Raw genomic sequence first — 277,945 nt, 5'->3', positions numbered from 1 at the left:
ATTTCTTTTCGTATATCAGAATTTCATAAAAAGTATCCAAAAACAAGATAATTTCATTTCACTTTGACTTCCCCCACCATTCTTATCTGTGTCGGTTCCGGTTAGACACGGTCAGTTACGCTGCGTGAGGTCTATACTTATCCGGGTTGAAGTTTACTTCAGTAGACGCGGGTTTGAATCCTCCCGATCTAGAATATATCAAAATTTCATAAAAATATCAAAAAGAAAATAGGATAATTTCTTTTCGTATATCAGAATTTTATAAAAAGTATCCAAAAACAAGATAATTTCTTTTTAATTAACTTCCCCCACCATTCTTATCTGTGTCGGTTCCGGTTAGACACGGTCAGTTACGCTGCGTGAGGTCTATACTTATTCGGGCTGAAGTTTACTTCAGTAGACGCGGGTTTGAATCCTCCCGATCTAGAATATATCAAAATTTCATAAAAATATCAAAAAGAAAATAGGATAATTTCTTTTCGTATATCAGAATTTTATAAAAAGTATCCAAAAACAAGATAATTTCTTTTTAATTAACTTCCCCCACCATTCTTATCTGTGTCGGTTCCGGTTAGACACGGTCAGTTACGCTGCGTGAGGTCTATACTTATCCGGGCTGAAGTTTACTTCAGTAGACGCGGGTTTGAATCCTCCCGATCTAGAATATATCAAAATTTCATAAAAATATCAAAAAGAAAATAGGATAATTTCTTTTCGTATATCAGAATTTTATAAAAAGTATCCAAAAACAAGATAATTTCATTTCACTTTGACTTCCCCCACCATTCTTATCTGTGTCGGTTCCGGTTAGACACGGTCAGTTACGCTGCGTGAGGTCTATACTTATCCGGGCTGAAGTTTACTTCAGTAGACGCGGGTTTGAATCCTCCCGATCTAGAATATATCAGAATTTCATAAAAATATCCAAAAAACGGATAATTTCTTTTCGTACATCAGAATTTTATAAAAAGTATCCAAAAACAAGATAATTTCATTTCACTTTGACTTCCCCCACCATTCTTATCTGTGTCGGTTCCGGTTAGACACGGTCAGTTACGCTGCGTGAGGTCTATACTTATCCGGGCTGAAGTTTACTTCAGTAGACGCGGGTTTGAATCCTCCCGATCTAGAATATATCAGAATTTCATAAAAATATCCAAAAAACGGATAATTTCTTTTCGTATATCAGAATTTTATAAAAAGTATCCAAAAACAAGATAATTTCATTTCACTTTGACTTCCCCCACCATTCTTATCTGTGTCGGTTCCGGTTAGACACGGTCAGTTACGCTGCGTGAGGTCTATACTTATCCGGGCTGAAGTTTACTTCAGTAGACGCGGGTTTGAATCCTCCCGATCTAGAATATATCAGAATTTCATAAAAATATCCAAAAAACGGATAATTTCTTTTCGTATATCAGAATTTCATAAAAAGTATCCAAAAACAAGATAATTTCATTTCACTTTGACTTCCCCCACCATTCTTATCTGTGTCGGTTCCGGTTAGACACGGTCAGTTACGCTGCGTGAGGTCTATACTTATTCGGGCTGAAGTTTACTTCAGTAGACGCGGGTTTGAATCCTCCCGATCTAGAATATATCAGAATTTCATAAAAATATCCAAAAAACGGATAATTTCTTTTCGTATATCAGAATTTCATAAAAAGTATCCAAAAACAAGATAATTTCATTTCACTTTGACTTCCCCCACCATTCTTATCTGTGTCGGTTCCGGTTAGACACGGTCAGTTACGCTGCGTGAGGTCTATACTTATCCGGGTTGAAGTTTACTTCAGTAGACGCGGGTTTGAATCCTCCCGATCTAGAATATATCAAAATTTCATAAAAATATCCAAAAGAAAATAGGATAATTTCTTTTCGTATATCAGAATTTATAAAAAGTATCCAAAAACAAGATAATTTCTTTTTAATTAACTTCCCCCACCATTCTTATCTGTGTCGGTTCCGGTTAGACACGGTCAGTTACGCTGCGTGAGGTCTATACTTATTCGGGCTGAAGTTTACTTCAGTAGACGCGGGTTTGAATCCTCCCGATCTAGAATATATCAAAATTTCATAAAAATATCAAAAAGAAAATAGGATAATTTCTTTTCGTATATCAGAATTTTATAAAAAGTATCCAAAAACAAGATAATTTCTTTTTAATTAACTTCCCCCACCATTCTTATCTGTGTCGGTTCCGGTTAGACACGGTCAGTTACGCTGCGTGAGGTCTATACTTATCCGGGCTGAAGTTTACTTCAGTAGACGCGGGTTTGAATCCTCCCGATCTAGAATATATCAAAATTTCATAAAAATATCAAAAAGAAAATAGGATAATTTCTTTTCGTATATCAGAATTTTATAAAAAGTATCCAAAAACAAGATAATTTCTTTTTAATTAACTTCCCCCACCATTCTTATCTGTGTCGGTTCCGGTTAGACACGGTCAGTTACGCTGCGTGAGGTCTATACTTATCCGGGCTGAAGTTTACTTCAGTAGACGCGGGTTTGAATCCTCCCGATCTAGAATATATCAGAATTTCATAAAAATATCCAAAAAACGGATAATTTCTTTTCGTATATCAGAATTTCATAAAAAGTATCCAAAAACATGATAATTTCATTTCACTTTGACTTCCCCCACCATTCTTATCTGTGTCGGTTCCGGTTAGACACGGTCAGTTACGCTGCGTGAGGTCTATACTTATCCGGGCTGAAGTTTACTTCAGTAGACGCGGGTTTGAATCCTCCCGATCTAGAATATATCAGAATTTCATAAAAATATCCAAAAAACGGATAATTTCTTTTCGTATATCAGAATTTCATAAAAAGTATCCAAAAACAAGATAATTTCATTTCACTTTGACTTCCCCCACCATTCTTATCTGTGTCGGTTCCGGTTAGACACGGTCAGTTACGCTGCGTGAGGTCTATACTTATCCGGGCTGAAGTTTACTTCAGTAGACGCGGGTTTGAATCCTCCCGATCTAGAATATATCAGAATTTCATAAAAATATCCAAAAAACGGATAATTTCTTTTCGTATATCAGAATTTCATAAAAAGTATCCAAAAACAAGATAATTTCATTTCACTTTGACTTCCCCCACCATTCTTATCTGTGTCGGTTCCGGTTAGACACGGTCAGTTACGCTGCGTGAGGTCTATACTTATCCGGGCTGAAGTTTACTTCAGTAGACGCGGGTTTGAATCCTCCCGATCGAGAATATATCAAAATTTCATAAAAATATCCAAAAAACGGATAATTTCTTTTCGTATATCAGAATTTTATAAAAAGTATCCAAAAACAAGATAATTTCATTTCACTTTGACTTCCCCCACCATTCTTATCTGTGTCGGTTCCGGTTAGACACGGTCAGTTACGCTGCGTGAGGTCTATACTTATCCGGGCTGAAGTTTACTTCAGTAGACGCGGGTTTGAATCCTCCCGATCTAGAATATATCAGAATTTCATAAAAATATCCAAAAAACGGATAATTTCTTTTCGTATATCAGAATTTCATAAAAAGTATCCAAAAACAAGATAATTTCTTTTTAATTAACTTCCCCCACCATTCTTATCTGTGTCGGTTCCGGTTAGACACGGTCAGTTACGCTGCGTGAGGTCTATACTTATCCGGGCTGAAGTTTACTTCAGTAGACGCGGGTTTGAATCCTCCCGATCTAGAATATATCAGAATTTCATAAAAATATCCAAAAAACGGATAATTTCTTTTCGTATATCAGAATTTCATAAAAAGTATCCAAAAACAAGATAATTTCATTTCACTTTGACTTCCCCCACCATTCTTATCTGTGTCGGTTCCGGTTAGACACGGTCAGTTACGCTGCGTGAGGTCTATACTTATCCGGGCTGAAGTTTACTTCAGTAGACGCGGGTTTGAATCCTCCCGATCGAGAATATATCAAAATTTCATAAAAATATCCAAAAAACGGATAATTTCTTTTCGTATATCAGAATTTTATAAAAAGTATCCAAAAACAAGATAATTTCATTTCACTTTGACTTCCCCCACCATTCTTATCTGTGTCGGTTCCGGTTAGACACGGTCAGTTACGCTGCGTGAGGTCTATACTTATCCGGGCTGAAGTTTACTTCAGTAGACGCGGGTTTGAATCCTCCCGATCTAGAATATATCAGAATTTCATAAAAATATCCAAAAAACGGATAATTTCTTTTCGTATATCAGAATTTCATAAAAAGTATCCAAAAACAAGATAATTTCTTTTTAATTAACTTCCCCCACCATTCTTATCTGTGTCGGTTCCGGTTAGACACGGTCAGTTACGCTGCGTGAGGTCTATACTTATCCGGGCTGAAGTTTACTTCAGTAGACGCGGGTTTGAATCCTCCCGATCTAGAATATATCAAAATTTCATAAAAATATCCAAAAAACGGATAATTTCTTTTCGTATATCAGAATTTTATAAAAAGTATCCAAAAACAAGATAATTTCATTTCACTTTGACTTCCCCCACCATTCTTATCTGTGTCGGTTCCGGTTAGACACGGTCAGTTACGCTGCGTGAGGTCTATACTTATCCGGGCTGAAGTTTACTTCAGTAGACGCGGGTTTGAATCCTCCCGATCTAGAATATATCAGAATTTCATAAAAATATCCAAAAAACGGATAATTTCTTTTCGTATATCAGAATTTCATAAAAAGTATCCAAAAACAAGATAATTTCTTTTTAATTAACTTCCCCCACCATTCTTACCTGTGTCGGTTCCGGTTAGACACGGTCAGTTACGCTGCGTGAGGTCTATACTTATCCGGGCTGAAGTTTACTTCAGTAGACGCGGGTTTGAATCCTCCCGATCTAGAATATATCAAAATTTCATAAAAATATCCAAAAAACGGATAATTTCTTTTCGTATATCAGAATTTTATAAAAAGTATCCAAAAACAAGATAATTTCATTTCACTTTGACTTCCCCCACCATTCTTATCTGTGTCGGTTCCGGTTAGACACGGTCAGTTACGCTGCGTGAGGTCTATACTTATCCGGGCTGAAGTTTACTTCAGTAGACGCGGGTTTGAATCCTCCCGATCTAGAATATATCAGAATTTCATAAAAATATCCAAAAAACGGATAATTTCTTTTCGTATATCAGAATTTCATAAAAAGTATCCAAAAACAAGATAATTTCTTTTTAATTAACTTCCCCCACCATTCTTATCTGTGTCGGTTCCGGTTAGACACGGTCAGTTACGCTGCGTGAGGTCTATACTTATCCGGGCTGAAGTTTACTTCAGTAGACGCGGGTTTGAATCCTCCCGATCTAGAATATATCAAAATTTCATAAAAATATCCAAAAAACGGATAATTTCTTTTCGTATATCAGAATTTTATAAAAAGTATCCAAAAACAAGATAATTTCATTTCACTTTGACTTCCCCCACCATTCTTATCTGTGTCGGTTCCGGTTAGACACGGTCAGTTACGCTGCGTGAGGTCTATACTTATCCGGGCTGAAGTTTACTTCAGTAGACGCGGGTTTGAATCCTCCCGATCTAGAATATATCAAAATTTCATAAAAATATCCAAAAAACGGATAATTTCTTTTCGTATATCAGAATTTTATAAAAAGTATCCAAAAACAAGATAATTTCTTTTTAATTAACTTCCCCCACCATTCTTATCTGTGTCGGTTCCGGTTAGACACGGTCAGTTACGCTGCGTGAGGTCTATACTTATCCGGGCTGAAGTTTACTTCAGTAGACGCGGGTTTGAATCCTCCCGATCTAGAATATATCAAAATTTCATAAAAATATCCAAAAAACGGATAATTTCTTTTCGTATATCAGAATTTTATAAAAAGTATCCAAAAACAAGATAATTTCATTTCACTTTGACTTCCCCCACCATTCTTATCTGTGTCGGTTCCGGTTAGACACGGTCAGTTACGCTGCGTGAGGTCTATACTTATCCGGGCTGAAGTTTACTTCAGTAGACGCGGGTTTGAATCCTCCCGATCTAGAATATATCAGAATTTCATAAAAATATCCAAAAAACGGATAATTTCTTTTCGTATATCAGAATTTCATAAAAAGTATCCAAAAACAAGATAATTTCTTTTTAATTAACTTCCCCCACCATTCTTATCTGTGTCGGTTCCGGTTAGACACGGTCAGTTACGCTGCGTGAGGTCTATACTTATCCGGGCTGAAGTTTACTTCAGTAGACGCGGGTTTGAATCCTCCCGATCTAGAATATATCAAAATTTCATAAAAATATCCAAAAAACGGATAATTTCTTTTCGTATATCAGAATTTTATAAAAAGTATCCAAAAACAAGATAATTTCATTTCACTTTGACTTCCCCCACCATTCTTATCTGTGTCGGTTCCGGTTAGACACGGTCAGTTACGCTGCGTGAGGTCTATACTTATCCGGGCTGAAGTTTACTTCAGTAGACGCGGGTTTGAATCCTCCCGATCTAGAATATATCAAAATTTCATAAAAATATCCAAAAAACGGATAATTTCTTTTCGTATATCAGAATTTTATAAAAAGTATCCAAAAACAAGATAATTTCTTTTTAATTAACTTCCCCCACCATTCTTATCTGTGTCGGTTCCGGTTAGACACGGTCAGTTACGCTGCGTGAGGTCTATACTTATCCGGGCTGAAGTTTACTTCAGTAGACGCGGGTTTGAATCCTCCCGATCTAGAATATATCAAAATTTCATAAAAATATCCAAAAAACGGATAATTTCTTTTCGTATATCAGAATTTTATAAAAAGTATCCAAAAACAAGATAATTTCATTTCACTTTGACTTCCCCCACCATTCTTATCTGTGTCGGTTCCGGTTAGACACGGTCAGTTACGCTGCGTGAGGTCTATACTTATCCGGGCTGAAGTTTACTTCAGTAGACGCGGGTTTGAATCCTCCCGATCTAGAATATATCAAAATTTCATAAAAATATCCAAAAAACGGATAATTTCTTTTCGTATATCAGAATTTTATAAAAAGTATCCAAAAACAAGATAATTTCTTTTAATTAACTTCCCCCACCATTCTTATCTGTGTCGGTTCCGGTTAGACACGGTCAGTTACGCTGCGTGAGGTCTATACTTATCCGGGCTGAAGTTTACTTCAGTAGACGCGGGTTTGAATCCTCCCGATCTAGAATATATCAAAATTTCATAAAAATATCCAAAAGAAAGGATAATTTCATTTCGTATATCAAAATTTCATAAAAAGTATCCAAAAACATGATAATTTCATTTCACTTTGACTTCCCCCACCATTCTTATCTGTGTCGGTTCCGGTTAGACACGGTCAGTTACGCTGCGTGAGGTCTATACTTATTCGGGCTGAAGTTTACTTCAGTAGAAGCGGGTTTGAATCCTCCCGATCTAGAATATATCAGAATTTCATAAAAATATCCAAAAAACGGATAATTTCTTTTCGTATATCAGAATTTCATAAAAAGTATCCAAAAACATGATAATTTCATTTCACTTTGACTTCCCCCACCATTCTTATCTGTGTCGGTTCCGGTTAGACACGGTCAGTTACGCTGCGTGAGGTCTATACTTATCCGGGCTGAAGTTTACTTCAGTAGACGCGGGTTTGAATCCTCCCGATCTAGAATATATCAAAATTTCATAAAAATATCCAAAAGAAAGGATAATTTCATTTCGTATATCAAAATTTCATAAAAAGTATCCAAAAACATGATAATTTCATTTTACTTTGACTTCCCCCACCATTCTTATCTGTGTCGGTTCCGGTTAGACACGGTCAGTTACGCTGCGTGAGGTCTATACTTATCCGGGCTGAAGTTTACTTCAGTAGACGCGGGTTTGAATCCTCCCGATCTAGAATATATCAAAATTTCATAAAAATATCCAAAAAACGGATAATTTATTTTCGTATATCAGAATTTTATAAAAAGTATCCAAAAACAAGATAATTTCATTTCACTTTGACTTCCCCCACCATTCTTATCTGTGTCGGTTCCGGTTAGACACGGTCAGTTACGCTGCGTGAGGTCTATACTTATCCGGGCTGAAGTTTACTTCAGTAGACGCGGGTTTGAATGCTCCCGATCTAGAATATATCAAAATTTCATAAAAATATCCAAAAGAAAGGATAATTTCATTTCGTATATCAGAATTTTATAAAAAGTATCCAAAAACAAGATAATTTCTTTTTAATTAACTTCCCCCACCATTCTTATCTGTGTCGGTTCCGGTTAGACACGGTCAGTTACGCTGCGTGAGGTTATACTTATCCGGGCTGAAGTTTACTTCAGTAGACGCGGGTTTGAATCCTCCCGATCTAGAATATATCAAAATTTCATAAAAATATCCAAAAAACGGATAATTTCTTTTCGTATATCAGAATTTTATAAAAAGTATCCAAAAACAAGATAATTTCTTTTTAATTAACTTCCCCCACCATTCTTATCTGTGTCGGTTCCGGTTAGACACGGTCAGTTACGCTGCGTGAGGTCTATACTTATCCGGGCTGAAGTTTACTTCAGTAGACGCGGGTTTGAATCCTCCCGATCTAGAATATATCAAAATTTCATAAAAATATCCAAAAAACGGATAATTTCTTTTCGTATATCAGAATTTTATAAAAAGTATCCAAAAACACGATAATTTCTTTTTAATTAACTTCCCCCACCATTCTTATCTGTGTCGGTTCCGGTTAGACACGGTCAGTTACGCTGCGTGAGGTTATACTTATCCGGGCTGAAGTTTACTTCAGTAGACGCGGGTTTGAATCCTCCCGATCTAGAATATATCAAAATTTCATAAAAATATCCAAAAAACGGATAATTTCTTTTCGTATATCAGAATTTTATAAAAAGTATCCAAAAACAAGATAATTTCTTTTTAATTAACTTCCCCCACCATTCTTACCTGTGTCGGTTCCGGTTAGACACGGTCAGTTACGCTGCGTGAGGTCTATACTTATCCGGGCTGAAGTTTACTTCAGTAGACGCGGGTTTGAATCCTCCCGATCTAGAATATATCAAAATTTCATAAAAATATCCAAAAAACGGATAATTTCTTTTCGTATATCAGAATTTTATAAAAAGTATCCAAAAACAAGATAATTTCTTTTTAATTAACTTCCCCCACCATTCTTACCTGTGTCGGTTCCGGTTAGACACGGTCAGTTACGCTGCGTGAGGTCTATACTTATCCGGGCTGAAGTTTACTTCAGTAGACGCGGGTTTGAATCCTCCCGATCTAGAATATATCAAAATTTCATAAAAATATCCAAAAAACGGATAATTTCTTTTCGTATATCAGAATTTTATAAAAAGTATCCAAAAACAAGATAATTTCTTTTTAATTAACTTCCCCCACCATTCTTATCTGTGTCGGTTCCGGTTAGACACGGTCAGTTACGCTGCGTGAGGTCTATACTTATCCGGGCTGAAGTTTACTTCAGTAGACGCGGGTTTGAATCCTCCCGATCTAGAATATATCAAAATTTCATAAAAATATCCAAAAGAAAGGATAATTTCATTTCAGTCGTCGTGGTGGCAGGTCGTATGTTGGTTGCGTTGATATAAAACGTAATAATGGTAATTAATCATTGAAACAATAATAATCCCAAAAACTTTTTTTTGCAATTTTGTTTCCAAATAGGTAGACGTACGGTATACAGGTGTACGGGTAACGCGGCTTACGGTAAAGAGGCGTACGGTAAAGAGGTAGTTAGATAAAAACAGGTGCACAGGTGAGGTACTTACTTGGGAATTATGAACAAGGGTATTCTGAATTACAGGACTTTTTTCAGGTAAACTTTGCAGGACTTTTTCAGACATGTACACAGGTGTACCTGATGACGTCACCCGTAGGTTGGGAGAATTCTTCTTGAAACAAGGGAAGGAAAGTTCTTCCTCCATTCTACTAACATACCTCTCAATCTCCTCCTTCGTCATCTGAGTATCCTTTTCTGGATCGTAGTAAAACGTGTCCAAGTTATTCATATCAATGTTGTCACCAGAAGGTAGTGTAATTTTATCCGGGGCATGTCTGATATGACTCATGAATGTGGCTTCGAGCAGGCAGAATTTTGGGTAGAAGTTGCGGAATAGAATGTTCTGGAATAGAAGAATTAGGTGGTTTTGTTCAAGGACTAGTTTTTCGAATTTGGTTTTCTAGGCCACCAGATAAAAAACCTAGCCACTTTGGACAAACCCAGAGGTTTTTCCAGTACCATATTTTCCAGTTCCAGTTTCAAGGACAGTTCCGGGACTAGATTTCTCCATATTGGTTTTCTAGGCCATCATGTCGGAAGCTAGCCCATCGACTTAAAGACAGTAGTTTCTATCACTTTTCAGACTTAAAAGCTTTTATTTTCAGGTTTTGGGCCTCCTACCTTCTGCTCCATCGGCAATATCACAAAAACCTCAAAGCACCCTGAAATCCAATCGGCTACCAACCCCACATCCTTCATCCCTTGCTCCACTGACTCCAAATAATTCAAGACTCTTGGAGCCCCCTCGTCTTTATGAACCACTAGTCGGGCATTGACCATCTTCTGGTAGTTTTCCTTCATCTTGTTCAGTATTGGAACTTGATCACTGAAATTTGGTGGGAGAGCTTCTAGGAGTAAGGAGGTGGTCCCCGGTTGATCCAAGTTGATTTTTTTGGGAGTTGACATGGGTTTTCGAATATTTTTTGGTCGGTTGGAGACGTTCATTCCCATGGAGAGGCACTTTGAATAGCGACAAGCACGACACATGCTATGGTTGTCTGAAAGTGTGGTTTTTAAGGGGGGTTAGGAACTGGGCACTCACTAGCAGTAATATCACAATCATTGTTCCCTCGACATCGATACTTCATATTCATGGTTACACTTTTGCGGAAGAATGTAGCACAACCTCTGAAAAAAAAAAGAAGACGTGGTGGGATTCTTAATGTGTTGTTAAGTTTTTGATTGCATGGGCGGAAATACAGTGTTTTTTAGTTAGCTGGAAAAATCAGAAAGGTTAAAGGTAATGTACCACCGTTCATTTTAGAATGAAAATGTATCTGAAGGAATCAGAATGGTCACGTTTTATGTCTTCCAGTAGTAATATTTAGGTTTGTTTGTTGACCAAAATAGTTATTTTAAAAGTTTCAGACATGATCACTTCAAATCAAAAAACTAGCTTACCTACACGCTTCCGCTCCAAAATGAGCCCCACTACTTTTTTCAAGACATATTGAACAGGTAGATACCATTTTTCTTTTGGAATAATCAATAATTTGAGAAAGTTGGATGATGAAATAGAGAAATAGAGAATTCAGAAAAAAAAGAGGCACACCTGACTGATAAAGAGTGTTTGCAGTGTAGGTTCTAGTGACGGGGAACAGATAGGGAGAGAGCGAGAGAGAAAAAAGAAAAAAAGTTTTTATTATTTCGAAATATTTCAAACAAAAAAATCCATATAGAATATTTATATGTATATCAATATTGCATAACTATCCGAGATAAGTAGTCACATATTTCCATTTTATAATGTATTCTTCCTTGCAGCTGCCAATATACTAGTCGCTGCTCTCAGTCGTGCCACATTCTTGACAACTCGAATCCACGATTTTTTGGCTCGTGTTCGTTTTGAAGACTCGGCGTATTCATTGAGCACTTGTTCACGGTTAACGAACTGGAAATAGAATTGGGAGGAAGATAAGAGTAGAGAGGAGAGGTGGCCTAGTATTTTCAGGTGGATTTCTAGTTCATCCCCCTATAACTAGAACTTACACTCTGTTGAAATCTCCAGTAGTACTGTATGAATAGTCGATTGATCAGCTTATTTCCGTTGGCTTTCAGCAATTGTTTCTGTTTTGAGGTCATTTGTTTATAGGGTAGTGCTGCTTCAACCAGGGAGATTACTCGGTGGAATATTGGGACGGTTTTCCAGCAACTGAAGTGGCGGGTGACACGGTACACCTGGAAAAAGGACTGTTAGGTCATCAGTGCGCTAGAGCGTACTTGCTCTCTAACCAGTTAGAAATCTCAGAGACCCTGGGGCCTAACTTTCCGAGGCCTAGAAAACTCTGGACCACTCTTTCAGCCAACGACGTCTACCACTGGCCTAACTTCTCCTCGGCCATTCCCCCACCACTCACCCTTATAATATCCACCCTTTGTATCTTTCCACTCCGATCCTTCCCGACTTTATACGCGCCACGTAACACCCCTCGACACATCAGAGGTGTCACACGATAGAAATCGTCCTTCCAGTTGTCAGTTGCATAGTAATGAGTGGTGGACATTGTCTGCTTCCAATGAATGTGATCGGCGTCTTCCTCGATCATTTGCATAGAGACCAGATTGGAATCACAGACGAAGCAAGCGGTGTCAGCGACTTCCGTGGGGGCGACGGTTGCAATGAACTTTTTGGGACACTGAACGGCGTGAAGGATTGTGTGAGGGCCGTCGAGGGGATGCTCATCGTCGTTGCTGTAGACGGGCACTTCTTGACCGCCTGGAAATGAATAAGGAATGATTAGGGGTGATGACTGAAAATCTGAGTTGAAATTGTCAAATATGTACATATTTGCTCGGCACAGTTGCGCTCCACCGAACTGTCCTTTAAAAAAAGCGCGATTGTAAGAAGCGTGACGAGTTTACTATAGCTGAGAGATCCTTGGAAATACAAAGTCGTGTAACTCGGCTCATTTTTATGCTACAACAAATTTAAAAGCTGATTCAGAATCCTCAAGAAAACATCTTTTTAGTGATATCATGTCATGCGGGGGGATTACAGTATTACCGTGCATAGAATTGAAAATTCGATAACCGACTGTCATTGTCAATTTTTACAGAGGTACCTTTGGTTACTGTATCTACGCCAGTCTACGGAATTTCATCAGAATTTATCAACAAAAAAAACTTGAAAGTCATGGTTTCGAAATTTCTCAGTTTTTAAACGTCCGGTTTAAGAACGCCGCTTTTCAAAAAATAACCTCTAATGACAGAGTTCAGGTTGTGGGATACTGCATTCAAAGTTTCTGCGAGCACCCAACACGGTTTTTATCCATTTTCTCACTGTTTACCATTTGTTGGATTTCGGTACTCTCCACCTTACAAAAACAGACAGTCTCAGAATGCTCACCTTTTCCGGGATGCGTTGTCACCTCCATTTTCAGTTTCCTCAACAAGTTCTGCGGATCCTTATTGTTCTGATTCTCCTCCGTATCCGACAACTCTTCCTCCGACTCCGACTCATTCCCATTCTCATCGATAATCACCGCAAACAGGTCGTCCTCCACAAATCTGTATCTCATTGAGTATGTAGATCAAAACTTTTCTTGGACAAAAGAGGAGGAGCACACTTCAACACAGCAAGAAATCAGTTTCAATTTGAAAACAATTTATTTTTGTCAGCCATAGGAGAGCAGAGAGAGGAAAAGAAAACATTTTCGATGGGAAGAACATTTTGATTATTGATTGGATTTTTGTGTCTGATTGGACAAGTTTTTGATAAGCGAAAGAAGGACGGATTGGAGAAAACAATGCATAGTAGAAAGACGAGGAGTGAAATGATTTTTTTGGTTGAGAGGGGGAGGGGGGAGGATTTGAGATAAGGAAAGGAGGAGTGGTGGCCTAGAATTTTCTAGACCATAGCCTGGATCCCCATAATTAGAATTCTAGGCTATCTAAGCCATCTAAGTCGGACCATATGGGGAGTTACGTTTGTCAGGGTAGTCTAGGCTCCGCCCCTTTTTTGCAAGTTTGTCGCACAGTTTAAAAAAATTGTGTTTTTGGAGTTTTTCAGAAAAAAAACACGACGCTTCGAAAATTTTGAGAAAAACACGTTTTGGTAGGATGAAAGCAGAAAGGGTCGGAGCTCCAAAAAGTTAGGCTCCGCCTATTTTTGTAAATTTGCCGCACGATTTTTTATTGTGTTTTTTTGGAGCTTAGAAAATTTTAAAATTTTAGAAAATTCGTTTTTACGGGTCGGGAGCAAAACGGGCGGAAGTTTCAAACGGTTAAGCCCCGCCCACTTTTAGGCTCCGCCCACTTTGTAAATTTGTCGCAGGGTTATTTCCTGGTATCGAAAATAAGATTTTTGGAAAAACTGGAAAACCAGTTTTTCACAAAAAACCAAAAGTTACTGAAAATCTCATATTTTGAAACTTCCATATAATTTTACGAAAAGAGGCGTGGCTTAAATGTGGGCGGAGTCTATCAATATTGTAGAAGGCGAGGTGATGTTTCTAGGCCGCCAGTAAGGAAAGTTAGGCCATGTTGGGAAATTCATAAAATCCCAAAATGACGACCTAAGTTTCCATAGCAGTGGCCTAACTTCTCATACGCATGCCCTAGAAAATTCCTAGCACCCCTCTCACCCATCCCCCTAGAAACCCTTATCCCCCTTCCCCTCCAAACCAACCAACACGAAATATGTAAGCATACAAGAAAACCACACATTTCAAAACGAGAAGAGGAAGGAAATAGAGAGAAAAAAGAAGAAGCGACAGGAAATTCTCTGATGAAATTCTGAAAATTTTGGTTTTTTTTGGAAGGACTGAAAACTTGGAACCCGTAATTCTGAAAACGAGAATATAGATAGAGACACCTTTGGAGATGGACAGGAGAAGTGAAGGAGAAAAAGAAGTACATAAAAAAGGAAAAGGAACAAGATTAGACACATTTTGGAACGATAAGGACACTGAAAGGGATGGGTTTTTTGTTGAGGTGAAAATAAGGGAAAAATAGAAAATATGGGGACAGGTTACGGTAAGTTACGGTAGGTTTTTGGTGGCCTAAGTTTCTCCTTGTTTCTTTTTTTCAAAATCAATTTTCCGGTCATTTTCCAGCTTTTTTCAATGAAAAAAAAAGCATTTTCACAGATTTTTCCAAAAAAAATCAAAACAAACTGAATTTTCAAAAGTGGGCGGAGCCTAAACATGAGCCACGCCTATTTTTGCAGTTTTGCCGCACGGAATAAAGTTTTCAGTTTTTTTCTGGATTTTGAGAAACTTTTGAAAATAGAAAATAACAAATTTTTCAATTTTTTAAAAGATTTTTTAGTTTTCTAAATTGAAATTTTTCTAAAAACCACATGGAAACCGTCTCTATCTGAATTCGCAAAAGTGGGAGGAGCCTAACCAAAATAATTTTTTTTTAATTAATTCATGATTTTTAAAAACCCACCAAAACTACAGTAACCCTTTCCCAACTTCTCAATGTTTCCCCTCATTTTACCCTCTATTCAAAACCAGTCCCTCTCTTGAAAAAAGACGAAAAAGAGTACACATAAGAAAACTACATCTTCTGGAACCTTTTCCTCGCCGCCGGATCAGTGACAAATCGCAGAAGTCGTTGTCGTCTCGGATCGAATTCCTTCTGTACTCTCGCCTTCTCGACGGCCTTCGCATTCCTCCACAGGTACTGTACGAACAGTCGTTTTTTGAATGTTGTGCCGCCAGAAGTGTTCGACGGCTCGTCGACGACCTTATCAATCATTGTGACTATTCGATGGAATGATGTGCATGTTTTCCAGAAAGAGTAGAAACGGATCACTTTGTACACGTTGTTTAGAGGCACTTTGTTCGCGTCGTGGTGGGAGGAGCGACTCGGTGTTGTGTGCGCTGTTTGATGGGTGCCGCCGGAGATCGAAGATCTGGAAAATGGTATTAGAAATTCATGGAGGGGTCAAGATGAGTGGTCGAAGGATAACGATGATGTACTTCTATCGGAATATCAAAGATCAGTTTTGACGAAAAATGACGTGACTGTGAAATCGCACTCTATCGAAATTGTTCTAGAAAACTCAAGAGTGCGATTGAGTGCACTTAACATTTTGTGTAAATTCGCTCCAAAATTACAAGAAATACATTTAACTGCGCGTTAGGGCGCACTTTCAGCAGCAGTGTAAGTTTTGAAACCTAACTGAACGGAAACTGAAAAAATCGACAACCGATTAATTATAGGGTGCCGGTTTTTTTCAAGGAAAAACTAGAAAAGTTAAAGTTTAAAAAAACTAGACTTACCGACAGCGAAAAACTAAGTTTTAAGGAAAAATCTAGTTTTTTAGATTGAAATTTTCAATTTTCACAATTTTCAGCATAACTTTGAAAACCTCCGTAAAAAATTGAGCCCGGCTTGAAATCCGATCAACTTTACAAAATTACAGATAATTAGCGGGTACCGATCAATTAGAGTAAACAAAAAGATGAGTCTGCAAGCTGAAAACGTGAGGATTCTGAATCTGTTTTCAAATTCCATCTAGGGTTGAAATGAACAGAGATACAAGGCTTTTAGTTCTGACGATTATTTTAGGTAAACTGAAAGTTTCGTAACTCCTTCTTCAACACAGCTATCAAAATTTTGAAAATAGATTCAGAATGCTTGTGACGTCAGCTTTATAGACACATAATTTTTTGATGAGAAAAGTGTCAAATAACATGTCAAAAAAGAGGAAATTCAACTTTTGTCAGTTTGTTTTGTTCCCACTACTACCATTCTCAGTAGAGCGTGTTTACTATAATTTTGACAGTTTTGATTCCCTAATTAATAGTCAACTACAATATACATGCTGCAAACCCGCTCCACCGAAAAAGTGGCACGTGCTGCAGATATCAGTAGAGCGCACTTCCTCTAACCCCATTTGCCACAAAAATCCCCGAAAAAACTCACCTCGGCGTGTTCGACATACTGTGGTGCTGCGGGTGTATTTGAGCATGTGTGGATGCGGATAACGATTGGGTGTGGGACATTGATGCAGACATTGATGTTGATGGTTGGTGGGGCATCTGGAAGGCGAACATATTTGGAGAAGGAAAACGGATTTTGAGGAAAAACTTGTAGTTTTGAGAATCTAGCTACCACATGATCCCAAACAATAAAAACGCGCCGGAGGTGCGCCAGCGTTAGCCTATAAGCTTAGCGTTTGACAACTGTCAAGCTAGACGAGATTTCGAAAGGTAAACGCGCCGGAGGCACGCCAGACAGCGGAGTTCCCAATACGAGGCGTAAACCTTCATAGCTCTCTTCAGTTCAAGATGTTTTGTTTCAAAATTCAAAAAGTTACCATATTTACCTGTGTCGCCAACTTCGCCGTTATCACCTTCCCTTTGGCAGTGATACAATTCACCCGATGGAACTGTTTCAAATCATCCGAATAAAAGTATTTCGTCGGCCGAGAAGTATGCCTCCACCACTGATCATCACCAAGTATGTCACCCATCCGGACCCGCTCCCCGTCCACGACAAAACAATAGTTGTCTTCTACCATGATAGGCGGGATGGCGTTGGTGAGCATACTGGACGGTGCGGCCATCAGATTCGCCAGGGCTGCTTCGGTTTGGACGGTGTCGTGGTGCACCGAGTGGACTGGCATACTCTGGTGGAAGATTACTGGCTCGTCTTTGGAGAGCAACGCTTCCGGGGTTAGACCTGTAAAGAATTGTTATGGTGAAGCAAGGGAAAGCTGGCGTCGTGAGGATTCTGAATTTGGTTTCAAAATTTTTATAGGACAAAAATGGGCGGAGTTACAGAGTTACAGACGTTTAAGCTAGGGTGGGTCATGCGTCAAAATTCAAAATTCAAAAGTTTCAAATTTTTTATTTTTTCGCTGAAAAAGTTTTACTATGATTCAGGAACAGAAGAAATTTTGAATTTTCATAAAAAATGTTCTCATTTTTACAAAAATTGAAAACAATAGGCTTTTTTTTGAAACCCGGCCTTGACAACTATGTCGTGCATCATTTTTCCATAAAAATTGCTAATCTACATTTAAAATTAAAAATTTTTGTTTTTCATAAAAACAATTTATATGACTAGAAAGCTGACGTCGTGAGGATTCTGAATCTTTTTTTAAAACTTTGATAGGACAAAAATGGGCGGAGTTATAGACGTCTAAGCTGAGGTGGGTTGTCCACCCCTGATTGAGGGGCTATCATTGAAGTGGTGTAACTCAGAAAAGTCAGCATTTTGAAACTGGTTTCAGAAGTTTTTTAAGACGAAAATGGGCGGAGTTACAGCACTTTAAGATGGGTGAGCAACTCACCTTGCTTAAGCGCCTGTAACTCCGCCCATTTTGATCACACCAAAATTTTGAAACCTGATTTAGAATCTTGATTCCTTTAGCTTTAGAACCATATACATCAAATTTAGAAATTCTAAAAACCCACCAGAATCCACCAGCTCAAAGGCGCCCAAATCGATATCGTTTTGCGGTGGCGGTCGTTTCTCCTCTTCCACAAACACGGCCATCGGCTCCTCCTCGGATTCCGATGTTTGGGGATCGAAGGAAACGGGGCTGGAAGAATTTCATGATTGGAGAAAACTAGTAAGAGATCGCGCGGGGATTCAAAATTTTGAGTCAGAATTCGAGGTAGGCAAGTGCGCTCTATTGTTACATATTGAAAACTCTCCAATAGAGCGCATTTGCAGAATTTGTCAGGCGTGGTTGTAAGCGCGCTCTATTGCACAATGAATTAAAGCGCGGTTGAATTGTTAGCTGAAAATGCAGTCTAACTCACTTTTTTACTAGAAGCAAGGTTGAAAGTGCGCTCTATTGCAGAAAAATAAATTCTAGTCCAGTAGAGCGCATTTACATGAAATGTGATGCAAACGCGCTCTACCGCAAATACAAAAAAATATCCGATAGAGCGCGTTTGCATTATCTGCTCAGCATTCTTACAACTGCGCACCATCGCACAACTTGATTCAATTTGAAAGTCTAGTTCAATAGAGCGCGATTACATACTCATCCCTTGTTGATGCAAACGCGCTCTACCGTACTACTCGGGAAAATCAAGAGTCCAGTAGAGCGCGTTTGCACACACGCTACATTTAAAAATTTTCAAAAAAAAAGTTTTAATAATTTTTTTCGCTCAAATTTTTTGCAATTTTCATAATTTTACAAAATTAAAAAGTGCATAACTCTGGTGACATGACATGCTTTCTAAAAATTCAAAAAAACTGTTATAACATTCCTTATGCATTCCAAAAAAACCCAAAATTTTTCTATTGTTACCTGGGAATCTTGCTCTCATGAACCTCCTCGGGTATAATCTCGGGCGGTTCGTAATTTTTGTTGCTCACGGAGCACTGAGAGAACAAGGAGGGTCTCGGCTGGTAGTAGACCCTCGGTGCCGAGTGAAGTTGTCGTTTTGGCGGTGATGTGGAGACGGAGACTTCCAGATTCTCGTAGTCGGATAACAAAAGATGGGGGATGCATTCTCTGAACAGATTAGTGGGGGGGGGGATGCAAAATGAATAAAAATAAAAAGATCTATATGACTGGATAGCTGACGTCACGAGAATTATAAATCTGTTTTTAAAATTTTGATAGCGCCAAAATGGGCGGAGTTACAGGAGCTTAAGCAAGGTGAGTTGCTCACCCCAGCTTAAACGTCTGTAACTCCGCCCATTTTCATCCCAGAAAAATTTTGAAAACCGATTCAGAATCCTGACGTTTTCAGCTTTCTAGTCATATAAATTACATCATACCAGTGCAAAAAATTCAAAAAAAAATTAATAAAGGATGCAAAAATGTTGCAAAGGGGTAAGTTTGGTAATTGTGGGGGGTAACAGAAAGGATGCATTTCAAAAAATAAAGAGATGCAAAACTATTTTTGGTCTGTCTGTGTGTCCGAATGTCCGGATGTCCAATTTATGAAAATTTATGAGAACTGAGTTCGAACATCTATATATCTGTCTGTCTGTCAGTCCGGATCTCCAAAATAATTATCTGTCTGTGTGTTTGTTGGTCCGGATGTCCGGAAGTCCAATTCTCAAAATTCGGCGAAAAAAGAAAGTTTTCGAGAGATTTTTCGGGAATTCAAGATTTCTAGTGAGTAGGTTTTTTGTTTATATGTCTGTCTGTCTGTCTGTCTGTCTGTCTGTCTGTCGGTATATCCGGATGTCCATGTCAACGAAAATGTAACAAAACTCAATGTCCAGATGTCCATATGTCTTTTTTTTTTAATTTCCTGAAAAACCAGTTTTCTAGTTTTCTGTTCCAATTCTTTGTCCGTCTGAGCATTTGTATGTGTGTCTGGATGTCCCCCTGAATGTACATGCGTCTGTCTGTCTGTCAGGATGTCCAGATGTCCTGTTTGATTCCGTAAATGTCATTTTTTTCAGTTTTTTCAGTTTTGTTTCCAAATTTTCAGTCAAAAATTCTCACCTCTCATCCAAGACCTCCACTTCCTCTTCCTCCTCCTCAAACTGTTCGTCTTCCTCTATCTCCGTCTCCTCCTCCTCATCGATATCGTCTTCCGGAGGGTATTGGAATGCACGTGACGCCTCTTCAAGCATCTGGATGTATGAATCCCAATCTTGCATACATGCAAGACCGATTGGCTGAAAAAATAAAGGATTTTTTAGCGTTTAAGCGCAATTGCGTCATGTCAAAAAAAATTTCAAGAAATGTTTTCAATGGAGCGCGATTGCATTTACTTTCTAAATTATGAAATTTGTAAATTGAAGCGCGTTTCCATCATTCTAAACTTCGGAAATTAAGAATTAGAAAATTTTTCATTAGAGCGCACTTGAAAAAAAAAGTTAAGCTTGATAATATTGCATTAAGGCGGATTTGCATCATTCGAAAAACGAAAGATTCAGAATTTTGAATTTTCTCATTAGAGCGCACTTGCATTATTTGGAATTTAAAAATGTCAATTCAATGGCATTATCACAGGGGCGCATATGCATTATCCAAAATTTCGGAAATTGAGAATTTGAAATTTTCTCATTAGAGCGCATTTGCATCATTCAAAAGTTTGAAAACAGAAATTCTCAAACTTTTCTCATTGAAGCGCTGTTGCATCCTTCAAAATTTCAAAATTTTTGGTTTTCATCGAAACCCAGTAGAGCGCCTTTACTCCGTATTTTTTACAAACGTAAGCATTCTCACTGAAGCGTGTTTTCGCCATTCTAAACTTCAAAAACATCAATTTTAGATTCGTATCACTGGGGCGCGTTTACGTCACTCAAAGTTTCAAATTTTCTGAGTTGTAATCTTGACATTATAGCGCGTTTGCACCATTCTTTAGAACTTTGAAAATTTCTCATTAGAGCGCATTTACTCAATTTCTTTCAATTACTGAATTTTTTCAGTAGAGCGCTTTTGCATCTGAAGATAATTCAATTTAAAATCTTTACATTATAGCAGCTTTTTTCATGTAAAATAAAAAATGTAAAGTACCACATTAGAGCGCGTTTGCATTAGAATTGAAAGAATTCTCAATAGAGCGCAGAAGCATCAAACAGATTTCATTGGCAACCGAGCGCGTTTGCATAGCAGGACAAATGTTTTCAGACAAAGCACATAGAGCACATAGAAGGTATAGAAGCAGAACATGAAGCAAAAGGATAGCGAAATTAATATCATACCATGTTTCAGCCAAAAGCACAACTTACCGATCTCGGACTAATCAACACAACACTTTCGGGGTTCGACTCGGAGCATGACAAGTCGGGAAGCGTTGTTTCAGATGTCTGGGTGGGGGATTCCAGGGATCGTTTTGTGGAGTTTCGTACCAATTTGAAGAGTTTCGGTAGGTCATCTTTAATAAGAAGCTCGGGGCGAAACCGTCGGGGACTGACATTCAACCAGTCGAAGGAGTGCAGAGGGTTCTGTTGTCTTGCCACACGTTCCTTATGTTTTCTTTTTAATAATGGCTCTGGTGACGTTGCAATCTTATTCTCATCTATCACTGACAACCGTTTAGGGGATAACAGAAGCTTTGGGACGTAAGGGGGCGGAGCCTCCGCGTGGACCACGACAGGCTGAGGTCTTACGGTACATGACTGATCTTCCAAGCCGTCATGACGATTAGCGGATAGTTGGGACTGTCGAAATGAGCCGAATACTAGATTGTTACATGCATCCATATCATTGTCAAAAGCGTCACAGATAGCGGCAAGATTGGAGAGCATGAAGGGTTCTGGTAAACGAAAGGAAAGCGGAGCCGATGAGAATATCGGATCGGAAGCGTATGCATGCTTTGGAAATCGGGATGGTATTGTCCGAGCGGAGGTTGGACGACGATGGGAAGAGTGACTTACGGAATTGGATGGTGGTGGAGAGGGAAGGTCTATCGGGGGACACGAGTTACTTCGTCGTGCCGATTTGGCGTCTTTTGCTGGAAATTTTTATTTAAAGTTAGTTTAACTAAGTAGATGACGTCGTGAGGATTCTGAATCTGTTTTCAAAATCGTTCTAGACCAAAAATGGGCGGAGTTATAACACTTTCAAAAAAATCATCAGATGCTCAAGACTGTTCAGCCACTGTTCAATTTTGACAATTTGACCATAAAATTCATATTTCTGAAAAGCTGACGTTGTAAGGATTCTGAATCTGATTTCAAAAGTGTTCTAGACCGAAAATGAGTGGATAGTACACCCCTGTCTGTTTTAAGATGTGTAACTCCGCCCACTTTAGTGCTATCGAAATTCTGAAAACAGATTCAGAATCTTCACGACGTGAGCTTCTTAGAAATATAAATTTTATTGTCAAATTGTCAAAATTGAACAGTCTTGAGCAACGTATCATTAACCGAGTTACAGTATTTTCTAAAGTGTTCTAACTCCGCCCATTTTTTTTTGCTATCAAAATTTTATAAACAGATTCAGAATCCTCAGTTTGTTAGTTATGTTGGTTGTGTTTCAAAAAATTGAATTCTGATTTTTCACGGCCGTGTAAAAACTCAGTCACCATGAAATTTAGAATGTTCTGGGGTCCGCGGTTTGTTCGGTCATTATTTTCACTATTTCAGATAATTTTCTGCATTTTTTCTGTTTTCAAAACGTTGAACGTTTCAAAATTCAAATTCCTAACCAAAATGGAGCATTTTTCATAGATTATAGTATAATTTTCTCAAACACTGACTCAGAAACGTATTACCACTTGAAAAATCAGCTAAATAACTATAAAATATGTGAAAAGTTCAAAAAAATGGTGGCCGAACTTTTTCTCGGCCAACACAATTTTAGTCCAGCGACCGTTATACCTACGGCTCATGAATTAACTAGAACTCGATCCGTTCTAATTTTAGGGGAAATTTGAAAACGGATTTGGAATCCTCAAGTCTTAAGCTTTCTGGTCATATAAGTTTTTTATGAAAAACCAGAAGTTTTTGATTTGAAATTTAGGTTCGCAATTTTCATGGGAAGATGGTTCATGACACTTTCAAGGCCCGGCTTTAAAAAAAGTACCAATTTTTTATCAAAAAAGTGAAAACTTTGTTGATTTTTCCGAATTTCTTTTAATACTGAACCATAGGGAAACAATTTGCCTTTTTTGCAAAAAAATTCGAAAAAATTAAAAATTTTGAGTGTTGGCGCCGGACCTTGACAACTGTGTTTTATAATCATTTTAGATCATTTAGCTGATTCGAAACTTTTCTATTTCGGTTTTTTAGACAATTGTTTTTATTTTTTGCTTTGTTTCTCATCCGAAATCAAAAAAAAACTCACCCAAACAATCGTAATCAAATGATATGGATGAAGCTACAGAAGGTGAGTATAAGTGACGGTGTAAAAATGATATCACTGACGGTGTCGGTGAATGATAATTATCCCAGTAGGCCTGAAAGTAGTGTTATTTATTACAATCACATGTAGAAAATGCGCTCTAGTGTAAGCCTCTTGTCCACGAGGACTACAAGTCTCTGTTAGCAATGGAGCGCATTTGCAGAGATACTTACTTGTCTGATATGTACGGAAGGCTCGGTTGATAATGAGCAATGTTCGGATAGGGACGGACCGGACTCGTCCCAACTAGCACCTCGATGTCGTTGGAATCGCAGATAACTTCTGGAAAACGGAAATTTTATTTTTTGTTGCAATTGTGCTCCACCGTACCCGTTGAAACAGTGCAGCAAAAAAAAGAAAGACTCACGTTGATCTAGCTGAAGAGTTACTCCAAACACTCGGTTGAAAACTTCGAACCGAATGAATTGTGGGTGAGAAGAGGTCCTCTTCGTCGTATGTGTCATAGAATCGGAGTTGGAATGCGGATAGGGAGTCGTCGATTCTGCAGAGTAGGTAAGTTCAGAAGTTTGTGGTGGTTTAATTTGTTTAGTTGATAAAAATTACGAATTATCAACTGCCGAAAATTACTTTTCTCATTAATAGAACATTTTTTCACACTTGCAAACCGGGCCGGCACGTAACTCGCTTGAAACTCAATATTATGAGCTGAAAAATATACCAACATGTAGATCTCGGCGAGTTCCATCTCTGTGATTTACTACCGGCCGGATGGCTTTTTGCTAATGTGCTGCGTGCAGGAAAAAAGTGCCAAAAACGGAAAAATGAACATAAAACCAATTCTAGCGCGGCCCGAGGCGCCATTTCTTGTAGAGTCGACAAAAAATGTCTAATTTCAGAATCAGATAATAATAAGTTTTGAACAAAGTGTGTTCCTTCGATTCCATTCTAAAAATTGTCTTTGTTGGATTCCACACCGCTTCACAAAACTTTTTGATGAGTTGTTGGAAAAATGAGTTGTATTAAAACTTTTTTTGGAGGATATCAATTTTTGGAAAGATTCAAAAATTTCCGAACTGAATTTTATAAATTTAAATGTAAATTTTCGTTAATTATATATTCTTTTCGTTCTCCATACTGCATCGTGGACAAAAAAATCATGAAAAAAATTTTGAAGAAAGAAATTGTGGAAATAAAAATGAAAGTATGCAGACACCCAGTATCGCTTGAACTATTTCAGCAGCTCCAAGACGTTTCGAAACCAAGACTTTTGGCAACTATGACATTTTGATACTAACAGATCTCGTTTTTCAATATACAAATTCACGTTCTGTGACAAAACGTGTGTTTTCAAAATGTGCCGGAGCCGTTTCAACAATACTCTTTAAAAAAAGTATCTTCTTAATTTTTCTCGTTTTTTTTTCCAAACAAAATACTCACCTCATCATACTATTATCAAACGCTTTCGACTCAATGGACGGTGGATCCTCCTCTATCCTCTGTTGTAGCTGTTGTTCTTGTTCCCTTTCGAATTTTTCCACAGCGTGTACATATTTCCTGAGTATCTCTTCTCCCTGTCCCATCGCTAACCTCCTCTCCAACATTCGCTTCTTCTTAAGATACTGGAGTAGGTCGGTTCCTTGGAACTGAAAAAGAAAAGTAATCGATAATTACCTTTCAATTAATTTATAATTACCTTTCTTCCAAAGTAATGGATCTTCTGAATATATTGAATACCAGCTAAATCGATACACATTGTGGTGACTGATAGGCCGACGCCGAGGTAGATGAGCATAATAGCGATGTAGCTGAAAATTTGGTGGCCTAGAAAACTCTAGGTCATAAAAAAACACTCACTCATGATTCTCCGGCACAATATCTCCGAAACCTATTGTTGTTAGTGAGATGAATGCTGAAATGTATGAAAAATTCGAATTTCCCGCCTAATTTTTTGCTTACAGTAATAAAAAGCATCCATATACGACCAATCTTCGAGCACTGAGAATAGGATTCCACCGAATGCGATGTAGAGCTGGAAAATAATAGTTTTAATCTATGCGTCGCGGTCGGCTTTTTTAAAACGTCAATATCTCAGCGTGAAATGACCCTAGAGCCCTGAAATTTTCAAAATCGGAAACTGAATCGTGCTCAAACTTGCTGACAAAGTTTCAGAACTCTACGACATCTGGGAGCCAAGTTACAGAAGCTTAAAGTTTTGATCTACGCGGCGTTGCGGTTGCGTCGCGGTTCAACGTTAAATGGATAGAATAGTAAGGATTCATAAATCAACTTTTTAACAGTTTATTTAAAAAAGAATTCCCCCTTTTTTCAGCTTCTTTTTCCCTATTTGTCCATATTTTTCTTTTTTTCCTGCCAAAAAAAACCGACTCACCAAGATAATTGTGAAAACCATCAAAACGGGCACTTCCGACTTGTCAATCTCGTCCATTTCCATGTCAAGAATTGACGATTCCTGATTCTTACTCGCACTCTCCAAATCGTCGTTTATACTATCCTCGAGACCACGAAATCGCTTCCACGCCGAGTCGAGACGGGCGCTCCCTTTTCGCATCTGTTTGTACAGCCAGATGGTGCATTCGGACAGGAATTTTCCGAGATCTGGAAATATGGGGAGGTTGAGGGAGGGGTGAAGTAGAAAGTGTGAAAATTTCAGGAAAGTAGGATGAGAGGGCGCAGAGATAGAGGCGCTCGAAGTTTCGACCGCGCGTCGCGGTCGCGTCGCGGGCTAAACTTCAAACGCTTGTAACTCAGTGACAAAGGGGACTAGAAAGCTGAAATTTTGAGAGCTAATTCAACATTCTAGCCTCTTTAAATTGTACAAGTTTCGAATTGCTTGGGTAGCAAGAAGCAAAGTTATAAGCGCTCTAAGTTTCGACCGCGTACGGCCTGAACTTTGAACGCTCATAACTCGAGACCGGGTAGCGCTTGTGCTTTCAAATTTTAACAGCACATTTACATATTTAGTGTTTTTATAATCCCAAAGTTTCAACCAGCTGAGACACTCGACAGTTCTGTTACAAACGTTTAAAGTTTCGACCACGAGTCACGGTTAGGTGGCGGGTCAAACTTCAAACGCTCATAACTCGAGATCGGGTGGCTTTTCTGATTTGAAATTTTGGCAGCAAATTTCTATATTTATTGTTTTTACAATCCCTAAGTTACAATCAACTGAGACACTCGACCGTTTGTGTTACAAGGGTTTAAAGTTTCGACCTCGCGGCGTGGCCTGAACTTTGAACATTCATAACTCGAGACCGAGTAGCGTGAAAGACCTGAAATTTGGATGGCTAGTAGGATAAGCCTATCTTAATATACCGTACAAATTTCAGCAGTTTTAGATATCTGGGTACTAAGTTATAAGTATATTTTAAACTTTTTCGTTTTTATAAAGATACTCACCTCCAATAGTGATAATAGCAATTGGAGCACCAAAAAGTGCAAACAAGACACACGCCAATCTTCCAAGAGGTGTCACCGGAACAATATTACCGTAACCTATCGTCGCCATGGTCGTCGCGGCGAAGAATAGAGCACTACTCGTCGTCCACATCTTCTCGGATCCTTTCTCGCCTCGGTTCTTGCCGTGTCTGGAAAAATGGTTTTATTTGTGATCTACACTAAAAAGTTACCTGTGCCTCCTCTTTCTCTCGTTGTCACCGCCCATCTCGTCTTCTTCACTACTCGCCCGGTTTTCGTAGCCGATGTTTCGAACGTCAGAGTACCTGGAAATGAATTATGCAATGCGATGCGGTTGCGTCGCGGCTAGGCGGGAAAATGTTGAAAAAAACTGAGATTGCTTATTTTGATCTACTGACAAAATTTCAGGTGTTTTGAGCTTCATGGGACCGAGATACAGTAGCTCAAAGTTTTGACCTACGCGGCGCGGTCGCGTCGCGGTCAGACTTCAATTTTCAAATCCCTATATCTCAGCCCAGATTTGTACTAGATTTCTGATTTTTTCAGAATATTTTTTTAATGTTTTTCTGCACATTTCATAGGTTAATTTTATTTTTATTTTTATAAATTTCAAAAAAAAAACTTACCTAACATATTGTTCCTTAAACGCCTTGTACAATTTTTCACTATACAGCATCAACTCCTTCTCGATGTCTTGCTTCCATTCTTCTTCATCTGCAAAAAACGCGCTCCATAGCCAAACAACAAAATATTTGACCTACTCACCATTATGATTGATCTTATAGATGAGATTACTCCTCATTTCAGCGATCGTCTTTCTGCCCGTCTCTTTCAGCCGATCTTCGTTGGGCGACTCGAGTGTGTAGAAGATCCACGCGCCGATGGTAGCGTAGATGCACACGCAGACGACGAGCACAATGTGCGGTAGAGCGAGCTTCGCATACTTTCGGATGTTTTGTAGCGTTGTGGTGTTCTCGTCGTCGGGCCGGGCGCTCTCGAGCAAGCCCTGGAATAAGGAAAATGAGCATTATAAATATTTTGTATCTCGGCGACAAAAAGTTCTACCTAGCTGATTTTTGGTCATATGATTAAAAATGTCATGTTTAACATTCAGCCAAAATTTCAGCACTGTCTGACCCCAGGCAGCCAAGATACACACTTTTGAAGTTTCGACCGCTGCGATGAGTTTGCGTCGCGGTCAAGTCTCTAACTTTGAAAGTGTGTATCTCAGCCAAATCTAATTCTATAAAAACGATTTCTGGCAATACAATTAAACATGTTATTTTTAGTATTGCGCCATAATTTCAGACCTGTGCGACCTCAGGCAATCGAGTTACGCAAGTTTGAAATTCAGAAAGTCGGACCTTCTACTTTGAAGGCATGTATCTCGGCGGCAAATAGTGCTACCTAGCTGATTTTTGGTCAAATAATTTAAAATGTCATTTTCAACATTTAGTCAAAATTTCAGCATTCCAAGACATTCAAATACTCACCTCTATCTCCTTGAAATCCTCCATTCAAGTCATTTGAGAAAAGTGTGGTTGAAAAGAACTATATTTGGATTAATCGAAGAATTTTGTTGGGTGGAGAGAGGGGTGGCTGAAACTACCGGGGAGGAGCAGGGTCTGGAATACATTTTATGATTAAAAATCGGAAATAGAGAAAAAAACTGAAAAAGAACTGTTTAGAACAAGGTCGTGCGGCAAAAATCCAAAAAAAAAAGGGCGTGGCTATAAATTGGGCGGGGCTTGAACAGTCGGGGTCGAAATAAAAAAAAAACAAAGTTCCTCGAGATCGTCAAACATGGAAATATGGAGTTTTCGAAATCAAGAATGAATGTGCGGCAAAATTGCAAAAGAAAAGGGGCGTGGCCTAAAAATGGACATGGCTTGTAGATAGGCAGAAGTTTCAAATATACAATCTTCCAGTTTTTATAACAATTTTGCTTTTTTTTTCGTTGAAAATTTTAAGGCATGGATATGCAATCAGTTGTAAGACACAATTTCAAGAAAGGGGCGTGGCCTAAAAGTGGGCGGCGCTTAAAATAGTTAAAAATTATCACCTTCCCAAGATTTATGGACATTTTATTAAAAAAAAGGTTTGAAAATTTGAAATCAGGATAAAAAAACAAGCGTCGAAATTTCAAAAAAGGGGCGCGGTCTAAAAGTGGGCGGGGCTATAGTTAAGGTAATCAAGAAAAAATTCTGCCATAACCAAGGTTGTTACTTTGAGTTTTTAGCGTTTTGACCTACAATAAAAATTCTGAATTCAGAATTTTTAATTATCTCTTTTTTAATTAATAAAAAAGTACAAATTTTAGTATTCCCGATATCAAAAGTACAGAATTTTTGAAATTTAGGGGCTCAGCTGTCTCGCTTTTGAGCAAAATTCTAGAATAGAAGACGTCTACAGACGCATCGAAAAAAAAAAGAGAAGACACATTCGATTTCTTAATTAAAAAAGCAGAAAGAAGAGCGAAGGAACATGAAAAAGATATCGAAGGCGAGGAGGCACACCCGCCAAATTCAAAATTCTGACATCGTCAGAAGAAGAAGGAGAAGAAGAAGAAGACGTGGAGAAGGGGGGGGGCTCTTCTGCTCTTCGTCAGAAATTCATTGGGACTCTCCTCTCGCCCCAAAAAAAGGGGGGACTCGGAGAGCAAGAGAGTGTGTGAGAGGGGTCGAAGCACCCGGCAAATAAAATGAGTTGGTTAGTGGAGGAATTGGAAAATATAGGCAGGAGGAGAAGAGAGAGAAGAAAGAAGAAGAAGAATGAAAAAAGGGAGGAAGACACCGTCGTCACCATAGATAGGGAGGGATAGGGTCATTTGGGTTGGGGTGGTTGGGTGGATGAATGAGTGTGATCAAACATCAGAAAAACGGTTTTGGTGTTGGTTGATATAGGGATAGGGTAGAGAAGGGGATTTCGGAAAGTCTGAAAGTTCCGAAGAATCCGAACGAGTCTGTGGAAAAAGGTAGTGTTTAAATAAATGAGCATTAAAAAGATGCTTGCAAACCGGACCGCCGCCTAACTCCTTTCAAATTCACTGTTATGAGGTGAAAATATAGCAAAATGTAGATCTCGGTGAGTTCTACCTACTACGGACCAGAGAAGTGAGCCATTCTAGCCCGGCCTGTGGCACATTAACGAATAGCCACGCGGCCCGTAGTATGTCACGGACATAGAGCTCGCCGAGATCTACATTTTAGTATATTTTTTAGCTCATAATGTAGCGTTTCAAGCGAGTTACGCCCTAGACCCGTTTGCAAGCATAGAAAAATAGTGCTCAGAAAAAAATGCGAGGTGATTTGGATATTTCTGACTTCAGGAAAAGATTTTGCTGTTTGAAAACTAGAATATTTTGAACGTCCAAAAACAGAGAATGACCTTTACAATAACTGTCTTACGACTTAAAGAAATGTGGGTCTTCAAAAAAATAGAGAATGAAGGGTGGATAAGAGAACTCCATACAAAAATAAAAATGTACAATACAGAAGAAACGGACGGGAAAATCAGGACTGAAGTCATATTCAGTATTCCTTTTTTTTAATTGATGGATGAGTTTTCCACGCGGCGGTGTAGTCCGCTCGGACCACATTTTTTGTTCAATTCCTTGTTTCCTCACTTTTTCCAACATTTACATAGAAAAAATAGGAAAAAACTACGAACATTCGTTAGGGAAAAAGGTAATTGAGAAAAAATCTTTTCCGAGAGAACTACACGGCCACGCGGAAAACCTACAGAGTTAAATTGTTGTAAAAAAGCACAGGCTTTGGTCATTTTGAGTATATTGGTCAGTAGTGATGGGTTTGGGGTTTCATAAACGAAATTAGACGGTAATTCAAAATTAAAATACTTGGTTAGATGTTGTCATCTAATTAAATAGAGTATAAAATTGTTGTTCAATGATCTGAGCCAAAAAGATTAGAGAGCATTGGATTGGAAGGACTAGGCCACGTCATCATTCTTATTTGCATACTTGGTACATCTGGAAGGCTGAAAACAAGAGGAACGCTGAAACTCAGTTCGTTTTCATAATTATCCAAAACTGAAAACAGATTCAGAATCCTCACGACTTCAGCTTTCCAGTCACAGTCATATCTCATATCTTTAAATCAAATAGAAAAGGCTACAAACTACAAACACCTGGATCATATTGTTGCAAGAAAAACCTAATCTATGTTACAAACGTTTTTCTGAATGAATAGACTCTCTCTTTGGATGAAAAAAAGAAAAAAACCCGCGGTGCACTTGTTTAGAAAGACAAGCTTTCCGGGTGGCTGGACTCTTCCTCACTGACGGAAGAAAAAAGAAAAAGAAGAAAAAAAGAAGAAGTATGTACATGTACATGTGTGTGTGTGTGGCGAAGATAAATGAAGAGCAATCTGGAGAGATTCCTTTTTCTCTATCCACTTTTGTTGGTTGGTTTAAGAGAAAAGTGGTGGTGGGATAAGGGCAATTGACTCTTTTTTTTATTCACGGGGGTTGGAGATGGGAGGCGTTTTTTTTGGGGAAGGGAGTGACTTTTAAGGAGTAGAAGGGGTCTTGCAAAAATGGATTTTTTAAGGAGAAATTGCAGATCATGGATTTTTAGAAAGTTTTGAGGAAGGCTGAGCCAAAATAACTGACGTCCGGACAAACAGACTTACGAAAACCTTTTTTTTCCAATTTTTTGGATTAAAATTGGTTTCTTTGCAATGAAATGTTTTTTAGTGGGCAAAAACGAAATTAAACAGACTAAAATTGTGAAAAACGCGTAAAGCTTGGTCATTTTTACTAAATTGGTCAGTATTGAGTGATTTGGGGTTTCAAAAACAAAATTAGACGGTGATTTGAAATTGAAATACTTGGTTGGATGATGCTATCTAATTAAATCAATTTCTTTTAACTGGTCAAGGTTCAGATCCTGAACCAAAAAATGGTGAGTTCAATTTTCTAGGTCACATCGATTATTTGGTACACATCAGAGTTGTACGGAATGCCATTTTTCAGTTTCCGGAATCCGGAATCCGGAACCGGAATGACAAAAAGACCCGGAATTTTGGAATCCGGAATCCGGATCCCGGACAACTCTGGTACACATGGAACGATGAAAACAAGAGGAATCTGAATTTTTTGTAAAATTCAAGTTATAGCAAAAATTTTAAGCTTCGAAAACGCTGTAACCCAGTTAGTTTTTACGATTTTCCGAAATTGACTACAAATTTAGAATCCTCACGATTTCAGCTTTCTAGTCATACTTTTAAGCCATATATCCTAAAGGCTACAAATTACATACACCTGGATTATTGTTGCAAAAAAACCTAATCTATGTTACAAACTTTTGGACATCCGGAGTGACAGGCACACAGACAGATGGGATCAACTAAATTCAAAACAGGTAAATGTTTAATTAGTCGAACGTAAATTCTCTTTTTTTTTAAAATAAAAAACCCATTTTCTTTTTAAAATTTCTAAAGAAAAAGCAATAAACTTTCTAGAAAAGAATAAAAATCGATTCTTGCAAAAAACTAGACTATAGTACATACATGTCGTTTTAACAAAAAAGTTTACAATTTTGGTGGCCTAGAAAAACAACTAGTCCCCCACAGTCTTCATTTAATTATGACTATTTTTCCAACATTCTTATAACCAGATTTGCAGAAAAATGAAAAATGACAAAAATGTCGTTTTTATTCTCCAGACAAGGAAAAAAAAATTTCAGACAAAAAAATTCTGACATTTCATGACATATCCTGTCAGTTTGTCTATTCTAGCTGTCAAAAAAAATGACGTTGCTCATAAGATTGCGATCCAACGTCATCAATATCTTCAAGAGAGATACATAAAAGTTGTGATCTACCATAGAGGTCAAAAAGTAATAAGAGAATCTTGAGAGTGGGAGAAATAGAGAGTTATCCAGTCAAGCAGTATAACAGACTAACATTTGAACCACACCCCAGAAGGCTAGGGGTACCCAGAGAGAGAGTGGAGACGCAGAGAAGGCAGAGGGTGCCGCCAGTTTTATTGCCAATGCATGGAGGAGAGGGGTCCCTAGTAGTAGTGTAGGGAAGGCTACTGGTGCCCAGTTGGGGGGAGCAGTAGGAGCACACACAGCCCCAAAGCCCCCCCCCCCCTCTTTTACATTAGAAAACGTTTCCTCCCCCTGGTCCCCTAGTAGTTGTTAGTATGTTGGTGCTGCTGGGTCTCCAGACTGGTAGAGAGAGAGAGTGAGAGACAGCAGACACTTCTCCTATGCGCAATTACAGCAGACTTCTTTCTTCCATCCCCCCTTTTCAATCAGACCCTCTAGGACCCCCCCCCCCCTTTTTCTCATCATCATCATTGTCTCTACTTGTTGGACACATCTGGACACCACTTGGACCTTAAATTGCTCTTTTTGGTAGGGGGAGGGGCTTCTGGTTAGTGGAAACGCGCTCCATTGAGACAGGTTTTTCAATAGAGCGGGTTTGCAGCATACTTGCCACAGCTAAGAGAAAAAGCGCTCCATTGAAAATTCACGGTGGTGTGGGTTTTCATCAGAAAATACGCTCTTTTGAAAATTGTTCAGTTTTTGCAACAGAGCGCGTTTTCTAGTGACTATTAGCAAGGTACGCTTCTTACAACCGCGCTCTACCGAAACCGAAGAAAATTGTGGGCGAAATTGAGAGACTCAGAGAAAAAAAGACATTTTTCAAGGGAATTTCGGTGGAGCGCAGTTGTAAGAACTGTGCCGGGCTAATAGCAATAGAGCGAGAAAATGCGCTTCACGGATATTTCATGGTGGTGTGGGTTTTCATCAGGAAATACGCTCTTTTGATAGTTTTTACGTTTTTGCAATAGAGCGCTTTTTCTATTCTTGTTTCCAACAACAAAATTATCAACGGAGCGCGTTTTCCTCCTGAACCTCAAAAATTTCAATTGCGGCTCTATTTCTACTCCTTTTTATGAGTTTTAACAGTAGAGCGTATTTGCACTCAGATTGAATTTTTGTCTGTTTAGTAAACGCGCTCTATTGACATCCATATTTTTTCAATCATATTATCAACAGAGCGCATTTACTATCATTCTGAGGGGAACAAAAAAACTGAACATCTGGACATCTGGACAAACAGATACACAGATATAGATGCAACAAAATCACAGCAAACGCGCTCTACTTGTGATTTCTACATTGTCAATGGAGCGCATTTGCATCAGAATTTGTGCAAAAAACACTTTTTTAAAGAATTTTTCGTTATCAGTAGAGCACATTTGCAATAACAGACTCTTAAATTTTGAATTCTGGCAAACGCGGTCTATTGACAACACACACTGCAAAAAAAGTTATTTTTCTAGATTTTTTTTTCCAGAAAAATAAGTTTTCAAAAAAAGTGACGGCATATCGAAGACACGTGTCATGACGATCATCTTGCCAGAAGTGAGAAGCCCTCCAGAATGTCTCTAGAGACCAGAACTTTTCCACGTCGTCATCCTTTTTTTTGTTCCATTTTTTGTTTCCGCTGAGAAGGGGAAGACAAAAAAAAGTTCGTATCATACACAATACATAAAAACGAAACATGATATGGCGGGCGAAAAAATTGGAATTTTATTGGAGTTGCTCAACAAAAAAGAGCAGTACATAATATACAAAGGTCAAATATAGTGGAGGAGGAGGGGAGTTCCCTCGTGTATTATTTATTACATTTTTATTTATGGGCCACTGCGTTTTGTGTGTGTGTTTTGACCTTTGTGGGCCGGATTGAAACCGTCCGGTTTTGAAACTAGATTGTGTGACTAGAAAGATGACGTCGTGAGGATTCTGAATATATTCTTAGATTTGAAATCGAAACGGATTAAACCGAGTTACAAGAGTTTTATGTTCAAATGTGTATTGAGGGAGGACTCGAGTCATATTTTTCAATTGTAGATTCCCATACTTCAGAAAATTCTTTAAAAGACGCGTATGCCTTAAAATCGCTCAAAACTCCACAATCCTCGTTCTCCTGACACAAAATAGGCTTTGGTGGAAGAGTTCTTCCGCGCGGTCATGTAGTCCTCTTGGACAAGATTTTTGCTCAATTCCTAATCCAGTTAGTGTGCGCTCCTACGCCAAATCAATTAATCATCCAACTGTCCTTTGCAGTTTTTGCAGTCTGGTGGGATACGGTAGTTCAGGAGTCATGAATTGGTCAAGTTTAGGGTTGTAAAACTGCTAACTTTGAAATTTATTCATTCTGAAGGTTTGAAAGTATATCATTCTCATTTTCGTTGACTAAAAAATTCCAAGAAAATAATTTTATGAGCGAACAGTAAAAAAACAGAGTCTCAAGTAAATAAATTAGGGGACAGACGGAGACGAGGGTCATTAAAAATTGAAGCAGGGAGCCGATGGAAGAGGTTGCCAAACTATGATCAACCTGAGCATTGGAAATTGGAAATTACAAAAAAGAAGTGAAGGAATGGAGTGAATATTAAGTGTGTAAGTTCATGAGCATAAGTGATGAGACATGTGGATGAAAATGATGTGATTGGAGGCAGCTGAGGTTTCATTGATTCAACTTTTCTGGCTCCTGTAAAAAGTATATGTTAATTACTAGCCCAGGACAGTTGTTAAAACTGCGCTCCACCAAAACCTCTTCGGGCTCTTTCGAATTTGCACGCAATATATTTTTAGGTATACAGACCTTAAAACATGTGCAGACGCCTGTCAGTATCATAGTTGTCCGGAATCTGGATTCCAAAATTCCGGAATTCCGGGTATTTTTTTGACGCTCCTGTTCCGGTTCCGGATTCCGGATTCCGATTTTTTGAGTTTCCTTTTTCCGGAATCGAAAAGTTGAAATTTTAAAAAAAAATTTGAGCTTAAAAACCGACTGTAGTACTTCTCTTTCGGTTTTGATCCTCAAAAGTAGTTTTAAACTTTATTTATCATTGAAAAAACTCGAAAAAATGACTTGGCATTCATCGAATCATTCCGAATTCCGGGTTTTTTCGTCATTCCGGTTCCGGATTCCGTATTTTGAAAATTTGATTCCGCTTCCGGATTCCAGATTCCGGAAAATGTAAAATCTCATTCCGATTCCGGGTTCCGAATTCCGGAAATCGAAAAATGTCATTCCGGACAACTAAGGTCAAGTGTGTTCAGATGTCTCGGTATGTATTGAAAACAATTCAGATCAGACATTTGGAAACTGGACGTTACGAAACTATCATTGCTATTTTCCATTCAAAGTTTCGAAATGTCAAGATTTTTTACGGTTTTTAGCTAGAGTTGTCTACTTTTGACGGGAATAATTTCTCATCTCTGTCAGTTGGTCTGTGTCTCCAGAAGTCCTATGTTCATTTTTTGACGCGAGACTCACCTGTTCTGACACCCCGTTCCCGGCGGCACGTAACGATTCGTGAGCTTTTAGCAATCGATCCTTTAATTGTTCGACTCTTTTATTGATTCCATCCATCACATGTTGCGCAGCGGCACACTCTTCACTAGCTTCCGCTAAGTGCTTCTCGAACATTCCAATGTACTGAAACAATTGAATTTAAGAGGCGTTGTCTGTAAGATGAGGATTCCTGTTGGCACAGTTGCAAAAAGTTGTTTCAAACCGAACTCTTTTTACAGCATATGTACCCCTATGGTAGTGATTTACAAAAAATATGTCGATTTTTTCAAAAATCACATAAGGGTCCCCCCTTATGAAAAAAATTTTTTCACGAAAAATTCGAAAAAAAAATTTGTTCCGAAAACAATCAGAATATTGATAACACACATGAAATAAATCAATTTCGAGATTTTACACCTCAGAAATTGGTTTGAACAGATTTCGTATTTTTCTTCATCAAAATTTTTTCCCAGTTTTTGAGGTTTTCATCAATAATTTGTACAGAAGTCATAAAATTTCAACTTATGCACTAAATTCCCGCAGTATTTAACATACGATCCAATTAAAATCATCAAAAAGTAGGTGGACCATTTTGAGATATATTCATTTATTTCGAAAATCACATAAGGGTCCCCCCCATGGAAAAAAATTTTATCGAAAAAATAGTTCGACATTATTTCGATGCAAAAATGTTCAAAACTTTTTTACAATTAGCTTTGTAATATCATTCTTATATATAAAACGCGTGTGGGCTCTGTCTGTGGATTTGTCGGTGTGTTTTTCAGGATGTCCGCAAGATTTTTGAGAAATAAAGGGGAGAGCGCGCCATGGGCAAAAGTCGAACCCTCGCCTTTTCAGCGACAGGCGTGAGCGTTAACCACTCGGCCACGTGAACACTTTCGTGAGAGGGTGTTTAGGAAAATAAGAACATGCCAGCCGGATGAAGCGCCGAAGGCGCGGCAGCCAGGCTGGTTTGATATAAATTTTGAACATTTTTGCATCGAAATAATGTCGAACTATTTTTTCGATAAAATTTTTTTTCCATGGGGGGGACCCTTATGTGATTTTCGAAATAAATGAATATATCTCAAAATGGTCCACCTACTTTTTGATGATTTTAATTGGATCGTATGTTAAATACTGCGGGAATTTAGTGCATAAGTTGAAATTTTATGGCTTCTGTACAAATAACTGATGAAAACCTCAAAAAATGGGAAAAAATTTTGATGAAGAAAAATACGAAATCTGTTCAAACCAATTTCTGAGGTGTAAAATCTCGAAATTGATTTATTTCATGTGTGTTATCAATATTCTGATTGTTTTCGGAACAAATTTTTTTTTCGAATTTTTGGTGAAAAAAATTTTTTCATAAGGGGGGACCCTTATGTGATTTTTGAAAAAATCGAAATATCTCAAAATGGTCCACCTACTTTTTTACAATTTTAATTGGATTTAATAGAACACTTTGCGGGAAATATGAATACGATTTGAAATTTTATGGCTTCTAGATGGGTTTTTTGAGAAAAGTTGAAAAAACATGAAAATGAAATTTAACTGAACGGTTTCTGGGGTGTCTGGAGGGCTGGAAATTTGTGTAGTGGTAGTCAAAAACACTTCTAACATGTACCGAAAGTTCCGCAAAGTTATCTAAAAAATTTAAATTTTTATGAATTTTTGGGTGAAAAGTCAATTATTGGTCATATTTTCCTAGGATGACGTCATTGATGACTGATGACATATTTTTTGTAAATCACTACCATAGGGGTACATATGCTGTAAAAAGAGTTCGGTTTGAAACAACTTTTTGCAACTGTGCCAAGGCGCAACACAAACATTCTCACTCTTACAGATAGTGCCTCTTAAATGGATTTGAGGGGAAAAAGGTTTTATCATCCTTTTACACATTTGTCTGTCAGTCTAGACTCTAAAGATCCGGATGTCCGTTTAGATACACAGAAAAACATCCGTAACTATCTATCCGTCTTTTTATCCGGATGTCAGGACCAGAGTTGTACGGAATGCGATTTTTTCAACCGATTTCAATGAATTTCAATCGATCTTAAGGGATTCCAGCCGACTTTAGAAAATTTTCAGATGTTCAATTGCAACCAACTTTCAGTCGATTTCAAGATCTACATTTTGGTAAATTTTCAGCTTATAATATTGAGTTTGATGCAAGTTACACGCCTTTCCAAGTCGGGACATTTGGACACACTCACCTTCTTTTTTGTGTCTTCCGATCTTGAACTCTTCAGCATATTACATATTTTCGTTTTGATAGATTCCACACTTTCAGTCTTTTCTTTGAGCGTTTTTCGCCCTTCTTTGCTTTTCTTCTCCAACTCGACCAATTTTTCGAACAGTTCGTCGGCAGTCTGGAATGAGAGCATTGATTTGAAGATTTTACCCGATATGTGAGGATTTGAGAGTATGGGTCTCAAAGTGTTTAGAAAAATATGTAAATTTATAAAATTAAACTTGAAAACTTCAAAATTACTCAAAATTTCAAAGTGGTCAATTTCAAAGTGGTCACAGTTTTAGTTCGTCCGTTTCGAGATTATTCTCAACGATTTTTTAAAAGTTTTTTCTTGAAACGCATTGTTTTATCAAAAGGAATTTTGAAATTCAAAAAAAAAATTTTTCGGCATATTTATTTCATTTTTTTTTTGTACGACATTTTAAATTTGGGGTGGCAATCTCTGCGTTTTTAGGTTCAGTCAGAACTTTTTTGTCGCGATTTTCAGTTTCTACCTTTGTAGCGGAATCCACATCAGGTACGTCCTCTGCTTGAGCAGCAACAACATCATCTTCATCCGACATTTTCCTGAAAATAGAAAACATAGCTTGAAAAATAATTTTAGTGTGAAAAAAAAAACGAAAGGCGTCCTAACTTTCAGAATTTCATTTCAGATTCGGAATCTGAACCTAAAATTCTGGAGTTTTCCGAAAGAAGACACCACCAGTTTGATTGTATACAATCATTTATTGCCAGCACACAATCGGGGTCACCAGTGTACAAAGTAGTATAGAATGAAGGTTAGAGAAGGGGGAAAATGTGTTCGTTCGTCGGCCACCGCGTTGATTGTTTACACTCCCTCCCGCGCGGGAGGACATTTTAATCTTCTTTCTACTACATGAGAGATAGAACCTGAAGGAAACTGCCCTGTAGCAGTACGTCCGTGCCGATCTGAAAATACATTAACTGCTATATCTCTCTGGGGTTTGCTCAAAATCGAATTTTGATTACAATTTCAGATTTCTCTCGTCTTGACGCTTCGAATGAGTATAATCACGACTAGGTTTGAAGCAAGTTGGGTCTCACCACGAAAACTACAGTAACCCAGGTAGTTTTCGTGGTGAGACCCTAAGTGCTGCAAATCTGGCCATGATTATACTCATTCGAAGCGGCTTGACGAGAAGAATTCAAAAATGTTGAAGAAAATTGATTTGGAGCAAAACTCACAGAGTTATATCAGCTCATTCCAAGCGTTTTGAAGAGAGGAGTCCTAATAAACAGACTTGCAAGATTCCGGGCCGGCCCGCCGGCCCGGCACGGTTTTGGCCCGACCCGGCCCGGTCGACCCGGATTTGAATTTTTGAACTTTTTCCACTACAATTTTTTGTCCAAAAATTTATTTTCTGAAAATTTTTCATATTTTTCCTCAAGTATGTTTTTCAAAAACCTTCGAAAACTACAAAAAATTGTTTTTAAGAAATATTTTTCAAAAAAAATCTGGAAATTTTCGAAAAAAAAATTTGAATTTTTTTCAGTACTGAACTTCCGGGCCGACCGGGCCGGGCCCTGGAAATTTTCATTCCGGCCCGGCCCGGCCCGGCCCGTTGCAAGTCTGCTAATAAATAGGTTTCATTGGTTTTGACGCGAAAATATGGGAAATATGACAGTTTATTTCTGTTTTTCAGTACCAGTTCAAACTTTTGTGTTTTTTTTGTGATCCTAGATTTTCCAGGAAGTATTTCTTGTCTTCTACCCATCTGATTTTCGAAAAAATACCGTAACCTCAAAGCCGAAAGTTTCAAAAATTGATTTCTCTTGTATTTAAATTAAATTTCTGTTGATAAAATTTGAATTTATCGTTTTTCCTTGTTTTTTTCATTGAAAATAATCCATTTTTCATGTTTTTCGTTAGAAATTAGGGTTGGGAAATTCCCGGCCGGGCCGGGCCGAATGAAAAAATTTTCCTCGGACCGACTCCTGTAGAAATTAGAAGTTTTTTGGAAAAAAGTCTTTAAATTGCGCGATTTCTGTAAAGTTTAAAAAAACTATTTCTTTGATTTACTTTATTTTCAGATGAGAAATAACAATAAAAGTTTTAACTTTAAAAAAGTGAAACCGACAAGAAAAATGAATGAGCAACGAGAGCTCGGCGAAAATAGATTGAAATAAAATCATACCTACGGAAAGATGTAATTAATTGATTAATAAGATTTGATAGGAGTTGTGACATCTAGAGAAAAAGTAAAGTCATGTCGATATGAGAATGATTAAAAAAGACAGAAAGAAAGAATAAATGTAGCGAAGAAATGAGTAAAGATCAAAAAAGTGAAATGAATTTAAAGCAATTTGAGCTGTCGATCCTCAGTTTCATACTCCAACTCCGATCTCTTGCAGAATCCAGTGATGGCACTGTCAAGGAATGTGCGGATAAAGGAAAAATCGGATGACTTCTGGGTGTAACAGGCACAAAGACTCATCCAATTCACAAGGGAACCCCAAGCACTTGTAAATTTGGAATTTGATGAAACTTTGGCAGGAGGTCAAGGACCCCTCCAATAGAGCTCCCACAAAATATTGGAACACGCTCGACACTCTGCTCTGAGTTATGAGCTCTCAAAGTTTGGCTCAGATTTAACACAGTAAACCTCATTTCCTCACTTCTCAACAGTTCCCAGAATTTCACTTCCCTTCTTTGCCACGTTTTCGGCTGGCCCACAGGTAGTTGGCGTGTGGTCCGCATGCGGATTCAGTCCCATTTTCTGTCCGTATAGAGTCCGCGGCGGAAATGTGGTCCGCTGCGGACTCTATATGGACGCAGTGTGGACTTTGGGAAAAGAGGAGGAAGTGGGCAGCAGGCGTCCGCGCGCGGACCGTATATGGACACGCTGGCCGCGGCCGCCGCATGCAGCAGCTCTTCCGAAGCTCTCGGACTTCTCTCGGATAATGATAATTTTTTTATCATTTACGGAGCTTTTTCGTTTCTTTCCTTATTTTTCGAAAGTTTCGCTTTTTAAAATGTTTCTTCTATTGAAATTTCTCTTAATTAATTTTTTCCGTAAAAATTCTCGCATTTTAATGTAAATGATCGAAAAATTAGTATGTTTTCAGTTAGTCCGATGATCCCAAAAAGATAAACAGCGGCGATAGCTGAAATGGAATCAATTCATCGATTTCCTCAAAGGTTTGTAATAGTATTCAGCTTTCTCTATTCAAAATAAATTTTTCAGTGAGAAACTTAACTAAAATTGGTCGGAACTCCTTCTCAAGCACGCATCGTCCGGAGGGAGGAACCCATGTTCGAAAGTAAGTTAACTGAAAAATGGTATTTTATTCATCAATTAGTTGATTTTTTCCAGAAACACAAAGCGAAAAACTGAAATCAACGACTGATATAAGCTTCTACCTCAGTGGATTTCGATGGATTTCAAGGACACGACTGCCCGACAAACTTGTGATTTCTATGTATAATTTGCTATGTTTTCTTCCTATTTTCATTATTTTTAATGTTCCTTTTTATCTTTCTTTAAATAAAATAGTAATTTTATCACTAATCTTCCTTGTTAAATGACGATCTCAGCCGGGAAACAAAAGTAGGGAGGGGGCTGGCGGTGGGAGGGAGAGGAGCGACTTTTTCGGCGCGCGGACTCGAAACGGACCGTATATGACGCACACATTTCGTCCTTAGCTAATTCTTTTGGAGTCCGCGCGCGGGCGCATATATGGTCCGTATTTCGTCGCTGGCCAACTACCTGTGCCGAGTGGCCGAGAGGATGTGCGTTGAGTTGGTGATCTGGAGGGGAAGGGATCGACCCCATGCAAGGCATTTTGGTTTTTTTATTTTTTGGTTTTCCTGGGTGGACAGTTTCATAATTATTTGAACGCTCTTTGGTGATTTTTTATATTGTACTGTACTTATTTTACCATGAAATTTCATTATTTGAAGTTTTGGAAAAATAATTTTTTTGACCGAAATTTTCAAAGCTGATTTGTGGTGATTTTTCTCGATCTAAGTTTGCAAGTTTATGCAGAACTCTTGCTTATTGCTATTTTTTAGTATCAAATAGCCTCTTAACCCCATGAACAACACCAGCGACGGCCACGAATCAAGGAAGCTGCTTGGAGAGGAGCTGCATCTTCGAAAAGGAGGCGAAGCTCGTGAGGACGAAAATAATTTATTATTGACTTTACTGTGTATAATTTGAATCATCCTTCCCCTTCTTATGTTACCCATTGTATTTTCTTATTTTATTCATTTTTTCCATAAAATATTTTTCTCAAACCCAGCGAATTCAAATAATTTTCGCGATAGGTGAACAACTACCGCTCGCGATCACTCAAATATCATACGTTTTTTGTCGCGATTTGCGAGCAATATGTGAATAATTCGTCAATGTTCGCGATTTACCAATTACACACCAATAATAGATATCATCGCTTGTACGTATCGGGACAAGTCCGCGAACAATATTTGACAAATTACACGCTTTCCGCGATTCACCTGTGACCAACTCAACGCACATCCCCTCGGCCACTCGGCCAGCCGAAAACGTGGCAAAGAAGGGAAGTGACATTCTGGGAACTGTTGAGAAGTGAGGAAATGAGGTTTACTGTGTTAAATCTGAGCCAAACTTTGAGAGCTCATAACTCAGAGCAGAGTGTCGAGCGTGTTCCAATATTTTGTGGGAGCTCTATTGGAGGGGTCCTTGACCTCCTGCCATAGTTTCATCAAATTCCAAATTTACAAGTGCTTGGGGTTCCCTTGTCAGCTTAATCCAATCATGTTCCTCCTCCAGAGCAGGAAGTTTGAACGTTGTCTGAAATTTCATTGTATACTCGAGCATTTTCTCTAAAAACTTACGATGTGGGTAGTCGAGAAGAACGATTTGCGACGCGAGCTGTGAGGAATCTTTGTCAGAAGTTTCAGGCAAAGGATTGCAGTATGGCAATGGTCTTCTAATAGATGGAAAGGGGGCAAAGCTGGGCGATGAAAGAAATTAAAGAAGCTCGATCTTCTTCTTTCTGGCTCCTTGATCTCGCTCGAATCTCCGAAATCACATAACTTAACTCCAACTCTCTGAAATAAATACTATATTTTTTTAAACTGTTCTATTAGCAGCCCACCCCTTTTTACAACTGCGCCCAACCGCAAACGAGAGAGAATTGGCGACAGATGCTGAGTTTTTTCTTGCGCCGAACCAAATTTTTAAAGTTTGTGATCTAATCAATCATCTGCTGATAAAATCAATTCTTGCTTGATAAAACCAATTATCTCCTAAAAACCAATTATTACCTGTTAAAATCAATTTTCTTTTGATAAAGTCAATTATTTTCGGTATGTTTAAATGTTACAAGAATTCATTCATAATTATGTAGAATAGAGGCATGATATTCATCTGGTCCTAGCCAGGAATTTAGATTAATTATGAAATATTGGGAATGCGCGAAACCAACACTTTGGAATCAAATAAATGATGGCGAACTTTGGAAATAAAAGGAAGTGTGAAAGTTTTGGTGAACCTATAGATGAATCGAAAGACAACATTTGGGGAAAGAAGACAAAGAAATCGAATAGGGCATAAATAATTGCGTAAATTTGAATGAAACAGGATTGAAATAAAATGAATCTAGAGAAGAATTGGGTATATACCAAAACAAGTGACTGGGATTTAATTCAATTTGAGCTGTCCATCGGTCGTATCATACTCCAAGTCCGACATTTTGTTGAATCCTTCGATCGAGTTGTCCAGGAACAAGCCAATAAAAGAAAAATCGACCGACTTCTGGGCGTAACACGCACAAAGCCTCATCCAAATCAGTTTAATCCATTCATGTTCATCCACCAGATCAGGAAGTTTTAATTGCGTCTGAAATTTCATTGTATACTCGAAAATTTTCTGTAAAAACTTACAATGTGTGAAGCCCAGAACAACGATTGGCGTCGAGAGATGTATGGAAGCTCTTTAAGAAGTTTCAAGCACATGACGCTAGTGTGGAGATGATCTTCCGATTCGTAGTAAGGCTGCAGAGCTGCAGGAAGAAAGAAGTTCAAAAAACTGGATCTCCTTCTTCCTGGCTCTCTGATATCGCTTGCATCGCCAAAATCACAAAGCTTGACACGAACACTCTGAAATAATTACTTTTTTTTTTAAATTGTTCTATTAGCAGCCCACCCCTTTTTACAACTGCGCCCAACCGCAAACGAGAGAGAATTGGCGACAGATGCTGAGTTTTTTCTTGCGCCGAACCAAATTTTCAGAGTTTTTGATCTATTTTCACAATTTTTCGTGATAATTAACAAAATAAGATTAAAAAATAGAGAGAATAGATCAAAAGCAGTGGGATTTTGTATCGTCGTAAGGAAAAGCTCTGCGCCTCTCGCCGAGACTATCTCGTTTGCAGTGGGACGTTGTTGTGATAAAAATGATGGGCTTAAAAACACTTACTTGGTTTCTCAGCTCAATCAGGACGTTCTCTGCTTTCATATCACGATGAAAAAAGTTTTTGGTGTGAAGGAAACCGACAGCACCGTGCAATCTGTGAGCCAAACGAATCACATTTTTATTGGAGGTGAGGCCGAATCGATTTCTCTCACAAACCGTCTTCAAATCCTCTCCCCCATATTCTGTCACTAAAAAAAGAAAAATATTATCAAACCTTAAAAATTATATAATTACCAATGTATGTGAATTTTGGAGACTCCCCAGCATACACAAGGCGGGGGAAGTGTTTGTGTCCATTGACTACATGAAGAATTTCTTGCTCTTTCGCATATTTGTGATGATGTTTCTTTAGTCCCACTTTGGCCACCTCGGAGTAATTTCCACTCAATTCTGGGACGGTGGTTGCCAGGAATGTCGTTGAAAATGATCCTTTGGCTAGTTGATCTCCTACATGCAGTTGAATGCCTTTTTTCTTGTCCTTGCTGATATCTTCAGCATTCCTAGAAAATTGAAATTAATAGAAATGCATTTTTGTTATTTGTGAAGGAAAATGCTTAACTATTTTTTGAAAACTCTCACTTTTTGCACCATAACTCATTAAAATGACCTAATTTTTTTTGACGCAAAACAGTATTTGGGGTGTTCTGTCTATCTCACGCTCCTCCAGTTAACTTTACTCCAGTTAGCTTGGGTTACTTCAAAAACCCGCCCAAAAACTATTTAAAACTCACATTTTTAAGTTGGAAGTGCTATGACTGTTGAAGATCTGAAAAATAAAGTTATTTGCAAGAAAAAGAGTAGAAAGGAGAGAAAAAGAACGGAAAGAAAAGAACATTTGAAAGAAGATGAACAAAACCAAGCAGCACAGGGAAAACGTGCAAACACATGGATTTGAACAGTATCAACCGGGAAAAAACTAACTTATTTCGGTGAAAATGTTTATAAAAAGAAAATCTAAAAACCACTCCAATTGATCAAAGAGTTATGATTATAGTCTAATTGAAAAAAATTATCAAAATCAGGGTTGGGAAATTCCGGGCCGGGCCGGGCTGACAAAAAATTCTTCCGGCCCAGCCCGGCCCGGTCGGCCCGGATTCAAAAAATGTGTACCATTTTTTCACAAATTTCTGCAAAATTTTCATTTTAAAAAAGTCAAAATTCTCAAAATTTCTCGTACGCTAAGGCTTTCACCGATGTTCTAAAACACAGTCGAAAAATCCACTTTTTTTGCAAAAAAATCAAAAAAAATTCAAGATTTTTTCAAAAAATTTCAAATTTCTACAGGAGCCGGGCCGGCCGGGCAGGCGAACGGCCCGGCCCGGAATTTCCCAACCCTGATCAAAATGATCCAAACAGAAAATTTAATTGGCACATCTTCATTTTGAGAAGAATAGAATTTTTCTGAAATTTCTAAATTCGTATTTCTAGTAAAGCAATTTTTTTCTCTCACTACAAAATGATCTCAAGTTGTGATGAAATTACAGGTCGTGACAAATGTGGTTTGTTCAAAAACTACATAAGGTACCAGACATTTCGACACCATTGAAAATCGAGTAAAATTTGTCTCAAAAAGGAGGTGGTTTTTAGGTTTAAAAGGTCCGGGGTTCGACACCGGGTGCTTGGAAAAGTGTTTTATTTTTATTTTTCGCTTTTTGGTACCAATCTGACAACCAGGGTTCGACCCCCACGGGTATCAATGTTTTTTCTTTTCCTATTTTTAACATTTTGGTACTAATCTGACGTCCGGGGTTCGACTCTTGATGCAGGCAAAGCTTTTTTGATTTTGATTTCTGACATTTTTCTTCATCTAAGCTAGATAGAAGTATAATTGCGAGGAAGATGGGAATAGCTCCTGTAGAAATTTGAAATTTTTTGAAAAAATCTTTTTTGAAAAAATATATATGCGATTTTGACGAATTTGAAGTCAGAAATTGGGATTTCGAATTAAATGCTGAATTTGGAGGCACTGGGGTGCCTTTGACGCGTTTTTGGAAGATTTGTGAACGAGAAATCTAATTTTTCTGGAAAAAACTGTCTGGCGTGCCTTTGACGCGTTTATAGAAGGCTAACGTAGTTTTTGATCAAAAACTTGCATTTTTGAGTAGCTTTTGAAGTGAAAATACGGAATTTGAACAATTTTGAGCTGAAAATTTCAGTTGACTGAAAAATGCATCAAAATTGAAGACTGGGTGCCTTTGACGCGTTTTTTAAAAGGTATTTTTGAGCGAAAATCCAAATTTTTGGTCTGAAAACTCGAATTTATAGCAAATTTTAAGCTAAAAATGAGTTTTTGACCGATTTTAAAGTGTTTTGACACAAAAATCGTGAGTTTGTTTCAAAAAAGCAGTTGAAAATATTCACTTTCGAACGAAAAAATACATTTTCAATCACTTTTTCCATTTTTATCGAAAAAAGCACTGATTTTTATGAATTTTCCACCTTTTTTCCCCTATTTTTCACTAACAAACCTTGAAATCTCTCTCCCTTCCCATCACTATAATGAATTATCAATTTATCGGTGACCGCCGCCAACATCTCCCCATTTTGAACAGTAAAATTCGATAGAGAAGTGAGTTTTTTTTTTCCCAGGATTTCCCAACCCTGTTAGAAATTGGGTGGTACTCGCTTTTGGAACTCGGGGAAATAGAACTGTTACAAAATAGAACTGTGACAAAATGGAACTGTCTAATATAGAACTGCTACAATTTGGAACTCGGTAAAATGGAACTCGATGAAATGGAACTGGGTAAAATGGAACTGCTACAAAATGGAACTCTTGTTCGAATGGGGCGCGTTTGCATTCATGACTTTTTAGAAGAATTAGAACCAATTTTTGTGGGGAAAAGTCGACTTTTAAGGTTTAAAAACACTTACATCATGAAGAGATTGTCTTTTTCTATTTAATAGTCAACAAAAAACTGAATAAAACTATATTAGATAAGCGCAATAAGCATTTTCAAAACCAGTGGTAGAGTTCCATTTTGTAGCAGTTCCATTTTGTAGCAGTTCCATTTTGTTCAGTTCCATTTTACCGAGTTCCAAATTGTAGCAGTTCTATATTAGACAGTTCCATTTTGTAACGGTTCCATTTTGTAACAGTTCTATTTCACCGAGTTCCAAAAGCGAGTACCACCAGAAATTGTTTAAATACCGTAGTCTTTAAAGGCGCAAGGCTTCAATTTTTCAATGAGTCTCGCCACGAAACTTCAAATGACGGTGTATTAATTTAATTTATTTGAATTTTGCTCATTTTTTATCCGATTTTTGTGATTTTTCGCAGATTTTTCCGGCGTAAATTTGTTTTACTAACAAATAAATAATGTAAATATACCCCTCTCGATGAGAATTGGCGGCCATGGCCTCCGATTTCATCACAATTCGGCCATTACTCATTTCTCTGTTTATAAACAATTTTTCATTGGTTTCTCTCAGTTTTCAGAATATTTTATATATTTTCTATTGAAATAAAGTGTTTTTTTCGTAATTTTCATAATTTAATTCATATAATTATCGATTTTTCAGTAAAAATGATTCCGAACACGGCGAAAAACAAAAATGGCATCATCACTCGGGCGACTTTCGACTTGAAAAAGGATTTGAAGTCTGATTTTTCAAATTTCGATCAAAAAATCAATAAAAATCAAGATTTAGATTCGTAAAACTCACTTCGCTATCGAATTTGACGGTTCAAAATGGGGAGATGTTGGCGGCGGTCACCGAGAAATTGATAATTCATTATAGTGATGGAAAGGGAGAGAGATTTCAAGGTTTGTCAGTAAAAAATAGAGAAAAAAGGTGGAAAATTCATAAAAATCAGTGCATTTTTCGATAAAACATTGAAAAATTGCTTTTTCGGTCAAAAATTAATTTTTTTTGAAACAAAACTTGCGCTTTTCAGGTCAAAACGCGTTAAAATCGGTCAAAAACTTATTTCTAGCTTAAAATTTGCTAAAAATTCGAGTTTTCAGACCAAAAACCTTATTTTTCGCTCAAAAACACCTAAAAACGCGCCAAAGGTACCCCAGTCTTCAATTTTGATGCATTTTTTAGTCAACTGAAATTTTCAGCTCAGAATTGGTCAAATTTCGTATTTTCAATTCAAAAGCTACTCAAAAATGCAAGTTTTCGATCAAAAATGGGGTTGTAATGTAAATTTTAGGTCAAAAACTACGTTTATCTTCTAAAAACGCGTCAAAGGCACCCTAGCTCCTCCAAATTCACCAACCGCACCCCAGACGCTCCAAATTTCTCTAATTTCCAGAGATGACACTTCCGTTACCACATTTCATTCAAAAACCAAATTTTTTACCTTAAAGCCACTTCAAAATCCCATTTTTATCAAAAAAACTACCCAAAAATGCATTTTCCATAAAAAAGACTCCAAAAACGCGTCAAAGGCGCCCCAGAGCCTCGAAATTTAACATTTCATTCAAAACCGCAATTTCTGAGTTTAAAATCACTTCAAAATCGAATTTCTATGACAAAAACTACCAAAAAGTGCATTTTCCCACCAAAAAAGAATCCAGAAACGCGTCAAACGCACCCCAGCTGCTTCAAATTTCGCTAATTTTCAGAGATGACACTTCCCCTGCAATCGCCCGACCACGTGGCATACATTCATCTGTCTCGTAACGGATTTCACGCGATAATCTCGTCGAAACTCGGTCATAATTTCTATATTCATCTGAAAACGAACTCAGTTCATTATCTGAAAAAGATTCGTTGCGTCGTGACGGCAGTCGGCTGGAATCCTGACTACTCGAAAGACACTGATTCGACGGGTGCCGTTCTATTAGGGACCGCCCAGGGATCGATTATCGAATTGACGGTTTCTAGTTGTGGAATGATGACGTCACAGAAGGAATTGACTCCCCAAGTTGCACAGATTGCAGAACAACGAATTAGTGGTGGAGGGGCGTCTCCGGCGGCGGCGATTACAGATATTCAGTTGTTTCAGGTAAGGGAAGTTGCTCAAAAATGCTCAAAAACTGTTCAAACTCGGCGAAAATCTGTCGAAAGTGCTCGAAAACGCTCTAAAAGAGCTCAAAGTTGTTTAAAATCCCTCAAATTTGTTGAAAATTGGTCAAAAATGGCTCAGAAATGCTTGAAAATTATCAAAAATCGCTCGAAAATTGCTCGAAAACGCTCGAATATTGCTCAAAATTGGTCAAACTTGCTCAAAAATGCTCAAAAATACTCGAAAATCTCTCAAAATCGATCGAAATAGCTTGAAAATTGCTCAAAACTCGCTTATAATTGGTTAAAAGTGCTCGAAAATGCTCGTAAATTGATCAAACTTGGTCAGAAATGCTCGAAAATTGCTTGAAATCGGTTAAAAGTGCTCGAAAATACTCCAATTTTGCTCGCGAAAATCGCTCAACATCGATCAAAAATGGTCGGAAATTGGTCAAAATTGGTGGAAAATCGCTCAAAATTGCCCAAAAATGCTCAAAAATGATTGAAAATTGCTCAAATATTCTTCAAAATTCCTCAAAATTGGCGAAAAGTGGTTGAAAAATGCTCAAAATTTACTTAAAATCGCTCAAAAATTGCCCAAAATCCGTCAGAATTTTCAGAAAATTCAAGTTTTTAAACCAAAAATCCCGATTTTAGCTCAAAACAGCTTTAAAACGCGTCAAAGGCACGCCATACTTAAGTTCAGATTTGATAACTCGAATTTTATATCAGAACCAGCCTCTTTTCCCCGCCTTCGGCGGGTTCAATCGGCTGGCCTCTTCTCATTTACGTGGCAACCCTTTTTCAAACGTGCACGCATGGCCGAGTGGTCTAAAGCGGCGGTCTTGTTCAAAGCACGCTAATTCGGTTTTGCCCGTTGGCTTAGTGTCTCTTCTCTTTCCAAAATTGTTGCGGACAGCGCCTCAGACAACGCCCAATTGTCTTTTATATATAAGAATGATTACTCGACAATTCCAGAAAAATCCAATTTTTCGTTCAAAACGTTCCAAAAACGCGTCAAAGGCACGCCAGTTTTCCAAATTTAACATTTCATTCAAAAAACCCAATTTCTGACTTCAAAATCGCATTTTTAACACAAAAATTGTCTAAAATCGGTCAAAAAATGCCTGAAAATGCTCGAAAATTGTATTTTCGTAATTTTTAGCCTATTTTGAGTGATTTTATGTCATTTTCAAGAGATTTTCAGCGATTTTTAAGTATTTTTGACGGATTTCCAGCTTTTTTCAATGATTTCAAGTCATCTATGAGCAAAAAATTCCGATTTTGCAGCTAGAAAGCCTAGAAATTGCTGAAAAGTCGAAAATTTGACATTTTTCCAGTTATTTTGAGCCATTTTGTCCGATTTCAAGATGTTTTGAGTGATTTTAGGTAATTTTCAAGCGATTTTTGAGTATTTTTGACGGATTTCCAGCTTTTTCAATGATTTAAAGCAAAAATTCCGATTTTGCAGCTGTCCGACGACGATCCAAAAGCCAAGAAATGGATGGTAATAATCGCTCAAATGGCTCGTCTCATCGTCCTAATCATGGAGAACGAACCGCCTCCAGCACCGAAACTCGGCGGTTTCACAAGCTCCGCCTCCTTACAGGCGGGACTTATGAATTTGGGGGCGGAGCAAGCGCCGACGACTACATTCCACGGATTCTTTAACTCGATGAGCACTCAACAACACACGATTTCATCGTCGAAATTCTCGGAGAAATTCAAAAATCACGGATTTCTGACAATGTATCCGACGATTGCGGAACCGAAACGATACGCGTGGCTGTCTCCGGATGGGATATCGATTGGAAAAGTGAATATTCTTGCGGAGGAGATTAAGGATGTTCTTGTGGAGGAATTCAATATTGAGTGGGTTTAGAGGGGAGACATCTGGAATCCAGATGATCTGGATATAGACAGACACACAAAAATCCAATTTTTAGTTCAAATTTTTATATTTTCACCTGCTTTTCAATACAAAACACGACTTTCAAGTTGAAGCGCTCGAAAACTCATTTCTAGTTTAGAATTTGCTGAAAATTCGAGTTTTTAGACTAAAAATCAGAGGTGGGCGGCGATTGAAATTAGTGACGCCGCGCTCTGCTGGACAACGAGTCGGCCGACGTGAAAGCGAGAAAAACGCACTCCTCGTTTCACGCACTCTCTCGCCGCGCGGCGGAAGCGTGGTGCGGAAAATGCTAATTTCGCTCGTTCTGAATAAAAATTCGATCTGAAAAGTGATAAAACTATTAGAAGAGAACATTCTCTTTCGATTTATGTAAAATTTATAACTATTTTAATGAGAAAAATTATCAAAAAAGACGAGAAATGAAAAATGTTGGAAAAATTGGAGAAAATTCCCGATTTTGGAAAATTTTTTCACTAAAAAGTTTTTGGTTTTTTGATATGTTATCAGTCTTAGTGATGTCTAATGGAATACCAATCCATGGCTAATTCCGTTCGATGGGGGTCATTCTGTGGAGAAAACCCGATTTTGAGCTGATTTTATGGGAGGAGTCATTAGGACGGTTTGATTTCGGAGGTGTTCCACTAAAACTTACATTTATTGTTGATATACTGTTCTCATAGAGATCATCTAAGGAGAGAAAAAAGAATTTTCAAAAAATATTAGGTATGGGCCGTTTTATGGAATACCGAAGTCACAAAAATGGAAAATTTTTCTTTCGGAAAATAGAATCGAAATCTTTTCGAAAATGAATTACCAGTCTTATTTCGTCCATTTCATTAGTTTAGAACTAATTCCTAGCTTTCCTGCATCATATAGAAAACATCACTTTTTTGGAAATTTTTTTTCTATTTTTTCATCTTTGGGATTTTTTTACTTTAGTGTCTAGGTTATGATCAATAATGTGAAGAAATTTGATGCATTGTTAGAGCAGTTCTCACGCAACTTTGCAAACAATTCTGGCCATGTTTCAGCTACAGACACCTCCGAATTGGCGCAAAAGTCAAATTTTCAAATTTTTTTAATTTTTCGCGAAAATGTCAAATTTTCGACTATCATTCAGAAATAGAAAAAATTCTGAAATGTTGTCAAAAATGGTCACATTGTCGATGAAAAATTGAAAAAAATTGGAAAAAAAGGGTCATTTTTTGAAGCCGGGCCTTGAAAATTTTCTACCGGCCCGGCCCGGCCCGGGCCTTGACAACTATGCAAAAACACAAGGAAATAGCTAAAAGTTTAGAACTAATTTTCATCAATGTGTTTGTGTTTACTGAATACTGTCTTCTGAATGATGAGCCATGGTAACGGAAGAACACTCTCCTGATTCACATTCCTTTTGCGTTAAAAAGTTAAACAATTCTTAGAGTTTTTAATTTGAAAAAGAACCAATTGGGATGTGGAATTTAGAATTCCGAATTTTGTACAGAAGCGTTCTAAACTTCGATAGGTTTTCGGAATTAAAAAACAAAACAAAAATTTCCAAAAAAGTGATGTTTTCTATATGATGCAGGAAAGCTAGAAATAAGTTCTCAACTGAGAAAATGTACAAAATAGGACTGCCGATTCATTTTTAAAAGATTTTGATCCTATCTTTCGAAAGAAAAGACCCCAAAAGAATAGATTAGACGATGAGTCAACCCTCAAGGTGAGGTGACTTCGGTATTCCATAAAACGGCCCATACCTAATATTTTTTGAAAATTCTTTTTTCTCTCCTTAGATGATCTCTATGAGAACAGTATATCAACAATAAATGTAAGTTTTAGTGGAACACCTCCGAAATCAAACCGTCCTAATGACTCCTCCCATAAAATCAGCTCAAAATCGGGTTTTCTCCACAGAATGACCCCCATCGAACGGAATTAGCCATGGATTGGTATTCCATTAGACATCACTAAGACTGATAACATATCAAAAAACCAAAAACTTTTTAGTGAAAAAATTTTCCAAAATCGGGAATTTTCTCCAATTTTTCCAACATTTTTCATTTCTCGTCTTTTTTGATAATTTTTCTCATTAAAATAGTTATAAATTTTACATAAATCGAAAGAGAATGTTCTCTTCTAATAGTTTTATCACTTTTCAGATCGAATTTTTATTCAGAACGAGCGAAATTAGCATTTTCCGCGCCCTCCTCTTTCAAAATATTGAGTGAGGGAGGCGAGGGGGCGAGAGAGTGCGCCGACCGCGAGACGCAGAAAATAAGTCGGTGGGGGCGAAATAAGTCGGCGCCGCCGACTTTTCATTGACGGCCGCCGTCACTGCCGCCCACCACTGCTAAAAATTCCGATTTTTCGCTCAAAAATATCTAAAACGCGTCAAAGGCACGCCAGACTTTTTTTGAAGGCATTTCCAGTCAACCGAAATTTTCTGCTCAAAATTCTAGAACGCAGATTTTCATGTTTTTCTGCCTGAAATACTCACTTGAGGACATCTGGATAAACAGATAGACACAGAAAAAGGAACTCGTCGATTTTGAATGGTTTTTGATTTTAAAATCCACAAAATCAAACATTTTTCGTTTAAATTTCTAGAAAATTTTGCTCCGAAACAAAAGATTTTCCTAATTTCACAAAATAGAAGCAGGCGAAAATTCAGATTTGAGGATGTTCTTTAATTAGAGGGAAGATAGTAGGACGGATGGACATCTGGACAGACAGACTAACATGAAAATGTGGATTTTAATTGATTTTTAGTTCTGAATGACTTAAAACAGTCAAATTTCAACCGTTAAATGCAAAAACTCTGGAAATCTGAAAAACTGAACATCCAGGAATCCTAGAATTGAAAAATACAGACATTCGGACAAACAGACATTGGGAAATACGGAAAGTCGGACATCCGTACATCTAGCAGTTTGCAAATCTGGATATTCGGACATCTGGAAGTACAGATATCCGAAAGTCTGAATAGCTGAAATTCTAGACATTCGGACATCTGTTTATCTGGAAATCTGGACATTCAAAAACTACAGATATTAAAATATGAGACATCCTGACAAATGAACAATAGGAAAGCTAGGTATCCGGAAATCTGGAAATCTGAAAATCTGGATATCCTGATATATGTCAGTTCTGAAACTTGGACGACATGGCATCTAGAAGCTGAACATCCAAGCGTCAGGAAATATAAAATTTCTGATTTCCGGATATCCGGATTCCTCACATCTAATCATTCAGACATCTTTACGTCCGGAAGTCTGGTTATCTCGAAATCTGGACGTCTTAAAATCTGTAAATACAGACATCCGGACATCTGGACAAACATAATTTTCCGTGACGGAAGTTCGGACATACGGACATGGGGATATATGAAAATCTAGAAACCTAGATATCCGGATGTCTGCAATACCGTAATTTTTAAAAACGGGATCACCCGGTGACCCAGAAAATCAAAAGCTAGTTAAATAGGACATCCGGATACCTGGAAATCTAGAAATCTATAAATGGCGACATTCGGACAAACATACAGACTCAAATTCCAGTCAATTCAACTCTTCCATTTTTTCAGACACCGCCTAATCGAAGGACGTCTGGAACCGCCCACTGGCATCGCCCTCACCGAATATCACATTCTTCTCGCCTACTCGTCTCGAGTCCTCGCCCTCTCTCTTCTCCCACCTCATGACGTCGTTTTCGAAGATCCATGGCATGCAGAATTAGGCTCCGCCCTCGGATTCGTCGTCGACACCGTCACCGAATTTGTGTGGTTGTTCACGCCTACTGTAGCGATGAAATACGGGACGAACGACGAGGCGAGATACATTTGGAAGACGTATTTGGATAGAGGAGATTTCGGACGGGCACTGCAGATTGCCCGGACGAGAGTCGATATTGAACCGGATGCGTTGGAAATGGTACTCAGGAAACAGGCGGATTTTTACATTCAGGAGAAGAAGTGAGTTGGGAGGACATCTGGATTGGGGGATGGACAAACAGACAGCTATTGGGCAATTTGAGAATCTTCTAGAAATCTGGAAACTCAAAAATTAAAAACTCCGAAAATCCTAGAATCTGGAAACCTAGATCACCAAAAGTTAGGAATTCTGGAAATCTGAAAACGAAATGAGTCGGGAAATCTGGATTTCGGAATAAACAGACAGACAGACAGGAGGAATCTGGAAATTAAGAAAGTTTGAAAACAGGAAATTCCAGAAATCCCAAAGTGCAGGGATCTGGAAACTCAGAAATCCGACTATCGAAGAATCCGAGAATTCCAGAGATTCGGAAATCCGGAATTTCAGAAGTCTAGAAGTCTGAAAGTCCTAAAACAGACACTGTTATACGGGCGGGCATTTGGAAAAGCAGACATCAGAACAAAAAATCCCGAAATCTATAACAAAGTTGTGCGAAAAAGGTTTTCCTAGAACGGATGTCGGAAGTAAAATTTTGAAAACGGAAGTCAGAAGTGGAAAAGATCCGAGTTGCATGGAATTCCGACTTCCGGGTTTTTTTCATTCCGACTTCCGAATTCAGGATAAGGAATTTCACTTCCGACTTCCGTCATTCCATAACGGTGGAATTTCCGAAAAGTATATTTCGCAGAAATACTTGGAAAAATGGCCTAAAAGGAAATTGGCTTTTCTTCATCCAAAACCTGATTTTCCACTGATTTTCGCCAATTTTATGATCTTTTCTCTTTGAGTTTTTGAATATGTGCGAAAAAATCTAATTCCGACTTCCAACTTACGACTTCTGACTTCCGGATAAAAAATTTTCACTTCCATGGAACTCTGCCGGAAGTAGATTTGGCAAAAATTTGAAAACTCCTGAGAAAAGGTCATAAAATTCGAAAAAATTAGTGGAAAATTAGTTTTTGGCTAAAGAAAAGCCAATTTTCACTCCTTTCAGACCATTTTTCCTTGAATTTCTGCGAAATTTACTCTTCCTAAGTTCCACTGTTATGGAATGACGAAAGTCGGAAGTGAAATTCCGCGCAACTCTGCCGGACCCCCTAGATATCTCGAAATTTTGAAAGTTAGAAACCTGAGCATTCGAGAAATATGGAAATCAAATTACCCCGATTCTCTATGGCATAAACCATGATTAGGCTCTCTAATAGAAAAAAAAGTACCAAAAATATTTTTTATAAATCAGATCACATCACGAGTTCACTTCTTTTTCTTTCTCTTCTCTTTCTTCTCATTGGGTTTCCGAGTCATTTTCTTGTTCACTGTCTTCTTGAATAACTTCGCCGACTCTCCCGAACCCTGAAATGCTCAAAAACAGAATTTGATGTTAAATACATTAAAAATCAGTTTTTTTGTCTCAACCACTATTTTGAATCATTAAAAGTCGACACTTTAACACATTTTCTCTACTTTTCTCACGCTTATCATGAAATTGGAGAATGTATTTTTTGAGCCAACTCACACAAGCACATATGACATCTTTGGAATAGTGCCACGATATGTGGACTGTAGAAGACGAAGAAGGATACAAAATAAAGCACGGTGCCAGCAATGGCTCAGCCGATTGCTGCGGCAACGGAATTCTGTAAACCAAGAGCAGTGGCAATGCCGAGGCAGCCACCAGACAGCGAGGCGATGCTTCCTCCGAGACGCACCGTTGAAATCTGGAATGAAAACTATCAGTTTGGTATTTAGCAGTGGAGGAAAATGAGAGAAAAAAAAACACTTCGGTCGTCGAGGAACGATGGTGCTTTTTTCTCCTCAGAAGAATCGGATATATTAAGCACTGACCTGGGCACGCTGGCGGATATTCAAAAGGGAAAATCGTTTCCTTTTGTTTCGGCGTTTCGCCTGTTTCTTGACGGTCTCTCGATTTGTCGGTGGAGCGTGATAGTACGTACCGATGTACCTGTTATGGATTTTTTCCGCGCACTCTTGTTTCATCATCTGGGACTCGTTCACTAGCAGTTGCTCAATTGCAGTGATCAATTCTGAAAAATACATTTGAGCGCTCAGATTGTTGAATCCAATTTAACTGACCGTCAACGTTTTGTGTGTTCTGAAGAACTTGGAGTTCTTGATCGCCAGACATCTTGGGAATAAATTATTTGAATTTTCTATTCTCTTCTGAGGATGCCACGTATAGGCGAAAAAGTAGAGCAAGATTTTCTCAGTTCACGTGTAGATTCTGATATTTTTTGTCAATCTGATAGTGAGTACCATGAAAGGTCACGTTTGGATTGTTGGCGTTTTAGAATTTATAGCTGCTTTTTAAGAATAAATTTTGACCATTTGGATCAGAGTTGCGCGGAATTCCAACTTCCGACTTCCGGGCATTTTTCCCATTCCGACTTTCGAGTTCCGGCTAATAAAATTCACTTCCGACTTCCGGATAAGGAAATTCACTTCGGACCTCCGGGTAAGGAAATTCCCTTCCGACTTCCGGATAAGGAATTTTACTTCCGACTTCCGAGTTCCGGATAAAGAATTTTACTTCCGAGTTCCGGATTAGGAAGTTTACTTCCGACTTCCGGGCGTTTTTTCCATTTCGAATTCCGGGTTCCGGATAAGGAATTTCACTTCCGACTTCCGGATAAGGAATTTTCTATTCTGAATTCCGGGCATTTTTTCCATTCCGAATTCCGAGTTCCGGATAAGGAATTTTACTTCCGACTTCCGGATAAGGAATTTTACTTCCGACTTCCGTTTTTGGATTTTTACTTTCGACTTCCGACTTCCGGCTTTTTATGAATAAATTTTGACCATCTGGATGCTCTTTTTTTCCATAGTTGCAAAATTTTGGGCCGGCCCGGGCCGCTAGAGAATTTTCATGGCCCGGATTTTTTAAACAAATTTTTTGAATATTTTTGATGCATAACTAGCTTTTGACTGAATTCTGAAGTATAGTCAAAAATTCGACGTTTTTCGGAAAAAAATTCTAATTTTCGTTCAAAATTTAGTTCAAATTTTGTAGCCGAGCCGGTAAAAATGATGTTTTTCAAATTTAATTTTTTTTTCGGTTCATTTTGTTGAAATTCCGCCAACTATTCAACGAACTTCTACTATCCCACATACTATACTTTTCTTTTTTTTTCACACTTTTCGATGATAAGAACGAGTTTTGAATAAAGAGGAACAATTTATTTGAAAAAAAAGCATACAAGTATACAGAATCTGCGAAAGATTTGATTCTTATCGTATGTTTGGATCTCAGTTTTTTGAGTGTTTTTTTGAATTCTTCACAATTTTCGATGGAATTGATTTCACAAAAGTTTTACAGTTCCTGAAAAACTCGTGGCACTTAATTGACCAATTAGGTGCCTCGTTTGGCTCAGCCTCCGACTCTTCCTCATCTGATCCCAGCATCTTGATTTTCACCCTATTATTATGACGCCATCGGACCCACAATTCCAAGTGGCTCTGAAAAATTTCACTGGTTATTGGGTCCGCACAGTTCTCACAACTGCGCTCCACCGAAATCCCCTTGAAAAATGTCTCTTTTTCTCTGAGTCTCTCAATTTCGCACACAATTTTCTTTGGTTTCGGTAGAGCGCAGTTGTAAGAAGCGTGTCGTGCTATTACCATAGCCTGATAATCGCTGGTCGTGAATTTCGGATGTTCTTCCAGAATGTTTTCCACGTCAATTTTGATAGATTCGAAATATTTCAAACGTTGATCTCTGTCCTGGAAAATATAAAAGATGAATGAAAATTGAGTCTCCAGGAAGTTGACAAGCTCGCTCTATTGAGAAAAGCTTACCAAATCACTCCACGACTTTTTAACCTCATTGATGTGTCCCATCATTCGATCGAAATAAAATTTGTCAAAAACCTCTTCCATTTCTTTTTCCTGAATCTCCACGTACTCTGCCATATCTTCTCGAGTCTGAAAATGCATTTTTCAAAATCTGTTAGCGAGATTCAGTACTTACCGCAATCCTGTCAGTTTTCTCTTCGGTTATCTCCCATTTCGACCATTTCGACATCTTCACTGGAATCGAAAAACGCGGACGAATCGATATTGTTCTACTGTGCGCACGAGAAAGAGGAGATCGATGAGTGTACACCTATAAAATGGCATACAACACCCTGGGAATGCGCAAACAAGAAAAAAACGATAATTCGCAGTAGGGCAGGTTTGCATTGCCTACAGTTGTTCTCAATTTTCATACTGAAATTCTGAGAATCAGAGAATCTAGGCCCTCAGAAATTTAAATATTTGAAACGCCAGAAATCGTAGAAATCTGAAAATCAAAAAAATTCGGAATTTGAAAATCCAGGAGATTTGAAAACCGTAAATATGAGTATTTGAAAATCCGGAAATTCAGGAACGCAGAATTCTAAAAACGGGAAAACAGTACGATTCTGAGAATCTGGAAATCAGGTATTTGAAAATCTGAGGATTTAGAAACCTTCTAATTTAGAAATCTGACAGTTTGAGAACTCAAAACTCTGAAAACTGGGAAATCCGATGAAATAGAATTTGGGACATCTGGATATCCGGACATCTGAAAATCTGGATACACAGACAGACATCTACAGTAACCTTTAACAGTATTTTATTCCGTTTCCATCAATTGTCTTTTTAAAAATACTCCGAAAACCTGATTTTTCTTTTCAAAACTCAAAATTTCAGTTTCAATAATTCCAGACTCCGAAATTCAAATGTCTGAAAGTTTGAAACAGCCTAGAAATCTGAAAATAGGAACTTTCAATTATCTGATATTCCGGGAATTAGAAAACCAGATAAGCCAGAAATATAGAATTCTGAAATTCCAGGAACCGGGACATCTGGACATTCGGATATTTGGAAATCAAAGAATCTCAAAACTTGGAAATTTTGTAATCTGAAAACCCAGGAATCCAATAATTCACAAATATTTCTAAATATGGACATCAGGACATTCGGAAGCCTGATCAAACGTACAGACAGACATCTAGATATAGCTAATCGTGCTGGAAATCTGGACAAACAGACATCCGGACACACAGACCAAATCTAGAAATTACAATCTTTTCCACGAAATTCTCAAAATCTATAAGCTCGGCACTTTTCTTACAACTGCGCTCTACCGAAATCCCTTCGAAAAATGTCTCTTTTTCTCTGAGTCTCTCAATTTCCTAAACTATTTTCTTGGTTTTCGGTAGAGCGCGCATGTTTTTCAACTCAAAAAACTCCCTGAAAATCCTGAATTTTTGTTTTTCAGTTTCACCGCCGCCGCCGAAATCCTCGCCCAATCCAGTGAACCTTTCGAGAGTGTCGTCCTCAAATTCCTCACAAATTCAGCGGAACGTAAAATGGGTCTGAAGACGTTACTCGACAAAAAGTTGGAGCGTTTGACACGTCACGAGGATAAAATTCGGCGTGACGCTCTAGTGATGTGGCTTCTGAATGTCCAATTAGAAGAGTTGGCAGAAATGCGTCGATTGAAAAATCAATCGATAGATCCGGCGTTCGCCGAGAAGCTCCGTGATACGACGGATCACGTTCAACGATATTTTATGCGGAAAAACGTGATCGAATCGATTCAAACGAATCGAGAAGCGGTCTATCGGATGTGTATAGCTCACGCCGATTTCGAAATGCAACTGTTCTTCGCGAACGCCGTCAAAGATCTACGGACAGTCATCGATATACTGATGCTCCGCGAGCAGTATATCGAAGTGCTGGAAGTGTTGAAATCTCAACGGGCATTGGAGCTATTCTATGAGATGTGCCCACTGCTCATTGAGCATATTCCGAAACAAGTTATCGTGTATTTGATTCAAAATTTGGATCAGATTAGCCCACTGAAATTGATGCCATGTCTGAGTCTCTGTGTTAAGAATATGGAGATGGCAATACCGGCGATGAAGTATTTGGAGACGTTGTTCAGGGTTCCAGATCAACGGAATCGTGGGCTTCACAATATTTATATTCATTTGATGGCGAAATTTCGGAAGGAGAAACTTTTGGGGTATTTGGAGAGTCACGGAACGATTCGCGCGGATATTCCGTATGAATTGGACTTTGCCATGAGGACTTGTGAACAGTTTAAGGTAGAGAATGAGCTGGAGTTCGGTGGAGCGCACTTGCATCATTTAGTAATCGCGCTCTCTTTAGACAACGACTATTACCTTACAGAGAGACACAGACAATCTGCGTCTCTCGCATCGAAAAGTTGTCAATGGAGCGCGATTGAAATTTCAATCATTGAATAGAGAAGTTCGGTGGAGCGCACTTGCATTAGTAATCGCGCTCTCTTTTGACAACGGCTGTTACCTAATAGAGAGACACAGACAATCGATGTCTGAGTCTCCCGCATATCTTATGGAATAGTTGTCAATAGAGCGCGTTTATTTTTAGCCTAAAAATGACTAGAAAATTCATAATTTTTGGTTGTTTTTCATCCTGAGATCCCAATTTTCACCAAAAAGTTTGGATTTTTCTACAAAAAATAGCATTTTTCTCGTATTTTTAATCGAAAAATCATCCAAATTCATCAATTTCAGCAAAAAGAATATTCTGAATCGTTAGTATGAAAATGTGCTCTGATGGACTCATAGGTATTAGATGTGCACTTTTATTAGAACTGCGCCCCATCGCAGTTTTTCCTCGGATTTTCACCGCTTTTGACCCATTTTCGCTGTTTTTCATAATTATTTACAAAAAACTGTTGAAAATAGGTCAAAAACTGTGTAAAACCTCTGCCTCTCGCCGATACTCTCTCGTTTGCGATGGGGCGCAGTTGCAATAAAAATGTTCGGCACAGTTTTACAACTGCGCTTTACCGAAACGCCCTTGGAAATGTCTCTTTTTCTCTGAGTCTCTCAATTTCGCACACTGTTTTCTTCGGTTTCGGTAGAGCGCGGTTGTAAGAAGCGTGTCATGCTAATAATAGATCACGGGCAAAACAACCGCTCTTTGTCAGTATTTTGCTCAAAAACAGTATTAGCACTACACGCGTCTTACAACCGCGCTCTACCGAAACCTAAGAAAATTGTGTGCGAAATTGAGAGGATCAGAGAAAAAGAGACATTTTTCAATTGGATTTCGGTGGAGCGCAGTTGCAAGAACTGTGCCGAGCTAATAGCTAGGCAAACCAGTATTTTTGCTCTAAATCTAAGATCTAATAATGCAAGTGTGCTCCATCGAACAGTACACAAAATTTTTTAAACCCAAAAAACCCGAAATTTTGTGTTCAGCTCGACGAATGCATAGTATTCCTGTACTGCGTAGCTGGAATGTTCGGTGACGCCGTGGACAAAGCTCTCCGTTACGACGTGAATCTTGCCAAGAGATGTGCTCTAATAATGGAAGAAGCCGAAGCGAACTTCGCGTGGCTCGAAGGGATTCAAGATCCATCTGAAACTGATTTCATCCGTCAAAAAATAGACGAGAAATCGAAAAAAGCGATTTGGCTGAAAATCGGTGCCCACTATGTGACAAACGAGAATAATGTGGAGAAATGTATTAAGATCATTGAAGAATCGAATCATTTGATCACAATCCAAGATTTGCTTCCAATTATTCCCAAATTTACGAGAGTTGGCGAGTTGAAATCGGTGATTGTCGAGTTTTTGAGACGGAATAAGGAACGGTTGGAGACGTTGGAACGATCGATGAAAGAGGCCACTGATATTGCTGTGGAGATTAGGGAGAAACAGGAAAAGTTGAAGGTGATTAGGTTTTTGACGAGATGGAAGTTTGCTCTAATGAGAAAAACTGGTTTTTTAACGAAAAATCGGTTAAAACTGAAATTTTTGGTCTGAAAATGCTCAAAATCCATTATTTTTACTGGAAATTGCTCAAAATTTGCCGAAAAATCAAGAATCTTGGATATCTGTGAAGTGCGCTCTAATGAGAAATATGTTTTTCTAAATATATTATGAAAAACGGTAAAATTGGATCAAAACAGCTTTTCCGTCAATAAAAATTGCTCAAAAATCAAATTTTTCAATGAATTTTGAATGTGCGCTCCATTGAGAAATGCGATTTTTATTCAAAATTAGGACAAAATCTCCCCAATTTTCAGCTAAAAGTCAAGAAAAACGGGTTTTTGATCGATTTGATCCCATTTTTGACGAAATTGTCAATAGAGCGCTTTTGCATAGTTTATCAATAGAGCGCGTTTTCATAGTTTATCGATTGAGCGCATTTGCATAGTTTGTCAGTAGAGCGCGTTTTCATAGTTTGTCAATAGAGCGCATTTGCATAGTTTATCGATAGAGCGCATTTTCATAGTTTCTCAATAGAGCGCATTTTCATAGTGTTTTTCAATAGAGCGCATTTTCATAGTTTGTCATTAGAGCGCATCTGCATACTCTATCGATAGAGCGCATTTTCATAGTTTGTCAATAGAGCGCATTTTCATAGTTTATCGATAGAGCGCATTTGCATAGTTTGTCAATGGAGCGATTTTTCATAGTTTGTCATTAGAGCGCATTTACATAGTTTGTCAATGGAGCGCATTTTCATAGTTTGTCATTAGAGCGCATTTTCATAGTTTGTCATTAGAGCGCATCTGCATACTCTATCGATAGAGCGCATTTACATAGTTTGTCAATGGAGCGCATTTTCATAGTTTGTCATTAGAGCGCATTTTCATAGTTTTTCAATAGAGCGCATTTTCATAGTTTGTCAGTAGAGCGCATTTTCATAGTTTCTCAATAGAGCGCATTTTCATGGTTTGTCAGTACAGTGCGTTTTCATAGTTTATCGATTGAGCGCATTTGCATAGTTTGTCAGTAGAGCGCATTTTCATAGTTTATCGATGGAGCGCGTTTTCATAGTTTGTCAATAGAGCGTATTTTCATAGTTTGACAATAGAGCGCATTTTCGTAGTCTTTCAGTACAGTGCGTTTTCATAGTTTATCGATTGAGCGCATTTGCATAGTTTATCATTAGAGCGCGTTTTCAAAGTTTGTCATTACAGCGAGCGCATCTTCGTAGTTTGTCGATAGAGCGCGTTTTCATAGTTTGTCAATAGAGCGCATTTGCATAATTTGTCAATAGAGCGCATTTACATAATTTCTCAATAGAGCGCATTTGCATAGTTTCTCAATAGAGCGCGTTTTCATAGTTTGTCAATAGAGCGCATTTGCATAATTTGTCAATAGAGCGCATTTACATAGTTTCTCAATAGAGCGCATTTGCATAGTTTATCAATAGAGCGCATTCGCATATTTTGTCAATAGAGCGCATTTGCATAGTTTCTCAATAGAGCGCATTTTCATAGTTTGTCGATAGAGCGCACTTGCATAGTTTATCAATAGAGCGCATTTCCATTTTCCGTCCCAAATTAACTTTTTTTCTTGAAATTTTGAATTTTCGCAGAACCGTACGACCGTCGTAAAGCCATCTGACGTGTGTGCCCACTGTGCCCGCCCCCTCTCTGGAAGAGCCTTCAACGTCCACTCGTGTCGTCACATTTTCCATCGAGAATGTCTCGAAATCGCCATGATTCCCTTCTTGACTTCAGAAGACGTCACCAGAATGCGTCTTCTGATTTCAGATGAGGAACGAGTTCTTTGCCAAATGAAGGCGGAGCAAATGGCTGGAAATCAGAAGGGATTCGCCGAGAAACAGGAGAAATATCTTCGAATTGCCGCGGCGATTGGCAATATTGTCGGTTCGGAGTGCCCGTTGTGCGGCGATATTGCTATTTCGTAAGTTTTCAGATGGGAAACCGTGCGGCAAAGTTTCATAAGTGGGCGGAGTCGAAATTTTCTATGTGGCTCCGCCCACTTTATGTCGCATGGTTGCAGCAGGCGTGCGACTAAGTTTCAAAAGTGGGCGGAGCCTATCGTTTTTGAGCTCCGCCCATTTTCTCATTTCCCAGAAAAAACTGCGCGGCAAAATTGCAAAAATGGGCGGAGCTTCTAGGATTGAAGCTCCGCCCATTTTCTTATATCCTAGAAAAAAAAAACTGCGGTAAAATTGCAAAAGTGGGCGGAGCCTAAAGTTTCAAAGCTCCGCCCATTTTCTCATTTCCAGAAAAAAACGGAGCCAAAGTTGCAAAAGCGGGCGGAGTCAAGTAATTTGAAGCTCCGCCCACTTTAATAGTTTTGGACCAAACCTCAGAGTGAAAGTGGGCGGAGCTTAAGCTGTGGGGCAAATCTGGAAATGTGGGCGTGGTCTAATTTCCTTTTTTTTCAGCCAAATCGACCAACAATTCCTGAGCGATGAGGAGTTCGCCGCTGACCTCAACTCGTGGCTTCTCTAATTATTTTATTGTAAAATTTGTATTTTTCTTTTCAAACCACGCCCATTTTGTGGGCGTGGCCTATTTATCTATTGCACCCTCCCATCCGTTTATAACCAAGATTATCGCCGGGTTACTCATTTTTATAGATTTTTTTAAAATTTCTGTGATTCACACGTCGTTGCCTATATAGAATTTACATGTATTTTGATAAAATAACATATCTTAAATTCGTTTTTGGTCGAATTTAATGCGGATTTTTTACCCGAAAATTATATTTTTATTGTTCTAAATTTGAATTCCCACCGTTTTGACTTTTGCGAGAGAAGTACACGGCGAAGTCTAGTAGAGCGTGATTGCAACAAACTTCAAAGATTCGATTTTTCGCGCTCAAAAAACCGAAAATTTCCAGAAAATGAGCACACAAAATCACTGGAAGCACACATGGCCGTGTGCCCAGATTTTCAGCGAATTTTTGTGTGCGAATCGCGAAAAAATCGAAGGAAAAATTGTGCTGGAAATCGGCGCGGGGCGCCACCGGTGTCTGCGGATTGACGGCGGCGAAATTGGGTGCGAAACGCGTTTTGATGACCGATCATCCCAAGTTGGACGTTGTAAATAATTCGGAAATTTCTAGAAAAATCGAAAAAAAAAACGATTTTAGGCCCTGCAAACTCTACAAAGAAACATCGAGGCGAACGGTGTTGCCGATAGATGCCACGTGGCGGTAAGGCTCCGCCCATTTTTAGATTTTATGGTTTTTAATGATTTGGCAAAGTGAAAATGACATTTTCCAACAGATTTTTGAAAAAAAATAATTGAAAATGCCGAAAAATGGGCGGAGCCTACTTAAATTTGGGCAGTTTTGACATAAAAGTCGGAAGCTCCGCCCTTTTTTTTCGCAAAATATGACAAAAAACGCTAAAATCGACAGAAACCAGTAAAAAAATGGAAAAAATCTTTTAATTTTTGAAAAACTACTAATAGGCTCCGCCCACGTTTCCAATTTTCACAAAAAAACAAAAAATAGGCTCCGTCCACTTTTTTTTCGAAAAAACTTTGTTTAAATTCTACTTTTAGAATCTTGAATCAATTTCCGCCAACTTTTCGTTTTTTGTTCAAAAATGCGAAAAGTGGGCGGAGCCTACTTCTATTTTCGAGTGATTCCTTGCAGACTCCGCCCCTTTTGCAGTTTCGCCGCACAGTACTCTCTCTATCTCTCGAAAAGTTCTGTGAATTCCAAAAATGAAGAAAATTTGGTTTTTTCCCCAAAAATCCGATTCCGCCTGTTTTTCTCAAAATTAGTTTCACAAAAATCCAACTGAAAAGTTCCGAAAAATGGGCGGAGCCTATTTTCAATCTCACCGCGCACTTAATACACAGTTCTTACAACTGCGCTCCACCGAAATGCCCTTGAAAAATGTTTCTTTTTCTCTGAGTCTCTCAAATTCGCACACAAATTTCTTCGGTTTCGGTAGAGCGCGGTTGTAAGAATTCGAAAAAAACCGCAATTTTTAACTTTTCCAGCTGAAAACCGCCCCATTTCTCCAATTTTCTCCAAAAACATTCAAAAAAGTTCAATGAAAAAGTGGGCGGAGCCTATTTGCGATCCCGCCGCACACTCCAATTTTCCTCATTTTTTCGGAAAATTTGATATTTTGACCTGTTCCAGCACCGCCTTCAATATTTCTCTAAAAACCGAAAAATGGGCGGAGCCTATTTGCAATCTCGCCGCACACTTTTTCCCCCTTAAACAGTCAATTAGGCTCCGCCCACTTTGCTCGAAACTCGACCAGAAAAAGTGTGGAAAACGCTAAAATCGACAGAAATCAACGAAAAATTGGAAAAAACCTTTAAATTTTTGAAAATTGCAAATAGGCTCGGCCCACTTTTTCGAAGAAATAGACAAAAAAGTTTTGAGTTTTTCATTCTTCCAGAAATGCGAAAAGTGGGCGGAGCCTATTTCCATTTTCGAGTTATTCTTTCCAGACTCCGCCCCTTTTGCAGTTCCGCCGCACAGAACTCTCTCCCTCTCGCTGTTTTACATCTAAAAATTCCGAAAAGTGGGCGGAGCCTATTTGCAATCCCGCCGCACACTTTCTCCCCCTTAAACAGTGTCATTTCCTGTAGGGTCTCGACTGGGAAAGCCGTGAATCCGTATCGTCCGTCATCTCCTCCTCCTCACTGTCTAATCTCTCAGTGATCATCGCCTCCGACGTGTTCTTCGATCCGTCGACATTCCGTCCGCTCGTCGACACTTTCGCCCAATTGTTGATAAAGTTCGAGCACGCCGTGATCTACTTCGCATACCAACAGAGAGAGTGAGTACGACCAGAGAGACACAGAGAGACAGAGAGAGAGAGAGAGAGAGTGTGGCAAAAGGGGAGACGCAGACAGTGCCTCCGACAAAATAATAAATATTTCTCTCTAGTTTGACACCACGAATTGACTATTCAATGTGATCTTTTGTCTCTTCTTTTTTTGTCACTTTTCACTTTTAAATTTAAAATTTTATCGATTTTTCAACAAAACAAAAGTTTTTTTCCACTTTTTCAGCGACAGCTGGACATTGGCTCCGTATCTCTCGAAATATCCATTTCTACGTGTCGAATTGACGAGACGAATCGAGACCGACAACGAGACGATCGACATTTTCACTATGACAAAGTATGGTTGCTCGCAGAATGTGGGCGGAGCTTCAACCAAAATTTTTGAAGAGGCTCCGCCCACTTTCAGAAGAAATTGTCTGCAAAAATGGTCGAAAATAGGGTTTTCTTTAGAAGTTAGTAAAACACGATCCGGCCTGATTGTGGGCGGAGCTTTTTTTACAACAAGTTTTTCTAAAAGTGGGCGGAGCTTTTTCGAAAATTTTAAAGTTCAACTTTACATTTCAAAGCTCCGCCCATTTTTGTACTTTTCATATTTTCCGTTCGAAATACAGAAAAGTGGGCGAACTTAATTTTCTGAAGTGGGCGGAGCCTCTTCGAGAATGTCAAATTTTGAGCTCCGCCCACTTCCTGGTCACGCCCGATTTTTGCAATTTTCTGTCAGTTTTTCGGTTCGAAAGACAGAAAAGTGGGCGTGGCTTGAAAAGGGGCGGAGCCTAATTTATCTGAGAGTGGGCGGAGCCTATTCGAAAATATAAAAGTTTCACTTGAAATTTCGAAGCTCCGCCCACATTTAGGCCACGCCCATTTTTGCGGTTTTCATCTCGAAAACTTGGATTTTCTACAGTTTCGAAATACAGAAAAGGGGCGGAGCTTAATATTTAGCCATAAAAGTGGGCGGAGCTTATCTCAACATTCCCGTGTTTTTCTAGACTCCGCCCGCATTTAGACCACGCCCCTTTCAACCATTTTTCCCCTCGAAACTATGAAATTTCAGTCGATTTCGCAGTTTTAAGCCAATTTTTATTCAAAAAGTAGGCGGAGCTTATCCCAGCATTTCCGCGTTATTGAGACTCCGCCCACATTTAGGCCACACCCCTTTCTACAATTTTCTGCGCGAAAGCATGGAAATTTCGCAGTTTTCCGAATTTTCAAAAAGTGGGCGGAGCTTAATTCGTGAAATTTCCAGAGAATCCCTTGGTCTGTATGCTGGAATTGAGGGCGGAGCGACCGGCTCGAAATTAGTGATAATCGACGCGGCGACGAATCGTCAATACACGTCATCAACGCGCGGAACGAACTTCTTTCTAACGGATTACACTGTCGTCTGCCAACGAATCGCCACGTGGATTCAAGATGTCTTCGTGGCCGAGGGACTAGAAATCCGTGATTTGCGAGCACTCGGCCTCGGCCTATCCGGTGCGGAAGACGAGGAATTCAATCGGAAATTCGTCGAGGAATTCCGCCGGAATCACGGAAAATCGATAACCGCCAACTTCTATTTGACGTCGGATTCGGTGATGACGTTATTGGCAAACTTCCCCGCGGAGGAGAACGGAATTGTGCTGATTGCGGGAACTGGGTCGTCGTGTCGAATGAAACGGAGGGATGGGGTGGTGAAGGGTGCCGGCGGGTGGGGACATCAAGTCGGTGATGGTGGAAGTGCGTTTTGGATTGCCAGGGAGGCTATTCAGGTGCGAAAATCAATTTTACCGGTATTTTTAGTCACAAAAATGACAAAAAATCCATTTTTTAGCCTTAAAATCGGGTTTTTTCGAGATTTTTCATGCGAAAAAACCTCAGAAATCGTAATTTTACAGCAAGTTTTCAAGTTTTCATGCAAATGTGCTCTATAGACAATTTTTCTCAATAGAGCGCACTTGTTGCTATTTTTACCCCAAAAGTCCTCAAAAAACACTTTTTTACCAAAAAATTCACTTTTCCGCAATTTTCACCTAAAAATTGGGGTTTTTCGAGATTTTCAATGCGAAAATTGCTGAAAATCGCATTTTAAACCTCAGAAATCCTAATTTTACACCTAAAAAATAAGGTTTCTTGCAATTTTTAACATTAAAATCATCAAAATCCGAGCTTCCGATGCGAATGCGCTCTATAGGCAATTTTTGTCAATAGAGCGCACTTGTTATTTATTAAACAATCGGAAAACAAATTTTCACCAGAAAAATTGCTATTTTTGCTATTTTTCACCCCAAAAAACAACGAAAAACTAACTTTTTGACTTCAAAATCAAGTTTTAAACAAAATCGGCGAAAATACGAGGAAAGTGCGCTCTACAGACAATTTCCGAGAATTGTCATTAGAGCGCATTTGTATTACGCAATTTTTGCTATTTTTTACTCCAAAAATTCTCAAAAACTCTTTTTTACTTTACAAATTCACTTTTACGCAATTTCTAGCGAAAAAAGCAAAATCTGAGGAAAGTGCGCTCTATTGACAAATTTCGACACTTTTCAATGGAGCGCGTTTACCTACTAATAATCAAATTTCGATAGAGCGCAATTGCACAGTACAGTGGAACCAGAAATATGGAAATCGCGCTCTAGTGATGAAGATGAATTGCGGTAGAGCGCGTTTGCATTTTTCGGTCAGAAAATCTTTAATTTTTCGATTTTTAGCACAAAAAACGCTGGAAAAAAAGAATTTTCCGAAGAAAATTCAAAATTTTGCTTTTTCTCTAGAATTTAAGTCAAAAATCACGATTTTTTACATCAAAGTTTCAAAAAAATCAGTCATTTTCTTCTAAAAAAGCGAAAAACATTCAAAATTTGCCAAAAATCTCATTTCTCACCGAAAAACTCGCATTTTCAGATGCTATTCGACGCTGAGGACGGTTTCATCACCGACTTCAACACTGACGTCATCAAAGAGTTGCTCTTCAAACACTATTCGATCACCGACAAAACGCGAATTCTCGATTTTCTCTACTCGAATTTCGAAAAACACAAAATCGCGGATTTCACCGTCTCGCTGGCGACACGTCTCGATGACGTGGCGATTTCAGAAGTTTTTAGACGGGCGGGCGATATTTTAGGACGACATGTGAGAACGGTGGCCAAACATTTGTCGGAGGTAAGAATAATTAGCGGTAGAGCGCGTTTTTCCAAAAAAAATCCCAAAAAATTCATTTCCAGGAAGACCGAAAAGTGTTGCACATCGTCCAAATCGGCGGTGTCTTCCAATCCTGGCAAGCTCTTCAAAATGGCTTCGTAAACGCTCTCTCTGGCTCGGGAACCCACAAAATCATAATGTATGAGCCGTGCGATTCGCCGGCGGTCGGCGCCGCTGTGCTCGCTGCGAAAGAGCAAAATGGGATCTATTTGGAGCAGAAAGTGAAGAAGAATGTGCTGAGAGAGATTGATTTGTGATAATCTTGCTATTTTTCTATTTTTATTAAAAATTTTATGTAAATATTCATCAAATAAACCATTTTTAACTCCTTTAGTCCAAAAATTGCGTCATAAATGGCAATTTTTGAAAGTGCGCGGTGAGTTGCATTCGAAGCCACGCCCACTTTTCCGCGCCGCAAAGAAAAATTCAAAGTAACTTTCAGACAAATTTCAGCTGAAATTTTAGCGGATTTCCGACGGAAAAATGAAGAGGTTGGTGAAATAAAATTAAAAATAATAGATTTTTCATGTTTGTAGATCAAAAAAAATTTCAAAAAATGAATATTTTTGACCTCTGCGCGGGAAAACTTGAATTTCAGATTTCCTCTTGAAAACAAAAGGAAAATTCGTGTATTTTTTCGATTTTTCACGGTTTTTGCAGAAAATTCATGAATTTATAAAGTTTTTGGTGGATTTTTTGTAATTTTTGGCGAAAAATCGGAAAAAACTCCAATATTTTTCAATTTTCACGAGTTTTTGCATCATTTTTCGTACCGCCTATCGGAATTTCAGGTTTTTTGGGCTTTTCCCTTGAAAAAAACCAATCATTTTCTCGATTTTCCATGATTTTCAAACATTTTCAGCCAATATGCTTCCATTTCATAAATTTTCTTGGTTTCTGAACCATTTTTCGTATAAAACCGCCGAAATTCGATGATTTTTACGATTTTTTTTTAATTTCTAGCTGGTTTTTCGCATCGCTAGCTTCAATTTCGAGCATTTGCCGTTTGAAAGCTCAAAATGTGGTCAAAAACTAAAAAATTCGGTGAATTTCTTAATTTTTTTAATAGAAAAACCACGAGAATCGCTTTGCAACTGAATTTCCATCAGGTTTTGGAAAGCGATTCTCTTGGTTTTCTAAATTGAAAAAATTCACCGATTTTTTCTATTTTTGACTCCATTTTGAGCTTTTAAACGGCAAATACTCAAAATTGAAGCTAACGATGCAAAAAACCAGCTAGAAATTGAGAAAAATTGTAAAAAAACCTTGAATTTCAGCGTTTTTATGCGAAAAATGGTTCAGAAACCGAGAAAATTTATAAAATTGATTTTAACGTTCGCTTTTCCGAAAAATTGCAAAAATCTCCCATTTTCTTTGCAGGTATCAACCAAATCAACCAGTACTAACCGATAATGACGCAAAAAAGAAAGTCAATTGGAGCGGCGGCGGCGCGTGCCGGTGCAAGAAAGTCGTTAGCGAGTCGTGGAGCTCCATCGACACCAATTGCCGAGGTGCCATCAGCACCGAGAGAGGATAAATACCCACCGGAGGATTACGAGCCACGCGTTTTCTATTGTGGTGTCGAGGGAGGTCTGTCGTGTACTCGAATCGCTGTCATCGAAAAGAATCCGACGGAGAAATTCAACAAGGGAAAACGATATTACAACACGATTCAAGGCATCGATTGTTTCTATTCCAGTCCGGAGGCGATGACCGCCACAATTGTCGACGGTATCACACAGCTGATGGCGGAGATTACCGGTGAACCGAACACGTGGCAGCAATGGGCGAGAATCGAGAAGATCGTTGTGGTGTTCCCGGAGCCGGTGAGGGATGCGAAGATGGATGGGTTGGAGAGAATGTTCCGAGAGAAGTATGCGTTGAAGACCGCACCGAATAGAATCGCCGACGAGTTTCATGTGATGACTGAGGTTGAGATGGTTGTACGCACGCATTTTCGCCATTCAGAACGTAAGGATGACTCGGAAATTCGGCTCGCCATTTAGTTCGTTTCAAAATGAATATTACGAACCAAAAATATACCAAATTGTAGATCTCAACGAGTTCTATATCTCTGGTGTAGTACGGGACGGCGTAAGGTTCGTTATTGTATTGCGCTAGAGTGCCAAAAAAGACATATTAGCAGCCCACCCCGTTTACAACTGCGCCTTACCGCAAACGAGAGAGTATCGACGAGAGATGCAGAGTTTTTTCTTTTTTCTCGCGCCAACACAAATTCTCACAGGTTACAAAAAAAGAGTTTGAAAAAATGCCTCTGCGTCTCTCTTCGATACTCTCTCGTTTGCTGTGGGGCGCAGTTGTAAAAGGAGTGAGCTGCTAATATGTCTCTGATTGGACGATTTTTGTCTTTTCTGGCATTCTAGCCCTGCTCGCGATACAATAACGTACCTTACGCCGAGCCGTATCGTATTGGAGACGTAGAACTCGTTGTGATCTACATCATTCTTATATATAAAAGACAATTGGGCGTTGTCTGAGGCACTGTCCGCAGCGGTTTTGGAAAGAGAAGAGAAACTGAGCCAGCGGGCAAAACCGAACTGGCGCGCTATGGACACGACCGCCGCTTTGGACCACTCAGCCATGCGGGCACATTCGAAAATCTATGACCACGTGAATGAAGAGAGACCAGCCGGCTCAACCGCCGAAGGCGGGGGAGACAGGCTGGTTTTGGTATATTTTTCGATTCGGAATATTAATTTTGAAGCGAGTTACGGATCGGATAGATAAGTATATCGCGAATCGAGTCATAACTCATTGTCAGTTGAAAAAAGATGCGTAATGAAAGACTGCCTGATTGGAGGTTTCAATTACAATTGTCAATGGAGGAAACGCGCTCTAATGATAACAATTGTGTGGTTCTCCGGGAAAAGTTTGATAGAAAGCACTCGTGCTTGCCGCGACACTCATTTCCTATGGAGCGCACTTGCAGAATCTCCGAGTGCTTTCTATCTAACTTTTCCGAAAGAACAACATACTTTTTATCAATAGAGCGCATTTCCTCCATTGACAAAATGTGGTTTAAACTTCCAAGTCTTGCGATTTGATTCCCACTGTTTCATAAGCATCATTTTCAACGGATTTTTTAGCACAGCACGCTTCTTAGAACCGCGCTCTACCGATATCGAAGAAAATTGAGAGACTCAGAGAAAAAGAGATTTCCCAAGAGAATTTCGGTAGAGCGCAGTTGCAAAAACTGTGCCGAGCTGATATGGCTCGATTTCCAGCATTTCACTACAATATACATTCGTTTCCAGATGGAATAGCCGTTCAATGCGGTGTCGACACTGCATGCTTCTACAACGGCACTCATGGCAAGATGAAACAACACGACGTAACTCCGAGTGTCTCCGGCGACGGTGGTGCCTATTGGATCGCCCGTACAGTTCATACGTTGATTGTCGAGAGTTTCCAGAAGCATTCGATGCGAGTCTTCCAACCGTCTCGGTATTATGCGACGAAAGACAAACAGAAAGGCCACCCGATCATTCCGGATTTTACCAAGATTGTGGATATTATCGCCAACAAGTTCCAAATTCCACCGAAGACCGTCTGTGAGAGTACTGAAATGTTCTACAGTCACTGGTTCAAACATCGTTATGCACAACTTTGTGAGGTGTTTGCAAATGGTTAGTTTCGGCTTATTTAAGTAGAAAAAAGAGGTTATTTCCATTATTTTCAGTTGCCGTCGAGAATGATACCCTCTCCAAAGTCTTCGATTGGGCCGGTGAAACCGTCGGCAATCTGGTCGCTGCCACCATTAAGGAATGGCATATGAGAGCGTTGAAACAAATGGCCCCCGAAAAGGTCACTCCGTTGCCCATCGTGCTCTACGGTCGAACGTTTGACTCGTTCCATCTGATGGAGGGTGGATTCTTGGATTCTCTCGCGAAATCTGGAATTCCTCAAGTGACATTGTATCGGAAACGTGAGAATTCCGCTGCAGCGGCGGCTGTCTTGGCTGCTCGACTCGCCTTCAGAACCGACGCGGAGAAGGCAGTTTACGAGATTGACGATCCGGAGTTTATCGAAGAGGTCACGTTCCAAAAGATGCCACATGTCTACTATCCGGAATGGGAATCGAGTCGAGAGAAGTCTCCGGAGCAGCCGAAGAATTCTGAGACTCCGGAGAGCCCAGCGACTCCAGAGACCCCTGATTGTGCATAATTCATCATCTGATTCTATTCTCTCCCCAACGTTTATTTTATTCTATTTTGTCCCCTCTCGCATCTCTCACTGCCATTCTTGTACTATAAATTATCTAGAGAAACTGAAATCCCCCTTTTCTTCTTTTCAGAATCTTCTATCAAGCTTCACATCGGCACACTTGTCGTACAATATCCGCAAAAAAGATTTTCTCGTAAATGACAACTTGGAAAGTCCTCAAAGTGTACTATTCTTTGCAAAATCGTCAAATCATTATGGTGGCATTGGACTTTCCGAAAGTTATCCGATATGCAGATAGAGAGAATAGGAGAAAGAAAGAAAGAATATATCCTTGGCGGAGAAATCTCCGTATCTCCAACCTCTTCTTCTCCTTTCTGACCTTTCTTCATTCAACATTTATTCTAAAACTAAAAAATGTCAACCTCTCTTTCTCCATTTCTGACCTACAAACTATTGCGGGTAGCCGTTAAACTAGAAGAGCCTCAGAGTCTGTTAAAACTGATAAATGAGTCATTGATTGAGGATAAAGAAGAAGTAGAGGCAAGTGTAGATCAAATCAAGGAATTGCTGAAAATGGAGAAGAATAAACTGGAAAACAAAGTAGAGGAAATGAAAGTGGATATAAAGAATATGGTAAAATTGAGTTTACTTCTTTACTGCGATATTCTGGGATTCACTTTTCACCATTCTCTTACTATTAGGCTTAGGTTTCTTAGAAATTCGGAAAAAAATTGTCAATTGTTTTCTGAATTTCTAAGAAACCTAAGCCTAAGAGAATGGTGAAAAGTGAAGTTGTTGGCGGAGCTTAAACGCAAGCACCGCTCGTAAAACCGGACCGGCGCGTAATTCGCGTCTAACTCAATATTATGAGCTAAAAAATAAACCAAAATGTAGATCTCGACGAGTTCTATGTCTGTGAACTACTACCACTATTTGTTATTGTTCCGCGGGCCGGGAAAAAGTGCCAAAAACGCGAAAATGGCCAAAAAAACCATTCTAGCCCGGCCTGCGGCACATTAACGAATAGCCATCCGGCTCGTAGTAGGTCAGGGACATAGAACTCGTTGAGATCTGCATTTTCGTATATTTTTTATTTGAGAGAGTATCTGCCTAATTGACCAGTAGAGCGTACTTCCCTAACGGAACCAAACGAATTCAGACTATCACGTATTTGATTTCATTCATTATGGCTGTTGGCATCGTATCATATTTGATCTACATGGATTACACGGCTCAGCTGATTCCAACTGGAGCTAGGTTGCTATTCAGTGCTGGCGTATCTTTTATAGCGAGTGGTATTTATATTTTCAAATATTCTGAGTATGTTCATCAGTACATTATTTTTATTTTCATAATCGCGCAAGTTACAGATGGTTTACGAAACCATTCGATGAAAAAGACGACTACAGTAACCAACATGTTGACTCTGTGAAGATATCAGAAATGAACCAGCGGCAGTTGGTTGAGTTTTTCGTTGAACAAATTGACCCGCTACAAAGACAAATTCACGTTTGCAAGAATTGGAATCAAGTTTTGGTGAGATATTCTGTAATTCTGTTTTTTTGTTTGAAGATTGGGGAAAAAGTATCGTACAGTACCGGACAAAAGGTATCAACTTTGACTGTTTTCAGTGGAAAATGACCAACTTTGAGAGTGTGTCATAGTAATTCTGAATGCCACACCATGAAAATTTCTAATGGATCATATAGATTAAACGTAGAGCTCCATTTTTGTAGTTGACAACTTTTTTGTACGGACAATTCCTAGAAAGTTATAGTCATTTTAAGACGACTGCTCAAAAATCGCACTAATTTGCACTGAAATTGGTCGATTTGAGGGAGAAATTACTTCGACGATATGTAAATCTCTAGGGAGTGTCCATACAAAAAAGTTGTCAACTGCAAAAATAAAGCTCTATTTTCGGTCTGTTTGATCCCGTAAAAAATTATTTTGTGGGACAATAAGCATCACCATGACACACTCTCAATCACAATTGAAGATAATGTTTTCTTTTCAGTCATTCTTCGGTTCTGTTCAGTGGAATTCCTACTACTTTTTCCGTCTCTGCCATTCAATCCGACAATTTTTCCTTTTTGAAAAAAACAATATAACTCCAGAAGCTGTAATGATTGAGTGTACAAATGTTGTACTATTCGAATTTTTTTCCTTTATAGGCTTTTTTCTATCGTTCATTCGCAGCTGGACCTTTCTAAAATTGAACTATTGTATTAAAAAGTGATTTTATTATATTTTGTTCCCTCTCGCATCTCTCACTGCTATTCTTGTACTATAAATTATCTAGAGAAATTGATGTTTTCCTTTTCTTCTTTTCAGAATCTTCTCTTTCAAGCTCCTTCTACTGGACAAAATGGTTACAAAAACTTAAAAGATTACTTTTTTTTAAACATTTATCAAATTCAAACAATCTTCTCAACGTGATTCAATTCTTCTTCAGGCAAACAAAACGTCTTTTTCAAGAATTTCGAGTTCTCCTGGTACATCCCATGAATTGCAGAGATGAAGAAAAGTCCGAAGAAAATTAAATTAATTGTCTCGATAAAAATGATAACTGGTTGAACGTTATTCTGGAATGGAAATAGTTGTAGAGAGGAGTGGACGACTCGAAAAAGGAAATACGTTGCGAATAGGATGATGAAGAGGAGCATCTGGAATAAGATAGGTTATGATTTGTTCTTTAGATCCCAGTTTTGATAAATCGTAAATCAAATCTAGATCTTTTTTGTAGATAGTCTCCCTGGAGGGATGTGGTGACGCAATGGTGTCTACCAGAGTTGTCCGGAATCCGGATTCCGGTTTCCGAAATTCCGGAATTCCGGGGTTTTTTGACATTCCGGTTCCGGATTCCGTATTCCGGTTTTTTGAGTTTAATTTTTCCGGAATCCAGAAGTTGATATTAAATTTTTTGAGTTTAAAAAGCTACTATAGCACTTATTTTTTGGTTTTCATTGAAACAGAGTTGCATGGAATTCCGACTTCCGACTTCCGGGCTTTGTTTCCATTCCTACTTCCGATTTCCGGATAACAAAAATCACTTCCGACTTCCGACTTCCGGATAAGGAATTTTACTTCCGACTTCCGTCATTCCATAACTGTGGAATTTTCGAAAAGTGCATTTCGCAAAAATGCATGGAAAAATGGTCTAAAAGGACAGAAAATAGGCTGTTCTTCAGCCAAAAACTAATTTTTCCACTGATTTTCGCGAATTTTATGATTTTTCTCTTGGAGTTTTTGAAAGTTTGAGAAAAAATCTAATTCCGACTTCCGACTTCCGACTTCCAACTTCCGACTTCCGGGCGTTTTTTCACTTCCGACTTCCGAGTTCCGACTTCTGGATAAGGAAAATCGCTTCCGACTTCAGACTTCCGACTTCCGGATAAGAAAATTTCACTTCCATGCAACTCTGGTTTTCATCCTCAAAAGTAGTTTGAAACTTTATTTATCATTGAAAACACTCGAAAACGTGACTTGGCCTTGCAAATTTATCGAATCAATCCGATTTCCGGATTCCGAAATTCCGGGTTATTTCGTCATTCCGGTTCCGGAAATCGAAAAATGTCATTCCGTACAACTCTGGTGTCTACCCCTAGAGAGAGTTCGTACAAAAAAATGGTCAACTACAAGCATGTAGATCAAAACTCTTCCTAGAATCTGGGGAAAGTTTCAAAATTGGAAAAAGAAAACACCTGAATTCTCTCTCGATTCTTCCAAACTTTCGCTTTTTGTTTCAATGGATTGATTGTGTCGATAAAAGAATCGATAAGATCCACATGTCGATTTCTCAGTTCAAACATCATCAGTGACTCAAAGACTTCTACTTTTTCGAAATTTCTCTGGTATTCGAAATCGTCATCATCATCATCGTTTTCTCCTATACTCATGCTTTTGAATTTTTTCAATGAAAGTTCTTCAAAATTACACCTGCAAACATGTAATGCAAACGCGCTCTAGTAGGAAAGTTCCACTCACATCATTTGACAGCACAGCCCTACAAAACTCAATAAGAAAATCCCGCCAGCGCTAAGCCACAATCTTGATGCAAGCGATATTGATTGGCCAGTGTAGATCAAGTATACGATGATCGCTGACAATAAAATAAAGAAGAAGAATAACGCACCGAACTGAAATTCAAAAAAATGAATGGGTTACGGTAAATTTGCTCCACTGTAGCACTACTCACCTCCGACGACGCCTTCTTCTCGGCCTTCTCTATTTTGGTCTTCAAGGAAGTTCTCTTCAGATTCATCCATTTTTCCATTTTCATCAATTCCTTAATTTGATCTACACTTGCTTCTTCCTTTTCATTGTCTTGTATATTGATTAGTGAATTTTTCAAAAGTTTTAATAGATGATGGGGATCGTTCAAGTTGAACATAGTTGTAAGTAGATCATAGGATAGAAGGTTTTGTGATGGCATTTCGAAATCTGAGAGAAAATTATTATTTAAAAAATCAATAAAAGAGGAAGGGTACATTTACATACGGAGATTTATATATACAGGAATATGACATTTGGAGAGAGAACGCACGGATTCTCCGCCAAGGATGTTTCTTTCTTTATTTTTCCTTTTCTCTATCTCTGCGTATCGGAAAACTTTCGGATGGCCCAGTGCCACCATAATGATATGCCGATGATGCGAAAAACATGTATATGAAGATGAGAAGTAGGGGAGGGGCACATATATACAGGAATACACTATTTCTGTCTATTTTTAATTGGAAATTACTATTGACTTTTCTTCATCTCTTCTATTCTTGGAATGTACCAGCAAAACTCGATATACTTGAAAAAGAGGTTTTGTGTGCCTGAATAATTAAAGCAAGTTGAGAAGAGTGTTTGAGAGATATTATTTTTTTAAGTTAAAAAAAACATTTTTGTAAGCATTTCACTAAGAGTTTCGAAAAGTGCAAAAACATATTGCCACGACATAAATGAATTCACTGTGTTAGTGAGAGAGTAAAGAACAAATTTAGGTCTACATGATTCTAGTTGAATACCTTTTTCTACAAGCGCTCCCTATAGAGATTCAGTACCGCTCAAAAGTATATTAAATTTAGGCTTTTTTTCAGTTGAAAAGGTCGAACTTTGAAAGTGTGTCATGGTAATACTAATTGTCCGATCAAGTAGATTTTTAATGGATCATACAGATCAAAAGTAGAGCTCCATTTTTGTAGGTGACAACTTTTTTGTACAAGCACTCCCTGGAGAGTTATGGTCACTTTAAGTGGACAGCTGAAAAATCTCACTATTTTGCACTGAAATCGGTCGTTTTGAGGGAGAAATTACTTTGTCGATATGTTAAAACTATATAAAATTTTCTACAATTATGTGTGACTTTCATTTTTTGGAGCACACCGGGAAAATAATCCAAAAAGTTAATGAACTATGTTTTTCGAAAAAGTCGCTTTTTTGCAGCATTTCTTCAGAAAGTGCCCGTACAAAAAATATGATAAACCATCGTATGAAAATAGATGATATATAACATCACTACTCCGACTAATTATATACATTCATACGACTGGTGAGAGGGGATCGAGGCCACCGGAAATGATAGAGAAGATAAGAAGGAGGTGACGTACATTTGCACACGGAGATATAGAATCTTGTTCTATGAAACAAAAATTCATTATAAAAAAATTTCCTATTTTTGGTTCATTTCCATTTCTTCAAAACCCTCCCTAAAATGTCCCTATTCCTAAAATCCGACCTACTTATGGTTACCCTTAACAACCCTCAGAATCTATTAAATCATGTCAAGGATTCTCTAACAATCAACACACCAAATACAGAAGAGGCAAGAGTAGATCAAATCAAGGAATTGGTGAAATTAGAGACTTGGATTAAAGATGAGAAGATTATTTTGGAGACTGAAATTAAGAAAATCGAGTCAGATTTTCCTAACAAGGTGAGTAGCACAGTTTTGCATTCCAGTACAAAAAGGTATCAACTTTTGCCTTTTTTAGTTGAAAATGTCCAACTTTGAGAGTGAGTCACGGTAAAACTAACTGTCCCTCATAATAACTTTTTATGTTATCAAACTGACCAAGAGTAGAACTCCATTTTTGTAGTTGACAACTTTTTTGTACGGACAATTCCTAGAAAGTTATAGTCATTTTAAGACGACATCTCAAAAATCGCACTATTTTGCAATGAAATTGGTCGATTTGAGGGAGAAATTACTTTGTCGATATGTAACTCTCTAGGGAGTGTCTGTTCAGAAAAGTTGTCAACTACAAAATCCTGTAAAAAGTTATTTTGTGGGAAAATTGGTTTTACACTGACACACTCTCAAAGTTGGGCATTTTCAACTGAAAAAGGCAAAAGTTGATACATTTTTGTCCGGTACTGTTTATAAACCTTTTGTACACAGGTAATCATCTCTATTTTATCATTTTTAATGATAATTGGAGTTCTTGGATATTTGATCTACACTGAGTACATAGGACAGCTGATATCAACTGGAGTGAGATTCCTAATCAGTGGTGGAGCAATTGTGGTACTCCTTATTGTAGCAGCGTGCTTTATTTCGTGAGTTTTCAAACTGTCGGTAGAGCATATTCACTTTTTTTTCAGTCATGATCCTAAAATGAGGGAAAAAAACCAAAAAGCAAAAGAAGGAGGGAAAAGAGAAGAGAAATTACTCATTGACTACAGTAACCTTGAAAAAGAGGAAGTGATGGAGCCTATGATGATGTCGGAATTGAATCAACGGCAGATAGATATTATTGATTTTTACACGGAAGAAATTGAACCGTTGCGACAAAAAAATCGAGTCTGGAAGAATCGACAGTATGTTTTGGTGAGCGTTTTTAAATGTTTAAAACCCTATCAGGTCTTTTCCAAACTTTACAAATTTTTGATATGTTATAAAACAAGTCGTGATCTACTTTTTGATAGTTGACACCTTTTTTCTACGAGTACGCCCTGCTGAGTTATACTGTGTCAAAGTCTACAAATTTAGATGCATTTTTTTCGCGCCGCTATAAATAACTCACTGGTGTGAACTTTTGCAAAATAAAGATTAACTACAAAAATGTAGTTTGAACTTTTTACTATACAGTACCGCTCAAAAATATATTAAGTTTTGCTTTTTTTTTGCTGACATTGCCCAACTTTGAGAGTGTGTCATAGTAAAACTAACTGTCCCACAAAATAACTTTTTATGGGATCAATTAGATCAAGAGTAGAACTCTATTTTTGTAGTTGACACCTTTTTTGTACGGACCCTCACTAGATGAGTTATGGTCATTTTAAGTGGACAGCTCAAAAATGTACTATTTTGCACTGAAATGGGTCGATTTGAGAGGAAAAATTACTTTTTCGATATGTAACCTCCTAGGGAGTGCCCGTACAAAATCGTTGTCAACTTTAAAAATAAAGGACTACTCTTCATAGTTGTACGGAATGCCATTTTCCGAAAAACCGGAATCCGGAATCCGGAACCGGAATGACGAAAAAACCCGGAATTCCGGAATTTCGGAATCCGGAATCCGGAATGATTCGAAAAATTGGCAAGGCTAAGTCATTTTTTGAGTGTTTTTAATGATATATAAAATTTAAGACTACTTTTGAGGTTGAAAACCGAAAAAGAAGTAATGCAGTTGTCTTTAAAACTCAAAAAAAAATTTAAAATTTGAACTTCAGAATTCCGGAAAAAAAATTCAAAAAACCGGAATCCGGAATCCGGAATCGGAATGCAAATTTTCATTTTCCGGAATCCGGAATCCGGAATCGGAATGCAAATTTTCATTTTCCGGAATCCGGAATCCGGAATCGGAATGCAAATTTTCATTTTCCGGAATCCGGAACCGGAACCGGAATGTCAAAAAAACCCGGAATTCCGGAATCCGGAATTTCCGGAATCCGGATTCCGGACAACTATGCTACTCTTGGTCTGTTTGATCCCATAAAAATCTACTTGATCGGAAAATTAGTATTACCATGACACGATCTCAAAGTTAGACCTTTTCAACTGAAAAAATCAAAACTTAATATACTTTTGAGCGGTACTGTATGTTTAGCTTTGAAGTATACGTGGCAAGTGTCCTTCTTTCAATAAATAAATTTAATTCAAATTCTGAAAAGTCATCACAAATGTTTACATGTTCACATTTTCTATGAAAAATTGAAAAAATGTCAAAAAAAAAGTTTGGAAATAATTAGTTCTTTTTTGAAGCCGGGCGGGGCTTAATACTAAACATCAACTAAAATTTTTGTTGGAAAAACACAATAGCTGGCGCACCTGTGACGTTTTTGAGAGATATATTAAAAACTGGAAAATTAGTAACTTGTCACATCACTGTATAATATGTTGTTCGAACTTTACAATTTTCTAATTTTCGATTTTTTACTTGCTCGGTTATTGAAGAAAAATTCCGAAAAAAGTCCTATTTTCGACTAAAAAATTTCCGATAATCGTGTTGACACGTCACTCTATTGCTTATACAAAATTGGGTAAACTACAAAAATTTAGATCATGAAAAACGCATATTTTCACACCATCACACAGTTTCTGATTCTAATTTTCTTTTAAAACAATTTTTCAGTTATTCTTCTTCTACACTGAATGGGCCATTTATAGCCTAATTCGATACTGCGATTCCGTCCGATTCTTATCTGGTTTCTCCAAAGTCGACCGAACCAAAATTGACCCAGACGATGTTATGATTGAGTTTACTAACTTTTTATTCTTTGAATCTATTCTAGTTTTTGCTGGTTGTCTATTGTATCTGGAATACTTAAAACCGCTGAAGGAAAGACTTTGTATGCCTGAAGAATTGAAAACTGTTGAGATGCTTGTTTGAATAAAATATAAAATAACTCTGTGAACATCCGGGTAATCGAAGGTGGCCTAGAATCCGACGATTCGGAAACTTATGCCACCAGATAATCAAGTTCTCGAAGGACAGATGTACCTACATTATGTTTGGTTTAGATCGGCAGCCTAGGATACAATAGCTTGGGAAGTTAATGCAGCAAAATTAGGCCACCATTTTGAAAACGTTAGGCCGCCAAGCTACAGTATCCCTACTGAAGTGTACTGTACGCGATTTCCACCTGCATCCACCACATAACCAAACGTGTAATGAGACGTGTGAAGGAGATGTCTGTTATATAGGTAGGTGGACATCCGGATTCTCCAGACACACAGACAGATCGATTTTCAGTTATCAACAAATATTTCAATGAAACGATTAGTGCGGGCTGTATGCACCTTAGGGAAGATGACAAGTTTGACAATGAGGCGGTTTGTCAGAGGTGAGTACGGGGTGGCCTAGGATCCGATGACTTGGGAAAAGTTAGGCCCCGGTGCGCGTGTACCATCTTCGACTACTGTAACAGTCCAAACGTCACCCTTCGTGCCGTCCAGTAAGAGCGCTCTGTTGAGAATTCGTTCAGTGGTACAACCAGTGATTTCATCAAATGACCCGACAATTTGAGAAATTAGGTGATCAACTTTATGCTACTATGGCCTAACTTTGGGGGTCTATGATCCAACCATTCGGAAAGCTAGGCCATGAGAATTAGGCCACCAGGTGTCCCTCCGTATATATGTAAACAGAAAACACATGTGTGTTTGTGGTTTCCTGTAAATCTCGTCGTCCCCTTCCATCTCAATTGTTTGCTTTTTGGAAATGAAGAATAAGCATAGGCATCTTTCTCGCCTCCTCCTCCCCCCCTAGTGTCCTCTCTATAGTCCATTATGTAATTTATATACCCTCTCCGGTCCCCCTCCCCCCTGCATTATTACAAAGCCACAATGGCTTTAAGGAAGAAGCGGGGATAGACTAATTATCATTATGTAACTGCGAAGAAAAAATGGAAATGAAGAAAAAAAAGAAAAAATTCCTGTTTCCCCCCTTCTCATTTCTTATTTCATTCCGTTAAATTATGCCCCCTCTCGAGAAAAGTGGGCGGAGTCTCTTTAGTATAGTGTTTGCACTAGATTATGCACATTGTTCGCACGTTTTGTGCATTCTGAGACTTATTGTACTATTGGAATTGGTTTTTGGGAATTCTAGGCCATCTGGGATTTCTAGGCCACCAAAATGCTTTGTGGTTTTCAACGCCATTTTGTAATAATTTTCCGCGCCCTGTTTCTTGTTATATTTTTGGTATTCCCATTGCAGGGACTAGTTTTCATTAGCTTTGGGTTTCTAGGCCATTGAGTTGGTTTTTCACAATATTTTACGAAGGACTAGTCTTAAAACTGAATTTTCTAGGCCACCAGCAATTTCTATGTATTCGGACATTTGGACATCCGGACACACCGACAGATATCCAGGATGCTAGACCATCTGAAATTTCGAATCGAGATTTTTCTAGACCCCCAAATCACATTCTTTCATCCTAACGTACGGAGAAGAACTCTTTGTGGCCTAGAAATACAAAAGAAAAATTCTCGGTCAACACTTTGGATTTTTGAGCTTCAAAAAATGAAACAGTTAGACTTTCTTCTAAACCTGACATGGGAATGACCCGGGGTGTCCCCCTTGAAATCTTTCCATATTTTGTACACAAGTAGTGTCTGACGTAACTAAGAAAAATCCAAAATTATAGCTGCGCTCTCGGAGGTTTCGTAGAGTAAAACAACTTTTTTGAAATTTTTAAAAAATTTCGATGTCTCCACTTTGAGAACTCGTAACTTTTCGAATTTTTGAGCTACCGTAAAGGTTTTAGGCTCATTCGATAGGTAATAACCCCGACTTTAAAAACTCCTCTTTGAGCACTTACCGAAAAACTTAACCTGCTGAGCTGCAGTTGAAAGTGTGAAAAAGTTGTCAGTGTGAGGTTTCGAAAAATGCCAAATTTCGACAATCGGGGAACTGGGGACTACTACCTGCGTACTCCTCAGTTCGATTTATGTCTGTATACGTGTTCAAATATAGGTTGAGCCTTTGAGTTACAGAAGTTATTTCAGTTTTTTAGAAAAATTTCAACTTTTCCATGTATACGTTCTATTTTTATCAAATAATAAGCACAATGGCAAAGTAACGAAAAAGAGGCACAAAATTTTGCATCAACTAGTCATGAATGATGTTTTTGGTGCTGTAACTTCAATATAAACAGGACTCAATTTTTGACCACAGAACGTATAGGGATACATGGAAAAGTTGAAATTTTTCTAAAAAACTGAAATAACTTCCGTAACTCAAAGGCTCGACCTATATTTGAGCACATAAACAAACATAACTCAGAGTAAGGAGTACGCAGGTAGTAGTCCCCAGTTCCCGGCTCCGCGACAATTCGCAACTGCGACATTCCGCAACTGCGACATTTCGCAACTCACGTAGGTTACGCAACTGCGACACTTCGCAACTGTCCATTTCGCAACTGCGACATTCCGCAACTACGACGTTTCGCAACTGCGACATTTCGCAACTACGACGTTTCGCAACCATAGAACTAGCTATAGTTTGACCTAGTTTTGTCAGGAAAAGGGACAGACAACTTTTTCTTCTATTTAGTTGTTTCCAAATATGTTCCCAAACATTTTGGTACACTCAACATTTTTAGCTGACCCAAATATGCAAATTCCCAGTAGTTGCGAAACGTCGTGGTTGCGAAATGTCGTAGTTGCGGAATGTCGCAGTTGCGATACGGCTAGTTGCGAAATGTCGCAGTTGCGAAGTGTCGCAGTTGCGAAACATACGTGAGTTGCGAAATGTCGCAGTTGCGGAATGTCGTAGTTGCGAATTGTCGCGGAGCCCAGTTCCCCGATTGTCGAAATTTGGCATTTTTCGAAACCTCACACTGACAACTTTTTCACACTTTCCACTGCAGCTCATCAGGTTAAGTTTTTCGGTAAGTGCTCAAAGAGGAGTTTTTAAAGTCGGGGTTATTACCTATCGAATGAGCCTAAAACCTTTACGGTAGCTCAAAAATTCGAAAAGTTACGAGTTCTCAAAGTGGAGACATCGAAATTTTTAAAAATTTTCAAAAAAGTTGTTTTACTCTACGAAACCTCCGAGAGCGCAGCTATAATTTTGGATTTTTCTTAGTTACGTCAGACACTACTTGTGTACAAAATATGGAAAGATTTCAGGGGGGACACCCCGGGTCATTCCCATGTGAATCATAGTCGAACATTTCAATTCTTCCCCGAAAATTCAAAAAATTCGAGAAAGTTTGAATTTAGAATTTTGGCGCCAATTACCCCTATGGGGGAAGAACTTTCCGGGGCCTAGAAACACAACGTTTTATAATTCTCGGCCAGCATTGGTCACTTTTGACTTTTGAGCATTTTATGGGCTGAAAATTCCCCCTTTAAAACCCATACGTCTTGATAAACCTGATAAGCCTGATCTCTTGATCTTCTCCGTTCCCAATTGCCACGTGTCATGTCTCTCTTCCCGTGATTTCCGATCTCTGATCCCTGATTCCATTTCCGTGATGACGTGGCCACCCAGTGAGTCAACACAACCAAACCTAGCTTCCGATCTCATCGGGCCTGTCAAAAACTGACCACCACCATCACCCCCCGAGAGCTTTTCTTTAGACAAATCAATTATGACACACCTGCTACCTCTATTGTTATATATTCAAAAAGGGGGGACTGCGCCATCCCCTCCTCCTAATTACTCTCGACCATTTTTGACCTTGTTTCTCTTTTCCTCACCACACGGTTTGTGTACTCTTCTCCGTGTCCACCAGTCATGTATGTCTTCTCAATTTCCCTTAATTCCTAATTCCTGATTTCTCCTTTTTCCCGAAAGAAAACAGCAAAACAATATGGACCTATCTATTGTTTGTCTCCACCACACTGACATGACACACATACATATCATAGACGTTTTCGGTTTTTCGGTTTTTAAGCCGATGTCTTTTTCCTCTACGATTCATGTACTCTATGTTTCCCCTCTACAAGGGGGTTTCGAAACATTGGAAACAAACGGATAAAATTGGGATTACCTCTGTCCCAACCCACACCACCCATCCTCTGTCAACACATCGCTTTTTTTGTTTTTTTGTAGTGGAGAGACTTTTTTCAGTTTTGACACATATTTCTAGCGATTTTTGTAAAAATCTAATATGATCATACTTGTCAAGGCCCTTAGCCTTGTCTGCAAAGTTAAGGCCCGGATAATTAGCGTCAAAACTCAAAATTCACATTTTTCGAATTTGTTGAAACTTTGTTGCGAAGATGTTTCGACTATGATTCAGAATTAGAAGAAATTCTGAAAAATAATCAATAGTATTTATATTTTCTATAAAAAATAGAAAAAATGTAAAAAAAAAACGTTTGGTTCTTTTTTTGAAGCTGTGCCTTCGGACCTTCCCGGTCTTTGACAAGTATGAATATGACTGAAAAGCTGAAATTTTTGGAATTCTAAAGCTGGTTTCTTTTTTTGTCTAGCACCTATTTGAAGGGAGCTGCATGACTATGAGTTTAAGACTTTAAAGACCTTGTGTATCTCTATTTATTTTCATCTCAGCAAAAATTTGAAAACAGATTCAGAATCCCTGTAACGTTAGCTTTTTAATGATATAAGATGTTCTGTTGATTTTTATTGGATCTACCAAAAAAAGGCATAAAAATACATCGAACCTAAAACCCCCAATGTTCAGATTTGGCCCCTGAAACCGCTATTTTTTTTTTTGATTTTTTGACCCCGGGAAAATTTTTATCCAGAAAACTTTAAACTGTGACGTTTTGGAACCCCGATGTTTTAAAACCGTAAAATAGTCCACTTGCTTGTAACATTGGCACCATTTTAAGTTAAAGTCTATTGGATTGAGTTTCAGACTTCAAAGCTGTGAAGCTCTCTTCATTTTCATCTCACAGTCAGAGTCAGCAAAAATTTGAAAATAGATTCAGAATTCTCATTATGTGAGCTTATTAGTGATATAAATTTCATTGTTAGTCTCTCGTAGAATCAGCTCGAAAACGGCTCTGTTATGGTTACAAAAGATATCGCGCCGATGCTCAGATTCGGTCCCTGAAAAAAACGCCTTAAGGACATCCTTAATCTAGATAATTGGAAACAGTGACGTTTTAAAACCAGCCATTTTAGAACCGTGCTCTTATTTTTCTTTAATCTTACTCTATTTAACTTCGATTTTAAAAGAAAACAGTTTGAAAACGTCTCAGTTCTAAAACCACCGGTTGCAGAATGTTCCAGAATCATTTTACTCAAATATGGATGTTTTTCAATGATTGAAACTCCCTCCCCCATGACCAAACTTTTTTCAATGGAATTCTATTTATTTGTTTTATTGAAAAATCGAAATTTAGAAAAAAACATTTTGAATTAGTTTAGCAAACAGAAATTTCTGTTGTTGTCCGATTTTTCTGGAAAAAGAAAAAAAAAGTGATTCATTTTTTGATTCATGAGAATGTAACATGACTGGAGGCTAAAACAATGACAGCGACATTCTATTTAAGACCTTTTCCGTTTTTTTTCCTCCATGCCCCAGAAAAATTCCCTAAATGTTCCTTTTCCATAAAAGATTCAAAATTTTAAAATGTAATCCGATCCCCCTCTGTTATGCTCATCTGAACATAAAACATTATTCGAATGTTCAATGCATAGGTATTACGAAATTTGTGGTTTCCATGTTTAGCTTACTTGATGTTAGGGGACATGTACTTGAATAAAATATTATTTTTTGAATTCAGAAAGTTTTCGCTCTCTAAATACAGTTATCTCCTACTATAGGCAGAGGACCTGTTAGACGCCTAAGCCTACTGTATTGAATCTGCTAAAAATGTCGTAATTTTCAAAATAATGAAATACTGTGAAGCTAATGTGATAAGGATTGTGAATCTGTATATGTACAAGGAACCCTGTGGCCCCAAGTATGCGCCTCTAAAGATTGACTCGCGCTTCCAGGTACCAATATTTAAAGGTGCATATCTCAAAAGCATAAATAGCTATCAAAAAGTTGTCAACTGCAAAAATGAAGTTATACCCTTATTCTGTATGGTTTATACATAATTTACTTCGTGGGACAATCATTGATACCGTAACACCCTCTCAAAGTTGGTCATTTTCAACTGCATAGTACTGTATTTCCGCCAATTTCAGCCCCCTTACCAAAATTTTCAAACATATTTAAAATTCACATTTCTTTAGCATTCTAGCCATCTAAAATTTGATGCTGATTCTCTTGGCCTCCATTTCCTACCCTGAGCCTCCTCTCCCCAAAAAAAACCCTTGTTGGTACATAGTAGTCGTACTAGTAATAGTACGGTTCACTTCTCAGGAAAATATTCATAAGCAGTGTGTAGTAGAGATGGTCTTTTCCTCTCTTTTCCTTTTCAATTCAAAACAGTTTATTTGCTTTTCTCGCTCTCTCGATCCCACCCTGCTTACTTATTTCTTTTCAAAAACGCAACGTTCCATGACGGATGGGGAAAAAAGAAGGAGGAGGTGGAGAAAAGAAGAAAAAACCAGAAGTCGTTGGGTTGTGGAACTATTATCTTCTTACTAGTTCTCTATAGTTCAGACCTTTCAAGGGCGTTGCCAGAGCTTCAGGGTCACAGTAGCCACATTCACATTTTTTGGGAAATAGGTATACATATTTTGAATTTGTATCACAACTTCAGAAAGTTTGTTGTTTCCTTGAAATGTTGATATGTTGTAGATCAAATTTAAATAAACCCAAATTTAAATATTTTTGAAATTGACGACTTTTTTGTGCGAGCCATTCCTAAAGAACCTTGACTTATTCTCTAGAGATGATCAACTTTGAAATGAAACCACGGCTTCATATATGATGCAAATTTGAAATTCTTATTTGATATTGTAGAATAAACCTTGTTCTCCATTTTTGTAGTTGACAACATTTTTGTACGGTGCCATCCTGGGGAGATACGACCATACGACGCCGTGAAGTTACCGACCCCTTTCTCCATATTTCGCGAAAAGGCGGTGCTTCAAGGTACCGTATCTCTCCAGGGTAAAACTTAACAAAAAAGTGGTCAACTACAAAAATGTAGCCCTATATTAGTTTGATCTACACATCAATTTTCAAATTGATGTGACAATTTCTGATCTCGTGACACCATGTCAAAGTTAGTCGATTTTTTCAAAATTTTTCCAAGTTTGTTTTAAAAATTTTTGAAGTTTGGTGTGAAGTTTCCTTAGTTTTTGGAAAAATCTGGACAAACAGACACAAGCCTAGACGCAAAAGTTTGCCACAGTAATCCTACAGTAACCCAAACGCACCAATTTTTTGGATACTGTAGAAATCTTGACGCACCGACACACAGATAGATTTTCAAAAAAACTCTTTTTGTATTTTTTGTGGCTATCGTAACCCTAACTACAGTATCCCTGCAAAGGACATCCGGATGTCCGTACATACCGAAAGACAGGAGGACTGTCAGTAGCGGTGGCCTAGGTTTCGACACTTTGGAAAAAGTTAGGCCACCGGATAATCTCCCTGTTTTTGAATGTTGCCTTCTCATCTTTAAATCGAGATTTCTTTCTTTTTTCAAAAGAGTGACTCATCGCCCAATAATTTCTAGGTGATCATCAACTAGATAGACTTTTCATGAACTCGACAAACACACATAGTCTATACATACGTCACAAAATTTACTTTACTCGTCAAATAGTGTTAGTACTACTATAAAACTTGAAGAAATTTTAAGAGAAATCAGTTTAGACAATTTATAATTTTTTGATGGCCTAACTTTTTCTAGGCCATCTCTTTCCTTTTTTCCGCTAACATCAAATCAAAACCATTTCCAGATAAAACAATGACCCACTGGCTTACAGTACTCCTGGCGACTACCGTAACCCTCACTACAGTATCCCTACTGAAGTGTACTGTATGCGATTTCCACTTGCAGCCACCACACAATCAGACGTGTAATGAGACGTGCGAAGGAGATGTCTGTTATATAGGTAGGTGGACATCCGGATTCTCCAGACACACAGACAGATAAATTTTCAGTTATCAACAAATATTTCAATGGAACGATTAGTGCGGGATGTATGCACCTTAGGGAAGATGACAAATTTGAAAATGAGGCGGTTTGTCAGAGGTGAGTACGGGGTGGCCTAGGATTTGGAAAAGTTAGGCCACCAAAAATTGTTTTTGCAGAGGCGCCCACGACAACCGGTGCGCGTGTACCATCTTCGACTACTGTAACAGTCCGAACGTCACCCTTCGAAACTACACGTTCACCCAATCGCCGGTACTCGAAAACTACCAATGGCTACCACAGATACAGCCGCCAATGCCGTCCAGTAAGTGCGCTCTGTTGAGAATTTGCGTTGGAGCGCGTTTGAAACATTGAAATATTTAAATATTTCAGTACAACCAGTGATTCCACCAAAGGATATTCCAATGGGCGGGGATTTGAATGGTAGGTGTGTGGAATGTTAGGCCACCAAAGTTAGGCCATTTTAGAAACAGCCACCGAACTTGAAAACGGGGTAGAACACGACTTGACGCATGAGCTCGACAACTCTTCCAACACTACCACACAAATTTTGTGAGTCCCCTCCCCCTCTGTCTGTGTATCCGTCTATCCGGATGTCCTTTCCAGACGAAACGAGGAAGAGAACGAGAACATGTTGACAGTCACCACAACGATAGGATTAAATGTTCGAGATCAGCAGCCACAGACGCAACGCAACGATGACGTGGCGGATGAGGCAACGACTATGAGAAGGTACAGTACCCCCCCCCCCCCCAAAAAAAAACGGGATTATCTGGTGGCCTAACTTTTTCCAAACTGTCGGATCCTAGGCCACCGCTCCACACATAAATGAGTCCTCCTGGATGTCTGTCGGTATGTCTGGATAGGGATACTGTAGTTATGGTTACGATAGCCTCAAGAGGTACAAAAAAAGTTTTTGAAAATCCATCAGTGTGTCGGTATGTCCAAATTTCCACAGTTTTCAAAAAAAAGTTTTACTGTAGGATTAACATGGCGAACCTTGAGAAAACTCTTTTCTAGGCGTATGTCTGTTTGTCCGGATGTCAGTCCGAATGTCCAGATGTCTGAATTTCTGAAAACCAAACAGTAGCTTTCGGTTCAGATTATCGTATTTCCTTCTGTACTTATTTACGGATATCTGTGTGTCCTGATGTCCGGATGCTTCAATTGAAAAAATTTTGTGGCCTAGGTTTCCCGAACTGCAAAAGCTAGGCCACGACTCATTTTTAGATCCTAGACCCTAGACCCTAGACCCTAGACCCTAGACCCTAGACCCTAGACCCTAGACCCTAGACCCTAGACCCTAGACCCTAGATCCTAGACCCTAGACCCTAGACCCTAGACCCTAGACCCTAGACCCTAGACCCTAGACCCTAGACCCTAGACCCTAGACCCTAGACCCTAGACCCTAGACCCTAGACCCTAGACCCTAGACCCTAGACCCTAGACCCTAGACCCTAGACCCTAGACCCTAGACCCTAGACCCTAGACCCTAGACCCTAGACCCTTTTAAAAATAAAACTCCGGTATTTCCAGTTTCACCCCTGGCCAAGGAAGTGTAGAAGTGACGAAAGTAACCCAGGAATCCAAATCCCCCACCGACCGGAATCTTACTGTAACCGATGGAAGCGGACCAAACCCATCCGCGCCACTGACTACGGTGATGGCAGTGATGGTACCTGTTATGGTATATTATATTCTGTGCTAAACTATCCAAATATTATTTTATTTTTGTCAAAACATTCCATGTACATAGACCCCTGTTTTAGAGCCATTTCCGTCCGAACCCATCCAATCCCATCCGATGTACAGTGCTAGTCAGAAAAAAAGCCAGCATGTTCTGAAAATTTGTATATAGACAAAACAAAACTAGGGCTACATTTTTGTAGTTGACTACTTTTTTGTACGGGTCTTCCCCTAAAAGATACAGCGCCGTGAAGTTGAGTTACCAACCCCCTTTCTCCTGGTCGCTCCGCTTCAAGGTACCGTATCTCTCCAGGGTGCACTCCTACAAAAAAGTAGTCAACTACAAAAATGTAGCTCTAGTCTTGCTTAGTCAATTAACAAATTTTTGAGACAATCTGAAAATTTTGGAACTTCTTTTTCTGATGAGCATTGTTCCCCCTCAAAAATTTCCGGTGCATTCTTCTTCTTACTTATTTTTTTTCTTACTTGTTTTTTTTCTTACATAAAGTTCTTTCTTGATAATAAGCGGGCTTTCAGAAAGAAGAGGAAGATGATTTATTATATTATATATTCTTGAATGTTCAGAGATCAAATCAGATGGGGAGAGAGAGGGATGAGAGGGGGAAAAGAAAAATAAGAGAAAAAAAATCTGAAACAACAACACTCCGATATCCCGATGGTTAAAGAGTAGCAGTACTACAAAAAAGCAAATGAAGCGAAAAGTAGAAAGCGAGCTATCGGAGCGTCGTACTGGGAGCAATGGTGGTAGATCAAATTATTTGGTTCACTTCTTCTCCGCCTTCTCCTCGTCCTTCTTCTCCGATACCGATTCTGGAATTTGTTGACGGGCGGCGGCGAGTTTTGAGAGCAGTGGAGCCGCTGGGTGACGGGCGGTGTCAGCCTGGAAAAGGGACTAGTTTTGATGAGGTGGGAATTCTAGGCCACTGCCTTTTCTAAGGCAATGCCGACTTGAACTCGAAATTCTTGAATTTTTAGTGAAACTAAACTTTGAAGACTTACAACACCGTCTCAGGTTATTCTATTGTTATAGATCTTTGGTATGTTGTAGAACCACCCTAGATCTTTATTTTTGTAGTTGACAACTTTTTTGTACGGACACTCCCTAAGGAGATATGACATCGGGAAGTACGCAGCCTCACAGCAGCCTTGTCAGGCGTACATTCATTGAGACTTCCCTGTCGGGTGTCGTATCTCGCAGGGAAGGGACCGGACAAAAGAGGGGTCAACTATAAAAATGAAGAACTAGGTTTGTATCAAAATATATCAAAAAATTAGCAAAATATAATAAGATCGGTGCGCTGTTATGGTTTCTCTAAAACTTAGGTCGATTTTTTTCCAATTTTTCAAAATTTAGTTTTTGCTGAAGTGACATTGGGTTCCATGTGCTCAAATTTTTTCCAACTTTTAATATATTGTAGAACAAGAGCAGATTTGTATTTTTCAAGTTGACAACTTGTTTGCACGGACTCACCCTGAAGAGATACAGCACAGACAAGACCTCCTATCATTATGTTGTGGACGCGCCGCCTCACGGCAAGACTACTTCACGGCACCGTATCTCTCTAGGGAAAGTTCTTATAAAAAAGTTGTCAACTACAAAAATGAAGATCTAATCTTGTTTTATAACATATCAAAAATTTGATATAATCTGTTATAGTGGGGTCTCGTAACACAACTTCAAAGTTGGTCATTTTTTTTGAAAATTCTGGTTTTCTTTTCAAAAGTTTTTAATGAAAATTTCTCTTTTAAAATGTTATTTGTGTTTTATAACATACCACAAAACTAGTAAAATCAAGCTAAAATTCAATTAACGACATTAACTCAAACTTCACCTCGTTCTCCCCTTAAAATCCCGCTCCCCCCATTTTTTTTTCGAAATCTTAATCTCCATTACTTGTCATTCTAATCTAACTAGATTTTCAAAAAAAGAAAAAAAAATTATGAATATATCTATAATTAGAAGTCAGTCATAGGACATAGACTTGTTTTTCTATATCTCCCTCTAACGAGTCTTGACATTTTTTTTCCTTTTGACGCTTGAAAAATCAAAGAACATGAAGAGAGAGATGTTAGATTATGAGTTTTTTTTTAATTGAAACAAAACGTTATTAAATATATCAACAAGAAAAGTCCTGATAAAAATTTTGAAAATTGAGTGGAAAATCGTTAAAAAAAAAGAAAAATTGAAAAAAAAAACATTTCCAAAAAATGACCAACTTTAAGATTGTGTCACGGGGCCCCACTATAACATATTGTATCAAATTTTTGATATGTTATAAAACAAGACTAGATCTACATTTTTGTAGTTGTCAACTTTTTTATAAAAACTTTCCCTAAAGAGATACGGGGCCCTGAAGTTGTCTTGCCGAGAGGCGGCGCGTCCACAGCATAATGATAGGAGGACTTGTCTGCTCTGTATCTCTTCAGGGCGGGCCCGTACAAAAAAGTTGCCAACTACAAAAATAAAGTTCAAGACTTTTTCTGTAATATATCAAAAATATGGAATTGTACCTATCCTTCTGATGCAATGACGCCCTTTCCAACTTTGCTATTTTTCAAGTAAATTCACTGATAACGAGTCAAATTTTTTTAAAATCACTAGTTTTCAGTTCAACGTGGGATTTTTTAAATTAGTTTCATCTTTTTGAATAACAATAAAAATATTCACTTGCGAGAAGCGTCGCATATTGGAAGGCAACAAGTGGAGCGGGTTGGTCTCGATGGTCAGCGAGTGACGGTGTCTGGAAAATGGGTAAAATTATTTTTTAGCGCTCTACTGATAACAATTTTAGAACATTCCTGAACGCTTTGAAACGACAGCTTTCTAAAAATGTGCAAGTGCGCTCTACTGACAATATTCTTCCTTACTAATAAGTGAACGTGATCTACACAATTATTAATAGAGCGCATTTTCTCAAGGAACATTTGACCTACCCAATATTGAATCCAGCTGGTGGAGCCGAGTCTTGTTGGGAAGCCATGTCTTAGAGGGTTGTTCTGAAAATCGATAGAAATAATTGGAGAAAAATATAAAAAGAGACAAAATTGTACGGTTCGAGGTATGTGATGGCCTAGAAATCAAAGTGGTGGCCTAGGTTTCCAACTTGTCGGATTTTCGGCCATCCCTGTCGGTGACCTAGAAACACAAAACTAGTCACCAAAAAAGCTCAAAAGAAGAAACTCCAAGACCATGGAGAGCATAATACGAATACATAGAAAAGATAAATTCCCACGGTTTAAAACACCAAAAAGTAGGGGGGAAGTGGGTCGACTTATTTTTAGAATGATGATGTGAGGTGGTTGATCCCCTGATTTTTAGGATTTTTAGGTCACTAAAGTTAGGCCACCATATTGGAGAGCTAGGCCATCAAAGTTAGGCCATCGAATTGCAAACCTAGGCCACCAAAGTTAGGCCATCGTATTTGAAAAAGCTTGGCATAACTTTTTTCACATCATATTCTATTTTCATCTCACCCCAGTTTTGACCTACTTTTTTCCCTTCTAATCTGATCTACTTCTAAGCCTCCGGGTCTTGATCTACATAAATCAACCCAACGAATTTTTGGAGGATTTTGGGATCTAGGATTTAGGATTTAGGGATAGCCGGAGTGATGACAAATTTGCATTTTTGAAAAAAAAAACCACAATTTTTTGTAAAAATCGGCCAACTTTGAAATGATGTCACGAAGACAGAAATTGTCACATCAATTTGAAAATTGGTGTGTAGATCAAATAAATATAGGGCTCCATTTTTGTAGTTAATCACTTTTTTGTAAAAGTTCACACTGAAGGGATACGGTACCTTGAAGCGGCGCGATCAGGAGAAGGCGGTTGCTAACTTCACGGTGCCGTATCTCTCCAGGGTGGTTTTGTACAAAAATGTTGTCAACTACAAAAATAGATATCAAGGTTTGATCTACAATATCCAATAAAAAATTTTAAATTTGCATTGTATATAAAACCGTGGCGTCATGTTAAAGCTGGGCAAATTTTCAAAATTTCAAAATTTTGAATATTGAGTTTTTAATCTTTAAAAAATTTCTCTTGAGCGCCAGGCCACCAAAGTTATGCCATCAATTTTGGTTAGTTTTCTAGGCTATGGAAAAACCAAATTCAAAAAAGAAAAAAAGAAGACCCAAAAGTTTCGTGTATTGGTGCCTCCTCCACTCCCCTCATTTCCTTTTTTCTCACATTTGGCAGTGGCGGAAGGAAGGATTAATCGAGAAAAAGGGGCAAAAAGATGAGCGGATAAAGGAAAAACTTTCGGTAGAAGTTTGGTAGAAGTAGAAAAAAAGAACAAGAAGGAAGTCCTTAGTCGATCATATTTAAATTGAGAAAAAAAAAATGTTCAAAAATTTTGAATTTTTTTTTCCAACTTTGACATGGAGCTACGACTTCATAAATTAGGTAAGTTTTAACATTTTTATTGAATATTGTAGATCAAACCTTGATCTCTATGTTTGTAGTTGACAACATTTTTGTACGGTGCCATCCTGGGGAGATACGACCATACGACGCCGTGAAGCATCCCCTTTCTCCCTATTTCGCGAAAAGGCGCGGCTTAAAGGTACCGTATCTCTCTAGGGTAAAATTTAACAAAAAAGTAATCAACTACAAAAATGTAGTCCTATTTTTGTTTAGTCTACACACCAATTTTCAAACTGATGTGATAATTTCTGAGCTCGTGACATCATGCCAAATTTAATCGATTTTTTCAAATTTTTCCAAAATCGTTCTTTTCAAATTTCTCCAAACATCACTCCGGCTCTCCCTAAATCCTTAAATCCCACAACAATTTATTGGGCTGACGTATGTAGATCAAAACAGACCCGGAGTAGATCAGATTAGAAGAGAGGAAAGTAGGTCAAAACTGGGCAGAGATGGAAATAGAATATGATGTGAAAAAAGTGATGTCAATCCTTCTTCCAGTATGATGGCCTAGCTTTGGTGGCCTAACTTTCCGCACCCTGGAACTCAAAAAAACGCGGAAATTTCTCGAAAACAATGCTTCCTACTGAAATTGGCGGCTATATAGAAAATCGTAAAGGCAATAAGTGCCCGCTGCTCAGAAAAACATGAGCAACGAATACACGGGCGGCCCCGTTAAATGTCACTGAAAATAATTATTTTTGAGCAAAACGGGGGGTTCGAAATGTGTCATGTTTTTTGAAAGAGAAAGTATGAAAAATTCACGACGTGTTTTGAACGAAATAAGGGGGAACAAATGGAATAGGGGGAAGTTAGGCCACTAACGTAGGTGATAGGCGGTGGCCTAGAATTTGACAAATTGGAAAGTTAGGCCGCCAAAGTTAGGCCACAAAAGTTAGGCTATCTATTTGGGAAGTTAGGCCACCAAAGGTTAGCCCACCAAGCAGGAAAATTAAATCAGACCGCCAGCAGTATTAGTAAGAGCTGGCCTAGAACCCGACAAGTTAGAAAGTTAGGCTACCAAGTTTAGGCCACCAAACCTAGGGCGTCTCTTTTGGAAAGCTAGGCCACTAAAACTAGTCCCCCAATTTAGGAAGTTAGGCCACCCCTGTCGTGGCCTAGAATCCGAAAACTCGGAAAACTAGGCCACCTCTATTTTCAGTCCGTCTTACTACAACTTGCTGAGTGACAGGTGAAAACAGAAAGAAATTTTTCTAAATTAAAAAAATTTCAGCACGAGAGAAAAACATGAGAAATGGAGCAAACATCTTCCCCCCCCAGCCAATGCTATAACATTTTTCAGAAAAAAAGAGAAATTTCTCGAAAAGAAGAAGTGAAAAAAATGAATGTAAAGTTGACATGCGATGGTGTATATCTATCTGCTCATATGGCAAAGAATCACAATGAATGGAAAAAAAGAAAAGAGAAAACTCATTTCACAAAATGAGCCTCTCTGAAAAAAAAGAAGAAAACTGAGAGAGAGTGTGTCGAGAAAGGGCTTCTCGATTTGGCTCCGCCCCTTTTGGCGGGAGGAAAAGGGGGGCTGGAATATAGACATCAACATCAAAGATATGCATGAGGGCTATAGTGTGGCCTAACTTCCCAAAATGATGGCTTAAGTTTGGTGGCCTAACTTCCCAAATAGTGGCCTAATTTCTCGTGGCCGAACTTCTCAGACTGATGGCCTAGGTTTCAAAGCCAAACTTCCCAAAATGACGGCCTAACTTTGTTGACCTAGAAATCCAGATGGTGGCCTAACTTTGGTGGCCGGACTTCTCAGACACAATTATACTTCTCTTTCACAATTATTGGATCCTAGGCCACCTTACATTGCCTTTAACTGTGGGCTAACTTCCACGACCTAACTTTCCAGAATGATTGCATACCATCGGTGGCCTAACTTTCCAGAATGATCGGATCCTAGGCCACGTCATGTCGCTAGTGGCTTGACTACCGGTAATAAGACTTCTTAGGGTTTTGGTTACCTAGGTTTTCAAAATTTGGGATCCTATTCCATGTTCCCCAACATGGTGGCCTAGATTCCCCAAATCTGGTCAAAAACAATTTTTCGACCAAAAAATAAGAAATTTGATTATTTTGTGTAACCCACACACCTAGCTACAGCTGTTTGAGAGTTGGTTGACTGCTCTCAACCCGGGGGCGGGGCGGGGGCTATAATTAAAAACTAGTCGAGCAGAGAGTAACCGAAAAATTCTGAAAATAGAATTGATAAGCAGAAAAAAGTCAAGAGATCATAGTCCGATTTGATAAAGAATTTAGGGAAAAGGTGTCAGCCACTTGTTTGATAAAATTTGCGATATTTTAAAACATTTTCGATGACAATGGCAAAACGTGGAAAACCTTGAAAATCAACCTACAATAGCTTAGTCAGAATTGGTCAAGATGGCCTAAAAATTGGTGAAAGTATCAAAGAAATATAGGGCTACATTTTTGTAGTTGACCACTTTTTTGTAAAAGTTCACCCTGGAGAGATACGGTACCTTGAAGCAGCGCTTCAAGGAGAAGGGGGTTGCTAACTTCACGGCGCCGTATCTTTCCAGGTTAGCACCGTGCAAAAAAGGTGTCAACTAGAAAAATGGAGAACAAGGTTTGATCTATAATATCCAATAAAAAATTTAATTTTACACAACATATATTAAGACGGGGATCCATATCAAAGTTGGAAAAAAGTCAAAAATTTTCAAAAAACAAGTTTTTTTTTTAACTTTAACCGTATCTCTCTAGGAAGTGCTTGTGCAAAAAAGTTGTGAACTAGAAAAAAGTTGGCCTAGGTTTGTTTTATAAGACGGTATAAAAATGCTCAAAATATGTATGAAAATGTATGAAAATGAAACAAGGATACACTGTCTAAAATCGGAGAATTTTTTAAACTGGAAAAAAAATAAAAATAAATCTGAAAGCCTTCAAGGTACAGTGAATGTTTTTCACAGTATTGAGTTTTTCACATGTGTTTTAAAACAAGTCAAGTCCTCCATCTTTGCAGTTTAGGATTTTTCGGTACGGACCTTACCTAAATAGAAAAAAAAATATAGGCCCACATTTTTGTAGTTGACAACTGTTTTGTAAGGTTCTTCCCCCTAAAGACGGCTTGTACAAAAAAGCTATCAACTACAAAAATGGAGATCTAGGTTTGTTTTATAAAATAGTATAAACCTTTTTACAGTATGTACTAAAATGAAGTAAGGATACACTGGCAAAATAAAATACTGTTAAAAATTTGAAAAAAGTATAAAAATTGTCCTAAAAACCTTCAAGATACAGTGACGATGGTGGATGTTTTTTTTTCGCAATATTGAGTTTTTCACATGTTTTAAAACAAGTCTAGACCTCCATCTTTGCAGTTTAGGTTTTTTCGGTACGGACCTTACCTATATAGATACGGTAGCGGAAAGTACGTGTCATCGAGTTACTTCACTTTAACCGACTAAACTTTGTCAGAAAAAAAGGTATATTTGATGTATTTGGTGTATACTACAAAAATATTCTCCCCAATAAATCATTTCCGATCCTTGAAGACCTCCAAGTAAACGCAAGTGACCAAGCGTTTTTTTTTGACTCACCTTATGATATAGGGCTTCCAAAATTATATTTCTGTTTTTTTTCAGATTCTCTGAAAATATCTGATCGGTCTTATGATATAGTTAAAGTGCATTCCACTGTCGGATTATAGTGGTCAATACAAAAAATTTTCAGACTTTTCGTCTCAAAGATACAATTTTCCGCTTTTTCAAAGAAATAATAAGTGCAAGGGATTAGACTAAAAGCTAGTTCTTGAAAAGAACCTTTTTCATGCCGAAAGTCGAACAAAAACACCAGAAGAGAGAGCAATCCCATTAGAGAGATGATGGGTAACGGAAGTTTTGCTCTCTCTCTTTTTCAGACTTTTTTGGATTAGTAGCTAGTTTTGAAGAAGTTAGTCGTTTTGAGAGAGAGAAAAAACATGAAAAGGTCAAGGATGAGATCTTTTGGGATTCAGGGTTGAAAAAATATAATTTTGTCAAATTTTAAGAGATCAGACATAAAAATAGCTTGGTCTCTTGAGTTGGGATCAGAGTTGAGCGGAATTCCGCCTTCCGCCTTCCGCTTTCCGCCACTTTTTTCTTTCCGCCTTCCGCTTTCCGCTTTCCGCCAAATAATTTCCTACTTCCGCTTTCCGCCTTCCGCTGTTTGAAGATTTTTTCCTCAGCTTGAAAAATTTGATCACCTATTCCAATTTACTGATATTTTTGAGGTTTTTTGCAGCAAAGCTATCAGTGTTTACCGAAAAAAACAAAATTTAACTCAAATTTAACCATTTTAGTGTTTTTTACTACAAAATAAGGCCAAAATCGTATTTTTGAAAGCGAAATTGTATTCCGCCTTCCGCCTTTTGGCATTTTTTTCCATTCCGCTTTCCGCCTTCCGCCTTCCGTCAAAAAATTTTCACTTCCGCCTTCCGCTCTCCGTTTTCCGCCGATATTTTTTCAATTTCGCCTTCCGCCTTCCGCTGAATCTTGAAGTTGACAAGTTTTCAAAAAACAAATGTTTTAAAATTTTTTAAAGTTTGTGATTTCAAGCAGTCCTTGCTTCATTTTAGTACAAATTGTAAAATTTTTTGGCTATCTAAAAACAAACCTAGACCTACATTTTTCTAGTTTACAACTTTTTTGTACAGGAGCTCCTTAGAGAGATACGGTACGTACCGTAAAGCGATTCCTACTTTGAGACTTTCAAGGAGCGGTGACTTGATGATATATTTGAAAGGGTTTCATGGTATCAGGAGAGTAGGTACAAACATAAAATTTTTGATATGTTACCAAACTAGTCATCAACTTTATTTTTGTAGTTGACCATTTTTTTGTACGTTCTCTCACGAAAGAGATACGTTACCTACCCTTCTTGTGACCGATGGAGAGCGCCCAAAAAAGTTGTCTGCTACAAAAATGTAGGCCACGTTTTGATCTACAATATATCGCAATATGGGCAAAATAGAACAACAGGTGAAAGTGTTTTAACACTATTTCAAAATCCGTCAATTTTCCATAAGGGGGAAAAAATTAGCTGGACATGTCAGTGGCCTAGAAATCTATCCTTCTGAAAAAAAATCCTAGACCACTTCACAACACCACGATAGTTACCTCTTTCAGTCAAGTAGCCTAGACACCCCCTCAAAGCCCACCACTAGCAAAAGACCAAATACTTGATGGATGCCCATTCAACAATTCCCGAACATTATCCCAAGACAAGACACATCAAATAAAAACAAAAAAAGGGGAAACTGGGGAAGCATCAAAGATTCTCCGACACACGAGATTCCCCCCTTCTTTGGCTTCTCCTCATCGATATCCGCAGATGAAGCGCCCGGCGGAGGCTCATACTTTTTTTGCTCCTCCATGGCTATGCTCATGCCTTTTAATCCAATCGAGGCACGCTATTCTTGGCTCATGGCTCTTTGAGCTACTCATATATAAAAACACATTCCTCCTCCCTCCCGGCGGCTCCTCCATCATTTCTCACTCATCACAATTTACTGGAGGGGGGAGACTGGAAGAGCACATGATGTATATTTTAATCCACTCGTATATTGGCTATGGGACTAATCTGTTAGTTTCTTCGTATTCCGAAACGAAAACTAGCTATTCAACGAGGAGAAGAATGGAGAGGATTAGGTGCCATATTTTTTATAGAAGACTATTGGAATGCGCTCTACTGGATCGAAACTGAAAATGAGCAACTTAATTGTTAGTTAGACTTATGGATAAAGTCTAGAGCTCCATTTTTGCTGTTGACAACTTTTTTGTACGGACGCTCCGTGGAGAGATACGGTACATCGCTGAGCGGTACCAAAAATTTTTTTGGTGAAAATCGACCAAAGAGTGCTACTCTGTCAGAAATTGCCACAAAAATTTGAAAATTGGTCTGTAAACCAAACAAATATAGGGCTCCAGTTTTGTAGTTAACAACTTTTTTGTAAAAGTTTGCCCTGGAGAGATACATACGGTACCTTGAAGCGGCGCAACCAGGAGAAAGGGGGTTGGTAAATTTCCGGCGCCGTATCTCTCCAGGGTGGCATCGTACAAAAAAGTTGTCAACTTTAAAACTGTACCCCTATATTTGTTTAATCTTCTCTCAAAATTTTAGAACCAACAGACATTTCTTGACAGAGAAGCACTTATTCAAATGTGGCCGATTTTTACCAAATTTTTTTTTTCAAAAATTTAAGCAATGTTGCGGGTACCGTATCTTTCTAAGGAGCGCCCGTACTAAAAAGTTGTCAACTACAAAAATGAAGCTCTAGAGTTGATCTACAAATTGCATTAATAATTAAGATCCTGGGACATTAGTTTGCAACGTGACACCTGCTCAAAATGTCTCATTTTTCCCTGAAAACCGGTTGTAACTTACAACTTGTAAGTTTAAGTGCCGCAATCTTCCTGGGCAGGTAGCTGATGGAAATGATGAAAATGCGCGTTACTGGACGGCAAAAGAAGACAATTTTGAAGGATTTTCTAGAAAAAAAAACACTAAAAATTCGAAAACCTGATTGTGAGACCACAGCGCGGTCAGTAAAACATTGAATGTCAGGTTGATGATATCAGATAGCGGAGCAAATACCCGCCATGAATTGGTCAGAACAAAAATATCTGAAGAGCAATGTACCTCATTAAAAAGCTGAATTCTTGAGAATTCGAAATCCGTTTTCAAATTCAAATTTACTTCGAAATGAGTCGAGTTACACAATGTTTTAGAATGGAAGTTTCAGATTCACGAACGGCGAGCACCAAACTAGACATATCTCGGCTCATTTTACTAGGACGAAAATGGGCGGAGTTACATGACATTGAATTCGTAAGATGCGTCACATCTCGGAGCCTCAAAACGGAAAGAAAAAAGAAATTGACTGCGTAGCGACTCAGCCTTTTTTGACCCCTGACAAAAAATTTGATTACGCGCCTAATCAAATCATATTAATCTCGTCTAGTGAGTAAGTAATCTTATCAAACATATGTTCCGCAGATTAATACATTTTCTATTAGAGAGAGAGAGAGTATGACGACATGAGAGAGACGCAGAGAAGTCAGACTGTCTGCCTTCTCTGCGTCTCTTCCATCTCTCATTGTTCGGGCGTGCCGTTGACGCGATTTAAAACTATCAAGGCTGGCGTGCCGTTGACGCGATTTCAAACTATCAAGGCTAGCGTGCCGTTGACGCGATTTAAAACTATCAAGGCTGGCGTGCCGTTGACGCGATTTCAAACTATCAAGGCTAGCGTGCCGTTGACGCGATTTCAAACTATCAAGTCTGGCGTGCCGTTGACGCGATTTCAAACAATCAAGTCTGGCGTGCCATTGACGCGATTTCAAACTATCAAGGCTGGCGTGCCGTTGACGCGATTTCAAACAATCAAGTCTGGCGCACCTTCGTCGCGTTTTTCTGGACTTCTAGATACGATCAATGATGCCTAAGAAGAATATGAAATGTCTGGGGATTAATTTTTTTTGTTAGAAAATTTGGACAAAAAATATCCAAACTGGGATTAGTGACTAGAAAAACTACAATTGGACAAGAATAGATTGTAGATCAAAAGCAGAAATAATGAGTTGGGGGACTAGGTTTCGCAAACTTTGGGTTTCTAGGCCATCTGAGTTTTCTAGGCCACCAGGCTTCTGGAAATCTAAGCTGCAATTTTTTCAGTTTTCTAGGCCATCTGGGGATTTCTAGGCCACCGGATTTCTAGGCCACCACCTATTTGGAATTTTAGGCCACCAATATTCTTCTAGCCGATTTTTTTCGAAAAAAAAACTAAAAAAGAAGCGAAATTTCGAAAATTCATGGATTTTCTTGAAAAACATTTCGCGAGAAAAACAACATCCGGTTTTTCTATTTTTTCTTTTTTTTTCAGAAAAAAATTCTGGTCAAAACAAAATTTAAAATGAGTGAGAGAGATGGGAAAAAGGGCGGGATGAGGTCGGGATGAGCTTTTTGGTGGCCTAGAAAACCAAATAATTGCTGGCCTAGAAAACCGAAAACTGGTGGCATAGAAATCCAAACACTGAAAAAATCCCGTTTTTTCCAGTTTTTAGTTCTGAAAAGTAAAAATTCTTGAAATAAAAGTAAGAAATAAGAAAAAAGACACGAGACTACTCCCATATCATCATAAATCATATTTTACGCTCCGTCAGCTCGAGCTCTCTCCCTGAAAGCGAGCTCTCGGCCTAATTGAGTTAAGGTTGGAGGGAGAGAGGGGGGAATGCAATAGCATCACTATATGACAAGAAAAAGAAAAAACAATACTACTAAAACTACTAAAAATTCTGAAAAAAGAGAGGAAAAAACAACGAATTTTATATTATTACTATATAAAATGGAGACAAACAACAAGAACAACGTGAGAGAGAGAGAGAGATAGCTCACAAGCTAGAAACAAGAAAATGAGATTTTTGAGGGAGCAATCGCGCTCTATTGTTAACTTTTTGGAGTGTAAATAGAGCGCGTTTGCTGTGGAATTTCTTAGATAGTAACTATGAATCTTCCAGATATGTTTCAAGAAATTCGGGTGAGAGATAAGAAGCGAAACAGAGATCATAGTCAAATCGAGGAGGAATGAAACAAAAATTATATCCGGAGATCAGTCGAGCATCTTGAATCGATCGCTGAGCATCAAGTTGGCACGTGGAGTTCCACGATTACGGAGACCGCCACGTCTTGGTGAGTCGACTGGAGAAGCTGGAACAATTTGATAAGAAAATTGGAGCTGGCGTGCCGCGGCACCGTTTTTGAATGGGAAATCCTACTTTTCGGTCAAAAATATTCAAATTTCACCAGAATTCCGCTGAGAAAAAGCGATTTTTGACAAAACTGGTGGGAAAACTCAAGATGGTGCTGTTTTCAGCGATTTTTGTTGAAAATCTAATAAAATTGAAAAGTTTTTCGATGAAAATCGCAGCGTACCGTGCTAATACGTTCTATTTTACAGTTTAGGGCAAAAACTGTCAAATTTTACCAGAATTCCGTTCAGAAAAAGCGCTTTTTTACAAAACGGGTGTCAAGATAGTGCTATTTTCAGCGATTTTTGTTGAAAATGTAGTAAAATTAACAGTTTTTCGGCCAAAATCGCGAAATTCAGTCAGAAATCGATCGAAAACTGGTAAAAATTTTAAAAAAAATCAGTTTCCAGACAAAAATTGTCCGATTTCAGATTTTTCGAGACAAAAACTGACAAAAAGTTGTTGAAAACCGCCAAAATTTGCCAACAAAGTAACAAAATATAGAAAAAATTGGGAGTTTTCTGCTGAATTCATCGTATTTCTAAACTTTTTGATAAAAAATTGCAAAATTCCGTCAAAAACTGACAAGACAATTGTTTAATTTCAGAGTTTTTAAAACATAGTTTAGGTCAAAAATAGTCGAATTTCACCAGAATTCCGCTGAGAAAGAGAGATTTTTGACAAAACTGGTGGAAAAAACTCATGATGGTGCTGTTTTCAGCGATTTTTGTTGAAAATTTAGTAAAACAAACAATTTTTCAAACAAAATCGCAAAATTCCGTCAGGAATTGCTCGAAAACTGGTGAAAATCGAAAAAAAAAAGAAAGTTTTGGGTTTAAAAATCTGGAATTGTACAAATTTTTAACCGAAAACTGTTGTTTTTTTTTTAGAATTTTACCAGTTTTCGAGAAAATTCTGTCTGAATTCTGTGCTTTTGCAAATTTTTTAGCCAGAAGCTCACTGTTTGATTTATTTTTTAGCTAAAACATCATTTCTAACAAAATTCGCTGAAAATAGCACCATCTTGAGTTTTCTTCTTGAGTGGTTTCAGAAAACCACCAGAATTGGGCAAGAAAGTAACAAAATCTCGAACCGAATTTGCAGTTTTCTGCTGAATTTTAATTCTAAACTTTTTTGACTGAAAATTGCAAAATTTGGTGAAAAATTGACAAAAATGTTGTTTAATTTCAGTATTTTGGGAAACCCAGCCTCTAATCTACCAAAACTACGTTTGAAAATCGAAAAAAAAAGAATAATTCCCCATACGATTGAGTCCTCTCATCGTCTGCGACGGCGTGGCAATCTTTCTCTTGGCTCCAGCGACCAACGGCGAGAACGTGGCGCCGAGACGATGTTTCGAGTAGATCGATCCGTTCTCGTTGAACTGGAAATGTCTTCTTGGCGACGCCTCACCGATTAGTTTCGGTGAGATCGAGTCACTAGACAAGCCAGAGACAATGCGCACCTGGTCGATGGTGCTGCCGGTGTTCTGAAATTTTTAAATAAATAATTTGGCGAAAAGTGGCTCCGAGAAAGTCCGCAACGAGACGTTTCGCAGCCAGGCGTTCCAAAAAAGATTTTAAAAACAGCTAATAGCTCGGTACAGTTATTACAACCACGCTCTACCGAAAGCGAAGAAAGTAGTGTGCGAAATAGGGAGACTCGGAGAAAAAGCGACATTTTTCAACCGAATTTCAGTGGAGCGCAGTTGTAAGAACTGTACCGAGCAGTGTGCTCCACCGGTGAAGAAACCGGCGAAAACCCGGTTTTTTTTCACCGGTGAAAACCGTTATAATCACCGGTGAAGTTTTCCTCGGTTTTATAAAAATAAAAACCGGAGTCAAGTTTGGCGAAAACCGGTGTTCACCGAAATTCCCCGGTGTTCAATATTGAAAAACCGGTTTTCCCCGGTTTTCATTTTTCACCGGTGCCCGGTTTTCCCCGGAGAATCCCCGGTGTTCACCGGTTTTCACCGGTTTTTTTCTGATGATGCAAACACTTCAACGTGAACGAACATGACAGCAACCGGCCATTTTGCAATCGGACATTTTGAAACAGGACATTTCGAAACCGGACGTTTTGCAACCGGACATTTCGAAACCGGACGTTTCGCAACCGGACATTTCGAAACCGGACGTTTCGCAACCGGCATTTTTTTGTTTCGAAGTGTCATTCGGTTGCGAAACGTCCAGTTGCGAAACGTCCGGTTTCAAAATGTCCGGTTGCGAAACGTCCGGTTGCGAAATGTCCTGTTGCGAAACGTCCGGTTTCGAAATGTCTGGTTTCGAAATGTCTGGTTACGAAATGTCCAGTTTTGAAATGTCTGGTTGTGTGTTACCAATTTCAAAAAAACTCCGGCGAAAACCGGGGAAACACCGGTTTTTTCTCCGGTGTTTCCCCGGGGAAAACCCGGTGATCACCGGTTTTCTCCGGGTTTTCCCCGGTGAAACACCGGTGAATTTCGGTGAAAACCGGTGAATATTTTCACCGGTTTTTTCCTGAAAAACCGGTTTTCACTAGTTTTAAAATCCCGGTGGAGCACACTGGTACCGAGCAAATAAATTTTCAACAAAAATCGCTGAAAATAGCACAATCTTGAGTTTTTCCACCGGTTTCGTCTAATTTGCCTGTTTTTTTACCAAAAGTGTGTAAAAAATGGAAAGTAGACCAACTTTCAGATCCTTTTCACCGGAAAACTGTTTTTTTTTCCGATTTTTTCCAGTTTTCGAGCAATTTCTGAATGAATTTTGCGATTTTGGTCATTTTTTTCTGCCAAAAGTTTGCTTTTTGACCTGTTTTCAACTAAAACATAATTTCTACCAAAAATCGCTGAAAATGCAATTTCTGACTAAATTTGGCGATTTTGATCAAAAAACTGTTCATTTTACTATCAGCACGCCACGCTCTACCGAAACGGAAGAAAATTCTGTGCGAAATTGAGAGACTCAGAGAAAAAGCGACATTTTTTCATTTTTCAAGGGCATTTCGGTGGAGCGCATTTGTAAAAACTATGCCGAGCTAATATGGCAAAAAGTGGGCGGAGTCTGTTTACCAGAGCACGAAGAGCACGAACACGTGGCGAACGATCGATATCTTGAGAAGTGGATCTTCTGGTGGGCGGACGGCCCGCCTTGTTGGCTATAATCGGATCGAACTCCTCAGCTTCCTTCTTTCTTCTCGCCAACTCATCCTCACCGTCCAAACGGAGACGTTTCTCTGGTGACAACACCAACGACGCCTTCATCATTGTGTCGAGTTGTTCCATCTGAAAATTTGGAGAAAAATAAATGAGATTTAGGGTGATTTAATTACATTTTCCTCTGCTCTTCTCTTCGACGCATTTCTGATAGTTGCCGGGGGAAACTTGAGTTGAATTCGTTCGTCGAGACTTCCGAACTGTAAAAATTCAGAGTTAGGTGATTTTTTTTTCGATATTTTCTGATTATCCGATGATTTTGAGCAAAAATTCATCCAAAAATCAATTTTTCCACTGAAAGACACTTCTTGAGCATTTTTTTCATTACCTTGTCCATTTCAAAGCTATATTATGCTCATTATTTGAAATTTACAAAGAAACAACTCAAAAAATTGCCAAAGCTCTCAGTTTTATAATTTTTTATCGGAAAAAGTCAAATTTTCGCAACTTTCCAATCGAAAATGTGTGTTTCCACTACATTTTGACAATTCTTTTATATATTTTCGATCAGTAAAAAAAATTCTTGAAAATCGATGAAATAAACAAACTATTGACGATTTGAGCAAACAACCTGAAAATAATTGGTTTTAGTCATTTTTTCGCTAAAAATTCTCAATTTTCGACATTTTTTAACAAAAAATCCCATTTTCCACGCCATTTTTCGATCAAAACACTTCTTTTTCAGCTGATTTCACAAAATTTCTACCAATTTTCACGTACCTCACTCGAAGCCGACGTAGAGTACCCAGACGACTCGTAGTCTTGTTGAAATTGAGCCATACGCTTTGCGCCAAGTAAGGTTTTCTAAACTTTTAATTTTTTCATAGAGAAAAAGCAAAAAAATCGGTGAAAAACTAGAAAAAAGTCGAGAAATTCGAAAAATTTATTTAAAAAATTGAATTTGAGTTAAGGTGTACTGTAGACTGTAAAGTCGTGGCGAGACCCACCTGATATTTAACACAATGCGCCTTTAAATTATCTTTAAAATTTAAAATTTTCCAAGTAAAACTCACTCAATTTCCCTCAAAATCTATCGAAATTCTTCAATTTTTTTGCTCAATTAGTTAAAAATACCACTTTGATTTGATAAAATCCAATAAAAACCCATAAAAACGTTGAAAAAATCACCAAAACCCGTCCCAAAACCATGGATTCCCCAAACTCCTCAATTCTCACTCCAGAACCGCCGCCAGAGCCAAAAGTAAAGTTTCTAAAGCGAAATTTTGTGATTTTTATTGTTTTTTCAGGGAAAAATCCTCAATTTATGGTCTCGATGCATCGCAAAGCCCACTTCTCTTCTCGGCTCATCAATTTTTCGTTTTTTGAGCCAAATTGATGTGAAAAATCGGATAGCAAGCTTGACAGTGAAAAGAGTTGATCTTGTTTCGAAGTATGTGATTAAGATCTATAAATTTCTTTTTAAATCCTAAAATTCCTAAAAAATCGATATTCAGATGCGTCAAACGCCTTCCAGACGTGTCGCTGAGCTGCCACGTCAGCGCAAGTTTCTCGCTGAACTCGGCCAAAAATAAGGAAGAAGATTTGGGTATTTTTGGCCCAAAAAACAAGAAAAATCAGGAGAAATTGCAGAAAAACAAGAGCGTTGCCGAAAAATCGCGAAGATAGAGCACGAAATTCGAAATTTGGAGCGACATTTGGCGAGAGGAACGAGAGTTTGAGGACGTGGCGAATTAATTGATTTTTCCGCTAATTATTTGTATTTTTCACCTGAAATTGCCCTATTATCATTTGATTCTCTCGAATATTCTGATTTTTCGCTGAACAATTGCGAAAATTTGCCAAAAGTAGCCAGATCTTTTCGGAAAATTGTTAAAAGTTGACTGCAAATGTTCAATTTTAGCAGAAAAACACAGTTTTTCACTGTAACTTTCGGTTTTTTTTGTAGGAAAATCTCTAATTTCGATTGTTTTTCTCAATACTTTTCTGAATGTTGGGTGATTGTTCCCATTTTTTTCTCAAAAACCCTGCATTTTATGAAAAAAAAAACAGGAAATCCGAAAAAGCAGTAGAGAAAGGCTTATATTTTCTCACTTTCACTCAAAAATTCAGTTTTTCACCGATTTTTCGCTAATTTTTTCGGTTTCGCCGAGTTTGTCTCCAAAAATAACTGAAAGCCGAAATTTTTTGCCCAGAAACTCAAAAAAACGGGGAAAAACATCGAAATTTCTGGATTTCTCAACAAAAACTCGTAATTTTTTAACAAAATTTCCGTTTTTTTTTCTCTGAACCCCTCCGAAATCACCCTTTTCTTGAAATTTTCATCGTAAAAACCTGAATTCTGCAGTTTTTCTTTGTGAAACCCCGAAAAATATATCAAAAAATCACTTTTTTTGCATTTTCCCCCACAAAATCTCACCCAATTTTCTCACCATTTACCCACTGAATCCCCTATTTTCATGTCAAACTCCGCCCACTTTTCGCTGAAAGTGGGCGGAGCTTCCGCCACTTGTATCTTTCTTATGATAACTCCCCATCACCAATTATATGCAATACATTTTATCTATAATTATGTAAAATTTGATACAAAATTTAAAAAAAGAAAAAAAGGGGGTAACAAAAATAAATAAGGGGATATTTGGGAAGTGAAATTCAAATTTGAGCAAAATTTTAAAAAAGTTTCAGAGCAAATTTTCAATTTTCTTCTCCTCACTTGCTACCTGCTCCCGTACGTCGTTCAGCGTTTCTTGATGAGCTGAAAATATTCAAAATAGGCTCCGCCCCCTTCCACAAAACTTACGAATTCTGTCGACTATCCGAGCCAATCCGTCCAAAGAGTTTCGCCGACGTAGATCGACCGCTGAAACGAGAAAAAAATCGATAATTAGGCAAAAAAATTTAATTCGAAAAAAAAAATTTTTTTAACAAAATTTTTCAAAAAAAAAACTAACTTATTTTTAATTAGAAGCTCACCATTTCCGAGCTTGTGGTGATGGTCGCGTTCGTCGTCGGTATCCGACAGATCCTCGTCGTCGTACATATTCCCACCGTCCGTATTGTAGTTGGCGTTGGCGAAGTGAGAGGACGTCTGGAAATATGGGAAAGTTGAGGTGGGGGGGACTAGAAAATTCTAGGCCATCGGGGTGAAAATTTCGGTTTTTCGGCGAAAAACTGAAAAAAAATCGAGAAAAAGTTTTTCTTGGTGGCCTAACTTCGTTTGGCCTAGAGAATTCCTAGGTCAATCTCAAAAAATGAGCGGTGGCCTAGGAAAACATCGGCCACCATCAAGTTTTCGGAAAAACTCAAAAACTACATTTAAACCTTAGATGCGTGGCCTAACTTTTACACGTGGCCTAGGAATCAAAAAAGCGGAATTAGAGTGATGGCCGTGGCCTAGGAAGTTCAAGTGAAAAACTTCGGCCATCACCTCCAAAAACCGTGGGTTAACTTTTGCACATGGGCTAAATCCTCAAAAACTCAAATTTCTTGAAGTCCTGGATGGCCTAGAAAAATCCTAGGCGAGCATTAATGATGATCGTGGCCTAACTTTTGCACACATGGCCTAGAATCCCAAATTCGTAAAAATTCGATTTCTAGACTTCCTAGAAATATCCCCGGCCACGGAGGGGAAATTTAGGCAGCTACTTTCGGTGTTCACATCGATTTCGAATCGTGGCCTAGAAAAAAAGGAAATGTGCTTGATGGCCTAGGAAAACATCGGCCACCACCAAGTTTTCAGATGCGTGGCCTAACTTTTACACGTGGCCTAGAAATCCAAAAAGCGGAATTAGAGTGATGGCCGAGAAACTTACCATTCTTGATGGCCTAGGAAAACATCGGCCACCACCAAGTTTTCAGATGCGTGGCCTAACTTTTACACGTGGCCTAGAAATCCAAAAAGCGGAATTAGAGTGATGGCCGAGAAACTTGCCATTACGCTGGGACCGTGACCTTGGAAGTTCAAGTGAAAAACTTCGGTCATTACCTTCAAATATTACGGTAGGACCGTGGCCTAACTTTTGCGCACATAGCCTAGAACCTCAAAAACTCCATTTTCGAGATTTGGAGTCCTGGATGGCTTAGAAAAATCCTAGGCCAGCATTAATGATGATCGTGGCCTAACTTTTGCACACATGGCCTAGAATCCCAAAATCGATTTCTAGACTTGATAACAATGGCCTCGAAATATCCTAGGCCATCATCGCGTAGTTGAGAAGCGTGGCCTAACTTTTGCACACATGGCCTAGAATCCCAAAAATATCCTAGGCTATCATCGCGAAGTTGAGAAGCGTGGCCTAACTTTCACATAGAAAACCTCGGCCACCTCTTCCCCACCGTTACTCACAATATAATCGTGTGGCGGTCCCGCACTCATCGGCTGATTCAACTGCATCTGATGATTATTGTCCATAATTTTCGTCGTCTTCCCAACTTGTGTCAACATTCTCTCCAAAGTATTAATATAGTCGATCGCCGACCTCAGAATCTCCACTTTCGGAAGTCGTTGATTCGGATTCGGACACGTCCGTTGCTTCACCACCTCGAACGCCTCGTTCACCTTCCGAAGACGTCGTCGCTCACGCATCGTCGCCGCCTTCCGACGGTCCACTGAAAGAACGACTACAAATTTGACAGTTTGCTAGACAGTAGACAAGACAAGAGATTTCTCACATTTTGTGCGTCGTGGTCCACCACCCGCTGCGGAGACACCGACTCCACCGGCTCCACTTGCTCCTACAGTACTCGCCGGCGACTCCGCCCCCTCTTGGGTCGCGAGCTCGGCAGTGTTCGAGTTCTCTCTTGATGAATCCTTTTCCTGTTTTACGATGACTGGTTTGATATCTGCGGTTACTGTAGGGATGGCGGACGTGAAGTCTTGAGTGCGTGCCACGTTGAATCCAGCGAAATCTGGATAGAAGGAGGAGGAGCCGGGTTGACCGTAGGTGGGGAGGTAGTAAGCGGCTGGCTGGTTTCTGGAAAAACTGAAGAAGATTTTTGACGGGGGCTCACTGACTGGCGTGGTGTTGGCGCGTTAAAATGACCAACTTTAAGATTGTGTCACGGGGCCCCACTATAACAGATTGTACCAAAATTTTGATATGTTATAAAACAAGACTAGATCTCCATTTTTGTAGTTGACAACTTTTTTGTACGGACCGTCCGAAAAGAGATAGGGGACCGTGAAGTAGTCCTCCCGTGAGGAAGTGCGTCTCCAGCTCTGATATAGGAAGTCTTGCCTGCGCTGTATCTCTTCAGGGTGGGTCCGTACAAAAAAGTTGTCAATTACAAAAATGGAGATCTAGTCTTTTTCTATATATTAGTATTGAAAAATATTAAATTTAACTGATTCCTGACACAATGGGAGACTCGCAAAAGTTGGTCAAAAACTCAAAAAACGATTTTAAAAGAAAATTTTACCTCACTTTGACATCATGCCACTCTTTCAATTTTACTTTCATTTTTTCAATTTTTTGATATGTTATAAAACAAGACTAGATCTCCATTTTTGCAATTGACAACTTTTTTGTACGGACCCTCCCTGGACCAGGGCGGCTCAAGGTAGTGGGGTACCTCGGCGCTTTTATTTGGAGCACCAACTCACTGAGCAACCTGTAGTGGTCTAGGGAGAGCTTGTGCAAAAAAGTTGTCAACTACAAAAATGGAGATCTAGTCTGTCTCTATATTTTTGTATTAAAATGTTAAAATTTGAATGATTCCTGACACCATGGTAGACTCCCTAAAGTTGGCCATTTGGTAAATTTTAAAAAAACTTTTTTCTCGGATTTATACGGTTGGCCAGTCTACTTGGATTTTCTGGAAATCCGGACATCAGGACATACATCCCGACAAACAGAAGACAGACATTCAATATATCGCTCGGAGTAAGAAGTTGTCTGTCTGTGTGTCTGACAGTCCGGATGTCCTGAGATGAGGTGACCGTCCAGCAGGTATTTTTCAGGATCATAACATTCCGGACATCCGGACATCCCGACGCACAGTCAGGCAAAAAGTTGAGAAAGATCTGGTCATCATACTTGTTAAGGCCCGGTCCCGGATAACTCGCACCAAAATTCGAAATTTTTTTTTTTCGAATCTTTTTTTTGAAAGTTTTTAAAGGTTTGGGGAAAAAGTCAAATCTTAGATTTTAAGAAATTTCGAAAATCTTTAAAAATTTTCACATTTTCGATGAAAAATTGTAAAAAAGAAAAAAAACTGTTTGTCTGTCTGTGTGTCTTTTTCACTGTTTGTCTGTCTGTGTATCTTTATGTCCGGATGTCCGGAACGTCCGTGTTTCGGTCTGTCTAGATGTCCATTCCGATGGTTTCCAAACTATGAACGCCTGCATGTCGGTCTGTCCGGATGTCCATAACTTCAAAACCTAAGCTACCTCCTCCTTTTACCTAAAAAACTACCGCACAATAACAGAAATCTGAAACCGTACCCACAGACTTCCTCTTTTTACCGCCCGTCCCCCTTGCCTAATCCCCCCCCCCCCTCTATCACTTTTCAAAGAGAAGAGTCTCTTCGCGAGATAATATATATCATCCTCCCTTTACCTATCCTCGAGATCCAGAGACGCCAACTGCCATCTTTTTGTAAAAGAATCCCATTCCCCGCTCTGTCTCTCTGCCCTCTCCTCTTTCCCAGTGCTCTCTCACGCCCCTTGCTCAAAGCCGAATCGCCGTAGAACAATCCATCAAATCGCCGTTAAGAGAGGGAGAGACGAGTGAGGAGCTCACACCGGGTTACGGTAGCTCGAGGAGACAAGGTACAGAACCTAACCTTAAATTGGTGTCAATTAGCCACTACTAAGGGAACACCTGCGGAGCATCAAAGTTATTTGTGTAAATGTAAAAGACAATTGTTTCAGATGCGAGTCGAAAGATGCATCATCACAGTTGGTGATCCGTGAGCAGGAGCTGCTGGAGAGAAGTCAGTTGCGGGGCGCGTTTGGCGCGCAATTGCTGCAACTATATCAGGTGCTCTCACACACAGCCCCCGTCTTCATTCAGACATTCGCCTTCTGGTGGTGGAGGTCGACCCCCCGAATCCCTCATGATATTAGTTTTAGTCGTGGTGGAGCGGAGGATAATTTATTTTCCTTAAATTATTTTGAATTCGAGATATAATCTGATAGCTATATTGAAGTTGCTGTGATACTAAATTTTGAAAAAATAAATTTTTACGGGAAATTCCCAAGCTTATAACTCTTTAACCTTTGATTCCATCTTGCCCAATTTTAGAGACGTTATAAAACCACCCTAGACCTACATTTTTGTAGTTGACAACTTTTTTGTACAAGTCGTCCCTAGACCACTACAGGTTGCTCAGTGCCGAGGTACCCCACTACCTTGAGCCGCCCTGGTTCAGGGAGGGTCCGTAGAAAAAAGTTGTCAACTACAAAAATAGAGTTCTAGGTTTGTTTCATAACATATCAAAAAATTGGAAAAATTAAAATAAAATTGAAAGACTGGCATGATGTCAAAGTTAGGTAAATTTTCAAAAAATGTTTTTTTTTGGAAATTTTGAATTTTCTTCCAGTTAGCCTTAGCGAAAATTATTTTAGAGTGAATATCTGTTTAACAGGTTTCAAATTTTGAATAATGCTTAAAAAGGACCTCAAAAAATGGTTATATTCATGATTTAAAGCCAATTTTAGCCATTTGAATAATTTTCCAAAAAAATTGAGTTTTAGGACTTAAGACATTCCAAAAATTGTGTAATTTTGAAAAAACCGGACCAGCACCCGAAAAACCTGATTTTTCATAAAAATCAGCTTGAACAAGCCAAAAACAATCTTTCCATGTCAATTTCGAGCCAAGTTATCGCTAGTTTGACTTTTTTCGCTATTTTCTAACGTTGACTTCATTATAACCCTTAAAATACGGTAAAATTGCTCCCAAAACATTTTGACCTCAAAATATAAAAATCACGCTTTAAAATGTGCCCAAAACCACTTTTCGCTACCAATTTTGAGCCAAGTTACAGCTCTTTGAAGTTTTGATCTACCATTTTTTCCTCATAGTCACCTTAATCCCAGTAAACTTGGCCCCTTAGGATCCTTTTTTCCACTAGTAGTCAATCTGTCTCACCGTACCCCCAAATTGACAAATTGCTTATAGAGTGGCCAGCAGAGAGCCACACCAGATGATTCCCTTTGTTCGCCCCCCTTCAAAAGGACACAGGCGGCTCATTCATTTTTTTGGCGGGGTGTCCTGATTTATGACTACAAGGATGACTTCCCCCTTCTGGGAAAGTTTTAATTTATGATTTAGGTCATGGTGGGAGGGGAATGGGGTGGGGAGTAGTGTTTACATGTTAGCAACAATAGGGACTTTAATCCCTTTTCTCGTTTAGTTTTAAGGAAAAGGAGGGGAAGTGGTAAACATATTTTAAGGCATGGTTAAGGGTGGTCTAAATATGCTCTAAGTAGGTCTAATGTTAGTTTAGGCTATGCTAGGCTATGCTAGGCTATGCTAGGCTATGCTAGGCTATGCTAGGCTATGGTAGGCTATGTTACAGTATTCCCCCTTATCGCCTCGAGACCCATGACCAACCTATAGATATCATATTGAGAGTTCGCATAGTCCAATCCCGTCGGCACTGGCGTCGCGAACGTCGTCAGAGTGGTGATGTCGTTGGCGGTGACACGTGGACTCGGCGTGTAGTAGATGTTGGTGTCGTAGTTGTCCGTCGGAGCGGTCGACGTTTCAGTGTTCATTTTTGTTGTTTGTGGCTAGAATTTATGAAGGGGATGAGTCATAGGGGAAAATAGAAAAAAAGATCAGCTGATTTGAAAGCGGAAAAATTGAGAATCGATTTTTTCGTTGTAACTTTTTAAAAAATAGTCCTAGAATGCTCATTCCAGGCTCATTTTAAAGCTGAAATTCGGAATTTTTGAAAAAACAAAAATATACAAACGTTTTCATCACGTTAGCTGCTCTTGGAAAGTCCGAAAAGCTGAAATTTTCGAATAAAATTTTTTTACTTTTTTTTTTTGAACAGTCACATCTTTGCTCAAAATATTCATAGCGGCGTCGTTTATAGCTTAAACTGAAGCTGGAATTTCAGATTTTAGGAAAAACAAAAAATAAATATGAAAATTTGATTTGCCTAATTGGGGTACTCAGAAATTCAAAAATAATTGGGAAATCCTTTTTCAAAACTTCATAACTTTGCTCAAAAAAGTCCTAAAACCTAGTTTTTTGATTAATTTCAAAGCTGAAATCTTCAGTTTTCAAAATACTTGAGTAAAAGTACAAAAATTTGAAATTATAATGACAAACGAGTGAGCAAGCTGTAACTGTCTTCAAAATTATCCTAAAACATTGATTTTTAGCTTATTTTAAACCTCAGATTCTGTTTTTTCGAAAAATGTAAGTCACATTTTGTTACAGACAGCTCACCCATGACCCACCAAATTCTACTCATACACTATTTATATCCATTCGAATCCTCTTAACCTCCCCAATCTAGATCCCCACCTCTACAGTACCCCTCGTCCCCCATTTCCTTAAAAAATCCAAAAAGAGAAAGTAATAGAAAGGCTGAAAAAGTGTCAGTTGTGTAGGTAAGCAGCCGCGTGTCGCCAACGGGACCATTTCCAAAGCACAACTGACACCCCCGAACCGAGCCAACTGACTCCATCTTCTGGGTCCCTCCTCCTCCTCCTGTGTGTGCACTGTGTGTCCCCCAGGATAGGCCACGCCCACTTGGATAGCTCTCTTGCTCTCTACTGTAGGGAAGGGGGGGGGGGGGGGGGGGGGGGGGGGGAAACGAAGATGAACGATTTGTTGAGAGCTTTCAGGAGAGAATGAGAGGAGTAATTGCTTCTCAAGATTTTTATCAAATTTCGCTTTGGAAGAAAAAGAAAAGAAAATAGGCAGTTGGTGGGGAATGACAAAAAAAATAAACAAAAAATTTAGAACTTTTTCAAAACCTTAACATACAGAAGTCATAAGTACGCTCTATTGACAACATGGGGGTGTGATTTTGATGAAAACTGTGATTTGGCTCAGAAAATACAGATTTTCGGTGTATTTTATCTGAAAATAAGAGAAAAGAAATTTGTCTCTGTTTTTTCATGTTTGACAGGGTACCGGCTACGTCAAAAGGTCCAATTTAGCAATTTTTGAAAAATAAATCTACATTTTTATTGTCAAAATACGAGAACTGTTTGCGGGCTTTAAATTTTTATTCAATTTTTAGGCTCCGCCCCTAAAACAGGAGTGGTGACACATCAAGACGATAGTTGTACTGAATACATTTTTTAAATGTTTTAAATTTACAAGGCCAAGTCATTTTTTCGATGGTTTTTTTTGATGATAATCAAGTTTAAAACGACTTTTAAGGATAAAACCCCGAAAGGATGTACTATAGAAAAAAGTACTTTTTAAACTCAAAAAATTGAAAAATTTTAAGTTCCGGATTCCGGAAATCGGGAATTTTATCTTTTTCGGTTTCTTTTTTTTGTTTTGATTTGTTTTGCGAAATTTTCTCATTAGTTTTAACAAAAAAATTATACTATTATTAAACTCAAGTTGTAAGGATTCTGAATTTCTTTTCAAAATTTGATTAACGTCAAAATGAACGGAGATACAGAGATTTCAAGTTGGGGTTTCGGAACGTATACCAAATCTAGATCACCACTTTTGTGAATGATAACTTTTTGACCCTCACAGAAGAGTTAGAGCGCGTTGAAGTTTTTTGACTCATAAAAACTCTGTGATTGTTAAAAAATTGACTATTTTTCAGAATATTGTTTTTTTTTGAAATTCGGAAAATTTTCATACAACAAAAACAAAAGAAATCGAAAATAACATAACACAATTCGAAATTTCTGGAAAGTGTCATTTTCCATGACTCATTTCTTCTCTGCTTGCTCTTTCAAAACGCGCCAAAGGTACGCCAGTGTGTCTGCCATCTGTCAATAAGATATCTTTTTGAGTTGAAATTCCCTCTTATGAGTACAAACGCGTCAAAGACACCCCAGACATTTATTGACAAAATCTTCTCTTGCTTCTTTATCCAAATGCTCCAAAGGTACCCCAGCATTGTTTGACATTTGTCAATCAGACCCAATATCAGTGTTGTTGGGAATTCCGACTTCCGACTTCCGGGTTTTTTTCACTTCCAACTTCCGACTACCGACTTCCGGATAAGAAATTTCACTTCCGACTTCCGGATAAGAAAATTTTCACTTCCCAACATCTCTGCCCAATATCCTTGAGGGAAATGTTGATGTCCTATTAAAATGCGCCAAAGACACCCCAGACTTTTAGACTTTTCACAATCTACAAAATGTGTCATTTCCCCAGTAACCAATTCTCAATCCTAATAGTTTAAACGGTGTCGTATCCAATTGAACAAGACGTAATAGACTCCGCTTTCTCTCTTTTACATAATTCGGTCAACTTCAAAAGAACTTCTGTTGCTCGGCGAGTTAAGAAACCCCGGGCGGGTCCGCAAGCGGACGGACGGGGAAGCCGGTTGCGCAACTCTCGGCACGTCTCCTTGTTCTTTCCGCCCCTCAGGTATTTGTAACAGTGTGTTTTGATAGAGAGTGGAGGTGTAATATGGATGAGACTATGTATGTATACGGATATTAGGATTAGGAGAAGAATAGTGTTTGTGTATACTTAATTAGGTTTTGATTGGATTAGGTAAGATGGTTACACGTGTTATGGCAACAGGTCGCAGTGGGATGGGATATGGAGGTGTCTGATAAGGTATATCCATTCTACAGTACCGCTCAAAAGTATATGAAGTTTTGTCTTTTTCAGTTGAAAATGCCCAACTTTGAGAGTGGGTCATGGTAATACTTATTGTCCCATCAAGTAGATTTTTAATGGATCATACAAATCAAAGGTAGATCTTTATTTTTGTAGTTGAAAACTTTTTTGTACAGACACTCCCTAGAGAGTTATGGTCATTTTAAGGGGACATCTCAAAAATCGTACTATTTTGCACTGAAATTGGTCGATTTGAGGGAGAAATTATTTTGTCGATACGTAACTTGCTAGGGAGTGCCCGTACAAAAAAGTTGTCAACTACAAAAATGGAGCTCTACTTTTGATCTATACGATCCATTAAAAATCTATTTAATGGTTCAACCAGTATTACCATGACACACTCTCAAAGTTGGGCATTTTCAACTGAAAAATCCAAAACTTAATATTTATTTTTCTAAAAATCATCAAAATTTGAGAACTCGTCACAAATTCCCAGGCAACACTATTTGCATGATTTTGCCATATGTTATAGAACATTAACAAATGATAAATACGCTGGGGTGCCTTTGGCGCATTTGGATACAGAAGCAAAAGAATGTCTTGGTTTAGTGTATTTTTAATGATAAAAATCTGGGGTGTCTTTGTCGCGTTTGTACTTGATAAGAAAAAAAATTCCACGTCAAAAAGATATCTTATTGACAGATGACAGACACACTGGCGTACCTTTGGCGCGCATTGAAAAAGAAAGAAGAGAAGAAAATTAGTCATGGAAAATGACACTTTCCAGAAAGTTACGGGCCGTCCCCGTTGGGGCAGCTAGGACACAAGAATTCTGTGTTGTCAACACCTTCAAGGCGCTATATCTCTCCATGGAGGGTTTGGGCAAAAAAGTTGTCAACTACAAAAATAAAGATCTAGATTTGTTTCATAGCATAACAAAAATTCAAAAAAATCGAAGAAGAATTGGCGACGTGAGACTGTTTCAAAAGTGGTGATTTGGAGAGACACACGTTCTGATACGCCAACTTGAAATCTCTGTATCTCCGTTCATTTTGACGCTAATCAAATTTTGAAAACAGATTCAGACTCCTCATGACGTCCGCTTTGTAATCATATAAAAAATGTTTTTTGAAATCTGAAATTTGGGTAGAGCACGGAGCTCTATAAACATCGCTTCCAATATTCCAAAAGTTTTTGAGTTGCTTAAGTCTCCTGCCCGTCCTTGTACAGGTATCAAATAATACATTTTTGCTTAAACATGAGAAAGTAAAATTTCAATCCAACATGCCGTTCTATTAGAATAAATACGGTATGAAAAATATAGAAAAATTTTTCAATAATAACCTTAGTACCCAGATTTTTCCAGATCATCCAATTCTCCGCGCTCTCAACAGTAACGGCACTTGCAATAATTCATTACTGTACCTCTCCAACTGTCTCCCAGCACCAAAAATTCCCCATTAATATCCGTCTGCTCACCAGTTGCCCCTACTGTACCCGCCATAAACCATCCGTACCGTCAAAAAGTCATGCACTGTCATAAATATGTTCCCCCCCTCCCCCTTTTCATCCCCTCTCCTTCAGGTTTACACCATCACCCATTTGTCACCGCGTCGCCAGACACCCCTCTCCGGAATTTCTATGCTCCGCCATAAATCACTGCTCTGCAGAAAAGACTTCCTAATATTTCTGTGCACAGAGTTTTCAGGACGTGTGTAAGATCATAAAAATGAGCCTAAGGGAATAAAACAATGAAACAAATCCAAGGGATTAAGAAAATGAGGGAAATCTTCATTGAAGAAAGACAAGAAGAGGAAAAGTATGTACAGACATGATAGAGTTCCTATTTGGGCTAAAATGAGTACGACACTCCGATATTCCGTGATCTACAAACTTATGGTTTAACAAAGTTCTGATTATGATCCATATCTCGTCGGGTGATCTTGCAGGAGTATTCGACTGGGGATACGGTAAGGCCGAGGACTCGCTGAAAAAATGAAATAATTTGGGGATACCGGTATATTGAAGGTACACACAAAACATTTGGTTTTTAGCAGAAAACTGACAAATTTTTAAGATTTTCCCAGAATTTCTGAAAAATTGATCTATAGGAATTCGAGTTTTTCAGATAAGGAAACAATCTTCGAAAAAAAGTTTTCGACTTGAAGCCAACACATTCCCCTCCACTGTTCTCAATTTTCAGTATGTTACAGAACAAACCTAAACCATTATTTTTGTAGTTGACAACTTTTTTGTACGGACACTCCATGCAGAGGTACACCTCTCTCAACGGACCTAAGCTTGGAAGATACCTCATCCCGGTGTAGACATCATTATCAGTGCTGTATCTATCTTCGGAAGGTTTATACAAAAAAGTTGTCAATTGCAAAAATGGAGATCTAGGTTTGTTTTATAATTCACTAACAATTTGACAAAATGAAAATTAAATGTAACACTATTACAAGCGTACAAAGTTGACCACTATTACAAGATTCCCTGTTTTTTGAAGAGTTTTCAAAAAATTTGTCGTCCTACGTGATGTCACACTAGCCCAATGTTCGGGTATGTTAAAAAAACAAATATAGATATTTATCTTTGTAGTTGACAACTTTTCTGTACAAACCCTCTATGAGTTATAGCGCCTTGAAGTTGTTAAGAACACAGAATTCTGGTGTCCGAGCTGCCCCAACGGGGAGGGCTCGTACAAAAAAGTTGACAACTACAAAAATAGAGACCTAGACTTGTTTTATAACATACCAAAAATTTGAAAAAGCAGGACAACATGTGATACAGTTATGTTATCTCAAACTTGAATACTTTTCAATGATTTTGAAAATTCGCATTTCTTCAAAAAGGATGTCATGATGCAAAAATAACGTAACAATTTTTGTTTAATTAATGTTCACGTTTTACACCGAACCTGAATCTTCATTTTTGTAGTTGACCACTTTTCTGTACAATCTCCCCCTAAAGAGCTACGGTACCTTGAAGGCTCTAGCAGTGACGCTCTACTGCTAACAGCCAAAGAGATACCGTATCTCTTCAGGGACCGCCCATACAAAAAAGTTGTCAACTGCAAAAATGGAGATCTATATTTGATTCGTAACATATGGCAAAACCATGCAAGTTGAATTGTCTGAGAAATTGTGACGAGCTCTCAAACTTTGGTAATTTTTAGAAAAATAAAAATTGCGGTTCTGGACACCAACCTCAGTAGTCACCTCGTCCGCCACTTCAAAGCTGAAATTCTGCATCAAATTCGCAAAAATCAAGTACAACTCCGCCCTGGCCAACGATTCCCCAAGACACTGCCTCCTTCCGATACTAAACGGAAGGAACTCGTCAATCTTCTTCACATTCATCCCGTCATCCAGGAATCTCGACGGGTTGAACACTTCTGGATTCTCGAATATTTCAGGGTCATTCATGAGAATCGATATTTGTGGAATAATGAGGTCTCCCTTATGAAATTGATATCCATCAATATCGATGTCTTCTGCGACTGTTCTCAATAAGTTGATCGGCAGAATGTTGGCAATCCGTTGGATTTCATTTATTGTCGCCTGGACGTAGGGAAGACGGGTACGGTGTTGAATCTCTATCATTGGCTGGGAGATACTGTCCAACTCCTCTTGTACTCTCTTCTGGACGTGTTGGTCTTTAGCCATTAGGAGGAATGCCCATTTCAATGTGGTTACTGTAGTTTCCATACCAGCGAAGAAGAGGTCGAGGAGCAACATTTTCAGTTGTTGGTCGCTGGAAATATTGGGGTTTAGGGAGAGAAGTGGACATCCGGAAATCAGACACACAGACAGACGAAAATGAGCATTTTTTAAACCAAGACATTTAAAAACCCAGTTTCAAAACGTCTCGGTTTCAAAATGTCCTCGTTTAGAAAATTGCAACTGCGCTCTACCGATGTCCTCTTGAAAAGATACATGTAAAATTTTCAAGAAACCGGAAAATTTTCGTTTCTGTGGTTTCTCTGCGTCTCTCAATTCCTCACACTATTTTCGTCAGTTTCGGTAGAGCGCAGTTGCAGAGACACCAGTATCTTAATAGAAAGTACGCTATATTTCTAACAGCAATGGTGTAGTCCTCGTGGACAATCAGAATTTTTATTTTGAAAAATTTTGGTTTGTTGTCAGAAACGTCATTATTATCAATTTTTTCTAGATCCCAACTGATATGAAAACAGTGAAATCCATAGAAGCGGTGCAAAATAATTTCACTAGAAGAGTAATGTTTAGAGTGGCACGTAAAAGAATTCTTAATACGGACCCAGAGTACCGGAGTGCTGCTGAACGCCTTATTGACTACAACCTTCAAACTCTAAAAGATCGGCGGGAACACTTTGACGTTAAGTTTTTCCAAAAACTTCTACTGGGTAAAATTGCAATCGACCACAACAATTACTTTAGTTACTCTCCCACAAAAACCAGGCGTGGCCACTCCTACCGATGGAAGAAATCAAAAACCAAAATAGGCAGATTATTTTTTACAAACAGAGTGCTGAATAAAATAGTAAATCAAAAGCTCTAGAAGAAACACGGATTCTGACATTTCTGAACTTGACTTCTGACTTCCCCTCCTCTTTTTATTGTATTTTTTATTTTTTTTTAATATTCTATTTTCAATTGATTAACCTTCACGTATCGAGCATGCGTAAATAAATAATAATAATAATTTTACACCAAAACTGATGTACTTTTGTCAAAAATTTCAATTTACCCTCAAAACATTGTCCACGAGGACTACATTACAAAAATGGACCATTTTTCGAATTCAACGATTTGATTGTCCACGAGGACTACACGTGTTCGCGGAATTTAAATTTTCATTTTAGGCTCCGCCCCCAAGGTCAAAAAGGTCCCGGTACTTGAAAAGTGTTTACCGGCCAGCCATTTTTGTCCCATTTTGGGGGCGGGGTCTCAAATTTAAATGAAAATTTCGTCGAGTTGAAGAATCATTCTATTACGAGTAAGGATAAGGTGAGATTTTTAGGTTTGGAACATAAAAATTCGAAATTTTCAGGTTTCCGTTTAAAAAATCGCTGATTTTTAAAAATTCTGCAATTTGTCGTAAGATCTGGTGTATTTTGAGAATTCAGTGTTAGCGCAGAAACAACATTACAGTAATCTCACTAAGGAAGGCCCTCGACTTGGTTTGGAGTTATGAGACGTGACCTATATCATTGGAAAGCTGAGAAAACGCTGATTCCAAATATATATTCAGTTTTTGCCCTCGAGGCCTAGTATTTGAGAAAAACGAGGTCAAAGTTTGGACCCCTGGCAAGTCATTACCTTCCTGACGTGTTAAAAATACCGGCAGCGGGGTATAGGTGGTAGTGAGGTGGTGTGCCATGGTGAAGGGTGTGGGTTCACGTCAGGAAGGTAATGACTTGCCAGGGGTCCAAACTTTGACCTCGTTTCTCTAGAATACTAGGCCTCGAGGGCAAAAATTGAATATATATTTAGAATCAGCGTTTTCTCAGCTTTCCAATGATATAGGTCACGACCCAGACCAAAGTCGAGGGTATTACCTAGTCAATTAAAAACTCACTCAAAGAACCCAACATTCTCTCCATTCCTCTTCCTCTTCTCCACCTCAATCATATACGCGTAGGTCAAATCCTCGGGCTCCTGCTCGATCATCTCATCCCTCCATCCATCCCGATGCTTCTGGATTTGTCCCTCCAAAAACTCGAGGAGCTCCTTCTTAATACCCATAAGTCGATTCCATTCCCCATTGATCATGGGAACTTTTGTAGTGATCGGGAAGGCTATATAGGCTCCCATAATCGGTTGCATTACTGTATGGGACTGGTCGTCGAGCAGGTTGTGAAGACGATGCATGTACGAGTTGTCTTGATTGAAACGCAGACCGAAGAGCATGTTGTTGATGATATTTCCCACACAGACAGCTATTGAGGGACACAGTTGCAGTTCTTTGCAGTTTGGACCGCAAGACTTTTCCATATGGCTCATGAGGGTGGTGACCTGGAAACAGGCTGTTCAGTCTGATGAAAATCATTTAAATTACAACTAAACCATCATTACAATAATCATTAGCTCCGCCCCCTTTGAGATAAGGACCTTTAAAGAAGTTCAAGAAACGTTGTCAGTGTATTTTGGTCAGTGGAACCTTTCCCAGCTGGCCGCGAACTTAGAATTTGTTCAATTTATGTTATTTTAAATTGCTGATGTACATCAAATCAAGCGCTACATTTCTGTAGTTGAAAACTTTTGGAAAGCTCCGCCCATTTTTGAGGTAAGCGTCTTTGAAGATGGTCTACCGTAGCCCTACAGGTTGCTTTTATAGTTAGAGCTCACAAGCTTAATCTACACACGCTCTGTCTTGAAAATATGACTTATTAAGTTTCTAGGTGGTGACCTGGAAACGAAAGACTGTAAAATTTGTTTTCTGAAAATTTCTACGGAACATTATCAGCTTCCCACGGAACCCGAGGCGCTGCGGTCGCGTCGTAGGCGCCTTTGAAAATTTGAAAATTAGCGCAATTGCAACGTCTACCGGAGACCAACTGGTGAAACATGAACGAAAAAAGAAAAACATTCTTTTTCGTTTCAGAACAGCACTATCAAAGTGAAACATTTATTCGCGGTGTTTGCGGACTTCCAATTTTTTTGAATTTCAGGCTCCGCCCACAGAACAGAAAAAAGGTCGCTACACACTTGTCAAGTACAGGGCATGTAAAAAATTTTGTATAAAAATTTCAGGTCTGCAAACACCAAGTACCACTTCTTTTCGCACCAAGGTCAAAGTTCAGCTTTAAAAATTTCTGATTATACAAAAAAGTTTCGCTCCCGGGTGGGCTCGAACCACCAACCTTTCGGTTAACAGCCGAACGCGCTGCCTATTGCGCCACGGAAGCACACGATAGGAACCGGAGCGCAGGGCATACATGAATCCTTTCCTCTAGGAGATTCCTGTTTCCCCATACCTCCAACGTTATCATCTGCTCCATCAGTGGTCTTCCAACCCCAAAATCCCTCAACGTATGTAATGCGAATCTCCGTTGCTCCCTCCACTTGTCGCCGTCGATTTGAACAATTCCATTGGAGCCTTCTAGAAAAAGAAAAGAATAATAGATGTGTGTTGAAAATCGGTCATGCGTTATAATAGCAACGCTTCTAAAAACGGAACTGGGGGCCTCCTCCTCCCAACCACTCTCAATTATATTCACTCCTTTTTTCGCGCCTTTTCTATTCGTTTTTTGTGGATTTTCGGACATAATTAAGCTACTAGCTAAGAGGTGTACAATGAACATACCCATAATCGAATCGGTCACAAAATTACGCCACCGATTGGAGAACGCGTCGGCGTGTTGTATGAAGTACTTCTTGATGGTCGGGAGATCGGATACCTGGAAAATGGGTTTGATGGTTGAGAGCTTCAAGTTTTCTTTCAATTTTTAGGATCCGTCTCCAAAACGTGTATTTACCATTTTTCATGAAAAAATCCTATTTTTTAATTAATTGCTTTACTATAATTTGTCTCATACACAAATCGCTGCGAACATCCCCGACCGCCGAGTGCAAGCCTTGGTGGCCTAACTTTTACACGGCCCTCACGCTCATCGGTCACCAACTACAATACCAAATGTTATACGTCTGAAAAGGTGACGTCGTGAAGATTCTGAATCTGTTTTTAAACTTTGAATAGCATCAAAATGAACCGAAATGCACAACGTTTTTTCAGGTACTTACTTTTTTCAATTTTGAAAAAAAACTGTACTACTTCAAACTATTGTATCTTGGTTCATTTTGATGCTAAACAAATTTTGAAAACAGATTCAGAATTGTCGTGACTTCAGCTTTGTAATCGTGTAAAAATTTTATGCAATCTAAGAATTGGGTGGAGCACAGAGCCTTAAAGGCATCGCTTCCAAAATTCACAAAAATGTTTGAGTTGTTTAAGTCTCCTTCCCGTCCTTGTTCAGGTATCTAATAATAGATGAAACTTGTTAATCCGGACATCCGGACAGACAGATTTACCAGAAAACAGAAATAGCGGTCCTCAATAAGGGATTTGTGGAGGACCGCAAAATTCGAAATCAATAAATGTGCGAAAATTTTTTAAAACCTTTTTTCGGTAAAAATGCAGTAGGACATTTCGAAACTAGGCTCTTGAACGCCGTGACGTTTCGAAACTATGACAATTCGAAATCATATTTTTTTTCAGCTTTAAGTGGGACATTAGTTTCGAAAAGTCATAGGTTCAAAATGTCCAGTTTCGAAACGTCATTTTTTCCCCTATCTTACGTTACACTACAATTCTCTAAAATTAGCTGCTTGATTCTTATTAGTCACCCATCACCTGCTGTGATGTTTTTTCTTCTTCTCACCTGCTTCAAGCGCCCCCTTTTCTGTTTTCTTGAATCTTCTCTGCATCCCCCCCCCCCGTTATCTTATTTTTCAAATCTCGACAAATGACTCACCATAACCAACGGAATCGGTCCGATCCACACAGTGAATATCCCTCCATATCGTTTCTTCCACGACTGGAATAAGTCGTCCACGTTTTTTACTGTAATGGATAATATTTATGAATGAGAGGGGACTAGGATTTTTCTAGGCCACTTACCATTTACAAAACTTGACATGTTTCCAGCAACAAGCCATGGCATTGGCCCATTCGGGAGGCGTCGCCGCTTATAGTCCAGCTCGTAGAGCACGTAGAAAGTCGTGCAGATGAATAGGTATATGTAGGTGGTCTGAAATTTTACAATATGGCCTAGAAACCCAAAGTTAGGCCACTCACCATATAACTATCCACATCGAAAGTACGCATAATCCGAAAATACAGAAACGAGGTGGCGATTGAGAGGAGAATGGCATTTTTTAACGACGGCATTTATGCATACGGTGTGTTGTTGTACTGACTGCAAAAATATGTAGGTACAATTTATGGGAGAAAAGGATCAAGGAGGGGGGCGGAGAGAAGTGAGGAAAGAGGATTAAATGAGTAAAAGTAGTAGAGGGAAGGCGACCGGTTAGGGGGTGTGGACATGGAACAAATTGATACATGTGGATGCATATGTAATCGGTTTGGGGGGAAGTTCTGGAAGATTGGGAAAAGTTTCAACGGAATCATTGGTTAGGGGCGTTCAAGAACATCATTTCTGTAGTTTACGGTCCGGTTTTGGTCCGGTTTGGACATTTTTTTGCAAAAAGTTTTGTTTTTTCGAAGAATATCGTATTTTTCAGTTTTTTTCTGAACATTGCAAACCTAGAAAGCAGCCTAAAAAGGTACACAGGTGTACCACCAGAGACGCGCGAAACAGAAATCGGAAATTCCGAATTTTCCGATTTCCGAGACACAAAAAATAGCGAGTTTCCGGAATTTCCGAAAAGAATTTTCCCGAGTTCTGAAAATTTTGAAATTTTTAGTGTTTTGCAGCTTTAAAACTCTTTAGGGTGGGCTTGCACAACTATGCAATGATGAAGTTTTTTTTCTTGATCTACAGATTCGAATACGCCACAGTGTGTCAGGTCTCATGTTACTAAATAGGACTTGAATTGTATTTTTACTATTTTTTTCGCACAGACACTCCTTTGTCACAACTATATTGGCAACCAAAATCTACTGTTATTCAGTAAAAAAAGCTTTCAGTGTAAAAATATAGATCTAGGTTTTATCTAAAAAATCTTTTAAAACTCAAGGTTTTAGTATTACATACACAAAACAATGTGACATAATACTCAATAGTCCATTTTCTATATTTCAACTGAATGTGAGGGTAGGTCGTCACGGATCGCAAGATTTTTGATCCTCTGCATAGTTGTCAAGGCCCGGGCCGGCCCGGCAAGGCCCGAAGGCCCGGGCCGGGCCGGGCCGGGCCGGGCCGGTGGAAAATTTTCAAGGCCCGGCCCGGCCCGAAGGCCCGGCTTCAAAAAATGACCTTTTTTTTCCAATTTTTTTTTCGAAATTTTTTCAATTTTTCATCGGAAATGTGACCATTTTTAACTATTTTTCAGAATTTCTTCTAATTCTGACTGATAGTCGAAAATTTGACTTTTTCGCGAAAAAAATCAAAAAAATTCAAAAAATTTAAAAAAAATTTGAAAATTTGACTTTCGCGCCAATTTGCCCGGGCCTTCGGGCCGGGCCTTAAGCCCTGATTTCGCCGACAAGGCCCGGCCCGGCCCGGCCCGGGCCGGGCCTTGACAACTATGATCCTCTGCATAATTTAGGTCAGGAATCTTCCTTTTATGACTATCAGGATTTTGGAAGGAAAACCTAACTCTATGAACAAAGTATGTGAATAAACGTAACTTAACAATACCACCACCTTAAACTTCAATAATATACCCTAGACCTCACAGCTTAGAGCTGGAAGGGCCGTGAAAATGCTCGTCATGACCCGGCCTATTGCAAGTATGAAATATATAGAAAACGATAATAAAAGTACAACAAAAAACCCTCCAACGCAATATAAAAGGGTCCATCTGACATCTGACTGAGGTTCAGAAGCCACGCACCAAAATGGTGTACGATCGGATAGAGGAGAGTGGGGGGCGAGACTATCCCATCTACCTCCGAGATGAGGGAGGACAGAATTGTGTCATCGGAGAGAGAAATAGTGGAAAGAGGGGAGGAGAACTGGAGAAGGAAGATAAGCCAATGTGGAACGAAAAGAAAGGAGAGAGAGAGGAAGAATTGAGGGAGAATTGGAAAGTGACAAAAAGTTCGAATGGGTCACGGTGTGTTGTAGAAGAATTAGAAGGAGAGAGGGGGGGGGGGTCTCGGGAAAAGGAACTGTAGATTTTGATGAAGGAGATAATGAGAGGGGGAGGTTCTAGCTAGAAAGATACAAGAAAGGGGTTCCAGTGGGAGGGAAATTAGTCGAGAAGCTAAACATGGGTTGGCTAGCTAAACATGGGTTGGCCTAGGATGTTAGCTTGCGATAAATATGTAGGACATCCGGACCAACAAACGGACAGATAGGCTAAGTGGTTCCAGCAGGGTCTAAAGCTAAATCGGTACTAAAAATCTGATATAATTATGAAAATGGGAAACATATTCCTGTCGTACCCGTTTTTGAAAAAAGTACTTTTAAGTACATTTAAAAATGTTTAGTTTTCCAACTAGAGCCTTGTCATGGCTAGGTTGGAGTGCTTGCTTAGGACTTCGTGGACATCCGGACAAGGTTTGTATACAGGCAGACAGACAGACAGACAGACAGACAGACAGACAGACAAACAAACAAACATAAACCGATGTCTCCGTTAAGGGTGAGCTATTGAAACGACACAGTACTTGCAACTGCGCTCTACTGAAATTAAAGCGAATTGTAATTTGAGGGGATTTTAGAGACGCAGAGAGGAAAAAAAAATTTCCAAAAGAATTCCGGTGGAGCGCAGTTGCGAAAAATGTGCTGCAATGATAACGGATTTCGAATTAGAACCAGGACATAAAACTGTACTCAAGAGGAGTCTGCACTTGACGGTACCGTACCTCTGTAGGGAGAGCTTGTACAAAACAGTTGTCAACTACAAAAATGAAGATCTAGATTTGTTTTATAACATATCCAAATTGAGAGCTAGTGTGACATCACGTGGGGTGACTAATTTTGGAGAACACTTAAAAAAGAGAATATTGTTCTGAGAAATGTTGAACTTTGTACGCCTGTAATAGTGGTACCTTCAATTTCCATTGTCAAATTTTGGAAAATTGCAAAACAAACCTAGGTCTCCAATTTTGTAGTTGACAACTTTTTTGTCGACAGACCCTACGAAGAGGGATACGGTATTGAAAATAATGTCTACACCGGAAGAGGTATCTTCCTACAAACAGATACAAGCTCATGAACAAACCTTACATTTTGACGCAATTATGAATTTAATTTCTAGAATTCAAACTTTTATATTAAAATATTTCTATAATATGTCCTCGTCATTGTTTTCTCCAGATCTCTAGAAAGTTCTCGAACACACTCTCCTCCTCTTCTGCAAATTACGCAATGAACAATACGCTACAATGACTGCCTCCCCTCTTCTCGCTTCTTCCTCTCTAAAAAACCACGGGATGAAACCAGATGTCATGTTTCTTTATATATATGCATATATTTGCATGTTACGTTGTTGTCCATGTGTTGTCCACCAGTGATGTCTGAAGTGGATTGGCTTGTTTTTTGGGGTTTCCTCAATAATTCTAAAGGTTTGGAAGCCGAATGGTTGAAACATGGGATCATTAATGTCTCAGGATAAGAAAATTGCAGCTTTGGAATGATAGCCTAGAAAAGTCAGGGCTTAAAGGTATATGCTTTTTTTTCAAAGCGAGGCTTCAAAATTTTTTTTTGTTGACATTTTTTCAATTTTTCCTTAAAAATGTGAACATTTTTAATGATTAATTAGAATTTCTTCTAATCCTGAATCATAGTCAAACATTTGACTTTTTCGCGAAAAAAAGTTTTGAATATTGAAAAAATTGAATTTTGGCGCCAAAATCTGGGCCGGACCTTGACAACTACGGAATTTATTATAATAGACCCGCATGGTAATTAAAATGTCAAAAATAATGAATTCTCAAAAGTCTAGTTTTAAAAGGTCCTAATGCATTTAGCCCGAAAAAAGTTTTGAAAAGTTTTTTGCACGTTTTTGGATTTCAAATTTTGCGGTACCTCCACAAATCCCTTATTGAGAACCGCTGTTTTTGTTTTCAGGTAAATCGGTTTGTACAAATGTGCGGATGTCCAGAATACGGTATTTTTGTTATCTGGATTAACCATTTTCCTGCTTCCTCAAGTCTCTGAACAGCTACGGGAACGAAGCATAGTCAAAAACGTATAAAATATATAAAATATAAATTCTGTGACGCTGGCTTTAGAGTTTTGTGTTTTAAAATCCACATTTTAAACCGAAACGTTACACGCCTGGAAATCTTACGTTACGAGGATTTCGAATTTGCTTTCGAATTTTTGTCTAGTGTCCAAATGAACCAAGATACAACAATTTGAAGTAGAACTGTTTTTTTTTCAAAATTGAAAAAAGTAAGTACGTTTAAAAAAGTTGTGCATTTCGGTACGTTTTGATTTTTGCTCAAAATTTAAAAACAGATTCAGAATCTTTATGACGTCACCTTTTCAGACGTTTATCATTCAGTATGGCAGTTGCTGGCCGATGAGCATGAGGGCCGTGTAAAAGTTAGGTCACCATGGCTTGCATTATACAGTACTGGCCATAAAAAATGCGACACTTGCAATTTTTATTTGAAAATGGTCAACTTTGTGACGGTGACACGGCCTTCCTGATAGTCTCACAATATTGATTGTTAATGGAGTGTATAGATTACAAATAGAGCTTCATTTTTGTACTTTATAACTTTTTTGTACGGACACATCCTAAGAAGTTATCAATCGTCAAAGAAATATCTCGCATTTCTAGCCCTTTTTCAGTGCTAAAATGAGAGATTTTTGAGCTGTTTACATAGACTGCATGTAACTTCTCAGGACGTGCCCGTACAAAAATTTGTCAACTACAAAAATGAAACTCTATCAGGAAGGCCGTGCCACAGGCACAAACTAGACCATTTTCAACTAAAAACAGCAAGTGTCGCATTCTTTATGGCCAGTACTGTAAATGCTGTGCGATTGTTTAGCATTCGTTATGTCAATGTTCGCAGCGATTTGTGTTTTTTAAACTCTAATAGACAAATTATAGAAAAAATTAATTTAAAAATAAGGATTTTTCATGAAAAAATGAGTAATATCTGTGGTCTTGAACGGTTTTAAGTTGACGTATCCCAACTGTCAGTGAGAAAGCATCTCCACGAAAAAATCAAGAAAAATATGTCCAAGTGTGTTCTAAACCCAATCCCATATTCCTTATAACGGTTTCTGTTCCAACATTCCTTCTAAATCCAATCAAAGATTATGCTAATTCTAAATCAAGTGATGCATGAGACAGATTCCCCTCACCAAACCACCAAACCATCTGTAACTGATCAGTCACACATCAAATCCCCCTTTGTCATCGGATTTATTTTATTCTTCTTCTGGTGGAATGAAGGGGATAACAATAAAAAATGTTCGAGAGAGACGGGAAATTGAAAATCTGTTTTTTTTCTCATTCCCTCATTACACATCTACTGCTTAAGCCAGTCAGACATCTGGCTTCCCCTCAAAAAGTGGGCGTGGTCTAGAGAACCCAACCAACGAAATATTCTGGAAAAAAGCAGGCGAGAATAAGAAAAATATATATATGCATGTATGTTTTTGACGGAACGCGTCACGCTCTTTTCTCCGCCCGTCTTATAAGGTTTTGTCAGACGTCGGAGGAGAAGACAAATGTCTATTTTTCTTATTTTTTCCCCTTCTATTTGTCTGCTTTTTTTCTTTTGGCTGGTTTGTTTTGTTTTCTGGATATCGGATTTTATTGTTTTCATTTTTTATGTATATGTGCAGCTGGAAATCTGAAAATATTTGATTTTATGTAAGGAGAGATCGGAGGACATCCGGACAAACAGAGAGTCAATTAGACATTTGTATAGGAATCATGATTTTAGGCCATTTTAAGCCTAGAATTATCTAATAAAGTATTGAAGATTGTCGTCTAGACATCCGGACAGACATCCGGACATACGGATAGACAGACCGACAAAAAGGTGGCATATCAATTGTTGGACCATGACGGTAATTTTTTGGTTTTTGCAATTTTTGAAAATTTCTCAATTTTTAAAAATTTTGGGCACCCGGACTGACATACCGGTACAAGTAGCTTCCATCTTCCTGATTTCCAATAATATCAATAGTGCAGACTCACATTGTAATAATCGGACAGACTTCAACTTCTCGGACATCCAGACCTTACAGACACACAGACAGATTTTTGGACATCCGGACATTACAGTCAGACTAACAGTATTTGCTCTAACACATTTTACAAGGTTTCAGCAAAGTTTCTGCGGAAACTCGCAAAAACTGGAGACTCATGAAAATAGGCCCCCCTCCTTGAATTTCCGTCAATTTCTGAAGTACGGGATAATTAAAGAGTACCGGTCTATTTTACAAAGCTCCCCCCATCATGTTGCCGGTCTATTAGAGGGTGCCGGACATTTACAGGTGCATGTTGGTTAGAGTAAGTACAGTAACAGTTCCCCTAAACGAACAGACATGGTCCCACCAAGTACGTTTTTTTCAAAAAATGCCATTTTTTGATTTCACAAGTACTGTCAATTTTCACGTTTTGACTTGAACCTTTCTGGGTTGAAGTTTTCGAAAAACGGCCCAATTGACTTTTTGTAGCCTACATCTTCATCTTTTCATAACACTTTGAATTTTATGAAATCCTTCAAAGTGAACAAAGTTACAATGTCTCAAAGCGACTTAACCAAAAATTGTGCAAAAAAAAAAATGTCTGCAACTCCCAAAAAATACAGTTTAGCTCTATTCTCGGTCAGTGCTATGTTACGAAAAAAAATCGAGATCGTAGAACTGTAACTCATATTTAGAAATGTTTCAAACTTTTTTTTCTAAATTTTTGGCTGAAATTTTCTATTTTCAGCTGGTGATTTCAAAACATTTCTGTCTTAACTCATACATACAAACCTTGTTACCTCACACCCCTTGCTACCTCCACAATCTCTTCACTTACCACCAAAACTAATTTACGAAATGTCACCTGCCCACTTCCTCTCCCCCCTTTTCCCATTTTCTTCTCCTTTTTCCGTCCTAAAAAGACCTTGATAACAATCGACGAAACGGGGGAAAACGCGCTCCACAGAGAACACACCGCAGTGTGTTTGTACATGTAAATACATTTTATATAGTACATACATTTCCGTTTCCCTGTTCTTTTTATGTGTACTTTCGCCATTTTTTGTCTAGAATTGTTGTTGTCTTGTTAATTTGCACTGTGTTATTGTGAAATAGTCTGAAAATATTTTTATTGGACTTAGCTCTTCTTATTTTTAGTTATCAAATAATGCTTTCATTGTTTCATTGTTTAATAATCTGAAAATCGCAATGAATTAGATTCGAAGTGACTTATAATTAGGAAGTTTTTCATCTTCATATATAATTTTTTGAATTTTAGTAACTTTTTTTCTTCTGCGGTTTTTCTCATTTCTCCAGTTTTGCTGTACAAAAAAAGCGGTACAATCGAAATTTTGTTTTTTTTTCACATCGGTTTATAATTCTTATGTTAGACGTGACGTCAGAACTCAAAATAAAGAAAAAACCTAATGTTAGATATATAAACATATGAACATGATAGTTTTAGAAATAAGTTGATTCTTGACAAAATTCGGTTCGACATCCGGACAGACAGACACACATACAGATTGGAAGACAAGATCACGTGGATGCCTTTGCTAGTGGTCTAGTGGGAATTAAAAGTGCATTTAATTATGAGAGAATTAGGACCAGACTTGCAACGGGCCGGGTCTCAGTAAAAAATTTGAAAATCCGATTTTTTTCGATTTTTAGTCGAATTTTTGATTATATTTTTGAATATAGATAAAAACTCAAGCGTACATAGGATTTTTGATTATTTTTGTTTAAAATTTCAAAAAAAAAATTTGAAAAATTTTGTGAAAAAAATTGTGCACATTTTTGACTACGGGGCTATAGTTTGCAAGTCTGATGAGGACAGTAGAAAAAAAATCTGGACATACAAACGGACACCGGACATCCGGACTGAGAGTCACACAGACAGACATAACAATATTTCCAAAGTCTAGGTCGATTATTGTTATTAGAAACAACTTTTAGATAAACTTTTAATTTTAATTTGTTGACTCCGCCTCCGAAACAAACTGTTGTTTTGGAGGCGGAGTTTCAAAATTCAATCGAATTTCTCAATCCCTCCAGATTCTCCGATTTCCGAGAAACAATGAAGAAAATTCTTCCCCCTTCTTATTTTTAATTATTTTTTCTCTTCCCTTAAAACCCCCGGAACAAAAAAGATGGGAAACCATGGAAAATGGAAAAAAGGCAATTTCAGCAGAGGAAGAAAAAAAAACACATTCATTGTTGATTAGTTTTTGTGTGTGGTGTCTTTTCTTGTTTATTGCAAAAAAAGGGGTATAGGAAATTGAGAAAGTTTTCTGGAGCGACTTTTCAACTTTTCCCTCATTTCTCTCGAGAGTAAAACTCGAGACGCAGAGACGCTTAGTGCCAATTCGATATAGACAGCCGATTGGCACACGAGCCGCCACCCTTGCTCTTTTCTCTCTGTCTGTCTGCGTCTCTCTCCTTCACACACTATTTCTCTCTCGTCCTCTTGGTCACACATACACATACACACAACTCTTGTTGCTCACCCCGTCTCCTCTCCACTGCTATTATACGAGACTCTCTTTTTTTCTCTTCTTTTTCATGTACGTATTGGAAGTTTTTTATTTATTTTCTCATGGGAATTTTTTATTTTCGGCCGCCGTTTTGTTTCTATGGTGAAGTGACTTAATGTGAGAAATTACACACATTAAGTGAACTATTATTAAACGGAATCGAGAGGGAAGTGTATTATAATTAAAAGGACGGGAAAATGGAATGTGCATAAGAAACTAAACTAATTTTTGAATTAGTTGAGTTTCGGTAAAATGTATGTTTTTATTTCTCACTAGTGCAATCACGCTCCACTGCTAAATTGTTGCTTCTATATACATATTTACACTGATAAAATGTGAATTTTTTTGACTGGTACAATTACGCTCTAATGAAAGTATAATGTAAAAACTATTTTTTTTGTAAAAAAAGTATTTCGGAAAAACGACCTCGTTAAAATGATATTTTTCTCACTGAAAAATTTTGCTGCAAACATGCTCAAATGATAATAATAATATCATTCTGAACTACAGCTGAAATTTGTTCAGAAAATGTGAATTTTTTGTGTAAAACATGCTTATTTTCTTAATTTTGAGAAAAGATTTCACAAAATACAAGCCTTTTATTGAAAATACTCTGGAAAAATTCATGAAAATTGAAAATTTTAGATTTCCGTCCATCTGTGTGTCTGTTTGTCTATCTAAATGTCCCGATGTCCTCTTACAATAAATAAATACAATAAATACAAAATGTCTGTCTTTTTGTCTGTTTATCCAGATGTCCGTTTTTTTTCCATTTTTACCGATTTTCCTTTTAAAATCATTTAGAAATATGTATTTTATCTAATTTTATCCAAATCCCTGTTTTCTCATCGAAAAAATCCTATATTTAGAAATTCCAATTTTCCTAATGGACCTCACCCCGATCCCCTCTTCTTGGAATCCTCATGCTCCCAGATTTTCCAGATTTTGCATATTTTTCCTGCTCCTTTTCCCCTACTCCCAAACATGTTTTTATCTATTTTACAAGAGAGTATTACGGTGTGTGATAATCATGTGCACACATACATGATTATCATAATCACCACCCGATCATCCCCTCTTTTCCTCGAGTTTGTATTTTCTACTCATCACGTTTTTTCGTCTTCTTTACATGAAATGATGATGATGATCTAATACATAATTCAGAGGTTTTTCCATCTCTCGACGACTACACCAGCCAACATCTACATACACACAACACCCGACATCATCATTTGCATTTGTGACCAGTCGTTCCGACTGCGTCCCCAATGCAACAACCTTCAAACGAAACCACCAATTTTACGCCTAGTATTCAGGTGAGTGTTTTTTTTTGAAAAATTATTGGAAAATAAAAATGATTGGGGAAAAAGAGCAATTAAAAAGTGAGAAAATGCAATCTTGGATTAAACAGGAGGAAAAAGTAATTATATTTTTTCATACGTCGAACCATAACTCGCTTAAAACGCAACATTAAGAGCTGAAGAATATACCAAAATGTAGATCTCGGCGAGATCTATATCCATGACTTACTACAGGGCGGATGGCTATTCGATATTGTACCGCGGGGCGAAGAAAAAGACCAAAAACAAAAAAAATTTCAAAAAACTTTTACAGATCGGCATTAACAAATAGACGTCCGGCACGTAGTAGGTCGCAGATATAGATCTCACCCAGATCTACATTTTGGTACATTTTTCAGTTCATAATATTGCGTTTTTTTCGAAAATTGGTCCTCAAAGCTCAGTTTCTAAACGTTCGGTTCTAAAACGTCCCGAAATCCAACTGTCAATGCCTAATAATTAAAATACAGTATCTGATAATCCGACTCCATGAACAGCAATTTACGATAATAAATTTACGGGGGTGTTAAGGGCGCATGGAATATGTTCGTATAGGGCTCGTAGTTGAAATGGTTGAAAAACCGAATTTTACTACGGTTTTTATGCTTAACGAAATCCATGCGTCATTAACACCCCCGGGCAACAGACCGTGAATTTATAATACGGGCCGGGTGGCTAATTTAGTATGAGTATGTCGCGGTCCTGGAAAATGTGCCAATAAACGCGAAAATTACCAAAAAATCCGACTCTTTTTAGGTCACAATCATGGAACTCGCTGAGATCTACTTTTTGGTATATTTTTCAGCTCATAAAAATCAGTTTTAAGCAAGTTACGCGCCTGCCTGATTTGCAAGTATAGTTTTTCCAGAAACAGAAAAAAGTTTAACGAAAAGAATATCAATATCAGAACTAGTCTTTTTTTGGTAGTGACATAAGCTATGGTCCAAAAACAGACGGTTTGGTCTGAAATCGAGAATAGTGTATACTAGTATCAAGAATTCACATAAAGGTTAGGTACGTAACATAAAAGAGGATTGGATTTCGAGAATTTTCAGCGCCTTGACAAATATGCTTTTCAGACCTACCAATTTTTCAGTGAAATCTAAAAATTTGCTTGTTTTATGGCTTCACAAGCAATGAAGCCAACTTTCGTGATAATCTCAATTTTAATCTCTTGAAGAAAACATTCAATACCGAAAATATTGATCTACACAAACTGAATAATTTATAACCAAATCGGTCGCACCAAAAAACAAGTCTTCCAATCAAATTACTATTCTACCCTTCTAAGTATACCAAATCAAATTATTCAATTTCCAGCTCCACTCAACCTCCGAACCCCTCCAAATCCGCCAAGATGCTTCGTTCCCACAAGCCATCGAGTATTTCCCACCATTCAAAAATGAATGGAATACCAATCCGGTAAGTTTCTTTTTTCTTTTTTTAAGCCTTCACCAAAAAACTGAAATTCGTGTTAATCCGGGATACGTAAATAACAACAGATAAAAAAATAAATGTCTTAAGGAAATCCTCAACATAATCCTCGCCGCGAATGCTGATCCGTCATCCAGCTGTATCAAAACACAATCGTCACCGAGGCCGTGTTCAGGGTATGTTAAAAGGCTTATAATTAACTAATTACCTAGCTAATTAACGTTTATTCCAGCGCCCAGTTCATCTTCCCCCGTCTGGACGGTTCTTGGTTCAAAAATGACGGGTACATCTGGCGGAAAAGGAATAACGGAAGGAATATTCGAGAGGATCATCTGAAATTAAAAGTCAGAGGACACACACAGACGATAGAGGCAAAATATGTGCATTCAGCAATTGTTCCGACGTTTCATAGGAGGGTCTACTTTTTGCCGGATGTGAGTTTTAGTTTAGCAATGGTCTAAATTGTTGAAAACCTAACTTTGTATTTTCAGAGCAGCCACGTGTTAGTCCACTACCTGAATGAAAAATCTGACCAAGCAGAGCAAGCCGAGGAAATTGCCAAGATGATGATCAACAATAATATCTTCATCTCGTTGCAACAGCTCCATGAGCAACTTTCTCCGATTTGTAAGTCTCTCACAATTAGCACACTGATTCCGAATATGTTTCCCGTTTTTGTAAAAGGAGTCTGGGAAAAAAAGTTATTCACAATTCTGTATTGTAGCATCTTAAAATGGAATCATTCAATTTTCTTTAAAAATATTTTAACTGCAAATTTTTTTTAAATACAATTATTTGCGCTACTGTAGCTTAAGCTTTAGGATTTTAAACAGTGCTACAGGTACAATACCCTTAGCACTAGGTTACTGTGGGACTGCTACAGGTACAGTAACCCGAGATCTAGATTACTTTGAGGCAGGTGCCGTGGCCTTAGTCTTGGATTACTGTAATTTTGCCTACGGTAGTCTAAGCCTGAGGTTACTGTAGCACTGAAACGGTACTTTAGCCTAAGCCTAAGGTTACTGTACCCTTGCCTACGGTACCCTAAGCCTAAGGTTACCGTATCTTTGCATACGGTAGCCTAAGCCTTAGATTACTGTATCTTTCCTTGCGGAAGGTCTAAGCTTACTGTAACACTGCAACAGGCTCAGTAGCTTAAGTCTAAGGTTACTGTACCCTTGCCTACGGTACCCTAGTCTAATCCTAAGGTTACTGTAGCATTGTATCAGGTACAGTAGCCTAAGCCTAAGGTTTCGGTATCCCTGACTACTGTTCCCAATACCTCAGTCACCCGCACCAAAGTCGTAAATTTTAAGACACGTAAAAATGTTCCAATGAATTTAGAAAATTCAAAAAAACTTGAACAACTTTTCTCACAGATGATTTTCGCAAAAATTAATTACAGATTCAGAATCAGCTCAAAATATACAATCAGATATCTATTATATATAACACCTTCCAAATGTTCCATTTCCAGTTTACCAATCCGCCGACCAACTAGTCATCGAAGTCAACGAGCACTTGAGGAAGAAAGGAGTCAACTTACCAACCTCCCCACTACCCCAGGAGCCGCCAACCACACCGACACCCACTGCTCGGGAGCTCGAGCGACGGAACTCTTGTAGCTCGGCGTTCCGCAAAGGGTTGTCGTCAGTGGCGTTGAGAAGGCAGCCGTCTGCAAACAGCGAGATTGATGCGAATCATATTGGTACCATGCTGAAACGATTTGGGTGTAATGGGTCATCTAACGACAAGATCTCTATTGTGGCACCAGCAATTCATAATTTCCAATCAATACGTTCCCACCATAACCATCAAGCAATGGAGAGTAGATCACCATCCGGGGACGGCGATTCTCGAGGTGTCATGCCTTTTGATGAAGACGCCTCCTACCAACAACTCTCCATAAGATCCTCTACAAACGGCTCGACACCTGCGTCCGCGTTCGCCGAGAAAATGAAAATCCGAAGTGGATCTCAGGAGTCACCGATGGGCGGTTTCCTAATCCCTATCATAGAAATGTCACCGAGTAGCTCTTCCCTAAAAGGAGGCCAAAAACTGCTAGTGATTGGTGGGTACTACCGGAAGGGACACGACTACAAGATATCATTCGGAAGAGGACGGATGATGGCGGCGAGTCTGATTCATGCCGGAGTTCTGTCGTGTGTGATACCACCCGCGTTGCAGCCGGAGGTGGTACAAGTTAGGGTTTTTTGTAATGGACAGGTTAGTTTTTTGGAGTGATTTGATAAAATCTTTTGGGATGGGGCTTAAATGTACTGAAATATAGATCACGAGAAGACAATAACCTTATGCTTGCGCTACCGGAGGCAAAGATTTAATAATCTTACGCTGAGGTTACTGTACCTGTTGCAGTGCACGGGCCTACCGTAAGCAACGATACAGTAACCTTAGGCCTAGGCCCGACAAAATTACAGTAACCTTAGACTTGAGCTACTGAACCTGTTGCAGTGTTATAGTAAGCTTAGGCCTTCCGCAAGGATAGATACAGTAACTTTAGGCTTAGGCTACCGTAGACAAAACTACAGTAATCTTATGCTTAGGGCATGCGCTGCTTCCGTGCTACAGTATACTCACGCTCAGTGATTACTGTAGCCTTAAAAAATGAGCTTCACTTCAGTCTACTGTAACCACGGGGTACTGTAGCAACTAATGGGTATTGAGTAGTTTCTGCTTCTTACTGGACTATATTAGGTGTACTGTAGTGTTATTAGACAATTCTTAATCAGACTATACCTATTTCCAGCCCGTCTCCACAGCTGCTGAGTTCACATATGAGCAACCACCAGAGCATCTTCAAAAGGAGAATGATGAGAAGCTTATGCAAATTTTCGAAAAGATTCGAATCATGGCATGCGCCTTTAATGCGTACTCTTCCGTTGAGGTTAGTAACTTACATTCAAATTTCATAGTCTAACCAGAAATTGTTTCCAGAACATTCAATCGTCTTCGTGTATGGAGAGTCTGCTAACCAACCTCGTTCAACAAATCGATAGTGAAATCACCTCACAATCGCATACTTTCAAAATGGAGCTTCTCAACGGCTCCAGTCAATTCCCGTCGAAAACCGTACTTCATCTAGTCGCCTCCTTTGATTACGACAGATTATTCGAGGCACTGATTGATCTACGACGGAAAGTTCCCGCTTGTCGGGAGCTAGATATTCTTGCAAGGGATAGCGATGGGAGTACACCTTTGCACACTGCTTGTAGGCACTTGGCGTCAAGGACTGCTCGGTTGATTATGTCGATCGATGGGAGCACGATTAATGTGATGGATGACAGGGGAAGGACACCTGCAGAAGTGGGACCTGATGATTCAATCGATATGTTGTCGGATAAGAACAATGAGGAGGAACGTGTAAATGCCACGGAGCTATGGGTGATGACGAATGGAAAAGCATTCACCAGTGAGAATCTTCTGAACGATGGAAAAATCTCCAGAATCCCGATCGCCGAGAAGACAGATGACTTGATGAGAGAAGCCACGTCAAGCTACTCAATCATGTCTGAAATGTACGAGGGCGCTCCGTCGATGCTCCAAGCAGGCAACTCGCGGGAATGTGACGAGGATTGTACGTCGTGTTGTGACGCCAATGAAACAGGACAGTTACACGTGGAAATTGCGATGGATACAGATGTGCATGTACCGGACTCCCCGAAGATGGCACGACTATTTCAGGCAGTTACAAGTCCTGGTATTGCGGTGACACCCAATGCGAGGGCGTTGATGGCTGACTTGGCGAGACATATTATCGAAGCGCTTCCGGATAGAATAAAACGGAACTCGGAGGCTTCAACGTTTCCAGATGAGGAAGAGCAACAGAATCAGATGTTGAATAATAATGGGATGGGTGTGGACTCGATATTCTACCAACCACAGCCGAGTTGTTCGATGTCAGTGGACTCTCCGAATTTAATGGATGATTATATTGAAATGATGGCTGCGGAGACGGCGAAGAGGAATGGAATGTGAGGAATTTTGTTTTGAAGAAAAATGAGTTTGGACTAAAACTGACATCTCTCTTTTGTAGTTGACAGTTTTTTTGTACGGGTGGTCCCTGTGGACTTAAAGGCAACTCGCGTGCTCTTTTAAATTGACTTTAACTCTCAAGGGACCAAAATTATGGCAGTTTTAATTTTTCTAGCTGATGCCAAAAGTACTATTTTGTAGCATACGCCAGCTTCCAGAGTACTTTTGTGACTAAAGACTACTGTAGCATATATAGACTTAAACCTCCGAAGTAACCTGAATAAACTGTTGTTGACCAAGGTAGTACTGTAACTGATGGTTACTGATTACTGTAACCTTAAAAAATGAGCTTCACTTTAGCCTACTGTAACCACCGGGTACTGTAATAACTATTGTGTAGTTATTGTTTCTGACTGGATTATATTGGGTGTACTGTAGCCATGAAAAATTACTAAATGTACGTTACGATATTTACTCTAATAGACCGTTTACCGTAAATACTGTATTATAACGGCATGCCGTTATATTTTTCAACTGCCTCCGAGAGAAATTTTGTGGTTTCAGAAACTCATTAAAATTGAACGAAAAAACCTTTTTGGACTTTCTATTTGCTGACTAGCGTCCCCCGCCTCCCGGCGGGCTCCGCAGTACTCGGCTGCGCCTCGTGCGCGGTGCTTAGCAAGTTTTAAATTCAAAAGTTAGATTGCTCGACTTGAATGAAATGAAAAGAACGTCCAGCTTTTGAGTTCAAAACAATTACACCGACTGGCCATGTTTTTCTCGTGTTCGATCAGAAAATTCGAAACTTTTACAATATTTCGTTTCATGATCTTTTAGAAAGTTTATACAAAAAAAAACAAAGACAAAAATAAATCAGTCGGATTCAAACCACCACCCTGTCGATTCTCACCCCCGCCCTCTTCCACTGCGCCACCGACGCACAGAGAGACGCGGTCATGGAGTGAATAGAAAAGAGGGGAGCTCCTCGCAACTGTACAATGACACATACAATGACAAAATGGTCAGTGTATTCGAAAAAAATGTCAGTGGAGATTCAGGTTTCTCCACAGAATCGCCCGATATAAATATTTTTTGATCGGACTTTTTGGTTCCATTAGATCTCCAAAAGTTTAGATCGGTGTCAAAAATTCAGAGCGATTCAGTGGATCCAGTGCCCAGGACAGCGAATAGAAAAAATCCCAACCGGACCGAAAAACCACGAAAATCACAAAATCCGGTTTTCTGAAAGATTTTTTAACTAAAAGTGTCTTGAATTTTACATGGTTCGATAGAGATTTTTTTTCTACACATTTCTTTTTTTTCGGATCCTGAAATTTCTCAAAACTGAGCGAGTTACAGCCGGTCAAAGTTTTGGGCGGAAAAAGGGGGATCGATCGATAATTGCTCATTTTTCGACTGTTTTTTGAGTATAACTCGAATGCATCATTTCCAATTTGAAATTTGTTCTCTTAGTCATCTCCCCCATGGCAAGTTACATAACTGTACCAAATTTCAAAGCTTTCGGTTCAATACAACGCGAGATATCGAGAGGAAAGTAAAAAATTCAAGAAAAAAAGTTGTTCCCATATTTTTATGGCCATAAATCATATTTTTCCAGATTTTAAAATAATTTTTACATGTCTCTATAGCCAGATGTTCAAAGATCTTAAGTCCAGAAAACCATCCAGAAATGTTCAAAGCTGGCGCCGTACGAAGCAGGAAAAGGCAAAAATCGTGAATTTCTTAAGCCATTTTTTTAAGCGAAAAAAGTTGCTCTTACTTTTTTGCTCATAACTTTGGTCTGAATGCTTCAAACCCACCCCCTCTGAGTCGCCACATACGTTTTAAGTTTTGAAACAAAAACAAAAAAGAAGTTTTCGAAAATGTTTATAACGAAAAAAGTTATTCAAAAAGCAAAAGCGCTTCAAAATTATCGACATTTTTTTTTGGACAAGCTCCGCCCACTCCAAATCGGCACGCTCATACTTACGCGATTTAAGAAGAGGGGCCGACTAGCGTCCCCCGCCTGCCGGCGGGCTCCGCTAGTTGGCGCGGTGCAGAGCAAGCTTTGAATTATTGTTCTACGACCATTTTGAAGCAAGTTATGAGCGTTTTTCTATTTTAAGAGACGCAAGCAAGTAGGAATTCAGTAGCTTCCGAATGGTAGTAAGATGAAGGTTCTACGATAATTTTAAGCCGAGTTATAAGGTTTTGAAGTTTGGAGGTTGGGGTGCCGCGAGGCGCGAAGCTTCTGAAGTTTATCAGTGGGCTATCACCCTGTGGGGACACATCTGAGTGCCACTATGGCGCTACTGTGAATCTACCACCCTGTGGGGACACATGTGACGGTATGGTGGGAAGGTGAGATGATGGGTCAGAATCCACCCTTCTAAGGCGTCAAGGGACATCAGGTGACGGATATCTGAATCCTGGGCCAGAATCCACCCTTCTAAGGCGTCAAGGGACATCAGGTGACGGATATCTGAATCCTGGGTCAGAATCCACCTTTCTAAGGAATCAAGCGACATCAGGTGACGGATATCTGAATCCTGGGTCAGAATCCACACTTCTAAGGTGTCAAAGGACATCAGGTGACGGATATCTGAATCCTGGGTCAGAATCCACACTTCTAAGGAATCAAGCGACATCAGGTGACGGATATCTGAATCCCGGGTCAGAATCCACCCTTCTAAGGTGTCAAAGGACATCAGGTGATGGATATCTGAATCCTGGGTCAGAATCCACACTTCTAAGGAATCAAGCGACATCAGGTGACGGATATCTGAATCCTGGGTCAGAATCCACCCTTTCCTTTGTCGCTCAAACTGTTTACAAGTAAAAGTAGGTCAAAAGTTCATCACCGGTCATGACCCCCACCTTTTCCCCTTCCCAGGAGACCCAAAATTCAAATATTCTTCCCATCTGCCCGATGAGAATCCGATAAGAGTGCCAAAGGGCAGTGGGTCAGGTCGCCCCCCCACAGAAAAAAACGTAAAAAAGGCCTATCTGCACTCTGAAGCGAGTTATGGCGTTTTGAAAGTTTGAGTCACTGTAACTCGGCTGAAAATCAATATTTTCTGAAAATCTTTTTTTTATCCATTAGATAATTTCAATGACAATAACGTATCCAAAACTCAAAACAATCCCATCAAAAATGCCGAAGAAAAAAGCGGCAGAAGCGCCCCAGCTCGAAAATCAGGTGTAAAAGCTGTTTTCTCCACAGCTCAGCTCCCACTGGGCCGTTTTGGCTGAAACTTATATATTCCATTAGATAATTCCGAGATGACCAACATATCAAAAAAGCAAAACTTTTTTAGTGAAAATTTTTTTCAGTGCGGGCCAAAAACACCTAAAAAACAGGAAAAAAACGCCTCCTGAAAATTTTTTTCACTAAAAGTATTACAAATTTTATATCAGTTTGTTCAGATTTTTATGCTACGTCATATATTTTTGTCAGAACCAAAAAATTCCCAAAACTACGCGCGCTACAGGCGCCGAAAGAAATCCGGGGAATTTCGGGTTACTGTAGTTTTTTTTCGGTTTTCCCGCAGACCACCGGCCGTGGCGGGCGGGGGGTGTCTCAAAACACAGTTCTGACGTAAAAAAGTGATTACCCGTTCACTTTTACGTATATATACCAAGTTTAAAAAAAATCTGTCAGATAGAACTCGAAATCTAAGGAAGAAAATAAAAAAAATAGTAAAATTTCAAAAATTTCAATTTTTTCACTTTCCACTCTGTAAAATTTTTTTGAAAAGAGCTATCGGGATAATTTTTATTTCTCCATTTAGCCCTTAACTTCTTCTACGTAGACATATAAAAATCGTGATTTATCATTCAAAACTAAGCCCACAACAAAAATCGAAAGTAAAAAAAACACTAAAAAACACAAACTTTTCAAGCCAAAAAAAAAGACTTTCACTTATCACTTCACCACTCAGGTATCAGTAAAGATATCACTACCAAACTTTCCAGGAATGGCGGGACAGTGAATTAGGAATAGACAAAAAAAGAATTAGGCAAAACGCTTGAAAACGGCCAGAGTTATTAACGGTCAACAAAGCGTGACATTTTGGCTAGTGTGCGCGAAAAAAATTTGGACAATGCGCCTTTAAAGAAATCCCCCCCTGCATACCTAGTGGGGTTAGAGGAAGAGGTGGGCAGACTAGCGTCCCCCGCCTGCCGGCGGGCTCCGCTAGGTGACCCCGTGCCGAGCAAGCTTTGAATTTTAGTTCTACGACCATTTTGAAGCAAGTTATGAGCGTTTTTCTATTTCATGTGACCCAAGCAAGCAGTCGGCGAAGAGCTTTCAAATGGTAGTAAGATGAAGGTTCTACGATAATTTTGAGCCGAGTTATAAGGTTTTGAAGTTTGGAGTCTGGCGCGCCGCGAGGCGCGAAGCTTCTGAAGTTTATCAGTGGGCTATCACCCTGTGAGGACACATCTGAGTGTCACCACGGCAAAACTGTAAATCTACCACCCTGTGGGGACACATGTGACGGTATGGTGGGAAGGTGAGATCCTGGGTCAGAATCCACCCTTTCCTTTGTCGCTCAAACAGTTTGCAAGAAAAAGTACGTCAAAAGTTAATCACTGGTCATGACCCCCACCTCTTTCCCCTTCCCAAAACAACCAAAATTCAAATATTCTTCTCAAAACCCAGATGAGAATCCGATAAGGGTGCCAAAGGGCAGTGGGTCAGGTCACACTCCCACAGAAAAAATCGTAAATAAGGCCTATTTGCACTTTGAAGCGAGTTATGACGATTGGAAAGTTTGAGCCACTGTAACTCGGCTCAAAATCAATATCTTTTGAAAATATTTTTTTTATCCATTAGATAATTTCAATAGCAATAACATATCCAAAATTCAAAACAATCCCATTAAAAGTACCCAAGAAAAAAGCGGCAGAAGCGCGCCAGCCTGAAAACACAGTGCAAAAGCTGTTTTCTCCACAGCTCAGCTCCCACCGGGCGGATTTGGCTGAAACTTGCATATTCCATTAGATAATTCCTAGTTGACCAACATATCAAAAAAGCAAAACTTTTTTAGTGAAAATTTTTTTCAGTGCGGGCCAAAAACACCTAAAAAACCGGAAAAAAACGCCTCCTGAAAAATTTTTTCACTAAAAGTATTACAAATTTTATATCAGTTTGTTCAGATTTTTTTTCTACGTAATATATTTTTGTCAGAACCAAAAAATTCCAAAAACTAAGCGCGCTACAGGCGCCGGAAGAAATCCGGGGAATTTCGGGTTACTGTAGTTTTTTTCGGTTTCCCCGCAGACCACCGGCCGTAGCGGGCGGGGGGTGTCCCAAAACACGATTTTGACGTAAAAAAGTGATTACCCGTTTACTTTTACGTGTATATACCAAGTTTCAAAAAGATTTGTCGAACAGAACTCGAGATCTATAGAAGAAAGTGAAAAAAATCGGAAATTTTCAAAAATTTCCATTTTTTTAATTTCCGCTCTGTAAAATTTTTTTGTAAAGAGGTATCGGGATAATTCTTTTTTCTCCACTTAGCCACGTTTTTCCCCTACGTAGTCATATAAAAATCATGATTTATCATTCAAAACTAAGCCCACAACAAAAATCGAAAGTCAAAAAAACACTAAAAAACACAAACTTTTCAAGCCAAAAAAAATGACTTTCACTTATCACTTCACCACTCAGCTGTCAGTAAAGATAATATTACGAAACTTTCCAGGAATGGCGGGACAGTGAATTAGGAATAGACAAAAAAAGAATTAGGCAAAACGCTTGAAAACGGCCAGAGTTATTAACGGTCAACAAAGCGTGACATTTTGGCTAGTGTGCGCGAAAAAAATTTGGACAATGCGCCTTTAAAGAAATCCCCCCCTGCATACCTAGTGGGGTTAGAGGAAGAGGTGGGCAGATCTAGAAGTGATAATATTACGAAACTTTCCAGGAATGGCGGGACAGTGAATTAGGAATAGACAAAAAAAGAATTAGGCAAAACGCTTGAAAACGGCCAGAGTTATTAACGGTCAACAAAGCGTGACATTTTGGCTAGTGTGCGCGAAAAAAATTTGGACAATGCGCCTTTAAAGAAATCCCCCCCTGCATACCTAGTGGGGTTAGAGGAAGAGGTGGGCAGATCTAGAAGTGACCAAACACGTTGCTTCTAATCAGAACCGAGAAAAAATCCCCTGATAAACATTTTAAGTGATTCTGAGTAGAGATGGGGTGCCGTTATAATACAGGTGCCGTTCTATTACAGGTGCCGTTATAATACAGTATTTACGGTAATTCCTTTTTTTTAAATTTTCTACTATAAAAATTCACTAAATTCTGTTCGTTCCGCGTAAGAAACACAATGTTATGAGCAGAAAAATTAGCAAAATGTAGATCTCGACGAGTACTGATGTGCCGCAGACCGAGAAAAAGTGCCAAAAAACGAGAAAATTGCTAAAAAAATCTTTCTAGATCTGTCCGCGGTACATTAACAATTAGCCATCCGCCTGTAGGAGGTCATTTACATATAACTCGCCGAGATCTACATTTTGGTATATTTTTCACCCCAAAACATTGAGTTTTGAGACGTCCCAAGTCTCAATAAACCCCTCTTAACCGAATTCTTGCAGATTCACCGAGCCCCGCTCAACGGAAACCATCGAAACAACGAGCACGACAACTCGATCCGCACAGTTGTTCGCCACAAATGTTAGTTAGTTTTCTTCTTTTCGTTTTCTCTTTTTTATGTCAATTGTTCAAGTAGTTTATCCCCAAACCAACACCCACACACTCCTATTTTCAGTTCTTCGACGATCGTTCGTTTGCCTCATCATCGACAAGAGCAAACACGTTTGAAAGTGATACGTTGGACTTTGACAAGTATGTACCTGGGATTTTTGATGATTAAATTGATGATTAAACATACAAAATGTTGGGTGAAAATCAGGAGATCAAAAGTACTTTTGTGCTCTAATGCTTTCATAGTAGGTTTTTTTGCGATTGTACAGTATCCTTAGTGGGAGTACAGTATTGTTGTGTTACCGTTGTATTTTTAAAATGATACAGTATGCCTGCAAGTGCCACAGTAATCCTTAATTAATACAGTATGCTTTAAATGGGCTTAAGGAGTCATAGTACCTGATACAGTAATCTTCCCGTTAACATAGTTGAGGACAATTTTTTGACAACAATGGTATTCTACAGTATGCTTGTTACGGGTACTGTAAGCCTGGTACGACGGAGATACAGTAATCTTTAAGTTTTTACTGTACTAGCAGGTATAGATAAACCAGAAGCTGGCTATTTTACGGCTACAGTAACCGATGTGACAGTACCTTCGATCTGTTACAGTAATCTTGTTGCTGCCACAGTACTATTTAGTGACTGTACTTCGAAAACTGGTTCAGCAACTTTTCAAGACTACAGTAAGATTGGTACACTGTGACAGTACCTATCAGTAACAATACTACCGGTTAGTTACTACAGTAGCCCTGGTTACAGTAAGCTTAAATAACGATAGTAATTCGGAAGCTAAGACTACAATAAGCTGAGCAAACGCTTATTAGCTTCATTACTTTTGGTCACCTTCAGTTACTGTAGCATTCGTATTTATGCTACAGTACTCTAGAAGCCAATTTAGAATGTTATTGATGACTACAGTATTCCTGATCTATCAGTTGCAGTATTTTTGGTTAAAAAAGTTGATTTAGGTTACTGTAACAATCCGAGCAGCTAACAGTTTTGCTACAGTAGCTATTCCACGCGGGTACAGTAACCCGGAGAAACTACAGTAATCCTAGATGAAATCTAAAACTTGTTCATTTTCCAGAGACCTCGGCGAGTTCTTCACCCATCACGTCGACCGCTTCGTGGACCCCATCCAGCAACGTCTTGCAAACCTCAAGTACAACGGTTAGTCCTCGTCTTTCACATGAAACCCACGGGAAAAATCGGTTCAACTCAACTCACAAACGAAAAAAGAAAGATATTTTGTGTGTGTGGTCTCTCTCTCGGAGAGAGCACAGGAGGAGCACCTGTATGACGTCACAAGACTCTTTTTGAGTACTTTTCCTCTCTGAGTTTTTTTTTCTTTCTGTTGCTCCTCTCGTTCACTTGCAGCTGACGTCCTTGGGTTCCAATAAGATAGGGTTGCACCCCACCCCACTCTACCTAGCTTTTTTCTTTTTGTTCTCAGTTTTTTGCTCTTACTTGAGAAACATTCTTGAAACTAGAGAATTTTTTCAAAGTTTTGATACATTGGCTAATTTTTATCGTAGAAGCATTTTTTGAGAACAGATTCAGAATCTTTACGACGTCAGGTTTAGAACTATGCACAGTACCGTTTTAGAACTTGTAAAAACCATAGTTATCAGATTTTGCACCAATAGCTAGACAAGAACCATTGGTTTGAATTTGTGACAATTTCTAATTGGGCAGTTCCGAGTTGGACGGTTTTAAAACGAAATCACAAAACTTAGTCTAGGTCTGTTTTGCGACAGTTTTGAAAGGAGCGGTTCTAAAATGGTCAATGCTTTCGTTCAAAAGAAAAACCCAATTTTCGCGCCCAACGACACCCCAGCCTCCCTGACTCCCCTCTAGTCCCCAACATCTTGCAGAAACGAAAAGATCCTCAGTTTGTGCAAACAATTATCTATTTTCTGCTCTCAATCCCCCCTTCCCAATCCCTCCCCTTTCAATACTTGAGCAGATCGTTGACCCCGAAGAAGAGCTTCGGGGTTTGACGTCAATCGCGTCGCGGACGGAGAGGGGGGGATGGCGACGAACACTTGAATCGCTCAAAAGATCGTCTAGCCGATCAGTCGCCACATTTCATTTTTCCTCAGAGTTGGGAGCAGCTACAGTAGCCTAAGCCTAAGGTTAATGTAGCACTGCAACATGTACAGTAGCCTAAGCCTAAGGTTACTGTATCTTTACCTACGGTAGCCTAAGCTTAAAGTTACCGTATCATTGCCTACAGTAGCCTAAGCTTAAGGTTACTGTAATTTTGTCTACGGTAGCCTAAGCCTAAGATTATAGTAGCACTTCAATAGGTACCGTCTTCCTGGCTACTCTACCCTGGCACCCGCGCCAAACTCGCCCCAGCCTATCCATCCCCTCACCTCTCATACATATCTCATAACCTGGCCAACCCGTCTCGGATTACTGGAATTTCTTTTTCTTTTCACTTCCGGATTCTTTGTTTTGTGTGCCTCCCGTTATTTTTTGATGGAATCCAGGTGTGAAACTTCTGCCGAGATAAAATGTGCGGCATTTGTTGTTGTTGTTGTTTTTGTTATTTTGGTTTCCGGTGTGATCTTATGATCTACCTGGCAGAGGTTCTCTAGTTTGTAGATCAAAACCATTTCCGATGTTCTAACCCTGATGTTTGTGCACTTATCAATTCCACATCAACCCAACTCTCGAAAATAATTTTTTATTCCGCCCAAGTCAAAAAATTGATAACACCACGAATCGACAAGTCATGTGTTTTCCAGCAATTTATAGCATTTTTCACAGTTTTTATGAACGTGTGTCTTCTGCAGTTTTTTTTGCGACTTATTTGTTTTGTCGGGGTGACGAGATCCCTCACGGGTACTGTGTCAAGTACATATTTACAATGATGGTAAACTAACTTAGACCACCCACGCCTTTAGATCGGATACCGCGGGATAAGGTTGAGGAGAGGAAATTTCACTTAGGAACCGGGACATTTTTTAACAGTCGAAACTAAAAAACGGTTTTAAAAAGGCACACATTTTTAAAGCATGAGAGCGTGAAGCCCAATGTAGTAAGCCGAAGCCTGAAGTACGATAAGCTTAAAATAAAAAGTACGATCCCTAAGTTTGAAGTCGCAAGACTCAAGTTATCTTATCTTTCCTTAAGGTAGTCTAAGCTTAAGGTTACTGTCTCTTTAACTACGGTAGCCTAAGCCTTAGGTTTTCTGTAGCACTGTATCCGGTGCAGTACCCGTAGGTTTTGGTCATCGTATTCCTGGCTTCTGTCCCATACTTTATGAGCATAAGCCTAAAGACTTAAGACTAAGTTTTTGACAGTAAGCCTAAGCCTAAGGTAGCAAACTTAAAAGCTTTAGATAATGGTCTTAATACTGAGACAGTAAGCCTAAACCTAAGGTACTAAGCTTAAACTTAAAATAGTGAAGCCTCAAAAATGTAGCTCAAATGGATGTAGTGAGCCTAAGCCTAAAGTAATCAGACTAACTTTTCGACAGTAAGCCTAAGCCTAAGATAGTCATCTGGAGTTAGCCTAAAGTGGTAAGGCTTACCTAAGCCTAACCCAAAATCCCCATATATTTTACTTCCATCTCTATACCTTCCCTCTCGCCCAGAAATCCACACCACCCCGCCTCCTCCACCACTCTTATAATCTATTTCCGATTCAACTCTCTTTCCTGTGCCACTACCAAGATCACCAGATCATTACAATTAATCAATTTTGATCTACACACTCACACCACACCTCTTATCCATTCGCAAACCCCCTTTTCCTTCGGGGTCATCTGTCGGAGTCTCGAGGGGTCGAACTTGTCTCCAATGACGTCAATCGGGAAAGAGGAGGAGTAGGAGACAATTGTTGTTCGTGGGGTGTGCAGAGAAATGTCTCAGTTTCGTTCTTAGGAATTCTGAACTCCCACATATCAACGCCGGAGAGAGTTTCCGGCTACTTGACATACTTTTTGCACGAGGAACTTTTCGAGTTCCTGGTAGTACCCCCTTTCAGTGGAGAGCGCTCATATGTATATGTATAGCTTAAAATTTTGTGTAATTGAAAACTTTTCAGTACAGGTCCACCTTATAGCTAAGATCCATCGATTTTCGGAATTTCAAGCTATCAGGCTAACCGTAACACATAGTCAAAGTTTGTGCATGTTTTAGTAATACGTCTTCTGAAAATTTAGTTTCTGGTGAAGCCATGTAACCTGGTGATCCCTTACAAGGGACACCGAACATAGTCATAAATATTTCTGTTTCCAAGAAACACAAATCCCCTCCTTGACAACATTTTCCCACTTTTTTCATTCCTTTACTACACTTTTTTGGCCTCTGGTGGCGTTTTTAAACCGAGACAAATGACAACCATACGTTTAGTAGCCAAGACACTCCGGTTTCAAAACGTCTCGGTTTTGAACCGTCTTGTTAGAAAAAGTCCTAATTACCAAACGTCCCAGATCTCTTTGTTCCGTTTCTTGAAAAAAAAGAGAAAAATTATAAGCCTATTTCCCGGAATTCTTATCAATGTATGACCAGGTCAATAACAATATGGCATAATCTACTCAATTTCCGTTTTGATCTAGAAATTCCGAGAATTTTCCTCTTTGGCTCCGCCCCCTTTTCGACCTCCGCTCATTATTTCTTCTTATCTCTTAACCTCTACCGTACGTACCTTACCAAACAATTTTTAGCCCCTCATTGCGTGGGACCGTGCTCTGAACGTGAGCTCTCCTTGGACACCACACACACAAAATTTGTTAAAAATTTTAAAAATTTTCTGAAAATCCTAAAAAATGGTGTACTCACAATTGAACCCGAAACGGTCCGCTCTCGACGCCGACGACCATCTGTTGTATAGAGGATTTTGTGGTAAGTAGGGTTCTTGGATGGCCTAGAAATCCGAAATATTGAAATTCTAGGCCAGCTAGGCCTGGAAAAACTTGTATCGGATCCTCGGCCCCCTCTATACCAAAAAATTTGCAGACGATGAGCAACGCGACGTCTACGAGGCGGCAATGGTCATCCAACGTGCATATCGTGTGTACCGTGCGCGGAGCATCACTCGCCGACAGGAGGATTTGGAGAGACGTGCCGCGCTGAAAATTCAAGGATGCTATCGACGATACAAGCAGTTTTGCTACTTTAAGCAGCTGCACAACGCGGCGATCGTCGTGCAAAAGCATTTTCGAATGAGAAAGGTAAGACAAAAATTGATGTGTCTAGAAAGCTGAAGACGTGAGAATTCTGAATCTGTGCTTAGATTTTGGATACCATCAAGATAGACCGGATGGTCGGGTTGAAAGCTCTGTTCATGACAGAAAAATTATATAACATTTTTCTATTGGAACATAAGCTAGTTAGACTAGCAAATGTTTGGAAACTTAGGAATTAGGACTTCCAAGGGTTTCCACAGACATCTAGAAATTTTGACATCTGAACATCTGGACAACCGGATAAACAGACATACAGACATACAGACATTTATCCACCAGGACTGATTAACCAAGGGTTCTCAAAGATATTCAGACATTTCGGTCATCGGGACATCCGGACAATCGGAAAACAAATAGGGTCCTCAAAAAGTGGTTCTCCATTCTTGACAATTTTTGAAAATCTTGAAAAGTACCTTCCTGATACTGAAAATCTAGCTCCTGGTTACACTGACACCTGGACATCCGGGCAAACAGATATCTGAACATTTGAATATCCAGACACCCCGAAACGGAGACTTGTGAAAAATAGGCCTTCCGATCCGAACTCTCCTAGCTTCGGAATACACGGACATCTGGATACTCGGATATTCAGACATCCGTGACTTGCAGAGTGGTAAGGACCCGCTCACGGTTCACATACATCTGGACATGAACCTAAGACACCCTAGCTCCGGGATACTCCTACACCCCATCCCTAACCTACCTCCATTCTTTCCAGCGCGACGACAAAGAAGAAGGCGCCGCCGTCGAAGCCGTCATCGCGAGTGTCCCAGAGCACCCAACGCTCGACGGACAAACCATCTGTATCCAAGTGCCAAAAACCAACTCAACCCTTCTCCGTGAACGAGCCGCCACCACAATCCAAGTCGCCTATCGCTATAGACACCGGAAGAGACAAGCCGCCGCCAGGAAGATTCAGAACTTTATGCGACAGAATCGTAATAAGTGAGTTTGGGAGAGTGAAGTCTCTTAGGCCACCTGCATAGCCTTTTATAAAAATATTTCAAAGTATTTAGTATAATCCTTGAAGACGGTTCTCATTCTCAACTCCTTGTAAGTTTAATCAATATCGTTATGTTCAATAGTCGTACTGTGGCTCGTCGTTATCTATATCTCATTTTTATTTATTTTCCATCACAAAAGCATCAAAAGCTTGTCTAATTTCATTTTTTGTTGAATAACCGTAATCCGATTAATTTCAGGTTGCGGAAAATGCATGCGCAAAACGAAGACGGTACGTCGCCTGCCCGAAAACTGGCAGAAGTCAACAGCAACAATCCGACCAACGCAACAAACGAGATTCTGATGGTGAACGGAAAAGAGGTGAGGGATTATTGAAAGTTGGGTAAGAGGGCGGGAGGTGTTGGGCCTGAACAGGGCCTTGAAGGCCTCTATGGCAGGCTTGGTCGGAGAAAAATTTTCGGAGAATCGGAGAATCGAAATTTTCTCCGAAAAAAAAAGTCGGAGAATCGGATATCCGACTTTTTCTCCGAAAAAAAAAGTCGGAGAATCGGATATCCGAAATTTTCTCCGACTTTTTTTCTCGGAGAATCGGAGAATTTCGGATAATTTCGGAGAATCCAAAAATGTTCCCAAAAATGGTTCTAAAACGGGTTTTCTGTTGCGTGTTTTTCAGAATTCACCTTTCTAAAACATGTTTTATCATCATTAAAAGCGTTTACCAGTAGAAATATCACCAAAACAGGGTTTTGAGTGTCGTCGTCTCCGGTATTCTCCGAAATTCTCCGACTTTTTTTTTCGGAGAATCGGAGAATTTCGGATAATTTCTCCGAAATGAAAAGTCGGAGAATTATCCGACGGATAATTTCTCCGAAATGAAAAGTCGGAGAATTATCCGACGGATAATTTCTCCGAAATGAAAAGTCGGAGAATTATCCGTCGGAGAAATTATCCGAAAAAAGTCGGAGAATCGGAGAATCGGATTATCCGATTCTCCGACTCCGACCAAGCCTGCTCTACGGTAAGCCAAAATATGAAACGATGACTTTGTAACCTTCTGAATTGAAAATTGTCCTTTCTTTTTTACAAAATAAGCGCAAAATAGACAAAATATGGCAGTGTTAAACAAGCCATTGATTTTTTGATATAAGAAGGCTCATATTCGAGCATTTCTTAAAATTATCACGATTTGATAAAATGTTCGATAATTCTGTGTCATCAGACACATATTTCCAGGCTTTAAGACTCGAAAACTAAAAATAATGCAATATTTTTTTTACAATGAGACGTTTTAAAACAGTGACAGTTTGCAACTCCGCCCATTATCTCACTATTAAAAACTTTTCAAAGTATAAAACTTTTTTCACTAAAATTTCAAGCCCCGCCCTCACAACAAAACAGAAATGACCAGTGCAGACTTTTGGACAGTGCAGGGACCTGTGAAAACTGTTTGAGGGCTTGAAACATGCGCCGACTTCTGTTCAGGGGGCGGAGTCGAAAATTTGTATGAAAATTTTAAATAAGTACTACCAGAGATGCGCGGTACTAAAATGTTGGGAATTTTCGGAATTTGGAAACTTTTTAAATTTAGAAAACTCGGTATTTCAATTTTTAGTCAAAACCAGTAAATATGTATGCTGCAAAAAACCGAAAAATTTTGTAAATTTTAACACATCCTGGATTTGCAGGAATTTCTTTCGATTCCGCACAAATTATTTTTTTAACATCACGGAAACATTTGAAATTTCAGAAGTTTCGGAACCAAAACATTTTCCGAAAAAATTCTCGGAATTCGGAAATTTCGGATTTTCCGATTTCCGTTCCGCACGTCCCTTGTTGCAGTTTTAAAACGTTCCGGACTTTAAACATTACTCAAAAAATAATTTTTAAAATCACAGGGACCCTACCAAACCCTCCATCTCTATACAAAATAAATCAACTTCCAGATGCTCACCTCGATGCCCCACCCACCGAATTCATTCCTCCAGGCGGCCCATCAACCTCACCAATCCCTCCAACACAACCAACCACTCCAACCCAATTTCATCGACCAACAACACCACGTCATCATCAATGGGACCAACTGAAACCGCCTGTCGTCGCCTACGGTTGTGGAACACTTGCATAATATTTTTGGTGTTCCCCATCAACTTTTGTATTCCGACACCACACCCCCACCTACATTTACGAGTTGTTTTGTATAGTTTTATGAGTTTTTTTGAATTTTGAATTTCTATAATGTATGTATGTACCAACTGACAACTATTGCCTTTACCAATCAATCAATCCCAGTGCTGACTAAAAATAAAGAATCATTCATCAATAGATATATCTATTCCAACGGAATTGGCTAACAATAGCAGAATTCAGGATTTTTCAAATGGATGGAAAAGATAAAGAGAAAAGAAATGACGACGACTAAATTGATAAGGAAAATCATGCGGAACGAGATTTTTATGAATGGACATTCCTGGAGATGGAGAGATAAAGGACAGCGCTTTCTTCTTTTTTATTTCATATCATATGGATGATATTCATTCGTTTTATCAAATCCCATTTATTAAATTTTTGGTAGCACTCTGGAATTGTCCGTCCCTTCAGAAAATTAACTGAGGTTTCATCTAGTCTCGGTTTTTTTTTCAATTTTTTCAACAGGGGCGTAGAGTTTAATGATAGAAGATGACAAAAATTTTGCTAATAGTAAGTTTTTCTTTAAAAAACCGAAAAACTAAAATAAAACCTGTGAATTTTATAAAATTTCAAGCAACACAGCTAAGTTTTCCCTTAAAGGAGGACTGAATACGGGGAAACGAGGAATTGAGCCGAAATGTCCGAGAGGACTCCACGGCTGCTCAAATACTCTTCCACCAAAGCTCAAAATAAATTCCAGTTTTCTGAACTTTAACTTTCCTAACTCTGCAAAAAAATTATGTGGCTAATGTTTTTTTTTAAAACTGTTTATTTTTCGAAGTCTTATTGTATCCGCGTAATTAGGAAGATATATTTTTCAAAATTATGTTTTTAAAATGTCTTAATCTTGTTTAAAAATTGAGTTATTTTGAAACTGGGTAATTTCAAAACCAATAATGAACTTAACTTTTTTATAAAAAGGTGTCACTCATTCAATTGAAAAGCCCCGATTTCTAAACTTCGTGTTAAAAAAAATTTGTTTAAAAAAAATGTTCTTGATATGATATTTCACGGTTAATTATCAAAGTTTATGATTATTTACAGTGTCTCCTTCCGCAATAGTTTTTCGGCCATAACTTTTTTCAAACAGGTCGGATTGACCTGAAACTTTGGGACATTTTTTTTTGTAGAGTTTTCGTTGTATTTAATTAACAGTCAGTATGAATAATCACGTTTCATAAGTTTTATGTGAAATTTTCGAAAATCATGAAAATTTGAGAAATCGCATACATTTGTTTCCATTGTAAAAGCCAAAAATTAGACTAAAACCAGAAAAATTATTAATGGTTCTTCATGACTTTTGCTTCTTCTACTTGGACCTTTTTACAAAATCTAACTTTAAAAAAAGTTTAATTTTAGGCACTTTCCGCTCCTTTTCTATCTATATAACTTTGTACATATCCATGGTATTATAAACGTTCAAAGTTTGATATTCTGGGATTAGCCCCTCTGACCCACTAAATAAAAAACAAAAAGAGACAACCGCTCGTTTTGTCACTTCCAAAATAAGGTCACTCTTCTCTCCCGCTAGATTTATATCTCTTTCTCTCCCGCAATGAAAATGTCCATCCTCAATCGCCATTTACTCATTCACAGCTTCTTTTTTGTAATTTCCAATGATTCCATAATTCCAGACAATGATCCGAAGACTCGGCGAGAAGACCACTCTATACCGTGCTGAGAGTCCATCCCAGAACTCGTTGGTCTCTCACCATCACTCGGAAGTCTCATTGCCATCCGTGGATTATTCGCAGGTAGGTGGCCTAGAGAAACCTAGGCCACAATTTTCTATTCCAGGAGGAAGACCGTCACTCATGCAACACTTTAATTGCCGATGAATGGTCACAAAGTAATGACGTCATCCAGCCACTCCAGAAACCCACGGACACCCCGACACCACATGAACGAATTATTACACGGAGAGAAATTGCAAACACGGAATCGGATTTGTGTAAAAAGGTTTGTCTAATAGCGCGGAAATTATTCCAAGATAATTAAACATTTTACAGCTTTCATTGATAGTGGATTTGGTGTTGGACTTTGCGAACGATGCGAATCGTCTCTATGAGGGTGCGGATGAATTGTTGAAAGAGTTGAGGACAAAGATTCGGGTTTACATTTATTTTTTGGATGTCGAGATGGCCGATGTGGAGAAATTATTGAGATTCAATGTGGATAGATCGACGATTTGTGATGAGAGGATTGATTGGTTGTTGCATTTCACAAAGTGTCATGTGAGTGGATAATAGTAGAACCGCCTGAATCAGAACTGGTACAAATCAAAACTGTCAAATGTAGATTTAATGGTCTTCATGAAATAACCTTTTAGTCGGTTCTGATATGTAGCAGTTCTGATACGGGCCAGACCTGTGTACCTTCGAGTTTTTATCGATATTTATAAATATAGTCAAAGTTTCTGCTCCGGGACATTCCGCAACGAGACATTTCGCAGCTAGTCATTTCGCAGCGAGATATTTCGCAAAAAACCAAAAAAAAAATTTTTTTTGAAAAGTTTAAATTTGTTTTTTTTTCATAGAAGTTGCAATTTTTGTCATTTTCTGAGCTTTTAAAGATTGGTTTTACGGCTAGTTCTATTAAAAAAAGCAAATTTAAACTTTTTCAAAAAAAATTTTTTTTTGGTTTTTGGACAAAATTTTTTGTAATCCCCTTTATGAAAACCATAAAAAAGATTATAGTTGACTTCTCAAACAATTAATTATCTGAAAAAGTCAAATTGTCACTGAAAAACCGGGCAAATTGAGACTGTTGAATGCAAAGCTGCGAAACGTCTCGTTGCGAATTGTCCCGGAGCCAAAGTTTCGACATTTTCGAAAAAAACATTTTAATTCTAAATTTCATATATTTGTACTGAAAGCCGTGCTGATTGGGATAAAATAATAAATTGGCCCGGCCCGCTGCAAGTCTGATACGGGTGTTCTATTTTGATCGGTTTTGATTCAGGAGCAGTTCTTATTCGTACCAGACTAATCCGGGCGGTTCTATTTTACGCTATATCGTTTTTAAACTTATGATGACACTTAAAATCCCTAAAAAATCCAGAAACGTAACTTTTCAGTCTAAAAAGCAGAAAGCTCCGGTCAATTACACATACTTACTTTTGAAATTTATCGCAGTCTATCAACACTGAAAAAGGCTTAGAATTCCAAAAGAAACAGACAGTTCGGCCAGCACCGAGTCCCTTACTCCCTCCCATTTTCAGAAAGAAATGCGTCGCGTGCTCAACGAGCTCTCCGAAGAAGTATGCGAAGACCTGGAGTCTTGTCTCGAGATGCGTGCAAAGGGAGTGATTGGAAAGAAGCCAAGTACCGTAACCCTCTCGACACTTGCTGGAATGAGAGATGGAATGGTGAAAGCAGCGAGACTTGTCGGGTGTATGCCACGTCAAAGGGCTTGAATAATACTTTGAGTTGGATTAACTTTTTTTCTGAAATTGGAAAAAAATTGTTAAATTTATATGAAAAAAATGTGCAAAATAAATAAATCTCCGTAATAAAGTGATAGTAGAGAACATGGCCTAGTTGTTGCACAATTGGTTTTCTAGGCCATCACCACTACTTGGATATCTAAGGTTATCATTAACTTGTGACTCATTTCCCAGTTTTCAGTCAAGTCTCATTTGCAGTGATTTTGCATTTCTTCCATATTCTTGAATTATTCGATCCCTCTGATTCTTTTTAAAGCATTTCAAAAAGCAAGCACAGGAGAAGAGATTAGTAATTTGAGAAAAGTGAAATATAAACGGAAGAGAAAAGAGTCAAAATGAGAGAAACGGCTTAATTAGAAGGGGATTATCCCCATAGTTACCGAGAAGCCAAAATGGAGGAAGTATCTGGATTAAGGGCGGTGTGTAAGTTTATTTGATGAAAATGAGAAAATGAAAACAAGGAAGAATGTTCCGGAAGAGTTGGAGACCACAATATTCCTGATAGGCCAAAAAAATGTGTAAATTAGAACACCACACTTTGCAACGTTTCATTTCACAACTATGTATAAACCATGCTTTATTCTCAATAATCAAAAATTCTGGGATTCAGAAAATGTTAATGAAATTACGCATCGAAGTTGTTAGAATACGGAAAAATGGAAGTTTATGAGAAACGAATTTCGAAATAGTCAGTTGCAGATCTCCAAATAGTATAAAACTATCTGATACGGTCCGCACAGACCTTGTACATCGGTGTCATTCTAGGAATCTTGTGGATCCGCTCATTCCAAACCAAGAAGAAACAGTAATGATCTCCACACCCAATAGTCGCCAGTGTATCGTCTTCACGGAGTAGTTCGAAGCCTTGAGAACAATCGATATCAAAGCCACTATGGTGATTGTAGTCTTTTGTTCGACTGTGTTGATCCCATGGGTAGACAGATAACCCTTCGAAGAGATTCTCTTGACCGTGGAAGTTATAAATTGCGATGGACTCCAGGTGACTTGGTTCATCGTCAAGGGAAAGCCAATGCTTGATTAATTTGTTGAGCTCTTTTCCAGACACCTCTCCATTGTACATGGTGAGATGCTTGAATTTCATATTCGCCATGTGTTCAAAGTTCCACTTGAAATCACTTTTCAGCGCCACGTTGTCATATTCCAAAGGGAATGACTCGTATCCCTCTGGTGGCCATGCATCAAAGCACATAAGCTGGATACTCTTGAAATTCTCATTGACAAAATCCAACTCCTCTGGTTTTACTGTAGCTTTCTCAATGTAGAACCGAGTGGCTTTGAAGGCGTCTGGTAGATCAATGAGGGAGCGAATGTCTCGGTTGACATCGTTGAAGCGGATACTGTACAAACGGGGGATATTGAGAAGGTTCATCAGGTAACGAGTGAGTCCGGTGAGACCATTCCAGAAGTTGAAGTAGAGGAAGTTGCACGTGAGAGGGGCGTGAGTTTTGCTGGAATAAAGGACATATTGATTTAATGAAAATTAAAGTCAAAAAGTGTCATAGGTTTTGGCAATAAATACGATAATTGCATCTTGTGGTCAAATAGGAATCTGTATGGTTAACATATGGGGCTAAGCCTCTCCAGTACTATCAAGAACTGCCGCTGTTTTCTAGGTGTGTATTGCTCAGAACATTTTTCACTTAAGAATAGGTACTTTTTGTTATAATATTTTACAACTTCAGAGTTGAGCAGAATGCGGGTTTTGGGTCAGTGACTTCTTTGAGCTCTCAGTACTCTCTGGAAGTTTCAGCAAAACTTATTCCTGTGACCTTAACTCACGCTGGGTCTAACTCTGGACCGATTTTCATAGAAGTTAACCGTAATCGAGGGGTTTAGGTGCCTAATCCTACTAGATGGAGAAAAAAACTTACATTATCATCCCGATCTCCTTCCGATCCTCCGTCTTGACCAACTTGAACATAAACTTTCTTCCCATGAACCTTATTATCACCACAGTGTCTCCATCCGCTTCAAATTTGACTTCGATATCGGTTGCAGTCAATTTAGCCTCCTTCACCAACGCTCCAATTTTTTCAGAGGTATGAGCCAGTTTGATTCTAAAAACTTGGTTGTTTGAAGGCATTAAGTAGACGTCTTACATCTCAAAAAGGTCATCTTCTCGAATAATGGCGTTCCATTTTTCTTGTTTAGAAATCGATTTGATACATCGGAGAGACGGCATTTCTAGTTGCTCCGAGAGAATTAGAAATGGCATGTGAAGAGTCGGAAGAAGTGAAATTAGAAGAAGTGGCGATTGTTTCCATAGTTACCGAATGGATGCCCAAGGGGACTTATAACGTGAGTATACAACACGAGTGGGTGTTTTTAGAATGGTTGATGGTATTGGGGATTTGTTGATAAAAAAAACAGAGAAAGGATTCAGAAATGATACAGTACTGTCTATAAAGAATGCGACGCTTGCAGTTTTTAGTTGTAAATGGTAAACTTTGTGAGTATGACACGGCCTCCCTTCCTGATGGTCTCACAATATCGATTGTTTTTTGGAGCGTATAGATCACAAGTTGAGATTCATTTTTGTAGTTGACAATTTTTAGTACGAGCACATCCTAAGAAGTTACAGACAGTCTGTATATACATCTCAAAAATGCCTTTTTTAACACTGAAAAAAAGGCAACAATTGAGAGAAATTTTTTTGACGATTGATAACTTCTTAGGATGTGTTCGTACAGAAAAGTTGTCAACTACAAAAATGAAGCTCTATTCATGATCTATACACTCCATACACAATCAATATTGTGAAACTATCTGGGAGGCCGTCTCACACTTATAAAGTTGACCATTTTCAACTAAAAACTGCAACTGTCGCATTGTTTATGGCCAGTACTGTATATCTGTACCAACCATACTTGTCAAATCACGGGCCGGGCCCGCTGAAAATTTCAGGGCCCGGGCCGGCCCGCAGGGCCCGCAGCACAAAATTATTTTTGAAAAATAGAATTAAAAGTCTTGGAAATTAAATATTTTCTTCGGTTTATACTAAATCGAGGTCGGGGGATTCGATAAGACTACTTTCAGAAGCCTCCAGCAAGTTCTTGATCCTGATTCTGATCATCGGCTGATTATCACAGAGACTTTGAGAGGCTCAAAGTTTATAGTGACAAAATAACTTATTCTGACAATTTCCGTTTTCACTTGTTGTCTTTTTATAATTTCTAATCAATAATATGTTTGCCATGAAGTAGTAAACGAAAAAACAATGGGAAAACGACGAAAAATTTTTTTTTCAATATTTTGACGGGCCGAACGGGCCGGGCCGGGCCAGCCCGGGCCGGGCCGGGCCGGAAGATTTTTTTAGCGGGCCCGGCCCGGCCCGGCCCGGCCCGGCCCGTGACAAGTATGGTACCAACAAGTTACCGAGTTTTGAAGATTTCGCTAGAGCGCAATTGTGATAATTGTTCAGCGTTCATATGTAAGTTTCTGATGTAAATTGAGCATGTTGATCAAGCTAGCATACCTAAAGGAGCCTGAACTGTTAGGATGAGTCACTGAGTTTCAACGGGATACTGTAGCTTTCGTGGTAGGACTCGACCCACCTGCAAGTCTGCTGGTTTCCCAAAGTCTTCTCAAAAAATTACATCGCTTTAATTATAACTTTATTAATGACAGGCAGATAAATTATTGAATAGATACAATATATAACTTATAGTAAGTCTCTGTAAGACTCGAGCATGGTTTCAATGGTTGTGGGTCTATGAAGTACAGTACCCCATACAATAAAAATTGGTAGTACTGTAGGTACTCAAGCTATGGTTAGTGTAGTTTTTCTCAAGATTTCAGAATTGATCTTTGAATACCCACAGTATAGGTTACTGTACCATACGAGTCTTACAGGGACTAGAAAAAAATCCCCATTTCAGTCGGATTACAGATTGTCATGTGTTTCGACAGCTGAGAAGTGTCTGGGAATCTTCTCTTCCAGACCAGAAATATACAGTAGAGACTCCCATACCCGATGGTCGCCAGTGTTCCATCATCCCTCAGTAGATCAAATCCTTTCGCACAATTGATAGCAATCCGATCGCAATAATTGAAGTTTTTCGATCTGCTATTGGGATCCCAGGGGTAGACAGGGAGATCTTCGAAGAGGTCCTCTACACCCTTGAAGTCATGGATATAGATGGATTCCATGGGAGTTTGCTTGTCACTTGCAAGCCAGTGCTTGATAAACTTGTTGAGCTCCGACCCGGATAGATTGGACCACCACAGATCTAAATCCTTGAATGCCATATCCGCCAAGTGAACCCAAGACAGAGGTAGGTCAATGTTCACACAAACATTTTGATGTCTAAACGGAAACTTTTTGTAGTCCTCCGGTGGTACGGTATGGAAGCACAACACGTCGAACCGGTCGAATTTGAAGTTGAGAAAGTCGAGCTCCTCTTTTGTGACTGTTGGCTTCCCAATATTCATTCGAGTGGCTTTGAAGGCGTCAGGAAGATTGGAGAGGTCACAAATGTCGCGATTGGGGTCGTCGAATCGGATGCCGTACAAGCGGGGGATATTGAGGCGGTCCATGAGAAAACGGGTGAGACCGGATAGCGCGGTCCAGAAGTTGTTGTCGGAATAGAGGAAGTTGCAGATGAGCGGGTCCATGGTTGACCTAGAATAAGTAAATATATGATTTTAGCAGGTTATAATGTTAGTGTAGGTTTTTGAGGTTTTCAGGCCTTAGAAGCAAGTTGAAGGTTGAAAGATAGAGGCGCATGAGCTTCTATTACAGTTTTTACAGTATGGTATAACGGAAAAGGTCACTGGAGTCAGTAAACCCAATATTCTCTCATGACCTCATGATCAGGCTAACGTTTTGACTTGCAAGCTAGACAAGTCATTTTGTGCCTAAAGTGAAAGACTCAACTACAATGGATAATTTTTTTGGGAGATTTTGGTTTATGACAAAAACTTGAAGCAATTGCTCCAGAAATGGATCAGGCTCCTACTAAAAGGTTTTATATACTCTTTTCGAAAATGAAGATAAATAACCATCATTACTGTATTTCTTCTAAATGTCATCAGAGCATCATCATTTCACGAAGCAGTGACGCTCCTAATCCGGACCGCCTGGCGTGCTACGTCTTCAATATGACATCTTCTTCAAAAAGCGGCGTGTCTCGGCCCCTCTCGAAAAAAAACGTAAGGAAACGGTTGTGCAAAAAAGTGTGCGGCAAATCGCCAAAGTGTGACGAGCAACTTAAGACCATTCTTCAAAAACCATCAAATTTTGGTTTGGTGTCTTTGATATTTAACTATTGTCTAGACGGCACTGATTAGTGTCCGGTTTTGAAACGGGCGTTCTAATTTGTTTGGGAGCACATCCCCTAAACTTCTTAAGGACAGCATTTTCCGGCTCTATTATAGTCAATACGTTTATTGAATCTTAAACTCACATAATCGTTCCCTCTTGACTCTTCAACTCCGCCTTGGTCATCTTGAACACAAACTTCTTCTCCTCCAACTTGATCGCCACTTCAGTTCCCCGGTTCTCTCCAAATTTCACTTCAATATCCGATGCAGTCAATCCAGAACTTCTCACAACCGATTCAGCATTCATAGGAACTGGATTGTGGTCGTATCTCATTCGGAACATATGTGGATGGTTGAGAAGCTTCTTGAGATAATGAATGAGTCCAGTGAGACCATTGTAATAGTCAAAGTAGAGGAAGTCACAGACGGACGGGTCGCGAGTGGCTCTGGAATTTCATATAAATGACCTACGGGTAGGGACCGCAATGAACGTGGGCGGAGTTTTTCATTTTCTTCTCTTGGGACGTCATGGGGAGATTATCAGAATGTTTGACGGTCTGCCCTGAGAGCCCAGTACGCTAAAACAGAATGAAAATTTTTTACCCCTATGTAATCGAGTACGTAGAATTCAATGAACAGACTTTCGTTTCACCCAAATGTTTAATTTTCTCAGAAAACTCAAAAAACGTTTCGCTTTTTTCAGAAAAATGTCACGTTGAGATCGTTGTAGGTCAGACTCGCATGGTTTTTATACTGTTTCTAGTAGTTCTGGACATACTCTAATAGGTTTTGAAAGAAAATTCAATTTTCGTGTTGTAGAATTTTTTTGGGAGCCAGCTGAACTTCGAGGCATCACTTCAAAAAATTTACAGTGATTACCTATATATTTTCTGACATATTGTTTTCGGAAATCTCTTCAGGTACCTGGGGCCAAAATTTGGAAAGCCGTTGATTCTTAAAATGTGGTTTTTTCGGTGTCCGAAGACAACAGATTCAAAAAGAAAAGTAGTTTTTCCGTCAATTCAGGTTAATGCAAGTCAGACTCGCATCGTTTCTTGACGGAATCAGAATCTACGCAGAATTTCGATGTAGACCCACTTAGAAATTAAAAAATCCGTATTGTAGAACTTTAGATATTTGATGTTTTATCTCGAAATATGCTGAAAATCCTTCATAAAATTCTCTTGAATTTAAAAAAAATCACGTCAATAATATATTCTCCTATTTTCAGCGTCACATTTGTGCTCATTTAGTTCAATGGGTAACACGCTGGGTTTTTAATCAAAGGGTTTCTGGTTCGGACTTTCCCAATTTTTGCAAAAATTTGACTGACTGAACGTGAAAATGGAAAATATTTTTGCGTGGTCAAAAAAACAAAAGAATTCTCCAAGAGAATTCAGTAGAAACCATGGCTGACTAAAAGGTCCTGTAACTTCGGAGAGTGTGAATATTTTCGGGAAAAATTTTGGGAATGTACTTCGATATACCTGAAGAACAGGCCAGGATGGAAATATTAATGGAAAATTGAGTTTGAAAAAAATGTTGCGGTCTCTACCTACGGGGGTTAGTACACTGCGGGACATAAATATGGAGCCACTTTAATTTTTCATTTTTTTAGAAAAATTTTGTCGTTTTCAAAAATTCTTTGAATGCGAATAATGTACTTTCTTGGTCTCAAAAGCGATACATTTGTTGAAATTTTGAAAGATTTTGGGTTTTTGAAAGTTTTGAAAAAAGTGTGAAAAAAGGCTTATTTCTATGGGACATAAGTATGGAGCCACCCCTGAAAAAAGGAAAAACCGCAGAAGACGTTGTCTAAAAACCTTGAAATCGTACTCTCCGTCCAAAATTTAGTTGTTTAGAGATATTTCTCCAACAATTTCAGTGAAAAACTTTTGAGAAAAACTAGAATTTCGGGAAAATTTCGAGACTTTTCATTTTTTGTATATATTTTGTGAACAAGTCATTTCTAGCAAATTATTTTTGTTAAAATCTAATTAGAAACTCTTGATTGTTTGTTTAGAATTGCTTTTGTAGAGACATTGAACGTTTTGTTGAATCTACGTGACTTCAAACTCAAAGAATAAGTCATATTTCGAAATTGAGGCTACACTTTCGCTTATATTCTCCGAACTTCACCTTTTCAACTAAATTTTTTTTGCAGATCAAAACAAATTTGGGTTTTTTGTTTCAGTTATCAACATCCAGAATTAACTGACTGACCTCTAGACTGCCGAAAATAGCGCCAACGTCAATTTTCATTCATTTGTAAGGTGCTGTAATCTATAAGTTGGTGGAAACTGTCGCAACGGCTTGGAAAATTTCTAGAATGAGAAGCAATACGCACACAAATAAGAATTCGTTTCAACTTGCGACCATAATTCCACAATAGATACGTTTTAAATTGGTTCATGAATTTCACTCATCACAATGCTCAAAAATTCGGTTTTAGGGCTTTTTCGGCAGTCTAGAGGTCAGTCAGTTAATTCTGGATGTTGATAACTGAAACAAAAAACCCAAATTTGTTTTGATCTGCAAAAAAATTTAGTTGAAAAGGTGAAGTTCGGAGAATATAAGCGAAAGTGTAGCCTCAATTTCGAAATATGACTTATTCTTTGAGTTTGAAGTCACGTAGATTCAACAAAACGTTCAATGTCTCTACAAAAGCAATTCTAAACAAACAATCAAGAGTTTCTAATTAGATTTTAACAAAAATAATTTGCTAGAAATGACTTGTTCACAAAATATATACAAAAAATGAAAAGTCTCGAAATTTTCCCGAAATTCTAGTTTTTCTCAAAAGTTTTTCACTGAAATTGTTGGAGAAATATCTCTAAACAACTAAATTTTGGACGGAGAGTACGATTTCAAGGTTTTTAGACAACGTCTTCTGCGGTTTTTCCTTTTTTCAGGGGTGGCTCCATACTTATGTCCCATAGAAATAAGCCTTTTTTCACACTTTTTTCAAAACTTTCAAAAACCCAAAATCTTTCAAAATTTCAACAAATGTATCGCTTTTGAGACCAAGAAAGTACATTATTCGCATTCAAAGAATTTTTGAAAACGACAAAATTTTTCTAAAAAAATGAAAAATTAAAGTGGCTCCATATTTATGTCCCGCAGTGTATTATAGACTCACAAAAGTAGTCCAGTTTTCTTTCTATCCTCCGTCTTGACCAACTGGAAAGCGAACATTCTACCGTATAGTGTTACATCCACCTCAGTTCTTCCATTGCAAGATATGACTTTGATATCAGATGCAGTTAACCCAAAGCCCATAACAAATGCTTTAGCTTCCTTGGAAGTGGTTTCCAACTTGATTCTGAAAGAAAATTTGGTTGATTAAGGAGTCAAGGGAGGACTATAAACTTACATCTTAAAAAGATCACCTCCTTGAATGATTGCATTCCATTCATCTTCATTAGACTTGTCACAGCAGAGTAGAGACGACATTTCTACTCACTCCAAGGATAGTAGAAATGAGGAAAAGAGGTGAAATTAAAAAGGATGATTGTTTCCATAGCTACACCGAGTGAAAAGGGATGCCCGAGGGGGACTAAACACGTGTGATATATGAGTAATTTCGGGAAGAGTAAGATTAATACATCAAACATTATCGGGAGAGATTTTACCGAGATTTGCCAGAAGAGCTCTGTGGTAATGAGATTTCTGACTAAGGAATGTTCCAGACGTAACTTGGCCTTCCAAATTATTTCATATCCTATAAGGCACTTCTGTGCTTTTTCAACCTTTATTCACACATATTACACAGAAAAAATTAGAAAAATTGAGTCTAAGATTGATTTTCAGGCTCTTGAAAAATGCGATTTCTGCACTAGAAATGACTTAAAATGCATATATCTCAGTTCAGTGAAGCGTTCTGCAAAATTGGATCACATATTCAGAATAAGCGTGTTCAGAAGTACCTTACTATTAGAACATTCCCTAGAGAGGCGGGAATTTGAAATTCCTTAAGTTTGTAAAGATTGATGGTAGATGGGGTAATATACGCATAATATAGAAAGTTTAAGTCTGGCGTGCCTTCGGCGCGTTGGAAAACGTTTGAAAACTTCCATAATTTTCATTCTTCTTTTCCTGAATCCCGGTAGAAATTTCAAAAAAAAGAAAACAACTAGAAACAATTTGAATTCATTAAAAAAATAAGATGAATGCTACGTTGGGTATTGGGTCGTCGGTACTAACAAAGAAGAAGTAATCAGGGGGTACTGTAGTGGAAAACACTGGAAAATAATGAAAAAATATTTCAATACAGTTCTCGAGTTTTATTTGATATACAATTATTCCATATCTTTGCCGTCCTCGTCGTAATCTTTATTCATATTCAATACATCGAACATGCTTCCTGACTTCGGGTAATCATCATCATTCAGGCGTTGTTGGTTGACCGAGCAGGGAAGAACGCCGGGTAACAACTTATTCCAAAAGTTTTCAACTAATTGCTCAGCTTGCCATTTTTCGATCTGGAATTTGTCAGGTTCGATTCACAAAGTTAAAAGTATTACTTTTTATAAAGATTACGGTATTGCGCGTTGCAGAAACTGCGCAGGATAAATGCCGAATTCTTTATTATAGAACTGAATTCCGCCCTATTTTCCACCCGGAATCATCACTTACTTTATCATAAGATTCCAGAGAATCACCGGCTGCAGGGATTTTTTGAGTTGTTTGAAGACCATTAGAAGTACTCATGTCATCTTTTCCTATCTGAAAATATTTTACTCAATTGTCAAAAAGAATATATCCACACCTTCTCCAATTCTTCACTATTCATATCTGCTTGACCGACCAGGGAAGAAAACAACTTGTTCAGAAAGTTTTCAACGAATTGCTCACCTTCCAACTTTTTGATCTGGAACTTATCGGCTTCGATTCACAAAGTTAAAAATATTAATTTTTCTAAAGATTACGGTAGCGGAGACTGCGCAGGAGAAATACCGTATTCATTTTAATAGAACAGAATTCCGTTCTATTTTCAACCAGTTAGAGAGGTGACCAGGGATCCAAACTTTGACCTGGTGTTTCTCGAATACTAGGCCTCAAGGGCAAACACTGAATGTATATTTGGAATCAGTATTTTCCCAGTTTTCCAACGATATAGGTCATGTGCCATATCTCCACACTGACTCCATGATCTTTCCTATTTAGTTCAAATCACGCTCTATTAGAGAGTGGTGCCAGCCATGTAGATCATAACTTACTTCATCAGAAGATTCCAGAGAATCACCGGCTGCATGGATTGTTTGAGTTGTTTGAAGATCATTAGCAGTACTCATGTCATCTTTTCCGATCTGAAAATATTTTACTCAATTATCAAAAAGAATATATCCACACCTTCTTCAATTCTTCACTATTCATATCTGCTTGACCGACCAGGGAAGAAAACAACTTGTTCAGAAAGTTTTCGACCAATTGCTCATAGTCAGCTTCCCATTTTCCGATCTGGAATTAGTCAGGTTTGAGTTGCTAAAATTAAAAGTATTACTTTTTATAAAGATTACGGTAATGCGCGTTTGCAGAAACTGCGCAGGATAAATACCGTATTCATTTTAATAGAACAGAATTCCGCTCTATTTTCCGCCAGCTAGAGAGGTGCCCAGGGGTCCAAACTTTGACCTTGTCTTACTCGAATACCAGGCCTCGAGGGCAAGCACTGAATGTATATTCGGAATATGTGTTTTCCCAGCTTTCCAACGATATAAGTCATATATCTCCACACTGACTCCATGACCTTTCCTAGTTAGTTCAAATCACGCTATATTAGAGAGTGGTGCGGGCCATGTCGATCATAACTTACTTCATCAGAAGATTCCAGAAAACCACCGGCTGCATGAATTGTTTGAGTGGTTTGAAGACCATTAGAAGTGCTTATATCATCTTTTCCGATCTGAAAACATTTCAGATTTACTCAATTATCAAAAATATGTACATATGTCCACACCTTCTCTAACTCTTCACTATTCATATCTGCTTCCTCCAAGCTGTCAAATATCGAATCAACTGTTTCTTCATTATAAAATGCATTCTTATGCATTATAGCTCGTGAAAACGGTCTCATGACAATGGACGGCGTGACACAAAAAATGAATGATAGGAATATTATCGCGGTCCTGACCATATTTCCTGGGAAGTTGGACAAGAAAACTGAGAAGAAAAACAACTTTAACAAATGGTGAAAGGTTGGAGGGAAGTGTCACGGAAGATCTGGACCGCATGTTCCCCATCCCACACTTACCAGCTGTCAATACTTTACACACAAAACACACTCCATTCTCATCTTCCCTCTTTGTTGTCAGTTAGTTTCTACCAAGCGATCTTGGCTGGTCCCATCATTCCGCCATGACATAATAAAGGTTGTCCAATCTACTCATGAATATTCACACTACAGAACATGGTTCTACAGTTAACACGGTTTAAGCGACGCACTTAAGCTTGCGTTACAGAAGGAATATTCTGTGAGCATTATCAACACATGTTGAAGAGGAACAGCTGCTCAAATAAAAAAAAACATAAGTGATAGAGATATGTCATGTTCCCTTCAGGATCACGGGATTCTGAAGTGTTGGGGACAGGGTCCAAGATAAAAGATCCAGAGTACAAACTATTATCCTTTTATTAGAACCAAGGGGAATGTTGAAAGTAATAGAAGCGCAATACCAGTGTTTTCCAGTCAGAAGTAACAAGATCTTCTTTTGCACTTCTGTACTATTTTTCTATACGGGCACTTACTTAAAAGTTTCATCCAGTCGATGAAAACTGATCCACAAGTGTATGAGACTGATTTTTTTGTTGACTGACTGTAAGGCACAGAACAATGAAATTAGTCAACTAAAAATTGATTTTATTGTTTAACTTACATTTCCCAAAAGCAAATTTGTCAAATTTCGGCTCAGGCCGGTTCAAGAAAAGTGCCTTATTACCAAATGTAGGGTTGTTACTTGCGGCAAACATTAAATAAAAAACCACGAGATTTTAGAATGGTTTACGGGAATGTTGGAATAATGGATATGTTGAAACATATCATGTTTCAAAATATGTAGAAAAATATGGATATTTCGATGATTTCATGCAAAACAAAATTCCATGTCGCGAATTTTCAAATCTTTGAAATCTCAAACTGGCCAGTGCGTGCGTACAGTACGCAAGGCACGCGTTGATTTTCTGAGAAAAATAGGTAATTAAGTCTTTTCCAAAATATAAAAATGAACGTTCTAAAAAAATTAGTTGGAAATAAGAGTCGAAAAAGTTCCCGATTTTAATTGCCAATTCTTTTTTTCAGAAAATCTACGGTAGAAACGATCAACGCGCGTTCGCTTTGTTGCGAGTAATTTGTTCGTTTATTACCGTAATCCTACATGCCTAAGAAAAATAAACTACCTCTTTGACTACCGTACCAAGGTGACTAAGCACCTGCTGAGTTGGTTTTTTGGTAAAACGGGGGAAAAGTGTTGCTGATGTCGAATTGAATATGTACGTGCCAGGCTCCCGATATTGGATTTGGTATCGATCCCCCGCTGGGATCTATTCAAAATCTCTCATGTACCCATTATGTCTTCATGGATATTCTCCGAAAGTTTTATTTTTAGATTTTTCGTGTTTCGTAGTTCCTGAATTAAAGCACAGAAGCAATAACGCATAGATAGAAGTTTCCAGCTGTGACTAGCCAGACTGGTTTCAAACACCCCCGTACGTGGGCAGAGTATGCATTCAAAAATGCGTTAAATTAAAAAAATTGGTATGTATAAAAGGAAGGGGTGGGATGGTTGGGACATCGTCGTTTCAACATGAAACTTCAACTTCTTCTCCTTCTTTCCGCTGTTGTCTATGGAGCTGCTCAGGTGAGTACTTTTGAGGAAAGCATGAATTTCCTATTGGATTTTCATCTGAAAATTCAAGCTAGGAGAACTACATATCTCCAGGGCAGATAATAATATCTGAGTATTACAGACGACTCCTTCTCCATTGACCGTGGCATTGAATTGTATTGATAACGAATCGGCTGATGTCATCGACGATTACATTGCCGCCGTTGAAGCAGCTGTCAACGGTTTGTCACTTCGGTTTCGGCTGTTTTCAGTACAACTTCAATAGGAATACAGTATCTATGAAACTGTTGCTGACTTTAGCTGTGCCCTGTGGAAACTGGCCAACGTCGAGGGACATTTTTCGTTGAAATTGTAGATCCAACCAAGAGCAAAAATAACTTCTTAGAGAGCTCAAGTTTTCATCTACCAATTTGGTGATCCAGGTTTCTCGAAATTGGTTCTTTTCCACATAGACTAACTGAAGTCCTGCCGAAACTCTAGATAGAAATAGAACACATCAGCGTAGTACATTAAACAAATGCAAAGACTTATGAAACACCCTAATACGACCTCCCACGTTCAGAAATAACTCAAAATGTTACATTGTGCTTGCTCAATACCGCTTGCTTAACCGAAGCGACTGCCAATGGACAAGTCGTGTTGTCTGCCTTATACTCGGAATTTTCCGTTCTTCTTGAGGAGGTTACCAGTGACAACGGACAGTGCTCGGATTTATTCCAGGTATGTGACATTTTTGGTCATCAATGGAAAAATGAAATATCAGAAAAACAAAAATGATTATTCTGATTCTTCATCTTTACTATTAGTAAACGCAAACTTCTGCGTGTTTGTGTGTTTGTGTGTCCGTATCTCTTCAATACCTCATCCCTCTACTGGACCGGTTTGAACAAAGAGATCTGGAATTTCTGTAAGATGATGCCCGTCAGGCCAATTAATTACAGACCGCGTTTGATCAGATCATTGGTAACATTGAAGACTGTCTCTCACAAGAACTCCAAACATTTTCCGATGAGATAAATGAATCGGTTATTGCCACTATAAACGGTTTGCCAATTCTCTCTTTCTTAATTTTCAAAGTTTTGATTCTCAGGACTTCGTCAAGAAATTGAGAATTGTGGAATATTAAATCTTCCTTGTCTCACAGAGGTCGCAGCTAAAATAGTGGCCGCTGTTGCAGCAATCTCTCTTCAGGCGCTTGGTGTAGCTGCCCAATTGACTAATGCGGCGACTGGTTGCGTTACTGGAGCAATCAGTGGAAGATAATTGTTCACTTGGGAAATAATAAATTAATTTGAGCATTTTTCAATTTGAAATTCTTTTTTACAACGTCTGAGAAACACAGGGGACGTCAGTCATATGCCATTGTAGTATACATTTTTGCATACTTGTCACGGGTCTGTCCGATTTCCAAATTTTCACAGGCCCGGCCCGGGTCGGCCCGGGTGAAGCGACTTTTTTTTTTGAAAAACATGTTTTTTTCAACAATAATTTTTGAAAAAGTGGTTTTCGCGGCATTTTGTGCAAAAATTCTATTGAATTTATGAATTTAATTAGTTCTACAGTGAATTTAGTGATAAAAAGCACTTGAAAATTATTTTTGGAGTGCAAAAGTTTTTATAAATTTTCCCTCGGCCCGTCAAATGACAAGTATTCATTTTTGTCGGTAGTCTGTCAATGATAAATTCTGAGCGAGAATCTTTTTTTTAAGTGTCAAAAACTGAAGTCGAAATTCCGCTCAACCCTGTTCCAGACCAGTCGCAGTTCAAACCTAAGGCAGCACCAAAATCCCAAAATATGTTTTCTAACTAGTAAATTTGTAATAATTGAGAGAAAAATGAGCGTCGACATAATAAACACTGCTTGTTCTGTTTCCATACAATCTGTAACTATAATAATTTTCTTACTAAACAAATTCTGAAAAAGGTCAGAAACCCCACGATGTCAAGCTCCCATTCATTTTCGTCTTCTCTGACATCATAGTTGGTGACATCTTAAAATAAACTGTATTTACAATGCTCAAAGTTCAATAATCTCTCAACCAACCAACATACATACACGTATTACTAATTTGAATCCTATTTCTCATCCACTCATTGACGTACACTAGTCCTCTCTCGAGTATTCTTCCTGACGCGTACATGCGGGGTGTCTAGGTTACCAGTCACACTTTTGACTCTTTTCTTACTCACTCGTACTCGCAGCTTCAAACTTTTCAATGCAAATATGATGCAACTACTAACTCGTTGTTGTGTTCCGTTGAATACCAGAACCAGATGGATTCAGGATGAAATCGTAGAGGGAGACAATTTGATTAAGATGTAAGTCTAGTTGAGACCTCATTTACATACCATTTCTGTCAATTTTCAGCATTCAACTGGCCAAACACTCCCAGAAAACCAAGAAATTCGTCAAGGAACGCCATTGGGATTTTATAGCTATTGAAGCAAAGTATGGGTTGAATGGACGGGATTCAGTGTTTGTTAAATTCAAAGGAAAACACTTTGAGTTTGTGTTGGTGGAGACGATGGAAAGAAAGAGTAATGGAATGATTAAAGGAGGACTGAAGTCATATTTTTTTATTTCAGATTCTGATACTTCAGAAAATTCTGAACAACTTTCATCGTTGGAGCATGTGCTAAAAATCGCTCTAAACGCCCTAAATGCACGTTTTCCGGGCTCAAATTGAGCTTTCGTGGAAGAGTTTTCCCACGCGATTTTTTGCCCCCGTGTAGTCCTCTCGGACAAAACCATTTCTTTTTATTTCTCGATTTCTCGTTTTCTTGCTTTTTTCAACAAAATTTCGTGTTTTTTCTTCTTTTTTAACGATATAAATTGAAAAAAACACGAATTTTTGTTGAAAATAGCAAGAAAACGAGACATCGAGAAATAAAAAGAAATAATTTTGTCCGAGAGGACTACACGGGGGCAAAAATTCGCGTGGGAAAACTCTTCCACGAAAGCTCAATTTGAGCCGGGAAAACGTGAATTTAGGGCATTTAGAGCGATTTTTAGCATATGCTCCAATGATGAAAGTTGTTCAGAATTTTCTGAAGTATCAGAATCTGAAATAAAAAAATATGACTTCAGTCCTCCTTTAAGTGAGTTTTTTAATGGGGTTTAGTCAATTTTTAGGAGAATTTAGATAAAAAATCATTAAATTCAGCACTCCGCATGAAAAACTGCTTAATGCTTGAATTTCAGCCAGTTTTCTGAAATTTTAGATAGCTTGAGGGTGTCTGTCTATAAGAGGGTGTTCGATAATTAGGAAGTGCCGGTCTAATAGTGTGATTACAGTATCCTCTTTGCCTGACGGTTTATAGGGTTCTCAGGAGCAGTACCCCACAGAGAGACCGTTCTCCAGTGAATTTGCCGTGAATTCGCTGCGTAGTTCTGTAGACTCGATACGATATTTAACCACAAATAATTCACAAACAACAATTCTACCGGAAAGTTGTGGTACCTTTATGAAGGCAGCTTAAAAATAGTGACTTTGAATTTTGTGCCAAATTTTCAGTGCGGTGCAGCGCAATTGTTCAATAATAGACTGTGCCATTAAAAAACTGTACCGCTTTACAACTAGGGCACTCTAACTGCAAGCTTTGCTATCACTCCACGTGTTCGTGAGTGATAGGGAACCATGATTGTAAAACGGTATAGTACTGAAATGCCACGGTTCCAGAATGGCTAGACCCTCCAGTTTTCAAACGTTATAAACCGTTTTGCCAAAAATTGTGAGATTGCACATATTTCGAATTTGCTGAGTATCGACTCACAGTTATCACTGCTGTGCCAACTGCGATGCTTGGCTAAACAAATAAAATTCAAATCTTTTAGATCATGTGCAGGATTAAGCGGAATTCCTGATTCCGCCTACCGCCATTTCAAAAACCGCATCCCGCTCAACTCTGGCTATTTGATTATGTTTCCTACGATCCTTTTTATTCCAGCCAACGCGACCGTTACATCTGTGACTATCTCGTCTACAACCCGTCCGGTGGCACTCGTCAACTCATTCTCTACCTCATGAATCTTTTCTCCATCCCCCATCTGGAAGCCATCAAATTCATGGATCCTCAACGAGATATTCGAGATTTCTGCAACTTCAACGGAATCTACAAGGCTTCTCGAGTCTTTATCGGGAAGGAAAATATGACAAAAGCAGAATTGGATTATATTAAAGACACATTTACCTATATCGATTTGATGTGTTTTCATACGGAACCGCCGAAAGCTTATGAGCTATGGCCGATGAATTATCGATTGGTTTCTTTGGCTAACAAGGTGAAGTTGTCGTGGCGTCACTTAAAAGAAATGGGATGCCAGAATCTCGATCTCCGTCGTGCAAACCTATCCGGTATGGAGCTCCATAATTATATCAGGTACTGGATAGCCACCGACGAGCCGAGTAACTTGGAATCTATATTTATCCGGAAATTCGCTCGATATCAACACCGTCATGTACTCAAAGGTCTCCCTGTATTCCCATGGAACCCTAACTCGAGATCTAGATTCTTCAAGTTCTTCCTGGATTTCTCTTGGGATTGCTCCAAGGGATTTGATATAATCCGTCGGGATGGACTACTTGCAACAATTGGATGTATGGAGAATCATTGTGTATTCCTTGTGTGGAAGGAGAGATTTCATGAGATTCCGGAGAATTATGAATGTTATGAGGCGTGGACAGTGAAGTCGTTTTCGATGTATTGAGTTGGCAGACGAAAGCTCATTGTGGCAAATCTCGTGTTTCAGAACCCCTCAAATTTCACATACCTTTGGTATTAAGCTTCCTAGTAGTTCTCGAAAACCAAATCATTCCAGTTTTTGATCAATTAAAGTTTCTAAGCCAATTTTCGGACTTCTTTTCCAAAAAAGTAGGTTTTGATTATATTTAAGAATTTAATAATTTTTGTGTCAAATTGGAAAATTCCAAAAAATTCAATTTGAAAACAAGATCAGACCGAATAAAACGCCAGCCCGGGCCGATTTTCTTTTCTCTATCAAAGTTTTCATTTAACCTGCAGATCTAAAATGATATGGCGTTCATAAAACTATTTTTCACAGCGGTAATTATAGTACCGTGCGTAAGATAACGAATTTTGGTATTTTCTGTTAAAATGTTAAATTTTGCAAGTGTGTTATCGTTTTCATTCATTCTGCACTTGCTTGTTACTTTTTATCATGACCTATCATTCCAGTAACTCACTACGTTTATTTTTATTTGTGATCCCATATTCATGATATCTCTCTGTTTTTTTAAACTCTATTTTATCCATCAAATAAATTTTAAAAAGTATTATCAAAAAAGATTTTTTCACGTGAACTCAAAGTCAAAAAATTCTTAGAAACTTCTGAAAAGACAACGTGGCCAAAGGTCATCTTGATAATTTTACTATATATAAAAAGAAACTCTGGGAAAATCAATCAGTTTAGTTTCGAATATCAAATTCAAACACAACATGCTCAAAAAGATGTTGTTCATCGTTATCAGCATCATCTTGGTTGAATCCATCAACGCGGCAGCTCCAAATTCCAATGGTTTCGATAGGGAACAACTGAATTTTATCGGCCAGTTGAACAATCAACGAAAAGCCTTTGCTAGCCATAATTACACCGTCAATATGCAAAAATTGGTGAGTGTTAATGGAAAAACTAATCATTAAAAAAAAGAAGTCACAGACGGACGGGTCGCGAGTGGTTCTGGAATTCGGTGGTTCAGTGGTAGAATGCTCGCCTGCCACGCGGGCGGCCCGGGTTCGATTCCCGGTCGATGCACCATGTTCCGACTTAATAGGGAGCGGCACCCTCGTCAGAATGAGTATGATGAGAACAGTAAGAAAGGAGAGGTTTGGCAAGTTTATTCAACAGTGTCAATAGAACAGAAGGATACTTTAGACGCTTGAGTTCCTGGTGAGCCAGAGCATTTGTTGGAGACGACAGGCGGTCAGGCACCTCTGTTCCCTGTGCTATTGGTGGGGAAGGATTGATGGAGCTCGCCTTTATGTGGAATTGAGTTGCTTTTCTTGTAAGCAACGTCGTTGGAACTGGTAATAAGTTTGTGGTTGTTACCAACCAAGTTCTTTGACGTTGTGCGACGACGAGAATAGTTTATTGGACGATCGTAGTGACCCATTGATTGGTTGTCCGAGATGTTGAGAACAAATTGATCCACGTCCTTGGGTTGGCCAAAGGTAACATCTTCTGGGGAGCCAGCGGCCGTTGGCGCTGTGAGAGTGTATGGAGCAGCCATAGTTGACAGACGTGTGATTGTTAGACGAGGGCTCTGGTCGAGCGAAAATAGTGACTTGTTTGATTTCGAGTTTCTTTATATGCCCAGAATGATTGTTATCAGAGGTCAGGTTACTCGTCCGTGGTCAGAGGTCGCATGTCACGGGTCGTATGTCACGTCAGTATCGACGAATGTACAGAAATTGTAATCCCAGTTTTGGAAAGAAATGATCACGTGGTTTGGATTGTGTGATAATTATCAACAATCGTTGTCTAGAGTGGACTTTAACAAATTAATTTAGTGTAGATTGTGACAAGTCTGTGTGAATAGTGAAGCTAGCAATATCGTGAGGCTAGTAATATCGTGAAGCTAGTTCAGTTTTATGCCCGATGGTCCGCATTCAGAAATTGCTGGATGGGAGTATGTGTTGTTCAGGTTCAAAGCTGATTGGTAGTGCGGATGATCCTACAAGTAGAGTAGGATGTCGTCTAGGCGAAAAAGATAGTTGAACGTCCAAGATGTCACTTGTGGTAACTGACTGATCTCAACTGCTATGTTTTCGTATTGTTCATAGTCTGGAATGCCTATTTTGTGTATGTGTGATACGTTATTGTCACTGTCCTGGTCTAAGGAGTCGTTTGTGTCGGAAGAGCCCATGTTGTGTGTTCGTGGAAAGATAAATAGGTAGGAAATTTTGCCTAATCAGAATCGGTTTCCTGTTGAATCTTTTGAGACTCGTGAGTTGTCGGAGGTCAAAGTCCGTTTGGAATAAGAAAGTTCTCTGTTGAGAAAATTGGTGGTTTCCTGACCTTGTGGAGTTGGAGATAATCCTAGGATAGTGTTCTATGCCTTTCCCAATGTGTTGGGAGGTGTCTGATTTTGAACTTTACTTTTTGTGACCTGAGGATTAAAGGAATCCTCGAAAATTAGTTTTTGATTGTGTGCTGGGCAATGTAACCCGAGTACTGCTGGTCATGAGATAAGTGAAGTTGTCGCTTCGTTGTCAGCCAATGTATTGAGTCTTGCTCCAGATGATGTTAGAATTTGGAGGAATGGTAATGTGTAAGGGGGATCTGAGACTCTTGAAAGATTGATTGTAATCGTATCGATTGTTTTGTGTGATGTTAGTATAGGGAGGTTGTATCCCGTTTTTCCTGGTGTGGGTATGGTATCTCAATTGATTGGTGTAGGTATAAATGTGCGTACGTGTAATGTGCGTACGTGTATGTAATTCTTGTGTTGATTCTTGTAGTGTGTTGTAGTGATCCAGCTTGTGGGTCAATTCCGTTATTCCGAAAAAAGGAAGTTTTCCGGTCCTCAGTGGGGTTGGTGGGGTTGGCCGATGTGTCCGTTTTTTTTTCTGGACAAAGGACCGAGTGGTGCTTCTGGCCTTGCTTGTTGCAGACATATCTTTATTGAGGTTCGTTGACTGCGTGATTGCCTCGTATGCAATTCAACACCTGTTTTGCCTGATGATTGAACGTAAAAGGTGCGGATCTCCATCGAGACGCCCGTTGAGTTCTTTGTGTCTTGTGTTGATTACCGGTGTGTCTCGTCGAGTTAGCGGGCAGAAACTTTGTTGGTATTCGCTGTGTCGACTTTGATAACGTGTTCCGTTCTTTTGCGTTGTTCTTCCTTGTCAATTGCTCTACTTTCGGAGAAGAGCGTTTGGACGACGGTTGATACCTCCAAGAATGATGGAGTGTTGTACGGGTCTGTGTAATAACCGGTTTCATTGTGTTGCACGGTAACTTATCGATGAACGAATCAGGATCGTTAATGGAAACGTGACACTTGTTGAGTGAATTGATGGTGCCAATGTGATTTTCCATCACGTCTTGTACTTCTGGCCATAAGCTACTTGATGAAATGACAGATTACGGTATCTCTCAATCAATTGCTTACGGGAGCTTTCGATCAAGTGCTAGCGGCGATAGCTCTTCCAGTTGTGATTCTCTCCAGATTTGCACTGAGTTTCTCATGTGTCCCTTCCGACAGCTCATCAGTTGTTATTAAATCTTTTGCGCCACCTTCGAGGAGGCTTTTTTTAAAGGTTTTGTTTCATGATGATGTCAATGGACGGGTTTGAGTGTACGAACGAATTGAATTGTGTGGTGAAGAGTGAGTACTATCAGTGTCACCCGAAATTGGTTTCAGGGTGGTCAAGATTGTACTGATGCTGGTGGAAAACTACCTTGGTTAGTTTTGGCGACCAGCGAGTAGGACTGGATCTCCTCTGGGTTAGCAGGCTGGGAGCCGGTGCTGATTCGACCTCAACTGGAGTCTTTTGTGGTTTTCTTGTGTTCTCTAACCACTTGTGGGGTATTGAGACTCACCTTTTTTGATTCGCGTTCTGATTGTGAATTAATACATAGCGAAAGGTCGTAACGTGTCTGATGTTTCTGTTGTTCTAGTTGATCTTGAACGATCTATGAATTTGTTCTCATGGCCTGCCTGAGCTTGACTAGTGAGCCATATGCTTCCTCGTTTGTGCCGACTCTCATGTCAACTTTCTGAATAGCTTTGTTGGTCGTATGAGTACATTCAGCTGTCATACGTTTGCTGAAATGCTTCAGTCTTGCCTCCGTTACGTGGACTTTTAACGCGGAGTTGGCTTGTTATTTTTTGCGAAGGCGGAAGGACTGGCGTTGGAATAGGTTCGATTACACTTGTTTTGTTGAATTGGTTTTTGTTTCGTAGTGTTGGTCAGAATTGGACCATTAGGTTCCGATGAATTGGAGAATAGACGACTCTCCGTGTTGGTTGAGTAACAGTGTTCATTCTCAGATTGAGTACGGGGGATGCCATGGTGGGCAAGATCATTACTGCTTCTGGAGTTAGAGGACGGAAGGTGTTCGTCGTCCGGTGGAGCTACGGTGTAGCGATTGCGATTAAGACCCTGACTGCCGTTGGAGTTATTGGTGGATGGTAAAACTTTGCGTGATAATTGAGCTTTTGGTTTTTAACCAGTTCATTGGTTGATTTTGGGTTGGGTCCCAATAGTTGTGTTGCAGCTAGATTCTTGAGCAGAACTTCCATATGTGGAAGGAGAGCTTTGAATTTCTCGATTAGAGCTGGATATCCGCAATCTTCGAGGTGATAGATCAGTACCCGAAAATTGTTGATGCGAATCTCCGAGCTGGAGCATAGTGCTAAATGCTTCATTACAAAGGTGAGAACCTCGCCATTGGAAAAATCTAGCTTGGCAAGTTGGTTAGCTAGCTTTGTGTAGCGAGATTGTAGTATTGAAACCATCTCTGGTTGTTGAGGGTCAGAAGGCATGAGTTGTGTTCCTTTAATCATTTGGCGAGTTTTCTTTGATCTTTTTTGTGACACCCAATGTAACGTCGGGCTTGACAGCCGAATACTGGATGATTTGGAATTGTTTGAATGTTTCCGATTTCATCCGTGTTTTTTCGACTTGTTGCTGCGACGCGAAGAGCGAGGACGATGTTTGGAATCAGAGAAGCCGTATAACTGGTGTGTAGGAGTGGACCATTATTAATAGAGTTTCGTGGATTTTTTTTGGTTTGTTCAGCCTTGGTGGCGGATTCTTGTGTGAATCTTGGTATAAAGTTTTGTTCAGTTGCTTTTGTGCATGATTTAACGTATTGTCTTCTAGAGGTTCCCTTTGTGGAATAGTGAGATGCTCATTGGGTATGATAACTGGTAGATTGAATATTGTTGTTTCAATTCTGTGACGTTGGTCGAGATTTATTGGGTTGTGTACCGTATCTTTTGTGACCGATGGTGAGGACGTACTAGCTCTTGGTATTGGTGAGCTGTTACCTCCGTAAAGGGACAACAACTTGTAGTTTTTTGCAGTTTTTTTTTTTTTTTTTTTTTTTTTTTTTTTTTTTTAGCGTGTAGTTTTGTAGCTAAGTTGTAGTTTTTTAGCTGGGATGGCTACTGTGCATTTGGTTGCTAATGGCTGGGTGCCAACCAGGTCCTCTAACAACGCTCAAATGTTGTAAAGTATCTCATCACAGTTTGAATAGCAATGGATTTTCGTGGTCTTTCAAATGTTCGCAAATGTGAAAACATTTTTTGTGGAAATGCCCGATCTGGTGGACAGCGTGGGAAGTTTGTTTACCAGCGATTGTGCTTCGCTATCTTCGCTATAAGATTGTTCACGCTTTGAAAGTATCTCAACTAGCTTGTTTCAGCTAGTCGGCGCTGTGTAACCATTTCTGGTTGGTGTAGGTTTGTGAGTACTTTTTGGGTTTCCTCAACCATTTGTCGGAATAAGTAAGTTCTTTTAGCGAACTTGGTTCTGGCCGGTCAAAAAATTGGTCCACTCGACTGCACACTGTGTATCAGAAGAGAGGATAACTTTGAGTGTGTGAATTTGTAATGGTTCCCAACGTTTCTCTTTGAAGTTGTGGTACTCTGAGAAGTGCTTGCACGACGGTTGGCACACGTAGAGTCCGTGAAAGGGACTGGAATGACAGACCTTTAGTGAAGGTTCTCGTGGATGATATTATTTTCGGTATCGTAGTTCTTGTATGAACATAGCAGTATTCGAATCTTGCTGATTCGATCCCGTGTATTTTATTAGCGTCTCCTAGAGGTTACCCTCTGTTGTATGGGTCAGAGACGTGTCGGAATCTCCGGAAAGCCGTGGGCTTTCAAGTCACACAAAGACCGATATTCCTGATAAACGTCCCGGAACGTTTATTGACAAGACCTAAGTGGTGATCGAGAGTATTTGTTACAGCTCGCATCTGTGCGTATTACGGAACTTTGGTCGTTTCTTGTCATTGGTCATAAGAATATCGAGTTACTAGAAATCATTGTATCCTTCTCAGGCTGCCGTTGGGCCCTTGACAGGATGAGTTAGATAAACGAATCTACGTAACTTCCAACATAGTCGTGCGTCTTGTTGACGCTAGTCGTACGTCTTGAGGACGTGGTTAGTCAAGTTTACTTTGTTACAGTCTCGTACATGTTTCGTTCCGTAGTGTGGTACGAGAATGTCATGTTGAAGGTGCTACTCGATGTGTGAGGAAAATAGCGACCTGTAAGTGGATCTGTGGTCATGTGAGTGTAAGGATTTCACTCCTTGTGATCTTGTCTGTATTGTGTATTTTGAATGTTCAGAGTGTGGTTCAGTGGATTGTGGTTGTGATAATTTTGGTACTTGTCATTACTCAGTGCCACGTCTTCTACTTGAAAAGACCAGAGCAATAGTATATTTATAAGTGGATTATGTACTATTCTGTGATCCCAGTGCTGGAACATGTTATAGCTTGTAACGGCTCTTGCTTATTCGGGTGTGCCGATAGCTGCGGGTGTTGCCCCGGCATATGTGCCTCGTTGACTTCCCTTCTAACTACTGCTCTCACCGCCGCTGGGTTATGTACCACAGTCGATGCACCATGTTCCGACTTAATAGGGAGCGGCACCCTCGTCAGAATGAGTATGATGAGAACAGTAAGAAAGGAGAGGTTTGGCAAGTTTATTCAACAGTGTCAATAGAACAGAAGGATACTTTAGACGCTTGAGTTCCTGGTGAGCCAGAGCATTTGTTGGAGACGACAGGCGGAGCCACGGTAGAGACGTCGATTGGTTGAGCTTCCAGCAGTTGAGTTTCCAATAGAGCAAGAGCGGTTGAACTGACGATTTCCTTTCCTTATATGCAGCGAATCGAGGGCGATCGTTATCTTGAGGCCAGCACAAACAGAGTTCAGGGACACGCAAGTAGTTGACGAGAGTAGTTGAGTATTTCCTCCGAAAGACAGAAGGTCACGTAACACGTATTGAGTTTATTGCCAAACCATTTCTTATAGCCATTTTGGTTAGATATTTGTGAATCTAATAGACGCCATAGAGTTGTTAGGCTGGTTATTGAAGGTCGTGAAGTAATGGCTAGTTAATTCCACGACATTATAGACTCACAAAAGTAGTCCAGTTTTCTTTCTATCCTCCGTCTTGACCAACTGGAAAACAAACATTCTACCGTATAGCGTTACATCCACCTCAGTTTTTCCATTCCAAGATATGACTTTGATATCAGATGCAGTTAACCCAACGCCCATTACAAATGCTTTAGCTTCCTTGGAAGTGGTTTCTAGCTTGATTCTGAAAGAAAATTTGGTTGATTAATGATTCAAGGGAGGACTATAGACTTACATCTTGAAAAGATCACCTCCTTGAATGATAGCATTCCATTCATCTTCTTTAGACTCATCACAGCAGAGTAAAGACGACATTTCTACTCTCTCCGAGGAAAGTAGAAATGAGGGAAAGAGGTGAAATTAGAAACGATGATTGTTTCCATAGCTACACCGCGTGAAAAAGGATGCCCGAGGGGACTAAACACGTGTTATATATGAGTAGTTTCGGGAAGAGTAAGATTAATACATCAAACATCATCTGGAGAGATTTTGCCGATTTGGAGATGTGCCAGAAGAGCTCTGTGGTACTGAGATTGCTGTGGCGGGAATTTGAAATTCCTTAAGTTTGTAAAGATTGATAATAGATGGGGTAATATACGCATAATATCGAAAGTTTGAGACTGGCGTGCCTTCGGCGCATTGTCAAACTCAAAACTGTCAAAAGTTTGAAAACCAACATCCAAAATTTCCATTCTTCTTTTCCTGAAGCCTGGTAAAAATTGCTAAAACAAAAAACAAAAATAAAAATTTGAATTCATTAAAAAAGATGAGCAATTAATGTTACGTTGGGTATATTGGGTCGTCGGTACTAACAAAGAAGAACTAATCAGGGGGTACTGTAGTGAAAAAAAAACTGGAAAATAATGAAAAAATATTTCAATACAGTTCTCGAGTTTTATTTGATATACAATTATTCCATATCTTTGCCGTCCTCGTCGTAATCTTTATTCATATTCAATACATCGAACATGCTTCCTGACTTCGGGTAATCATCATCAACCAGGCGTTGTTGGTTGACCGAGCAGGGAAGAACGCCGGGTAACAACTTATTCCAAAAGTTTTCAACCAATTGCTCAGCTTCCCATTTTTCGATCTGGAATTAGTCGGGTTGCCAAAATTAAATTTTTAAATAAAGATTACGGTAAAGCGTATTTGCAAAAACTGCGCAGGATAACTACCGTAATCATTTAAATAGAACAGAATTCCGTCCGATTTTCCACCCGGTCTCATAACTTACTTTATCATAAGATTCCAGAGAATCACCGGCTGCATGGATTGTTTGAGTGGCTTGAAGATCATTAGAAGTACTCATGCCATCTTTTCCTATCTGAAAATATTTTACTCAATTATCAAAAAGAATGTATCCACACCTTCTTCAATTCTTTACTATTCATATCTGCTTGACCAACCAGGGAAGATGGTCGGGAAAACAACTTGTTCAGAAAGTTTTCAACGAATTGCTCACCTTCCAACTTTTTGATCTGGAACTTATCGGCTTCGATTCACAAAGTTAAAAATATTATTTTTCTAAAGATTACGGTAGCGGAGACTGCGCAGGAGAAATACCGTATTCATTTTAATAGAACAGAATTCCGCTCTATTTTCAGCCAGTTAGAGAGGTGACCAGGGATCCAAACTTTGACCTGGTGTTTCTCGAATACTAGGCCTCAAGGGCAAACACTGAATGTATATTTGGAATCAGTATTTTCCCAGTTTTCCAACGATATAGGTCATGTGCCATATCTCCACACTGACTCCATGATCTTTCCTATTTAGTTCAAATCACGCTCTATTAGAGAGTGGTGCCAGCCATGTAGATCATAACTTACTTCATCAGAAGATTCCAGAGAATCACCGGCTGCATGGATTGTTTGAGTTGTTTGAAGATCATTAGCAGTACTCATGTCATCTTTTCCGATCTGAAAATATTTTACTCAATTATCAAAAAGAATATATCCACACCTTCTTCAATTCTTCACTATTCATATCTGCTTGACCGACCAGGGAAGAAAACAACTTGTTCAGAAAGTTTTCGACCAATTGCTCATAGTCAGCTTCCCATTTTCCGATCTGGAATTAGTCAGGTTTGAGTTGCTAAAATTAAAGTATTACTTTTTATACAGATTACGGTAATGCGCGTTTGCAGAAACTGCGCAGGATAAATACCGTATTCATTTTAATAGAACAGAATTCCGCTCTATTTTCCGCCAGCTAGAGAGGTGTCCAGGGGTCCAAACTTTGACCTTGTCTTACTCGAATACCAGGCCTCGAGGGCAAGCACTGAATGTATATTCGGAATATGTGTTTTCCCAGCTTTCCAACGATATAAGTCATATATCTCCACACTGACTCCATGACCTTTCCTAGTTAGCTCAGATCACGCTCTATTAGAGAGTGGTGCCGGGCATGTAGATCATAACTTACTTCATCAGAAGATTCCAGAGAATCACCGGCTGCATGGATTGTTTGAGTGGTTTGAAGATCATTAGCAGTACTCATGTCATCTTTTCCGATCTGAAAGTAATTAAGATTCACCCAGTTATCAAAAAATGTATCCACACCTTCTCCAATTCTTCACTATTCATATCTGTTTCCTCCAAACTATCATACAGCAAAACATCTATTTCTTCATTATAAAATGGATTCTCACGCATTATAGATCGTGAAAACGGTCTCATGATAATTGACGGCGTGACACAAAAAATGAATGATAGGAATATTATCGCGGTCCTGACCATATTTCCTGGAAAGTTGGACAAGAAAACTAAGAAGAAAAACAATTTTAAAACAAATGGTGAAAAGTTGGAGGTAAGTGTCACGGGGCGAAGATCTGGACCGCATGTTCCCCATCCCACACCTACCAGCTGTCAATACTTTACACACAAAACACACTCCATTCTTATCTTCCCTCCTTCTCAGTTAGTTTCTACCAAGCGATCTTGGCTGGTCCCCATCATACCGCCACGACATAATAAAGATTGACCAATCTACTCATGGATGTTCACACTACAGAATATGGTTCTACAGTTAACACGGTTTAAGCGACGCACTTAAGCTTGCGTTACAGAAGGAATATTCTGTGAGCATTATCAACACATGTTGAAGAGGAACAGCTGCTCAAATAAAAAAATAAAAGATAGAAATATGTCATGTTCCCTTCAGGATCACGGGATTCTGAAGTGTTGGGGACAATTTCCAAAGTCTAAGATCCGGGGTACAAACTATTATCCTTTTATTAGAACCAAAGGGAATGTTGAAAGTAATAGAAGCGCAATACCATCGTTTTCTAGTCAGAAATGAGAAAATCTGAAAAAGTGTTCAATCAAAATCGATCACACCAACACAAAATCCATGATTTTTTTGGACGGTTTACGAGAACTTTCTAATATGTTCCAGAATGTGTAAGAATGTGGACATTTCCATGATGATATTCACGCGTTGATTTTCTGAGAAAAAATTGTTAATTAAATCTTTCCAAAATATAAAAATGAACGTTTTGTAACAATTAGTTGGAAATAAGAGTCGAAAATGTTCCCGATTTCAATTACCAATTCTTTTTTTTTAGAAAATCAACTGTAGAAATGGTTAACGCGTGTTCGTTTTGTTGTGAGTAATTTGCAAATCCAGAAGATCAAAATGCGAGACAAGCCAAGGCAGAGTCCGAGGGAAACCGTCTCGAGACATTTTCGAACAAGTTGAGTTTGCTCGTTTGTTACTGTTGTCCTACTTGCCTAAGAAAAATAAGCTTCCTCTTTGACTACGGTATCAAGCTTACTAGGCTCCCGCTGAGTTGGTTTTTTGGTAAAACGGAGGGAAAATGTTGCTGATGTCGGGTTGAATATGGACGTGTCAGGCTCCCGATATTGGATTTGGTATCGATCCCCTGCTGGGATCAATTCAAATTCTCTCACTTTCCCATTATGTCTTCATGGATATCGTCCGCAGTTATTATTTATAGAATTTTCGTGTTTCGTAGTTCCTGAATTAAAGCACAGAAGCAATAACGGATGGTTAGAAGTTTCCTGCTGTGGCTAGCCAGACTGGTTTCAAACACCCCCGTACGTGGGCAGAGTGTGCATTCAAAAATGTGTTAAATTAAAATAATTTGTCCGTATAAAAAAGGAGGGGTGGGATGGTTGAGACATCGTCGTTCCAACATGAAACTTCAACTTCTTCTCCTTCTTTCTGCTGTTGTCTATGGAGCTGCTCAGGTGGGTGGGCATATCTCCAGGGCAATAAAGAATACCGGAGAATTACAGACGACTCCTTCACCATTGACCGTGGCTTTGAATTGTGTCCAAGACAAATCAAATGACGTCATCCAGAATTACAATGCCGCCGTTCAAGCAGCTGTCAACGGTTTGTCCCTTTGGTTTTGGCTGTTTTCAGTTAAACTTCAGTTAAACGTCAATAAAAACCTGTGGAAAATGGCCAGCGTCGAGAGCATATCCAGGTTTCTCGAATTTAGTTATTTTCCCTACAGGCTAACTGAAATGCTGCCGAAACTCTAGACAGAAAAAGTCTCTCATTTTCAGAAATAAATCAAAATGTAACACAGTGCTTAGGCGAAATTTTCTGCTTAACCGAAGCGACTGCCAATGGACAAGCCGCTTTATCTGATATATACTCCGAATTTTTCGTTCTTCTCGCCGAGGTTACCAGTGTCCCCGGACAGTGCTCGGATTTCATCCAGGTATGCGAATTTTAATTACACATGGATGAAGTCGAAGGCGGGGAGCCAGACTGGTTTGGTATACACCATTCCCTTATTAGTGTCTTATGAGAAAATCATCTCAATTTGAAACTGATTGGAACCGTTTAATATCCGTGGTGGATTTCCCTCACAAACTCACTGTTAATGTTTACCGTTTTTTGATCATGGCATATCAATGGAAAAATGGAATATCGTTAAATTTCAGAAAAAGGTTGTTCTGATTTTTTATTTTCACAAATATTAAACGCAAATCTCTGTGTGTGTTTGTGTGTCCGTATCTCGACATACCTCAGCCCCTACTGGACCGGTTTAAATGAAGAGATCAGGAATTCCTGTGAGATGATGCCTAATTTTGTTTAGTCAGAAAAGTTTTAGACTATGTCGCTAGAATCAAAAAAGGATCGTGATTTTGGTTAACTGATTAAAACTAATTACAGACCGCGTTTAATCAAATCATCGAAGGCGTTGCAAACTGCCTCTCACAAAGACTTCAAAGTTCCTACACTGCGGTGAATCAAGCGGTTATAGTCAATCTCAACGGTTTGCCAATTCTCCCTTTCTTCATTTTCAAGGTTTTTCGATTTTCAGCAATTCTGCAACAATCCGAGGGCTGTGGACTTATTTGTAGAACAACTCAAATAACGGCGGCAGTTATAGCGATCCCTCTTCAGGTGGTTAGTGTAGCTGCCGAATTGACTATTGGTGCGACTAATTGCGTTGCAATCATTGGGAAATAATTTTTCACTTGGGAAATAATAAATTTATTTGAGCATCATTCAATTTGAAATTCTTTTTTACAAAATCTTTGAAACACAGGGGACGTCAGTCATATGCCAGAGTAGTATAGATTTTTGACTGTAGTCTGTCAGTGATCACTTCGGAGAGAATTTTATTTGTATCAGTGGAACTCATTTTTATTTTCACAAAACTTAAAAATAGTTCTATTTGTATTAAATGTCGTTTGTTGGTAAAAACTGACAGCTTGGCTGTAAGAAACTTCAAAAAATATCAGTGAATTCAAGTAGGCGAACCAATTTTTTTAAACCGGATATCCTCTAGACGGAAGGCGGACAAAATCTTAAAACGGCGGAAGGCGGAAGACGGAAAAAGGAATTCCGCTCAATCCTGTTCCAGACCAGTCGCAGTTCAAACTTTAGTCAGTACCAAAATCCCAAAAAAATTTTAACATTAGATTCTTAAATTTTTGTAATAACTTATAAAAAAAGTAGCCCCGACATAATAAACACTGTTTGCTCTGTTTAAATACAGTCTGTAACTATAATAATTTTCTTACTGAATAAACTCTGAAAAAAATCAGAAGCTCCACGATGTCTTTTCTGAAGTTTTTACTTTCTATTATTTTTCGTCTGACATAATAGTTGGGGATATTATAGAATAAACGGTATTCACAATGCTCAAAGCTCAATCATCTCCCAACGAACCAACATACATACACATACACGTATTACTAATTTGAATCACATTTCTCATCCACTCATTGACGTACACAAGTCCCTGACGGACACACACATATACGGGGTGTCTAGGTTACCACTCTCACTTTCGACTCTTTTCTTACTTACTCGTACTCGAAGCTCCAAACTTTTCGATGCAAATATGATGCAACTATTAGCTCGTTGTTGTGTTCCGTTTAATACAAGAAACAGACGGATTCAGGATGAAATCGTAGAGGGAGACAATTTGATTAAGATGTAAGTCACTATAAGACCTTTTCTACAGAAAATTTCTGTCGATTTTCAGCATCCAACTGGCCCAATACTCTCAAAAAACCGAGAAATTTGTCAAGGAACGTTATTGGGATTTTATGGCTATTGAAGCAAAGTATGGGTTGAATGGACGGGATTCAGTGATTGTTAAATTCAAAGAAAAACACTTTGAGTTTGTGTTGGTGGAGACGATGGAGAGGAAGAGTAATGGAATGATTAAGTAAGTTTTTTATTTGGATTTTAGTCTATTTCTAGCAGGAATTTGGATGAAAAGTCATTAAATTCAGCACTCGAAAAACCGCTTACTGTCGAAAAAATAAAGTTTCGACAAGGATTTTCAAAAAAAAATTTCGCGCGCTGAAACGCGCAAGCGCATAAAGTTCTGGGCGGAGCTTAAACTGCAAGCGGCGCGGTTCTTAATTTGGAAAAAACAACTGGAATTAGAACCGCGCCGCTCATTTAAGCTTGCAGTTTGAGCTCCGCCCAGAACTTTATGCGCTTGCGCGTTTCAGCGCGCGAAATTTTTTTTGAAAATACTTGTCGAAACTTTATTTTTTCGACAGTAATGCTTGAATTTCAGCCAGTTTTCTGAAATTTCAGATAGTTTAAGGGTGCCGGTCTGGAGTGAATACGGTATCCTTTTTGTCTGGCCGTTTTCCAGAGAAAGCATGCTCCACTGGCGGTAATTCGCTGTGTAGTGCTGGACAATCGATACGAAGATTATTCACAAATTTTCTTCCAGAAAGTTTTGGTCGCGTACATTTGTGAAAGCAGCTTAAAATCGTAACTTTGAATTTTGTGCATAAATTTGCGTTTAGTATGGTGGAGCGCAATTGCTCAAACGAAGAACTCGTGAATGTGACATTTCGCAACTGTATCGCTTTACAACTAGGACACTTCAACTGCATTTCAGGTGTTTGTGAGAGATAGGAAATCATAATTGTGAAACATTATAGTTCTCACGATTCCAAAATAGCTAGAGTCTAGACGCCCCCAGTTTCAAAGAGTCCAGGTTATAAACGGTTGCTTGTGAGATTGCGCATTATTCAATTTCGCTGAGTATCGACTCACAGTCATCACTGCTGCGATACTTGGCTAAATAAACACAATTCAAACCCTGAACATCCGTTTTTTTTCCAGCCAACGCGACCGTTACATCTGTGACTATCTCGTCTACAACCCGTCCGGTGGCACTCGTCAACTCATTCTCTACCTCATGAATCTCTTCTCCATCCCCCATCTGGAATCCGTCAAATTCCTGGATTCTCAAAGAGATATTCGATATTTCTGCAACTTCAACGGAATCTACAAGGCTTCTCGCGTCTTTATCGGGAAGGAAAATGTGACAAAAGCAGAATTAGATTGTATTAAAGACACATTTACCTATGTCGATTTGATGTGTTTTCATACGGAACCTCCGAAAACTTATGATCTATGGCCGATGAATTATCGATTGGTTTCTTTGGCTAACAAGGTGAAGTTGTCGTGGCGTCACTTGAAAGAAATGGGATGCCAGAATCTCGATCTCCGTCGTGCAAACCTATCCGGTATGGAGCTCCATAATTATATTAGGTACTGGCTAGCCACCGACGAGCCGAGTAACCTGGAATCTATCTTCATCCGGAAATTCGCTCGATATCAACACCGTCATGTGCTCAAAGGTCTCCCCGTCTTCCCGTGGAACCCCAACTCGAGATCTAGATTCTACAAGTTCTTCTTGGATTTCTCTTGGGATTGCTCAAAAGGATTTGATATAATCCGTCGGGATGGACTACTTGCAACAATCGGATGTATGGAGAATCATTGTGTATTCCTTGTGTGGAAGGAGAGATTTCATGAGATTCCGGAGAATTATGAATGTTATGATGCGTGGACTGTGAAGTCGTTTTCGATGTATTGAGTTGGCAGACAAAAATTCATTTTACAAAGCTCGTCTCCATTTCAGTTGGTAGAATCTATTTCAGAACCCCTCATAATTCCAAGTACCTTTTATGGCATATACCGTGTTCTCTGTAAGATTTTTTTACCATAATCTCCAAGGGGTTTCCTGAAAAATCGTCCATACTCTCCAAGTAGATCATTTTCATTCATTTTGTACTTTTTTGCTTCTTTTTATCTTTCTAACTCATCACAACAGTAACCTACCACGCATACTTTTATCTGTAAAAACTATATCTCTCTGTTTTGATAATTTTTTCCTTAAATAAACTAAAAAAGAATAAGTTTTCGAAAATTTCTCACGTGAACTCAAAGTCATCAAACTCTGATAATTTTTCTGGAGTTCCAATGTGGCCAACGTGGCCAAAGGTCATCTTGATAATCTTACAGTATATAAGAAGAAATTGATGAAAATATAATCAGTTTAGTTTTGAATATAAAATTCATACACAACATGCTCAAAGAGATGTTATTCATCGTTATCAGCATCTTCTTGGGTGAATCCATCAACGCAGCAACTTCAAATTCCAATGATTTCGATAGGGAACAACTGAATTTCATCAACGCTCTAAACACTCAACGACAGGAAATTGCCACCAGTTATTACACAGTCAATATGCAAAAATTAGTGAGTGTTACTGAAAAAAACAAATTACTAACAACTGAAATTCCAGGTATGGAACAAAGAGCTACAAAGCATTGCTGAACAGTATAACCCACCTTTTCAAAATCAAAATTTCCGTATCGTGCTGGCTCTTGATTATACAAATGGGGCTCAACACCTAAATACAGCATTTTACATTAAATATTGTGGAAGGAAACCGGAGGATCAACATCTGGCATCAAACGTTTATCATAATAGACTGGAGCACCTGAACCCATTGCAAACTATAATTGGATGCGCCAAAAGAACAGAGACGTGGCTGGGAGCTGGTTACACGGTGATGTGTTTGGTTGGTCCAAGGTTAGTTTAAACAAAGAACTTGTATTGAAATATAATATTTCAGTCCGGTACTGCAAATTCCAAGCTGTACTAAATCCCCATCTATCTGTACATCTGGCTTCAAACATGAAAACGGATTTTGCTCGAATTCTGATCTACCAGATTCCGATCAAGTGATGTATATCAGTGCGTTGAATGAAAAGAGACGACAAATTGCAACTGAACAGCATATCGCGAACATGTATGAGTTGGTAAGTGGAAAATCGGCTCCGCGTCGTTTCGCAACTGCCTATATTGCAACCATGACGTTTTGCAATCATATCGTTTTTGAGTATTTCTTTGAGAGGTGTCAATTGAACTAGTTTTCAATTTTATCGGTTTCACATGAGCTTTTAGAATTTTCAAAGAACTTGATACTTCTAGCAAATATGAATAACAAAAACTCAACTGATTGCGGAGCGTCGCAGCTGCGATGTGACGCGGAGCCGGAAAATCATGTTTAATAACAATAGTTAAAAAATATTTCCAGGTTTGGAATAAAACTTTGCATGATATCGCATAGTTGCCGGTGGGCATTCTCGCCGAATCCAACACCCCATTCTTACGGTACACGCACAGACTCGCAACGACGCTCCGCTATCCCGCCACGTGGCTAAGCCCATCTCCGCGCAAGATTAACAGTTCTTTTTGAGTTTTTACTTTTCTAAGGTAATTTCTCCCCGTTTTTGTTTGTTTTCTGTGCTGATTTACGATTATTCTCTTGTTCTTTTACTGTTTATTCTTGGATAAGAATAAATTGGTGTTTTCGAGTATCAAATCTCGTTCTGTTCGTCAAAAAGGCCGCTGAATCCGTAACCACCGGATAATTTGGGGGCCGAACCGGTTGTTTTTCGTGTTTTTCGTAGCGAAACGTTGAATTTATCGTTTGGGCGAGTATAAAACCCAGGCGATTTCAAAGTTTTGCGGAGAAAATACAAATTTTCCGTAAAAATTAGTATACATTTTACGGAAATTTGTGTAATTGACGTAATAAGCGATCGATTGACGAGAGGAATACCAAAGTAGTAAAAACTTTTGGAATTCCAGGCAGAAAACGCAAAACGATCGAAGGATGGAGAAGATGGATATCGAGGAGGCGCAGAAGGCGGGCGATGAAGGAAAAGGAGGAGACGACGCGAACAGCTTGGATGGGTCGTTGTGGGCACACGTCACCGAGTTGGAGAGCACGAATGTGAGTTTGAAGGAAAAAATGAAGAGAATCAGAGGATTCGAGAAATTCGTGGAAAAATCGGAAGAAGTGGTGCAGAACCTGCAGAAGGCGCTGGGAGACACCACGCTGGCGGCGAGAAAGCAGGACATGATGTTGGCGCCGGTAGAGAAGTACTGCGTGGAGTTGAGGGAGCGGTACGAAGAAGTGCGCTGCGATGGTTGGCAGGAGAAAGTGCTGAAATTGATGAGAGAAAAAGCGGTGGAAACTGTTGAACAGTTGCGCGATGAGTGTGAGAAGGCGGGAGATGAAAATGAAGAAGAAAAAGAAGAATTAGAAAAAGAAAACGAGAAGTTGAAAGAAAATAATAAGTATTTCCAGAGGCTTCTCGAAGAGAAGAACGTGGAGATGGCCGACGAGGTGGCGAGAAGTGAAGCCGAAAGAGAGCGATTGCAGATGAAGCTGGAGGAGGCGGAGAAGAAGATCGAGAAGCTCAAGAATGCGATGACTAAGGAGAAGAGAGTGTCGGAGGGATTGAAGAGCTCGATCACACACTTGGAGGGTGAGAAAATGGAGTTACGGAAGAAAGAAAAAGAAAGAGAATTGCAGGCAAAGTCGCCACTGCGCGAGAAGACAAGGAGTTTGCGGAGGGAAGATGGGACGACTTTCAGCGATGGATGGAGCAGGCTAGGTGAGGATGAGCGGAGTGGGAGAAGTAGGAGAAGTAGCGAAGAAATGTGGGAAAGCGAGTCAAAGGCATCGAGATACAGTGTCATAGAGGACTTAGTAAAGAGTATGGGAGAAGTCATGCGGTCGTCGGCGAGGGCATCGGCGTTGCCAACGCCAAAAGTGTACGATGGTGTCGGTGATTTCCGGGAATTTCGTAGGGCGTTCTTGCTGAAGTATCAGAGTGTGACTGAGTCAGATGAAGAGTTGGTGGCTATTCTGGAATCGCAGTTCCTGAAAGGACCGGCGAAATCGATTTTTTCATCGCTGAAAAATAGACATGAGAGACCGATCAAGGACTTGTTCGTAGAGTTTGAGACGAAGTTGAGAAAGAGACAGGGAGATGCGAAGACGGAGGCGCTGAATGTGTTTGAAGGGCTCAGAAGGAGTCCGAATCAGAGAATGTGGGAGTATTGCATTGAGATTGAGAAGTGGTCAAAGAAGGCGCTCGGAGATATTGGAGAGGAGACAATGTCGCAGATGCGGGTGACAAAACTGATGAAGGCGATCAGACAGGATGCGTTGTTGCACAGAGTCTTGATCACGAAGAGACCGGAAGTGAAACTGGAAGATCAGTATGAAGTGTTCAAAGATATCGTGCTGCAGCACGAGAACGAAGAGTTCCGGATGAGTCAGCAGAGGGGATACTTTGGAGGAGGGAAAGGAAGATACTTTGGGAAAGAGAAGTCAGAGTCGGGAGAAAAATCGGATGATAAAGGAGATAAGGGAGTACCAGGAGGAAGACGAGAGATGGGAGAGCGTAGGCCAGTAGACACAAGGAAGTGTTTTAACTGTGGAGGTGTTGGGCACATGTCGAAGCAATGTACTTCCAAAGGACTCAATGAGGTGGACGCCCAGAAAAAGGAAGATGACGGGAGTGTGGGAAAAGAGGTTGTGGAGATAGCAGAGATCCTGGGAAAGCAGAAGAAGATTATCATTGACAGTGGGGCAGTGGTGTCTGTGATTTCAACTGGATTGTTGGGCAGACTAAGGAAGAATTGGGAAGAAAAAGTAGAAATGTTGGAGAAGCCAGGGTTGTCCCTAAGAGATGCGTCGAAGAGAAAAATGGCAGTTGTGGGTCAGATGAAGACAGTGATTCGAGTGAGAGGGATCGAAGCGGAGGTGGTTTTCCAGATTGTGGAGAACGAGTTGGATGTTTTCTTGTTGGGAACTAATGCTTTCGCAAGTATGGGTGTCGAGGTAAACTGGAAGGCGGAGAAAGCAGTGGCAGTGACAGCGCAGAAGTTGAGGGTGCCACCGCAGAGTTGTGCGCAGATCGAGGTGCGAGTGGAAGCTGACTTGGGAGAGGATATGCTGTTGGAATCTACGGAAGAGTGGGTGCCGACGAGTTTGTGTAGAAAGGAGAATAATGGGAAAATGATGGTGGTGGTGTCTAACTGGAGGGATCAGCCGTTGTTGATAAAGAAGAATCGCCCGATTGGTGTGGCCAATCGAGATTGGAAGTTGGTGTCGGAGGAGAAGGAGAGTCATTTAGTCAATATGATGGATCTTGATAGGAAAGAAGGATTGAAGGGAGTAGAACGAGTTCGGGAAGTGATAAGGGTGTTGAAAGAAAATGGAGAATTTCCGGATGGAAATATCCAAAGAATCTTGGAGGAATGCAGTGACGTATTCGCAATTGAGGAGAATGAGTTGACACAGACGAGGATGGCGCAATGTGAGATTGAGTTAGAGAAAAGTGTACCAATAAGGCAAAAATGTAGACCAGTACCGTTGGCGCTTCATGGGAAAGTAAAGGAAATGTTGACGGATATGGAAAGGCGAGGAGTGATAAGAAAGTGTCAATCACCATGGGCGAGTCCGGTTGTGTTGGTGAAGAAGAAGGATGGAAGTATTAGAATGTGTGTGGATTATCGGAAGTTGAATGGAGTGATAAAGCTGAATGCGCACCCATTACCACATATTGAGATGACGTTGCAAGCTTTGGGGGAAAACAAGTGGTTCACCTTTTTGGATCTGATGGCTGGGTATTGGCAAATACCGATGGAGGAAGGGTCAAAGGAAAAGACAGCGTTCGCAGTGCTGAACGAACAGTATCAGTTCGAAGTGATGCCGTTCGGGTTGGCGACGAGTCCGGCGATTTTTCAGGCGGCGATGGAGCAAGTGTTGGGAGATCTTATTGGAAAGTCTGTCTTTGTGTATATCGATGATATATTGATTGCTAGTAATAGTGAACAAGAGCATGCGAAAGACTTGGTGAAGGTGTTGAAGAGAATAAGGGAATGTGGGCTGAAATTGAAAGCGTCGAAGTGTAAGATTGCTCAGAAGTCGGTTGAATATCTGGGGCACATCATTGATGAAAGAGGAGTGAGGACAGATGAGAAGAAAGTGGAGAAAATGGAGAAGTATCCAGTTCCAAAGGACAGGAAAGAACTCCATTCGTTTCTGGGAATGTGTGCATACTACCGGAATTTTGTACTGAATTTCGCTAGTATTGCGGCGCCGTTGACACCGTTGACATCTCCCAAGATTCCCTGGAGATGGACGGAAGAGCAGCAGGAGGCGTTTGAGGAGTTGAAGAGGAGATTGACGAATGCACCGGTGTTAGCACAACCAGACATCGAGGCAGCGAGAAAGTTCGAAAGACCGTTTTGTATATTCACGGACGCGTCGGGATATGGAATTGGGGCGGTGTTGGCTCAAGCGGGAAAAGACGGAAAAGTACATCCGATAGCGTTTGCGTCGAAATCGTTGAGTCCGGCGGAGAAGAACTATCATGTGAGCGATAAGGAGGCGTTGGCGGTGTGGTTTGCAACCAGAAGGTTCAAACATTTCATCTTCGGATGTCCGACAACAGTTTTCACCGACCACAAGCCACTCACGAGCTTGTTCAAGACGAAGAATTTGGCGGACAGGTTATTGAGATGGTCGATGGAAATGCAGGATTTTGCGTTGAACATGGTGTATTTGAAAGGAAAGGCGAATGTAGTAGCAGATGCGTTGTCAAGAGGTGGAGCGCAAGAGACTGAAGAGATGAAAGAAGGACATGAGCAAGCCAGAACGGAGATTGAGCGTGTTATCAATGTAGTGGAAGTAGTTAAGGAGAATGAGAGGAAGGAGATAGGTTGGAGAGAGTTGATAATGAAAGAAGAAAGCTGGAAGAAGATCGTAGAGAAATTGGAAAATGGGAACCAAGAGGGAAAAGTGGAAGTTCCAGGATGTGGAGAAAAAGACATGAGGGAATTTATGATGATGGGAGGAGAATTGATGTTTGTGACTAAGTATGGAGCTGCGTTGAGGGTGGTGCCGGCGGAAAAGCGGAAAGAATTGTTTCTGGAGGCACATGGAGGTACATTCGGAGGGCATTGGAATCCGGAGAAAGTAGACGCGATGTTGGGGAAGAAGTTTTGGTGGCCAGGAATGAGGGCATGGATTGGAAAATGGTCGAAAGAGTGTCAACAGTGTCTGTGCGGGAATGCCAAACGGATATTGACATCTCCGTTGACACCGATTGAAGCAAGTGAGCCGTTGGAGATCGTAGCGTTGGATTTGTTGGATTTCGGGTTGAGTTCCAGTGGAAATCGATACGTGTTGTCGATTGTGGATCTGTTCAGCAAGTACGCTGGGGTGGTGGCAATTCCGAATAAGTCGGCTGAGACGGTGGCTAAAGCGTTTTTGGAGAGTTGGATGTTGAAAGAAGGGAGAATTCCGAAGGCAATATTGACAGATCAGGGGTTAGAGTTTGCAAACGCTACCTTTGAGAAGATTGCGACGATGTCGAAAATCAAGTTGATTAAAACTAAAGGGTATCACTCGAGGATGAACGGAGGAGTGGAACGATTCAACAGAACGATTCAGACAGTGCTGAAGAAGATTACGTTGATTCCGACTGAGTGGGATGAGAAACTGCAGTACGCAGTGTTCGCATACAATGCGTGTAAGCATGAGACGACTGGGGAGAGTCCACATTTTCTGATGTATGGAAGAGATCCGAGAATACCGCTGAAGGTTGATCAGGAGGAGTTGGTGGGGAAGTATCAGGTGGACGTAGACGAGTATAAGTTACGCCACGCTGAACAGATGCATGTGGCTCAGGAAGCAGCAAGGGAGCATATGAAGAAGGAGCGAGAGAGTATGAAAGAGAGTTTTGATGAGAAGCATAATGTGGCTGGGAGGAAGTATCCAGTAGTAGGAGATAGAGTAATGGTGAGGATTCCTGCGGAAAAATTGGGAGCGAGAAATGCGAAGCTGGTGAATGAATGGAAAGGGCCGTACAGAGTGGTAGAAACTACGGAAAACTCGGCAAGCGTACAGTTCATGGGAGGAGAAGAGAAGTTATGGATCCCTTGGGAGCAACTCCGGAAGGTTCCAAAAGAAATAGTGGATATGAAGTGTGAGACTAGCGCGAGAAGGGGACAGCGTGGCAGAAAAAAGAAGGCAGTGGTGAATGTAGTAGAACAAGGAAAACTATGTGAAGGAGAAAAAGAGAATTTGACATTGGATAATGTGAAATTTTACAGGAAATCGGATGGAGAAGAGTGCGGCTGCAAGAGAGGAAACGCTCATTTCGTGGATGGATACGGGGATAGATCGTATGACCCCAAAAACTTGGCAGTGAAGATGTTGGCGAAAAATGAGAAGATAACGCCGGAGGATGTGCATCTGATGGTCTTCGATGAGGAATTCCAGAAAAAACTCGGAAAGTCTGAAAGACTCGAGGCGCTCCGAAGATTCGCCAAAATCTGTCCAACGTGGGCGCAGAAAGTCATGACGGGAGCGGTGGAGGAGTTCGAAGTCGAGTGGAAAGAGGCCGCTGACAGTTTGAAAAAGGAGGTGCTGCAGAAAAACCAGCCGAAGAAGTCAACAATCAAGGAAAGGTTTATCCTTATTGGACAAAGAATGAATGTGAAGAGTAGAGCCGTGTTTGAAGTCCGATCGGCAACGATCTCTACATGGAAGCAAAAGTTCGACTGGGATCAGGTGGAGAAGGCAGTGATTTTGGTGGAGTGGACAAGAAAGGAGCAAGAATTGGAAGAACTGATGCACCTAGTGGAGGAGATTGCCAAGGAAGTTCGGGAGGTGGTGGTCGTTCCGGCCAAAATGGAGTGTGCATTCGATGAGGTTGGAGGAGTCACGGCCCAGTGGAAGAAAACTCGGAAGACTGCGGTGAACGTGGAAATAGTGGATCCATTGACACCAGTTGGAACGAAAAAGACTCCATTGATATTGTCAGAGTTGAGGTCTGGATCGCTGGAGAAGATCGTCGAATACCTGGAGCTGGCTGTTCCAAGTCACCCAGTGGTGGATCGTCTGAAGGAGGAGGTGACGAGTGAGCCGAGAGCGAAGAAACCAAGGGGACAGTAGCAGTCGAGGCGAAGGAGCCGAATAATTGTGTAAATTGTTTTATAATTGTTTGAGTATTACCGGTTTTAATGAGATCTTGAAGTCACTAGGACAAGTAGGTTGTTTTCTTTTCTGAGGTCACTAGGACAAGTAGTTTTTCTTTCTTTTCTGAGGTCACTAGGACAAATTAATTATTATTTGGTAGTGTTATATGTTAAGGAGTAGGGGGAGTGACTGCGGTGGATGAGGACTAGTGAGTCGAATGTAAGCCGAGTTGTAGTGTGCCGTTGCTGTCACCGGTCAGGGGTCCGGTATTTAAGAGGAGGGGGAAGTTGCCGGTGGGCATTCTCGCCGAATCCAACACCCCATTCTTACGGTACACGCACAGACTCGCAACGACGCTCCGCTATCCCGCCACGTGGCTAAGCCCATTTCCGCGCAAGATTAACAGTTCTTTTTGAGTTTTTACTTTTCTAAGGTAATTTCTCCCCGTTTTTGTTTGTTTTCTGTGCTGATTTACGATTATTCTCTTGTTCTTTTACTGTTTATTCTTGGATAAGAATAAATTGGTGTTTTCGAGTATCAAATCTCGTTCTGTTCGTCAAAAAGGCCGCTGAATCCGTAACCACCGGATAATTGCATTGAATATAATCGAACACATGGTCCCAAGCACACCTATTTATAACCAAAGATGGGGGATCACTGAGTTTATACATTTAGAGGATGGATTAAAATATCCTCCTAACAAAAGAATGCATAGTTCCGCTCAATTTCTTCCGTTACAAAGAGAAATTGCATGTGTGACGACGATTATTAAAACGAATGCTTTCAAAAATTTGTGTTTATTGGGTCCAGAGTAAGTTGTTCAGAGATTTTTTCAAAATTTCTAGTTGTATTATTATCGTTGCACCGAGTTACCTTACAAGAGCTTCTTCATACTTGTTCGAAATGGTCGCGTAGTTAGAAATAGTGTACAAACTGCCAGAGTGGGAACCGACCAAATAAAAACGGTTCGAATTAGAACTAGCAATTGGAGGTCTTTTGGCTATAACATGACGATTCTTCATTCCTTAGTCAGTTCTGCTTGTAACCGTACCTATTCGGAGTCAAGGGGTTTTCAACCCTTTTCTCAAAACTTGAAATCAGTCTGAACAAAATTGAAATTCGGATTGAGAACTCATAAATTGGGTTTCTGAAGTAGGAGAAAATTAGTAAGCACACCTTTAATGTTTCTTTTACAGAATCGAGATAATAAAAAAAGCTGAAAGCCTTCCAGGATGTGACACCAACTATGTGAACAAGAACAACTTGTGCTCCCTTGCCAAAACACCCGAGACACCCACGCCACCTCCAGAATCGCAAGTTCTAACGCCATCCACGGAATCGCCGGTATGCAATCCGACTGTTGCCGTCACTTCTGGAACTACACAATTTCCACTAACACGATACACAACCGAGAAATTGACCCCAGAGCCACCGCCACAAGTTCCGAAAGAGTTGGAGGATTATGAAGAGCTTGATGGTGACGAGTACGATCCAGATTTTCCGACAGTCCCACCTCGTAAATATTATTTTTATTAGTACTATGTTAATGAAGTGTTGTTGACTCTTTTACTGGTCCCTTGGGTATTTCTTTGTGACACACACCTATGTCAATATGATAGGTTTTCATACGGAACCGTCTAAAAATTATGATCTACGTCAGAACCCCTTAAGCTGTTCAACAGTGAGAACTATTTCTGAAAATTTCCACTTTTTTCCTCTTCAAGGTTGAAAAATAAGAGATGGAAAATGAAAGATGTTGCACAGCTTTTTCGACTTCTATAAGACTTCTATAGTTATTTATTTTTCTTCATTTCGACCCATTATTCTAGTAACCAATTCAGACTATCTCATAACTTTATAAAACCATTTAGTATATATTTTTTAATTTCTGTATTTGTGAAATTTGTCTATTCGAATAATTTATAATTTTCATCCTGATGAAATGCAAAAAAAAAACACGTATAATCGCAAATTGTGATTTTATAGAAAAATTTTGCGTGAACCAAAAGACTAGAATTTTCGGAAACTTCTGGAATATAAATGTGGCAAACGTGGCCAACGGTCATCTTGATAGTTTTGTGACAAATAAGAAAAACTCTGGAAAATCGATTAGTTTAGTTTTGAATATCAAATTCAAACACAACATGCTCAGAGAGATGTTGTTCATCGTTATCAGCATCTTCTTGGTTGAATCCATCAACTCGGCAGTTCCAAATTTCAATGGCTTCGATAGGGAACAACTGAATTTTATCAACGCTCTAAACATTCAACGAGCGGCCTTTGATCATTACACCGTCAATATGCAGAAATTGGTGAGTCAAAGGGGGAAAGCGGTATTTTCAAAGTGACGAATAAAAAAAATAAATCGACGCAGAATCCCAGAGAGAAATAAAAATCATGTTGAATCTCGGTTAATATTTAAAAACACTTTAAAGGTGGACTAAACTCAACTCTGATATTTTCATAGAATGATCTATGTGTACCTATGAGTTAATTTTCATATAGAAAACATTTTAAAATTCGATCTGAAACCCGCTGAGAGCGATCGAAGGTGAGTTTGGGCATTTCGGTGGCCTAGAAATTCGACTTCGGCCATGTTGATTTCTTCAAATTTTGTCGCTATTTTCGCTCATTTTTGTGGCTTTTTTCAATGAATTCAATAGAAAAAGGCAACAGTTGATAGAAACACTACAAAATGGTAGAAAAAACGACGAAAACTTGAAAAAACAACATTTTCGAAAAATGTTCTAGAATGTTCCACGGCCACTGAAATGCCCAAACGGTTTCGGCGCTCGTTCTCAGCGGGGAATGGACCGAATTAAAAAATTCTTTCGATATGAGAATATACTCACGAAAATGAACAAATGAACATACGACCGAAGTCGAATTTCTGGGCCACAACGCCAATTTTCACCAGCCAGACAAATGCCCAAACTCACCGGCGACCGCTCTCAGCGGGTTTCAGACCGAATTTTAAAATTTTTTCGATATGAAAATGAACTCACAGGTACACATACATCATTCTATGAAAATATCAAAGTTGAGTTTAGTCCACCTTTAATAAATTAAATTGAGAAAGAATTGAAGAAATTTATGAGATTACAGTGCGAGGCGTAAGGCCCCCAACAAACAGATTGGAGTTTTTTTCCGAATCGCGTTGCGTACGCGTCGCTGTTTATATCTACTTTGTCTCTAAAATACGCCAAATACACGTAAAAATTCTTAGTATCCGTGCCGAATTCAAATTTGGCCCCCAGCCAAGTCTTTTTTCGCATCGTGGCAACCGTTGTGCGCGTTTCCTTGTGAAACTTTAATTGTAATTTCTATTGACGAGCGATTTATGGCACTTTGACAAGACTTTGACAGATTTTTCTTTTCCCTGGGATTCTGCTTTGATTCATGTAAAAAAGAGAGACTACTGGAAACAGCGTACTCCCCCTACAAACAAATATTTTTTCTAACTCAAATTTACAAAGTCGGAATTCCAGATATGGAACAAAGATCTACAAGGTTTAGCTGAAAGTATCGACAAAAATAGTCTATCAACTTTTCATAATCAAACCAATTTGCGTTACATGGCGGCTACCAATTATGAAAATGGGGCTCAGAAATTAGACGACAAAAGAATTATTTTCTACAATGACTATTGTCGTGAAGAAGAAGAGAACCGGCAGCCGGAATCGAAAGACTACACACCTGGATTAGAGCACCTAAACCCATTGCAAACTATAATTGGATGTGCCAAAAGAACGGATTTATTACAAGATCACACGGTGGTCTGCTTGCTTGGACCAAGGTTCGTTTTAAAAAAGAAGTTGTATGCCAAATATAGATCGTTTCAGCGGAACGCTGCCAATTGCAAGCTGCCCTCAATCTATAGCAACATGTGCAAACGGCTTTGAATATAAAAACGGATTTTGCTCGAATTCTGATCTACCAGACTCCGATCAATTGATGTATATCAGTGCGTTGAATGAGAAGAGACGGCAAATTGCAGTTAAAGATGATATCGCGAATATGTATGAGTTTGTAAGTGGGAAATGGGCTCCGCGACGTTTTAAAACTGTCAATATTGCAACCGCGACGTTTCGCAACTTTACAGTTTTTGATTATTGCTTTGAGAAAAGTGTCAGTTGTCGATTATATCGGTTTCACGTGTGCTCTCATCATGTTGGAAAAGCTTGAAATTTCCAAAAGATTAGAAAATCCCAAGTGTTTGCGAAACGCCGCAGTTTCAAAATGTTGCGAATCTAGAAAATCGATAACTAAAAAGACAAAATATTTCCAGGTTTGGAATAGAAATCTGCATGACATCGCGTTGAATGTAGAACAGCACTTCGACTCACGGATACTTCAAAAACGAAAATGGCGGATGACTGAGTTTGTAGATTTTGAGAAAGGATTGGATTATGATCCTAACAGTAAGGAAGAAATTTATTTCTACAACGTGGCGTTTGAAATACACAAGGAACAATTTCGTCCATTACAAAGAGAAATCGCGTGTGTGGCGATTGATAAAAAGTGGAATACCGGCTACAATTATTTGTGTTTGCTGGGTCCAGAGTGAGTGGTTCAGAGACTTTTTCAAAAATTCTAGTTGTGTTATTATTGTTTTACAGGGTTAGATTAAAGGGGGACTGCGTTATTCGAATTGAAACTTTTTTTACATGAATCGACGCAAATTTAAGGCTAGACAATAAAATTATCTTGAAGGTAGGTCAAGAAATTTGTTTCAAGAAAGTTATGAGCTGTCAAAGTTGTCAAATCGCACCTTTTGCACTTTTCCGTTGAATTTTTCATTGAATTTTTTCATGGTGCACGTGAAAGCATAATAAATTTCTAACAAAAATTCAACGGAAAAGTGTACCATGAAGGTGCGATTTGACAACTTTGACAGCTCATAACTTTCTTGAAACAAATTTCTTGACCTACCTTCAAGAGAATTTTATTGTCTAGTCTTAAATCTGCGTCGATTCATGTAAAAAAGTTTCAATTCGAATAGCGCAGTCCCTCTTTAAAAGCACATCTACATACTTGTTCGAAGTAGTCTCGTAGTTGAAAATAATGACTTACTGTAGTTTCGGAATGTGGTGCTACCCGTAAAACCATCTCTGATTAGTACAAAAACTGGTACAAATCAGGACTACCAATTGGAGATCTATTAGCTTTAAAATGGTATCCCTTGGTCAGTTCTGATTTGTAACCACTCCGAATAGGACAGTTCTGATCAAGAAGGATTTTATCCGGGCAGATTCTTATTAGGAATTAAAAAAAAGTGTCTGAACTTGAAATCAGCAATTACTAAAGACGATCTGAAGAAAACTACGTAAAATCAGATTGAAAAGTTGTAAGTTGAGTGGCTGAAGTAGGAGAAAATTAGTCCCTCGGCTTTACGCAATTATAGAAATCACGGTGATTTTTTTTTAGCAAATTTCATGATAGTCTTTCTAGTCATTAAGTGCACTTTTACGTCTTTTTTCCAGAGCCGAGAAAGTAGAAGGAACTAAAGGTCAACCAGGATCCCAATGTGACTTCAACTATGTAGAAAACAATGGCTTATGCTCCATCGTCAGAACATCGGCGCCACCTCCAGAATCACAAGTTCCAAAGCCATCCACCGAATCGCCGGTATGCAATCCAACTGATGCCGTGACTTCTGGAACAATACAACCTCCACTAACACGATACACAACCGAGGAATTGACCCCAGAGCCACCGCCACAAGTTCCAAAAGAATTGGAGGATTACGAAGAGCTTGATGGTGACGAGTACGATCCAGATTTTCCGACAGTCCCTCCTCGTAAATATTATTTTTATTAGTACTATGTTAATGAAGTGTTGTTGACTGGTGGTGACTCTTGGGTATTCCTTTGTGACTCACATGTCTACTGTGAATAAAATAAAGTTTCGACAAGGATTTTCAAAAAAAACATTTCGCGTGCTGGAACACACAAGCGCATAAAGTTGTGGGCGGAGCTTAAACTGCAAGTTTAAATAAGCGGCGCGGTTCTAATTCCAGTTGTTTTTTTTTCAAATAAAGAACCGCGCCGCTTGCAGTTTAAGTCCCGCCCACAACTTTATGCGCTTGTGTGTTCCAGCACGCGAAATGTTTTTTTTTGAAAATCCTTGTCGAAACTTTATTTTTTTAGGAGGACGGTGGAGTAAAACGTCCAGTATACGAGTAACTTCTGTTGGTCGATTGGTGGATTTCTATCTTCCAATTCTAATCGATTCCCAATTAATAATTTACATCAACAGCGACACGAAGAAAAAGTTACCAGCTGTGGAATTAATGATGGAGCATTATTCCCATGACACAAGTTTTTTCCATTTTTTTTTGAACAACTAAAATTTTAAAGCCCTATCCGATTTTATGGCCAGACTGGTTTTCTATCAAAGTTTTTATTGTACTTGCAGACCTTATTTAAGTACCCTATAGTTATGATATTTTTCTGTTTTCTAAAATTATATTTTTCGCCCCCAAATAAATTTTAAAAAATATAATTGAAAAAGAATTTTTCACGTGAACTCCAAGTCATCAAACTCTGAGAATTTTTCTGGAATTCCAATGTGGCCAACGTGGGCAAAGGTCATTTTGATAATTTTACAAAATTTAAGAAAAAAATCTGTGAAATCGATCAGTTTAGTTTTGAATATCAAATTCAAACACAACATGCTCAAAAAGATGATGTTCATAGTTATCAGCATCTTCTTGCTTGAATCCATCAACGCGGCAACTCCAAATTCCAATGGTTTCGATAGGGAACAACTGAATTTCATCAACGGATTGAACATTCAACGACACAACTTTGCGAATCACACAGTCAATATGCAAAAATTGGTGAGTGTTAGTGAAAAAACGATTATTTAAAACTGGTATTCTAGGTCTGGAACAAAAAACTACAAGATATTGCTGAACAGCATAGTCTATCAGCTCTTCAAAGTAACGGTTGGCGTATCGTGGTGGCTACCAATTACACAAATGGTGCCCAGAATCTTTATGACATAGCGATTTGGTTTCTCAAGGATTCTTGTCCAAAGAAAGAAGAAGACCGGCACCTGGAATCAAAATTTTTCGAGCACCTAAACCCATTGCAAACTATAATTGGATGTGCTAAAAAAACAGAAAATGAGTTGCTAAAAGGTTACACGGTAATGTGCTTGCTTAGTCCAAGGTTAGTTTTTTTTCAAGGTTTCTGGCGAATAAAAAAATTTCAGCGGGGAGCTGTCACTTCCGAGCTGCGCTCCATTTGAATCAAGCTGTGCAAACGGCTTTGAATATAAAGACGGATTTTGCTCGAATTCTGATCTACCAGACTCCGATCAATTGATGTTTATCAGTGCGTTGAATGAGAAGAGACGACAAATTGCAACTGAACAGCATATCGCGAACATGTATGAGATGGTAAGTAGGAAATCGGCCCCCGGACGTTTAGAAACTCTCTACATTGCAACTATGATGGTTCGCAACCGGATTCAAATAAGAAAACCTCAAGTGGTAGCAAAACATTGCAGTTGTGAAATGTAGCGGCACCAGAAAATCGACTATAGCACGGTCTTCCACACTGCGAAAAAGAACTGCAAGAAACGTAAAGCCGATTTTTTCACGTTTTAATTCATTTTTATTTTTTGCACTGAAAGTACAGTATTTTTTAGATTTTTCGCAATGGAAGAAAAAAGTGTCCCATCCATAAGAATAGTGTAAAATTAAAGAGAAATTGACTTTTTTGATACAGGAGAACCGCATTTCAGAAAAATGAGTATAACTTTTTTGGCACAAAACATTTTCTAATAACAATTGCACATAATGTTCTTGAGAAGGCTCTGAAACTATTAAAATTTTCAGAAAACATATATATTGGCTGAAATTGATGAAAATCTCATTTTTCTGAGAATCGGTTTTTCTGTATCAAAAAAGTCAATTTATTTATTTATTTATTTATTTATTTATTGAATACGATCGCAAGTATCGTGCAAGAAAGAAAAGAAAACAGAAATATCAAGAGTATAAGCATTAGCGAGGGTTAATCGAGATGTTAAGTGTCTAACATAATACAAGAAAGAGATATCGTAGTGTGGTCAATTGGGTAAAGAGTGCAATGAGATAGACGGTCGGTCAGAGCTGACGGGAATGCGGCTAAGTGTGCGGTGAGTGAAGAAGTTGCGCCTAGTTTTAGTTTTTCCTGCTTTCCAGTGGAATGTGTTGTTACTGCGTGTTTTAGTGAATGTGTTGGTCGTGAAGAAGTCATCAGTGTTAATATCAATTTTGCCTAGCTGCATTTTGATAATCATTTTGTAGTCTGTTGCTTGTCTGCGTTGCTCCAGAGAAACGAGACCATATTTGGCGTTTCGTTGATTGGCTGATAAATAGTCCGGGTCAGACGGAGTAAGATACCTCCCGATCTGTCTGCTGAGGAGGCGGCGTGTAAACGAATTTTGAATAGATTCTATTGCCCTGATATCGCATTTTTTGTACGGGCTACTTACTTCTGTACCGTACTCAAGAACTGGTCTTATGAAAGTTTTATACAGAAGAGTCATGATTTTTGAATCGTTACTACTGTAGCTCGTGAATATTTTGGAGACAAGGAATTTAGCTGAGTTGGTGGCCTTGTGCCAATGATCACTGAAGTCAAGTTTGGGGCTTATCAGGAATCCAAGATCTCTAATTATCGTTTTCTGACAGATAATATTACTTACCAAAATTATTTCTTACCAAAATTCACATTTTTTGGCTTATTCGATAGAGAACTTAATTTTATACTATTCTTATGGATGGGACACTTTTTTCATCCATTGTGACGTCTGAAAATCTAAAAAATATTGCATTTTCAGTGGAAAAAATACAAGAATTGAATTAAAACGTGAAAAAATCGACTTTACGTTTCTTGCAGTTCTTTTTCGCAGTGTGGAAGACCGTGTATAGAGATAAAATATTTTAAGGTTTGGAATAAAACTCTGCATGAAATCGCATTGGATATTGAAAAAAGATACAACTCACTGTCATCTGAAGACAAAAAATGGATGCTCCTTCTCTATTTACAATTGGAGGATGGATTAGAATATCGTCCTAACGGACGGTTTTATTGGGATCAATTTCATCCGTTACAAAGAGAAATTGCGTGTGTGACGCTTGGTAAACAGTGGAATACGGGCTACAATTATTTGTGTTTGCTGGGTCCAGAGTGAGTGGTACAGATTTTTTTAAAATTCTAACTGCATTATTATCGTTGCATAGCACATCCTCGGGTTGGATTAAAAGCGCGTCTACATACTTGCGGGTCTCTTAGTTAAAAGTAGTGAAACCGCGAAAATTTAAACGGCCTGAATAAACTGCCGGAATTGGAAATCTTTTCGGGTTGAAAACTGATAAATTGGGTGACTGAAGTAGTAGAAAAATAGTCCCACAGCTCAGCAAATCTTCAATGTTTGTTTTCCAGAATCGAGATAATAAAAAAGGCTGAAAGTCTTCCAGTATCCCAATGTGACCCCAACTATGTGAACAAGAACAACTTGTGCTCCCTTGCCAAAACACCCGAGACACCCACCCCACCTCCAGAATCACAAGTTCTAACGCCATCCACCGAATCGCCGGTATGCAATCCGACTGATACCGTCACTTCTGGAACTACACAACCTCCAGTAACACGATACACAACCGAGAAATTGACACCAGAGCCACCGCCACAAGTTCCAAAAGAGTTGGAGGATTATGAAGAGCTTGATGGTGACGAGTACGATCCAGATTTTCCGACAGTCCCTCCTCGTAAATATTATTTTTATTAGTATTATTTGAATGAAGTGTTGTTGACTGGTGGTGACTCTTGGGTATTCTTTTGTGACACACGTGTCTATCTCGGTAACTATGGAGACTCATAATCTCTTCTAATTTGAAAGCAGCTCCGACTCTCTTTCATTTCTACTTTACTCCAAAAAGTTGTAATGTGGAGGCTCTGTTGTGGGCTTTTCTTCTTTGAATGGAAGCGACAGGAGCATGTTGTCGATGGAGAGGATTTGTTTGCAATGTGGGTATGACGTCATTACTTTTTTTTTCAGTTTTTGAGTTTTTTCTCTATAATTTTCAGAATTGCACTCGCCAACACTGTGAATACGGCCAAGGAGTTTGTGAGGGAGTGCCGATTGAGTGCGTCGAACATTGAAGCAAGATTCGATGAGCATGGAAAGAATAAAGTGATTGTTACCTTCAAGGAGCAGGAATTCGTGTTTAACTTGGTGCCAACGGAGAATATAAGGGATTCTGGGAAGATTGTGTGAGTTATTTTTCTTCAAAAAGATTGGTATAACTGGGAAGCTGGAGTCTTGGGAATTCTGAATCTGATGTCCATATATGCAGTTAGTTGTACAAAAGCTCCAGATTCCGGGTTTTAGGCATTGAGATATTTTTGACGCTCAACGAAAAAAAACTGAAAAGAGCTGTAATTCCGATCTTCAAATTGCTGAATTTTTCGGTATTCTCAAAGCGAAACATGCCCTATTAAAACTGATTTTTTGCGCAGTGTTTGTCTGTCTGTATGTCCGGATGTCCAGATTAAATTTGTTGAAAACCACAGATGGCTTTCCGAGGCGTAAGGTCCGCAACAAACTGATTCGAATTTTTTTTTGTGCGCGTCGCGGTATATATTGGCTGCGCTTCATAAATACGAAAAATGAGCATTAAAATTCTTGAGAAGCCGTTTTTTGGCGCAGTACCAACCACTGTGCGACGGAGCGCGTTACGTCTCGCTACGCTGTGGAAAACGCGGCTGCTCGATTTTTAAGTTTGTGATATTTGAGGTGAACGCATGTGTTCTGTTTAGCTCTAGTCACGCGATAACATGAAATTTTTTTAATTAATACGCAGGATCGATTTAACAAAAGCAGTAAGCACACAAGCTTAGCTTAACAACCTCAATACCCTTCTTCATCTTACACAAATAGTCTAGTCTTTACAGAAATAAATCAAATTCAGAATTTCCATGGATTCAGCCTCCCAGCTATGTAAATTTCAGTTTTTAAAACACAATGTCCCAATTTTCAGCCGCCACCTCACGCCTCTCACCTGTGACTACTACTACTATCACACATGGAATGGAATGGAAGCAGTCACCAATTACTTCAAGTCACTTCTCCATATCCACCATCACCTCCGCCCGTATCTCAACGATTCCAATCGAGATCTTCAAGAAACTTGCAATTTCTACCATGAAGTCAGCGCCAATAGCTTGTACATCGGGAATACGGCTTCACTGGAAGCAGTGGACTTGGATTTTTTGAATTCCGAACTCGGACGTCCTCTTGTCATGTGCTTCTACACCATGCCTCCAGAAGACTATGAGATTTTTCCAATTCAAAACACTCGGGATACCGATAATCCAACATTCCACTGGGCATTCACCGGGAACACCGATTGTGAGGGTCTTGATCACTGGGAAGGAGCAATGTCTGGGGAGATGCTTAATGAATACATCAGGAATTGGCTGAAACTAGGAGGTTCTAGAATGCAAGAACGTCCACAAAATGCTAAAACCATCCCAGATCTCTATCAAAAACTGCCGTTTCACCCTTGGGACAAAGATGGACGAGCGTATTACCTTAAAACAAATTTCGGATTGCATTGTGACTTTTCGCACGGCTTTGATATTATGAGAAAGGACGGCACCCTTGCAACCATCTGTTATTGGGCGGACTCTTGTGTTTTTTGTGTTTGGAAGGAAACGTTGGGACTGGTGCCGGAGGAAGGATTGGCGTATTTGATGTACAATTTGGAGCGAAAGTATGCGCCGAGACCACGACGATTGCTGTTCATGGAGTCGGATTATCAGATACTGTTTCTTAATGATTAGGCATCGATAGTTGGATTTCGGGACGTTTTAGAACCGGGCGTTTCATTTGCTTCAGCTTCTCATTTTCTGGTTTCGAAACGTCCCGGGCCAATTTTCCATACTTGTAAACCGGGCCGACATGTAACTCGCTTCAAACTAAGTTTTATGAGCTGAAAAATATACCAAAATGTAGATCTCGGCGAGGTCTATTTCGTTGACCTACTCCTGGTTTGATGGCTATTAGTTAATGTGTCGCGGGCCGGTCTATAACGGACTTTTTGAGGATTTTTGCGTTTTTGGCACTTTTTCCCGACCCGCGGTACATTAACAATCCGTCAACCGGGATATAGTAAGCCACGGATATAGTACTCACCGAGATCTACATTTTGGTATATTTTTCTGGTCATAATATTGTGTTTTAAGTAAGTTTCACGCCGGCATGTGAGAGAGTCTGTCGGGTTGAGTACTGAAATAAAATGCGCTCCACTAGACTTGGAGGGAAGTTCAAATTATATTTTTTTCAATTCGCTGATTCTTTGTTGTATCTTGATACGCAGTTTTATCGGCCACTTTTTGAGCCGATTTATGTCAGTTGTCCCACATTACAGTTTTTCGACTCGCTTTTTAAGATCAATTCTTCCAGAATACGATTAAAAAATTTAAATAAAGCATGTACATATTATAAATTTCGCACCAAAATTTCAGTATGTCGCGGTTGATTTTAGTACTTACTCCCAGACCCCCGTGGGCCCGATTTGCAAGTATGCAATTGTCCACAAGTCTTCACGTTTATTAATTTTTTTGTTCCTTGTTTTTCTATTCATGTAACATGTGCACAATACTAACATTATGTCCTAACTAGTGAGTATTTTTGTGCTCCGGGACGTTTTGAAACCGATTAACACATTATTAGTTCCGGAATATACATTCAAGAAACGAAAATATCCGATTTCGAAGTGTCTCCGTTTTGAAACGCCCATTTTTTATTGTGAAATTAATGAGTTTGAAACATAGGGTTTCAAAACGTCCCAGTTTTAAAACGTTCATGCATTCTTATCTTACCGGCTAGGGTGCGTTTTAAAACTTAGACCCAAATGCCTGGTTCCGAAACAACCCGGAGACATTTCACGTTTCCCCAAAAAATTTCAATTGTTGTATTTCATATTCAGTACCTAATGAAAATATGTTTTTTGTTTTGTGGTGTATTCAAATTATTGCCTACGTGGACTTAAAGCTCTGTTGGTTTCAATAGAGCGCAGTTAACAAAATCGTGCTGATAGGGATATACGTGTTTTGCTCAATAGAGCGCAATTGCATGGTTACATTTGAAAGCTATAGAGCTCGAAACATCTTCCTATATTCATAGTTTAACACAATATACACACAAAAATTCCATACAGAAAAAGTAAAATCAATACTCTAATACTTCGGGGGCGGTGCCATGGCATCCCATGAATTCCTCAACTGCAATATTCTATTGTCCATTGTTTCATTTCGATTCGTTTTCGTCATTTCCACAATTTTAATTTTTCGATGTTCAGAAATCCAACGGACGCAGAGAATGATGCTGATAGGTAGGCAGAGACCAGCGTACGGGATGGCCTGAAAAAGTTGGAAAGGATACTGTCTAGTTCGGGAGTGCGACGCGTGTTGCGTCGCGTGTCTCTTTCTCTGTAAACTCACATAAACACATAGCACAATATTATGAAAATATTGGATCGAGATCTCGTTTCGAAAATAAAATAGCCCGTAATTCGACACAACGTAAATAAACATTGCAACAGATTGAATTGCTGATATGATACACACTGCGAACGAGGAATTTTTGACTTCTTGGATGTTGAATCGAACTTTTAAATTGAAACTTTTCTTTTTGTTACGGTGGAGTCCGACAATAATAAATCCGTTGACCATCAGGCAGATGAATGAGAGAGCCAGATAGACGATAAGGGCGTACCTGGAAAAAATGTGGTTGTGGAAAAGGAGTCGGTCTGTGTGGTGGGATCAGGGCTGTGCGAAAAATTTTTCGGACGAAAATTTTTTTTTTTTTCGGTGGTTTTCGAAAAAATTTTGAGGCGAAACATTTTTCGGGCCAAATTTTCCGAAAAATTTTACGGTCTAAACTTTTCGAAAAAGTTTTCGAAAAAAAAGTTCGAAAAATATTGGAAATTTCTCCTGAAATTTCAAAATTTAAGTTACAAAAGTAGTGATTTTTCGATTTTTCCTGAAATTCTGTACTCAAAAACAGGTATTTGGGGGTCTTTCCTTGAAATACTTACAGTTTTCACACAATTTCAAGATTTTTGGCCCGAAAACACATTTTTCAGACGGTTTTCTGGAAACTTTTTTTTCGAATTTTTCGGTTTTTCGGTAAAAATTTTTCGAAAAAAAAAGTTTTTCGATTTTTTTCGGTCCGAAGTTTTCGAAAAAAGTAAGTTTTTTCGGTTTTTTCGGTACCAAGATTTCAAAAAAAAAGTTTTTCGACATTTTTTCGGAAACTTTTTTTCGCACAGCCCTGGGTGGGATGTCCAGAGTGTTGATTGTAAATTTTGATAAACGGCGGTCCGTCTGTGTGTCTGTGTGTCCGAATGTCCAGCAAGCAAAATTCAGATGTTTATTGTGTTTGTACGGGTTTTTGGCTGCTTATACATCTGTTCAAAAAATTTTAAATTCTGAGAGTTTGCCAGTGCGGAGCTGAGCGAGCCATGATGATAATGTGTTGAGCTTCTGTCTGTCTGTGTGTCCAAATGTCCTGGATTATTCAACATTTTTAAATCACCTAATTGGTTACTTGCTCGGCACTGTTCTTACAACTGCGCTCCACCGAAATACCCTTGAAAAATGTCTCTTTTTCTCTGAGTCTCTCAATTTCGCAAACAATTTTCTTCGGTTTTGGTAGAGCGCGGTTGTAAGAAACGTGCCGTTCTGATAGGAATTTTATGCGTGGAGCGGAGCGGTTGCGTCGCGGTCTTCAAAATGATGGCATTTTGTAACTGTTGAATTTCACAACTGTACAATCAAGATGTCTGGGTTTTGAAACTTCCTATTTTCTAGATTTTATGCGATTCATGTACTTTGTAATTCTGGATTTCTAGATTTCAACATCTGTCCTGTCCCAATGTCCCTCTCTTAATCCAACTCACATCACCCTGACCAACGGAATATCTTTCTGCATAAAACAACTCTGCAACTTGTACGTCGTCGTCGGTCCCTCCGAATAACTATACAAATTCATGGCCAACGCCGCAACGAGAGCCACCACATTCAACACAATACCCTGGTATTTGAACTGTTTCGACGAGGACACACTCGAGCAGACTCTGTCAATTATTCTATAAAAACAATAGGTTAGAAAAACCAAGGAGTGAGTGTTGGGGTACCTCTCGACGGTAAGGGCGAATTGGATGAATATCATGGACATTTTAGCGGCTCCGACGGTCCATGTGACCGGGTAGCACTCCTCTCCAGTATAGATTATGTGGTCAATGTCGGTGGAGTAGACGATGGATCGGTAGAGTGACCAGCCCTGAAATAATGAATCTCAGAGACGCCAACGTCACGCCAGCCCCTCAAGATCTCTGTTTTGTTAGCCTAGACTCAAATCACACTATTAGTCACTTGTAGCTAATTGCTGACAGCTTAATTATTACTCATGCGCACCCCGGAGACAAAAATTTCATCGTCTAGCCTTTTGTCAAATGTGAAAAACAAAAAAGTCAGCGACTATGTCTCACTTGTAAAAATCCGTAGCTCATCGCATGGAAATCGGCGTAGAGAATGCTCATGAAGAGTAGTTGACGTGTGGATTTGTGGAACACGCTTCGACGGTAGAGCAGTTGGAAGGCCTGGAGAAATTTGGAGTTTAAGGTTTATGATAGATGTCTCATCAGCAGTCCATGTTTTTGGTTTTGTAAAGTATTGGACTAGAGCTATGCGGAAATGAAGACGGAAGTTAAATTATTTCTCAAAGTATGAAACTTGCGGTAATAAGACAAAGTTAATTAGTTGTATTAAAAGAATATCTACCATTCGATCATTAAAAATCCCACTGATATCAGTTGAACTGAAAAATTCTTCACTTCCAACTTCCGACTTCCTTGTATCAAATTCAGCAGTTGTTTACTGGTCTACTGGTACCACATAAGAGGATTTTTTATGCTCGCAAGGTTGTTATACCTTCAATACAACTAATCAACTTTTTTTCACTTTTGTCTTACTTCTGTTTTTATTTCTCCACAGCCCTGGTAGATGGCCTAGAGGGCGTCTCAGCCCTGATCTTTGGGTTTTGAAAGTCTTGGTGGGTCTTGAAGGGTCTTTGGGTTAATATCCGGGTCGGGTACCTAAACGATCTGATTAGCTTAAGCTAAAATTCCGGCTAAAACGGTTTTCTGGCAAAAACGTCGAAAGTCCCGAGAACAACTCGGCAATGGTACTTAGGTTGCAAGTAGGGTCACTTCAAATACCATCCCATTAATAAATTAGCTAAGAAGTTCTAAGGTTTCTGAATCCGTTTTTTAAATTTTCAAAATGCTAAATAGAACTAAGATGTAACGATCTAACGCATCTTCTTTAAATTGTGTGTTTTGATGGACCGATAAGCCTAACTACCGTATAACATAAAATGTGAAGTGTATAGCTCTAGAAAGCTGAGGTTATAAGGATTCTGAATCTGTTGTTTCAATACTTTTCAAATAACAAGATATACTCACCTTAACCGAAAACAAGACGGTCAAAACACAAGTGGCGATTTGGAAAAGTGCATTCCCGCGATACAGAAATGAATTCCTCGAATATAGAATAAGGTCCGACAGGTTGCTCGCATCCCTCTCCGATTCCAGCATGGCGGATTGAGAGTCCAGTTTTCCTTGAGGAAGAATGACTTCAAAATGAATTAGAAATCGAGTTACTCATCTCTCGTAGGCTCGTCTGACAAAACATGTGGCGAGCCGTCTGCTGATAATTGAAATTAGTGGTTATCACGTAAGACGGAGGTCTCCAAGGAGGAGAGAAGAAGAAAAATGATCATTCAATCTAGTCAGAACAACAGAAGAGAGAGAAAGATCTTAGAACTGTTAAAGTTGGATTTTTGGCAAAGACTTGAGACCAGAAATACAGGGAGTGATAGCTGGTACGTCAGAAAAAGAATGTGTGAATGGATAAACTATAAGTTCAGCTTCTTAGAAGAAATTAAGATAAATCTGAAGCTGAAATTGTTACAGGGTTGCTTATTTATTTTTTCAATGCAGAATCAGAAAGTGGAATTTTTGACTGCCAAAGATACGTTTTCAAGGTTCTTCGATTTATATGTTCAACATTTCCACGTCTTTCACATGATTTTAGGCAATTTTCAGCCAGTTTTTGCCGAATTTAGACAGTCTATTATGAAATTCAGCGCTCCTCATAAAAAACTTGACTTTTGTCAAATTTTAGAAATGCCAGACGATTAAAGGCTACCGGTCGATTTTTCGAATCATTAATTTGGGTGCCGGTCTATTAGAAGATGGTTTCGAGACATTTCGAAACCAAAAAAGATCACGTGGCGTCAAAACGTCTCGGTTTCAAAACGTGACGACCTCTCTCGACAGAATAAACTTTCCACATTTCAAAAATAAAAATTTAAGACTTTGAGGCATCTGGACATCTGGAGACACAAAAAAGGAACAAAGGCGTGTTCTGTGAATGCAGGATTTCTAATAGTACTGTAAGACAATCCATCAAAGGTCTGTATGACAAATGTCATACAGACGCAGTCACATTAGATTATATTTAAGCACATACATGTCTAGCAATAAAAGTCATGAAGTTTTAGATGGAATGACTTGAAACTAAAAGCACGGGAAAAAGATGATAAGGAATCTAACATCAGTTGAATTACTCATAATTATAAGTCAAATATCTGAGGATAACAGATTTAAAGGAGGACTGAAGTCGTATTTTTTTATTGCAGATTATGATACTTCAGAAAATTCTGAGCAACTTTCGTCATTGGAGCATATGCTAAAAATCGCTCTAAATGCCCTAAATTCACGTTTTCCCGGCTGAAAAGGAGCCTAGGTGGAAGAGTTCTGGGGGCCGAGGTCTCGACATTCTGCGCGGCCACGGGCTGCCGTGTAGTCCTCTCGGACAAGTTTTCATTCTCAATTTCTCGTTTTTTTTTCCTTTTTAGAGGGTTTTCGTCGTTTTTTTTTCAAATTTCTTTGTTTTTTCGACAAAATATTACTTGAAAATGCATTATTGATCATATTTATATGTATTTTATACGATTATTCAACTTTTCTTACAGAAATCGTTTGATTTACGCCGTATCTTCTTCTTTTCGTCAGTTTCTTTGTTTGTTGCATGAATTTTGCTGTTTTTCAGATTCAAAACGACCCGCAAGCGGCCAATCGACGTTCAACTCTCCAATTTTCTTCATTTTTGTGTTAGTTTGTTTCAGAACTTATGTTTTCTCTCCGCCAGTATTTAATTTCAGAGCGATCGTTCCTGATAGACACCAGCCGGACACTCCGCCAAGCTGTCGGCCAGCTCGACATCGTCTTCGACAAGGAGAACAGCGAAATTAGTCGTGTTAGTTTTAGAAGAAACTATTGTTGTTCTCTCCGCCTATATTTCCAGATTCCGCCGCACCGCAATTCGAAAAGAAGATTGATTGCGTCGATTCGAGTGACAAGACAAGGAAGGATGAATAAATGAAAAAAAAAAACAATTATTTAAAAATGTTTATTTAAAATCTCAATTATCTTCTTGAAATGTTAATAAAAAACTATTTCTCAATAAATTCTGAAAAAGCAGAAGAAGCCATTTTCTTTTTGTCGTTATTGCCATTGAACTTCTGTTTCTTTCAGTCGTGTTTTTCTGCGGCGGAATCTGGAAATATAGGCGGAGAGAACAACAATAGTTTCTTCTAAAACTAACACGACTAATTTCGCTGTTCTCCTTGTCGAAGACGATGTCGAGCTGGCCGACAGCTTGGCGGAGTGTCCGGCTGGTGTCTATCAGGAACGATCGCTCTGAAATTAAATACTGGCGGAGAGAAAACATAAGTTCTGAAACAAACTAACACAAAAATGAAGAAAATTGGAGAGTTGAACGTCGATTGGCCGCTTGCGGGTCGTTTTGAATCTGAAAAACAGCAAAATTCATGCAACAAACAAAGAAACTGACGAAAAGAAGAAGATACGGCGTAAATCAAACGATTTCTGTAAGAAAAGTTGAATAATCGTATAAAATACATATAAATATGATCAATAATGCATTTTCAAGTAATATTTTGTCGAAAAAACAAAGAAATTTGAAAAAAAAAACGACGAAAACCCTCTAAAAAGGAAAAAAAACGAGAAATTGAGAATGAAAACTTGTCCGAGAGGACTACACGGCAGACCGTGGCCGCGCAGAATGTCGAGACCTCGGCCCCCAGAACTCTTCCACCTAGGCTCCTTTTCAGCCGGGAAAACGTGAATTTAGGGCATTTAGAGCGATTTTTAGCATATGCTCCAATGACGAAAGTTGCTCAGAATTTTCTGAAGTATCATAATCTGCAATAAAAAAATACGACTTCAGTCCTCCTTTAACAACTCTAGGGCCATTTTTTGTATACCAGAAGAAAGTTAGAACGTCCGTCAGACCTGGGTGTGTTATATACGCTCCCAAAGTTTTTTGTGACCTACCGATCAAAATTGAGCGCCAACTCGATTGCTATAAACAAAAACCGAACACACGAATTGATGACGTGTTGGAAGAAGCATTCCTCACTGGTGAACATTATTTTGCTCATGTCATTGGAGTAGACAAAAGAGCGGTAGAGCGACCAGGTCTGGAAATTATAAAAGTTAAGGAAATTTAAGGAATACATATTGGTTTTATAAAGTTTCGGAATACCGTGGTTTAAAAACGTCAAACTTTTTTGGTTCCAAAACGTAATATAAATTACCTCTATAATAGTGTATGACAAGTTATGAAAATTCCCGTAGATCAGACTGGCAATTAGAAGATGAGTGATGGATCTGCTGAAAACTTGTTTGGTGTTGAGTTGGCGGATTGTCTGAAAAAGTTAGTGTTATTATACAATAATGGACTGTAACTCTGCAGGGGTTACAAGTCGGATCTTAATTTGTTTAAATGATTTGAGCTGAAAAATGTACTAATCAGAACTGTGCAAAAGTGAAATTTTCGAAAAAAAAAGTCGGAAGGCGGAAGTCAAAGGAAGGAATTCCACACAGCTCTGATACCAATGTAGCTCTTGAAAAATTCTATGTCATTGATCTACTCCGGATCGGAATGCGGGATCTTTAATAAGCAGCGGACCGGCATATGCTCTACATTTTGATGTACATACTTTTCAGCTCATAGCTTTAACAAGAGATCCTCATGGGGTCGCAGGTTTGGAATCGTTCCAAATTGCTACCAGGTATTAAGGTCAGCATGAATAGGCATATCCCAAACTTTTGTTTTGTGCTCGTCACTTGCCGCTGAGAAAAACTGTCTTTACCTCTGGTTTTGCAAGCCATTCTCGGACTTTTACAGGACTTAACCACAGGGGTGTAGCTTTGAGACGGTTTTTCTCAGCAGCAAGTGACGAGCACAGAACAAAAGTCTGGGATATGCCTAATCAAGATGTCCTTAATGCCTGGTACCAAAATTCCAAACTTGCGACCCCATGAGGTTTCCTTGCAAGCCTAACTCGAGTTTCGCTGGTCTAGCTTGATAATAAGCTCAAATTCCCAATAAACAAAACTTACAAAAACCGAAAGCACGAGAGCCACCAAACTCAAAACGTCTATATACACCACATAGACGCGAAACATTGTCGCTGTTCTCAACTGTCTTATATACTCCATCGAAGCTGGAATCGGTGTGAACGCGTTTTCAGCGTAGTCCTCCATTTCTTGGCAGTAGGGGAAGACGGGAGACTGGCCGGGATGATTGGTGGTGTTCGCGGTGGTTCTGAGAATTGGTGAAAGTTATGAATTTTTGAAAAGAAGAAAAATAACATCATAGAACAATTGTGATATCTCACACAAGATTCTGTCAAATTATTGGGGCTTAATTAACTTTGTGATGTAACTGTTGAATCATCTCGATTTTTTGATATAGATCGACTCATAATTTTGCGGAAAAGAGAGAAGTCTCTTGGAGCCCGGTCCGAAAATCAGTCTAAAACGAGTTATGAGGCCTCAAAGTGTCAAAAAAGGGCCTCTCGCATGGAATTTTTCATTATATTTCAATATTTTTTCACGTGCACGGCGAGAGAATTTTGCGTTGTAATATAATGAAAAATTCCATGCGAGAGACCCTTTTTTGACACTTTGAGGCCTCATAACTCGTTTTAGACTGATTTTCGGACCGGGCTTCAAGAGACTTTCCTCTTTTCCGCAAAATTATGAGTCGATCCATATCAAAAAATCGAGATTTTTGGAATACCGCAGTCCCCCTTTAATTGGGTAATTAAACACCGTAATTTACAATCATCAGGGAAAATGTTGTATGCCTGGAAAGTTGAGGAATTGGGGTATCAAAAATTGTATAAAGTGAAAATGAGCGGAGATACAAGCGAGTTTAGGTAAACCTCGGGATATTTCGGTATTAGACTAATGGGGGTTATTCATGACATGTAAACGTGGTTTTAATACATTTTTTCCCTTTTCACGAGCGTCAAGAAATCATTTTTTGCAAATCTCAGTTTAGCGTTGATCTAACAACGTTATTCCCTTTTTTTGCATTTTTCGACATATTTATTTAGAAAAATGGGAAAATGAAAAGGTAAAAAAAAGGGAGAAATAAGGAAACATGGGGAAAAATCTGTTTAATAAATACATTATCATAATTGTTTTAAAAATATTCAAAATATTCAAGACGTTAATATTACGATGGAGAAGCATACTCTAGTGAAGTCTCGCATTATAAACAGAAAACTGATAGATCAATACCAACTGAAAATTCAAAACTCAAAAAACTCCATGGCTTTTTCTCTCTCTCGCTCGACTATAATTATTTTGTTGACCGGTTCATTAATGCTATGTTAGTCTCTTCCCAAATTCCACAGTTATGGAATGACGAAAGTCGGAAGTAACTTTCTTTACTGACCGTCAAGGTTGCGACACTTCAAGTGTTTAGTTAAAATTGAGAAACTTTGACAAGGGAACCTCAAGGGGTCATAAGTTTGGAATTGTTCCAAATTGCTACCAGGTATTAAGGACAGCTTGAATAGGCATATCCCAAATTTTTGTGTTGTGCTCGTCACTTGCTGCTGACTAGGGAAGGATCCCGAGTCAAGATGGAGTTACAGATCGAGATATATATCACTAGAACCGAAATTTTGCGCTGATTTCAAATCTGTATTGCAATTTTGCTAAACGATCTCGTAAAAAAAAAGTTATTCGCGTTTTTGTGGCTTCTCAGTGCAAAAATGAGAATTTTCAAGACTCCCAAAATTAACGTTTTTCTTATTTTTTTCAAATTTTTTTGTGTTGTACGTGCAGTTCCAGTCATGTAAATTGTATTGTTTGTGTTGGAACTTCAGAAAATTTTCAGACAAATTTTTTGTAGATGGGTCATTTTTGAAAATTTAAGAAACTCCACAAAAATTTTTCTGAAAATAAATTCTGCAATCAAACTATGCCAAAATCATCTTTACATCCGTAATCATACGTACAGCACAAAAAAAATATTAAAAAATAAGAAAAACGTTAATTTTGGAAGTCTTGAAAATTCTCATTTTTGCACTGAGAAGCCACAAAAACGCGAATAACTTTTTTACGAGATCGTTTAGCAAAATTGGAATACAGATTTGAAATCAACGCAAAATTTCGGTTCTAGTGATATATATCTCGACATGTAACTCCATCTTGACTCGGGATTCTTCCCTAGTGAGAAAAACGGTTCCAAAGTTTCATCTATGTACTTGAAAGCCATTCTCGGGCTTTTACAGTGCTTAAACAGACACTTTGGGACCGTTTTTCTCAGCAGCAAGTGACGAGCACAACACAAATATTTGGAGTATGCCTGTTCAAGCAGTCCTTAATACCTGGAAGAGATTTGGAACAATTCCAAACTTGTGACTCCTTGAGGTTCCCTTGGATCTACAAACCTGCCTAACAATTGAGTTCATGTAACAACCAGTGACAATGTTACATGAGTTCAACCTTGCTCAGCCTAAAGATAACTTTTGTGAATAAGCTGAGAGTAGTTCGAGAATTTCATATCATGTGGAGTACTGACATTCTCACGACTTTCAGTAATTTTCCACACTTTAGGTAATTTTCTTCGAACGTTTGCATAACTTTACGCAACTTTCGCGCCTGAAATTATGAACAAAAAATATTGAAGATTTAGAAAAAATAACTGCAGTTAAAACCCAATTTTTTACACGGGGCAACTTAAAGGACGACTGAAGTCATGTTTTTTAATTGCAAAATGCGATATTTCAGATTCAATTCAATGAAACTTTTATTATTGACGCATTTTCTTTAAAGTCCCTTTAAACGTCACAATTCCCGTTTGGAGGTTCAATAAGTTCATGTCAGTCACATTTTCTTGAAACTGAAAGTACGGGAACAAGATGATAAGGAACCTCAGTTGAATTCATACTTGTCAAATGACGACCCGGCCCGTAAAAACCCAAAAATCCAAAAAAAACAGTTACTGAATAACAAAAAAACATTGCAGACGCTAACAACGTTCTGCAGCGATTTCTCCCTAGGGAACCGTCTACATATAAGATTGTACGAATTAATCAGAAAAAAAGTGCATAATACTGAAATGTCTGTTTTTTTTTCAAAGTATCCATGGAACCAAAATACTGAGACATGGGAAAGTTTCTGAATTAGCAAGTGTAATTAACAGAAAGCCAAAATTCTGAGAATATTGATAGCTAGTCAAAAATTTAGAACTGCTATTCCAATCTCCCGACGCGCGTTTTTTACAGAATAGTCATAGGAAGTAACTGGTATCACACTTCACAGGAACTTTGACGGCAGAAGAAAGTGATCATTATAATCTCAAAAAATTTATTATTCTCAAGAATAAAAGCCCCTTAGGATGTCTAGCTGATGACCAATCACTTTAGAACAACCTTTCGAAATAAAAATCACAAGACGTTCAGAGTTCTGCACCAAAAAGAAATAAATGTTTTACGTCACAATCACCAGCAACTCACATATAAGTGCATATAATGGGGAAATAAATAAAAAATTGGTTTAGTGGGAGAGAAACCGCATTTATAAATTCACGACAAAATAGGATATGGCAACAAACTTCACCTCATTTTGTCTGGACTTGCTTCTTTATTTTTGGAAGTTAATAGTGTGGATTATTTTATAGAAATATATTTCAGACAAAGAAATGATTGTGTGTATGTAGTCTCATTTGGGAAGTTTGGTTCATTTTCTTCGATTTTGATACTTTTTGAAAGATGGCGTCGAAATTAGTGAAGTGTAAACAGATGGGGGTGGGAACGAACGAAGATCAGCTTTTTTGTCGGGGAAAATGGAAATATATTTAGAGTTTGAGACTTTCAGTGTTATGTGAAACGTGTGATCTTATTCAGAATTTTTACTTTTAGGCAATATAAGTTTTTAGACTGAAGAAATGGGTAAATGGAAATGTGAAAGTGTTTTTTGCACAGTTGTACTATCAATGATACCAAATGGTTTCTGTCAAATCATCTGGACAACAAAAATATTGTATAGTAAGCGCTTTTAGAGATATTCAGAATTAACGAAGGTATCGGCTCTATGTCTTTTGTTTGAATAGTTTTACAGAAAAAGAATTGGAGCCCAGGAAAATAATGTTTTAATGGAAGGGTTGAACGCAAGAAATATAAATAATGCGGTTAAGAGACAACCTACGGGTCGGATTTGAATTATTGGATTTTTTTCGCTGCGTTTCTGAAAAAAATTCTGAAAATTTCTATATTTTTTCCAAGTATATTTCCCAAAAACCTTTATTTTTTTAGTACTAAACTTTCGGACCGGGACAATTTTTAGTTTTGGACCCAAACGCGTCGACTCATGGGTTCGGCTCTCTCAGAACTACCAGCCTAACAATTTTAAGTGAATTGTAAATTTAATTGTTATGATATTGAGTTATAACGTCCTCTAAAGAAAAATGAAATCTATAATATGGAAATCAGGATCTGATCAACATGAGGTACAGCAACTAAATCTGAAAACGTAGCTTCTATGTTAGGGAAGTTCCAAAAATAATAATTTTATTCAAATTCCTGGTACCAACACAGATGTACTTCTATATGATGTACATTTAGAATTACTAGTCTATTAGAGTAAAAACCTTATTGGTGAAACTTGATTTCTATTCATCAAGCCAGCAGGTGGATTGATAGAACTCTGAAAAGAGACGTGCAAACTAGAAAAAGTTCTCCTGAAAAAAAAATTAACAAAAAAAGCGGCCATGCGATTTTAGTAGGGCACAACCAAAAACCAAAACTCGAATCATTATAACTACTCCCAGGTGATAAAGCAAAAACATGTAAAAAATTTAATTGCCGTTTTCCGCTTTCGTAGACCAACAAGTTCAGTCTTTCTGACTCTCTCCTTATTTTTCCATTTGTTTTCGTTAATTCCTACAATTTTGTTGAAACCACGTTGTCTCCCTAAAGGATAATTACTGGAAGATGAAAAAACAAAAGTGCAATACTTCTGGAATTAAATTTTGGGATCTTCTTTGACTGTGTTTACAAGAAATGAATCTGACTTCTGGAAATTGAATTGTACCTGATTTTTGGAAAATAGGGACAAATAGGAAAACTGTAAACACCCAGATCGAGTATTAATAAAATTTGAAATTCAATACAATTTTTACTTTCCAATAGATCTAAAAAGACTAGTGCACCACGAACTAAAACTTATACATGTTATAAAATTGATTTCTTGGAAACATGAAGTGTGAAATGAAAGTCAAATAAACGAGAAACTAATCTAACAAGGTGCCAACGACATGACCAACGTTAGACCTATAATTGTTGTTTTGAGCAGGATAAGGTAATTGCTAGTTGGGGAAGGAGAAGTAGTTGTTTGATTTCGTTTTCAAATACTAGAAGTGTTTTTTCCGCGCGGTCGTGTAGTCCTTTTTCCTCACTTTTTCCAATAAATGTTGTCTTTTTCCTATTTTTTTCGATGTGAATTGAAAAAACACGAAAGTTTGTACGAAAAAATGAGAAAACGAGAAATTGAGCAAAAAATCTTGTTCGAGAGGATTACACGGCCGCTTGGAAAAAACTCTTCCACCAAAGCTCCTTTTAACAAGGGAAGTCTTTGGAGACGCCGCTTTCAAACGACCTATAAATTTGGTTATAAGTATTTTCGAGTACGGGGAGTCCATTTCTGCAGTCAAAGCCTGCTAAATGTGTCTGTGAGCCGAGTTATGAGCTCTCAAACTTTTCCAATGGAATTCCAAATCGGCAAACAGTATACGCCAATATGTTCTAATTTTATACGTACGAGCACAGGTGAACCGCGGGGAAAAAATTTGAAATCGCACGGTGGCGTATAACCGGCCGATTTGGAGTTCCATTCGAAACAGCTTAACCAAGTGAAAAGTTTGAGAACTCATAACTTGGCTCGCAGAGTCATTTAGTAGGTTTTGTTTTTAAAAATAGATTCTACGTAGCCGAAAATACCTATGACCAAATTTACAGGTCGTTTGAAAGCGGCGTTTCCAAAGACTTCCCTTGTTAGTCAGAAGAACGGGAATTGTGGTTTTTAAAGCGATTTTTGGTAGTAGGTCAGATTTATGAACATTCTCAAATTTTCTATCTGTATATTTTGTCTGGAAATAACTTTTCGCGAAAGTAATTTTTGTAACCACTATACAAATAGTCTAGTGTTGCAATTTTCGGGTTCCTAGATCATATCTTACAAAAAAGTAAGTCACTATGTATAATACGAATTTTCGATAAAAAGTTTATTAAAACAAACATTGTAGATGTGTAGATGTGTAGGAGTGCAAGTAGTAGTGTGATGTATATAAGTGAACAAAATACAGTAACCGGAGATCTCGGGGCATACTAAAAGGGGAAGGTTTTTAAGGAGAACATCACACATCTATCAACCGGACAGGGCGACAATAATTTACAAGGAAGGTGGGCGGAGCTTAACGTCTGAAACTTGATGGATCATCAATCTGGAAGAGGTGAGCGTCGGCCGCGTCGATTGGCTTGTCATCGGAACGAATCGGCAAGAATTTTCCGTCGGCAATCGACTCTAAGCTCTGATCCGGGGAGATCACGTTCTCCTCAGAAGCGTCGCGGCCAGCGTCACGGTCCGCTGCAATAGCCGTAGAGGGCGGGGCGACGGCGTTATCCGAGATTACATCCATCGGGGTGTTAAAGTCAGCGTTGGAGGCAGCTGGATTTGGTTGGAACGGAATTTGGACACTGTTCTGATTCTGACGCTCGTGCTTCTGAATCATCCAGTCGTCGTTCTGGGCTTGCCATGGATTCTGATTCTGTTGGCTATCCTGTTGTTGTCCAACATTATCACTATACGGCTGGTACCATGGCTGCTGTGGAGCCTGTTGAGGTGGAAGCTGGGGCACCTGTGGCGCCTGCTGGAACTGTTGAACAGGGACTTGTGGGAACCCGTTCCACTGATTCGTTTGTACTTCCATTGATTGTTGTCTCGCGGGTCCCCACCAGTTGGCTGGTTGTTGTTGGAATCCGAATTGTGGTTGAGGGAAGCCGTTGTTCCATTGGAATTGGTTTTGCATCATTGGCTCTTGTGGCTGCTGCTCCGAGTAGTCGTCGTAAATTTGGGATGGGCCGTCGAATCTGAAAAAGATTCATCGATTATGAAGAGCAGTCTCATAGGAGAGGTGGTGGCCTAGAATTCCAGGTGTCGGACTCTAGGCCACCAGCACCCTGAATGGTTAGTAACCGAAAACGAATATAAAACGTAAGGCCCCGCCCACTTTTGCAATTTTGCGGCACGGTTCACAAATTTACTGTTTCACAAGAGTTTTGAGAGTTTTAAAGTTTTCTAGAAATTCCAAGTCACGCCACGCCCATTTGTGCATTCACACCGCGCGAATAACCAGTTAGCTATGTGAACGAGTTTTAAAAGTTTTAAAGGTTTTTTGTACTTTGTTGTCGAGTAGAAAACTGAGCGACGCCCATTTTTGCAGTTTTGCCGTATAATTCAAAAATCTGGAGTTTTCACGAGCAGTCTTGAGCCAGTTTTGGAAAAAAAATTAGGCCACGCCTATTTTTGCAATAACACCGCACAGCGATTTCAACAAAACTTTAAAAACGTTTTTGAACATTTTTCACGGAAAACTGCATAAATAGACGGAGCATAATCAGTAATGGCAACGTGGCCTAAAATCTCAATTTGCTGGATTCTAGGCTGCCCGCCTTCCCATACCTGTTAGTACCCCATCAACCAAAGAAAAAAATCCCGAAAAAGTTTAGTATTCACCTGTTGAAAGGACCGAATGGACGTCTCATAGAGTGACGATCGAAGGTTAGACGGCTGAAAATAGAGAAGAGAGGTGTAAAAGAGAAGTTTTCCCGGGGGCTAAATCAAGTTCATCCGAAAAAAAGAAGTTTTGAACTTACTCATTATCATAGGCATCATTGATTGGTCCAAAGTCTTGATGTGGCATGGCGTACTCACCGAATCCGTCGGCAAGGGATTGTTCGAACTGAAGTGAAAGGGATATATTGAAATTGGGTGACATTCTATGGACTTATGAATTTCGGTTTGAAAAGAGAGGTAAGCAAAATTATCAAATTTCAACAAAAGATTTTATGAGAAGGAAATTGTGGTCATTTGCAGACGTTTCTTGGGTTTCTGGCGTCCTTCGAAAAAGTGAGATTTTGGAGAAAATTTTCACGTTGAAAAACCCGAAAAAACAGTTGTTTTCATCAATTTTCCAGCAGAAAAGTTTGATTTTTACTGTAAACAAGACAATTGATTCTTAGAGTACTTTTTTGAATTTCAGACTCCGCCCCTTAAAGAGTACGGTGCACATTCTTCGATAACAGAAACCTGTACAAACGATTTCTTATCGGGGACCGGCTCTAAAATTCTAATAACGGAAACACTTTTTTTCAGTAATCAGGTTTTTTTTAAAGCATTCCCAAAAAAGGACCCACCGACGCATTTTCCTCAATATCATTCTCCTTCTCGCCCTGTCCTCTTCCTCCAAACAATGGCTTGACCTCCACGACATGCACCTGCATATCTCCATTCAATCCCATACTCTGTGCATGCTTCCTAATTTTGTCCATAAGTGCCTGAAGGAATCCGAACTTCTCGTTCTGTTCATTTGCGTATTGATTGAAGACGACGGGTTTCGACTCTTCCGATGAAGATGCGGAGGCGGCGTCGTTTTGAATGACATCAACTATTTTTGGTTTTATCGGGTCGTCACTTCGGCGAAGTGGCAACGATTCGACACTGCAAGAGATAAGATTAGAGATCGTGGACAGAAATACTGTAGTGATTGTTTACTCTACTTCAGTCTAGTTGCTGAGTACTTTGGGAAAATCGGATGCACTATATTTTACGACAATTTGCAGAACAAACTAAAGTGAGTTGGGTTACTGTAGCTTTAAGTCTGTGAAAACACAGTCGCTGCACCATATTTTACGACAAACTGCAGAACTATCAAAAATTGGAAAAAACTGTCTGAATAAAACAGTATTTTTAAGTTTCGGGTTACTGTAGCTCTTGTCTGCGGTGAACATCATATCGATGCACCATATTTGACGAAAAACTACAGATAAACGAATAACTTTTTTTAAACTACGGTAAAATCGTTACATAAAGGTTTGATCAGTATTTTTAACAATTCTGAATTTCAAATTCAGCGCAATAGGCTACATCTAACGCGTTTTTCTCGAAAATTCAAATTTTGGATTACTGTAGTTCGAAATCTGTGCAAAGACCACATCGATGCACTATATTTGACGACATTTTGCACAGAAACTCAAAAAACTGACAGAAAATCGGCTAAATAGGGTTATCAAGCGTAAACCGTCTTTTTTCTAAACTAAACAGATCTAAATCGCAAAAAAAGAGCATTTTTAAAGTTTTCTTGAGTTACAACCAGTTTTTCGACGTTTTCAAGCTCATTTTCAGATTCAGCGCAACAAACTTCCTCTTGACAAGTTTCTGTAACTCCAAATCTGTGCAAACACCGTACCGATCAGGGATGTGCGGAACGGAAATCGGAAATTCCGAAATTTCCGAAATTTCCGACTTTTTTCGGAACTTTTTTCCGCCGGAAAATTTCCGAAATATTTTTTCGGAAATTTCCGATTTCCGGAATTAAATTAAATAAAAGAAAACGTTTCCGAAATTTCCGAAAAAAAATTTCCGAGTTCTGAAATTTCCGAAAATTTTATTTCCGCACATCCCTGGTACCGATGTACCATATCTTACGAAAATTTGCACAAAACTCAAAAATCGCTCAAAAAGTGCGTAGATCACGATTTCAAGAATTTCAAGTCTTAAAAATGACTCACGGCGATTGTTTCTCGAGTGCCATCCTATCCAATTCTTGTTGTTGAGACAGCAATTCGTATCCAAGCATTCTCTGGCGAAGCTCAGCCCATTTCAGACGAAGGAACGCCTGATCACGTTGACGGTGATAGGCGACTTCAGAAATCGCCAAGCAGAGAAGAACGAGGCAGCAAGCACCGATGAACCAAGACAGGACTGGAAAATATGAGTTTATCGGGGTGTCCAAAACGCGTCAAAGGCGCGCCAGGACTCACTTCCACAAGTGAATCCACTAAACTTGCGTCTCGGCGCTTTGGCCAACACAATCGCCGACGACGGCTGAAGTGGTACTCCAGAAGTGACCGAATCAATCGGAATCTTCGTGTCCTTCATCGCCTCGTCGGCACGCTGTTCGGCCTTCTGATTCTCGTCGAGTCCCAATGCGAACACCTTCATTCGTGGTGATTGATGGACCTGGAATTGAGTAATTGTGGAATTATTGACCGATTTGAGGGAGGGGGATGATCACGATTTGAAAAATATGCGGAATTCGGATTGTGGCCGGATGTAGCAGGCGGTAGTGAGCCATACTGAGAAACTAAGAACCGGGGTTCGAAACCCGATGAAAATCACTTTTTGATGATTTTTTTTTTGGAATTTTCTTTTGGAAATTTTGTACAAAAGTTGAGTTTTTAGTTCGATTGGTATTAAAAACAATGTTATGTTGGAAAACCGACAACCGTTATTTTCACTAATTTTCCAACAAAAACAATTCATTTTTACTGTCGAAAAATTGCAATTTATACTCAGGGTGTTTACGGACTTTAACTTTTTTTTTTGAATTTCAAACTCCGCCCCAAAACAGAACTGAAATGACCGGTGCCCACTTTTCAAGTACAAAGACCTGTACAAACAGTTATTGTATACTCTGGTTTTGAGGGGCGGAGCCTAAATTTTAATTTCAGATTAAAATTTTTAGTCCGCTAACACTTTTATTTCTACAGAAAACATTTTCGAAAAGTTTGACAAAAAAAATTCTGACTTCAAAAAATTTCGAGCTCCTAGTAATTTTTTTCAAACACTGTCCCAACTATATTTCTTAGTTACTATCATCATTCCCATAGTTGTGAAGGCCCGCATTTTGGCGCCAAAGTTCCAAATTCAAAATTCAAAAATTTTCGAATTTTGCTCGCGAACAAGGCAAATGTTTTGACTACGATTCAGAACGTACACTACCATTTCTCATTCCCCATTTTCCACCAAATCCTTAAGACGGAAAAGTGGTCTCGAGTGGAAAGAGAACACCTGAAGAATTGAAGACTAACAGGAGGAATAAGCAAAAAAGTCGTCAAAACAAACAATTGGGATGCCTAAGCAGAGTGGAGTGTGTTGAATGGAAAATAATTTTTGGTAGGAGGAGATCTTAGAGGAAGACGCCCAGTGGACACATACTGGATTACCTGTCACTTATGACGTGGCACTGGTTTGGATGGGTTGGGTGACGTGTCTTTTACGTGAGAAATTTTCTGATTGTTTGTAGATCAGGGCTTGTCTTGCCACCAGGGTATCATACAAACATCAAGAAACGCGTAGGTAAATATTGAGGAGGGGTGGAGAGCAAAAAGTGGATGAGATCAGAGAAATCATTGAAAATTGACAGCAAATTTGGATTCAGCGTGAAAAAAAAAGTTTCTAGATGATTACTGTAGATTTGAAAACTTGAGGAAAACATCGATGCACCATATTTGACCAAAGTTTGCACAATTTTTCAAATTTTTTTAGAAAATGGATTAGAATACAATTTTCAAAGTTTCAGGCGCTAAAAAATGGGATAATACGCATTTTTGAGTTTTTAACACAGTCGATGCACCATAATTGACGATAAAATCCAGAATTCTAGAAAAACTGGTATAAAATGTGTTGGCAGACGTAATTTTATGTGAAAAAGACAATGTGAAGTGTTTCAGACTTGCAAAATCTTGCTACTGTGAATGTTCGCTGTCAAAAAACGAATAATGCACCATATTTGACGACAAAATGCAGAAATTTTTTTAAAAATCCCTGTTGGTAGGCAGAAAAACAAGCGAAGAACACAAGTTTTTATTCCAGGACCAAAAAATAATGTCTAAGACCGTGAAACGAATCTCTGCAACGTAAAAATGATATTTTTTAGTCCAAAGTACACCATATTTCACTTCAGACGGCAGGAATTTCGAAAAACCCGCTTAAATAACCTTTAAATGGGTAAAAATTACAATTATAGAAAAAAATAAGTTGACTGTCACGTTTAACCGGGTACTGTACCCTAAAATTTATCGATGCACTATATCTTACGAAAAATTGCACAAAATTCAAAAATTACTTGTAATTTTTCAGATATGGGTAAAAAATTGGGTTAATACAATAAATGACTAAAAGGAGCCATAGAAGTCTACACAGCATTCACAACTCATAATTATCATTAGAGCGCAGTTGCAACCTCAAAACAAGAGACGCACTCATAAAACGATCAAGTCGAATTATGGTGAATAGGACGCTCTGCACTATTCCATGAAAAACGGGGCGGGGCTTCCCTTCCACCTAAACACTATAAAAAATACACCAAACACCAGAAATAGTCGTCTTCTTCTTCTCCCGGATTGGCAAGAAGAGGAAAAGGTGATATGTAATATGTGCCACCGCATTGGCGCCCCCCTTCTCTCCCTCCGTATGCAAACATCCCCCCGAGAGACCGGTCCCTCCGCTGCGCACCTGCCAACCGTACCGGAACGTCGGCGGTCTCCAAGAATCAAGCGGTATTTTTTTTCTCGGAGGCTTTCAGGACATTTGAGAAGAAGAGAGAATTGGAACAGTGGGCTGTTTGTGTCCGAAAAATAGTGGGGAAGAGGAATAAAAAACAAAACAATAATAATGGTGATTTTTTGTCGGGATGGACTTTTGAAGCTTGGTCTAACAATAAGACCAATAGTTTTAGAGCATTATTTAGGGAATTATCCTGAAAAAAGGGGAAATTGTAAAGATGAAAAATTGCATTGTTTTCAGATCGATAGCATATTCTGAAACTAGCAAATCAAATGATTTTGGCTTGTTTTTTATGCTCTGGGTTACTGTACCTCTTGTAGAGAATTCTGGAAGATGGAAAACCGAGTTTGTGTTTCCGTACAAGTAAAGTTTCTTGTATACACCTACTCTAGTGAGTCCTTTTGAATTGACCTATTTTAGTGTAATACTATATGGGAACTCGATGAACTGGAACTTTCCAGGAAGGTCTTCTACAAAAAAGTAGTCAACTGCAAAAGTGAAGCTTTAGCGTGGATCCATACCTTGAACTTTTCTTTCTGGATTTTTTGCAATTTATTAATTACAGAATTGGTTACTGTAGCTCTGGGCACTGTGCAAACAGAGTCGGCTAATCTCATCTTACGACGAGCTGTAGAACTTTCAAAAGTTGAGCCATGCGGACTAGCTAGCGGTAAAATCAATTTCATCTTTGTCAGAAACTGAGAGAAAAAAACGGGAGCGTTTTCGAAATCAGAGCTCTAATTCTTTTTTGAAAAAGTTTTGAATTCCAAGGACAGACTCCGATAATCTGGTTATTAGAACACGTACAGTACCGCTCAAAAGTATATTAAGTTTTGGTTTTTTTTCAGTTGAAAAGGTCCGACTTTGAGAGTGTGTCATGGTAATACTTATTGTCCCATCAAGTAGATTTTAATGGATTTTATAGATCAAAAGTAGAGCTCCATTTTTGTAGTTGACAACTTTTTTATACGGACACTACCTAGAGAGTTATGATCATTTTAAGGGGACAGCTCAAAAATCGCACTATTTTGCACTTCAAAGAGTCGATTTGAGGGAGAAATTACTTTGTCGATATGTAACTTGCTAGGGAGTGTCCGTACAAAAAAGTTGTCAACTACAAAAAAGGAGCTCTACTTTTGATCTGTATGATCCATTAAAAATCTACTTGATGGGACAATAAGTATTACCATGACACAATCTCAAAGTTTGGCGTTTTCAACTGAAAAAGGCAAAACTTAATATACTTTTGAGCGGTACTGTACGTGTTAGAGGAGTATCTAGTTCAAAATGGTCTCGCAGCCGAACAAATCGCTTTAATACGGTTCGCGTCTCTTTTCAGATATGCAGAGCTTTTGATCTTCTCCAATTACAAGATTATTATGTACTCTTGAATATTTTATACTAATCAGAGATTTTGAATTTTAGGTTTCATTACAAACCCCCAAAAAATTTCCTCTGCACATTTCCTATTTCACTAAAAACTACGCTTTCCTTCTGCATTCTGACCATATCAACCCGACGACCCCCCAATAGTCTAGTCTTATTTACGGAATTCGTATTAAATCTATGTGTCATTCAAATCGAAAGAAACCTTGAGACAACGTGTCTACCTTGACCGCCCATTTTTTTGATGAAAAGACTAAAGACTACACCCTTCTTAAATAGGCGACCCCTTTCTCTTCTTGTCTCATTCATTCTTGTTTTTTTTGAGAGGTCAAATCAGAAGAAGAAGATGAAACATATTGTAATAATAATTCTCGTCTCGTTTCTCCCTTCTATTCTTGCCGCGTCTAACGCCACGGAGAAAGTTGTGAAATGTCCGAAAGGGTTCAAATTGTATGAGAGAGTGCCGACGGACAGGAATAAGAATACCAAGTACTGGTGTATGCAGGTAAGGAAGCATGAGATGGGAATTTATTGGGAGATTGATTAGAAATTCGAAATTAGCGTTAAAATTTGTTGTCGATGCACCATAATGTGCTCCAGTTTACGGAAACCCAAAAACAGAGTTCCGAGAGAATATGGTTAGGATATTTGAATTCAGGACTAAAATGCACCAAATCTGGTTCAATTTTTGTTTATTTTTGGATTTTCCGGATTACTGTAGTTCTGAAACTCCGCAAGCATAATACCAATGCAACATCATTCGGGGCAAAGCTGTATTTTCCTAAGAATTTAGTTTTTTTGGGACTTTTCATAATAATTTTCAAATTAAACGTTGAAAACTACTCCAGGAACAAGTTTGGGATATACTGGCTTATTGTAGTTCAGAAACTGTGCAATGCTTTGTTGATGCACCATATATTACGACAAAATGCACAAAACTCAAAAATCGCTTTTTCATGTCTATCTAAGGGTAAAAATAAACGAAAACTTTGATTTTTCACACAATCATCTTGAAAAAAATATTGCAGGTAGTAGACAACGAGGACGTCTACGATCGACCGACCGCTCGATCCGTTTGCTTGGATTACGACGCGGTGATTACGACAGTGGAGAATCAGAAGGAATTAGATGATGTGAATGGTAAGGGGGACGGGGGGAAAGCTAGGCCATCAACTTGGGAAGTTAGGCCATTCGAGGGAAAGAGGGTAGAATTGGGGGTGGCACAATGAAATTATCATATTAAGGAAAAAGGAAAAAGCTGAACAAATAGTAGTTCAGAAATAGAAAAAGGTGGGATTCTGAATGGGGGACTAGTTTCAGGGATTTTTTTTTTCTAGCATCTTTAGAGGTACGGTACCCACACTAGTCATTCAGGACCCTTAAAGCTACCCTTAGGGCTACGCTTAGGGATACAGTACTCTTAGGGCTACAGTAACCTCTGAAACCTCAGTCAGAGCTACCGGACTTGCAGTAATCCCATTTGCAGTTCTTTAGACCTACAGTACCAGCATAGTCACCGCACCTTTTCACCTACAGTACCCCTTCTCTCACTGTCTATCCTACCGTAGCCCCCCTACCGTAATCTATTTCTAGCCCTAATCCGAAAGAACAACAAACGAGTCGCCGTTGACGGTGTGTTCAATCCGAAGTGTCGCGCTTTTGCCGACTGGCGGATGAGAAAGTTTGGAGGGCTGTGTGCCAAGGAGAAGGAGGTTTCTATTATTCACTTTAAATGTTTCATGTGTCTCAAGTATTTGCAGCTATTCGTACTTGAAGACGATCACACCGATCCGGCGTTCATCTTCACAAAGTGGACTGGCGAGCCACCGACCGCTTCCGACAAGTATAAGGAGAAGGGGGATGATACGTAAGTGAGCAGGGAGGGGACTAGTTTCCCAATTCTAAAATTTCTAGGCCATTCGTTGAACATTCCAGAGAAATCTTCACCATTGCTGAATGCTTGTCACTTCATAACTTGTTGGCATTGGAGACAAAGGGAAACTTGAAAGACTTTTTGTGCGGAGAGGAGCCAGACAAGCAAGTCGGTGAGGTGCCATTCTTTGGAGTACTTTGTGGATGCCCGCCAGTTTGAATTTTTTGTAGAAATTAATAAAAATTATTAGATATTTTTACATCTAGTTGTGCAGACATAGTTACATACATAAAGAGGACAGACAGAATGTTCAGAGAAAATGGTCTGCGGACATCCGGACGCACGGATCTCTTTACAGACAGATTACCTTTATATTAGAGCATAGTTCAGGAACATTTCAGGTGACGACCAGATCTTAGAGTTTTACTACAATTTCGGGCTACATCCCTTTTGACTGAACCGATATTTGGATTCATAGTTCTAGCGTAGATCAAGACCAAAAGAAGCATCGGAACACGCGACGCAGCCAACGATATACAGTGCACGCGACGCATGTGAGTGACTTCTGCTTGAAGACACGTGGCGCGTCGAGCCGTGCCCCCATTTTATGTGACATTGTAAACCCGAATCGGTACCGCGCATGTCAAAACTGATTAACAACTGGAATCCAAAAAAAAACAACAGTAATCTTCATTTTCACTAAAATGTTCACTCTGGAGGCATGCCACACACAACACTGTTGAAGATCGTCTTCGCCTTAGGCCTTCTCTGATTTCCATCACAATACAACAAATGGAGCTTCCAATCCTCCTGTATAATACTCAAACAAGATCCAAACATTTTCAATGGTCTGAATAAATCTAATTGGTCTTTCCCATAACCACCTGTTTCTTACATTTCCTTGAATCCTTCAATCTTTTCTTCTGTATATTCTGTTGGTGAAAGGGAGGGGTACTGTTTGACTATGAAGGTTGGGTCAGTGTTGACGTCATCAAAAATAAATGCGTTTCCAAGTATGTCACAGTCCTTTTTGTTCTTCATGAATAAGTGCTTTTCTCTGGCATATTTCGCTTTGCAGTGCGGTGAGATTTCTCCGTCAATGATGTGGCCTTCGGTAATGTTCTCATATATTTTCAATGCTTCTGTAGTATGAATCATGTAACTGATGTTTCGGCCGACTTGGAATGGCAAAACTAACTTTTAATTGCGTCAAACTCCTGTTGATTCTCTGGAATTGTCAACGAAGCACCGAAAAACCCGCACACCGAACGAGCATTGTCGCGATTATCCATTTTTGGGAAAGCAATAGTCTTAAAATGAAACAAACTCTAATTATCCTCAGTCGATGACTTACAAATACACACCAGTCACTAGTATAGTTGTTTTTCGCGGTGGGGGTCCGTTTGAAATGAAGCATTTCCTTGCCAGGACATTTCTTGTTCAGTGAAAAGGCAGAGTTGATTGTCAATGATAGAACTAGGAGAATAGGGAGTAACATTTTGCTGGTTTCTATGTTACAAGAGAAAGCGATTGGTTTTTATAGCAACCGGAAGGTTATTAAAGTATAGGTGGTAAAAAAGTTTCCGGGAAAACAATAAAGTTTTTGCGGAGAGTGTTGATTCCGGTGCAGCAAGACTGTAGAGCAGCACGATCCTTTTGGAATGTACTCATATGCTTTAAGAAGGTAATTGTTTTAAGACAAACATTAAATCATTCAATTGCATTGCGTTCTCTGTGATCTTGCTGTCGTGTGGCCGGCCGCGGGCCGCGGGTTTCTAGACCACCACGGCCGTTGTTTAACAAATCGGGTTGAATTCATCCACTAATCTTCTTGTTTTCCACAAGGCCGCCTGAAGAAGCAAGCATTTTCCATTGCTGGGATCTCCAATATAAAATTTCCTCACGGCTTTTTCGACAGCCTTGCACCTTGGTAAGACTCGGTTATATATGCAAGTTTTGAGCATCATATAACCAGTATAACATAATTGGACACAGCTAGCAGACCCCAGCTAAAATGTCCATATCCATTTAACAAGTGATATCTCTCTCTCTTTTTGAAAAGTTTCTAACATAGATGCTCCCCTACCAGAGTTTCATGCAATTCCTACTTCTGACTTCCAACTCCCGACTTCCAGATCAATCACACTGTCCTTAATGGTAATGCGTTCTGTTGAGACGTTTTCAAAACATGCAACCGCTTCGCATCTAAGAGCTACACAGATTTCGAACCCCACGGAAACGAGTCGCAACCGCGACGCCTCAAAAAAGTTCCGATATTTTTGCAAGCCTTCAATAAATAAAGTTTTGATGATAGCACCCACCGGAAACTATAAGCTATAAACATCTCCGCAAAACATGACAACACGACGACGGAGCTATAAAAATAGTACGGTACCTTCCGTTTCCTATAAAGCACCCCGCTCCCGACGAATTCAGCACCCGAAATATGGTAGCGCTTCTTCTACTATTCCTGACTCTGCCTGTCGCAGTTTTCACAAAAGACGTGAAATGTCCAGATGGCTTCTTACACTTCAAACGGACACCCACTGCAAAGAATAACCATACAAAGAACTGGTGCATGAAAGTAAGGCAATTCAATCTGAAAATAACACTATAATAATATGTATTTCAGGTGAGTGTCTATGAGAATGTGGGAAACCGAGATAATGCTAGAAGTGTCTGCTTGGCCGACAACGCTACATTGACAATCCCAGAAAATCGAGAGGAGTATGAAGCAATTTCTGCATTCATCAGAAAAGCCAACATTTCGGCGCCACATGCCATCGATGGGCAAATTTCACAGAGATGCAAGCTGAAAATCTTTAGGCATGAACGTCTCTGGTTGAAAATCAATACCACAGCATGGCCAGGTGATTGCAATATTAAGAAGAATGTAAGAAATGCTAGTGGCTACAGTAAGACAGTATGAACTTTCTAGCTTTTCTCCTTTGACGACGTCAACACTGACACCACTTTTGCCCTGACCCAATTCGTATGGCATATCCCTAATGGACATGGATCTTCCCGAAACAATAAGGATCCAGAGTCAGTTTTTTACTTATTGTTGGTGTTCTTAGATAATACTCAAATTTCACAGTTTCCAGGTTGTTTTGGATGGACGAGTGTATGAAAATGACTGGGACAAAGTACACTGGAGATAGGACTGGTATGCCATTTGTTGATTTGTCGGGGTGCATGGGAGCAAAGGTAGATGAATCAGACAAGAGCAAATTTATCAACTCAGTTCTGTGTGGAAGACATCCGTTGTGATCATTTTAAAAAGATATTCTGAATGTTTGATGAATAAATGAATTTGCCAAATTATCAATTAGTTCATTTTTCCCACGATCAACGCTAATTTATTTTCCAATATGGAATCCATTTCTCAGAATTTCCGAGCTGGGCCCGCATTTCTATGTTCAAGCCTGTTTCTTCAAGCCGGACTCTTTCATATTTGCTCTTGCTCAAGGTCAATTTACCCTAGGCTGGTCGATGATGTCATTTTTCAGCTCCTTCTTTTTCTGCGCGCCACTTTGACCCACATGCCGCCATCGAGCAACTTCAGAGCTCGTCCAGCCAGAAGACAGTAGTTTTTTACGCTTAGTGCAATATTCTAATGAGAAATATAAGTAGTCGAACAGAATTTAGTTGCACTAACTTATAGCGTTTTATTGGAGTTGGCTGACTTCAAAATGTTTCTCAAACTTTTATACATATGCACCGCCCATCCAATCAGATGTCGGTCCACACTATCTGCTTACCTTCAAATTTAAATTCAAATTGTTTTCAACAGGACCTACGAAGTAAAAACGCTACTGGTGGAACACGCCTTGCGATCGCATCACTTGAAACAACAACAGAACTCCGCTTCTGCTGCAACCGTCGATGTGACATTTTAATGATAGCACCCACCGGAAACTATAAGCTATAAACATCTCCGCAAAACATGGCAACACGACGACAAAGCTATAAAAATAGTACGGTACCTTTCTTTTCCTATAAAACCCCGCGCTCCGACCTTTTCAGCATCGCCTGAAAATGGTAGCGCTTCTTCTGCTGTTCCTGACTCTGCCTGTGGCAGTTTTCACAAAAGACGTGAAATGTCCGGATGGATTCTTACATTTCAAACGGACACCCACTGCAAAGAATAACCATACCAAGAACTGGTGCATGAAAGTAAAGCAATTCAATCTGAGAAAATTAGTATTATAATATTTCAGGTGAGTGTCTACGAGAATGTGGGAAACCGAGATAATGCTAGAAGTGTCTGTCTGGACGATAACGCTACATTGACAATCCCGGAGAATCGAGAAGAGTATGAAGCGATTTCCGCATTCATCAGAAAAGCCAACATTTCGGAGCCACATGCCATCGATGGACAAATTTCACAGAGATGTAAGCTGAAAATGTTCAGACATCAACGTCTCAGATTAGAAATCAATACCACGAGATGGACAGGTGATTGTAATATTAAGAAGAATGTAAGAAATGCTAGTGGCTACAGTAAGACAGTAGGAAATTTTTAGCTTTTCACATTCGACGACGTCAACACTGACACAACTTTTGCCCTGACCCAATTCGAATGGAGTATACCTAATGGACAAGGAGCTACGCAACACGATAGGGATCCAAAGTCAGTTGTTTTTCTTATTGTTAGAAACTGTGATTAGGTAATACTCAAATTTAAAATTTTCTCAGGTTGTTTTGGGTGGACGAGTGTTTGAAAATGAGTCAGACGCATTACACTGGAAATAGGACTGGTTTGCCATTTGTTGATTTGTCGTGGTGTATGGGAGTGGATGGAACGGATAAGTCAGACTGGCGATTCAAATATAGAATTATCAATTCAGTTCTGTGTGGAAGACGTCCGTTGTGATAATTTTAAATACATTTCTTCGAACATTTGATGAATAAATTATGTTGCTTAATTATAATTGGTTAACAACTAGTTAATTGTTCCAGCTATCATTGATAATTTATTTTCCAATATGGATTCTATTTCTCAGAATTTCCGAGCTGGGTCCGCCTTTCTATGTTCAAGCCTGTTTCTTCAAGCCGGACTCTTTCATATTTGCTCTTGCTCAAGGTCAATTTACCCTAGACTGGTCGATGATGTCATTTTTCAGCTCCTTCTTTTTCTGCGCGCCACTTTGACCCACATGCCGCCATCGAGCAACTTCAGAGCTCGTCCAGCCAGAAGACAGTAGTTTTTTACGCTTAGTGCAATATTCTAATGAGAAATATAAGTAGTCGAACAGAATTTAGTTGCACTAACTTATAGCGTTCAGATGTCCGCACTTTCTGCACCATGCCGTTTAAAACTGTTTAAAGTTACTCACGCTTTGCTTCAAAAAAAATTCGCTTTTGCTGCAACCGTCGATGTGACATTTTAATGATAGCCCCCACCGGAAACTATAAGCTATAAACATTTCCGCAAAACATGACAACACGACGACGGAGCTATAAAAATAGTACGGTACCTTCCGTTTCCTATAAAATCCCGTGCTCCGACCTATTCAGCATCGCCTGAAAATGGTAGCGCTTCTTCTACTATTCCTGACTATCCCTGTCGCAGTTTTCACAAAAGACGTGAAATGTCCAGATGGCTTCTTACATTTCAAACGGACACCCACTGCAAAGAATAACCATACAAAGGATTGGTGTATGAAAGTAAGGCAATTCAATCTGAGAATAACACTAATATAATGTTTCAGGTGAGTGTCTACGAGAATGTGGGAAACCGTGATAATGCTAGAAGTGTCTGTCTGGACGATAACGCTACATTGACAATCCCAGAGAATCGAGAGGAGTATGAAGCGATTTCAGCATATATTAGAAAAGCCAACATCTCGGAGCCTCATGCCATCGATGGACAAATGTCTCAGAGATGCAAGCTGAAAATCTTCAGACATCAACTTCTCAGGTTGAAAATCAATACCACAGCATGGCCAGGCGATTGCAATATTAAGAAGAAGGTAAAATATGGAAGTGAGTACAGTAAGCCTGTATTAAACTTTCAGCTTTTCTCATTCGACGACGCCAACACTGACACCACTTTTGCTCTGAGCCAATTCGCAAACAGTATACCTAATGGACAGGGGTATTTTCAACACAATTCGGATCCACAGTCAGTTTTTTCTCATTTTCAGAAACTAAACAGAATGATCCAAGTTTCAGATTGTTTTGGGTGGACGAGTGTATGAAAATGATTTCCACAACGGACACTGGAAATAGGACTGCTATTAAATTCGCTGATGTGTCGTGGTGCATGGGCGCAGGGGCAGATGAATCAGACAAGAGCAAATTTATCAACTCAGTTCTGTGTGGAAGACGTCCGTTGTGATAATTTTAAATACATTTCTCGAACATTTGATGATAAATAATGTTGCTAAATTATCATTGGTTAAAAAGTATTCTAATTGTTTCAACGAGCAGGTATTAGAAATACGGACAGCAGCTATGAATTACAGGAAGTCCCTCAAGACATTCTGATATATAAGCCATTCAACCTGTTCAGTACCCTATCGAAGTACCAAGTATATATACCTCTAGCGGGGAACTTATATAAGACCGAGAAGATTCCATACAGAGTCAAAAAATTACTGTTGGATTCGCTTCTGTTCCAACCGTCGATTTCACGTTTTAATGATAACATCCATCGGAAGCAGTTTTTAACATAGATGCTCCATACTGTCCTTTATGGTAACGCGAGAAATTTTCAGAACATATATCGCAACAAGAATACGAAACGCAACTTCAACGCGTCAGAAACTCCGTCTCTCTGCAAAATTCTTTGAATAACAGTTATATGGCTGCATCTACCGGAAAAATGAAACTATAAAGTTCCAAGTAACACGAGGTGACAACGCGACGGAACTATAACTTTCTCCGTATAAAACCCCGCTCGTGCCCTCCAACCTATTCAGTATCACCCAAAATATGGTAGCGCTTCTTCTACTATTCCTGACTCTGCCTGTCGCAGTCTTCACAAAAGACCCAAAATGTCCAGATGGCTTCTTACACTTCAAACGGACACCCACTGCAAAGAATAACCATACAAAGGATTGGTGCGTTAAAGTGAGTTACTGTATAGTAGTTAGATAGTAAAACGGAATCTCAGGTGTTTTCCTACTCCAACACCGGTAATCGAGACTATGCTAGAAGTGTATGCATTGCAAACCATGCCATGTTGACTATCCCAGAGAATAGAGCGGAGTATGAAGCTATTGGCGGTAATTGGAGATTCCTCGATCGGATGAAAACATAAATTTTTAGAATTCGTTCGTAAGAACAACTACTCGGCGCCACATGCCATCGATGGAGAGCTTTCTTCCAGATGCAAAGCCAGATACTTGCATAAATGGTTTGATACCAATACAGTGGAAGGAGAATGCAACATAAAGAAAAACGTAAGACAAACAATAGATATGATTACAGTAACCCCTGACTTTAGCTTTTCATGTTTGACGACATAAACACAGACCCCTCCTACATACTTACCAAATTTGGAAATAGGGTTCCTAGTGGTGGTGGAGAAATGTCTGTCGCCGAATCGTCACCGAAGTAAGTTCCTTATTAAGTTACTGTAAATTCATTCAACTTGATTTCAGATTGATCTTTTTATACGGATGTATGGTATTGACGCAGACACACTTGCATGGGAATGAGAAAGCTCTTTCGTTTGCGAATCTAGAGTGGTGTGGAGGGAAGGCACATTCGAAGAATAGCGTTGGGCCTGAGTCATTGGTTGATTCAGTTGTTTGCGGAAGGCATCCGGAGTGATAATTTATAGCTTTTGGTGTAATAAACTTTGTTCATTTTTTGAAAACCTTGAGAACATTCTCATCAATTTAAGGGGGTAACTGCGTTGCGGTTGCGTTGCGTATGATTTACGATAAGCAAGTTTTGTCAGTAAGAAATGTTAAAAGTATTGCATCCGGATATACATACATACAGACTGACAAACATGAAATTTGAAATTGAGGACATCAGAATGAATAGTCATAGAGACAGGCAGAAATCATGAAAATTGGTAGAGAGGCAAAATGATGAGTAATGGACATCGGGACAAACATACACACAGATTGATAGAACCATGAAATAGGAGAGTTTGGACAAACGAACAAGAGGACGGACAAAAAAAGACGATTTTAGCGTGAAAAGACATCCGGGCAAACAGACACACAGATTGTTTTACGACAGACAAACAAAAAAACTATTTTTGAGGAACGGACAAAACAGGCAATTTTTTTCAAATTAAAAAAAAAATTGGTGAAAAGAAAAAACCGTCAGAAGCAGTATATAGAACAATATCACCCATGACTACTCTCGAAAACATGTGTTGTTACATAAAAACTGGATTCCGATCCCCCACCCCTCTTAATTCGAGACTTGTATATACGCAGTCAGAAGTACATCCCTCACCCCTTACTCCAAACAAAAAAATTCCCCACAAAAATATATACAACATGACCATGATCGGGTAATACGCTCATGATTTGAATCGGGGGAGATACTGGATTTTTTCGTCACTTTTTCGCCACAAAGAGAGGGAGGCGATTAACTTTTTATGGTTGGAAGGTTTTTGTAGGTGAGTATGTGGGGTATGAGGTATGTATTTACACAGATTGGTACTTTTTTACGAAAAAACTAGAGGAACATGTTTCAAAGAATAATGGAATGAGTAAAAAGTGGAAAGGGGGAGATTAGAAATTTCCAGATTTTTGAGTTTTGCTTTAAAGGAGGAGTGACGTCGTATTTTTATTGCAGATTCCGATATTTCAGAAAATTCTTTTTTAAAACTTTTATTATTGACGAATATGCTAAATATCGCCCTTACAGGTTTGATAGAGAAATTTATCCGCGCGGTCGTGTAGTCCTCTCGAACAAGATTTTTACTTCAATTACTCGTTTTCTCACTTTTTTCCAACAAATTTTACATTCATTAGCCTATTTTTTTAAATATAAATGTTGGCAAAAGTGAGGAAACCAGTAATTAAGCGAAAATCTTGTCCGAGAGGACTACACATACTTGCAAACCGGGCCGAAATGGGCCGACACGGGCCGGCGCGTAACTCGCGTCCAACTCAATATTATGAGCAGAAAAATATACCAAAATATAGATCTCAACAAGTTCTATGTCCGTGACCTACTACGGGCCGGATGGCTATTCGATAATTCACCGCGGGCCGGGAAAAAGTGCCGAAAACGCGAAAATAGCCGAAAAAACCATTCTAGCCCGGCCCGCGACACATTAACAAATACGAATCCTGCCCGTAGTAGGTCACGGACATAGAACTCGTCGAGATCTACATTTTGGTATATTTTTCAGCTAATAATTTTGAGTTTGACGCGAGTTAAGTGCCGGCCCGTGTCGGCCCGTTTTGGTCCGCTTTGCAAGGATGGGACTACACGGCCTGCGCGAAAAACTCTCTCACCAAATCTCATTTTGAGTCAGGTACTATGTACTGTACTGATGTTCCAAGAATACAAACATGTACATCTCTTTTTTCAAGATAATCAAGAATGACGAACGATGACGAATAACTGGTTTCGAGTGAAGTGGATTCTCTTTTTCTGGTGAGAAGAAGAGGAAAAGTACAAGAGGAAGAACACTCTTGGTCCATTTCTCATACAAGAGATGAACGATGAATACATATTGACACTAAACACCACCACACCAATCCAATTTTTCAAGTTGTTTTCATTTCGGTGTGAAAGTGCTCACTTCCTCATGGTCGGTACGGTGTTTGTTCAGGTCATTTGTTGGAAATTTCGGTGATTTGTGAACTGGAAATATAGAAGAGGGGGACGAGAAATGGTTGGAGTATCTAAAGTTGGAGTCATGAGGATTCTGAAATGGTCGAAAATGTTCGGATATACAACGCTTCGTAATTCGGTTCACTTTTATCGTCGATCAAATTTGAGAACAAATTCAGAATCCTCGTGATTTCAGCTTTTCAAGAATATCAAATGAATATGTAAAACATTTAGATATTGCGTTTGGAAAGCTGTGAAATGTCAAAAACCGGAATTCAAACAAATCAAACTCGAAACTAAGTTCAAAATATATAGAGAAATATGACTTACTTAGGAAAATGCAAAAACAGATTTTAAAAATGGTAAAATACAATTAAAATGCAGCGAAAAAATGACGAAAATGGAAAAAAACAATTAAATAAAGCGGCGGGACCTAAAAGTGGGCGGACCCTCAAAATTTTGCAGAAAATTATATGAAGTTAAATAAACTGTATAATGAATAGCATTGTGGAAGAGCAATATGGAAAAATGGGTCGAAGCGTGAAAAGTAAACTTTAGAGAATCGTCTCTTGTCTTTTGGCTAAAAAGGATCCTTATGTTTTCATTTCTTGTTATGTTATAGAGCATGTCAAGATCTCTATTTTTGTAGTTGACCACTTTTTTGTACGGGCGGTCCCTAGAGAGATACAGAGCGCAGAGCGGTGGGTAGCCAGAGGTAAATCCCTCTCCCGGTGAATGGGCTCTCCCTGTCTCAGAATGACTGTAACTTTTTAAGGAGGGTCCGTATAAAAAAGTGATTAACTACAAAAATGAAGACCATGAATTTTTCTATAACATGCCAAAAAATAAAAACAAATGGGTTATACATCGCGACGTGACAGAATCTCAAAGTCGTTCTTGGAAAATTGCAAAATGAAGAATAACAACTTCTACTTAAAAAAAACATTACTTAGAAAAAAATCCCAAAATTGCCATCACATTTTTAAAAAATTGAAAACTTGAAAGATCTCCACCAGAAAAATAAAAGATTTTTGGTGTCACATGATCAGAGACCTCTAAAGAAAGTAGCCCTTCAGGATGAATAGGACAAAACCGATTGAATAGAGAAAAAAGGGGGAGAACCGTCCCGGAGAGAAAGAAAGGATTATTCTATTCGAATAGATTCCGAGGAAAAAGAAACAGTGGTCATCCCCCCGCCTCGATGACGGCAATTAGTGGGCGACACAAAAAAAACGAGAACACTTTTCCAGTGATGTGAATGTGTCGATTGGAAGGGACTGGTAAATGGGTTCCAGTTATGTATAGGAAGAGGTACTGGTACTGTTCTAGTATAACTGTTAATTGGAATTGGTAATAGGGAGAGAGAGATGACTCATAAAAAGAGGGATCCGGAACGGTGGTCATTTAGGGATAATTGGGAATATTTATGTCCGGATGTCCGGATGTCCAAAATGATGAGAAACAATGTATGTTGAGTAGTGCATAATTAAGGTTGAGACAAAAGATTGAAAGTTTTTCCGGATTTTTGGATACCCCGGTGTGTCGGAATCTACGGATGTCCAGAAATTCAGGATATAATGAAGCGTAGCGTATACATGTGGGGTAGTGGATAATTAAATTTGTAAAATTGAAAACAAAATAAAAGCTCCAAAAAGGCTCATTCGGCTCAATTTATTTTGAAAAAGCACACAAAATTGCTTTAAAAAACTTGAGTGATTATCATACTGTCAATTATTGTTTTATTTGCGGATGTTTTTCAACCGCACAGTCTGAAACCGGACGTTTCAAAACCAATCATTTTGCTACCCGACGTTTCGAAACCTGTAATTTCAAAACCGTTTAGTCTGGAACCGGTGCATCGGTTGCGAAACGTCTGGTTTCCAAACGTCCGGTTTTGAAATGTCCTGTTGCGGAGTATCCGTTGGTTTTAATGAAACTAAGGTCACGCATTCATGTCATTCATCATAAAATGTCTAAAAAATTATTTTTCAATTCAAAAATTTCTTATTTTCAAGAAAAAGTTTTAAAGTTATTTTCAAAAAATTTCATCTGAGATTATGAGCCTTCGTGATCTTTTTCACACTAAAATACTTACAGTACACGTGCTAAGACCCTCAACTTTAGAACACAGACTGTTAATTTCAAAACTTTTGTGTCAATATTCGAAAACCAAAGTTCCCACACTGAAAACAGGAATGAGGGAGCGTTGAAAAAATCCCAGACACTTCAATTACCGGAAAAGAATAATTGTGTGAAAACCAGAAAAATATGAGAAGCCATGAAAAAATGAAAAATCAGAAACTCGAAAATCATGGAAAACCAAACAACCCTTCGCTTTTTTTGTACTTTTTCAACTCTAAAAATGTGTGTACTCGTGGAACAAGAGCCCTGCTCATTGCTCAAAGAAACCAGAACCTGTTACATGTCGAATGACAAATAAAAAGACAAATAAACAAACAAATTGTCTCAAAAAAGTGTAAATAGCTTACCGGTTCATAGTGATGACGGAACGTGTTGCGCACTTTCATTTAGAAATATTCTTTTAGAATTTTAGATTTTTAGACTTAAAAGAGAATGGAGAAGTCAGTTGAATGTTAGCTAGGTATATGATTCCCCGGGCTAAAAGTAGGACGGACATACCAGAGGATAATCCGCTCTTACGCTGGTTACATGGAGATGGTTTCAATAAAGGGATAACTTTTTTGTGATCTACACATAAGCAACATACCGTCATTGTTCAATTATAGATTTTATAAGAATAAGTTTTGTTGGAAGCTTGGCGAACTTTTTGAAACCTAAAAACTTGGGAGCTTTGAGAGTATGATAGCAAACAAAGGGGAGGGAGGATGTCAATAGTTGAAAAGTAAACGGAGGATAGAAATAGAAATAAAGAGAGGGATTATGAGGGGGGGAAGCGTTCAAAAATTAACATTGAGTTGCATGGATGTGAAAGTTTTTTCAGGAAGTCGGAAATGAAAAAAAAAGTCCGGAAGTAGAAAATAGATTTTTTTGCAAATATTCAGAAACTCCAAGAGATCATAAAATTTGCAAAGATCAGTGAAAAATTAGTTTTTGGCTGAAGAAAAGCCTGTTTTCTGTCCTTTTAGATCATTTTCCTTGTATTTCTGTCATATGGACTCTTCCTAAATTCCGCAGTGATGGAATAGAGGCTTTACGGAAAAATAGAGGTTTTAGGAAACGAAAAATATGTTCAACTGATACAAATTAGATACTTTCTTCGAAGTTATCACTGACAGACTAACGACAAAAATCTATACTACTCTGACATATGACTGACGTTCCCTGTGTATTTATGATGTTGTAAAAAATAATTTCAAATTGAATGATGCTCAAATATATTTATTATTCTTCAAGTGAAAACTTATTCTGCCAGAATTATTGTTTTAAGGCAATCATTCAGTTTAGTATTCAATCGAACCAATACTGAAATTGCCTCCCGAAATTGGTTTCTGTAAATAATACCATTGATATGAAAAACGAAACTCAATAGCAAGGGATCACTGACAATGATAATTTGGTGAAATAATCATTTTAACCATTCTTTGAGCAAAGCACCATTAGCAAAGGATTATTATTTGAGCTAGGGGCCTAAATTCAGCCAGGGGAGTACATACATACAGTGCCGGCCATAATCTTATTCCGCTAGGGTTTTTCGGCCCTTAATTTTTTCAAATTGGGCGGATTGACCTGAAACTTTGGAGTAGCATTTTTGTAGAGTTTCACAAATTTTTTATAAAATTTTCGAAAATCACAAAAATTCGAGAAATCACATATTTTTATTTCCATGACCGCTGTATCAAAAATGGATTGTATAATTAGTGTTTATATTTTATTTTGAATAAAAAAGGGGTTGATATTTATTTTTTGACCAATGGTTCACTACACTTGACTTGTTACCCATATCTCCCGGTCGGTCAAAGTTTGGTAGTACAAGAATATGGAGTTTTATACTTCAAACATCTGTAAAACTTATCACATTGAATAAAACTGTGTCGAAGTTTACGAAATTAATGAGAAAAACGTGGAAAACTTTTATGCAACATTCTTACCTTGAGAGAACCCCTAAATTACAGTACTGGTCATGAAGAATGAGACACTTGCAGTTTTAGTTGAAAATGGTCAACTTTGTGACTGTGGCACGGCTTCCCTGATAGTCTCACAATATTGATTGTTTATGGAGTGTATAGATGACAAATAGAGCTTCATTTTTGTAGTTGACAACTTTTTTGTACAGGCACATCCTAAGAAGTCACAGGCAGTCAATGTAAATAGCTTAAAAATCCCTTCTTTTAGCACTGAAAAAAGCAACAGTTGTGAGAAATTGTTTTGACAATTGATAACTTCTTTGGATGCGCCCGTAAAAAATTGTCAACTACAAAAATGATATACTATTTTTCTTCCGTTTAGCCAATACAAAACCAAATTTGTCGGACAACCAGGTGACACCGAAATACATTATCAAAGTTGGTCATTTTCCACTGAAAACAACAAAAGTTGATACATTTTTGTCCAGTACTGTATGTCACGTCACATACCTTCAGACTGACTCCGTGGCTTTTACTATTAAGACAATGCGAACCTCCGTAGCGCTCTTTCGGTTAGATCTCCAAAATGCTGCTTCACTTTTTTATGTGAAGATTGAAACGCTTTTTTTTCAATAAAAAATTAATCACAAGAAAAAAGTTAAGGTTCAAGTATTTTATTCATACAGAAAAGGTTCACCGAGTTTCAGACAAGAAAGATGATATCTAAATGAAATGGAATGCAGAAGGGACACAAAAATACAGAAAAAAAGAACCCAAATGATAACCACAGTTCAATAGAGCGTGTTTGCCATATTCACATAAGTACATGAATCAAACCGTGGTCTGTATCTTTTTCTTCTCCCCTAACCGTGGACTATCCAACACTTTAATCTCATGAATGCCGTCTAATACTAAAGGAAGATTACTTTCAGTATCAGTAGATTTATAATTAATTGCTTCTTCTGCCTCTCCAGTAGCTTCATGAGGACCCTCTAGTTCCGTCAAGTCGACAACGCTATCCTCGGAATGTGGACCCACTTTTACACCGACTGCATGGAGCACTTCGGTTAGACGTTTCGAGTAGTCCATGTGACCTTTCACCTGGAACATAGTCTGTCTGTATGTTGGTTTCTATATCCAAACTCACAATATGACTTAGATTGTAGTTGTAGATTTTCTTAGAGTTCCTGTTATCTACTGGACCTGTACCAGCAATACGGAATTGGGCGCTCATGGTACGGTAGAGGAATCTGGAAGAATAAAAGATTCGAGAGAAAAATTTAAATTTTGAAATTTGTAGGAATGACCTGTCTTCAAGTCAAAATAAGGAAAAGATTCAATTTTTTCTATAAATCTGAAACATTAACTTACTTCGAGATTTCTAATTATAATGAGCTTTTAGTACGTTATAGAGCACGTCTAGATCTTTATTTTTGTAGTTGACAACTCTTTTTGTACGGTCCTTTATTAGTGAGTTATGACCGTCCAAAACAGAGTGCTAAGAAATTTAATAATCCCTTTTTAATGTCACTTAATTGAAACGGCGATATTTTTTCAGGGAAAGCTTATACAAAAACGTGGTCAACAACAAAAATAAAAATCTAGAATTGAACGTATTGAATTTATACAAAAAATCCTAAATTTGAAAATTTTTGAGCTACTGATGCCATTTGAAAAGTTGCTTAAAATCAGAATTTTCGAATTTTCAAGAATCGCTCAAATTTTCAATTTTCGCTGTAGTTTTTTTTTTAAGATTAAAAATTTGCCAGTATCGTTCTTAATCTTTCTGAACCTAAATCCAAAGCTCCGCCCACTTTTCAATTAAACTCTCTGGGAGAATGGTAGGCGGAGCTTTACAATCTCATGCGGAGCTGTTGATACTAGATTAATCTGAACTTCAACAAAAAATTTATATATTTAAAAAGCTAAAATTCCGAGGATTCTGAATTCTGAATCTGTTTTCAAATTTTGAATGGTGTCGAAACGAACAAAGATAAAAGGACTTCTTTAAGGTGGAAAAATCTGAAAACAGTTCCAGAATCGCTATGACCTCGAAGTTTTCTAGTCATATCGTCTTACCTCAACAACCAATCGGTTTCACAATAACCATTGATGACTCTTCCACTCACAACACTACAAACTTTCGACCATTCCTTCGGTGATGCCGTGACAGGTGCACCCAACAGAATCACATCTTCAATAATCCCCACACTCTCCGACCGTTTACTCATTGTCAGCAAACAATGAAATATCACTCGGGCACCCAAACTGAACCCAATCAACGTAATCGGTCGTTTTCCATGTGATCTACTCAATAAGACCTCCGCCAGATGCTCTCCGACTTCTGCTGCTCGGGAGACACAGACATTCCATGGGTTGTCGAGGACAGAGGAGACAGACATTAAGGCGACAGGCCAGGCGACAGCGGAAACGAGACCGGCCAGCGCGGTTTCTAGAAGTGTTTGTTGGATGGCGACGGAGACGGCAAAACTCATGAGATACTCGATGGCGTTTCCGAGCTCCATTAGGTAGTTGCTTTCATATCTGCAAAAAATTTTTCGGTCTGAGCTGTTAGTCTATGCCAAGGCTGTCAGAAATCGCGGCCGGCGCTTTTTCCTGAAAATTTCAAACAGCCGCGGCTTTCTAGAATATCAAGGGAAAACATGACTTGATATACTTTTGACTTTTTTTTTGACAACCAGGGTTCGACCCCCACTGGTGCCAAAACTTTTACTCATCACTGTCCCATCTACACACCTGCCGACCCATTATGCGATCGCGCTCTAATCTACATACATATATGTTGTGAATTCCGTAAATTCACAAGTTATAAAAGTCAGATAATGAAATACAAGAACAAACAAAAACGCAGACAGTCAACAATCAACATATTTACAGATATGCGGAATCTAGAGTCACGAAAATGCGCTCCGTCGCACAGCGGTTGGCAGGGCGCCAAAAAAAAAGACTTGGCTGAGTGCCAAACTCAAGTTTAGTTTTTTTTTGTTTTTGTCATATCATTCAATGAAAAACGCGACGGACGCCATGGTGCCAAGTTCAAGTTTAGTATGAGTTTGTCCTATCATTCAAGGAAAACCGCTACGCGCACGCAACGGGAGTCGGGAGGTAAATTCAAAACTTTTCGTTGCGGACCTTAAGCCTCTCACACCCTGTGTATATTGGAGTAACCCCTTTCTTCAGATTCTCAAACGACGTTTTCTCTGAGTCATCTCCTTTCTTCATCAACCCGTTCAAACATCCCGCCGCCCGTTCGTCGTCTGCGTCTCTCGTCGCACCCAACACTGTGCTTGCTTATCGAGTATGCGTTTTTCTATAATACCGTAAAAACTGTAATAGAAGCGCCCCTTTATTAGAGGCGCCCCTCTAATAGAGGCACACCCTAAAAGGCGGTTTGAATAATAGTGGCGCACCCTGTAATAGAGGCGCACCCTCAATACGTTTGAAATATTTCTACTGGTTTTCAACAATTCTTTTTCAAAGTTCGTGAAAAAAACAGAATAAAACTCCCATTTTCGTTCAAAATACTGCAAATTTTGGGGTTTTCGTGTAATTTTGTCAGAGAAAATGTTAGTTTTGTTGAAAATTTGATGACTTAAAAGTTTAAAAAATAGCCAGACGAGCAGGTTGAAAAATAGAGGCGCACCCTCTATTAGAGGCGCCCCTGTAATAGAGGCGCACTTTCAGAAGGAGGTTGAAAAATAGAGGCGCATGCGCCTATATTACAGTTTTACGGTATTTACCTTTTTCTCTTAAATTTTCCATTTTTCCGTTAGCGTTTATAGGGTGGATTTAAAGGCGCATCTAATTTATTGGAAATTTCGCGGAATGGTCTCGTAGTTGAAAAAAATAACTGCAAATCATGTTTTTCGCTTCGAGACCAATTTTCGAACAAATTAGATGAATTAGACCTTTAAAACCCTGCGGCCGCAGAGTTTTGTGAATTTATAATATGTAAAACCTCCTTTAATAATTCCCTTTCACCCTTTTGTATGTATGTTCCCACAAACAGCCAAGAGTCGCTCAGAAATCCGGGAGAGCCCGGTAAAATGTCCCCAAAAGGCCTAAAATCGGCATCTGAGCATAGAAATTCCATTTTTATCAATAATAAACCAGCTTCATTAGCACATACCTGTTTTCTTTATTTCATTTTCAGGTTAGCACACAATTTAGTAATAAATTACTCTCAAATCAATTAATTTTGACTTAGGCTTCTACCTTTTCTGACTTTACTTAATCTTCAGTTTCTAACTATTTCCTTCCTTTTTCGGCGCTAGTCCGTTCTACTTCTCAGTTTCCGTCGTCGCGTTATCATTATTCTTCAGGTTCTTTTTTTTTAGCAATAATCTCTAAGGATGATTAGAATTCGGGCAGTACCCAATACGCTTGTCATTACAGCTCTCATGTTCTCGATCTATAACTATTTTCAAACTTTTGTCATCTTACTCATCACTATCTCAGCTACGCACCAGTATGCAACCACGCTCTAATCTACATATATGTATCCATCTGTCCGAGCTCTGCGAGCGCGCGCGGACAGGTGGTACGTTAACGTTAACGTGAGAGAGAGAGGCAGGTCTGCACAGTCAATCAGTCATCTTACACTCATCGCGAGCAGTCGACACAGTCTCTATCTCTCCAAAATGTCTTCGTCATCTAACAGCAATGGTCAACTCGTTAATGCATTGGACGCCAGAGCACAAAGGTAAGTGAATGCGGATTTGTTATTTTTGTAATAGGGACGGGTTATGGTAGACGGAGAAGCTCCTAGGATAGTTGAGGCTTGAAGATCGGATCTGGATAAGAACCGAGAACAGTTAGTCCTTGAAGCCCGAGCTTAAGCTCTTGCAAATCCTCATCTCGGTGCTAAGATCCTAATATTAGACGAGGGCTAGACAGTATCAGGTATTAAATCATGTGTCGTAGCTCAGACAGGGTCTAGGCAATCAAGTATATACAGACCTATACACAGCTCTATCTAGGCTTAAACTAGTCCGCGCTATCTCACAAATCCTACTAGACCTGGACCAGTAGTTAGGACTTGCCTTCTAACCCCTATAATAAGAGTGTGTAGGCATATGTGACGTTCACACTGTGAGACTTGATAATCAATACTGCGTTAAGAGCGCCTAGGAGACCTCGAGTCTAACCAATGAGATAGGGATGCATATAGATATTATGAGACAATTAGTCTAGTGTGACAAGAGAGTGATGTGACGTGGAATGTGTAATTGCGTGTAAATTGCTAGTGTACATAGATACCATTGGAGATAGTAGGACTAGGTGACAGTGGGAATGGAAATATAGGCTTGTGGGAAGACTATGTTTTGGGAAGATCTAGTATAAGGCTAACATGATGTCTCAGAAAGTTTTGTGGATAGATAATTTAAGGGACTAATTAACTAATGTGTCCTAATGTCAAGATATGCAGGCACATACCAATCAGACAGGCAGTCTGTATTCATTTTAGTCCAAATTTCCTAGATGACAGTCTGGCAGACACTTCATAGCGAAACAATAAAACCAAGAGACTCTGAAAACTACAGTAAAACCCCCATCGAATTATTCCAGATACCACAATAGAGCTCTTGGACAAGTTCTCCCAAATACCCATACTGGAAAAAGAACACATTCCAAGAATCAAGGAAATGACCAAGAAAACCAAGAGCCCCGTCAGAAGAGATCAACTCCAGATGCCTCGCAGCCAGGACCATCGAATCGTGGTACTCCAGAAGCTCCGATCGTTGCTGCAGATTTCACTAGAGCAGTGATCATTGTCAGCGCTGATCAAAAATTCAAGCAAGAAGTCGAAAGTGATCGGGTCCAAGTAATCGAGCGATTCGAGGCGCAGATTCCACAAGATTGTCAAGAAGAAGGATCATGGAGTCGCCAAGGAGCCGAGTACCCAGGGATTCCGTCAAGAAAGCTTTGCAAGGTGGATATCGAAGCTAATGGAGTTGTAGGGGAAGGAGTTGTGCAGGCAGCTTATGAGGTGAGTAGAGTTTGTAGGGTACGAGTTTTTGATATGTTGTAGACCAAGCCTAGAGCTACAATTTTGTAGTGGACAACTTTTTGGTAGGGGTTCCTGGTTTTCAGATACGAGACTTTGACTTCCAGAGCGCATATCTTAAAATCTATAGCCGCTATCAACATCAGGATCACTACAAAATCATACCCTCGACTTGATTTATAAAATGCTATAAGCCGACGACTTACTAATTGTACCCAATTCATTAAAACTTCCAGATCCACAACACTCCCTCACAAGCGCTCGTCCTCCACCAAGGCCGCACTTGCCTCACCATGTCCTCCGCGCACACAGCCGAGTTTTCCAGCGCCATCAGAGACAGACTGGTGCTCAAGAACCGATTCCTGGACACCATGAAGAGAGCAATCGGAAGGGACCTCGTCAATCGTGAAAAGTATTTGAATAAGGAAATCCTAGAGAATCCGGATCACCCATTCTGGATGTACCAGGATCTTTCATTCTTCCACTCGAAGGCCGCAGGATATCAAATTCTGTACATGTGCTTGAAGAATCAAATTGTGGCGCCACCAAGATTCTCGGTACGTTAAAAGTTATGTGATTAGAAAGCTGACGTCGTAGGGATCCTGAATCTGTTTTTAGAATTTGTCTAGGTGAAGAATGAGCAGATATATAGGCCTCTAAAGTTTGATCTCTTACTATCTCGACTCATTGTGACCATTATTTAAAATTTTAAATTCTATGTAAAAGCTTTACAGTACACCCCGGTTAACATGTTCACAAAAAGTGCATACAATGTGTGGAAGAACAACGCGGCCAACAAGAGATTTGACGAGTTGAAGAAAGTGAGCATCAGAGGATCGAAGAAGGCCACCGTGTGTGAGAACCCATCAGGATGCGTGTGCAATCAGCGGGTGAGTAATGGGGGCACAGTTACGGTATGGGGATAATGTAGGGGCGGTGTACGAGTGCTAGTAGTTATACTGTGGGCATACTGTGGTCGGACTGTAGTCATAATGTAGCCTTACTCTGATCACGTTGTTAATGTCATACTGATACTGAAGAGGCGCTGAGAGGGTACAGTAGAGAAACTGATCTTACTGTAGAGTTACTCTGTTCACGTTATTAATGACATACTGATGAGTAGTGGTACTGTAAATGTATTGTAAGGAAATAATGGTCTTACTGTTGTAATGCTGCAAAAGTTCCTGTATTGATGTTTCCGTCATACCGGGACTCTTGTTTTACTTGTTTTAGGCAGACTTACTGGGGGTCTTATGGTTAAGGTAGTCGTCATGTTGTCATACTTTGATCATACTGTAATCATACTATAATTCATTTGAGATCTGTGGTCTAGGGGTACTATGATGAAACTAAAGTTGGTCTCCCTTTACAACCCTTTCCATTTCCAGTTCGCCGCTCTCTACGATGATAAGGCCACCCAGTTCCTCTACAAAGCCGATGGCCTCCTCAACCTGAAAGACTACAATCCCGCAGTGAGCCGACTCGTGATGGAATGCTCCGACGCCTGCGGATGCTCCATCAATTGCCCCAACCGCCAACTGCAACGAGGACGGAACAAGGCGTTGGTGGTCTACCATGAGGATGAGCTTCGAGGATTTGGTCTCCGCGCCGCTGAGCCTATCAAAAAGGGCGAACTTATCACCCATTACGCCGGAGTAATCCACACGATAAGTAAGGAAGACCACAAGAATCGTCAGATCTCATATGACGCGGAGCTGACAATGTTCAGCAAGCGTCTTGTGATTGCATCGGACACTGTGGGCAACGTGGCTCGATTCCTTGGCCACGCTTGTAGTCCCTCCGCCGTATTCATGGAGACTTACAGTAGGAAATCGGAGATGAATATTGTGGTCCCACAAATTGGTGTCTATGCGCTGAAGGATATCAAGATTGGCGAAGCGGTCTCAATTTCTTATTGGAAAAAGGACGATCTAAGAGAGAAAAAGGGCGTGAAACAAGTGAAGTGTGGATGCAAGGTCGGGTGCAAGAGTTGGATTAAAGTATAATTGGATTGTGCGTGAAGATTTTTTTATTTTGTTTTAGTGTACTGTTTTTGTTTTGTTTCGGTTTTCTTTGAATAAATTTTTAAAAATTAAAACTGAGCAGGAACTGTATCATCGAAGTATAACAAAACAGCCGATGCACCATGTTTCACAGAATTTCGAGAATATTGCTGACATGGTTTGGGTATGAATGAAAATTGATGGGAAAGAAGATTCGGATTATTAAAATTTGCAGTACTTCGTTTTTTTTTTCATTTTTCAATCGGAAACGTGAGAGCAAAAAAAGCGATGCACCATTCTTCATGGCTAATTGCAGAATTGACCATACTGACTTATACATACAACGGAAATTGTCGATGCACCATATTTTACGACAAATTGCAAAATTTTTAAAAATTCGTTCAGAAATTGTTTTCATTTGAATGAAAGTTGACAAAAACGAGGTGTAGCATTAGAAAAGTAGCAGAAATTTAGATTTTATGGAGTAGGAAATCTCAATTTTAGTGTAAACATAGTCGATGCACCATATTTTACGATAACTACTACAAATTCCAGATATTCGAAAAACCGCCAATGAATCCTCTGGGTAGCGGTAAAACAAAACGAACAACACTGCCGATATTGAAAATGAAAAAAAAACACATAAATTATTGGCTACTGTAGCTCAAAACCTGTGCAAAAACTGAGTCGATGCACCATATTTTACAACAACTAGCGGAATTTTCAAGTTTCCTCGAAAGCGTCGTACTAAGTTAAACCGTAGCTTCAGTTTTATAACAACCTTAGATGCCCCGACTCACCTCAACGTGTACTGCTCCTTTGTATGTCTCAAATGTCTCCATTGATGCACGAACGCTTGTTCCGGACTCGTATCACTCTCAATCCATCCACTAACCACCAAAGTACAACTTAAACTGACACCATCACAGAGTGTCTCCACAGTGAACTCCTCGATAGCCCCGACTCGTTTCTTCATTTTGTATCCGGTGAATCCAGCACCGGCCACGCCCATTGTGGTGCCTAGGACTGCTGCTCCAGCGGTAGTTGCTAGGCCAGCGACGGCGGTCCCTCCACCTATGAGCATTCCAGCTGATGCTGCGACGAGGGGAGCCGCGAGGCCTCCGGTGAGCCCGATAAGGACTCCGCCAACTCCACCAGCTGCTCCGATCATCAGGTAGCGTTTGATCTTCTTGTTACGGGCGGTCTTCTCGCGGACTACACGGCTTTGTCTGGAAAATGCTTAACTGAAGTGGTGGCCTAAAAACCGGTAGTCTTGAATTTCCAGGTCACGTTTACAACAACACATTCACAACAATCACTATCACAATATAGTCAGAACCTACCCTTCAGACAACTTTCTGACAGAAACTCTGAAATTTGTCGGTTTTTTCTACATTAAGTATAATTTTCTGTAGACAAATGTTACACGGTTGGAGAGCTGAAGACGTGAGGATTCTGAATCTGTTTTTGAAAGTTTTCTAGCAATAATTTTGTCCAAGTTACAACATTTCTCATCTGGAGTCAAAAAGTCGAAACTTCAAACATACATAACTCCGCCCATTGTCCTTCTAACCAAAAAATTCCAACAGATTCAGAATCCTCACGTTTTCATCTTTCCTATTCTATACAATCTGATACTTTAAAACTTACTCAGACTCCACAAACTGCTCGTCCAGTAAAGTGTTCGCTAGGGAGTCTTCGACCTCCTCAAACTCGGTCCATACCACACCGAGGAGGGTGGTGAGGTGGCGGAGGAGTACTCGGTAACGACTGTCGTAGTTACCTGAAAAGAGTGAGTTGGTGGTCTGAGTGTCCGAATGTCTGGATGTCTGTCTGTGTGTCTAGGTGTTCGGTTTAGAGTAGCTGTATGGAGGTCATTGAGTAACTTTATCAATTTAAAGGTGTGGATTCCTAGTTAGTGCTTCGTTGTTTTTGATATTATGGAAACTGGAGTACTACTCCTTGGTTTGGCCGGTGGAACCACCCTGGTGTCACCGATTTTTGACAATCTCTTTCTTAGAACCTTTAGTGCGAAAACGTCTTCTTTATGGCCAAACCAAGGAGTAGTACTCCAATTTCCATAGTAACTTTATCGCTTTGAGCATACGGCACAGTACCCCATCTTGTCTTCAGATGACGAAACTTTTCCACGTTATAGAACATTGCACATTTTAGTTTTGTAGATGACAACTTTTTGATGGTGCTTCTAGTTTTTGAGATGCAAGCCGTAGAAGTGACCCTGTCGCTCTTCGCAGTGAGATCAGCCTGTCTTTGAAGGCCCGTAGCCCAAAAACAACAAACGTTACAAACAAAGTTTTTGATAGCAAAATGTAGGCCTAGTTTTGTTTTATAACTCAAAAACTCAAAAATAAAATAAAATGGAATAAATCTTGTAGCCAGCACTTTTTAGAACTACCATAATATCACAATCCTTGGCTTTGACCTTACGCCACTGAGCCCCAACTTGATCACACGTTAAAAAATTTAGTATGTTACAGAATAAACTATGCTCTACAACTTTGTAGTTGACTTTTTTCTGTTAGCTCTTTTAGATTTTGAGATATGCATCTGGGAAGTTACGCGCCGATGTGGTGTCTTAAACCTCCCGTATCTAAAAACCTTGCAAAGCTATCAAATAGTTTTCAACAACAAAAATGAAGGTTTTGATATGATATAACTAAAAAACACAAAGTATTTAAAAAATAATGTGCCAGTGAGGGATTTTTGCAACTCCCATTAGATTGGCGTTAGGGACACTACTCTACTAAAGATTTCACGTACCTTGTGTAACAAACGCGATCAATAAGCTAGCCAAGAACGGTGTGGATCCTTCTGTCTTATAAATTGGATCTTCCCTGACTGACAGTATCATCGGTGCAATATCCGTCAACTCCTCTTCCCCCTCCAAGTGAGTCTTCATTGTTTTCACCACTTTATCCGGTAGATCAAGACATTGAGTGACAATGTTGAAGGTAGACTTGCAGAAGAATCTGGAACTCAGAACATTTTGGAGGTACAGACAGAGAAAACAAAAGACTTACATAGAATTCGGGTCATTGTCATCCCAGAAATCTAAACGGAGTACTGTAGTGGCGAGGTTGGCTAACGCAAAGCGGGTGGCTGGTTGGAGGACGATAGGGGTTTCGAGAGAGCGATGGCGTGGGGAATCTGGAAAATTTTTCTGTGTGTCCGGACATCCGGATATCCCCAAGTAAACTCACTGCTCGAAGTACTCGACGTCGTCGACATATTCCGTTGTGGGAACGCCTTGGCGAGTGGTTGAGGACTCCGCTTCGACTGGAACATGTTTAGTAAAAGCATGATTACAAAAATTTGTGAGCAACATTATTCAGAAACTAGAATTGAGATGGAGCCCCGCCCACTGATATCACTTTGCTAAACACATTTTGAAACAGGTGAAAATTATGGGGTCTTATGATTATGGGGTTTAGAGTCTTGAGACTTTGGGGGAAAGGTGGAAAAGTTTATCTAAGTTATTTTCAGAAATATTTTCAGATTCCAATTATTGAAGGTAAAGTAGTTAGAGATAGATGTGAAAACTAGCTCCATGTTTACGGTAAAAAACTAGAAAAGAAACATTAAAAAACGTGTGATAATTTCTATGAAAAAAAATCTGACTGGAAGGTTGCTACTAGATTTTTGAAGGTACCCTATTTTTATATATATTATAGCGACCATCTCGTCCGATCTACAGTAGCGAGCATAAGTGAGCACCCCTTCATATTTTTATGTGTAACTCTGCTGAATTGTGTCCATTCTGAAAAAACTTTTTTTTGAAAGCTAGCCAAAGTGTTCAGCATTAGGAAAATATGTTTTTTGAAAATTTTCCATCACTGATTTTTTTGATAATCGATTTTTCCTGATCTTGATTTGAAAATCCGAAAAAAAACTTTTTATTTTTCTCTTGGAGTTATTGAGTTTTTTGTTTCAAAATGTTGAAAACAGTCTAAATAAACAAAATATTATGTTGAATCAATTTTTTAAAACTCTGACCATCGTGCTAGAGCTCCAGAAGTCAAAAGTAGTGGTCAAAAATCTTCATAACTCATCCAAAAATGGTCGAAATTTGTCAAAACATGTACCAAAAGATGTGTCTTAAATTTTGCTACAAAAAACATTTAAAAATTATGATTTTCAAAAAAAACAATTTTCTAATTTTTTTCACTCAAAAATTAGTTTATTCCCATTTTTTCTCCATTTCCAAAATTTTCTGACTATAAAACGATCAAATAATACAGATGTGTGCTTTATTAAGTGTGATAAAGCATTTTCTCGCGAGTTTTTGAAAAGTATGCGCGTTTTATAGTCAGAAAATTTTGGAAATGAAGAAAAAATGAGAATAAACTAATTTTTGAGTGAAAAAAATTAGAAAATTGTTTTTTTTGAAAATCATAATTTTTAAATGTTTTTTGTAGCAAAACTCAAGACACATCTTTTAGTACATGTTTCGAAAAATTTCGAGCATTTTTGGATGAGTTATGAAAATTTTCCCGTGACCACTACTTTTGACTTCTTGAGCTCTAGCACGATGGTCAGAATTTAAGAAACCGATTCAACATAATTTTTTGTTTATTTAGACTGTTTCCGTCATTTTCAAACAAAAAACACAATAACACCAAGAGAAAAATAAAAAGTTTTTTTTCGGATTTTCAAATCAAGATCAGGAAGAATCGATTATCGAAAAAATCAGTGATAGAAATTTTTCAAAAAACATATTTCCTTATTGCTGAATACTTTGGCTACCTTTCAAAAAAAGTTTTTGCAAAACGGACATGATTCAGCAGAGTTACACTAAAAAATATCTCACCTCATCACTAGAATTGGAAGACGTTGACGGTGTCGGTGTGGCGCACTTGCTCATCTCCTAAGTGGGGCACTGCAGAGAAGTCACCTAGCACTCTGTAACGAAATAAAATGTGATTCTGCTTCTACAAATCTCCAAACGAGATCTCTTTGCAAAAAAAGAGAAAAAGGAAGAAAAAAGGCTTGTGAAGAAGGGAACGAATTTTCGAAAGCGAGGAGGAGAAGCTTCCTTTTACCGGAAGGACATCTCGTTTTTGTGTCCTCCTGACTGCTTTCTACGAAATCAAGAATCCTTTGTCCAAGAAGAAGAGGAAGAAAAAAAGGAGAAGAAGGAGCACAAATTGGACAAGGAGCTTCTTCTGGAAGGGGGAGAAGAATTCCACTACAATTAATTAGGTTTTTTCTCCCCGTTTTGTCGTTTTTTGATCATTTGGGAGGGGTTCATTTTGTTGTTCGTTAACGTTAACACGGGGGGGGCGGTCCCTACGGAGAGCTGGTTGATTGGATGTAAACAATTTGATGAAGCGGTTAAGAGGAGATGGGAAAAAAGTTGATTCATTAAAATGGGTGGCTGGAATGAATGACTAAACAAATAAACAGAAGCATAGCCTTAACAAAGTTGAAAACAATGGAAACCTGCTAAAGATTGGAAATGAATAGATAACTGAAAATGTAAGGGTACTGAATCTATTGAAGAAATTGAGCTAAGAAACGAGTTGAGCGAGAAACGAAAATATAAATTTATATTTTTACAAGAGATGAAGGTGTGAGAATTTAAAATCGGTCAAACACTTTTCAGCTAGAAGCAAAGTGAAGCGAGATTCTCGCTCGAGATGAAAAACCGTGTAACTCGGATCAATTTAAGTTTTACAAGGGAAGTCTTTAGAGACGCCATTTTCAAACGAGCTATAAATTTGGTTGTAGGTATTTTCCATCACGAGCAGTCCATTTCTGTAGTCGAAACCTGCTACATGTCTCTGCGGGTCGAGTTATGAGCTCTCAAACTTTTCATATGGATAAGCTTTTTCACGTGGAATTACAAATCGACAAGTAGTATACGCAAGATATTCTCATTTTTGCAACGTACTAGAATAGGTAAACCGCTGGGGAACACAAATGGAACCGAGCGGTGGCGAATATACAGCCTATTTAAAATTCCATGTGAACAGGCTTGACCATATGAAAAGTTTGAGAGCTCATAACTTGGCTCGCAGAGACATTTAGCAGGTTTTGACTTCAGAAATGGACTCCCCGTGGTCGAAAGTATCTATGACCAAATGTATAGGTCGTTTGAAAGTGGCGTCTCCAAAAACTTCCCTTGTTAGAAAAAACGAAATACAGATTTCCAATTTTAGGCTCTCAGGTTTGTAGGTTTCCTTCTTATGAAAGTTTGAAGAAGGGAACGAAAATTTGAAACGAAAGTTATAGATCTTGTCAACTGTCTATAAAAGGTATAACCCATGAGAACGTGTCAAAACCTGTCGTGGTGTATGAGAAGGTAAGACTGCTTTCCATAAAGTAGGGTTCGAAATGGGGCGTCCCACATTTTTTCCGGTCACTTTGGAAAAAAAGTCAATTTTTGTCGGAGAGTAGTCAAACTTTCTCAGTGCGTGAAGACGTAGCTGGGGACGCGATATCCAAAATTTCAAGAATATAGGTTCATTTTTAACCGTTTTATGACAATTTGGGACGCGCGGGACGTCCCAACTCGTCCCATTTCAATCCCTACCATAAAGAATAAAGACAACTTCACAAGCACCTGCTCATCTAGGCTCTTGCAGGCAATCGATGTCAAATGTACAAGTACTTGGGCGTGTGGGAAGAGATGAAAGGGATGAGTAGCTGGAAAAAATTAATCAGAAAAATCTTCCCATAGGCCGCTCGAAGTGAGACAATGGGAAAACAGGAATAAATGTTAAATAATGTATACGGAGCTAATGGCATTGACAGTTATTGACCTCGATAAAAAGATTGCGACGATTATGTAAAAAATAACAAAATTGAAAATGTGAATTGAGTCAGTTTACATACATGGAAGATAATTTTCTATATCTTACAAAAATGTAGCAAACTGAGTCAAGAACCATCTAAAACAAATTTCCCGGGAAAACTCTCAACATTCAATAAATTAGGCTATGTACCGCACTATCTAGATTTTCTGACATAAACATTTGATGAAAAATAAGCAACATCTTTTCTTTTTTTTATAGGAGAAGTCTCTTTAAGAAGATTTGAACAAAACCTTTTTGTAATAACCGTTTGGCTTCTACCATACCGGACACTCAAACTTCGTCCGATTTTTGGAGTCCAAGTAAACCTCTCAAGAACCAATTTCCAAATCCGAGTGAACTTGGTGAACAGAACAGAGAAGCAATAGGAAACCAGAAACAAGACTAAATAACCGAGTGACTTAGTAATTGCTGCTGAAATTCGAGAAAGCGGAAGTTTTCAAACGGAGCAGAGTTCAGCAAGATTTTTGGAATTTGAAGAGGACCGAAGCTTGTTGAGAAGAAAAACGAGAAAAAACATGGAAACGATATTAGCGCCCATTGTTAATTACTAATATTCTCTTGTTTTTTTAGAGAAAATAACCTTAATTTAGTTAGTATCACTGCAAGTTTAGCTATGCAAAATACATAACCTTAATTATTATTAGAGCGCTTTTACCGCATTGAGAAACTCATTTCCCTAATAAAAAAATAAAACCTTGCACCTCGAAATTTCAGCGAAATGAGGTAAAACAGTCTACGTGTATTTGTGTGCAGTGACGAGACACAAACAGTGAGAAGAGACGCAGACGGTTAGAGAGGAGACCAGGTGGAAATATCAAATTGAAAAAGAGAAAAGGAACAAGTGATGTGTTTGTGGTGCACAGAAATAGAGACAGACACAAAAAAAGGCGGAAAAGAAGAGAGAGAGAGAATAGAAATTTGTTGAAAAAAACTATTGAAGTAAAAGGAAAGTGAGTGAAGAGGAGAGAGGGGGATGAGAGAAGACAACAAAAACGAACTAACCTAATTTGAAGAGGGAGAAGCTGAAGAATAGCTATGAGGAAGAAAAAAGAAATGAAAAGTCAATTAATTTGATAACGATGGGAGGGTGGTAGTGGTGATGAAGAGGAAGCAATTGCGCTCTAGTGGACTTTGAACTCTCTGGACAAAGTAAGTGGTGAGGGTCAGAGTAGCATGGAAGTGAAAATTTCTTATCCGGAAGTCGGAAGTCGGAAGTCGGAAGTAAAATTTCTTATCCGGAAGTCGGAAGTCGGAAGTAACATTCCTTATCCGGAAGTCGGAAGTCGGAAGTGATTTTTCTTATCCGGAAGTCGGAAGTCGGAATGATAAAACTGCCCGGAAGTCGGAAGTCGGAAGTCGGAATTCCATGCAACTCTGGTGAGGGTAGATCTAGAACGTTCTAGAAACTAGACAGGCTAAAGTTTTTGGTATATTAGGTAAATCAGGTAAGCCTGATGTATTGGGCAAAAAAGCTGGGGGATTTTAGAAAGAAAATTAGACGAATGAAAAGCTCAAGACGTAAGAATGATGAATTTATTGAAAATTTGAAGTTAGGAGCAGGGTTGGAAAATCCCGGGCCGTCCCGGCCCGGACGGCCCGGATTCAAAAAATGTGCACCATTTTTTCACAAATTTCTGCAAAATTTTCATTTAAAAAAAGTCAAAATACTCAAAAATTTCAAATTTCTACAGGAGCCGGGCCGGGCCGAGGAAGATTTTTCAGTCGGCCCGGCCACGCCCGGCCCGGAATTTCCCAACTCTGGTTAGGAGCAAACGGGGAAAAAATAGTACAGGGATTATATCACTCGAAATGAAAAATCGTGAAAATCTGTTCAAAAAGGGCCGATACAAAAATTCTGCTTCAATTACAGTATTTTCGGCATGTTAGTTTTTGAAAAACTCACCAAAACTAGTGAATTCGGCTTATTGAAAAATTGGCAACCAACGATATTTTTAGGCCAGAAGGGGCTGCAGGGCATTTACTGCTTCCGTATTCTGTTAGGTTCTTTGAAAATCATAATAAAACAGCTGGCCTAATAACTCAGGTCTGCGAAAACTAGGCCATCAAGATCTCCCAAAAATTATTTAAAAGTTGTTGATGTCACAATCTTTGTAGAAAATATGCTCTATTGGTAGACCTTGAGTGCTATTTCATCTATCTCTCGATCTTAGTCAGTGACCACGGAGCTACGGTACCTATGGCTACTGACAATAATTGGATCAGATGTTCTCCCTGATTCATAAAGGAGTAAAGCACCAAAAACGAGAAATAAAGAGGGAGGTGTTATAAAAACAAAAAAGGATGGGCAAACATACCAGCAGAAGGGAGAGAAAATGTTTATTTTTAGGGGAGAAAGAGAGAATGAAAATATTTGTCTTTCTCGCGCCCTCTTTTCTTCTTCTCATTGCCCTCCTTATGAGGGTAATTTCTGGAAACTTCTGGGTTTTTAGTAGGCAAGAGTATGAAAAACTTATACTTAAAGACATGACCTTCTAGATTATTGACCAACTTAAAATCAGGAAGTAAGTAGATCACAATTTCCTACCATGATTGTCTAGGACGTCCTGGAGCACCTCCTGCAAACCAAAAATATATGATTTCATCTCGAGAATTAATCCGAAAAGGCTTAGCAGGTTGGTTTTTGGTGATTTGGTGTTTTTTCCAAAAAATGTTTAATTTCCTTCCTACCAAACTACGCCACCTACATACATATATGCCGACAGAGCTCAGCAATGGGATAAGCCTCGGAGGAATGTCTAGAAAAATATTCCATGAGTTTTGGTGGTTAATTAACAAGACAGAACACAGAAAATGCACATTCTCAGCGTTAGACACCCGTCCCAAAATACAAAATCCGGTTTTGTGGATCTTTACCAGACATTTTTCGACATTTCCAATTTTGTAACATAGTATAGAAGAAACCTGGATCTTATTTTGTAGTTGACAACGCTATATATGACATTCTAATTGAATTTTATAAGTTCCTTAATTAAAAAAGCCTCCAAAACTAAAAATTGATATTCCCTCTCCCTTCTGGAAAAAGAAAACAACAACCAAAAAAAGCATGAAGAGAATTAGAGAGTTAGAGAAACAGAGCTCACCCTTTCCAACAAAAAAAAACAACAATAAATAAGATGTGCTCTCTTGAAGAGCATCACACATAGCCATAGACACAAATTTCTATTTCTTTTCTGACTGATTTATGGGTCTTCCAACTTTCTTTTTCGGAGGAGAAAGGGGGAAAGAGAGAGCTGTCGTTTTTTTTTTCAATTTCTAGATAGTAGTCGTTGAGAATCGAAATTCTGCATTTTTATGGTGCAAGGGCGCTCAATGGAAATAAGACTGATCATCAGAGATCTTTGAGGAAAAGAAGAGTCCGGTGGAGCGCTTTTGCACACTAAACCTTTGTGAAAATTTTGACGGCAAATACAGTACCGTCCAAAAGGTTGTAAACTTTGGCCGTTATCAGTGGAAATTCGCTAACTTTGTTGGTGTTTCATGGTATCACTGATTGTCCCACAAAGTAAGTTATGTATAAACCATACAGATCAGAAGTAGAACTCCATTTTTGTAGTTGAGAACATTTTTGTACGGACACTCCCTAGAGAGTTATGGTCATTTTAAGGGGACAGCTCAAAAATCGCTCTATTTTGCACTGAAATTGGTCGATTTGAAGGAGAAATTACTTCGACGATATGTAACTCTCTAGGGAACGTTCGTACAAAAAAGATGTCAACTACAAAAATGAAGTTCTACCTTTGTTATGTATAATTCATTAAAAATAGACTTGATAGGCCAGTTAGTATTACCATGACACGCTCTCAAAGTTGCCCGATTTCAACTAAAAACGGCCAAAGTTTACAACCTTTTGGACGGTACTGTAGCTGAAAGTAGATCATCAGTACTACGCTATGACGTCGGAAAATAAAATTTCGAAATATCTAACCTACGTGTTTCAGAAGTAAATAGAGCTCAATAAGAAAACAAAAAATAAAACATCAGCATCAGTTATTCATTATTTGTTCCCCCTTCTACTCTCTCTCTCTTTTTCAATTCTCTCTTCACTCTCAATAAACATTCACACATTAATTTTTCCCAAATTTTGTGGGAGAAAAAGGAGAAATTTAGCACTCTTTTGCTCTCTATCTGTCTTATATCAAAATGACGAAAATGCTATAATAATCTTTGTGTTTGTTTCAACGAAAAAAAAATGAGTTGAGGGAAAAATGAGTGAAATTTCAAAAAAATTTCCATTGATAAGAGAAATGAATTCATAAGGGAGGGACCGGATGAATGGGTGTGACTCTTCGTTTTCGGATGGGCGGGGGGCGGCACAGAATAGAAAGAGTATGACCGAAAAAAAGAGCTGAAAGAAAGAGATATGAAATAAAATGAATGACATTCAAACAACATGTTATTATTGTTATAGACACACACACATATTTTTGTGAATGGTTTGGCATGTAGAAGTGGGAGTCAGTGTGATCGTGTCAAAAATAATTTTTTTGGAGAGATGTTTTTTGTGGTCTCTGATACACACCAGACTTGCAATGGTCGGCGCGGACTCAGTACTGAAAGAAATGGAATTTTTGTTTCGAAAATTTTCCGATTCTTTTTCGAAAATTTTTTAATAATGATTTTTTGTATCAAAGGTTTTTGAGAATTATTCTATAATGGAAAAATATGAAAATTTTCAGAAAATTTTTTACAAACAAAATTGTAGTGGCCGACCCGGAATTTTGCTAGTCTAATGCCAGATTTGTTCGAAACTAATACTTTCAGAATAGGAAGTCTGAAAAATAATTTTGAAAATGATCAATTTGAAAAAATGTTTTTTACTGGAAACGCATTTTTCCGTTGTTTTCATATAAAGTTTCTTCAAAAATCACCGGCTTTTGCCGAAACTTCAACACGGAGGTCGGAAACCGGAGTGACCAGGAAGACCTGTGTACCATAGTTGTCCGGAATCCGGATTCCGGAAATTCCGGATCCCGGAATTCCGGGTTTTTTTTGACATTCCGGTTCCGGTTCCGGATTCCGGAAAATGAAAATTTTCATTCCGATTCTGGATACCGGATTCCGGTTTTTTAAAATTTTTTTCCGGAATCCCGAAGTTTAAATTTTAAAATTTTTTTGAGTTTTAAAGACAACTGCATTACTTCTCTTTCGGTTTCGATCCTCAAAAGTAATTTTAAACTTTATATATCATTGAAAACACTTGAAAAAATGACTTGGCCTTGCAAATTTTTCGAATCATTCCGGGTTCCGGATTCCGAAATTCCGGAATTCCGGGTTTTTTCGTCATTCCGGTTCCGGATTCCGAATTTCGAAAATTTGATTCCGGTTCCGGATTCCGTATTCAGGAAAATCTAAAATCTCATTCCGGTTCCGGATTCCGGAAACTGAAAAATCGCATTTCGTACAACTCTGCTGTGTACCTGTAATTTTCTATAATAATAAAAAAAAGGACTGCAAGGTCTACCTGTAATTCACAGCGTCAAAACTTAGTCTTTCACCTTTTAAGTCTTCAGCTTTGTACCAAAACATTTTCTCTGAGCAAATCACACTGAAATCCTCAATTCAGAGCAGTTGGTGCGCCACAATCTTTTAAAGCGCAAGTCAGGGCGTTTCAATTAAAATGGCGCTTCTATTACAAGTATTCTGGTATTCAACATTTAAAACTTTGCTATCTCTTGAACAAATTTCTCTAGTATCTGAGTATAAACTTGAAGCTCAAACCTGTAATGTCAGTGATAACGGAAATTAGATATCTCGAAAAACCCCAGATACAATACTCCTCAAAACTTGGGACCTTCTCAAATTTGGGAAAACTTGGAACCTTGAACGGTCGGATTAGAGGTCCACATGTTCTTTCTCAGACGACATCTCTTTCGATTGATTAGTCACGTTTTTGTTTGACCTCAGCGACCCCTTTCCCCCTGTTGCACGCCCTTTCCCAAGAAAACATAAAATAGATATACACTTTCCTATTCCTGTTAACACAAACCAATTATAGGTAAACAGGTATACGGTATACAGCTGCACAGATTTACGAATCAGGGAATTATGAACAGAAGTATGATGAATTACAGGTAGGCCTTGCAGGCGTTTTTTTCAGAAAATTACAGGTACACAGGTTTTCCTGGTAACGTCACCCTTAGGGT

At 39.0% G+C, this 277,945-nt stretch overlaps 47 protein-coding genes and 1 pseudogene across 48 annotated transcripts; 26 read left to right on the top strand and 22 right to left on the bottom strand.

Annotated features, from left to right (window-relative positions):
• Positions 1–9,399: 9,399 nt before the first annotated feature.
• GCK72_004513 (uncharacterized protein) lies at positions 9,400–10,849 on the bottom strand (the record flags this gene model as incomplete). Its single annotated transcript, XM_053724723.1, has 4 exons — positions 9,400–9,472; positions 9,920–10,104; positions 10,383–10,759; positions 10,804–10,849. The coding sequence occupies 4 exons, from the start codon at positions 10,847–10,849 to the stop codon at positions 9,400–9,402; spliced, it is 681 nt and encodes a 226-aa protein (XP_053588917.1).
• A 653-nt stretch (positions 10,850–11,502) lies between these two features.
• On the bottom strand, positions 11,503–28,400 carry GCK72_004511 (uncharacterized protein; the record flags this gene model as incomplete). The annotated part of the gene is made up of 24 exons (XM_053724721.1): positions 11,503–11,652; positions 11,751–11,939; positions 12,119–12,477; positions 13,108–13,268; positions 15,268–15,621; positions 16,638–16,753; positions 17,041–17,396; positions 18,134–18,261; positions 18,982–19,188; positions 20,137–20,312; positions 21,372–22,096; positions 23,431–23,542; positions 23,661–23,769; positions 23,855–23,989; positions 24,886–25,091; positions 25,142–25,253; positions 25,303–25,357; positions 25,405–25,477; positions 25,838–26,064; positions 26,866–27,053; positions 27,096–27,188; positions 27,510–27,597; positions 27,649–27,889; positions 28,377–28,400. 24 exons carry the CDS (start codon positions 28,398–28,400, stop codon positions 11,503–11,505), a joined length of 4,584 nt encoding a protein of 1,527 aa, XP_053588915.1.
• Positions 12,251–12,487, top strand: GCK72_004512 (uncharacterized protein; the record flags this gene model as incomplete). The annotated part of the gene is made up of 1 exon (XM_053724722.1): positions 12,251–12,487. One exon carries the CDS (start codon positions 12,251–12,253, stop codon positions 12,485–12,487), a length of 237 nt encoding a protein of 78 aa, XP_053588916.1.
• Positions 28,401–36,119: 7,719 nt separating the features above from the next.
• Positions 36,120–39,044, bottom strand: GCK72_004510 (uncharacterized protein; the record flags this gene model as incomplete). The annotated part of the gene is made up of 3 exons (XM_003101044.2): positions 36,120–36,368; positions 38,444–38,599; positions 38,976–39,044. The coding sequence occupies 3 exons, from the start codon at positions 39,042–39,044 to the stop codon at positions 36,120–36,122; spliced, it is 474 nt and encodes a 157-aa protein (XP_003101092.2).
• Positions 39,045–43,148: 4,104 nt separating this feature from the next.
• Positions 43,149–47,779, bottom strand: GCK72_004509 (uncharacterized protein; the record flags this gene model as incomplete). The annotated part of the gene is made up of 6 exons (XM_053724720.1): positions 43,149–43,274; positions 43,319–43,534; positions 44,369–44,584; positions 44,904–45,088; positions 45,135–45,400; positions 47,775–47,779. The coding sequence occupies 6 exons, from the start codon at positions 47,777–47,779 to the stop codon at positions 43,149–43,151; spliced, it is 1,014 nt and encodes a 337-aa protein (XP_053588914.1).
• Positions 47,780–48,427: 648 nt separating this feature from the next.
• Positions 48,428–55,724, top strand: GCK72_004508 (uncharacterized protein; the record flags this gene model as incomplete). Its single annotated transcript, XM_053724719.1, has 5 exons — positions 48,428–48,501; positions 48,552–48,667; positions 49,475–49,857; positions 51,328–51,728; positions 55,334–55,724. The coding sequence occupies 5 exons, from the start codon at positions 48,428–48,430 to the stop codon at positions 55,722–55,724; spliced, it is 1,365 nt and encodes a 454-aa protein (XP_053588913.1).
• Positions 55,725–57,284: 1,560 nt separating this feature from the next.
• On the top strand, positions 57,285–65,937 carry GCK72_004505 (uncharacterized protein; the record flags this gene model as incomplete). The annotated part of the gene is made up of 5 exons (XM_053724716.1): positions 57,285–57,415; positions 60,940–61,771; positions 62,918–63,391; positions 65,049–65,380; positions 65,871–65,937. 5 exons carry the CDS (start codon positions 57,285–57,287, stop codon positions 65,935–65,937), a joined length of 1,836 nt encoding a protein of 611 aa, XP_053588910.1.
• GCK72_004507 (uncharacterized protein) lies at positions 57,290–57,825 on the bottom strand (the record flags this gene model as incomplete). Its single annotated transcript, XM_053724718.1, has 3 exons — positions 57,290–57,397; positions 57,525–57,724; positions 57,774–57,825. The coding sequence occupies 3 exons, from the start codon at positions 57,823–57,825 to the stop codon at positions 57,290–57,292; spliced, it is 360 nt and encodes a 119-aa protein (XP_053588912.1).
• Positions 58,944–59,718, bottom strand: GCK72_004506 (uncharacterized protein; the record flags this gene model as incomplete). The annotated part of the gene is made up of 4 exons (XM_053724717.1): positions 58,944–59,153; positions 59,316–59,417; positions 59,493–59,618; positions 59,665–59,718. 4 exons carry the CDS (start codon positions 59,716–59,718, stop codon positions 58,944–58,946), a joined length of 492 nt encoding a protein of 163 aa, XP_053588911.1.
• Positions 65,938–67,855: 1,918 nt separating the features above from the next.
• GCK72_004504 (uncharacterized protein) lies at positions 67,856–71,689 on the top strand (the record flags this gene model as incomplete). Its single annotated transcript, XM_053724715.1, has 6 exons — positions 67,856–67,864; positions 68,047–68,237; positions 68,473–68,583; positions 69,493–69,997; positions 71,133–71,393; positions 71,456–71,689. The coding sequence occupies 6 exons, from the start codon at positions 67,856–67,858 to the stop codon at positions 71,687–71,689; spliced, it is 1,311 nt and encodes a 436-aa protein (XP_053588909.1).
• Positions 71,690–72,844: 1,155 nt separating this feature from the next.
• On the top strand, positions 72,845–75,617 carry GCK72_004503 (uncharacterized protein; the record flags this gene model as incomplete). Its single annotated transcript, XM_053724714.1, has 3 exons — positions 72,845–73,403; positions 74,708–75,079; positions 75,133–75,617. 3 exons carry the CDS (start codon positions 72,845–72,847, stop codon positions 75,615–75,617), a joined length of 1,416 nt encoding a protein of 471 aa, XP_053588908.1.
• A 2,417-nt stretch (positions 75,618–78,034) lies between these two features.
• GCK72_004502 (uncharacterized protein) lies at positions 78,035–80,052 on the bottom strand (the record flags this gene model as incomplete). The annotated part of the gene is made up of 4 exons (XM_053724713.1): positions 78,035–78,283; positions 79,322–79,556; positions 79,605–79,756; positions 79,816–80,052. 4 exons carry the CDS (start codon positions 80,050–80,052, stop codon positions 78,035–78,037), a joined length of 873 nt encoding a protein of 290 aa, XP_053588907.1.
• A 1,266-nt stretch (positions 80,053–81,318) lies between these two features.
• Positions 81,319–84,439, top strand: GCK72_004501 (uncharacterized protein; the record flags this gene model as incomplete). Its single annotated transcript, XM_003100990.2, has 4 exons — positions 81,319–81,540; positions 82,006–82,163; positions 82,209–82,434; positions 84,182–84,439. 4 exons carry the CDS (start codon positions 81,319–81,321, stop codon positions 84,437–84,439), a joined length of 864 nt encoding a protein of 287 aa, XP_003101038.2.
• Positions 84,440–92,343: 7,904 nt separating this feature from the next.
• On the top strand, positions 92,344–94,240 carry GCK72_004500 (uncharacterized protein; the record flags this gene model as incomplete). The annotated part of the gene is made up of 7 exons (XM_003101000.2): positions 92,344–92,491; positions 92,541–92,631; positions 92,691–92,836; positions 92,905–92,955; positions 93,000–93,084; positions 93,139–93,264; positions 94,069–94,240. The coding sequence occupies 7 exons, from the start codon at positions 92,344–92,346 to the stop codon at positions 94,238–94,240; spliced, it is 819 nt and encodes a 272-aa protein (XP_003101048.2).
• Positions 94,241–95,002: 762 nt separating this feature from the next.
• On the bottom strand, positions 95,003–97,220 carry GCK72_004499 (uncharacterized protein; the record flags this gene model as incomplete). Its single annotated transcript, XM_003101040.2, has 3 exons — positions 95,003–95,119; positions 96,908–96,980; positions 97,174–97,220. 3 exons carry the CDS (start codon positions 97,218–97,220, stop codon positions 95,003–95,005), a joined length of 237 nt encoding a protein of 78 aa, XP_003101088.1.
• Positions 97,221–107,296: 10,076 nt separating this feature from the next.
• GCK72_004498 (uncharacterized protein) lies at positions 107,297–111,411 on the bottom strand (the record flags this gene model as incomplete). Its single annotated transcript, XM_053724712.1, has 5 exons — positions 107,297–107,394; positions 108,702–108,924; positions 110,488–110,700; positions 110,748–110,831; positions 111,352–111,411. The coding sequence occupies 5 exons, from the start codon at positions 111,409–111,411 to the stop codon at positions 107,297–107,299; spliced, it is 678 nt and encodes a 225-aa protein (XP_053588906.1).
• Positions 111,412–111,778: 367 nt separating this feature from the next.
• Positions 111,779–112,310, top strand: GCK72_004497 (uncharacterized protein; the record flags this gene model as incomplete). The annotated part of the gene is made up of 4 exons (XM_053724711.1): positions 111,779–111,832; positions 111,879–112,021; positions 112,086–112,177; positions 112,222–112,310. 4 exons carry the CDS (start codon positions 111,779–111,781, stop codon positions 112,308–112,310), a joined length of 378 nt encoding a protein of 125 aa, XP_053588905.1.
• Positions 112,311–113,270: 960 nt separating this feature from the next.
• On the bottom strand, positions 113,271–119,311 carry GCK72_004496 (uncharacterized protein; the record flags this gene model as incomplete). The annotated part of the gene is made up of 6 exons (XM_053724710.1): positions 113,271–113,344; positions 113,390–113,449; positions 113,563–113,677; positions 114,935–115,209; positions 115,261–115,571; positions 119,148–119,311. The coding sequence occupies 6 exons, from the start codon at positions 119,309–119,311 to the stop codon at positions 113,271–113,273; spliced, it is 999 nt and encodes a 332-aa protein (XP_053588904.1).
• A 4,904-nt stretch (positions 119,312–124,215) lies between these two features.
• GCK72_004495 (uncharacterized protein) lies at positions 124,216–131,195 on the bottom strand (the record flags this gene model as incomplete). Its single annotated transcript, XM_003101055.2, has 8 exons — positions 124,216–124,308; positions 125,531–126,077; positions 127,884–128,320; positions 129,283–129,407; positions 129,612–129,705; positions 130,780–130,868; positions 130,926–131,055; positions 131,103–131,195. 8 exons carry the CDS (start codon positions 131,193–131,195, stop codon positions 124,216–124,218), a joined length of 1,608 nt encoding a protein of 535 aa, XP_003101103.2.
• A 9,704-nt stretch (positions 131,196–140,899) lies between these two features.
• Positions 140,900–154,291, top strand: GCK72_004494 (uncharacterized protein; the record flags this gene model as incomplete). The annotated part of the gene is made up of 12 exons (XM_053724709.1): positions 140,900–140,947; positions 142,292–142,393; positions 142,496–142,581; positions 142,638–142,839; positions 142,897–143,032; positions 143,883–144,631; positions 145,173–145,310; positions 145,361–146,397; positions 148,913–149,233; positions 153,005–153,083; positions 153,178–153,254; positions 154,204–154,291. 12 exons carry the CDS (start codon positions 140,900–140,902, stop codon positions 154,289–154,291), a joined length of 3,063 nt encoding a protein of 1,020 aa, XP_053588903.1.
• Positions 154,292–157,896: 3,605 nt separating this feature from the next.
• GCK72_004493 (uncharacterized protein) lies at positions 157,897–161,363 on the top strand (the record flags this gene model as incomplete). The annotated part of the gene is made up of 5 exons (XM_003101007.2): positions 157,897–157,972; positions 158,087–158,301; positions 159,035–159,261; positions 159,519–159,639; positions 161,223–161,363. 5 exons carry the CDS (start codon positions 157,897–157,899, stop codon positions 161,361–161,363), a joined length of 780 nt encoding a protein of 259 aa, XP_003101055.1.
• Positions 161,364–163,103: 1,740 nt separating this feature from the next.
• Positions 163,104–164,881, top strand: GCK72_004492 (uncharacterized protein; the record flags this gene model as incomplete). The annotated part of the gene is made up of 4 exons (XM_003100995.2): positions 163,104–163,220; positions 163,264–163,425; positions 163,476–163,700; positions 164,687–164,881. 4 exons carry the CDS (start codon positions 163,104–163,106, stop codon positions 164,879–164,881), a joined length of 699 nt encoding a protein of 232 aa, XP_003101043.2.
• Positions 164,882–165,629: 748 nt separating this feature from the next.
• GCK72_004491 (uncharacterized protein) lies at positions 165,630–167,147 on the bottom strand (the record flags this gene model as incomplete). Its single annotated transcript, XM_053724708.1, has 3 exons — positions 165,630–166,380; positions 166,804–166,989; positions 167,032–167,147. 3 exons carry the CDS (start codon positions 167,145–167,147, stop codon positions 165,630–165,632), a joined length of 1,053 nt encoding a protein of 350 aa, XP_053588902.1.
• A 1,640-nt stretch (positions 167,148–168,787) lies between these two features.
• Positions 168,788–173,647, bottom strand: GCK72_004490 (uncharacterized protein; the record flags this gene model as incomplete). The annotated part of the gene is made up of 4 exons (XM_003100982.2): positions 168,788–169,553; positions 170,338–170,640; positions 173,334–173,516; positions 173,568–173,647. 4 exons carry the CDS (start codon positions 173,645–173,647, stop codon positions 168,788–168,790), a joined length of 1,332 nt encoding a protein of 443 aa, XP_003101030.2.
• A 4,349-nt stretch (positions 173,648–177,996) lies between these two features.
• GCK72_004489 (uncharacterized protein) lies at positions 177,997–179,301 on the top strand (the record flags this gene model as incomplete). The annotated part of the gene is made up of 5 exons (XM_053724707.1): positions 177,997–178,050; positions 178,160–178,259; positions 178,601–178,758; positions 178,980–179,082; positions 179,129–179,301. 5 exons carry the CDS (start codon positions 177,997–177,999, stop codon positions 179,299–179,301), a joined length of 588 nt encoding a protein of 195 aa, XP_053588901.1.
• A 960-nt stretch (positions 179,302–180,261) lies between these two features.
• GCK72_004488 (uncharacterized protein) lies at positions 180,262–182,745 on the top strand (the record flags this gene model as incomplete). The annotated part of the gene is made up of 3 exons (XM_053724706.1): positions 180,262–180,356; positions 180,406–180,486; positions 181,986–182,745. 3 exons carry the CDS (start codon positions 180,262–180,264, stop codon positions 182,743–182,745), a joined length of 936 nt encoding a protein of 311 aa, XP_053588900.1.
• Positions 182,746–187,135: 4,390 nt separating this feature from the next.
• Positions 187,136–187,546, bottom strand: GCK72_004487 (uncharacterized protein; the record flags this gene model as incomplete). Its single annotated transcript, XM_053724705.1, has 1 exon — positions 187,136–187,546. One exon carries the CDS (start codon positions 187,544–187,546, stop codon positions 187,136–187,138), a length of 411 nt encoding a protein of 136 aa, XP_053588899.1.
• Positions 187,547–189,722: 2,176 nt separating this feature from the next.
• On the bottom strand, positions 189,723–190,476 carry GCK72_004486 (uncharacterized protein; the record flags this gene model as incomplete). The annotated part of the gene is made up of 3 exons (XM_053724704.1): positions 189,723–189,879; positions 190,163–190,345; positions 190,397–190,476. The coding sequence occupies 3 exons, from the start codon at positions 190,474–190,476 to the stop codon at positions 189,723–189,725; spliced, it is 420 nt and encodes a 139-aa protein (XP_053588898.1).
• Positions 190,477–194,318: 3,842 nt separating this feature from the next.
• GCK72_004485 (uncharacterized protein) lies at positions 194,319–195,612 on the top strand (the record flags this gene model as incomplete). Its single annotated transcript, XM_053724703.1, has 5 exons — positions 194,319–194,372; positions 194,421–194,520; positions 194,727–194,854; positions 195,313–195,415; positions 195,464–195,612. 5 exons carry the CDS (start codon positions 194,319–194,321, stop codon positions 195,610–195,612), a joined length of 534 nt encoding a protein of 177 aa, XP_053588897.1.
• Positions 195,613–196,492: 880 nt separating this feature from the next.
• On the top strand, positions 196,493–198,502 carry GCK72_004484 (uncharacterized protein; the record flags this gene model as incomplete). The annotated part of the gene is made up of 3 exons (XM_053724702.1): positions 196,493–196,587; positions 196,637–196,822; positions 197,743–198,502. The coding sequence occupies 3 exons, from the start codon at positions 196,493–196,495 to the stop codon at positions 198,500–198,502; spliced, it is 1,041 nt and encodes a 346-aa protein (XP_053588896.1).
• A 492-nt stretch (positions 198,503–198,994) lies between these two features.
• GCK72_004483 (uncharacterized protein) lies at positions 198,995–200,045 on the top strand (the record flags this gene model as incomplete). Its single annotated transcript, XM_053724701.1, has 4 exons — positions 198,995–199,168; positions 199,215–199,504; positions 199,548–199,734; positions 200,013–200,045. The coding sequence occupies 4 exons, from the start codon at positions 198,995–198,997 to the stop codon at positions 200,043–200,045; spliced, it is 684 nt and encodes a 227-aa protein (XP_053588895.1).
• Positions 200,046–207,472: 7,427 nt separating this feature from the next.
• On the top strand, positions 207,473–208,301 carry GCK72_004482 (uncharacterized protein; the record flags this gene model as incomplete). Its single annotated transcript, XM_053724700.1, has 2 exons — positions 207,473–207,576; positions 207,962–208,301. The coding sequence occupies 2 exons, from the start codon at positions 207,473–207,475 to the stop codon at positions 208,299–208,301; spliced, it is 444 nt and encodes a 147-aa protein (XP_053588894.1).
• A 620-nt stretch (positions 208,302–208,921) lies between these two features.
• On the top strand, positions 208,922–212,585 carry GCK72_004481 (uncharacterized protein; the record flags this gene model as incomplete). Its single annotated transcript, XM_003100989.2, has 5 exons — positions 208,922–209,077; positions 210,254–210,561; positions 210,608–210,794; positions 211,054–211,328; positions 212,249–212,585. The coding sequence occupies 5 exons, from the start codon at positions 208,922–208,924 to the stop codon at positions 212,583–212,585; spliced, it is 1,263 nt and encodes a 420-aa protein (XP_003101037.2).
• On the bottom strand, positions 212,335–214,149 carry GCK72_004480 (annotated as a pseudogene). Its single transcript has 3 exons — positions 214,079–214,149; positions 213,436–213,652; positions 212,335–212,562 (listed from the first exon to the last, which is right to left on the bottom strand). Coding segments are annotated over exons 1-3 (516 nt in total).
• GCK72_004479 (uncharacterized protein) lies at positions 213,439–216,551 on the top strand (the record flags this gene model as incomplete). Its single annotated transcript, XM_053724699.1, has 5 exons — positions 213,439–213,606; positions 213,651–213,940; positions 213,984–214,170; positions 215,709–215,950; positions 216,206–216,551. The coding sequence occupies 5 exons, from the start codon at positions 213,439–213,441 to the stop codon at positions 216,549–216,551; spliced, it is 1,233 nt and encodes a 410-aa protein (XP_053588893.1).
• A 156-nt stretch (positions 216,552–216,707) lies between these two features.
• Positions 216,708–218,608, top strand: GCK72_004478 (uncharacterized protein; the record flags this gene model as incomplete). The annotated part of the gene is made up of 3 exons (XM_003101004.2): positions 216,708–216,790; positions 216,851–217,036; positions 217,804–218,608. 3 exons carry the CDS (start codon positions 216,708–216,710, stop codon positions 218,606–218,608), a joined length of 1,074 nt encoding a protein of 357 aa, XP_003101052.2.
• A 1,398-nt stretch (positions 218,609–220,006) lies between these two features.
• GCK72_004477 (uncharacterized protein) lies at positions 220,007–223,428 on the bottom strand (the record flags this gene model as incomplete). Its single annotated transcript, XM_003101049.2, has 6 exons — positions 220,007–220,189; positions 220,271–220,544; positions 221,731–221,919; positions 221,968–222,113; positions 222,322–222,432; positions 223,297–223,428. The coding sequence occupies 6 exons, from the start codon at positions 223,426–223,428 to the stop codon at positions 220,007–220,009; spliced, it is 1,035 nt and encodes a 344-aa protein (XP_003101097.2).
• Positions 223,429–225,506: 2,078 nt separating this feature from the next.
• Positions 225,507–227,469, bottom strand: GCK72_004476 (uncharacterized protein; the record flags this gene model as incomplete). The annotated part of the gene is made up of 5 exons (XM_053724698.1): positions 225,507–225,597; positions 226,255–226,400; positions 226,518–226,628; positions 227,076–227,180; positions 227,326–227,469. 5 exons carry the CDS (start codon positions 227,467–227,469, stop codon positions 225,507–225,509), a joined length of 597 nt encoding a protein of 198 aa, XP_053588892.1.
• Positions 227,470–233,695: 6,226 nt separating this feature from the next.
• GCK72_004475 (uncharacterized protein) lies at positions 233,696–237,637 on the bottom strand (the record flags this gene model as incomplete). Its single annotated transcript, XM_053724697.1, has 7 exons — positions 233,696–234,371; positions 235,018–235,071; positions 235,158–235,243; positions 235,698–236,001; positions 237,072–237,264; positions 237,324–237,522; positions 237,578–237,637. The coding sequence occupies 7 exons, from the start codon at positions 237,635–237,637 to the stop codon at positions 233,696–233,698; spliced, it is 1,572 nt and encodes a 523-aa protein (XP_053588891.1).
• Positions 237,638–241,582: 3,945 nt separating this feature from the next.
• On the top strand, positions 241,583–243,328 carry GCK72_004474 (uncharacterized protein; the record flags this gene model as incomplete). Its single annotated transcript, XM_003101010.2, has 5 exons — positions 241,583–241,741; positions 242,265–242,376; positions 242,830–242,948; positions 242,997–243,103; positions 243,172–243,328. The coding sequence occupies 5 exons, from the start codon at positions 241,583–241,585 to the stop codon at positions 243,326–243,328; spliced, it is 654 nt and encodes a 217-aa protein (XP_003101058.2).
• A 489-nt stretch (positions 243,329–243,817) lies between these two features.
• Positions 243,818–244,607, bottom strand: GCK72_004473 (uncharacterized protein; the record flags this gene model as incomplete). The annotated part of the gene is made up of 4 exons (XM_003101026.2): positions 243,818–243,959; positions 244,005–244,251; positions 244,308–244,419; positions 244,464–244,607. 4 exons carry the CDS (start codon positions 244,605–244,607, stop codon positions 243,818–243,820), a joined length of 645 nt encoding a protein of 214 aa, XP_003101074.2.
• Positions 244,608–245,555: 948 nt separating this feature from the next.
• GCK72_004472 (uncharacterized protein) lies at positions 245,556–247,040 on the top strand (the record flags this gene model as incomplete). The annotated part of the gene is made up of 5 exons (XM_003100973.2): positions 245,556–245,693; positions 245,742–246,002; positions 246,048–246,154; positions 246,214–246,316; positions 246,903–247,040. The coding sequence occupies 5 exons, from the start codon at positions 245,556–245,558 to the stop codon at positions 247,038–247,040; spliced, it is 747 nt and encodes a 248-aa protein (XP_003101021.2).
• A 107-nt stretch (positions 247,041–247,147) lies between these two features.
• Positions 247,148–247,985, top strand: GCK72_004471 (uncharacterized protein; the record flags this gene model as incomplete). Its single annotated transcript, XM_003101020.2, has 4 exons — positions 247,148–247,285; positions 247,330–247,590; positions 247,636–247,742; positions 247,808–247,985. 4 exons carry the CDS (start codon positions 247,148–247,150, stop codon positions 247,983–247,985), a joined length of 684 nt encoding a protein of 227 aa, XP_003101068.2.
• A 656-nt stretch (positions 247,986–248,641) lies between these two features.
• Positions 248,642–249,452, top strand: GCK72_004470 (uncharacterized protein; the record flags this gene model as incomplete). The annotated part of the gene is made up of 4 exons (XM_053724696.1): positions 248,642–248,779; positions 248,824–249,084; positions 249,130–249,236; positions 249,287–249,452. The coding sequence occupies 4 exons, from the start codon at positions 248,642–248,644 to the stop codon at positions 249,450–249,452; spliced, it is 672 nt and encodes a 223-aa protein (XP_053588890.1).
• Positions 249,453–250,048: 596 nt separating this feature from the next.
• Positions 250,049–250,891, top strand: GCK72_004469 (uncharacterized protein; the record flags this gene model as incomplete). The annotated part of the gene is made up of 5 exons (XM_003101031.2): positions 250,049–250,186; positions 250,230–250,341; positions 250,385–250,518; positions 250,563–250,672; positions 250,720–250,891. The coding sequence occupies 5 exons, from the start codon at positions 250,049–250,051 to the stop codon at positions 250,889–250,891; spliced, it is 666 nt and encodes a 221-aa protein (XP_003101079.2).
• Positions 250,892–257,745: 6,854 nt separating this feature from the next.
• GCK72_004468 (uncharacterized protein) lies at positions 257,746–259,439 on the bottom strand (the record flags this gene model as incomplete). The annotated part of the gene is made up of 3 exons (XM_003100975.2): positions 257,746–258,015; positions 258,062–258,164; positions 258,994–259,439. 3 exons carry the CDS (start codon positions 259,437–259,439, stop codon positions 257,746–257,748), a joined length of 819 nt encoding a protein of 272 aa, XP_003101023.2.
• A 2,136-nt stretch (positions 259,440–261,575) lies between these two features.
• Positions 261,576–266,123, top strand: GCK72_004467 (uncharacterized protein; the record flags this gene model as incomplete). Its single annotated transcript, XM_003101034.2, has 6 exons — positions 261,576–261,637; positions 262,504–262,924; positions 263,179–263,499; positions 263,677–263,832; positions 264,331–264,942; positions 265,875–266,123. 6 exons carry the CDS (start codon positions 261,576–261,578, stop codon positions 266,121–266,123), a joined length of 1,821 nt encoding a protein of 606 aa, XP_003101082.2.
• GCK72_004466 (uncharacterized protein) lies at positions 265,742–268,251 on the bottom strand (the record flags this gene model as incomplete). Its single annotated transcript, XM_003101056.2, has 5 exons — positions 265,742–266,174; positions 266,596–266,728; positions 267,727–267,935; positions 267,987–268,113; positions 268,167–268,251. 5 exons carry the CDS (start codon positions 268,249–268,251, stop codon positions 265,742–265,744), a joined length of 987 nt encoding a protein of 328 aa, XP_003101104.1.
• Between the last annotated feature and the right edge of the window lie 9,694 nt (positions 268,252–277,945).

The sequence above is a fragment of the Caenorhabditis remanei genome, chromosome II (assembly GCF_010183535.1).
Source record: "Caenorhabditis remanei strain PX506 chromosome II, whole genome shotgun sequence".
Taxonomy (NCBI): domain Eukaryota; kingdom Metazoa; phylum Nematoda; class Chromadorea; order Rhabditida; family Rhabditidae; genus Caenorhabditis; species Caenorhabditis remanei.
This window is presented reverse-complemented; position numbering and strand designations above follow the sequence as displayed.